At 42.6% G+C, this 288,358-nt stretch overlaps 10 protein-coding genes, 1 non-coding gene and 2 pseudogenes across 35 annotated transcripts in view; 6 read left to right on the top strand and 7 right to left on the bottom strand.

Annotated features, from left to right (window-relative positions):
* LOC101429729 (olfactory receptor 5G9-like) overlaps nt 1-4,243 on the top strand; it is a 6,868-nt pseudogene extending 2,625 nt beyond the window's left edge.
* Nucleotides 4,244-44,807: 40,564 nt separating this feature from the next.
* Nucleotides 44,808-45,767, top strand: LOC101428843 (olfactory receptor 5AP2-like). The gene has a single exon (XM_004471080.1). It carries the CDS (start codon nt 44,808-44,810, stop codon nt 45,765-45,767), a length of 960 nt encoding a protein of 319 aa, XP_004471137.1.
* A 41,204-nt stretch (nt 45,768-86,971) lies between these two features.
* Nucleotides 86,972-87,434, top strand: LOC101428405 (golgin subfamily A member 7 pseudogene; annotated as a pseudogene).
* Nucleotides 87,435-88,851: 1,417 nt separating this feature from the next.
* CTNND1 (catenin delta 1) lies at nt 88,852-148,631 on the bottom strand. 19 transcript variants are annotated; one of them, XM_004471045.5, is made up of 21 exons: nt 148,372-148,609; nt 126,507-126,610; nt 124,985-125,272; nt 122,853-122,924; nt 121,463-121,615; nt 120,117-120,649; nt 116,540-117,003; nt 115,649-115,832; nt 114,671-114,788; nt 113,454-113,607; nt 112,943-112,960; nt 112,431-112,499; nt 111,479-111,606; nt 111,229-111,379; nt 109,823-110,015; nt 109,359-109,473; nt 108,474-108,561; nt 103,145-103,207; nt 102,259-102,362; nt 101,754-101,841; nt 101,401-101,460 (listed from the first exon to the last, which is right to left on the bottom strand). In XM_004471045.5, the coding sequence occupies exons 3-20, from the start codon at nt 125,177-125,179 to the stop codon at nt 101,764-101,766; spliced, it is 2,880 nt and encodes a 959-aa protein (XP_004471102.1). In that variant the 5' UTR covers nt 125,180-125,272; nt 126,507-126,610; nt 148,372-148,609; the 3' UTR covers nt 101,401-101,460; nt 101,754-101,763. The 19 variants fall into 19 exon arrangements, with proteins under 19 accessions (XP_058161383.1, XP_004471105.1, XP_058161389.1 ...); XM_058305400.2 differs by lacking the exons at nt 101,401-101,460; nt 101,754-101,841 and adding an exon at nt 88,852-88,999; XM_004471048.5 differs by lacking the exon at nt 101,754-101,841 and having other exon boundaries at nt 98,576-101,460.
* Nucleotides 148,632-156,378: 7,747 nt separating this feature from the next.
* BTBD18 (BTB domain containing 18) lies at nt 156,379-166,162 on the top strand. Its single transcript, XM_004471042.4, has 2 exons — nt 156,379-156,534; nt 164,039-166,162. The coding sequence occupies exons 1-2, from the start codon at nt 156,411-156,413 to the stop codon at nt 166,057-166,059; spliced, it is 2,145 nt and encodes a 714-aa protein (XP_004471099.2). The 5' UTR covers nt 156,379-156,410; the 3' UTR covers nt 166,060-166,162.
* On the bottom strand, nt 157,994-158,097 carry LOC111767231 (U6 spliceosomal RNA). The gene has a single exon (XR_002799107.1). It is a non-coding gene; the product is annotated as a U6 spliceosomal RNA (small nuclear RNA).
* Nucleotides 166,163-166,809: 647 nt separating the features above from the next.
* On the bottom strand, nt 166,810-169,025 carry SELENOH (selenoprotein H). Its single transcript, XM_004485171.5, has 4 exons — nt 168,284-169,025; nt 168,057-168,202; nt 167,757-167,887; nt 166,810-166,982 (listed from the first exon to the last, which is right to left on the bottom strand). Exons 1-3 carry the CDS (start codon nt 168,400-168,402, stop codon nt 167,787-167,789), a joined length of 366 nt encoding a protein of 121 aa, XP_004485228.2. The 5' UTR covers nt 168,403-169,025; the 3' UTR covers nt 166,810-166,982; nt 167,757-167,786.
* On the bottom strand, nt 169,024-189,760 carry TMX2 (thioredoxin related transmembrane protein 2). The gene is made up of 8 exons (XM_004471040.5): nt 189,465-189,760; nt 173,178-173,238; nt 172,823-172,936; nt 172,437-172,513; nt 172,119-172,225; nt 171,830-171,895; nt 171,608-171,737; nt 169,024-169,892 (listed from the first exon to the last, which is right to left on the bottom strand). Exons 1-8 carry the CDS (start codon nt 189,726-189,728, stop codon nt 169,746-169,748), a joined length of 966 nt encoding a protein of 321 aa, XP_004471097.1. The 5' UTR covers nt 189,729-189,760; the 3' UTR covers nt 169,024-169,745.
* Nucleotides 189,761-190,043: 283 nt separating this feature from the next.
* Nucleotides 190,044-197,443, top strand: MED19 (mediator complex subunit 19). Its single transcript, XM_004471039.5, has 5 exons — nt 190,044-190,311; nt 194,858-195,114; nt 195,281-195,377; nt 195,644-195,738; nt 195,931-197,443. The coding sequence occupies exons 1-5, from the start codon at nt 190,044-190,046 to the stop codon at nt 195,997-195,999; spliced, it is 786 nt and encodes a 261-aa protein (XP_004471096.1). The 3' UTR covers nt 196,000-197,443.
* A 981-nt stretch (nt 197,444-198,424) lies between these two features.
* Nucleotides 198,425-222,414, bottom strand: ZDHHC5 (zinc finger DHHC-type palmitoyltransferase 5). Of its 2 annotated transcripts, none has more exons than XM_004471038.5 (12): nt 222,271-222,414; nt 218,164-219,347; nt 209,668-209,789; nt 205,452-205,609; nt 204,489-204,661; nt 204,237-204,339; nt 203,086-203,177; nt 202,492-202,624; nt 201,914-202,037; nt 200,936-201,048; nt 199,615-200,474; nt 198,425-198,918 (listed from the first exon to the last, which is right to left on the bottom strand). In XM_004471038.5, exons 2-12 carry the CDS (start codon nt 218,265-218,267, stop codon nt 198,753-198,755), a joined length of 2,148 nt encoding a protein of 715 aa, XP_004471095.1. In that variant the 5' UTR covers nt 218,268-219,347; nt 222,271-222,414; the 3' UTR covers nt 198,425-198,752. The 2 variants fall into 2 exon arrangements, with proteins under 2 accessions (XP_004471095.1, XP_012385514.1); XM_012530060.4 differs by lacking the exon at nt 222,271-222,414 and adding an exon at nt 222,053-222,237.
* A 2,399-nt stretch (nt 222,415-224,813) lies between these two features.
* CLP1 (cleavage factor polyribonucleotide kinase subunit 1) lies at nt 224,814-227,810 on the bottom strand. 2 transcript variants are annotated; one of them, XM_012530064.3, is made up of 3 exons: nt 227,690-227,810; nt 226,347-226,974; nt 224,814-225,932 (listed from the first exon to the last, which is right to left on the bottom strand). In XM_012530064.3, the coding sequence occupies exons 2-3, from the start codon at nt 226,950-226,952 to the stop codon at nt 225,261-225,263; spliced, it is 1,278 nt and encodes a 425-aa protein (XP_012385518.1). In that variant the 5' UTR covers nt 226,953-226,974; nt 227,690-227,810; the 3' UTR covers nt 224,814-225,260. The 2 variants fall into 2 exon arrangements, with proteins under 2 accessions (XP_012385518.1, XP_058161393.1); XM_058305410.2 differs by lacking the exon at nt 227,690-227,810 and adding an exon at nt 227,448-227,651.
* A 4,094-nt stretch (nt 227,811-231,904) lies between these two features.
* On the top strand, nt 231,905-236,624 carry YPEL4 (yippee like 4). Of its 4 annotated transcripts, none has more exons than XM_058305412.1 (6): nt 231,905-232,147; nt 233,296-233,967; nt 234,461-234,785; nt 234,965-235,008; nt 235,357-235,465; nt 235,666-236,624. In XM_058305412.1, the coding sequence occupies exons 3-6, from the start codon at nt 234,645-234,647 to the stop codon at nt 235,753-235,755; spliced, it is 384 nt and encodes a 127-aa protein (XP_058161395.1). In that variant the 5' UTR covers nt 231,905-232,147; nt 233,296-233,967; nt 234,461-234,644; the 3' UTR covers nt 235,756-236,624. The 4 variants fall into 4 exon arrangements, with proteins under 4 accessions (XP_058161395.1, XP_071074104.1, XP_058161396.1 ...); XM_071218003.1 differs by having other exon boundaries at nt 233,296-233,710; XM_058305413.1 differs by having other exon boundaries at nt 235,357-235,461; nt 235,666-235,755.
* Nucleotides 236,625-278,326: 41,702 nt separating this feature from the next.
* SERPING1 (serpin family G member 1) overlaps nt 278,327-288,358 on the bottom strand; it is a 12,979-nt gene continuing 2,947 nt past the window's right edge. For both annotated transcript variants that reach the window (XM_004471031.5, XM_004471032.5), the window contains exons 4-8: nt 287,223-287,357; nt 285,476-285,679; nt 285,145-285,284; nt 279,773-279,992; nt 278,327-278,860 (exon numbers count right to left, since the gene is read on the bottom strand). In XM_004471031.5, the coding sequence (XP_004471088.1) occupies nt 278,607-278,860; nt 279,773-279,992; nt 285,145-285,284; nt 285,476-285,679; nt 287,223-287,357 (953 nt within the window). In that variant the 3' untranslated portion in view covers nt 278,327-278,606. The remainder of the gene's footprint in view (nt 278,861-279,772; nt 279,993-285,144; nt 285,285-285,475; nt 285,680-287,222; nt 287,358-288,358) is intronic.

Here is a 288,358-nt window from a genome sequence, read left to right on the forward strand (position 1 = left end):
GTTACCCAAACTGAGAACCTAAAAGTCTTCCCTGACCCCTTCTCCTCCTTCAGCCCCCATGTCCAATTAATCAGCAAGTGCTAAATCTATCTCCAAAATATTCTCTTAATCTGTCCACTTCTTAAACTCTTGTCTACTTTGATCACCACTGTGCCTTCAGTACTAATAACAACTCTATTTATGAATAAATAAACTAATATTACCCTAGCTTACACCAATATGATCATTTGCCTAACGGAGCCCTTTGTCTCCTTGCTACCTTCCCTCGCGTCCATTTTTACAGCTTAGTCAGGGCACTCTTTCTAAAATACGTATCTGATCATGTCACCCTCCTGCTTAAATCCATACAACTGCCCACTTATAGGCCTCAGTTCTCAAGGTCAGTCCTCCAGAGCCTGTACAGTATTTTCTCATGGTTAACAATAGTCAGTACTGGTTAGTAAATATTTATTGAAAGAAAGAAAGGAGGTAATGGTACCTGGACTGAAAATTTCCATTTCTTCTCCTGTTCACTAAAGTTCTTTCTATCAAAGAGAAAATTATTTATGAAAACAGGTGAGACTAAAAACTATTAATCATTGTGCTTTATACACCAATATCAAGGAATAAAAGTTATGACCAGAACTGGCAAGTTCCTTTCCTATGCCCAAGAAAAGAGCAAAGCTGTCAGAGAGAGAACTGGAACCCTTCCGTGGCTCTATAAAATATCCGTGGGAACAAGATATCTTTAGAAATTCTCAGGGACTCTCCCATCTTGAACTGGCTACCACCTTCAAATGCCTTCTCTCTTCTGCCTTGTCAGGCTACTTCGACATTCAGCCTAAATGCATTTTCATTGCCATGGCAGCTCATCTCAATTATTAAGTTGACCTCAGAGTCCTCCAAGGCTCCATCACTTTCCAATGATACAGCTAACTCATCCTTTAACTCAACCCTATCAGTTTGCTAGAAATCAATGAGCCCAGCTTATAAAATCAGTGAAGAGAAAGGCCTGGTGAAGCACAAGCTTCCTTCTTGTTTTCTCTCTACTGATGTCTTTAAGGGCCGCAATAAATAGTATCCCACTTCCCCTGGCAAATTCTGAACCCGTGAAGAGATGTAACAAGGAAGCGAGACAGATAGAAACAAAAATATCACCTGCATCACTGATAAAACTAGAGAGCTTGATTCATATATGTGGATGCGGGGTCTTCTTAAAACCCAACCCCAGAGTTAGACAAGCTTGATGACCTATTTTAAGATCTACATCATGGAGGAGAGAAAAACCTGTGCTTCCTACAAGCAGAGGAAAGGGCAGAACAGAACTATCCATGGCCAATATCTTATGCCAGACTTAGTGATTCCATAAGGCAGGAGAGGAACAAATGGAGGTGGGGGGGAGATTTACACATTAACTATGACATCCCTCCACATGGAAGGAAACATCATGAACAGAGAAGAGACATCCCCTCTGGTGCTCTCCACGGGTAAAATCTGTACATATATTTTTTGCATTTCAATGGGCCAGGAGTGCTCTTGCTCGGTCAATAAGATGCTGATAGCACAAAGCCATACTACTGGCTTTGATTAGAGACCCCCTATTTCTAATACTCTGGGAGGCTCTAAAAGAGGCTCTACCTCATTCCTCCTTGGTCCCCAGCCTCACTCAGAAGATATAGAGTGGGAGCAGATGTAGCTCAAGTGGTTGAGAGCCTGCTTCCCAAGTAGGAAGTCCCAGGTTCAATCCCTGGTACCTCCTAAAAATGAAACAAATTTTTAAAAACAGCTCTCACTGGGGAGCAGACATAGCTCAGTAGTTGAGTGCCTGCAGGAGGTCCAGAGTTCAATTCCCAGAACCTCCTGAAAAAGAAAAAAAAACTGACTTATGGGAAGGGGGTGTAGTTCAGTGGTTTGAGTGCCTCCCTCCCACATACAAGGTCCTGGGTGGTTCAATCCCAGGTACCTCAAAAAAAAAAAGAGAGAGAGAAAATATAGAATTCCAAACATTTAACAACCAAAATGTCACAGACACCAACCAATCATAACAGACAATCAACCTATCACCCCATGAAAGCTCAGCCAATCAGAACAGACCCTGGTCCAAGTGCCACACAAAAGCTTCCTGCTCTGAACAGTCCTTTTGGTTACGTGAAAACCTAGGCAGAGAGCAAATTCCTGAAAGTGTGACAACACCCGGGAGGACCTCCACGTACAAGAGAGGCTTTCTGAGGAGTTGAAGAAGGTAGACTGTGAACTCTTTGACCTTTGCTTTCTGGCTAAAGATCCTCACCTCCTCTCTTTCCTTAAGAGCCATGTCCTGCACTGGACCCCAAAGCCTCAAGTCTGGCATATTATCCTGCTTTGGGTTGTGTCTAGCTTAAACACAGCCCTTCCTTGGTTCTTTGACACAATTTTGTCAAGCTGGGGTTTCTGTATTGACGGTAGCTGATTTCTCCTTGGGTAAATTTTGATTTGCTTCGTTTTAGTATTGAAAAATAACACAGACTTTATTTCATTTCATTTTCTGTCCCTGGGTTTTTAGCTCTGTCAACAGAGAGAGATTAGTAAACTTCCATTATCTGACAACTGCACAGGAGGCCCCCATCAAGGCACTGCGACATCAAAAAGCAGGGGCATACCAGAAATGACTGTGCTACTGAGTCATCTTACATTCTGATGATGGTAGGCCTGATTTCCTATGTGCATAGCCTCAGAATGGCACTGCTGGAGTTTTTACTGCCAACTATGCCCCAAATCAGTCCTTTCATTTATTCCCTCTCTGAGCCAACACACCAGGCCTCCCTCCAAAAACCACTGCTGATGCAAGTTCCCCACGGAACAGAAAACTTGGGGGCAGAAAATGGTTATAACTACATATAAGAAGAATTACAATTATTAAAACAGAGTGAGTTCTAATCCCAGTTTCCTTCTGCACTAGCTCTCTGATCCTGGCCAAACTGAATCTCACTAAATAAGAATGGGCATGATATTTACATCCAAAGATGTCTGTGATGCTTAAATAACTATTTCGGAAATGGGCTAACACACTGCATGACTCAGAGTAGGTGTTTAATTCATACCACTTTCCCCTCCCCACTTTCCCTGGCACTGTCTACTCTGGGGAGATTAAAAAATTTCAGATAAAAAAAGGAGTGAGGAAAGCAGGTGTAGCTCAGTGTTTGAGTGCCTACTTCCCATATACGAGGTCCCGGGTTCAATCCTGGGTACATCCTAAAAAATAAAAATAAAAAGGCATCAGGCACTGATACTGCATCTTCCTCTACAATATAAGCATGTCTCATTTGTTCTCTCTGCAGTGATAGGAGCTCCTTGGGGCAGAACCACACCCAAGTCACCCCGTTCCTCCTTCTGGGGCTCTCCAAGCAGGAAGGGCTCAGAGGCATCCTTTTTGTGCTCTTCCTGCTTATGTACTCAGTCACCCTTGGGGGCAACCTGGGCATGATCACACTGATCGTTGCAGACCCACAACTCCACACACCCACGTACTTCTTCCTGGGTGTCCTCTCCTTCATAGATGCCTGCTTCTCCACCTTGGACTCCCCCCAGGCTGCTGCAAAGCTTCCTTACCTCAGGCCAATACATCTTCCATGCAGGCTGTGCAGTCCACATGCTCCTCAGGTGTCTCCACAGTGCTGCTGAATGTCTGCTGCTGGTCATCATGGCCTACAACTGATTCATCGCCATCTGCCACCCTCTCGTCTACCACATCATCATGTCCCAACATCTGTGTGTCCAACTGGTGGTAGCCACCTATGCTGTTTCTGTTGCCAATACAGCTTTGGTGACCAGGAACATCTTCAGGCTTTCATACTGTGGTCCCAATATCATCAACCACTATTTCTGTGACCTCCTCACTGTGCTTCAACTTGCCTGTGAGGACACTACTGAGGTTAAGGTCATCATCTTCTCATCTTCTACCCTGATTATCCTCTTTACCATTACCATTATCCTGGTCTCTTACACCTACATCTTGGTGACCATCTGCAGGATGCATTCACTGGAGGCCCAGAGCAAAGCTCTTTCCACCTGTGCCTCCGTCTTCACCTTGGTCTCACTCTACTATGGCACCATCATCTTCATATACTCTCAGCCAAGCACTTACAGTTCCACCGAACACAGCAAGGATGTATCTGTCTTCTTTACTGTGGTTATCCCCATGCTGAACCCTCTGGTCTAAAGTCTCAGGAATAAAGGTGTGAAGGCTGCTTTGAAGAGGAGATTCCTTGCCAAGCTGTCTTCCTGACCAAGAATGGAGCATTCTACCCCAAGCCATAGCATGCTAGCCACAACACATGCCAAGAATAATATTAGGGAAGCAGACTTGACCCAGTGGTTAGGGCATCTGTCTACCACATGGGAGGTCTGCAGTTCAAATCCCAGGCCTCCTTGACCCGTGTGGAGCTGGCCCATGCGCAGTGCTGATGCGCGCAAGGAGTGCCCTGCCACGCAGGGGTGTCCCCCGCGTAGGGGAGCCCCAGGCGCAAGGAGTGCACCCTGTAAGGAGAAACGCCAAGCGCAAAAGAAAGTTCAGCCTGCCCAGGAATGGTGCCACACACATGGAGAGCTGACACAACAAGATGATGCAACAAAAAGAAACACAGATTCCCGTGCCGCTGACAACAACAGAAGCAGACTAAGAAGAATACGCAGCAAATAGACACAGAGAACAGACAACTGGGCAGGCGGGGGAAGGGTAGAGAAACAAACAAACAAATAAGTAAATAAATAAATAAGTAAATCTTAAAAAAAAAAAAAAAAGAATAATATTAACACTCAGATGGAGCTAAATATGTGCCAGCACTGTCCTAAATGCTTTACACATATTAACTCATTTCACAATAACTGCTGTATGGGTTCTATTATTATTTCCATCTTGCAAATGAAAAATCTGAAACACAGAAGAGCTGAGTAACCTGCCTGAAGTCATACAACTAATAAGAGTCAGAACTTGAACACAGGTAGTCTGACCCCAGAGACCGTGTTCTCAACCAATACACTATACTGCCTCTTTCCGATGACTGCATCTCACAAATGGACAATGGGCACTGTTTTCCTTAATTCCAGAATATATAAGGAGGACCTGGATTGTGGAATTACAGAGGTATGGGAGGGAACATGGGCTTCCAAGGTGGCACATCTGAGGATATGCTGCCTCTGCGTGACTCCCTCTCTTGGCATCTGTATGATGTCAAGTCAGGTTACACAACACCCCTCACTCCCAGTTTTCTCACAAAAACACGGCACCTGGTTATTGTAAGGTTTCCATGAGGGGCAAAGGGCCTCACAAAGGGTCTAGCACAAGCAATTGTTCAAAAACCACTGGTTTCCCTTCTTCTCCAGGGAAACCATTCTATAGGACGAAATATTCCTATATATCAATGTTTTTTTAAGAGTGAGACCATGTCATGTTGCTCTGGTATCAAACAGCGTTTAATCAAATCATGAAAAAGTTCTTCCCTTTCTGATTCTCTTTTTTTTTTAACTCTTGATTAGGTTAAGGTTGGAGTCTTAGTTTTAATCCTAAATTGACTTTAAACCATTTCTATTCTAGTCTACTTTTGTAACAGAGTAGGACTTAGTACCTAAAATAGTAACTAGCTGGCATTTCATAATGTTATATTGTTTTCCATTTTAATTTATTACCTTTTATGATTCTGATAAAGTTTTTTTAAATAAACATTATTTTTTACAAGAGCCCTTTTTAAATATCATAATATAGGTAGTGCATAGGGGAAAATACCACAAAAGAGGTAAACAAATGATTTAGAAATACTGGTATAGGGGATTCACATTTTTCAAAATATTTTCACATTCATTCTTTCATTTGTTCTTCCACCAAACACCAGTAAGTTTGGCGTACTGCGTTTTATCCCCCAAAATCCATGTCTACCTGGAACCTTAGAACAATATGACTCTGTTTAGAAAGAGAGTCTTTGCAGACGTAATTAGTTAAGTGGGTTAAGGTGGGCCCTAAATCCAGTATGACTGGTAACTGGTATTACTTCCTTGTAGGGACAGACACACTGACACAGACAGGGAGAATGCCATCTAATGACAGAGGCAGGAAAGCCTGGGACTATGAGAAGCTGAAGAGCCGAGAGAGGATGCTCCTGAGGCTTCAGAGGAAGCACGGCCCTGCCAACACCTTGATTTCGGACTTCTGGCCTTCAGAACTGTGAGATAATGGATTTCTGTTGTTTCAAGCCACTCGGCTTGTGGTACTTTGGTGTGGTAGCCTTAGCAAACTAATGCAGTAGAGTAAGCCAGGTATTATACCCAATTATCAGATAAGCAAAAAAAGGAATCTGAGAGGTTAGTGAGCTAGCTCTAGGTCTCACCAAAAAGCCATGAAATAGCCTAGAAGAGAGAACCAAGGCATCCTGAATCATGGTGGAATCCCCTGCACATACTCTCAACTTCAGCTCAGAAAACACAAAAATTCTTGATCTTCTTGGCTACAGGAGTTTCTGCCTTAGCTTTCCCATTTAGTTTCTCTAATAGGGGCTCCCTTGCCCCCAAATAGCTCTCTTCTGCCCTAAATTCCTCTTCCAGGAAGCCTCCTACATACATTAGGAATTGCCTCTGCTTCTAGCAACAGAGAACTGACTACAACCATTTAAACTTTTAAGGCTTGTTCTCTTGTTAAAAAAGTAAGTGTGGAAATATTCAGCACTGGTATGAAGATTCCATGGAAACAAAGAAGATTTAAGGGCCTTCCATATTTCTGTCCCAGCACCCTTAGGGCGTGGCTCCATACTCACAATTGCCTCTTGTCCCAAGATGGTTGCTGGAGCTCTAGCCATGAAAACCATGTTCAAAGAAGAAAACAGATGGAATGGGGGAAATGCTAACTGTCTTTCACCCTTGCATAGCCTCCTCAATAACATCCAATAATACCCATTTGTTTCACTGGCCTGAGCTTAATCACATGGCTGTAATGTTTACAAGGGAGACCTGGGAAAGGTAGTTATTAGCTGGACACAATCCTCTCTTGACTACATTAGGATTCTGTTTCTAAGGAAGGAGAATGGGTGCTGGATAGGCAGCTTGCAGTTTTTGCCACACCTCCCTTAGCATCAACTGCCTAGAACAGAGGATGAGAACTGATGGCTCATCCCCAACTCCCAATCCATCCTGCCAAAAAGTTGTATGTGGACAGTATAGTAAGCTTAAATTTTTTTAGCCAACATATAAAAATTTGATCACATTTTTAACCCATGTTTCTAGTTTCTCTAGAAGAAAAAAAAAAATGAAAGAAATCATTCTGCTAGTCTTACTTTCCAACAGAGCCATAATTGTCTGGTGCTGAGTCACAGCTGCCTTTTAGATAGGACACCAGCTCTCCAATCCCACAGTTGCCACCCCCACTCTTTATTAGAAACTCTGTTTCTTTTTTCATTATGCTACCTATGTTTTTCCATACAATAAGGAAAAAAATGTATTCTATTCATGTCTCTTGCAAAAGTGAGAAAAGAGTACCTGGACCTAGAGGGTCACATGTTTCAAGACAAATAGAAGCTAGAGCAGTGCTTGCCATACAGAAGATGCTCAGAAAATCCTCCTTGAATGAACGAAAAGAATATTTCTTTTTGGATGTGCAGATATTCCCTATAGGTTTAATATGATGCTCTCCACTACCCCCAAGAGTGTGTTTATGTAGAAAGAATAAAACATAACTTTTTCATTCATTTAAGGTATCTTTTTCAGTCGTTAATGGTCATTTTTAGTATTTGAGTTTGCAGCCCTTGGCCCATTGGAAAATTCTAGACTCCTGAGCATCATTTTATGAGCCTGTCCCAACCTAACTTTCCAGGAATCACCCCATACTTCCCACCAAACACCCAGCCTGCAGCAATGCCCAATGACCAGGTGTGGCCTGAACATGCTATACATTCTCACATACTTCTTTCTTTCCTTTCCCAGTGCTAGAATGTACTTCTCCCCAATCACTTTTTCTGCCTGACAAGTTTCTTTTTCTGCCTGACAACATCTTCTGGGAAACTTCTCTGATTCCTAGAAATAGGAGTCACAATTCCTTCCTCCGTGTTCTAGTTTGTCTTTGTTAAAGAAAAAATAGAAATCATCAGAAACCAAGGATTGGGAGATGAGTGGAAAAAATTTTACTTCCAAGCAGGGAACCCAACCTAGCGGCATCTCGGAGAACTTTGGATCTGAAGATGTAGGAGGGGTCATATGGAAGTTTCCTATAGCCAGAGGCCACAAGCTGTCTCTGTCCCAAGTTAGGAAAGCAATGTCTCTGGGGGTTACTGGTCATTCTACACCTTGGGTTGTCAGATCTGGGTTGGTTGGAGGTGGTTTTCAGTGTACACTTGCAGTGCCTGGCTCAGCATCATGACATCCAGCTGTTCTGCTGAAAATGGCAGGTGCCAGAATGAGGACAGAGTCATTAGTCAGGACTATACCAGGTTCAGCAGCCTCAGTGACCAGATCAGCACAATGTACCATAAATGTCCTTTTATTTTTTTTGCAGTCCCCATTAGTAGTGTTAGATTTTTATTTTTATTATTTAATCTTATCCTGGTGCAATGTTGGAAGCAAAAAGAAGTTCAATTACTGCTTAATGCTTGACTTAAACGAGATAAGGTAGCAAAATGACTAGCACCATGGGAGTAAGGAATGGGGAATTAATGCTTAAATTGTACAAAGTTTCTGTTTGGGTTGATCATAAAGTTTCATTAATGGAGTGGTGATGGTAAAACAACATCATGAATGTCATTAACAGCACTGAATTATATATTTGAAGGTGGTTCAAAGAGGAAATTTTAGGTTCTGCATGTTACTAGAATTAAATTTTTTTAAATATATAAGGCAGTAAACACTATTGTAAATGATGGACTATAATTAATAGTACAATTATAAAAATGTTCTTTCATGATTAATAAATGTGCCACAATAATGCAAGGTGTTAATAATAGGGTGTTAAATGGGAACTCTGTACTTTATGCATGCTTTTTCTGTAAATCTACAACTTCTCTAATAATGATAATAAAACGACATGCAGAAAATGATCCAGTAAGTTCTAGGGTTTTACAAAATATCACATCAATTCCTAATTATAATCCGTTTGATTTTTCTAAAGGAGGTTTCATACAGAACTCTCTTATTTGATTTGAATTTTGATGAATTTGGGTAAAAGCTCAAAATTCAAGAAAAAAATGAATAGCACAATATCTGTTACATAATCAATAAAGTATAGCCATTGTCAGAGAGACACATGAAGCAGGAACTTCTTTCCCAAGAAGAGGGAAGGATGCTTCTAGATCAAGCTCAATACAATTGCTATACAGTTACAGGGCTTCACCTTTTCTGTAAGGAGCGGATAGCCGCACCTCCTAATCAGCAAGCTGCCCATGTGTGCCATTTCCCCACAGGGACAGAACAATCTGGAGACATCCACACCCTCCTTCTTGGGACAGGACCTACCCAACTGCATATGAACAGCAGGGAGCAGTTCAGGGTCTCATTTAGCCCGAGGTTGTACTGTTGCCAACATTTTGTGGAGAAGGTCATACAGTTGGGAGACTAGCAGCAGGACACAGCCTTAGCCTGTGGGATTCAGAGGGCAGCCTCTGTCTGCAACTTTAGACAACCCTGGCCATGGCTCTGAAACCTGGCCATCTGCTCCTTTAAAACCTCTGCCAGCACTGAGTCCTTTTTGAAGCCTGTTAAAATCGGTTTAAAGGTGTGGGTTTTGCTATCCCGGCTAGACTGTAAACTCCCCGAGGGCAGGGAATGTGCTTACAGAGCTGGGGTTTGGAATTAGGACCCAATAAAATCTGGTTGGAAAATTAAATGAATCTCTCCAAACACCAACATAGCTGCTTCCCAGCAGCAGACCCTGGAGACCTGGATATCTGAGAAAAACCTGGAGGCAAGTCCACAGTTTTTATTCCGTACCTGAGAAAACCCTACCATCTTCCCCCAGCTTTCTCTTCAGGGGCTCAACTTTTGCTCAGCAATCCTGGTAGTGTCAGCTCACCAAGAGCTTCTGGCGAGTTCCAGGACAGCTAAGAGAGAGCTTGTAAGGAGGTGGGGGGTGTCGGAGCAGACAGAGGTTCAGTGAGCAAGAAGGTAATGGGGGAATAACTGCAACCCCGGGGGCCTATTCCCTCTCCCCAGAGGCCAGAGCACCTGTCTACAGCAGGGAGAGGTCTCCATCTGGGGCATGGGTTGTGAGTCACGCCTGGGAAGGATGACTGCTCTCTCCACCAGGAGAGGTTCCGCCAGGTTCAGGAGTGGAGGGGAAGGGCCATGAGTCACACTGGCTATTAAGAAAGAACCAGGGCCTGGGGAAGGTGGAGTAGGCCTCCTCTGCTGTGTCAGCATCCAGCGTCCTCCCTCCTGACCCTTGTCCAGGGTGAGCTGAGGGCCCAAGGCTCTTCTTAGACCTAGGCCAGAGTTTTCCAACACTGACATTACTGACATTTGGGACCGGATAAGTCTTGTGGGAAGCTGTCCTGTGCATTGTAGAATGTTCAGCAGCAACCCTGGCCTCTATCCAAGATGCCAGTAGCACCCTTTCCCCAGTTGTGACAAAAAAAATATGTCTGCAGACATTGCCGAATTTCCCTTGGGTTTCAGCAGGAGTTGCGACTGGCCTAGGGAGACTGCTTGCTTGCTCTCTTTCCCTTCCTCATTCAGAACTAGGGTTTCAGCCTTATCCCTTCTCCAGCTAATTCTCTCTGAAGAATATCCCTAAGGCCCTTATCACATAAAGTTTTCACTGCTGCTTCTTTTAGGACCATGGACAAGAAGCAGTAAGTAATGATCATGGGGAAGTAATAAAGTTCCCAGCGCTTAGAGAGTGTACCCAAGAAGGTACCCTGGAGTCCCGGTCCTAAGGCAACTGAAAGTCCAGATGGACCCAGTCAGCACTGCCCAACAGAAACATAATGCAAACCACATGTAAGTTTACATTTTCTAGTAACCACATTTTTAAAACGTGAAAAGAAACAGGTGAAATTAATTTCAATAAAATCCATGCGGCATCTAAGCCCCCTCTCGATACAGAGGTGGAGTGGACATAACCATCCCAGGGTCCACAGGATGGAGGAATAGAGTATCAATTAGAGTGGACTTACTGATATTCTACAATGGAACTGTTGTGATTAGTAATGGAAGAAATTATAGTACTGATGTGGAGAAAGTGGCCGTGGTAGCTGCTGAGGGAAGGGAGAGGGAAGAAAAGATATGATGTGGGGGCATTTTCAGGACTTGGAGTTGTCCTGGGTGGTAATGCAGGGACAGATGCTGGACAATGTATGTCCTTGCCATGGCCCACTGGGTGGACTGAGGGAGAGTATAAACTACAATGTAAACCACTATCCATGTGGTGCAGCAGTGCTCCAGAATGTATTCACCGAATGCAGTGAATGTCCCACGATGATGAAAGAGGTTGTTGACGTGGGAGGAGTGGGGTAAGGGGGGGTGGGGAGGTATGTGGGGACATCTTATATTTTTTGAATGTAACATTTAAAAAATAAATAAAGAGAGGGAAAAAAGTAATATATTTTATTGACCCCAAAATATATCCAAAATATAACCATCTTAATATGTAATCGATATTTTTAAAAATCAGTAATGAGATATTTTACTTTTTTTTTTTTCATACTAAGTCTTCAACATCCAAAGTGTATCTTCCAGTTACAACACATCTCAACTTGGACTGGTCACATTTTAAATAATAGCCACATGTGACCAGTGGCTGCCACGTTGGACAGTGCAGGACTTCTCCCACACCAAGGAAATTCCAGAGACCAAGATCTTAGTTGCACTGTTAGGTGATCTAGTCTCCAAGTAGATATTTGAAACCCAAGAAACAAGAGATGCACTTCAAGTGGCCTCTGGCCCATGCAGACAACCCTCCAGGCACTTCTTCTCACCCCCTCCAGGCTGATAAAGCTTCTCTGAACTTTTTCAGAGACTTGACCCTCTCCAAACCCATCATCAGGAAGAAAACTGCAAATCCCCAGGCTGTAAATTTGCCTGATCTCATCCTGCGTGTAGACTGTCCTTTTGGAGTCAGGTGTCCCCACCCAGCCCTTATACAGCCTGCTCCTTCATCTGGTCGAGAATTTGCTCACTGCTTGCCTAATGCAAGTCTGCAGAGCCACTTGACCCTAGGGACCTGCCTTGGGCAGCATTATCAATTCACTAGCCTTTGCCCCATACCTTCTTCATGGTGGACAGTGACAATGCTCAGGTGAGCTGAGTCCTAAATTGACAAATCCCCAAGCCTTGCTGATGAATCCCTAGCTAAGGCACCTGTAGCAGTTTGATATAATTGATAAATTCCAAAAGGAAATATTGGATTATGCTTGTAATCTAATCTGTACCTGGGCATGATTGAGTGATGATTAGGGTGTTGAGTCCCCACCCCTTAGTGGGTGGGGACTCACAGATAAAAGGCATGGTGAAGAACAGAGTTGAGGGCTTTTAATGTTGGAGTTTTGATTTTGGAGTTTGATCCTGAAGACTTAAATTGGAGCCACAGGAAAGTAAGCTCACCAAGGAAAGAGAAGCCAGCCCCAGGAAGGAAGAAACCTTGAAGCCAGAGTAAAGCAAGCCCCAGGAACGTAGGAACCCAGGAAGCTGGAACCCTCGCAGGCGCAGCAGCCATCTTGCTCCAAATAGACTTTGGTGAGGGAAGTAACTTATGCTTTTATGGCCTGGTATCTGTAAGCTCCTACCCCAAATACCCTTTATAAAAACCAACCTATTTCTGGTATTTTGCATCAGCACCCCTTTGGCTGACTGATAGAGCATGAGACCTAGGATTGGGCCCCTTGATGGAAATTCATGGCTTCTCATTATGAGTAGGATCCTCTCCTTTCTAAGAGTCACTTTTCCACCAATCATCTATCTCCTTGTTCTGCCAGGATGCACATACTGAAATCAATTCATCCCAGCTCAAATAAGGACTCTGCAAGGGCTTGGATAGAAAAAAAAACAGAAAATGCTGAAAATTGGCATAAGCCAAGGGGAAGAAATTCCAAAGTGTTCCAATTTCCCCCCCACTGGATATATGTTCAGACAATCTTTCAACAGCTTTAAAAAAAAATCTTGATATCCCTGGTTCACGATACCTAGTAGGATCTTAATAAATATCTACATGTTGAATTTGTTGTAGGTGGCAAATACAGCCTGTATCCTGGAATGGAAGAGATCTCTGAGAGGTCTGCATATTCAAGGCTCAGCAAGAGATGACTCCTTATCCACACAGAGGTGGCCCAGGTTTCCAATGTCCTAATGGCACCTGGGTAGATGTTCAGAATTTTTAATCTTTCAGTCAGTTCTAGCATTCTGCCTGCACCAAGCCTTCAATCTAGACTCTCCTTCCTGTGTGGCCACTAAAGTGGCAGGTCCCAACTATAAAGACCCGTATCCAGTTGCATTTCCCTTGGGATCTCCACTTCAGGCATCCACTCACTCTTCTGGCCTTTAGCAGCCTCTTCAGTTCTGACTCTTGGGGATTTGCTTTCCTTCATTTTGAGCTCAGTCTTATAGTTCACATTATTTTGTTATGATCTTTCCTGCATTTCTGTGTTTGAGATGGGCAGAAGTCCCTATGTCAACTAAATCTCCCATACTGACTCAAAGTGCAGTATGATTAGGACTGAGGTACTAATGCAAATCTGATCTTCCAAATTCCCTGCTCCAAATGCTTCAATGGTTCCTCATTTCATTTAGGCCAAAGAGCACAGCATGATGTCTCAGTGTGCCAGGGATGCTGCAACAAAAACCACAGGCTAGTGGGCTAAAGCAATAGAAATGTATTGTCTCACAGTTCTGGAGGCTAGAAGTCCAAAAATCAAGATGTTGGCAGGACAATGCTTCCGCCTTAAAGGAAAGATCCATTCCATGCCTCTATCCTGGCTTCTGGTGGATGGCCAGCAATTCATGACATTCCTTGGCTTGTTGCAGTATAACTCAATCTCTACCTCCATCACACAGCCATCTTTTCTCTGTGTCCAAATCTTCTCTCCGTCTGAGGACATCAGTCATGGTGAATTAAGGTCCACCCTAATTCAGTTAGGTCACATCTTAAATAATGTCTTCAAATATCCTATTTCCAAATAAGGTCGCATGTGCAGGATGAACGTATCTTTTGGGGGACATGTTTCAGTCCACAATGTAGGGCATACATGACCCCTCATGATCTGATCCAGGTTGGTTAATGGGGCTGCTTCTTGGGCAATCCCATGCTCATACCCTTTACTCCAACAGTACTGAAATATTTGCTGTTCCGCCAAATCAGCCATGCTCTCTCACACCTCCCTTCATTTGCGTAAGCTACATCTGCCTGGAATATTCTTCCCCCCTCACTCCTACTCAACCTTCATAATTTACCTACGTCATTTTCCACAAGCTTTCCCCAACATCTACCCTACAAAACTGAGTTAATGCTCCACCTCCACTTTTGTGCTCTCACAGTCTACCCACATCTCCTCTCATAATACGTTATGCCTTGGTTTTCTAGGGCTGCTGTAAGAGAGTACCAAAAACAGCATGGATTAAAGTGACAGAAATTTATCGTCTCACAATTCCAGAGGCTAGAAGTCCAAAATCAAGGTGTGAGCAGGGTCAAGCTTCCTCTGAAGTCTGTAGGGAAAAATCTGTTCTGTTTCTTTCCTGGCTTCTACCGGTGGCTTGCCAGAAGGCATTCTCTCCTTTGTGTCCAGTTCTTCCCTTTTTATAAGGCGCCAGTCATACTGGTTGAGGGCTCACCCTAATCCGGTTTGGCCTTATCTAACTAACAACACCTTTAAAGACCCCGTTTCCAAATAGGATCACATTTACAAGATTGGGGTTTAGGACTTGAATATATCTCTTGGGGGGGGTGGGGACACGATTCACCATTTCTCATGAAACACCAACCATCCACAGGGTTAAGCTTCCAGCAGCCATTTTGTTCTACAAGACACTACCCAGAGGCAGATCTTCCATGAAGGTGACGAAGCAAAGGCTTCAAGGCTCCTCGCTTCCCCAACCCCTTCCATTGCTGTGGAAAGGCTGTAGCTCTGTGGTCACATGGTCGTATGTTTTTGGTAACATTTACAAAAGGAGATATTTTAACCACAATTGCTGAAAATTCACTGTGTGGGGCTCCATTTCAATTTCCTCTCCATCGTATTTCTCCTCCTGCAACTTTAGAGTTGCTGCAGGTAATGTTAGATCCAGCTTAGGGCAATTTGAGGTGGGGATATAGAGTTTGGGTTTAATTGCTGTATTTATAGGATTTGTAGACACTTTGATATTTGGTTAAGTTATTGGTAGCCATCCCAGTATAGAATGGCTTCCAAGAGCACTGCTTTGAACCCCCACCCCACCCCACCCTGTGCTGACTCAGCTGGCATCATGCATGAAGGTGCAGAGCCAGTGGTCAGATCACTACACTCACGTGGCCTGCAGAACCCAGGCACGTGGGCAGTGGAGGGAAAACAAGGTTTGAAATATACAGAGCCAGAAGGCAGGCTATAGAGACGTCTTCCAACCATAAGAGTTAATGAATACAGATAGTGTATCTTTTTTTTCTGGATTTTGCCATGTTTTTTGGTATTTTTTTAGCTTTATGTAATTTTTACCTTGCTGCAATTTGTGTTTTCATTCCAAGTAATTATTTTTGTATGTAATTTTGTATTCTTTTTCTTAACGAAGATCCCCCAAATGGAACAAGCTTCAAGTCCCACAAAACCTGAATTTATCCCTGACCCTATGGCTCTGCCCACATTCTGTACCTTTTCACTCAGGAGTTTGGAATCTAGACTTCTGTGTGCCTGGACCTGGAACATGTAAATTCAGGAGCCATGGAGTTACCATGCTCCTCTCTCTGGATGAACTGGAGAAAGCCAGTGTGCTGATGACAGGCAGAGTTCTGTCTACTTGCCAGATTCTAGTTCCTGCCTTCGCCTTTCTCTTGGGGTCTGTATTAGTTATCTATTGCTATATAACAAACATTCATTATCTCACAGTTTCTGTAAGTCAAGAATTTTGGAACCAATAAACTGGATGGTTCTGCTAAGAGTCTCTCCTAGGTTGTAGTTAAGATAGCCAGGGCTACCATCATCTCAAGGCTCAGGTGGGACTGGAGGAGCTGCTTCCAATGTGGCTCACTCACATGCTTGTTAAAAGAAGACTCAGTTCCTCAGGTCCTGTTACCAACAGGATTGCTTGACTTTTCTCACAACACAGCAGCTTGATTCCCCCAAAGTGAGTGATACGAGAGAGAGAACGGGGAGGAAGCCCCAAGGCATTTTATAACCAAGTCTCCAAAGTCATATATTGTCATTTCTGCCATATTCTATTTGCTAGAAGTCAGTCACTAAGTCCACCCCGTGTGGGGGAATGAGAGGAATTAAGCTCCACCTCTTCTATGGAGGACTATCAGAGAATTGGTGAATATATTTAGAGCCACCACTAGGTCCATGAAATGCCTCCATAGTCTTATGATAAGTTCTCTTTTGTTTAAGCTGACTCAAATTAGACTCCTTAGTTTTGCATCCAAAAGTCTTTATTATGAATTTGTCACTCTTCTCTAATAGGTTCTTAAGGATTGTGGTAGATTGAATTGTATATCAAAAAAAAAAAAAAAAACATAATCCACATTCCTGTGGGTGTGAACCCATTTCTAAATAGGACCTTCTGAAGATGTACTTTTTGGTTATGGTGTGGCCCAACTGAATCAGGGTGGGCCTTAATCCAGATCACTGGAGGCCTTATGAAGAGAAGGCCATGGGGAGAAGCTGAAAGTCAGCAGAAACAGAGAGGGAGATGGCCATGTGACAGGAGGCAGAGGTGCAAGCCAAACTTTAGGAAGAAGGAATGGTATTGCAATGTCTTGGTTTTGGACTTCTAGCCTCCAAAACCTTGGACAATAAATCCTTGCTTTCTATGCCAGCCCACTGTGTGGTATTTGTCATAGCAGCCCAGCAAACTGAGACAAGGATACATTTTGTAACTCTACCTCCCAGGAACCTAGCCTAGTGATGGGAATGTTTGCTGAAAAATATTAATTAACCCATTAATTATATCAAAAATAGGGACTCATTACACTTGTATAGCATTTTAGACTTCACAAAGCTCTTTCGCAGTAAATACCTACTACTGAAACTTGTGGTAGAAATCAAAGGACAGAATGGCTGTGAAGTTTTCGAAAGCATAAGATGTTATCATTGTCTCTAAAGCTGATTCATTCAGTAGATAACTAAATTATATTTGGCTTTCTACCCTTACCTAAGGGTATAAAACTTTTCATATAATTTCTTCATTCATGCATTCAACAAATACATATGGAAGGTTTACTCTGTATCCCATGCTGGACCAAGCGCTAGAGATAGTAAAATGAATAGGAAAATTCCTGCCCTCAAGGAATGTATGGTTTTGAATGAAAATCCTTGTCAGACTATATGTCCCAAATTGGAGTTCAGAAAATATCTCTAGATGGCTCTGCCCTTTCTATCATGGCCTTATTTACTGATCATCTTCTCTTCTGGGTACTGGATGGCACACTGAGGGCAAAAAGCCTCTGCCTTTGGGGAGTGGCTCTTCCAGTAGGGACCAGATGGTCAGAGAAACACAGTTGTCCAAAGTTTAATTTTAATGTTCTGTGAGTACTTTTTCCCTTTGCAGGGGATCTGGGCCAAAGCATGTGAGTGGGTGAAGAGGAAGGGAGAAACAAAAAGTAAAAATGAAAAAAAAGGAAAGCAATGATACATTCTCACTTGAGAAATAGCTGAGAAGAGATCACATGGGGTTGTTGTGGGTGTATGCAAATGATATGTAAATGTGACACCCATGCCAGCTGAAATTATCACAGTCATTTTATTTTACATACTTGGGGTGTTGGTCATTGGGAATATTCTCTTGAAGTCTACTCTGCAAAATTAGTGATTCTAACCTCACTCACCCTCACCTTCTATTTGATCCTGAATGAAACATTTTCCCCCTGTGGCCCTCAGTATCTTCTTTTACATGACAGAGTTGAATAAATAATCTTTAAGGTTTCTTCCAGCTTTTACATACATTCTTGGTACAGAAAGTAATAATTTCCTTTACTCTTAGTACTTTCAAAGAAACAGCCCCATAATTTGAATGCTCCTAGAAAGACTAAATCATGGTACTGATATGAAAAAAGAGAGCAAATAGGGAAAGAAAGAAGTGGAAAAGAATTAACCATGGAGGAAAGGTTAGGAGAGAGCAGAAAGCAGAGATGTGCATGGCTCAGGTTGTGGGAAACTGCCCACAATTCCCAGATCCACAGAGATGCAGAGCCAGGGGTCATCGATTCCTTCCCAGCTGGAGCATCTACCACAAAGCAGGGTACTAACTTATTAGGTTCTCAGTTGTTTCAGTCATTGATCTGAGCCAAACTGAATTCAGTTCCATTGAATTTATTGTTTCTGGAGCTAGTGAATTCCCCAGTACAGAGGTGTCTAAGCAGAGATTTGTTGCCCAGTTGGTGAGTGCATTTTTTGGGATTCTCCAGTGAAACATAACCAACAGGATATGTGGGGTGCATGTGTGTGTGTGTGTGTATGTGTGTGTAAACAGATTTATTTTAAGGAATTTGATGATGAGATTGTGGGGGTTGACAAGTCTGAAATCTATAGGGCCAACCAGCAGGCTGGAAACCCAGAGAGAAATAGAGGTGTAGTCTTGAGACAAAATTTCTTCTTCCTCTGGAAATCTGCTATTTGTTCTTTTTTTTTTTTTTAAGATTTATTTATTTTATTATTTTCCCTTCCCCACCCCCTCTGTTTTTGCTGTCTGTGTCCATTCACTGTGTGATCTTCTGTATCTATTTCTCTTTTTTGTCTTCTCTTCTCATTTTGTCCCCTCTAGGATTCACTGGGATTTGATCCTGGGGATCTCTGATGTGGAGAGAGGTTCCCTGTCAGCTGCACCACCTTAGTTCCTGGTCTCTGTTGCACTTCACCTTGACTCTCCCCTTCACCTCTCTTTTGTTGCATCATCATCTTGCTGTGTGACTCACTTGTGTGGGCACTGGCTCACCGCGTGGGCACTCAGCTTGCCATGCAGGCACTCAGCATTCCTTTTGGGCACTCAGCTCACCACACAGGCACTCGGCTCGCTGCACAGCTATGCTTTCTCTTTTTTTTCACCAGAAGGCCCCAGGGATTGAACCTAGGTCCTCCCATATGGTAGGCAGAAGTCCTATCCCTTGAGCCACATCCACTTCCCTGCTATTTGTTCTTAAAGTCTCTGACTGGATGAGGTCTCCCTACATTATCAAGAGTCATCTCCTTTAAAGTCACCTGATTGCAGATGCTATTCACATCTACAAAATACCTTCACAGCAACAACAAGGCCAGTGTTTGACCAAATAACTGGAAGCTGTAACCTAGCCAAGTTGACACATAAAATTACCCATCACAGCGCAGTGAGGATGTTGAAAAACGTGAATCACCCATCATGCCAATGTCTTTTTTTTTTTATATTTTTTTGTTTTTAAAAGATACATAGATCACACAAAATGTTACATTAAAAGTATATAGGAGATTCCCATATGTCCCACTCCCCACACCCCCCACTTTTCCCACATCAACTACTTCTTTCATTAGCGTGGTACATTCATTGCAATAGATGAACTCATTTTGGAGTACTGCTACACAGCATGGATTATAGTTTACACTGTAGTTTATACTCTTCCAGTCCATTCCATGTGTTATGGCAGGATATATAATGTCTTGCAGCTGTCCCTGCAATATCATTCAGGATAACTCCAAGTCCCAAAAATGCCCCATATTACCCCTCTTTTCCCTCTCCCTGCCTTCAGAAACTCCAGTGGCCACTGTCTCCACGACAATGATATAGTTTCTTCCATTTCTAGAATCACAATAATTCTATAGTAGAATACCAGTAAGTCTACTCTAGTTCATATTTTACTCCCCAATCCTGAGGACTCTGGGATGGTGATGCCCACTTCACTCTTGAGAGGGGCTTTCAGTCCAACACATGCCAATGTCTTTTGCAGTGAGGTCCAGCCCACCTCTTACTCTCAATTTAGATGAACATTTAATCAGAGTAAATTGAATTTAATTACCTTAAAATCTCAAATTTTAAGCCTAGATATGCCTGAATCTGTATTTATAAATTCCATTACACCCTGCTTTGCCCCAGTTCCAACCACTGCTTGGTCTTTCTTCCTATTTCTGATCCCTGATCTGGGAAAAAGTAACAACCCATCAGATTCTCTGGTTCTGGGCCTTTCCTGAGAAACCATTAGTCAATTTTCAATTCACTTTCTGTTCCCTTCATTTTCCCCAAAGTCATTTATTACTATTATTTAACCAATAAATACTTAGTGAGCACCTCTGTGTACTCTTCTCTGTGTTTTGAATCATATAGAACACAGAACATGTAAGTACCCTGCCTCCACCCTCCAAGGAGCCTATAGTTTGGATGGTGGGGCAAAACTGCCACGTTTGTTAATTTTTCAAAATGCACTTAAAGTAGACTATAATCAAGGACGAAGTGTCACAGCCATTGTGGAATTTCATAAGAAAGAAATATTGCAGTTGGGAAGTCTGGAGGAGGGATGTTTAAATTGGGCATGTGAATATGGGAAAGATAAATCTAAATTGGGGAAGAAAGCTTGACCAGCAACAAGAAGACGGGAATTAGAGCAGGACATTGTGTACAAGGCACTGACTGGATGAAGCACCATGACAGTCCATGTTGGGAGACGTGAAAGGTAAGGCTGAAAGATTTAGCACAGAGGAAGGTGCAGCTATAGCCATGTTTCTGAAAGCCGTCATCCTCAGCATCTTGTCCTTGAGGCTGTGATCCAGCCACATTAACACTGGGAGTTATTTATGACTGAGGGAGAAAGTATGTGAAGTCATCAACCCTCAAAGCTCATTCCAACTACTTCCCACACTCAGCACCTGCTAGGAATGAAGCCTGCGCTGGCAGCAATAAGCATCACTTGCAGGAAGGTCAGCAATCAAGAGGCTGAAAGAGAAGATGGGGTGGGATGCGGAGGCTGGAGTGAGAAAGGTGAAAGGTTGAGGTGATAGACTGTTAGAAAAGTGGAGAAAAGTGCCTGAGATATGATCCTTAGGAAACAGACATTTTCAGACAAATTTGCTTGCAGTTTGCTGTTCGTTGCACTGCATCAATCCAGCAGTGACTGGGTAGACCCCCACACCTTTGTCCTACATGCTCTTCCATTGGCCACTCCTAGTCTGTATATTATACCTTGTTGCAATTCTACCTCAGATTCATCTTTTTTTTTTCCTTAAGATGTATTTTATTTCTTTCTCCCCACCCCCTTGTTGTTTGCACTTCCTGTGTCTATTCATCTTCCTGGCGCCTAATCACTTGAGCCACCTCTGCTCTCCACTTTGTTGTTTCTCTCATTTTTTTCCTCTGTGCATCTCTTGTTGCATCATCTTGTTGTGTCAGCTCGCTGCACCTGCCTGTCACATCTACTCATTGTCTTATTTAGGAGGCACCAGGATCTGAACCAGCAGCCTCCCATGTGGTAAATGGGAGCCCAGTCGCCAGAGCCATATCTGCTTCCCTCAGATTCATCTTTAGCCTCTTTCCAATCACAATCTTCACAGACATTTAACCAGTCCTCAATGGGCTGCTCAGTGGATTATGGCCACCTCCTTGAAAATGCCTGCATTTAGCTCTCCAAGAAAATCTATTCTCCTAGGATGGAATCAAAGAGGTTACTCTTTTCATCTTTGTTTAGAGGAAGGCGAAACTACATTGAATAATTTTAGTGAATATAAATTGCAGTCCCTGGTCAATATAAGCTATTTTTCACTGGAAGCTTACTACATACCAGGTACTGTGCTAATCTACAAACTATATATACTGTATCTCATCAGGCTTTCTCAAGATTCCTTGAAAGGTGGGAATTTTTCAACCTCATTTTATATGTGAGGAATCCAGAAGCTATAGATGATATGTAATTTGTCCAAGGCTACACCACTAGTAAAACTCAGAACCAGTATATAAGCAGGGTTAAGTTATTTCCACATTATTATAGTCAAGATGATTTTAGGTAAAACACAAGTCAACAAATTTATTTTAGTAGTTACATATTTATTTTAATATGCCTTAAAAATATAACTTATATTAAATCCATGATATTATGGAGTGTTTCTTAAGGTAAGGCCACATTCATTTCAATTTTAGTGGATTTTTAAAAACATTAAGTAAACATTAAAGTAGGATGTAAATTTGGCAAAAATCATGATTGACTTTTGGAAAACATTGAAATAGGCTAGACTTTTTATATTATTGAGTGATATTTCTGAGAACTTATCCAATGTCCAATCTTGTATATACCATGGTAGCATGTAATTTCCCTATAAAATGCATATTCCTAGGAAGTGGATATGGCTCAAGCAGTTGACCCCCTGCTTCCCTTCCCACATTGGAGGTCCTGGGTTCAGTTCCCGGTGCCTCTTAAAAAAACAAAAACAAACAACAAACAAAACAAATGATAAAACCAACTCAGAGAAGCTGGTGTGGCTCAGTATTTGAGCTCTAGCTTCCACATATGTGGTCCTGAGTTCAATCCTTGGCCCCTGGTAAAAAATTAAAAAATAAAATAAGCATATTCCCTATAAAAGGCACATGGAGATGTAAATGGTTGGGGGCCAACTCAATTCACTCGCTAGGAAAGTAACTCCAAACAGGAGCAGGACAGTAGTGTAGGTGGTTCAAATCAATATCTCAACAAAATTGCAAGTTTTATCTCTAATAATCTTAATGGTCATGAAACTGCATATGTGAAATAGGTAAGTTCCTAGAGTCTTTTGTAATCAGCTCCTGTTCTTGTTTTCTTTAGATCAAGTGTCTCCCAACCTGAGAGCTTGAAACCAGGAGAGATCCATGAAAATGGTAATAGAGGTATCTCAACGCTGTTATCAATATTTCCAAAGGCTGATGGAAATGGCATTTTGATAAAGTAACATAGGCTAGTTAAACATCAAGTTTAGGGAAGTAGATGTGGCTCAAATGATAAGGCCTCCACCTGCTATATGGGAGGAACTGGGGCCTCCTGGTGAAAAAGAAGAAGAGAAAGCATGCTTGTGCAGTGAACCAGTGCCCACAAGGCATGCTGAGTGCCCGTGCTGTGAGCCAAGTGCCCACGCAGTGAGCCGAATGCCCGCGCAGCAAGCTGAGTGCCCATGTGGGTGCCTGTGCGGCGAGCTGAGAGTCCGTGCAGTGAACTGAGTGCCCACACAAGTGCCCAAATGGTGAGCCAAGTGCCCATGTGGTGAGCCGAGTGCCTGTGCAGGGTGAGTCGAGTGCCCGCACAAGTGTTTGCATGGCGAGCTAAGTGCCCACGTGGTGAGCCAGTGCCTGCACAGTGAGCCAAGTGCCCACACAGTGAGCCAGTGCTGGCACAAGTGAGTCACACAACAAGATGATGACGCAACAAAAGAGAGACAAAGGGGAGAGTCAAGGTGAAGCACAGCAGAGACCAGGAACTGAGGTGGCACAACTGACAGGGAAACTCTCTCCACATCAGAGGTCCCCAGGATCGAATCCCAGGAAATCCTAGAGGAGAAAGAGGAGAAGAGAAGACTAAAAGAGAAATAGATACAGAAGATCACACAGTGAATGGACGCAGACAACAAAAACTGCAGGGCAGGGGAAGGGGAGGGTGGAGGGGAAGGTGGAAAGGGAGGGGGAGAGGGAGGGAGAGGAAGGGGGAGAAAAAATAAATAAATGTTTAAAAAAATAAAAAATAAACATCAGGTTTATTTGCTTTTACTTGAACTAATATAAACTCAATGTAGTAGTTCTAATTTCTTCATGATTCTTCAGAGATCTAATTGGTAATTAGTCATTTTATTTAGAAAATGGAACTACATTAAATTAATAAGTGTTTTTGGAGGTGGACACAATATTTCAATATATGGGGTTCATGAAAATGAGGGTTCCTTTGGGGTGAGATGCAGAGAACCACGCTTGTAGATTACGACAGGTGTATTTTATGATTATGCCAGGTATCTCTTTTGTGCTGTGCTTTGCTCTAGCCAAAGATTGTTTGGATTCAAGAAACAGAAACCTACTATAATTAGCTCAAATAAAGATGACATGTGTTTTAATCACTTCCTATTCACCCCATTCGTGAGAAAGGGATTCCCACCCTAGGGTTATAAGGATGGCCATCCAAAAGACACCCAACACGACAGATGAGATTGACAGAGTTTACTAGCCACATATGCTTGCAGCCTGGGAAAGGACACTGCCCATCATTCAGGTGCACGTTGCGGTGGCACTCAGGAACAGAGTCATCCACCAGGGGCTGTGGGAGGCAGGCTTTGTAGCACCAAGAGGGTGAGGTGGTCCCTGATTCCTGTGCGAACATGTGATTGTCTGGTTTGAATAATCCCACAGACAGGCATGGAATTGAGACTCAGGGATAAGAAGAAAACTGCACCTGGTTCCCTGGCTAAGACCATATCTGCAGGAGCCAAGTGGGGAGGGAACTGATGGTTAGGATAGATGAGGCCCTCCCAATCTCACCAGACATCAAGGCAGCACATAATATCGGGCCTTAATTTTTGGCCTTCCACCTACAGAAGCTAAGAACAGTGGGCCTCATGAGACCCAGGGCTGGTATCTGGGAAGCTGCGACCAGTGGGGTCTCCCGGCCACACTCTCTCTTACTGGAGATGAAAGATCTCTTATCTCTGCTTCCCCTTGTATGCCTGTCCCCACCTCCTCTCTGCAGAGTTGTCCCCTCTGCCTCGTCATGGCCTCTGCTCCCCCATTAATTCAGCTGACACACAGCTGCTACAGTGCCAGCTCCCAGCCTGACCCTAATGGTTGCTGCCTCCCTTCACCCCTCCTCCTAGCCTTTGTTATCTCCCTTTTCCAGCCGTTGCTATCCTTCACCGCCTACCCCATAGCTGCCTGCACAGCTCCGCCTATCCACTACCGCCCGCCCCGTAGTTCATCCGCCCCCGCTCCTACCCCTCCCTTGACCCGACCTTATATAATCAAGTGTATTTCCGCAATAAAGTGGACTAGCTCACTCTCACAGGCTGTCTCCGTGGTTTTTACCGCGCGTCCCCCACACCTGGAGAACCTAGGCCTACGCGCTGGCCTGGGGGCTCACCGCCAAGCCGTGGAAGCCCGCCCGGTCCTCGTGGGTTGCTAACTCAAAGTAGCAAGCTCAAAATAGCAAGCCCACAGTTGGGGGCTCGTCCGGGATCTTTTCCTTCCACCGCCCTCCGGCCCCTCTCTGCTGCTGCTGCTGCTGTCTACAGGCGACCATTTCAGCTCTCCAGGTAGGGACCCCATCGCCGTCTTTTCTTCTCCCACTATGGGTGCCCGGAAATGACGCGACTTCGCCGCCATCTTGGCCGGCTCCCGGAAATGACGTGACTTCGCTGCCATCTTGGCCGGCTCCCGGAAATGACGTGACTTCGCCGCCATCTTGGCCGGCGCCCAACAATGACGTAACTACACCGCCATCTTGGCAGGCGCCCGGAAGTGATGTAGCCGCTCCGCCATCTTGTCCAGTGCCCAAAAATATCCCGCCGCCAGTTTGTTGCCGCCTTGACGCTGCTAAGCCATCATTCTCTCATCTGTTTCCCGCTACCGTTCATCCCTCGCCACCACCATATGGCAGCAGCTCCCCACCTGCTTCTAGCGAAGCACATTCTCCCGCCCCCCAGCTATACCCGCTCAACCCGCTGCCCATGCAGCAACGCCCTCAAACTTGGCTTCCCTTCACAGTAGAAGAAGTTAAAACTCTTCGTAAAGCCGTTAAAGAAGACGGCATTGATAGCCCATATGTTCAACAACTAATAGAAGAGTTGGGGGTTCAGCTTGTTCTTCCTTATGATTGGATTTCTCTAGCCCGTTCCATCCTTCAGCCAGGCCAGTTCCTTGAATGGCGCGCTCACTATCAAGTAGCTGTTGATCAACAAGTAGTGGAAAATGTTCGAGCGGGTGTCCAAGATCCAGCTGATGCCTACACAGGAGTTAACAACTATGCTGCCCCTCGTTCCTATGTAAACATGGACCCAGGGTTTTGGCACCGAGTGAAAGTTCTCGTTCAGCGGTCATTCTCTTTAATTTCCACCAAACAATCCACCAAGTTCACGCAAATGCTTCAAGACTCGCAAGAAACCTTTCCGGCATTTGTCGCCCGCGTTATCGAAGCATGCCAACGTAAAATTACTAACGAAGATGCTCAGTTTGCGTTAGCAAAAGAACTCATTCTCGATGGGTGCCTCGCGCCCTTCCGAGCTGTCATCCTTCCTATCCGCGACAAGCCGATGCACGAATGGGTCCTAGCTTGTCAAGACATTGACCCACAGACTAAAGCACTTACTGCTGCCTTCGCTTCCGCAATGGCTGTCTCATCTGCCTCCACTTCTGCCTGCTTCCGATGCGGTCAGCCCAGTCATTTTGTTCGCGAGTGCCCTCAACCGGCAGCTCCCCGCCCTGCCGTAGCACTGCACAGACCAAGAGGTCCCCCCACGCCATGCCCGCGCTGTGGTAAAGGGTATCACTGGGCCCGCGACTGCCGCTCAGCGCAACGTTTTTCTCAGCCTTTAAACTTCCAGCGGGGCAGGCCTCAGCCCCTCCCCCAAGAGGCCCTCCACAAAGCTCCAAAACCCTAATGTGGACAATGCCTATCAAACGTCACCAAAAACCTTCCTTAGAGCTTAAAATAGACGGACAATGGCTTAAAGGGCTCTTAGACTCTGGTGCTGAAATCTCTTGTATTCCCTTTGAAATCGCCGCCTTCAATCATTGGCCCCTCGAAACTGGCCCTCAAGTCATTGGCGCCACAGGAGCTGCTACCTCTTGGAAAACATCTCAGCCTCTGCATTGGAGCGACCGAGAGGGTAACGAAGGTCAAATTCGTCCACTCGTCCTCTCTTCAGTCCAAACCATCCTGTGGGGAAGAGATGTACTCAGCCAGCTAAAAGCTCGAATCACCACAGAAGCCTTCTTAGCTGCGCCGCCCCCCCCCCCCCCTTATAGGGGCCACTGCTCCTGTTTCAAAACCTGACCCTATCCCTCTGGAATGGGACACAGAGGAGCCCATCTGGGTCGAGCAGTGGCCCTTGCCAACTCACAAACTACAAGCTCTCTCTGCCCTCGTTGAAGAGCAACTACAGGCAGGGCATATTGAGCCGTCTACCAGTCCCTACAATTCGCCAGTCTTCGTCATCAATAAAAAGAACACAAGCAAGTTCCGCCTCCTTCATGACCTTCGAGAAATTAACAAACATATTAAGCCAATGGGATCACCTCAGCCTGGCTGCCCACATCCCACTGCAGTCCCTCAGCATTTTTATGCAGCCACTATTGACATCAAAGATTGCTTTTTCTCCATTCCTCTTCACCCGCGAGACTGTCCACGGTTTGCGTTTACAGTCCCGCGTACCAACAATCAAGGAGCAGCACTCCGATTCCAATGGCGAGTACTACCACAAGGCATGCGGAACACTCCAACTATATGTCAGCTCTATGTCAATCATGCCATTGAGCCGCTACGCTCTAAGTTCCATCCAGAGCACACATACATCATCCACTATATGGATGACCTCCTTTTAGCAGCAAGTTCTAACACACTTCTCAATGATTTACTCTCTGCAGTTACGACGAACCTTTCAAGTCTTGGATTAATAGTGCAACCTGACAAAGTCAACCCCCAGCCACCTTTCCAGTTCTTAGGCTTTCATTTTCATCAATATATTCGGCCCACCAGCCCGCAAATTCATGTTTCTGATCACATGACGCTGACTGAGCTCCAATTGCTTTGCGGACAAATCAATTGGCTTCGATCAGCACTCCCCATCACAACAGCGCAAATGCAACCCCTTTTCGAGCTCCTGCAGACTAAGTGCAGTCCATCCGCTGCAGTCGTTCGCCCCATCACCATCACCCCAGCTGCCAAAGAAGCCATCCAACAAGTAAATGCTGCACTCCAGCAATGCCGCCTAGAGCGATTCTCTCCCGATCTCCCAATCCTTGCCTTAGTTTTGCCAACACCAGTCACCCCAACGGGTCTCCTATGGCAAGACGGCCCTCTTCTCTTTCTACACACGTCAAAAAGTAAACTCCCAAAAATCTGCCCATTTACAAGGGCTTGGATCACATTAGCCACGGACTTAGTACTTCTCTCCATACAAACGTACGGCGTCCCGCCACACACCATTGTTTGGCCCTTTGATGCAAAAGAAGTTACTTCCCTTATCATGAATAATGCTCAAATGCAGAGCCTAATAGAGTTCTTTCGTGGCTCCTTCGACAACCACTATCCTCATCATCCACTGCTGCAAGGTGTATCTCAATTAGCATTTTTCAACCCGTTCCGTCCGCTGCCCGCAAGAAAGCCAATTCCCTTTGCCATCACTGCTTTCACTGATGCCTCAAAAAGGGGCTTCGCTGCTGTCATATATGTGCCAGGAAAGCTTGAGCCACGACAGTTGATGTTTGCCAATCACCTTTCTGTTCAAGTGGGTGAACTCTTAGCTGTCGCTGCAGTCCTCAATCTTTACCCAGACCAGCCTCTTAACATCTTTACAGACAGCTTGTACACCTTACAGGTATGTCGCAGCCTCCCACTTGCTACCTTTCTACCCAGCGACTCATCTATAGACCAAGCACTCGCCTTTGTACAGCGACTGCTTGAAGAAAGGCAACAACCCTGGTTCATCGCTCATATCAGAAGTCACTCTGGCCTGCCAGGACCACTGACTCAAGGAAATGCCCTTGCTGACGCCTTAGCGTCCGGCCGCCATGTATACCCAGCTGCCATTCGAGAAGATTCCATTGACAAAACAAGACTAGGAGACTTCGTCAACCAAGCCAAACTTTTACACTCTCAATTCCACTTCTCTGCGCGATCTATCCAGAGGCTCTTTCCAGACCTCCCCATCGAAACATGCAAACATCTTGTGCGTTCCTGCCGAACATGCGCACCTCTGCTACCCCTTGGACCCTTGCAGCCCCGCGGAGCTAATCCCCGCGGCCTGCGGCCTAACTCCCGCTGGCAGCTAGACGTCACCCATGTTAGTGCTTTTGGGCGCCTTAAATATCTTCATGTTGCAGTTGATACCTTTTCGCACCTATGCTACGCCATGCCCCTCACAGGAGAGAGTGCCAAACATTGCATCAAAGTGCTTCGGCAAGCCATTCTATTCATGGGAATTCCCTGGGATCTCAAAACCGACAATGGACCAGCCTATCGCAGTGCCACCTTTGCCAGCTTTGTGCAGATGTACCACATCACACATCATTTCGGCATCCCCTACAACCCGCAAGGGCAAGGAATTATTGAGCGTACTCACCAGCAGCTCAAGCTACTCATTCAAAAGGAAAAAGCTTCCTCTCCCCACAAGGCCCCTGCCGACGTCATTACTGCCTGCCTTATCCATCACAATCTCCTGACCTTCGATGACAAAGGACTCTCCCCAACCCATAAACATTGGGGACCCATGTGGCAACCTTCGCAAGTTCCCCTTGTTCATTGGAAAGACCCCGCCACAAACCTTTGGCAAGATCCAGCTCCCTTGCTAGCACAGGGGAGAGGTTTTGCTTGTGTCTTCCCAGACTCCGAGCCACAACCGCTCTGGGTTCCTGGGCGCTACATCCGGCCTGCCACCGACCCCAAAGTTCCACCGAATGATGAACACACTATGCCCTCCGTAAGAGACAACATTGACTGCGGAGGCCCAGATGTCGCCCCATTCACTCAAATCCAGCACCAACCAGCCCCTCCCTGAAATGTTTATATTAGATAAGTGCTCTCTCCGAGTTTCTTTCTGCTGATTATCCCTCCCCTATGAGGGCTCTCTTCTCCTTTCTTTGTCTTTACAGATTCCCCAAAAGGACTCACCTCTGCACAGTCTACAAGAAGAGCCTTATTGCCGCCTCTACAACCTGCTGCTGACAAGTGCCTAACCTCCACCGAAACGTGCCTTACAATTTATCAGAGAAAAACTCTCAGTGCAGATGCTCTTCCCACTCCCCTCGCACCCTCACCCACTTTTATACTTCTTTTTTATAGTCTTCATTTTTTTAACAATCTTTTCAGCTGTCTGTCTCGCGGCTACAGCCCCAGCAGATTGGAACCTCCGCCAACGCTTTCTCCTTGCTGTCGCCTTTCTACTTCTAATTGGCGTTTTCACCTCCCTCGTCGCCCTCCTCCCATGACCACCATGCACCGCCAAGTAAATTCACTCGAGCCTACCTCTCCAACACCACCATCCGTGAGAACCACACCAGCTCCTTCTCGCCGCGAACCACGTCGACAACGCTTCCTTGCCCGCCGCTTAAGCCGTCTTTCCCTTGAAGATGATGACCCCATCGAGCGCCAAGTTCTCCAGCTCCTCCGACAGGCCCGCTCTGTTCACACCCCCGCCTCCTGTTCCCCTACCCTTCCCTACCTCATCCATCTCCTCATTCTCATGTTGTCTCTAGCCTCCTCTGCCCAAAGCTCCTCATCCCATCAACCATTCAACTGGACCTTGCAGACATTCCCGGAAAAACGCATTCTCACTTATAATGTTACTAGTGTCGCTCCCTCCTTTCTCACACACGTCTGCCCTCTTGCTGGAATTTCCTTCCGTCCCGAATGCCAAGTAAGCAACATCAGAAAAGCGAAAGTAGGCCACCACTCCTCCTCATCCTGTCGAGGCGGGAATACAGCATGCCTGCTTTCTCGAAACAACCATCTCCTTGGCCCTCAATTCAACCCTGTGTCTGGTTTTTACATCTGTCCTGCTAGTGCTCGAGGTTGTCATGACCCATCACACTTCTACTGTCCCTCTTGGGGATGTGTGACCATGGCCCATGGATGGTCCGGCGCCCCCAACAGAGACCCGTATCTCTCTCTCCAAGTAGCCAACAATTCCCGTTGGGACTTCATTTGGCTGACAGTAAAAAACCCAAACGACGATACATGGCTGGCCGCTCGCCCCTATGGACTCCGGTTGTATATGAGCAACTATGATCGTGGCGCTTTGTTTGAAATCCAAAAGCGTGTTGTCTCCACCCCACCCTCTGCTATTGGTCCCAACCACATCCTTAACCCTCCTCCCTCACCCACTGTTCACCTTCTTCCGTCCTCATCTACCCCCCTCAAAATCTCTTCCACCTCGGCCGCCGTCGTCCCTTCTACAAGCCCCACTCCCCCCCCCCCCCCCGCTTCAGGTATACAACCACATCCTCTCATCCCCTCTAGTCCCTACTTCAAACTCCTAAACGCCTCCTATTCCTCTCTCAACGCCTCCCACCCCAACCTCACTCGCTCTTGCTGGTTGTGTCTTTCCCCCAGCCTCCCCCTCTATGATCCACTTGCTATCCCTTCACCACTCTTTACTTCCTCCACCGACGATTCCCCCTCTTCCTGCAATTGGAATCAATCTACTCATGTCCCACTCACTTTTACGCACATCTCTTCCAAAGGTTTATGCATTCACCCCCGTTCCTCCCACACTCCTAGCCTTACTGCCTGTACCAACTATACCTCCCCAAACATCTCTGCCAAATACTTAGTTCCCCTAAACACCACCCAATGGCTCTGCTCTTCCACCGGACTTACCCCATGCTTATCTGTTGCCACACTTAACAAGACCAAAGAAACGTGTGTTCTCATCCTCCTCACGCCTCGAGTCATCTATCACACTCCTCTACATTTCTTTGAAGCCTTTGACCACACTCAAGAAGCTATTTACCTCCACAAACGCGAACCTATTACTGCTGTACTCACTGTCACTTCCCTCCTAGCTACAGCTGGAGCTGCCACTGGTGTTGCAGCCCTAGCCACACAAGCCTCCGCCCTCCAAAACCTCAGAAAAGCAGTAGACTCTGATATCATCTACCTCCGAGATACAGTCAAATATCTTAAAGACTCCCTCAATTCCCTTTCAGAAGTTGTCCTGCAAAACCGCCGAGGCCTTGACCTCCTCCTCCTCAAAGAAGGTGGCCTATGTGCAGCTCTGGGAGAAGAATGCTGTGTCTATGCCAACTATACCGGTTTAGTAGACTCCAGCTTAAAAGAACTTGAAAAAGGTCTCAACCAACGCCGACTTGAACGAGCCCAAACTGCTGGTTCCTGGGGCTTCCTGCAGCCCCTCCTCCCCTATCTCCTCCCGCTAATAACCCCAGTTCTGCTCATCATCCTAGGTCTCACCGTTGGTCCTTAGGCCATTCGATGAATCATCCGCCTTGCCAAAGATCACGCTGACAGTGTATTTTCCTCGTTTGTTCAAATCCATTACCACCGTCTTGCTACCTCTGATCTCGCTCCTCAATCTCGCCCTTGTCCTCGCCCCCCTTCCCACCGTACTTCCCGCCTGTGAAGCTGCTTGCTGTGAAACTCCCTGACCTTAGCCGCCGGCACGGGTTTGTTTCCCTCGGCGTAAAGGGCTTGGGTGCACCCTCCGCCCCCCTTTATTGCTATACGTCTGAGAGTCCTTCGCGGTTAAGCCAGCCACAGCGCTATCCACCCCAAAAAAGCGTGCGCAACATCATGTTAGATATTTCGTCTAGCACTGGCACACACCGACCCTAAGGGCTATGCATACATTCTGGCCAAATGATATGTCATTTGCCCATCGCCAGTCGATCCTACCCCCTTTTTTCTCTCACCCTCCACAGCCCATCCCCCTACTCTCTCACGCCCCTTTTTTTTTTATAAAACAAAAGGAGCAATTGTTGCTGCCTCCCTTCACCCCTCCTCCTAGCCTTTGTTATCTCCCTTTTCCAGCTGTTGCTATCCTTCACCGCCTACCTCATAGCTGCCTGCACAGCTCCGCCTATCCACTACTGCCCCGTAGTTCATCCGCCCCCGCTCCTACCCCTCCCTTGACCCGACCTTATATAATCAAGTGTATTTCCGCAATAAAGTGGACTAGCTCACTCTCACAGGCTGTCTCCGTGGTTTTTACCGCGCGTCCCCCACACCTGGAGAACCTAGGCCTACGCGCTGGCCTAGGGGCTCACCGCCGAGCCGTGGAAGCCCGCCCGGTCCTCGTGGGTTGCTAACTCAAAGTAGCAAGCTCAAAATAGCAAGCCCACACTAATGGCTCTCTAGGCTCGACCCCACTATGTTTATTCCCCAGATTCCTGGGAAAGACCAGCATGGAGATGTCCACTCCTGACCAACAATCTGTGACTAGAGAGGGCAGCCTGGGCCACGTCCCCCACTGAAGTGGAAAAACCATTCCCAAGGAAAGGGACTGTAACAGACAGATGTCCCAAAACACATCCACCACATGCTTTTATTTGAGAAATAATAACAGCCAACATATAAATATTAAATAATAATTAATATTAATGGTAAACTCATCAAGTCTATTAAAAACCATAAAATATGCAGCCACAACTAGTTTTATAGATGACACAGTCAAGTTAGGAGGCAAAAAAGATAAACACATGCACACAAACTGGACAGAGGATTACGAACACATGAGGGACAGCAAAAGAAGTGCAGTAGGAAGTTGGCAGAGGGACAGGTCTCTGTGATCAGAATTGCTTTCTCCCTGGTGCCTGTTCTTGCTGTTTCTTGCTGTGGTGACTGCCTTTCTTCTCCCCCTTCTCCTTGACCTTTGCAAATACAAACTCTGCCCCCCAAAAATCATCACTGACTACACCAGCCAGAAGTAATTCTTCCACTCCCTGACCTTTCACAGCACTGTACGTACCTCTTTTGAGCACTTAAACCTTTCTGCTGTTCATTATATAATCACTGAGACATGTGTCTTCTCTCTCCTACCAGACAGTAACCTTCTTGATAACAAAATCCATATGAGAGGCAAAGGGCCTAGGCACAGTCCCTTGCAAATGATGTGTATTCCATTAACATTTATCAAATTAATAAATAAATGAATGCCTGAACAAAGGCACAAATGAGTAAACCATGGGTATATACATGTACATAAGACTTGAACATGTGCTGAAGAGAGAAGGTACTGAGGGTGGAGTAAGAGATACTTTCCATTGTTCCTTCATAAGAAGCAGTTGAAATATAGACACCAGATCCACGCAGGGCATGTTTTTTGACCCTCCACTGGCATCCATAGATTGAGTACCCATTCCTGTCTCCCCTACCAATCTAAGCCCACTGCTGCAGACCCAACATCCATTGCAACCTCTTTCCCCCTTGTCTGTGTGAAACTATAGAGGTTTAACAAACCAGATACTCTCTTTCCCAGTCACTTTTTTTTAAAGATTTATTTATTTATTTATTTATTTATTTATTTATTTCTCCCCCTCACCTCCCCACCCCGGTTGTCTGTTCTTTGTATCTATTTGCTGCATCTTCTTTGTCCGCTTCTGTTGTTGTCAGCGGCACAGGAATCTGTGTTTCTTTTTGTTGCGTTATCTTGTTGTGTCAGCTCTCCATGTGGGCAGCGCCATTCTTAGGCAGACTGCTCACTTTCTGTCGCGCTGGGCGGCTCTCCTTATGGGGTGCACTCCTTGCGCGTGGGGCTCCCCTATGCGAGGGACAACCCTGCATGGCACGGCACTCCTTGCGCACATCAGCACTGCACATGGGCCAGCTCCACACGCAACCGTGGACCTCCCATGTGGTAGTTGGATGCCCTAACCACTGGGCCAAGTCCGCTTTCCCCCAGTCACTTTTGCAGTTAGAGGTAACCATGTGGTCTACTTCTGGTCAATGAGTTTTAAGGGGAAATCAGCTAGCTGTCCCCTAGGAAAGATGTTTCCTCACTGATTGAAAAAAGTCTGCCACCAAACTTCCTTTTCAAATAAACAACAGCAACAAAAAAATAAATAGGAGCAGGGGTAGCTCAAGTGACTGAGGTCCTGCTTCCCATGCACAAGGTCCTGGGTTCAATCCCTGGTACCTAAAAAAAAAAAAAAAAAAAAAAAAAAAGATTAAATATCCTTATAGTTTAAGGCACTTAGATTGAGTTTTCTGTTATTTGTAGCTGGACAAATTTAATACACTCATCTACCAATCAATTCCATTTTATTCGGCAGGTTTGTATTTTTCAGCCCCTACTAAGGACTAAGCCCTCTTCTTCTCACCTTCCACTGAATTTGCCATCCCCTCACATGTCCTTACTCTTTCTTCTATCTTCACCCCTTGAGAAAGACTGGGCTTCCCCTTCCTCTATTTTACATTCTGTGGGTCTATAAGGATATGCCCACTTGATTAATTCTACTCCGAAATAGAAAAGGAAAGCAATTAGAGTTTATTGTGCAGGCACCATGAGGTCCACGAATGCAATACATGTAAAACCCTTATAACAGTGGCACAAATAAATGTTAAATATATGTTAACTGCTATTTTTATTTATGGATTCATATTTGTATTAAAATTGGGAAGCGATTTTGGCCCAATGGATAGGGTGTCCGCCTATCACATGGGAGGTCCAAGGTTCAAACCCAGGGCCTCCTTGACCTGTGTGGAGCTGGCCCATGCGCAGTGCTGATGTGCGCAAGCGCAGTGCTGATGTGCGCAAGGAGTGCTGTGCCACGCAGGGGTGTCCCCCGCGTAGGGGAGCCCCACGCACAAGGAGTGCACCCCATAAGGAGAGCCGCCCCACACGAAAAAAGTGCAGCCCGCTCAGGAATGGCGCCACACGCACAGAGAGCTGATGCAGCAAGGTGACACAACAAAACAAGACACAGATTCTGGGTGCTGCTGACAAGAATACAAGCGGACACAGAACACACAGTGAATGGACACAGAGCAGACAACTGGGGGAACGGGAAAGAAAGAAATAAAAAATAAATCTTAAAAAAAATAAAATAAAATATAGAAATATATACTTACTAAGAAAAAGTATCCCAAACTTAGAAATAACTGAAAAAAAGTAAGAAACACAACTTTTAAATGTCATTTGGGGGTATCATTTAATGGGCCCACACAAGGATTATTTAAGAGAATGTACCTAGTTTGCCTCACTGTTTAACATGGATTAAAAGTCCTAGACTTGGTGGAGTCATATGTGAACTTGTAGATTTTTGTCAAGATGTGAATAATTTTGTCTGGAAGAAAAGAAAACCCAAAGTTTACCATTTATTGCCATGTGGGACAAGAACCACTTTAGTACCAGACCCAGGAAACTTCTAGCTTTCCTTAATAGCTTGCATATAAATACTCATCCCCCCAAAAGCTCTTTGAACCAGACTCAACATCTTATTGTTTTCTTCATTGATAAGATGAATAAACTCTTTGATGAGTGTTCCTTTTACATTTTTAGGAGAATCACAGGTTGTTGTTGTTGTTTTAATTATGCTTTCTCAGACTGAAGGATACAAGCCAATTTTATGCTGATGGTTGTCTCTAGGGAGGGAGAGGCATGGGACTGGGAAAGAATACAATAGGGATTTCAATGACCTTTAATGTTTTATTTCTTTGCCTAAAGAAAGACCTGAAGCACATATAACAACAGTATTCACGTTTATTAAGTCAGAGCAATGGATATACAAGGATTTGTTATATTAATCTCCACATTTTCAACTTTTAAAGAACAATTTCCAAAACATTGAAACAGTTTAGCATTGAAGCATCTTATTAGGGCAAAGGAGAAAGTTCCGTGCAGGCATTAACCCCCAATTCTTGACAGGGTACCCCTTGAGAGAATGGAAGCATTGCATAACGGGTCAGAGACTGGGATCCAGGACATCTGAGTTAAAGTTTTGAATCAAATAATTAGCAGCGTGGCCCTGGGTAAGCCACTCCATTTCTCTGAACCTCAGTTTTGCTTCCTGTAAGATAAACACTGAAAAGTTATGGTACATACTACCTCCCTCATGAGTTTTCTTTAGCCCAACACCAAACTACAAACTAAGCGTAAGAGATTGCAACAAAGTTTTTCTTTTTCTGTGATGCTTCAATGCTTTTAAAAATTATTATTAAAATGTTCAAAGACATACAAAAGTAAACAGCTTCAAAAATGATCAATTTTTGACCAACTCTTGCTTCATCTTTATCCTCATCCATTGCCCCCACAATCACCCAGATTATCTTTAAGAAAATTCCAATGAACTATCATTTCTCGGTGTGTGTTTATTTAATCAAAATGTATAGTTTGGGGAGATTGTTGGGTTTGGGGGGTTGTTTGTTTTTTTAATGTTCATTCCTCTACTTTGCTGGTACCCTAACCATGAGCTTCATCTTCCCATCAGGTAATCTATTACAAACTCAGAGTCACTGTTGAATCATCACACTTCAGCTGAGTGCCCTCTGGACTATGTTGTCCTTAAATCTCTTCTCTAACAATCTGTGATTCACAGAGCCCTAACCAACCCCACTCCAGTAGCCTCAGCTGAGCCCAGCATGATGCAAGGAGGGCAGTGTTAGTCGATAAAGGATTAGGCAGGAAGTTTTTGTGGTCCCCTCCTCCCCAGCCCCACCTCAGAAAGCAGAGTCGGAGAGGAAGAAAGGAGGGGGAAAGCGACAAATGGGAGAGGCTCAGTCACACATCCACTCCTAGTGACAAATCCCGGGGTTCCTCCTTACGCCCATCTGCATTTCCTCTGCTTAAAAGTTAGCTTCACTTCTGAAAATACCCTTTTTTAAAATTGCTTATATAAATAAACCACCGTTCTGTTAACAAGGCCCCCAGTGGCTCTTAAAAGGATTCCCTAGCGGCTGAAGCCAGAAGAGTTTTCTAGAGAGGGTCAGGCCCTAGAATTCCTATCCCAGGGTGCTGCCCGCCCAAACTCCCCTTGATACATAGCCACTGCTGGGTCATCCTTTGACAACAGCAATGAAACCTGATGAGAAAAGAAACTTACCCCTAGCGCTAGCCCCTAGCCTCAGACTCTGCTCCTCACTAACTTCTGTGAGCATCACCAAGTTGTTGGACCAGTATTAGGGCTTCAGTGCCCAGCAAGGAAGGCCCTTGGGTCATTTAATCCGAGTAACTGGATAAACTGTCCCCCCAGGTTCCTGCGAGCTCCCCAAGGACAAGATGACTTTCCTTCATCCAGACTTGAGAATCCAGGGAGGAAACAAGAAGGCTCTGCCTATGCCTGCTGAGCTTTTCTCCTGGCAAGAAGAGAAGCACAATCTCCACCTCAAAGTGACTAACCTCCCTCTGCCTCAAGACCAAAACAAGTGACCAAAATCTATAGGGGATAATCTCTTCTTCCCAGAGGCCTGAACCATCCAGGACTCCAGGAGAGGATTTGGGATGGGTGTGTTTCAAGAACCTCCCCAGAGCACTGAGCCTCTGAAGGCACCAGGAACCATTAGGGATTGGGGCTGGCTTTCTAAACTCTGGGCAGGAGCAGGGCACATCCAGAGCTTCAGTCCTGAAGGCCACATTCTGTTTGCCTGAGCTGGTTGCCATCAGGTCTGGATGTTTGGCCACCCTGAAAACAGCCCCAGGGATGAATACCTGAAAGACACAGTCTGGAGTGAAAGTGCATCCCAGAACCACCCTACCTGGGTCAGCTGAGAGGATCTTGAGTCTCCACCAGAGGATCATCAGGCTGGGGAGCCCCATCTAACAAGGCTGGTATTTGTCTATTGCAGGGGTTCTTAATCTTTTTTGTTCCATGGACCCCACTGCCAGTCAGGTGAAAACCATGGACCCCTTTCTCAGAATGTAGCAACAGATAGTTTTATGACACTCAGCTAGTGATGGGTCTAAAAACTACCATAATTTTGAAGTATGGATGACTAAAAGTAATTTTTTGAGATATGCAACAACTGTAATGTGATATGAAAAGATATTACTGTAATTTATTGCATGCATTCATAAGTAAAAGAAATGCTAGGTTTCAGTTAGAGGTCAGAGAAAATAAAGATAATAAGTTGATTTTTTTCAATTCAAGCTCACGGTCCCCCTGAAATCTTTCCATGGACCCCTTGGGGGTCTGTGGATCCCTAGTTAAGAACCCTTGGTCTAGTGGAAATTCTACTGATTACACTAGAGATGATTCAGAAAAATGAGGTTTCCCATCTTCTTCTCCTTAAGCTCCCCCAAAATATCCATCCACTCCATCCCCTAGTCTACTAAAATTTAGGCATTTGGGAGTTCTAAGCAATCTCTTCCAGTTCCCTCTTCATTATATGTTCATAATCTAGCTTATGGTAGAATGGAAGTTATCAAGTCCTACCCTGTGCCAGGAAAAGTGCTAAATACATTGACATAAATTATCTTTCATTCCTCACAGCTCTGTGGGGCCAATGAGCCTCAGAGAAGCTGAGTAGCTTAATCGGGTTTCCTGATTCTTTCCAGTGCACATTGCTGCCTAGTAAATTGCTACTGAGATCAATTGCCATCTCCAGCCTGTTGTGCTTCCCCGTCTTCCTCACTTTGCCAAACTTTCCTTATCCTTCAAGGCCTGGCCCAGTGCCTCCTCTTCCAGAAGCCTTCCCAACTCATTCCAACCCTCAGTCACCCTTCCATCAAAGGGTACTACTGCAGAGTTGGCATCACCCAACTTCACTCTTCATTCATGGGAGCAAGTTTGCCTCTCTAGGAAAATTGTTAAGGTTTTAAAAGGCCAAAGCCATTCTTATGCTATTTTGAACAGCAATTGTTGTCTGAATGCTTTTGAGTGACTGTAGTAGTACAAATACTTTTTTTAAAATATTTTTTATTGAAGTATATCATTCATTCATGAACATACATGAACAATAAGTGTATAGTAAAAGTTGTGAACTTACAAAATAAACGTGTATAACAACATGCAGGGGTACCACACATCACCTCCACCGACACCTTGCATTGTTGTGATACATTTGTTATGAACAGTGCAAGAGCATCATGAAAATATTACTACTAACTATAGTCCATATCTTACATTTGGTGCATTTTTCCCCCACCCACCCTATTTTCTTAAAACAAATCAATTTTATTGATATACATTAATAAAGTATACAATTTATCCCAATTATACAATCAATGGTATTTAGTATAATCATTTATCACATCACTCATTATTAAAGCATTTTCATTATTTTAATAATAATAAAAAACAGACAAACAAGGAAATTCTTCCCCTCTCAATCTCTGTTTCTCCTGCTGTACGTGGCTTGTATTTCTGGCTATTCTTGCAAAATTATTTGTTTATTAAGCAGTTTTATTGAAATATATTCACATACCATATGATCTATCCAAAGCGTATAATCAATGGCTTTTTTTATAGCTGTTAAAAAGACCTTTATTGTAAAATTATAAGATAAAAATAGAAAAAATATTGAAAGAAATTATAGATTTTAAAAGAGAGTATAAGGCCAGGTTAGATTTAATATAATCAATTATAAGAAATAGATTGTATGGCAACAAACATTGATAATTATAAATAATAATTCTAATATAATAGAAATTAATTATAACATAATTCTAATTTTTGTATGACAGCTTCATTTATTAGACATAATCTCTAAGCATGAAATAAATTATTGGTTTAGTTATTTAATTTCTATTTATGCCGTAATTCTTTCTGGATAATCAAAATTCCTATTTGGAAATTCTTCACATCATATTGGAATGAATTACCACAGATACCAATATGCCAACTCATAATTTAATGCGGCAGAAAAACTCAAAATCTTTTTCAACAGTAGTCTGCTAAAACATTATTGATCCAGAGGGACTATTTTGATTAACAAGTATGCATAAGAAAAGGTTAAAGAAAAATGAAGTATCCAAAAATATATCTCTTCTCCAGGTCTCCTCAATTAAAAGCAAGTGTTTATTTTGTATGAAGAACTTACAGAATACTGATCAATAACTGCAGTTGTTCAATACCTTTGAATAATAGTAGTGGTTAAAATACTTGCTGGAGAGCAGATGTAGCTCAAGTAGTTGAGTGCCTGCTTCCCATGTATGAGGTCCCAGGTTCGATCCCCCATACCTCCTAAAGAACAATCTCTACTCTCAGAGAGTAGAAGGTATAATATGATAGGGAAACAACTCAATGGGGTTAAAGAAAGTCTTACAAAGTCTGGCAAAGCCCTGCTAAACAATTCTAAATGCATCTGTGTGTGAGTTAACTCCCAGAACATACTAACACACAAAAAGAGAGTTCACCACCTCAGACTGACAGAAAGGACTGGACTGACAGCAAGGCCTGGGGGATGGCTTTGCAGGCTTTATGGGGATAATTTGCAAACTGAGAACCTCAGACCCTTAGTCAAGGTCACCACACCCGAGACCTAAAGATAAGTGTGCCACTGAAGAAACAAAATGGTCACATGGGAGTTGGGGTGGGGTCAACAGAGGACTAGGATGGAGCACAGTCCTGGACCATGAAGAAGGGGTAGGAAATCTCATTTGCTGGAGAGCAGGACCCAGGAACTCCACCTGAAAACAATGCCTGAATGTGATCCTGTGTGTGTGTGTATCTGTGGAGTTGGACTGTCATGCTATTGGAAGAAAACGAAAACATTAATATTCATTTTAGATCAGAGTCATGGACACTTGGATTTAGGAAAAACGAAACTCCTAAAAAGTCAGAAGAGAAAGAGTAAACATGAAAGATCCAAGGGGCATCTTGGCAGGAAGATTGAGGTACTGTGCAGAGAGTTGACTGTGCCAGGTTAAACTTCACAACTGAATCTTGTGCCTGGGCTCTGCCACACCATCAGGACTCTGGCTTTCGGGGGAGTATATGCTGACCTACACAGTAACTAGAAGGTCAGTTCTGTGAAGGGCACCGAGTGTTCTAGTGAATTCTCCTACAGTCCCATAATCACAAGCCTGCGCTGGAAGGAAGGAAGAACAAATGAGCCGAAGGCAGGGTCCTGGAAGTTTCAGGAGCTGACTAGTTCTAAGGCCACAGTATTCAAATTGTGATTGTGTACCTTGAGGGTAAGTAATGACTTTGAAGAGGTTCATGGGCAAAACAGTTTTAAGGGACTAATTTCCAGAATCTCAATATCCGTATTTACTCTTTCATAAAAAGGATATCCTTGAAAATGCATCTATGATGGAGGTACTGGTCTCCTTTCCATTCTCCTTTTCACAATCTGTCACTTCTGAAAATAACCCACCAGGTTAGTAGAAATGTTTTACTATAAGACATTTCATCGGCATATAAAAACTTCCAGGGTACCACACGAAGTGATGATTTGATAAATAGGTGTTGAAAAGTAAATGACTTTAATGACTGCCTGTAAAACCCTTTTGTAAGTCAGATGGAAATCTTTCTCAGAATTGAGGGAGGACCTTTTCAAAATTTCCAGATAATAGAGCATTAAAAATAATTTTGATGATACATCATTACCTGAGTCTTGACATTAATGAAGACAGTGTTCAATGAACTGAACAACATTCCCATTACAAAATTCCTTACATCTGTGTTTACTTATTTACATAACAAGTTTTCTCAAAATCCACTATTCCATTGAAAAAAAATGTTCACCAGGGATCTCTGCTATGAGTGGCCAGGTTACTTAAATAGATCTTTGTGATCTGGACAGAGCCTCCTGAAATCATCTGTCACAATCAAGTATAGAGTAGCCTTTTTCTTGACAAGTTCACATGGATTCTTTCTGTCTTCCCTGGAGACACACTGGTACAACGATGGTCCCAGCCAGGAAGTTCAGGGCAGATGTACTCACAGTTAGACAGCTGGGACCGGCGTGAATCCAGAGACCTCCCAGACAAAACCCTGCCTTCGCTGATGAGGAATCAGAGGCCCAGAGAAAGGAGAATTGACCAAGGTAACAGAATTAATAGGTAATGAAGCTGGAATTAGAGAGCAAGTTCCTAAACTTCCTCTCAATCCAGTGCTCTTTCTATCATCCCCTGTACCTGTTAGAACAAGTGGGAACCAGTATGAGTCTTTCAGTCTATGTTCTTCTGCAAAGTGACACCACATTTCCTCCTTTTCCTCAGCATAAACCTACTTGGTGTAGGTTATAGGGTTGGTGAGGTTTACTTAGGGCTCGTTTTCAGGATGTAACCCAGACCCTCGAAGAGGAATGGATGGACAGGAGGAAGAGAGTGGGAAGTGTGGGGAGGAAAGAGGGATCTGGGCATTCCCTGACCTGGTGTAGAAAAAAATCTTGGCATCCAGTCAAGCAAGCACTAAAACCCCATTTCTAAGCTATGATCTCCCTGGTGAGAGTCAACACAATAGCTTCTCAGAGGACAAGATGATTATAATATAGAGAAGGGGATACCCTAAAGAATATTTAACTACAAGACAGAATGAATACTATACATCAACAATATAGGGAAACGGACTTTGGCCCAGTGGTTAGGGCGTCCGTCTACCACATGGGAGGCCTGCGGTTCAAGCCCCGGGCCTCCTTGACCCGTGTGGAGCTGGCCCATGCGTAGTGCTGATGCGCGCAAGGAGTGCCCTGCCCCACAGGGGTGTCCCCCGCGTAGGGGAGCCCCACGCGCAGGGAGTGCACCCATAAGGAGAGCCGCCCAGCGCGAAGGAGGGAGCAGCCTGCCGAGGAATGGCGCCGCCCACACTTGCCGTGCCGCTGACGACAACAGAAGCGGACAAAGAAACAAGACGCAGCAAAAAGACACAGAAAACAGACAACCGGGGGAGGGGAGGGGAATTAAATAAAATAAAAATAAAAAAAATAAAAAAATAAATAAATAATATAGATGACCGTTAAAAACATTTTGGTCAGTAAAAGTCAGATACAAAAGGCAGCATATTATATGATTTCATTTATATGAAATGTCCAGAAAAGGCAAAGGCAAATCCAAAGAGACAGAGAATAGATTATAGGACTGAGGGAAGAAGAGTTAGAGAGTGATTGCTAATGTGATTTCGGTTTTGGGTAATGAAAATCTTCTGAAATTAGATAGGATGACTGAGCAACCTTGTGAACATACAAAAAAAAAACTGGATTGTACAGTTTATAGTGGTGGATTTTTTAAGTATTATTTTTCTTTTGTTTTAAGGTTTTTTTCTTTTCATTTCTTTTCTTTTTTTTCTTATCCCCACCCCCACCCCCCACTGTTTTCTGTTCTCTGTGTCCACTCACTGTGTGTTCTTCTGTGTCTGTTATATTCTCATTAGGCAGCTCCAGGAACCCATCCTGGGACCTTTCGGAGTAGGAGAGAGGCGATCATTCTCCTGCTCCACCTCAGCTCCCTAGTTCACTGAGTCTCTTCTCTGTGCCTCTTTTTTTTTGCGTCATCTTGCTGCATCAGTTCTCCATGTGGGTGGCGACACCACTTCTGGGTGGTCTGTTCTCCTGTGCGGAGCTGTACTCCTTGTGAGGGGGCAATTTTTTGTGCAGGGTGCACCCCTGTGCAAGGCAACACTCCTTGCACATGGCAGCACTCCATATGGGCCAGCTCACCACACAGGCCGGGGGGCCCTGGGTATCAAACTCTGGACCTCGTATATGGTAGACAGAAGCTCTAATCGTTGAGCCAGTGGTGAATTTTAAGGTATGTTAATTATATCTCAATTTTTAAAAGATAGAATAAAATAATTGCCAAATATATTTATATACATATTGTATAGAGAGAGACATAAGACACTGGGGAAGAGACTTCACATTTATTGAGCTCCTACTATGTACTAGATATTCAGATATTTTAGAGTCATTTCTTCATTTAAGATATACCACAACAATGAAGAGTAATTGTATTTTCTTCATTTCACAGATGAGGAAATTGAGGCTTATATATATAGCTTACCCAAGTATGTACGACTCATTAGTGTCACAGAAGTAAGACTTGGGTCTGTCTGGCTTCAGAGTCCTTCTCACTGTGGCATGATGCTTCTTGTGAGGTTCTTATAAAAGGAGCATTATGTTTGCTTGTTCTCCCTCATTGTACCCAAACAGTTGTGGACATGCTCAAGTAATATTGTTGGCATGATTATAATTGTCACCTCTGCAGATGACACCTGGAGAGCTGGCCCTTGCCAGCGGCAACCACACCCCAGTTACCCAGTTCATCTTGCTGGGATTCTCCAATTATCCAGACCTACAGGAGCTTCTCTTTGGAGCTTTCTTGCTCATTTATGCCCTGACAGTGGTGGGCAACCTGGGAATGATGGCACTCATCTTCATAGACTCCCGTCTCCATAGCCCTATGTATTTCTTCCTCAGTGTCCTCTCTTTTCTTGATATTTGTTACTCCTCTGTAGTCACACCCAAGCTCTTGGTCAACTTTATGACCTCTGACAAGTCCATCTCTTTTGAGGGTTGTGTGATACAACTCACCTTCTTTGTGGTGCATGTGACAGCTGAGAGCTTCCTGCTGGCCTCCATGGCCTATGACCGCTTCATGGCCATCTGCCGACCTCTCCATTATGGTTCTGTCATGACCACAGGGACCTGTCTCCAGCTGGTAGCTGCTTCCTATGCATTTGGTGGAGCTAACTCTGCTATCCAGACTGGGAATGTCTTTGCCTTGCCCTTCTGTGGGCCCAACCAGGTAACACACTACTTTTGTGACATCCCACCCCTTCTCCGTCTAGCTTGTGCTGACACAGCCACAGCAGGAGTGGTCCTTTATATCTTCTCTGCTCTGGTTACCCTTCTGCCTGCTGCAATCATCCTCACCTCCTACAGCTTGGTCTTGGTGGCCATTGGGAGGATGCGCTCAGCGGCAGGACGGGAGAAGGCCCTCTCCACATGTGCCTCCCACTTCCTGGCCATTGCCATTTTCTATGGCACTGTGGTTTTTACCTACGTCCAGCCCCACGGATCCACTAAGGATACCAACAGCCAAGTAGTGTCTGTCTTCTACACCATCATAATTCCCATGCTCAACCCTTTCATCTATAGTCTCCGCAACAAGGAGGTGAAGGATGCTCTGAGGAGGAAACTCCAGAACTACATCTTCCCCTGCTGAGCCCAGCAAGGTGGTATGAGATATGAGGAAGGCATAGCATCTTCCAAGTCACATTAGGAATTGACCTAACCAGGAAAGTAAAACCCTGGTTTTGGAGAAGTTGGAAGAAGTAATGGGGAAATAGCAAATACAATGCTTTTAAATTTAAAAATTTAAACCATTTTCTTATCCATTATCACATTGAATCCTCATCATTATATTACAAAGCAACCATTATTATGATTTTATAAATGAAAGATACGTGACTCAATACACAACTCAGTAAAATAAGTTAATTACCTAAGGTCATATAATTAGTGTGAGAGTGAATATTCAGCATCAGGACTTACACACCGAGACCTGAGATTTCAATTACACTGCAGCCATCAGTTGAGTCTTTTTTGGCAGCTCATCATAACTTCTAAGAAATATCAGAAAAGGATTAGCACATTCATTCTGTTTTGCCACTGATTTACTGAAGGGGAGGGGTGGGGCAAAAATTACTTGAGCTCTTTCTTCCTGTTCCATAAAGAAAGATGACCAAGATAGAAATGTCCTTATCTCTTACTGCTACTGTGATTTCCCGAGCTGTCCCATTAAAGCCTCAGGACCCCAGAGCATATGTGACTCAAGCAGGTGAGCACCTGCCTCCCACATGGGAGGTCCTGGGGTCAGTTCCCAGTGCCTTCTAAAGAAGACATACAACGGGCAGTCAAGAAAAAAACAATGAGCAGACAACAAGCAAAAACAAACAAGCAGGATTGGATGTGGCTCAACCAGTTGAGTATCTGACTGCCACATGGGAAGTCCCAGCTTCAGTTCAAGGTACCTCCTAAAGAAAAAACAGACAATAAGAAAAGAAAAAAAAAGCAACAAGCAGACAATGAGTGAAAACAACACGCAGATAACAAGTGCAAATGACAAGCAAAAACAACAAGCAAAGAGAAGAGGGAGCCATCTCAGGGGTGGGGGAGAACTTCAGGATCCTTCCTCATACAACTATATTTTCCAGGCAGATATATGTACAGGCCTTGTAGTTCCCAAGGGTGTGTATGTGTGAGAGAGAGAAATAAAGAGAGAGAGAGCAAGAGAGAGAGAGAGAGATGTTTGGGAAGTTACAATTTCATATAAGATACTGTGCATTGGGAGACAGATTTTTAAAAAAAAATTTTTGTACTTGGCCTGAATATCTTTAAATATATATGTAATAAAGTGGGTATATGTATGTTAGAGAAACAAAGAAGTAGAACCTGAAGGGTTAATTCAGGGTTGAACACGAGAATTGGAAGGCATTCTCTTAAACTAATGCAAAGAACTAACCTGAACTGAGTTACCTTTATCCTGGGATTTTTGGATCATGAAAAATGATTTCTTTTCATATGTACCTTAAGAAATTATTTTAAATACAGAACATTTTACTACACAAACAAATTTATCACAGCATCACTTTTTAAATAAAAAAATTGGAAACAACCTAAATGTCCAAAAGTGAGAAAGGGTTAAATGGCTTGTCCCCTTGATGAATAAGATGTAAGAATTGAACATTACATTTATGAAGATTAAATAATAACATGGGAACTATTTATTACAAATACTAATTTAAAACAGCAGATCAGAACATCTAGGGTATAATTACAATACAATTAGTAGCAAAAAAAAATGAGGAAAACAAACAAAAATGGGAATGATGGTTGTAATTGAATGGTAGCACAATAGGAAAAATGTTATATTTTCTCAAAAGTTTCCCAAACCTTTTTTAATGAGTATGTTTAATTTTTGATATGTCATTTTAAAATGAATTTTAAAAATACTTTCCAGGAAGGTGAGCATGAGATTTTCTCACTTCTGCCTTCATTCATTCAGCAAATATTTACTAAATTCCTCCTACGCTCCACATTTCTCTAATTTATAAACTAAAATATATTACATGTCTACAGTTGGGGTCAGAAATGGAAGCATATGGTGAAAGGCCTCATTAACATTCATTCATTCATCTGGAAAAAATATTTATGTGCCAATTAGGTTCAATACCTTGTAGTAGACCCTGGCTGGATTAACAGTCAGAACTCCTATCATTCAGCATAAGGTAGATTATGCTAAAGTAACAAATAAACCCCAAAATGTCAGTAGTTTAATTCCACAGAGGTTTTCACTTATGCTAAATTTGAGACAGACCAAGTGGCTCTCTAGGGCAATTCTTGTCCATCCAGTGACTCAGTATCTGGGATCCTTTCATCTTGCAGTACCACCGTCTCAACCTGTGCCCCACAATATCTTATGGCAATGCGATCAAGAACATTATGTTTTTAAGCACCTGGCCTGAGGTTGGCTCACATCATTTCAGCCCATATGCCATTGACCTGAAACAATCCTAAAGCCTCGATGTAACTGCAAAGAAAGCTGGCAAATGTTGCATTCTTCTGTGCCCAGAGAGAGGACTAATAAATCAGACCATCAGTCTATAAGAGGCACTAAAACATCACTGGAATAAATCAGAAATAAGGTGTTAGTTAACTTCCATTTCTACATAATTGAGATGGATGGTTTTCTTGGATGGAAATTCGAAAACATTCTTAAAGCATTCCTTGCCTGTGTTGACGTATCTCTGTTGACTATTTTTTGTCTGTGTGATAAAAAGAACTTTATTTTAGAGAAGTTTTAAGTTTACATAAAAATTACACAGAAAATACAGAGTTCCCATATTACATCCCACATACATAAGTTCCCCACAAGTACAATTTTTTTTAGGAGGTACTGAGGTTTGAACCCGGGACCTCGTACATGGGAAGCAGGCGCTTGATCACTAAGCTACACCCACTCCCCTCCCCCATTTTTTTTAATATATTAACTTTACTTTTAAAGAGGTTTTAGATTACAGAAAAGTTATATCAAAAGCATAAGGGAATCCCATATACTCCACCCCCTCCTGCTCCCACATCTTCCCCAATTAATAACATCTTACAGTTGTGTGGTACATTTGTTACAACTGATGACTAAATATTGAAGCATTGAATATAGACTAACAAAGGTCTATAGTTTACATTGTGGTTCACACTTAATTCCAATGCCCTAAAAATTCCTTATATTCCGCTTTTTATTCCCTTCCTTTTCCCTTAGAACTTCTGGTAACCACTATCTTTATAATAATGTTGCATGTTCTTCCATTTTTTAAATATTACGTTTACTTTGTCCATGATTGCATTCCCCCTTTATGTTTGTTCATTCCTCTACCTTGAGGATTTGGGAATGGTGATGCCCGCTCTGCTCAGACTGAGAGGGGACTTATCTCTTAGGGGGCCTGTGAAAGGAACTGTTTTCCTTGCAGTTGTAGATACCCTCTGTTTTTTGGGGATGGGGGTTGTCCATCATCATGGATGCTGTTTTTTTTTTCATTTCAAGATATAGAATTTCTTTATACATACTGGATATTAGACCCTTTTTTTTTCTTTTTTTTTTATTGATTTTGTAAAAATATTACATTAAAAAAACATGAGGTCCCACTCAACCCCACCACCCCCACCCCACCACTCCCCCCCCCCCAGCAACCCTCACTCCCATAATCATGACACATCCATTGCATCTGGCAAGCACATCTCTGGGCATCTCTGCACCTCACGGTCAATGGTCCACATCATGGCCCACACTCTCCCACATTCCATCCAGTGGGCCCCGGGAGGATCTACAATGTCTGGTGATTGCCCCTGAAGCACCATCCAGGGCAACTCCAAGTCCCAAAGGCGCCTCCACCTCTCATCTCCTCCTGCCATCCCCCACACCCATCAGCCACCATGTCCACCCTTCCCACTCCAATGCCACCTTTTCTCTGTGGACCTTGGATTGGTTGTGTCCATTGCACCTCTATGTCAAGAGGAGGCTCAGATTCCACATGGATACTGGATGCAATCCTCTTGCTTTCAGTTGTAGGCCCTCTAGACTCCATGGTGTGGTGGTTGTCCTTCTTCAACTCCATCTTAGCTGAGTGAAGTGAGTCCGATAAATCAGATTGTAGGAGCTGAAGTCTGTTGGGGCTCAGGGCCTGGCTATCATATTGTCAGTCCAGAGATTCAAATCCCCTAAATATATCTTAAACCCCAACACCAACTACAATTCCAGTAAAGTAGCATGAAAGTCTTATGCAAAGAGATCCCATCTGAGTCCAGCTCCATCACACAGAAACACCAGCTCCAAAGAAGGGCCATCTGATATGACAGTGAACCCCATCTGCCATGACCATAGAACCCGTGGGTCTCTTTAGCCCTCAAAGGAACGAATACCTGGGTTGTATCCACTCTATCTGTCTCTCAGACTCTGCTCAGCTGTGCTCAAGGACAATCCTTCTGACAGCCTCCAGACTCTTTTTTAGAGACTCGTAGCCCTATAAACTCATTTCTCCTTTCCATTTCCCCCTTACATTAGGTCAAACAGCATTTTAAAGTCATGTTATTATATGTAGACAGGGATATTCTGCTGATCCACATTGAACCTTCAATTCAAGGTCCTTTTCCAATTGCATCATCAGTTGGTACTTGGTAGTGATCCCTCGGTGCCAGGGAGGCTCCTCCCCGGGTATCGTGTCCCATGCTGGGGGGAAGGCATTGCCTTTACATACTGAGTTTGGCTTTGAGACTGGCCACATTTGAGTAACATGAAGGCTGTCAGGAGGAAACTCCCAGGCACAGTGCTGCTCCAGGCCTTAGACCCTTATCAGATAAGTGGTTCCCAAATATTTTCTCCCTTTGAGTAGGCTACCTTTCACTTTCTTGACAAGCCACTTTGAAGCACAAAAGTTTTTAATTTTGAGGAGGTCCCATTTATCTATTTTTTTCTTTCATTAGACTCACTTTGGGTGTAAAGTCCATGAAACCATTTCCTACTACAAGATCTCATAGATGATTCCCTATATTATCTTCTAGGAACTTTATGGTCTTGGCTCTTATATTTAGGTCTTTGATCTATCTTGAGTTAATTTTTGTATACAGCATGAGATGGTGATCCTCTTTCATTCTTTTGGATACTGATATCCACTTCTCCCAACACCATTTTAGAAGAGACTGTTCTGTCCAGGTGAATGAGCTTGGTTGCCTTGTCAAATATCAGTTGGCTGTATATGCACTGGTCTATATCAGAACTTTCAGTTTGGTTGTATTGTTCAGTATGTCTCTCCTTGTGCCAATACCATGCAGTTTTGACCACTGTAGCTTTATAGAATACTTAAAAGTCAGGTAGCATGATTCCTTCAATTTTGTTTTTGTTTTTCTTTTTCAATATGTTTTTAGTTATTAAGGGCCCATTACCCTTCCAAATAAATTTCATAATTGGCTTTCCCAGTTCAGTAAAAGATGCTGTTGTAACTTTTATTGGGATTGTATTAAATCTGTAAATAAATTTGGGTAGTGTGGCAGTTTGAGATTATTTATAAATTCCAAGAAGAGAGATTATGGTTGTAAACTGGTCTGTTCCTCTGGATGTGATCCCCTTGTAAAGGAAGAACTGAAACTTTCACTATTTGTAGATGACATGCTCCTATATGTAGAAAGCCCCAAAATCAACCATGCTTCTAGAGCTGATAAATGAGTTCAGTTAAGTGGTAGGATATCTGAGATGATTTCGATTAAATTATGTTAAGATTAGAGCCTTGATTCAATGTCAGTAGGGTGTAACTCTGGTTAAGTCCCTGCCCCCTTGGTGGGTTGATATAAATGGGCACTCACTCAAGAAGACAGAAGAAGATACACAGAAAAGAAAGAGAGCTCCATAGACACAGCAGAGGAGAGAATCTTGATACTGCAGCCCTGAGAAGAAAGATGAGCATTTGCCTGATAGCTTGCAGCTGAAGAGAATAGAGCACCTGAGCTGAGGAAGGCCAGAAAGAAACAAAACCTGTGCCAGCCTGTAGTTGAGAGAGGGAGGCTGAATCCTTGCAGAGATTAGCAAGCATCTTACTTCAACACGTGGCAACTGACTTTGGTGAGAAAAGCAACCTTGAATTGGTCTCTTCAGGGCTTTGTAACTGTAAGCTTTTACCCCAAATAAATACCCTTTATAAAAACCAACAGATTTCTGGTACTTTGCCTCAGCATCTCTTTGACTGACTGATACAGATAGGATATATATCTTAGCATATTTATCTTCCAATCCATGAGCATGGAATATACTTCCATTTATTTAGGTCTTCTTTGATTTCCTTTAACAATGTTGTGTAGTTTTCTGTGCAAAAGTCCTTTACATCTTGGTTTAGTTTATTCCAAGATATTTGATTCTTTTACTTGCTATTGTAAATGGAATTTTTTTCTTGATTTCTTCCTCAGATGGTTCATTATTGGTGTACAGAAGTGCTACTGATTTTTGCATGTTGTTCTTATATCCTACCACTTAACTGAACTCATTTAGCAGTTCTAGAAGCATGGATGTAGATTTTGGGGGCTTTCTACATATAGGAGCATGTCATCTACAGATAGTGAAAGTTTTAGTTCTTCCTTTACAATTTGGACTCCTTTTATTTCTTTTTCATGCTTAGTGATCCAGTAAGTACTTCTAAAACAATGTTAAATAAGAGCAGTGACAGTAGGCATCCTTGTCTTTTTCCATATCTTAGAAGGAAAGCCTTTACCATTTCACCTTTGAGTATGATAGTAGCTCTGGGTGTTTCATATATACTCTTTATCATGTTGAGGAAGTTTCCTTCTATTTCTATCTTTTGAAGTTTTCTTCTTGAGAAAGGATGCTGTATCTTGTCAAATGTTTTTTCTGCATGAATAAAGATGATATGTGATTTTTTTTTCTTTTGTTCTGTTAAGTGGTGTATTACATTGATTGATGTTCTTATGTTGAACTAGCCTTGCATAACAGGGATAAAACTCATCTGGTCATGGTGTATAATTCTTTTGATATATTGTTGAATACAATTAGAAAGCATTTTGTTGAGGAATTTAACATCTAAGTTCATTAGAGGGATTGGTCTGTAGTTTTCTTTTCTTGTGGCACCTTTATGTAGCTTTGGTATTAGGTTGATGTTGGCATCAGGTTGATGTTGGCATCATAGAATGAGTTAGACAATATTCCTCCACTTCTATTTTTTGGAAGAAAAAAATTGATATTAGTTATTTCTGGAAGGACTGATAGAATTCACTTGTGAAATCATCTAGTCCTGGGCTTTTCTTGGTTGAAAGATTTTTGATGACTAATTCAATCTTGTTACTTGTGATTGGTCTGTTGAGTTCTTCTATTTCTTCATTCATCAATGTAGGTTGCTTGTGTGTTTCTAGAAATTTCTCCATTTCATCTAAGTTATCCTACTTGTTGGCATACAATTTTTCAAAGTATCCTCTCATGATACTCTTTATTTCTGTGGGATCAGTGATGATGTCCTCTCTCTCATTTTTTATTTTATTTATTTGCAAATTCTCTCTTTTTTTCTTTGTTAGTCTAGCTAAGGGTTTGTCAATTATTCTTCTCAAAAAAATGGCTCTTGGTTTTGTTGATCTTTTCCAGTATTTTTCTGTTCTTAATTTCATTTAGTTCTGCTCTAATCTTTGGTATTTCCTTCTTTCTGCTTACTTTGGGATTCATTTGTTGTTATTTTTCTAGTCCACCATGTGTGTATTTAGGTCTTTGATTTTAGCTCTTCTTTTTTTTTTAAGTTATTTTTTATTTAATTCTCTGCCCTCCCTCCCCCCATTGTCTGCTCTCTGTGTCCATTCATTGTGTGTTCTTCTGTGTCTGCTTGCATTCTTGTCAGCTGCACTGGGAATCTGTGTCTCTTTTTGTTGCATCATCTTGCTGTGTCAGCTCTCCATGCATGTGGCACCACACCTGGGCAGGCTGTGGTTTTTTCACACAGAGTGGCTCTTCTTACTAGGAACACTCCTTGTGTGTGGGGCTCCCCTACATGGGGGACACCCCTGCGTGGCATGGCACTCCTTGTGCTCATCAGCACTGCATGTGGGCCAGCTCACCACATGGGCCAGGAGGCCCTGGGTTTGAACCCTGGACCTCCCATGCAGTAGGCAGACACTCTATCAGTTGAGCCAAATCTGCTGCCCATCTTTCTTCTTTTTTAATGTGGGCATTTATGGCTATAAATTTCCCTCTCATCACTGTTTTAGCTGCATCCCATAAGTTTTGATATGTTGCATTCTCATTTTCATTCATTTCAAGGTAGTTACTGATTTCTTTTTCAATTTCCTCCTTGACCCACTGATTGTTTAAGAATGCATTGTTTAACTTACATGTATTTGTGCCTGTTCTGTTTTTCTGCTGCTTATTAATGTCCAGCTTCATTTCATTGTAGTCAGAGAATTTACTTTGTATAATTTTAGTCTCTCTAAATTCAATGAGAGTTATTCTGTGACCTAGCATGTAGTCTATCCTTGAGAATGATTCATATGTACTCAAGAAGAGTGTATATCCTGCTGTATTTGGTTGTGATGTTCTACACATGCCTATGAGGTCTAATTCCTGTAACATATAATTCAAAGTCTCTGTATCTGTATCTTTATTAACCCTCTGTTGAGATGTTTTGTCAAATGGTGAAAATGGTGTAGTAAAGTCCCCCACTATGATTGTAGAGGCATCTACTTCTCCCCTTAGTTTTGCCATTGCTTGTCTCATGTATTTTGGGGCATGATAAATATATATGAAAGTTCTTCCTTCTTGAGAGATTGCCCCTTTTATTAATATATAGTGTATTTTTTGTCTCTTACAATAGTTTTGCATTTAAAGTCTATTCTGTCCAATATTGTTATAGCTACTCCTACCCTTTTTTGGCTATTAGTTGCATGTAAAATCATCTTCCAACCTTTCATTTGCAGTCTCCTTATGTCCCTGGATCTAAGGTGAGTTTCTTGTAGACAGTATATAAATGGGTCATATTTCTTTATCCATTCTAAAATCTATGTCTTTTGATTGGAGAGTTTAATCCATTAACATTCAGTGTTATTACTGTCAAGACAGTACTTACAGGCAGTGGACTTGGCCCAGTGGTTAGGGTGTCCGTCTACCACATGGGAGATCCATGGTTCAAACCCCAGGCCTCCTTGACCCATGTGGAGCTGGCCCATGCACAGTGCTGATGCGCGCAAGGAGTGCCATGCTATGCAGGGGTGTCCCCCGCGTAGGGGAGCCCCACGTGCAAGGAGTGCACCCTGTAAGGAGAGCCGCCCAGCGTGAAAGAAAGTGCAGCCTGCCCAGGAATGGCGCCGCCCACATGGAGAGCTGATACAACAAGATGATGCAAGAAAAAGAAACACAGATTCCCGGGCTGTTGACAACAACATAAGTGGACAAAGAAGACACAGCAAATAGACACAGAGAACAGACAACCAGCGTGGTGGGGGAAGGGGAGAGAAATAAATAAATAAATAAATAAATAAAGCTTTTTTACAAAAAAGACAGTACTTAACATTAGTCGTTTTTTCTTTAAGTTTATATATATCATATTTTAATTTTATTTCTCACTTTACCCTTTAAGCTACTCTTACTAATAATCATCCTTTCTTCCTTTCTACACTGTCCTCCAACCCTCTATTTCCTGTTTTTCCTTTCAACCTGAAGAACTCCCTTTAATATTTCTTGAAGGGAAGGACCCTTGTTGACAAACTCTCTCAATTTCTGTTTATCTGTGAAATTTTGAACTCTCCATTTTTGAATGCCAGCTTTGCTGGATACAGAATTCTTGGCTGGGAGTTTTTTCTTTTAGCATTTTAACTGTCATACCACTGCCTTCTTGCCTCCAAAGTGTCAGATGAGAAATCAGCACTTAATCTTATTGTGTTTCCCTTGTATGTGATGGATGTCTTTTTCTCCTGCTGCTTTCAGAATTCTGTCTTGAGCATTTGGCAATTTGATAGGTATGTATCTCAGAGTAGGCCTGTTAGAATTTATACTGTTTGGAGTGTGCTACTCTTGCTGGGCATGTACATCCATGTGTCTCATAATAGTTGGGAAATTTTCAGCCATTATTTCCTCCAACACTGCTTCTGCCACCTTTCCCTTTCTTCTCCTTCTGGGATGCCGATAATGCATATGTTTGTGCATTTTGTGTTGTCATTCGATTCCCTGAGTCCCTGCTGAATTTTTTTCTATTTTTTATCTATCTGTTCTACTATCTGTGTCATTTCAGATATTCTATCTTCAGTGTCACTAACTCTTTCCTTTGCCTGTTCAAATCAGCTATTACGTGCTTCCAGTGTATTTTAAACTTCTTGCATTGTGCCTTTTCATCACCATTAGCTCTGTTATCTTTTTTATATTTATGATTTCTCCTGTAGGTTCCCCCAGTGTCTTCTTAATATCCTTTATCTCTTTCTTCACTTCACTTCATGATTTTTGTTTGGACATCCTTGATTAGTGGTTTCATATTCTGCATCTCATCAGGGAGGTGAGGGTTATTAACCACCACACCGGGGACCCAAGAGTGCCTACAACTGCAAGCAGGAGAATTGCACCCATCATCCATGTGGAATCTAAGCCCCCTGTTGATATAGAGGTGGAGTGGACTTCCTCATCCCAGTTTCCACAGAAGGGAGGAACAAAATATGGATTAGAGTGGACTTATTGATATTCTACTATGGAACTATTGTGACTAGTAATGGAATAAATTGTAGCATTGATGTGGAGAAAGTAACCGTGGTAGTTCCTGAGGGCAGGGAGAAGGAAGAAGAGATGTGATGTTGGGTCATTTTCGGGACTTGGAGTTGTCCTAAATGGTATTGCAGGGACAGATGCTGGACATTATATATCCTTCGTTAAGCCACCTAATGGACTGGGGGAGAGTGTAAACTACAATGTAAACTATTATCCATGTGGTGCAGCAGTGCTCCAGAATGTATTCATCAAACGTAATGAATGTTCCACAATGATGAAAGAGGTTGTTGATGTTGGAGGAGTGAGGTGAGGGGGGGTGGAGGGTATATGGGAACCTCTTATATTTTTTAATGTAACATTTTTTATGATCAATGTATCTTCAAAAACTACAATAAAAAAAAAAACATATTCTTCATCTCCTCCTGCTTTTTGGTTTGTTCATTAGACTGGGCCATGTCTTCCTTTTTCTTAGTATAGCTTGTAAATTTTTTCTGGTTACTAAGCATCTGTTTATATTGATGGGCTTATTCAGTTGGTTAGCTTCTTTTTCTACTCTAGGGTTTTATTTCATTTTGTTTTGTTACGGGTCCTCTTGACATTTGGTTTCACTTATTTTATATTCTTGTAGTTATCTGTGTTCTCCCAAAGAAATATTAAGACCATAAAAAGAAAAGAAAAAGAAAAGAAAAATAATTTTTTTTAAAAAAGCATGGGGAAAGAACCATAAAAGAGCCAGGAAAAAAATTAAGTAATGAGTGAAAAATCATAAAAAATAAAAGGAGTAAGAATTGAGGAGTGGGTATGGCTCAAACAGTTGCACACCCACCTCCCACATGGAAGGTCCTGGGTTCAGTTCCTGGTGCCTCCTAAAGAAGACAAACAATGAGCAGACATCAAGCAAAAACAATGAGCAAAAACAGTGATCAAGACAATGAGCAAACAACAAGCAGAAAATGAACAAAAACAAACAAGCAAGGAGCAGATGTGACTCAAGCAGTCGAGTGCCCACCTCCCTCCCACATGAGAGGTCCCAGGTTCAGGTCCCAGTGCCTCCTAAAGAAAAAATAAACAGACAATGAGCAGGCAATGAGCAAAAATTAGCAGATGAGTGCAAACAATGAGCAAAAACAATGAGCAAAAAACAACAGCAACAACAACAAGCAAACGGATGAGGGAGCCATCTTGGGGGGAAAAGGGAATATAAAAAGTAGAAGAAGAAATAGAAACAGGAAAAAAATAAAATGAAAGATCAGAAAGATGAGAAAAGGAGAAAGAATATGAAGACCAAACAAGAGAAGGTGGAGTGAAAGAAAAGCAAAGGAAGAGGGGAAGGAAATGAAAGAAAGAAAAGAAATAAGGAAAATAAAAAGAAAACAAAGAAAGAGAAACAAAGGATGAAAAAAAAAACAGGCTTCCCACTCTGGCCACTAGCAACTGTCTCAGTCTGCTCATGCTCACCAATCAACCACCCAGTGGCCTGCCCTTTGCAAGTAAGGTGTCCAGATGTAGAGAAAAAAATAAAGCATTAAAAAACATTTTTTTAACTAAAGAAACTAAAAAAAAAAACAAAAACCTCAGTCTAAATTCCCTGTTGCAAGGCTGCTTGTCCTGTGGCAACTCCTCCCAGCAACCAGCTGGGTGCCTGACAACCTGCGGGGTCACTCTCTGCCTCCCTTCTCTTCGGGGCTGGTTGGGTGCCTGACAGCTCGCCATCTGCCTCTCCCCACCTTTCCCTAAGTTTGTGGGGCTCCTGGCAGACTTTCCTGCTTCCTCTCCCAGCTCCCAGTTCCTCTCCCCCACGGGCTGTGGGAGCAGGTCATTCCACCCCCTCACTGACCTAGATCCTCTCTCCCGGGGCAGGTGGGTGTGGCAGCCTTGCCTGGTCAGCTCCGCCCTCCCCTCTCACTAGAGTCCCTTCAGCACTGGCTGGTGTCTCTCCTTTTTCTGGAACTAGCTGAGATCCGATCTACCCATCCTATCTCCCCTCCCCCCTTCTTTCTGGCCAGGAGCTGAAACCCCACAGCTCTCCCCACCTCAAGAGCCTCCTGGGCACTGGGACACACCTCTGGTCACCCCGTGGCTTTCCTCCCTCTCAGAGCCAGCTGAGTGCTGGTCTTCCAGCATAATCACGTCCCGGGTTGCCTTCTCCCTCTGAGCTGACTGGTTGCTGGCTTGCCTGCCCTATCTCCCATGGCTTCCCTCTCCCCCAGCCAACTGGGTCCCCCCTCTCTAGCTGCCCTCTCCAATTGCTTCCACAGTCCTGCAGCTTCCCTTCCGCCTCCTAATCCTGCTTACTTTCCCACAGTTCTGGAGAAGTTCAGCCTGCCATTCCCCATTCAGCCATCATGGATATCTCCTCTGTGTATTATTTTTTTAAGATTTATTTATTTGACCCAGTGGTTAGGGCATCCATCTGCCACATGGGAGGTCCATGGTTCAAACCCTGGGCCTCCTTGACCCGTATGGAGCTGGCCCACGCGGGGTGCTGATGTGCGCGAGGAGTGCCCATGCTGCGCCGGGGCTTCCCTGTGTAGCCTGCCCAGGGTGGTGCCACACGCACGGAGAGCTGGTGCAGCAAGATTACGCGGCAGGGAGAAGCACAGATTCCCGTGCCGCTAATGACAGAGGTGGACAAGGAGGATGGCGTGGCAGGTGGACACAGAGAACAGACAACGGGGGAGGGGAGGTGAAAGGGAGAGAAATAAATAAACAAATGAATCTTTAAAAAAAAAAAAGTAGCACACACACAAATGAATAAATTCCTGAAGAGATAATAAGAGACAATAAAAGAGGGAAGCATTTTGAAAATATGAAAGTTTTTTAAAAGTCCAGTGTATGGAAAGTAGATGTGGCTCAAGTGATTGGGCCCCTGTCTACCATATGGGAGATCCAGGGTTCAATTCCCAGGGCCTCCTGGTGAAAGGAAGCGGGCCCATGTGGCGAACCAGACTGAGTGAAGTACTGGCGCATGCAGGAGTGCTGGCCCACGTGGCAAACTGGCCCAAGGAGAGAGTTGGCACAGCAAGATGACATAACAAAAAGAGACACAGAGGAGAGATGATAAGAGCTGCAGCAGACCAGGGAGCTGACATGGCACAAGAGATTGAGCACCTCTCTCCCACTCCAAAGATCCCAGGATCAGTTCCCAGTACCAACTAAAGAGAAGACAAGCAGGGAAGTGGCTGTGGCTCAAGCAATTGAGCTCCCATTTACCATATGGAGGACCCAGGTTTAATCCCCAGGACCTCCTGGTAAAAAAAGAAAACAGGTATCCCAGACCTGCACAGAGAGGTGTAGGCCACTGCACAATGAAGCAATGTACCAAAAAGATGATGACACAACCAGATTTTTTTTAAAAAAAGAGAGAGAGAAGACAAGCAAACACAGAAGAATGGACACAGAGAGCAGACAATGGGGCAGGGCCGGGGGGGGGAGGTGGCACAGAATAAATAATCTTTAAAAAAAAAGTCAAGAGAAGCTGATTTGGCTCAACTGATAGAGCTCTCTGCCTACCACATGAGACGTCCAGAGTTCAAACCCAGAGCCTCCTGACCCGTGTGGTGAGCTGATTCTTGTGCAATGCTGATGCGCACAAGAAGTGCCATGCCATGCAGGGGTGTCCCCTGCATAGGGGAGCCCCACGCACAAAGAATGTGCCCTGCATGGAGAGCTGCCCTGCACGAAAAAAAGTGCAGCCTGCCCAGGAGTGGCGCCGCACTTATGGAGAGCTGACACAGCAAGATAATGCAAAGAAAAGAGACACAGATTCCTGCTGTGGCTGACAAGAATACAAGCGGATACAGAAGAACACACAGCGAATGGACACAGAGGGCAAACGACCGGGGGGAGGAGAGAGAAATTTTTTAAAAAGTCAAGTGTGCATATGATGTGACTCTACTCTTCAATTTTAATTATTAGACCATTAGTTGCTATTGACCCAAACTATATAAATGTTGAGCAAATATTTAAGACTTTCAATCTGTGGAGTGCCAAATTACTATCCTATGGGATTCACTAGCCATATCTAGGTGCCTAGCACATGGAAAGCACTCAATAAAAATCTGTTCAATAATTGAATGAATGAGTATCCACATCCTCATTTCCTTGGATCAGCAGCACTGGTATCACCTAAGAGTTTACTAGAAATGTAGAATCTGGGGCCTCACCCCAAAGCTACTGTCTGAATCTGCATCTTAATAATCCTCAGGTGATATATGTGAACATTAAAGTTTAAGTGTTCATCCACATGCTTCAATTAAGTTGAACGTGGTACATGTCTCTGCTCCTCCAAAAGCTCACAAGCACAAACAAGTTTTGCAACTTATCTCTTCCCCTCAGAGCTCATAGTTTAATTTGGAAGAGTATCCCTAGCAGAGGGAAAAGCATGGCAAAGGCCAAGATGTGAGAGAGTGTGGCCTTTCAGAGAACTACAATGTGTCCTCTTTCCTGATCTTCCTTCACCACTATTTTTGATCTATATTAAAATGAACATCAAGGGAAGAAGTAACATAAACAGGAGTATCATATTGCCTAACATAGGCATGGAATGATAGGAGAGCAGAGCCACCTGACTTTGCAGTAATAATGCTGGGAAGGGTTGGTATCACGTGTTAAGTCGTGTATGACTATAGTTTCTGGGAGGAAGCAGCCCAACCCAGGACAACATTTCGGAGGCCCACTTGCATGAAGATGTGGCCATTTGAGCAGGTATCAGCAAAGGAATGCAAGGAGAAGAGAGGTTTCATTTCGAGGCATAGACTTTTAAGAAGTCTATAGGACCTCTTCACTCCATATTTCCTCTGCTGGAACCTGGAAGGTGGAATCACAAGATGGAAGAAGCCTGATTTCCTAAACAAGCCCATGAGGAATAACTACATCCTAACCGGCAATGTGGGAACAATAAATAAACTCCTGTTTTGTTAAGCCACTGAAATTTGGGGTTTATTTATTACAGCTATTAGAGTTACTATGACTAGAACAATGAACTTTAGTCTTTTTTTAATGCACAAGCTGATACAGCCATTTCCTTCGTCCCATGCTGTTTCAATTAGTATTTTCTCCATCTCTCCAATGATCACTGCATCTGTTGGAAACAGGACAATCATCCTTCAGTGACTTATCTCCAAGAGCAATTATTGTTTAAATTATACCAAAATTACATTAAGTCAATGTATTTTTGGCAGTAGCATAGATAGGTCTTTCTGCTGGAGGGCAATGTCTTATGAGGCATATATTATTATCGTCCTTTTACAGATGAAGTAAAGAATATCCAGGAAGTTAAGTTACTCACCAAATTCTCATAGCTAGTGAAAAGACATGCAGGGGGAGTGATGTGATGAGGATGGCAAAGTAAGACATTCCAGGATTCTGTCCCCCCCACAGGAGTCTTAACCGACAAGAGAAATTTGGCTGAATCATTTCCTCAAAGCTCTGGAAAATATTTAAAGGGATGTAGTAATGGGCAAGTGCCAAATCAAGGAAAACAGCAAATTAAAAATGGTAGGTAAACTTTGTGGTGCCCTTGCTGGTCTTTTCCCGACCTACTCCCTGTCTTGGTGCAGAGCCATCTCATGCTCCCAGTATGGGTCGCTGGTCCAAGGATGTGCCCATCTGTCTGGTGCATCCTCAAAGACTGAACCAGAACACTCTCTCAGGCTCACAATCCCTGCCCTGCACATAGGCAGCTAGAATGTTGAGCAGCTAGAACACCGTAGGATAACAAATTGCAGCTGCCTGGAGCAAAGGATTTCTGGCTATGGAACATACAGTGAAGCACATGGAACCAGGAGGACATAATGTTTCCTGGGGGAAGGGGATATTCATATCCAGGTAATTTGGGAATTCCCCAGGCCACATGCACATTCCCAGGATAAGATGCATACTCAGAAAAGAAAAGGGAGGGTCCTATGCTTTCACCTCAGGCTGTTCTTTTTCTTTTGTAAAGATTTATTTATTCTCCCCTCACCCGCATTGTTTTGTGCTCATTGTCTGCTTTCTGTGTCCATTTGCTGTCTGTTCTTCTGTGTCTGCTTGTCTTTTCTTTAGGCGGCACTGGGAACCTAAACTGGGACCTTCCAAGGTGGGGGAGAGGTGATCATTCTCTTGCGCCACCTCAGCTCCTTGGTCTGCTGTGTCTCTCTTCTGTGTCTCTTTTTGTTGTGTCGTCTTGCTAGGCCAACACTCCTATGCGGACCAGCACTCCTGGGAAGGCCAGCACGCCAAATGGGCCAGCTCACCACACAGGCCAGCTTTCCTTCACCAGGGAGCCCTGAGACTCAAATCCTGAACCTCTTAAATGGTAGATGGGAGCCCAATCACTTGAGCCACATCTGCTTCCCTCAGGCTGTTATTTAAACCCATTCTTAGACACTCAAACAGGTCACTTTGCAAAGAATGGAAAAGGTGTTTTCTTTCTTCTTTCCATTTTTTGTGTGCGTGTGTGTGACTCCTGGCATTCAAGGAAATAAATGGCATAATGCTCCTCGGATACAAGTTTGAGGATCAGATGCCTCAGTGACTAAATTTCAGAGAAAAAACATTAAAAAATCAAATTTTCCAGTGTGCAGCAAAAGATTAAAAATGAAGCAAAGAAATAAAAAATTATGGTCTATGAGGAGGGGCAATATAAAGCATTAGAAATCATTTATGAGGAAGACCAGACTTGGACATACCAAACAAAAAATTGTCTTTAAATTGTCCTACATATGCCCAAAGAGCTAAAGCAAAACATGAACAAAGAACTAAAGGAGGAAATGGACTTGGCCCAGTGGTTAGGGCATCCGTCTACCATATGGGAGGTCCACGGTTCAAACCCTGGGCCTCCTTGACCCGTGTGGAGCTGGTCCACGCACAGTGCTGATGCGCACAAGGAGTGCCGTGCCACACAGGGGTATCCCCGTATAGGGGAGCCCCATGTGCAAGGAGTGCACCCCATAAGGAGAGCCACCCAGTGCAAAAGAAAATGTAGCCTGCCCAAGAATGGCGCCACACACATGAAGAGCTGACACAACATGATGATGCAACAAAAAGAAACATAGATTCGCATGCCGCTGACAACAACAGAAGCAGACAAAAAAGAACACACAGCAAATAGACACAGAGAACAGACAACTGGGGCAGGGGGGTAGGGGAGAGAAATAAATAAATAAATCTTTAAAAAAAAAAAAAGAACTAAAGGAAATCGGGGGAAGCAGATGTGTCTCAACCAGTTGGGTGCCCACCTACCAAATGGGAGGTCTTGGGCTCAGGTCCCAGTGACTCCTAAAAGAAAGTGATCAGATGCTGCCCTCACTGCAATGGGCTAGATGCTATCCCTGCTGCAATGAGCAGATGCCACAATACAGCAGACACCACAGCCCACAGGGAGCAGATATGCCTCAAGCTGTTGGGCAGTCCCAGGTTTGGTTCCCAGTGCCTCCTGGAGAAAGCAAGCAAACAATGAGCATACAGACAAGAGAACCATCTGGGGAAGGAGAGGATAAGTAAAGAAAAATAAAGTACATAAATAAATCTTTTTAAAAAATTAAAGGAAATTAGGAAAATAATAGATGAACAAAAAGAATATATCAGTAAAGACATAAATAATAAAAAGGAACGAAAGAGACTGATGACCACAGTAATAGAAAGAAAAAAAATTCCCTAGAGATGATCAACAGCAAATCAGAGTTGGCAGAAGAATCAGTGAACTTGAAAGTAGGACTATTGAAATTTTTCTATCTGAGGAGCAGAAAGAAAAAAAAGAATGAAGGACAGTGAACAGAACCTGAGAGACCCGTGGGACACCATCAAGCATACCATTATATGCAATAGGTAGTCCAACAATAAGAAGAAAGAGAGAAATGGGCAGAATAAACATCAGAAGAAATAATGACTGAAAACCCTCCAAATTTAATGTAAGACATGAATACTCACATTCAAGAATCAAAACAAATTCTAAACAGGATAAACTTAAAGAGTACTATGTCCAGACACATAGTAGACAAGCTGTCAAATGCCAAGATAAAGTAGAGAATCCTAAAAACTGCAAGAGAAAAGAAACATGCTATATACAAGGGAATCCCAACAAGATTAAGTGCCAATCTCTTATCAGAAACCACGGAAGTGGAAAGAAAACAAATGACAATCAAGAATTTTATATCCAACAAGACTGTCTTTCAAAGGTGAGGGAGAGGAAGCAAACTTGGCTCAATGGATAGGGCATCTGCCTACCACATGGGAGGTCCATGGTTCAAACCCCAGGCCTCCTGACCCGTGTGGAGCTGGCCCGTGCACAGTGCTGATGCGCGCAAGGTGTGCCTGCCATGCAGGGGTGTCACCCCCATGTAGGGGAGCCCCATGCGCAAGGAGTGTGCCCTGTAAGGAGAGCTGCACAGCACGAAAGAAAGTGCAGCCTGCCCAGGAATGGTGCCGCACATATGGAGACCTGACACAGCAAGATGACGCAACAAAAAGAAACACAGATTCCCAGTGCCACTAAGAAGGATAGAATCAGTCACAGAAGAACACACAGCAAATGGACACAGAGAGCAGACAACTGGGGTGGGGGAGAACGGGAGAGAAATAAAAAAATAAATCTTTAAAAAAAAAGAAATCAAAGATCTAAATAAATGAAAGAAATACTGTGTTCCTGTACTGAAAGACTAAAATAGTAAGATATCAGTTCTACCCAAAGCTATTTGACAGACTCAACTGCAGCCCCAATCAAAACCCCAACAATCTTATTTGGAGAAATGGAAAAGCCAATAATCAAATTTATATGGAAGGGTGGAAGCAGCCACAAGGGACCAGGCCTTGGGGCAGAAGCTGCTGGGCTACGCAGGGCAGGGCCACCTGGCGTCACCCCCCACTCCCGAGCAGAACAATGATAAACTTGAAGATTTTAAAGAGGCAAATCCATTCTCTTTAAAAGAGTTTCTGAAAAGTAAGAATCTCAACCTGTTAAAAGATGCAACAAAAAAGAAATACAGATTCCTGTTCCGCTGACAACAACAGAAGCGGACAAAGAACATGCAGTATGGAATAAATAAAATCTTTAAAATATATATATATATTTAAAAAAAAAAAAAAAAGCGAGAATACCACCAACAGTATTTATTCCAGGGAAGCCAGAGACACAGAGTGGGGCTGGATCTCAGCTCTCCAACCACCCAGACAGTGGAGCCGGCGACCCGATGCAGGTCGCAGGCGAGGGCGAGGGCGAGGGCGGTGGGTGGAATGCGGCCTCCCTGAGCCCTGCTGAGAAGCAGACACACCTCGCTGAGGGTCCTGCCAGCACCTTGCCCCGCAGCATATTCGTGACCTCTTTCTCCAACTCGTTGGAGCTGGAATCTGAGGGACAGGTGAAGACGCTAGAGTGGAAACCAGAACCAAAGATGCTGGAGGAGAAGGACTACATAACCTCCTCGAGAGGAGCAAAACCTGGAACTGACGACCAAATGCTCTCTGTAGGCAAGAAATCACGTCATGAAACTGAAGTAGGAAGTAAGTTTGTTCCAGGCTCAGGTCTCTGACGTCCAGCGAGAGAACGAGGCCCAGCGGTCCTGACAAGTGGCTGGCTTGACCATGGGGATCCCCTCCATAGCGGAAACATTGAATCTTATTTCCTAAATCCTAAAGTCTATAGACAGAATTTCTGAAATTTACAAGAAGGAGGAAGTCTTGAGAACCACTGAAATGCTTCCAGCCTCAAACTCTGTTTGCATCTCTTTTTTTTTTTAAGATTTATTTCTCTCGCCTTCCCCCCGCCCCCCCCCATTGTCTGCTCTCTGTCCATTCGCTGTCTGTTCTTCTGCATCAGCTTGTATTATCAGGCAAAAGAGTTGAATAACCCTCTCTCCAAAGAAGATATGCAAAGGACCAGAAAGCACATGAAAAGATGCTCAACATCATTAGCTGTTAGGGAAAAGCAAATCAAAACCACAATGAGAAACCATTCACATCCATTACAATGGCTGCTTTAAAAAAAAAAAAAGAAAAATAACAAGTGTTAGAGAGGATGTAGAGATATAAGTACTCTAATCCATGGCTCGTGGCAATGTAAAATGGTGCAGCCACTGTGGAAGACAGTTGGGCAGTCCTCAGAAAGGTAATTGTAGAGCTACCATGTGACCCAGCAATACCAATACTAGGTACACAACCAAAAGAATTGAAAGCAGGGACTCGAACAGATATTTGCACACTGAGATTTGTAGCAACATTATTCACAATTGCCAAAAGATGGAAGCAGCCCATTCCATCAACCAATGAATGGATAAATAAAATGCAGTATATAATGGAATATTATTCAGTTGTAAAAAGAAATGAAGTCCTGATACATCTGACAACAAGAATGAACCTTGAAGAAATCATGTTGAATGAAATAGGCCAGGTAAAAAATGACAAATCAGTATAAGCTCACTGATTTGAAACAATTAGAGCAAGCAAACTCATAGAATCAGAATCTAAAATATGGTTTACCAGGGGAAGGGAGGGGAATAAGAAATGGGAAATTAAGGCTTAAAATGTACAGTATTCCTATTTGGAATGATGAAAATGCTTTGGTAATGGATGGTTGTGGTAGTACAAATTGTGAACATATTTAACAGTACTGAATTATATGTTTGAATGTGGTTAAAAAGTGAAATTTTCATTTGTATATATGTTACTAGAATAAGAATTTTTACATTAAATGTAAATAACTAATGTAACTTTTGGATGATAGTCAACAGTAATATTATAATATTTTGCAGCAATCTCGTTTTTTCAATACTGAGGGCCAACAATAGGGGGATATAAGAGGACATGGAATTTTTCCTTTTGGAGTAATGAAAAGCATTCTAAAATTGACTGAGGTGATGACAGCACAACTCTGTGATGGAAATGAAAGCCACTGAGTGTACACTTTGAATGGATTGTACAAAGCATGGGATTGTGTAACAGGGAATTCGGTGGTAGATGATGAACTGTGGTTAATAGGGCAAATATGAGAACGTTTTGTCCTGAACAATAACAAATACATAATATTAATATAGGATGTAAATATTTGGGTGGGTTGGGGAAAAATACACCAAATGTAAGATATAGTTAGTAGTGATATTTTGACGATGCTCTTTCATAGTTTGTAACAAATGTTTCACAATGGTGCAAGGTGTTGGTGGTGGGGAGATGCACAGGAGTCTTGTATGATGATATGCATGTTTGTTTTGTAAATTCACAAATTTTACAATACATTTATTGTTTATGTTCATGTATGAATGATATACCTCAATGAAATTTTATTTAAAATAAAACCACTGGACTGTACAACACAAACAGTGTAAACAATGGACTACAGTTAATAGTACAATTATTAAAATGTTCTTTTATGAATGTACCACACTAATGTAAGCTGTTAATAATAAAGTGGTATATGGAGACCCTGTATTTCATATATGATTTTTTTGTAAACCATGTACATGAAAAACCACGATTTTTCTGTAAACCAACCTACCACTCTCTCTCAATATATATGTATGTATGTATACATACATCCTAAATTCTAAGATCCTAAACTCACCTGTACAGGAACAAGACTCTCTATTTTTTTTCCCTCTCAGCAAGTTTATTTTTTGGTTTGGTTTGGTTGGGGTTTGGTTTTGGGTTTTTCTGTTGTTGTTTTTTAAAGATTTGTTTTACTCATTTATTCCTCCCCTTTGCTGCTTGCACTTGCTGTCTGCTCCCCATGTCCATTCCCTGCATGTTCTTCTGTGTCTCCTTGTCTCCCTTTGTTGCGTCATCTTGCTGTGACAACTGTCCACATGCGACATGGGCCATCAGCTCTCCCTGGGCTCAGGACAGCTTGCTTTACCAGAAGGCCCCAAGAATTAAACCCAGAGCCCCCATATGGTAGACGGGAGCCCAATCGCTTGATCCACATCCGCGCCCCTTATTTTGTTTTTTTTTTGAGGTACCAGGGATTGACCTGGACCTTGTACATGCAAAGTAGGTGCCCACCTACTGAGCTACACCCACTCTACAGCAAGATCTCTTTTGAGTCGTTTATCTGCTCAATGGGAGGAACATTCTTTGTCAATTCAGAGTAATCCCAATCAATTCAACAACCTCCCCTCTCCCCCACACATACCCATTCACACACTCCTTCCCTTTCCCAGGGATTATAGAGTACCAAGGAATAAGGATGGGCCAGAGACAGGAACACAGCCTGTTCCTCTGCCACGGTCTGTCCATGCTGGTATTTACTGTGACCCCATATTCCCATTTGGTCTCCAATTGCTAGATCATGAAGCTCATGGACATGATTCCATGTCCCAACTCTGAGCTTCTTCAGACTCCTAGCTATTCTTTCTTCCCTCTCAAAGGGCATTGGACACATTCACCCACTCTTGTGCACCTCTCTGCACCTGTGGGAAAGTCATTTCAGGCTCTCTGCCTGGCCCTGCCACACAACCATTTGCTCTCAGGCACTTTTAGACATCGCAGAGGTGCAGAAGCTCTAGCTGGTAGGCCACAAGAATCCTTCCTAGGGATTCACCAACCTCTGAACTCACTTTTCTGACTCTTCATCTTCTAAGCCTAGGGAATTTTTATCTAGTCTATGAGAGAAAGGAAGGCGCTGGAAAAACTGGCTCTGATTGATCACATATTCCTACATGTGGTTAAGGCATAAATTTATGCCCTGGGTTATTGACAGTTCTAGATTTTGAAATTCAAAAGCTTTTTATCACAAAAGTTTTATCTCTGCCTCGGATTTCAAAAGCATATTTTAAACCTCAAAGGCAAGGAATTGACTTTTTTGGTATCTGCACTATGTTGCAACAACCCAGTCCTGAGGCATGGCTGCCAAGAGGTCTTGTTTGAATAGGGAAGGACTATTGGGTAAAAAAGAAATAATAGGGAAAAAATCCATTTATACATAAAAATAGTATTCCACTATGCATAATTGTAAAGATCTACTCATTGCTCCATTACTAGTCCTCACCTTTTAGACACAAACTTTGGCAATGAGGTTACAGAAATTTGTACATGTGTTTTAAATTTTTTTGTTTTCTGATAATTGAACACAGATGTCAGACTTTAACTTCAATGGGTATCAAATTTACTGTTTTTGGCTTACCAAATGATACCTTCCTTTGTCCCAACTGTAAAATCATTAACAGCAACACTTTGTTTTTCCATTTTTCACTGTACTTGTTTTAAAATTAGGGCAAATATGCAATAAAATGTTCAAGTAATTGCATAAACATTGCCATATTAAGATGACAACAATGTCAGATGAAACGATTGGCTGGCATACAGAAGTTCCATGAGCTAGCTTAAAATAGCTATTTATCCACTGAAATATAAAAGTAAATTTGGTATAGGAAGGTGGTTTAAAGGTATTGGTGCATAATATATGAAAGTGCCAGTGATGCAAAAGTCATTAATTTTATTCACTCTCACCTATCTCCACATTTATAAATACAATCACAATTTTATTTGTAACAGCTTTATTGAGCTATAATTCACATACCATACAATCCATCCATTTTGTATAATTCAATGATTTTTAGTATGTTCACAGAGATGTGCAACCACCATCACAATCAATATTAGAACATTTTTATCATCCCATAAAGAAACCCTGCTCCCTTTAGCCATCACCCACCAATCCCCTGTATCTCCCCAGCCCTAGACAATCTACATTCTGCCTCTATAGAATTGCCTACTTTGGACATTTCATATAAATGGAATCATACACTACATAGCCTTCCATGACTGACTTCTTTCACTTAGTATAATGTTTTTTGAGGTTCATCCATGTTGTAGCAAGAATCAGTACTTCATTCCTTTTTATAGCTGAACTCTATTCCATTGTATGGATAGACCACCTTTAATTTATCCATTCATCAGTTGCTGGACATTTGGGTTGCTTCAACATTTTGACTATTATGAATAATGCTACTATGAACCTTGGTGTACACATTTTTATGTGAACATATATTTTCAATTCTCTTGGGTATATACCTTGAAGTAGAATTTCTGGATCATATGGTAACTCTGTGTTTAACCTTTGGGGAACTACCAGATTGTTTTCCAAAGTGGCTTCACCAATTTAGGATCTCACTAGTGATGTATGAGGTGCTTCAATTTCTCCACATCCTCACCAACACTTTTTTTTAATGTCTTTTTTGGTATAAGTATCCTAGTGGGTATGACGTGGCATTTCAAAGTGGTTTTAATTTGCATATCTGATGATTAATGAGGTCAAGCATCTTTGCATGTGCTTTTTACCATTTTTATATCTTCTTTGGAGAAATGTCTATTCAGATGCTTTGCCCATTATTTAACTAGGTTATTTATTACTGAGTTGTATATATTCTATATACAAGTCCCTCATCAGTTACCTTTGCAAATATTTTCTCGTATTCAATAGGTTATCTCTCACTTTCTTGAAATGTACTTTAATACACAAAAGTTTTTAATTTTGATAGTCTAATTTATTCTTTCTTTTGTTGTTTGTGCTTTTGATGTCAGTCTAAGAATTCATTGCCTAATACAAAATTCTGAAGATTTTCCCTATGTTTTCTTCTAAGATGTTAGCTCTTAGATTAAAGTAATTGCTTCATTTTGAGTTAATTTTTGTATGTGCTGTGAAATAAAGATCCACTTCCATTCTTTTGCACATGGAGTTCCAGCATTCCCAGTGCCATTTGTTAAGGTGACAGTTCTTTTTGCACTGAGTGGAGTTGGCACCTTTGCCAGAAAACAATTGGCCATAAGATATGTGGATTTATTTCTGGACTCCTAATTCTATTCCACTGGTCTTCATGTCTATCTTATGCCAGTACCACACTGTTTTGATTACTGTAACACTGTAGTAAGTTTTGAAGTCAGGAAGTGTGAGTCTTCCAACTTTATTATTCTTTTTCAAGTTTTTTTTTTTCTGGATCCCTTGGATTTCCATAAGAGTTTTAGGATCAGTGTCTCAATTTCTGCAAAGAAACTCCATGTATTTTAATAGGAATTGCATCGAACATGTCGATCAATTTGGAGAGTATTGCCATCTTTAAAATATTAAATTTTCTTATCCATGAACATGAGATGTCTTTCACTTTATTTAGATCTTTAATTTCTTTCAACAATGTTTTATAATTTTCAGATACAAGTTTTGTATTTCTTATGTTAAATTTAGTCCTAAGTGGTTTATAATTTTTTGATGCTGGTATGGATTGAATCATGTCCCCAAAAAAGACATGATCAAGTCCTAATCCCCAGTCCTCTGAATGTGGACTTATTTATAAACATGATATTTGAAGGTGTTATTAGCTAAGATGAGGCCAAACTGGATTAGGGTGAGGCCTAATCCAATTCAACTGGTGTCCTTATAAAGAAAAGAAATTTGGACACAAGAAAACAAAGACAGAGAAAAGATAACTGTGTGACAGAGATTGAGTTACACCTCAAGCCAAGGAACATTATGGATTTCCAGCCACCACCAGAATTCTATGGACTTTTATTGAGGAATGGCCCTGTCAACACCTTGACACACTTCTAACCTCCAGAATTATAAGACTATAAATTTCTGTCATTTAAAAAAAAAGAAACATTTATTTTGCAATAACTTCTGACTTACAAAAGAGATGCAAATAAAAAAACCCATACAGAGAACTCCAACATCTAACCCATCTAGATACCCAGATCCACCAAATTTTAACCTTTTATCAAATTTGCTGTCTATCTGTCTATCCATCTATCTATTTCTAAAGATTTGAGAGACGGTTGTTTACATTATGCTTGTTGATCAGTTAATCCTTTCATGTACTTTCCCTAAGAAAGAGGATATTCACTTATGTAACCACCTTATGTTATCAAGTTCAAGAAATTTAGCATTGATATAAAGTTCACAGTCTATATTTCAAGTTTTTCAGCTATCCCAAATAATAGCCTTTCGGGTCTTTCTTCCTCCATTATCAAACCAAGTCCAGGATTGTGTATTGAATTCTTCGTGTCTCTTTAATTAATCATTTTTTTAATTGTGGAAACATATATACAACATAAACTTACCCATCTCAACCACTCCCAAGCATACCATTAGTGGGATTAATCACATTCACAGTGTTGTGCTACTCTCACCACCATCCATTACCAGAACTTTCCCATTATCCCAGACAGAAATCCTATACCCATTATGCATTAAATCCTCATTCCCCATCCCCCCTGCCCCTAATAACCTATACTCTACATTCTTTTTCTATGAGTTTGCATAGTCTGGCTATTTCATTTATGTGAAATCATACAATATCTGTTCCTGTGTGCCTGATTTATTTTACTCAACATGATGTCTTCGAGGTTCATTCATGAAGTAGCATGTATCAGAACTTCACTTCTTTTTAAAGCTGAATAACAATCCATTTTATGTTTATATCACTTTATTTTATCTGTTTATCTGTTGATGGACACTTGGGTTATTTCTACATTTGACTACTATGAATAATGCTGCAATGAACATTGGTACCCAAATATCTGTTTGAGTCCCTGCATTCAATTCTTTTGAGTATATCTCTAGAAGTGGCATTGCCAAGTCATATGGTAGTTCTCTGTTTAGCTGTTTGAGGAACAACCAAACTGTTTTTCATAGCAGCTGAACCATTGTACATTCCCACCAACAATGTAATAAGGTTCCAATTTCTCCATATCCTTATCAGCACTTGTTATTTTCCTGTTTTTAATAATAGCCATTTGTCTTAGTCAGCCAAAGGGGTGATGATGCAAAATACCAGAAATCTGTTGGCTTTTATAAAGGGTTTTATTTGGGTAGAAGCCCACAGTTACCAGGCCATAAAGGATAAGTTACTTCCCTCATCAAAGTCTGTTATCACGTGTTGGAAAAAGATGGCTGCCAACATCTGCAATGGTTCAAGCTTCCTGGGTTCCTCTCTTCCTATGACTTGTTTCTTTCTGGGCTCAGCAACTCTGCTCTCTCCACAAGGCCGACTATAGACTATTGGGCAAATGGCTCATTTCTCTTTCCAGAGCCTCTGCTGTGTCCAATTGAGCCTTCTCTGCTTCCTCACATATCTGCTTCTCTGTGTGTTTACTTCCCAGGCTCCAGGATCAACACTCCAAACTCCCTTCTCTGCAGTGTGGTTTCTCTGTGAGTACCCACCCTTCAACATCCTACTGAAGTGGTCCAATCAAAGCCTCAACCATTATTTAATCAAGTAAAAGTGAAACCTCCACATCTAATATAATCTAATATGCCCAGTGGAATTCATAAACTGCTACACCATTCTAGTGGGTATAAGGTGGTTTCTCATTGTATCCAGTTGTGATTTGCATTTCTCTAATGGCTAGTGATATTGAGCATCTTTTCATGTGTTTATTGGTTATTTGTATATATTCTTTGGAGAAATGTCCCTTCAAATCCTATGCCCTTCTTTAATTAGCTTGTCTTTTTTGTTATGGAGCTGTAGAAATTCTTTATTATAATAAAAACTTATCAGAAATATATTTCCAAATATTTTCTCCCATTCTGTAGGTTGTCTTTTTACTTTCATAATGATATCCTTTGATATACCAGTTTTTATTTTAATAATGTCCCATTTATCCATTTTTTCTTTTGTTGCTCATACTTTTGGTGTAAAATCTAAGAAATATTGCCTAACACAAGTTCTGAAGATACTTTACTATGTTTTTTTCCTAAGAGTTTTACAGTTTTGATTCTTGTATGTGATCCATTTTGAGTTGATTTTTATGTGTAGTATGAAGTAGGGTCCATCTTCATTCTTCTACATATGGACATCCAGTTTTCACAGCACCATTTGTTGAAGAGACTTTTCCCAATTGAGTGCACTTGACTCCCTTGTCCAAAATCAATTTTTAAAAAATCATTTGGTCACATGGGACTATATAACACAGTGAACCCTATTGTGAACAATGGACTGAGGTTAATAGAACAAGTATTAAAACGTTTTTCATGAATTATAACAAATGTACAACACTACTACATGGCGTTAACAATAGGGTGGTATATGGGAAAAAATATACCTAAAGCAAACTATGGACTATTATTAATAGTATTATTTCAATATTCTTTCATCAATTGTAATAAAAGTAGCATACAAATGCAAAGTGTAACAATAAGGGAGTATATGGGAACATTGTGTTTTTTACATGACTTTCCTGTAAAATTACAACTTCTCTTATTAAAAAGTAATAATAATAATTTTTGAGGAACTGGAGACCAGAGATTGAGCCCACGTCCTCATATGTGGGAAGCCATCACTCACCCACTGAGCCACATCAGGTCCCCTGAGGAGGATTTTGCTTTTGGTTTGCTTGTTTGTTTTTGTTGTTGTTTAGGAGGCTCTGAGAACCAAATCCAGGACCTCCCATGTAGGAAGCAGGCATTCAACTGCTTGAGCCACATCTACTCCCAGTAATAACCACCCCCCTCCCCAGGATGGCTCCTTGTCTGTCTGCTCATTGTGTCCACTCCTTGTCTGCTCATCTTCTTTAGAAGGCACTGGGAACTGAACCTGGGGCCTTCCATGTGGAAGGCAGGTGCCCGACTGCTTGAGCCACATCACTTCTCCCAATAATAATTTTAAAAAACGTTGTGCTGTGTGAAAGAAATAGACACAAAGTATTACATATTGTATGATTCCATTTATATAAAAGGTAAATATAAATAAATCTATAGAGACATAAATAGATTAATATTAATGTAGGCCTGGGTAGGCTAGAGAGAGTGAGAGGTAACTGCTAAGGGGTATGGGGTTTTTCTTTTTGGAGTTATGAAAATGTTCTAAAATTGATTGTGTTGATGAATGCACAACTCTGTGATTATACTAAAAGCCGTGGATTGTACACTTTGGATGGATTGTATGGTATGTTTTAATAATATATCTCAATAAACTGCTTCAAATATATTTATACAAAAAGAAGTGAAATTAATCTTAATTTGGTTTATTAAACCCAATATATTCAAATTGCTATCATTCCCACATGTAAACAATATAAAAATGAGAAAAAATAAATAAATAAAATTGCACTTAAGGATCTCAGATTTAATGTATATCCTTCTGAGTTCTAGTAACACTTCATTTGCAACATTCTTTTTAAAAATGATGGAAGCAGATGTGGCTCAAGTGATAGAGCTTCCGCCTACCTTATGGAGGATCTGGGTTAGATCCCTGGGCCCTCCTTGCTGCATTCAGCTCACAATAGTTTGGCTCGAAAGGAAGGCAACACAGAAATAAAGGTAGAGACACAAGAGGGGAGACAAACCGGGGACCAGGGGACTCACAGCTTCTGGAACTGAGAGCCTCAGCCCTAGTTTTCCCATCGCATTTATTGGGAAACTACCAAGCAGCTGTTTGCTATCTGAACTGCAGCATCATTTACAATAACAGGGGAACAACTGCAACATCTAACAACTGCTACATTTAACACGTGTAACATTTACAGTAACAAACAGGTAAGCCAGTTTCCCACAACACTCCTGGTGAAAAAGAAGAGAAAGCACGCCGGCATGGCAAGCCATTGTCCACGCCAGTGCCCACATGGTGAGCCAGCACCCTGTGCAAGTGAATCACACAGCAAGATAATGACACATCAAAAGAGAGACATGGGGAGAATCAGGTGAAGTGCAACAGAAACCAGGAACTGAGGTGGCACAATTCATAGAAAACTTCTCTCCCCATCAGAGGACTCCAGGATTGAATCCTGGTGAATCCTAGAGGAGAGGAAATGCGAAAAGAAGACAACACAGACAGCAAAACCAGCAGGGTGGGAGGAGAAGCAGGGGGGAAATAAATAAATAAATAAATCTTTTTTTTTTTTAATGACCAAAAAAAGAAAACCAACAAAAAATAAATAAATAAAAATGATCCAATACTACTTAAAATTTTTGGAACTTGAACACATCTTAGCTCTTCACCATTTTATTAAATAATTTACATTCACTCAATGTGATATTGAACTAAGACCAATTTAGATGTAATACATGGCATAATTGAAATCCCTATAAAAAAGGTCTCCAAGAATTTTCTCCAATAACACCCACCCCATTAATTTAACATCATTAAGATATTTCAAAAAGAAGGTGTCTGGAAAGCTAGTGATGTAACTAGAAAAAGACCTTGAATAAAAGGGCCAACTCAGACCAGCAGAATATCTCAACCTACATGTAGGATCATGTGTTAAAAACTGCTTTTTGACCTTGAATAAGAGTGGGAAATGGCAAAGACAAATGAGTTTATATGGCTAAGAGTCTTCAAAAAAGAGTTGGGAGGTCATTAGATGGGTCACACTAATGCACGCCTCAGCAAAACCCCAGAGACAGCCAAAGTAGATACAACCTCAGGTACTCATTCTCCTGAGGGCTACAGAGACCCACAGGTTCTATGGTCATGGCAAATGGCTCTGGAATTCAGTGCCGTGTCAGTTGGCCCTACTTTGGAATTTGTGTTCCTGAGTGTGATGGAATTGGCCTCAGATGTGACCTTTCTACACATGCCTTTTCTGTCACTATTACTGAACCTGTGGTTGGTGCTAGGGTTGGAGTATACCCAGGAGACTTGAACCTCTGGATTGTTCATGTGCCAGCTGGGCCCTGAGCATCAGAAGACTTGCAACTCCTACCCTCTGGTTCATTGGACTTACCCAGGCCAGCTAACAGGGAGGTGAAGATGGTCAACCACCACACCAAGGAACCGAGAATGCCTACAACTACAAGCAGGAGAAATGCATCCATCATCTATGTGGAATCTAAGCACCCTTTCGATATAGAGGTGGAGTGGACATCACCATCCCATGGTCCACAGGACGGAGGAATAAAATATGGATTAGAGTGGACTTACTGATATTTTACTATGAAACAATTGTGACTAGTAATGGAAGAAATTGTAGCATTGATGTGGAGAAAGTGGCCATGGTAGTTCCTGAGGGCAGGGAGAGGGGAGAAGAGATGTGATGCTGGGTCATTTTCGGGACTTGGAGTTGTCCTAAATGATATTGCAGGGACAGATGCTGGACATTATATATCCTTCCATAAGTCATTGAATGTACTGGAGGAGAGTGTAAACTACAATGTAAACTATAATCCATGTGGTACAGCAGTGTTCCAAAATGTATTCATCAAATGCAATGAATGTGCCACAATGATGAAAGAAGTTATTGGTGTGGAAGGAGTGGGGTGAGCGGGGGTGTGGGGTATATGGGAACCTCTTATATTTTTTTGAATGTAACATTTAAAAAATAATAATAAAGAGACCACAGAAGAAAAAAATGGTGTCTGGAAATACTATAAAATTCTTAAAATACATTCATTTGGGTGCAGTCATTGGAGGGTTGTTGGACTTATGCTTCACATTTTGTTTCCATTCCAGCTTATTTGAATTTTCTAACTATAATCATTTTATTATCTTAATATATTGGCACAAACAATATGTAGGAATAATAACCTTACCTGGAAAAGTGATGAATTAAAGGGCTGATTGATTTGGTGGTTCTTGCATTCATTTATCACAATGTATCTTCATGGTCTGGAAAATAGGAATAATGATTGCTAGCACCTTTCCTGGAAACTATTATTTGTTGGAATCAGAATTTATTTAATAATGTTATGAGATTGACTAAGATTAAATGTGTTGAGTCCTTTGTATTGTGTAAAATATTGTTGTTTTCCTATAAAATCAAAACATATTTCAGAACTTGAATAAACTAAAACAGAAAGAGATTGTTTTCTGCACATATGCATACCAAAAAAAAAAATCAGTTGGAGTTTAATTTTCATTTTCAGTTCTACTCCATTGGTCTATATGTCTGTAAATTTCAGTTTTTTAAGGAAACAAGTCTGTGGGACTTTGTTACAGCATTCCTGGAAAACTAAGACAAATGCCATCATAAATGGAATTGACTTTTTAATTTCATTTTTTGCTCATTGTGGGAAATACAGTTGTTGTTTTTTTCTTTTTTCCTTTTTTTAAAATTAAAGTTAATAGATCACAAGGAATTTTACATTAAAAAACATAAAAAAACAAAAAACATAAGAGGTTCCCATATATCCCTCTCCCCACCCCCACCACATCATTTTTGTAAATTGTATTTTTTTGAAGATATATACATCACAAAAAAAATACAATTGGTTTTATACACTGATATTGTATTCCACAACCTTGTTGAATTCATTTATTCGTTCTAAAATTTTAGTGAATTTTGTAGGATTTTCCATATACGAGATCATGATGTTTATGAATAGATATAGTTTTACTTCTTCCTTTCCAATCTAGATGCCTTCTGTTTCATTTTCTTGCCTAATTGTCCTAGATAGAACCTCCAGTAAAATGTTAATAGAAGTAGTGAGAGTGTACTTCTTTGTTCTTTCCCTGATCTTTGCAGGAAAATGTTTAATATTTCACCATTAAGTATGATGCTAGCTGTGGCTTTTTAATCCATGTCTGTTATTAGGTGGAGGAATTTCCTTTCTATTCCTAGTTTGTTGAGTATTTTTATTATGAAAGGGTGTGGAATTTCCTGAAATGTCTTTTCTGCATCTATTGAGATTACCATGTTATTTTTTTATACTTTATTCTATTGATTGGTTTTTTGTCCATTAAATCAATTTTGTGTTCCTTGGATAAATCCAACTTGATGATGGTGCATAATTTTTTTTTTGTCAGATTTGGTTTTCTAATATGTTGTTGAAGATTTTTGCAACTGTATTCATAAGAGATACTAACCTATAGTTTTCTTTTCTGTGGCTTTGCCTGGTTCTGGTATTGGATTAATTTTGACCCCATAGAACAAATTGGAAATGTTTACACTTCTATTTTTTGGAGGAGTTTCTGATTAACTGATATTAATTTTTTAAATGTTCAGTAGAGTCACCAGAGAAGTCATCTGAGCCTGGTGCATTTTTGTGGGTAGTTTTGATTACAAATTCAATCTCTTTAGTTGATTTAGGTCTATTCAGAGTTGCTATCTCTTCTAGAGTCAATTTCAGTAGTTTGTTTCTTTCTAGGAACTTGTCCATGTCATTTAAGTAACATAACTTATTGGCATACTATTATTCATTGTATTATCATATAAAACTTTTTGTTTCTCTATGGACAGTCATAACATCCCTTCTTTCATTCTTGATTTTAGTAATTTTCTTTTTCGGTTAGTCTAGCTAAAGGTTTATCAATTTCATTATCTTTTCAAAGAACCACCTTTGGTTTTGTTGACTTTCTATATTGTTTTCAATTCTCTATTTCATTGACTTCCACTCAAATTTTATTATCATCTTCCTTCTGCTTACTTTAGATTTAGTTTGCATATTAGTTTCCCAGACCCAAAAAATTGTTGGCTTAAACAATGGGATTTTTTTTTAAGATTTGTTTTATTTCTCTCCCCTTTCCCCCATTGTCTGTTCTCTGTGTCTACTGACTGTGTGTTCTTCCATGTCCGCTTGCTTTCTTGTCATGTGGCACCATGAAACTGTGTCCTTTTTTTTGTTGCGTCATCTTGCTACATCAGCTCTCTTTGAGTGTGTGGTTCCACTCCTGGGTGGGCTGTGCTTTTTTTTTTCACATGGCGTGTGTCTCCTTACGGGACATACTCCTTGCATGTGGGGCACCCCTACATGAGGGTCACCCCTGTGTGGGCGGCACTCCTTGCGCACGGCAGCACTGCACGTGGGCCAGCTCACCACATGGGTCAAGAGGCCCTGGGTATCGAATCCTGGACCCTCCATATGGTAGGTGGATGCTCTATCATTTGAGTCACAACTGCTTCCCAACAATGGGAATTTATTGGCACATGGTTTTGAGGCTAGGAGAAGTCCAAACTTGAGGCACCAGCAATACAATGGTTTATTCCTGAAGACTGTGGCATTCTAGGGCTGGCTGCCAGTAACTTTGGGGTCTTTGGCATTTTCATCCCATGGCAATGCACATGGCAGCAGCATCTCCTTTTTCTTCCAGTTGTGTTGACTTCCAATTTCCTGCTCCTCCATATGGCTTTCTCTTCACAAAGCTTCCACTCATAGGATTAAGGCCCAATCACATTCAGTTCCACCACACCTTAACTAAAAATAACATCTTCAAAAGAGCCTATTTACAATAGGTTCATGCCCACAGGAATGGATTAAGATGAAGAAAATGTTTAGGTTTTTTGCTTTGTTTTGTTTTTCCTGGGCTACATAATTCAACCTACCACATTTTGGTAATCTTTTACATAAGTGTTTTAAAGACAGAAGGTTAAGTCATTGATTTGAGATCTCTTTTAAGACAAGTGTTTAGAGCTTTAAACTCTCCTCTAACTACTTCATTATCTGCATCTCATAAAATTTTCTATGTGTGTCTTCATTTTCATTCATCTCAAGGTACATTCTCATGTGAAATATGAATATGGGTAAACTTGCATATATATGACTGTTTTTCTTTGAAATTGAACAAATGTATGTTAACAATACAAGATGTTAATATCAAACCAAAAAAACTTTATGCTAAGTGAAAGAAACCAGATACAAAGTTGTACTACATATTGTATGATTCCATTTATATAAAATGTAAATATAAATTAAAGTACATTCTAATTTCCCTTCTGATTTCTTCTTTGATCCATTATGTTTTTAAGGAGAGTGTTGTTTAATTTACACATATTTCTGAATTTCCCAGATTTTTTCTGCTGTTGATTTCTAGTTACATTGTGATTGGAGAACATTTTTTTTTTAAGATTTATTTATTTCTCTCCCCTTCCCCCCGACCCCAGTTATCTGTTCCCTGTGTCTATTTTGCTACATCTTCTTTGTCCGCTTCTGTTGTTGTCAGCAACACGGGAATCTGTGTTTCTCTTTGTTGCATCATCTTGTTGTGTCAGCTTTCCATGTGTGCGGCACTTTCCTGGGCAGGCTGCACTTTCTTTCACGCTGGGCAGCTCTCCTTATGGGGTGCACTCATTGCGTGTGGGGCTCCCCTATGCGGGGGACACCCCTGCATGGCACAGCACTCCTTGCACGCATCAGCACTGCACATGGGCCAGCTCCACACTGGTCAAGGAGGCCCGGGGTTTGAACCGCGAACCTCCCATGTGGTAGACAGATGCCCTAAGCACTGGGTCAAGTCCGCCACCCCTGGAGAACATATTTTGAATGATTTCAATCCTTTTAAATTTATTGAGGGAAGTATATATAGCTCAACTGGTTGAGTGCCTGTTTCCCATGTACAAGGTCCCAGATCCCTAGTACCTCCTTGTAGCACTTTGATATTATTGATGAATTCCAAAAAGAAATACTGGATTATGTTTGTAAACTTATCTTTTCCTTGGGCATATTAGATTATATCAGATTCATAGGATTATTTGATTAAGTAATTATGAAAACCTCTTGTGCCAGTAGGGTGGTGAGTCCCCAACCTTGGGTGGGTGGGGACTCACAGATAAAAGTCATGGCAAAAGACAGAGTTGAGGGTTTTTGGTTTTTTGTTTTGTTTTGTTTTTTTTAATTGATTTTGTAAAAATGTTACATTAAAATATATATATATATATGAGGTCCCATTCAGCCCCACCACCCCCACCCCACCACTCCCCTCCCAGCAACACTCACTCCCCTCATCATGACACATCCATTGCACCCAGCAAGTACATCTCTGGTTATCTCTGCACCTCATGGTCAGTGGTCCACATCATGGCCCATACTCTCCCACATTCCATCCAGTGGGCCCTGGGAGGATTTACAATGTCCAGTGATTGCCCCTGAAGCACCATCCAGGGCAACTCCAAGTTCCAAAGGCACCTCCACATCTCATCTCTTCCTGCCACTCCCCATATCCATCAGCCACCATGTCCACTTTTCCCACCCCAATGCCACCTTTTCTCTGTGGGCCTTGGATTGGTTGTGTCCGTTGCACCTCTATGTCAGGAGGAGGAGAGTTGAGGGTTTTTGATGTTGGAGTTTTGATGTTGGAGTTTGATGCTGAAGCCTTAAGCTGCAGCCCTGGGAAGTAAGCTCACAGAGGAAAGAGAAGCCAGCCCCAGGAAGAGAGGAAGCCTGAGCCCAGGAAGAAGGAAGCCCTGAGGAGGAAGGAAACTTGAATCCAGAGAGAAGTAAGATCCTGGAAGGTAGGAACCCAGGAAGCCTGAACCCTTGCAGCCATCGACAGCTGTCTTGCTCCAACATGTGAAAATAGACTTTGGTGAGGGAAGTGACTTATGCCTTATAGCCTGGTATCTGTAATCTCCTGCCCCAAATAAATACCCTTTATAAAAACCAACAAATTTCTGGTATTTTGCATCAGTTCCCCTTTAGCTGACTAATATACTCCTAAAAAAAAAAAAAAAATCAAGGAAATGAAAAAAACAACTCTCACTGAGGAGCTGATGTAGCTCAGTGGTTGAGCACCTTATCCCATGCATGTGGTCTTGAGTTCAACCCCAGGTATCTCCTAAAAAAAAAAAAAAACAACTCTTGAATTTATTTTATTGAGGCTTGTTTTACAACAAGTATATTGTCCCTATGGTCGATCCTAGGGAATGCTCCATGTACGCTTGAGAAGAGTTAATATTCTGCTGGTGTCATAGAAGAGGTGGCATTGGATTGGGAAAAGGGACATGGTGGCTGATTGGTATGGGGAAAGGCAGGAAGAGATGAGAGGTGGAGGCATCTTTGGGACATGGAGATGCCCTGGATGGTGCTTCAGGGGCAATCACCGGACATTGTAAATCCTCACAGGGCCCACTGGATGGAATGGGGGAGAGTATGGGCCATGATGTGGACCATTGACCATGAGGTGCAGAGGTGCCCAAAGATATACTTACCAAATGCAATGGATGTGTCATGATGATGGGAACGAGTGTTGCTGGGGGCGGGGAGAGGTGGGGTGGGGGGGTGGGGTTGAATGGGACCTCATATATATATTTATAATGTAATATTATTACAAAGTCAATAAAAAATAAAAAATAAAAAATAAATATATTCTGCTGGTGATAAGGGAGTATTCTATACATGTCTATTGGGACAAGCTGGTTTAACACTGTTTAAGTCTTCTAAAATCTGTTGCTTTTCTGCCTAGTTTTTTAATCCATTGTTGGACATGGGGTATTACTTCTCCAACTATCATTGTTGAATTATCTATCTCTCCCTACATTTTGGTCAGTTTTTGCATCACATATTTTGGGGCCCTCTTGTTAGGTGCACTTGTGCTTGTAATTGTTATATTTTCCTGATGAATTGGACCTTTTAGTATTATACAATGTCCCTCTTTTCTCTGGTAAATTTTTTAGTCTATTTCATCTGATATTAGTATAGCCACTCTGCATTTTTCTGTTCATTTTTCTTCATTCTTTTTTTCTCTATGTTCTTTGGGTTTTTTGGGGGTTTTTTTAAAGATTTATTTCTCTCCCCTTCTCACCCCCTCCCCCAGTTGTCTGCTCTCTGTGTCCATTTGATGTATATTCTTCTGTGACAGCTTCTATCCTTATCAGCAGCACTGGGAATCTTGTTTCTCTTTGTTGTATCATCTTGCTGTGTCAGCTCTCCGTGCGTGCGGCACCATTCCTGGGCAGGTTGCACTTTCTTTTGTGCTGAACGGCTCTCCTTATGGGGCACACTCCTTGCACGTGGGGTTCCCTTACATGGAATGACACCCCTGTGTGGCAGGGCACTCCTTGCACACATCAGCACTGTGCACGGGCCAGCTCCACACAGGTCAAGGAGGCTCAGGGTTTGAACCACGGACCTCCCATGTGGTACGTGGATGCCCTATCCATTGGGCCAAGTCCAGTTCCCTCGCTCTGTTCTTTGGATTTCATAATCTCTATCAGTCTAACTTCAGGTTTGCTAATTCTTCCTTCTGCCAATTGAAGTCTACTGTTAAGCCCTTCTAATGAATTTTTACTCCAGTTACTGTACTTTTCAATTCCATATAATTTCTCTTTCCTGATATTCTCAATTTAATGAGACATGGTCATCATATCTTCCCCTTACTTCTTTAAACAGGATTTCCTTTAGTTCTTTGAGCATACATTATAAAGTTGCTACAAACATTGAATTAGTGAATACTGAACCATTGCTCCTGGGGGAAATACAGGGTTAGGTTCCTACAAACTTCTCATTATAACATTTTCATTAATCAAAAAAATACGTAACCTTGTGTTATGTATGCTTCTGTTTAAATACACTTTACTTAATATGTAGTATTGATTCATTAACACTGATCTCATAACCAACACATGTATTTTCTCTGTAAGCCACATGGCAGTTTTCTTGTGCTAAGACAACACTTCCACAACAATCTTTGTGGGATATTTTAAATCACCACAAAAAAAGTATAAAAAGTGTGAAAAATATGGCACTAAATATACTATGGAAAGGATATGTTTATAGTATGAGAGCTGAAACAAGAAGGCAGAGCCCCCTCTTTCTACCTTAACTGGGAATATGCGTGTCAGGCAACTCAAGTTTGTTCCTACTCTGTGCATGTCCGTGAATGGTTGTAGTAACACCAATTTGGGGGTTATAAATAAATTTTAGGGAGTAGGAAAATTCACAAATACAGAATTTACAAATAATGAGGACTTACTGTATTTATAATGGCTCCTTGAAGTTCAATATCTGTCTCTTTCACAGTTCACAGTTTCTGCTGCATGCTTTTGATCCTGTGTATGGATCACATTTTACTGTTTCTTTGCATATCTCATAGTTTTTGTTGAAACAGATATTTTAGATAATATATTATAACAACTTTGAATACCAGTCCTCCTCCCCACCTCCACCTCCAGATCTTGTTAAAATGGTTCACCTGTTTATTTGTCTATTGACTGGGTGGACTATTTTGGTGACGTCTCTTTCCCCTACAGTATAAAGCCTTAATATTGCTCCTCCTCAGATGGTGCAGCCTTGGGCATGCACACAGTCACACTGGGTGGCAGTGGTTTCAGTCGGGCTCTCTTTGACTGTCTCTCCTTGATCACACCCAGGCACCTCTAATTGTCAGCTGCTTGCTCTATTGTTTTTGACAATGTCCTGGGGTACAAATTGCACCACAGTCTGATCCAATTAAATTTGTACGCCTTTGCAGGGGTAGTCTTTCAGTCAGTGTTTGAGGTTTATTATGACCCCAGGTCCATTCTTTTTTTTTTTTTAGATTTATTTTATTTTACTTAATTCTCTCCCCTTCCCCATCCCCCCTGTTGTCTGCTCTCTGTGTCCATTTGCTCTGTGTTCTTCTGTGTCCACTTACATTCTTGTCCTGTGGCACCAGGAAACTGCGTCTTTTTTGTTGCCTCATCTTGCTGCGTCAGCTCTCCGTGTGTGCAGCGCCACTCCTGGGTGGGCTGTGCTTTTTTGCATGGGGCAGCTACCCTTACAGGGTGCATTCCTTGCGCGTGGGGCACCCCTACACGGGGGACACCCCTGCATGGCACGGCACTCCTTGCACACAGCAGCACGGCACTCCTTGCACACAGCAGCACTGCTAACCACACAGGTCAGGAGGTCCTGGGTATCAAACCCTGGACCTCCCATATGGTAGATGGATGCTCTGTCAGTTGAGCCACAACCGCTTCCCCCCAGGCCCATTCTTAGCTGTCTCTCTCCCTACTTCTTTCTGATAAACTAGATGATCTATGGTTTAGCTTGTATCTCTCATGAAACTATCAGCCTCCTCTTAGTTGCTTTCTACCAAAATCATCATAGTTTCCTTGAGAGCACCTTTAGGCTTAAAATTCCAAACACTGTATTTCAAATAGTCAGCTCCTTAGGGTACAGATATAAACTCTCCATTTTAGAGCCTGCCTCTCCCCAGAATAAAATTCCTTGTCACCGCTCCAGAGCTAGAGGTGGGGACAATGGTATACTCTCAGTGACACCCCTACTTTAGGAGCAGGTTGCTGAATGGGGCAGTAGCCTCTGATCTTTTCAGGTGGCTTCTATAGCTTGAAATCTCTGCCCTACAGTCTGGGATGAGGGCAACTGGGGATCCCGTACTCTTCAGTGTATAGCACCAAAGATAAGAGCCTTTACCTGAACCTCTCAGCTGCCAGTTCTGGCCTGTATTTTAGCCTCTACAACAAATAGTTGTGGGGATGGGAAATGTTTGTGACCAGCCGCTTCTGGAAAGACACTGCAGCCACTGACAGAGAGCTGTGGGGAGGGGGGGCACTCTGTTCTTGGATACACCTCCCATGTACGAGATCCCAGGTTCAATATCTGATACCTCCTAAAAACAAAACAAACAAACAAATGAAAAAAAAAACAGCTCTCCTTAGGGGGTGGATATAGCTCAGTGGTTGAATGCCTACTTCCCATATACAATGTCCTGGGTTCAATTCCCGGTACCTCCTTTTTTAAAAAAAACAACTGTTCTGCCTATATGCAAAGATGCAAAAATTATATCCAGTGAAACATATCTCAAAGAGCAAAAAAACTAAAATAAATCATTACTGAAGGAAATTAAAGAACACCTAAATAAATGGAAAGATATTCCATGCTCATGAATTGAAAGATTTAATATCATTGTCAGTACTAGCAAACTGATTTACATATTTAACACAATCCCAATCAAAATTCCAACAGCCTTCTTCACAGAAATGGCACCCCAAATAGCCAAAACCATCTTGAAAAAGAACAAATTTGGAGGACTCACACTTCTCAATTTCAAAACTTGCTATAATGCTTCAGTAATCAAAATTGTGTGGGGGCGATGCGACAGCAGCCAGAGGGCAGAGGAGGTGGCGCAGCCAATCCTGTCCTCGCTTTGAGGCCGCAGCAGGCGCAGGTGTCCGGGAAGGTCTTCATTCAGCGAGACTACAGCAGTAGCACCCACTGCCAGTTTCAGACCAAGTTCCCCGTGGAGCTGGAGAACCGGATTGATAGACAATTTGAAAAAAGTTTGAACACTAAATAACCTTTATGCAGAAGCAGAGAAGCTTGGGGGCCAGTCCTACCTTGAAGGCTGTCTGGCTTGTTTAACAGTTTATACCATCTTCTTATGCATGGAAACTCATTATGAGAAGGTTCTGAAGAAAGTCTCCAAATACATTCAAGAGCAAAATGAGAAGATATATGCTCCCCAAGGCCTCCTCCTGACAGATCCCATTGAGAGAGGACTTCGAGTTATTGAAATTACCATTTATGAAGACAGAGGCATGAGCAGTGGAAGATAAACCATAGAATAAAGATCCCACCTTAGGCTGGGACCCTCATCTATCCACTGGCAGATCGCAGAGTGTCCCCTACCTCCTCTCCAGAGCATCATTCCTTTGTATCTGCTGCCAGAGCCTTGGTGCCATTTACTCCAAGGACTAACTTTCTAAAATTCCACGCCCAGGGTGACCTCTAGTTGCTCAGCAGCCACTTTGTGTCTCGAAATTGTGTAGGACTCTAATCTTTTGATTAGTTCTGAGCAAACACAATGAAGCATTTCAGTTTCTATTCAAAGCCCTTTGATAAAATATGCTGTCAGCCCAACCCAAAGTTGATTTCTTATGTGCCACCAGTACCATTGGTTCTGCTCATTTCTTGGGTGAGCGTCCCAGATGACTTTAGACTTTTGACAAGTCATATCTTCACCAGTGTTCAGTCTTATTCTCTCAAGATAGTTGGATGCTTTTCTCTGGGATTTTGGTGAGGGATAGGCTGTATTTGTGATTTTGCTAATGCATGTCCCAGATTTCAAGAAACTACCAGTTTTGTCATGACTCAGATCTTAAAAAGATCAATTTTTGCTGTTCTTTTTCTCCAACTAGAGCTTGTTAGAAAAATAATGTATAATGTTATTTGATTTATTAAAGCAATTATTCCTAATTAAACCAGTATTTAATCCAATTTCTAGTTATTTTCTTTGGAGAACTTTATGTTATTATTGCATTTCCATGAATATTGGGAAGATACGTGTTTTGCTTGTTCATTACAAAAATAAGTAAGCACAATAAAGTGGATGCTAAACCATCAAACATAAATGTTCCTTGCCATGTCCCTGAATGTGTAATAAGCAAGTATAATAAATATTTTAATGATAGTTTTGTTATACATATAACTCATAAGGAAAAAATTTGATAGGACTAATACTGTATATTGCTAATTTTTAAAAACTATCCTTACTGGCAAACCTTAAGTATCATAAACCTTCCTCATAAACAGTATTCAGTGCACAGAAATCTTTTCTTTTTTTTTTTAAGATTTATTTATTTCTCTCCCCTTTCCCCCCCGCGCCCCTGTTGTCTGTTCTGTATCTATTTGCTGCATCTTCTTTGTCCGTTTCTGTTGTTGTCAGCGGCACAGGAATCTGTGTTTCTCTCTGTTGCGTCATCTTGTTGTGTCAGCTCTCCATGTGTGCGGCACCATTCCTGGGCAGGCTGCACTTTCTTTCACGCTGGGCTGGCTCTCCTTACGGGGTACACTCCTTGCACGTGGGGTTCCCCTATGCCGGGGACACCCCTGCGTGGCAGGGCACTCCTTGCGTGCATCAGCACTGCACATGGGCCAGCTCCACATGGGTCAAGGAGGCCTGGGGTTTGAACTGTGGACACCCCTATGTGGTAGACGGATGCCCTAACCACTGGGCCAAGTCTGCCACCAGTGCACAGAAATCTTACGGTTCAAGTAAAGTAAGTGATTTCCAAGTAAAACTCCCAATTCTGTGTCGATGTTTCAGTCCTTTTGGCTGTACATTCTTCGCATCAGGGCTTCTTGGGCCCTTAGTTTATCTTGAGGGCTTGAGAACACTGTACTTAGGAGAGAGTTAAGAAATAAATTAGGAGAGAATGAAACAGTTAAGTTTTACTTTCAGGGAAACGGACTTTGGCCCAGTGGTTAGGGCGCCGTCTACCATATGGGAGGTCCGCGGTTCAAACCCCGGGCCTCCTTGACCCGTGTGGAGCTGGCCATGCGCAGCGCTGATGCGCGCAAGGAGTGCCGTGCCACGCAAGGGTGTCCCCCGCGTGGGGGAGCCCCACGCTCAAGGAGTGCGCCCGTGAGGAAAAGCCGCCCAGCGTGAAAAGAAAGAGCAGCCTGCCCAGGAATGGCGCCGCCCATACTTCCCGTGCCGCTGACGACAACAGAAGCGGACAAAGAAACAAGACGCAGCAAATAGACACCAAGAACAGACAACCAGGGGAGGGGGGGAAGTTAAATAAATAAATAAATCTAAAAAAAAAAAAAAAAAAAAAAAAAAGTTTTACTTTCAGAGATATTGTAGATGCTAATACTGGATTTAATCTTTGAGATTTAATTTTTATGGGCTAGTTATTCAATAAATTCCGTAAGTCTGTGTAATATTTTAATTGTATAAAACCCTTTTGTTACTTTATAGCTTGTAACAGTATGTCTGTCTGCCTTTTAAACCCGTTGCAATAACTTTGCTGATTAGTAAAACTTTTCTTAAACAAACAAACAAAAATTGTGTGAAAGGAAGGAAGTACAGGGGGAAAAAAGAAAAAAGGGAGGGAGGCAGGAAGGTAGGAAGGCAGGAAGGCAGGAAAACTGTGTATATACAGGTATCTATCCTATACCCATAAATGCATAAGAAAGGTTCTGGATGAAACTCTTCACAGTGGATATTTTTCTGTGAGAAATTAAAAATGGGAGAGGGGATAGAGAGGGGAAAAGGGAAGGTTTTGAAGCTTTATTTTACTTCTATGTCATTTGAATTTCCTACTCATTAAAAATAACTAATTAGGGGTAAAAAAGCATTGGCATAAGACAGAGCTGACTGGAAATTCAACTGTCATTGACTGTGTGACCTTGGGAAAGTCTGTCCTTTTTTCTCCACTTCCTTACAGTGAGACAATGGTTGCAACTTCCTCGAATGTTGTGTCATTGAGTTAGATAAGTTATTAGAAGACTTCTGTCATAGTTTCTGGCATACAGTTGAAACTCAATAAATATTAACTTTTTCCTTTCCTTCTGAGTAAATGAGTGTCTATGTATTGGGATTTAAAAAACACAGGGAAAGACCCCTCATCTCTGTAACACAACAAATACTACTACCAATAATAATAACAAAAACTAATATTTGAGTTCCCACCACGTGTCAGATACCTTTTTAAGTGTTTTACAAGTATTCTCTCATTTAAGTCTCAACAATCCTTGAGATAGGCAGCATTATTATCCACATACTAAGGATAAGGAAATTGAAGTTAACCATATTGCTCAAAACTTAACAGTAAGTAGTAGAGCCAAGATTCAAACACCGACAGTCTGATTTTAAAGCTAGCTCTCCTAAGCATTGTGTTTTACTGTTTGCCAATACCCTCCAGGAATATGGCAGGCATTGCTGGATTGGTTACCTAACAGCCATTCGCAGGCCTCTACTGCCTTCCCTATTTCCCACTATAGAAGCCTAAAAAGCCAAGTATTCCCTTTAACAACTTCCCTTGCAGGGGGTGGCCATGTAATCCATTTTTGACCATGAGATGTACAAAAACATCTTTGGAGCTTTTAAGGAGTATTTTTCCTTCTAGATAAAGGAAAAATGGAATGTAAGAAACCCACACTTTCACCATCTTAATTTCCTTACATTCTACTCTTGTGTAATGCAACTGCTGCAGCTAACTTAAACCATAAAGAGAAGGCCAAAAGATTCAGTCAGATACAGACCAACCACCCTGACATTGTGGTGTCAGCACTGACTTACTACTGACCTAACCTGAGAACTATTTATATTATTATATATTATATGTATATATTAGTTCTATGACCTTTTTCATGATTAATCTATTCAAGTCTTGTGACTTCTATGCATATGAGATTTTCACATAATGAACACTTTAACCATTAATCCTATTTGCTGCATTTTTTCCATTTTTTGGGTGTCTTGTCTGTGTAATCTATTTCTTTTACTTTTTGATCTATTCTAATCATTGAAAAGAATGTAAGCCTTCTCCCCAAAATTTAATATGCACTTGTTAATTTTTTCCTTTTTATTAAGATTTTTTTATTTTTTATTTCTTTCCTCTTCCCCACCCCAGTTATCTGCTCTCTGTGTCCCTTCGGTGTGCGTTCTTCTGTGTCCATTTGCATTCTTGTCAGCAGCACTGGGAATCTGTGTCTCTTTTTGTTGCGTCATCTTGCTGTGTCAGCTCTCCATGTGTGTGACGCCACTCCTGGGCAGGCTGCACTTTTTTTATGCAGGGCGACTCTCCATGCGGGGCACACTCCTTGTGCGTGGGATTCCGCTATGTGGGGGACACCCCTGCATGGCACGGCTCTCCTTAATGTGCATCAGCACTGCATGTGGGCCAGCTTACCACACGGGTCAGGAGGCCCTGGATTTGAAACCCAGACCTCCCATATGGTAGGCGGATGCTCTATCAGTTGAGCCAAATCCGTTTCCCCCTTCTTAAATGTAACTTTTTTTTCCCTAATAAACATAGTATATGGTATGGGGGGGGATCTAAAAATGTTTCTCCTGATTGCCATCTCCATTATCCTAACACCAATTATTAAGTTTTCTTCCTTGATGCATGATACTTTTGCATAGTTCTGTGTCCAAGAGGACCTATTTCTGTGCTAGGCCATTTAATATTTTGAATTACAATTGATATACTCACCAACCCTAAGTCTAATTTTATCTTAGCTTTTTGCCCGATTTCTTCAGTGAACTTTAAAGCAATTCTAGGGAGCAGATGTAGCTCAGTGTTGAGTGCCTGCTTCCCATGTACGAGGTCCCAGGTTCAATCCTCAGTACTTCCTTAAAAAAAAAAACACACTTCTACTTCCTTTCAGACCATAGATGAAAAAAAAAAAAACAGACCATAGATGATAGAGCTAACAAAAAACTAAGTATTATCATACACAAAGGATTATTTTTATAGATGAGGAAACTGGGGCCAATTAAGTACATAGACTTCATTGTGGTCATGCAGCTAGTAAAAAGGGACAGAATTAGTACCCAAGTGTTTTTTTAGCTATGTAAGAAGGTAATCTAAATTTAATCTATCAATTTTTCAAACAGTTTAACCTTAAGGAACCTACAAGGAAATGTGCTCACTTATTATAGTGAGCAAAAAGGGGGTCCTAAAATGGAGATTCACCTCAGGAAATCTAGGATAATGGGATGCATTATTGGGAAAACATTGCTGAACAAGGATTAACAACAATGACCCCAACCTCTAGTGTTCCAGAGTGCCTTGTGTTGGAGATCCTGTCCATTGGCCATATGGAACAGAAGCTCCCTCAATTAGATGTGGAGTGGGCATCACCATCCCAGAATCCTCGGGATTGGGGGATGAACTATGGACTAGAGTGGACTTACTGGTATTCTATTATAACCTTATAGTTATTCTAGAATAGAAGAATTTATATAATCGATGTGGAGGCAGTGGCCACTGGAGGTTTTGAGGTCAGGGAGAGGGGAAACAAGTGTAAAAGGGGGCATTTTCGGGACTTGGGAATTGTCCTGAATGACACTGCAACAACAAATACAGGCCATTATATATGCTGCTATACCTACAGAATTGTATGGGAGAGTATAAATTACAATGTAAACTATAATCCATGCTTAGTGGCAATGCTCCAAAATATGTTCACCAATTGCAATGAATGTACTACTAATGAAGGATCTTGTTAATGTGGGTAAATGTGGGCCATGCAGGGAGCAGGGTGTATGGGAATCCCCTACACTTTTTATGTAATCTAAAAATCTTTAAAAAAAAAAAAAGTTGAAAGACCTGCCTGTCTTTAGATATGTTTACAATTGAAGACTTGATAAGACACCCAATGATGCATTCATCATCCCAACTTAGTCATTGTGAATATGTTTTAGCCATGTTCTAAGTTCTTGAATAGAGGGAACTATAATAAATTTAAAGAGTAAAGTTACCCTTCAGAGCATGGGGGGAGCATTGGCCAAAAAGGATTTCTATTTACTAAGGGAGAATTTTTCCCCCCAATTTCAAGGCAGAAACAGAGTGAGGAAGACAGCAATAATTTTACCAATGAAAGGGTCATAGAGGAATGGACAGTAGCCACAGCAAAAAGAAATATAACAGAGGCAAGTCACCTGAGAGTTTAAAACACCAATGGCAAGCTGAGTTGGGATTCAGAGTCCAGAACTCTATCATAATTGTAACTCAAGTCTCAATAGTCTCTGAGAGTATGTGGCGTGGGATTGAAGTGTTACGCTTCCAGTATTACCAAAATAAGACACCCTTCCTCAGGTGAAAGAAGTTGCTTCCAGGATAGGGTTCCATCCTCTTTGCAACTCTCTTTTCCACCCCTTCATTGTAATATATTGCTTGCATCGAAACCCTTTGGAGCAGTTTTGATATGTAGTGCAACTCATATGCTAAGATACATACTCCCAGTGATCTAATCTTTCTGTATAATAGTTTGATGCTGTATTAAAGTGTTCATAACTTTTGACCCAGCAAGTCCTTTTCTGGGGAAACAATCCAAGAGACAAAGTTTAGGCACAAAGATATTTATTACAGTATATATAATACTATACACAGGTATTACACCTAAATATCCAACAACTAAGCAAAAGTTAAATAAATAGTCATGTATCCATTTGATTAAATATCATGCAACCATGAAAAAAACATGGTTTTGAAGAATTAACTGGGACATGTTATAAAACGTTAGGCAAGAAAAGCAGGTGATTAAATTGTATATATCATATGAGCTCTCTTACGTTATTTAAATAAAAACAGAAAAACATTAGATGGAAAGATGCCAAAATGTTAACAGAAGTTGCCTCTGGATGGCAGGATTCAGGATAATTGATTTATTCTCTGCTTAGAAACTTTCTGTACTTTCCAAATTGTTTCCAGTTATTACATTTTTTTAAATGTATGGACAGTTAAAAAGAATCAATAAAAAGGAAGTTACCCAATATGACCTTCTCTGTCATCAGTTTTGAACCTCTAGGAAACAGCTGGACCTACTAGAATGTATGCTTAACTCTACAAACCTTTTTACTGTATCCCTCTATTCTATTCAAAGACTTTCTAACTGCAGACCACTAGCTAATTCAAAGGAGCAATAAGCCTGAAATGCAGTAAACATGAAAACCAAGACATCTTGCTTGGGTGAGAATTTGCACCTTTAGAACAAAGGAGAATTCCCATCTGGGTAGGGGGAAGGTGAATACACAAGAACTGAAGATGGATAGGTTTGCTCTCTGAAGGCAAGGGCATAAATTGGCTCTCTGAATTCAGACCTATGCCTGAAAATGAAAGAGACCTAGTTCCACCCTCACTCAAAAAGGGGCTTCACTTCAGGCCTAAAGGAAAGTAACTGTACTCTTTAGATGAGGACCAGGACTCCAGAGTTTGAACCTCTGGATAAAGTTGAGTGGCTGGGAGTGGCTGATGAGATATGAAGATATGCTGAGTCTTTAAGAGCAGAAGTTCTCAAACTTTAGTGTACTTAAGAATTACCAGGGAGATTGACTAAATTGCTGATTCTAAGGTTCCACCCTCAGGAATTCTGATTCTAATATGTGTTAGGCCGAGAATACTGTTTTTCTGTCAAGCAACCCCACCCATCTGAGCTATTGCCATTTTTTCCAATTGATAGGGTGGTCCTTCAAGACAGTGAACCTTAGTTTTATGCCAGAAGGATAGGGAATTAAAAGATTGAATCCATGTCTTTTAGGGTTCTACACACCAGACCAAGATCCAAGCACTGGAAGACAACTGGAAGGAAAACAAACAAAGATAAAGCAGATCAAAGCAAACCCTATTCTGTTGCTTTTTTTTTTTTTTACACTGGGAAGCCGTGCAAGATTAAAAAAAAAAAAAAAAATGCTGCTCCTAAACCAATTTGTTTCACTTTTGTGCCTACTCAGCAATGTTTAAAAAGCACTTTTATATTAACCACAGGCCATCCTCCTAGCTGATTTCCCTACCTCCAATCTCTCTACACAATTCAAATGATAGTTCTGAAAAAAAAGCTAATCTTTAAAATAGCCAACTGTTTCCCCATTGACTAGAGAAAAATTTAAGCCTCAAAACTTTTTAAATGAAGTATTACTGAGAAGCCCAATTTAACAAAACAGAAGCAAAGCTGCTCTAAAATGTATAGGTGACCTCATGTGCACCCTATTCAGTCCCTTTTCCCTCATCCCTATGGTTGCTCCAGAGGCACCACCACAGAACCAGAAGTCTCCATGATTTGCAACCTTTGCCCACGTATGGCAAGAAAATAATTTCACAATCCAACACTATTACCCACCCCCCACCCCTTGGTCCCATATACTGCTGCTCCCTATGTGTCCCTTGTGCTTCAACCACATTGAGTTCCCAAATTATTTTTTTTACTTTTCATCAGGGAAATTTCAAACATATGTAAAATCAAAACAAAAAAGTATAATGAACCACCACATACCAGCTTCAATGACTATCAACTCATGGCAAATCTTTTTTCCATTTATAGCTCCATCCACTCTTCCCCCATACTATTTAGGAGCAGATTCCTTCATACGATGGACTGTGGCTAACAGAACAAATATGAGAACATTCTCTCATTAACAAGTATATAATACTAAAAAGGTGCCATTAACTGGGTGGGTTGGGGGAGAAAATACACCAAATGAAAGATACTGGCTGTAGATTGTAGTAATGTTTTGACGATGCTATTTCATAGTTTATAACAATTGTTTCACAACAATGCAAGGTGCTGGTGACAGGGTAATGTATGGGAGCCCTGTATGATGATATGCATGTTTGTTTAGGTTCACTACTTATACTACACACTTGTTGTTGATGTTCATGTATGAATGATAAATTTCTATTTAAAAGTTAAAAAAAAAGTATGCCACACTGAAGAGGTTGTTGATGTGGGAGGAGTAGGGGTGAGCAGGGTATATGGGAACCTCCTATATTTTTTAATGTAACATTTTGTGTGATCTATGTATCTTTTAAAAAAAGACAATAAAAATATTTCTTTAAAAAGCACTTTCTATAATTTTATCCAGCATCTTAGTTTTATCTACTGAAAGGAATTTTCAGAGTATTTAATTCACCACAACTGCCAAAATCAGAAGCCTGAAATAGTTTCAGCTATAAGCACTACACCCTCTTCCCCCAGCCCAATCCTGTCAAGAATGAGTTTATAAAGGCCCAGTGTTTGCAAAAGAACAAGGTTAACACTACCTTCAAGGTGGAAAAAAACATGATAGGTGTGAAGAAAAGAACAAGATAGATACCCAGTACATCACCACAAATAGCCCATTTTAAACATTTATTTTCCTCATGCACAAATGCCTTAGGGCATTCAGGTTGCCTATTAGCACTAGAGATATGTGGAGAAAGATGGCTCAATAGTAACTCCTTTTGCATCCTCTATAAAGTGAAAGAATCTGTTCTTTTCAATAATGAATACCAGAGATGTAAATGGAAAGAAGAGTAGCACTTTTACTTAATAAATAAAATAAAAGCAAAGCAAGTTGCCACATGCTTGTACTAATGCTTGTGGCTCCTATAGAATGGGTATAACACTCTTGACTCAACCCATTTGTGGATAGTAGGCTCTGGTCATTTCATACTGCATAACAAAGAGGAAAAACAAAACAAAGAGTCCAAATATAATGATGCAGATACACAAAAACAATTTTCATTGATGCTTGTCCTACCTCCCTTCCCCCAGCTTTTTCTCCATATTTGCCCCTAAATTCTGGATGGATCAGTTGAAGAATTAGTGCATAAATTGACAAGGGCAGACAGTCAAGAGGTTATATAAGATTATATGAAATAGAAATTTGCTCCTAGAGATATCTTCTTATTTTTCTGTTTTTTTCGTGATAAGTTCTCTCTCTGGAGTGATTTAAAGTTTACAGACACAGCCTCCTGCTTTTAACCATTAGGGCCGCTTGGTTAGTCTTGCTCTCCTTGAGGTACTCTTTGTTGCCAGAGGCGACAACTGAGTCAAAGTCAGCATCACCAAGAGATGCCCTAAGGGGCCACTTATGAAAATAGTCTGGCTCCACCCATCATCAGTCTGGACATTACCTACATCTTATGATCTGCAAAATATGTTTCTTCTACCTACATACCAGCCTATTATCACTTATCTCAAATTCTACTATAAATAGTTAAACTACATCATATCTGCACCTACCATGAAACTAGTTTTATTACCAGTGGATTCAGAGCCAGTTGTCCTAAATTCTAATTTGATCCCTTTAACCTTAAATAAGTCACTACATCAGTGTCTCAAGGTGATTAGCTGGCAGTATGCATTACAATAACCTGGGTGGCTTACCAAGATTACAAGTTCCTGATTTCCACCTATTGGATTAGTTTCTGGAATTGGAACAAGGGAATCTGCCTTTTTAACAAGCTTTAAGGGTAATTCTTGTGTACTCACTCAGAGCTATAAGACTAAGTCTACGTGGTCTGTTGCTCTATGAAAATACCAAAACGAACATTTACTATCCCACGCCTCAGATATACAAATAGACAAAATGGGAAAGAACAATGTAGAAAGGCTGGTCCTTAGGTCTTCCTGGATGAGATGTTTCCAGTTTGTAACAAAGTGCATTAGTTTAGCCAGAAAGAACAAGAGGCCCAGTGAGGTCATGTCTTTTTCAGGACTATCAGCAAGATTCATCACAGCCAGCTGTTACAAACATGTTCACAAGAAAAGCCTCCTAGAGGCAGTAGAGTGGTTGAGCATCACCTATAACCACTTCCAGAAAACTCAAGACTCTATAAAGAATCAGGGAGCTACATGGGCAAACCTTGGAAAAGTCCAAAGGATTCCTAGTTATGTAAGCAAGAGCATCAATAGGCTTTAAAAGCATCACTAAATCAGTTCAAAAAATTAAAAGAGGTATAGGGCCTTTACAGATCATCCTGCTAAGACCTCATTTTAGAAAAGGCACAGAGGAAAAGTTTTTGAAAGATCACAGATCTTAAATTCATAGGATTCTCATGGATTGCTCTTTACATGAAAATGGATCCATTTGTTTCGATTTCTAATCTAAACCTAAAACCTATAACAAAGTCTAGCATACAGGTGTTCAGTAAATATTTACTGAATGAGATGAAACAAATGGATTAACCCAGAAAGAGGGTAGAGTAGGAACTGAGTCTAGCTCAAGGCCAGGGAATAATAAAGGTGATTTACCAGCAGCCAGATTTTTCTTTGAAGGTAAAAATTCATCTCAGATGAGACTACCAAACTTTTTTGGAAAGCAAAAGTCTAATACTTTGGGCTCTGTGCATCATCCTTCTCATCTAAAACTACAATTGTTAGACATCAAGACTTAAAAGGTAACAGCATAAATTTCCCAGTCTCACTTGCCCAAGAGTTTTCATTCCCAAATCCTAGTTTAACAAAATGAGACATGACCATCATCAAGAGGAGCTATATATTTTAATCTAAAGATATGGGCATACAGAAAGCATTTAACAAATTCTCCCAGGTTATTAAATTATATAACAGGAAATACAGGCTCCAGAAAAATAAGTCTCTTTCCATAAGTCTTATTCCTCGGCTTCTGCAGTAAAGACAATCCCTGGTAATACAAGTATTTGCTACCCACCCATGTTATTTGACAGGGAGCAAAGAAATATAGAAAGTTGTCTCTCATCTTCTTTCTGGATTGTGTAGCTTGAGGAGCAACCTCATGGCCCAGTGTCAAATGCATACATGGGCCCTTTAATGCTAGTTTCAAACTTATTAAGATGACAGCTGGGATTGGTACCTTCCAATCCTCTACTCAAAAATATAAAATTCAAGTGCACCACGTATTGCAGTGGGCTTTTAGTTTTTGTCAGATGTTGCAAAAGAATTCCTGTAACAAAGGAAATCATAACTCTCTATAATTCCATTTCCCATCTCTAAGATAGCAATAAGCTCCTCACATAAATGGCAGCTACAGCCACATTTAATTTTTAAGAATCTTTACAGAAAAAAAAAATTCCACATGTAATTAAAAGAATGTTGTTTGATTTGATAAGAGTTAGGATTAAGCTCAAATTAAATCCATCCTGGTACAACCTCCTTCTGATTGCATTGGAAGAATAACTGATATATAAGGAATATGAAAAGGAGGGGAGATAGCTTGAAGTGCAGAAATGACACAGACCCCCCACATACACACTTTAAAAAACTTTATTTATATAAAAAAACTCATTTGTTTTTAAAAGCATTAACAAGAAAGAAAGTAAAAGAGAAAAGGTATGGAGCAGAAGACACGCCCCTTAGTAGTGTTCAGTGGGATGGTGGGATTTTTGGTTTCTGGAATTGAATGTTTAGTGTTTTTTATAAACAAAACAAAAAAACTGTTAAAGGTCCCCAAAAGCCCATAGCTGTTCTATTACCCATGCCCCACCGAGAAAAAAAGCACCAAGAAAATAGCAGAGGAGGACAAGAGAAAAAAGTGGAGCCAGGTCTGGATGGGGACAATTTCCCCTGTGCAGTGTGCTCTTAGGGTCACAGAGAATGAAAGGCTCCTTTTTGCCAGAAAAGGTAGATGAGAATAGAAAGAAATGGAAGGAGATAAGGAATTTCAATCCATAAAGGAAGGGAAAGAGGGGTGTGTGCACTTTTCTCCTACCCCATAGCCTCAATATATAAGGAAAGAGGGGGAAAGGAGGATAAAGATTTCCAGTTGCATTGAATAGAGCTTTTAGATTAAGGGGGAGGAGTAAAAGGCAACTAAGGAAAGGGGTTAAAAAAAAAAAAACCCACATAATAGCTGATTCCTGTAGCCCAACCTGCTAATATTCGCTGAAATGAGGGAGGAACAGAGTAGTGCGGGAGATGGGGAGGGGAAGTGATGATTTCCCTCTAGCCCCGTCAGAGATGATGGTAAAATCTGGCATTGATGGAGTTAAGAGTCCCCCACCATTCACTCCTTCCCACCAACCTCACATAAATATCCATCAGAATGGGATTATTGCAAAATCCCCACCATATACTATTGAGCAAAAGCTTGCTTTGGCTGAAATTAAAGGCTATACCAATCCCCAATGGAGAGTCTGAGGTTCTCTAAGTCGCCTCTTCTTACTGTTAGGGTCAATAGTGGGTAGGAAAGCAACAAAACATAATTTGCAAAATCATGAGAAATGAGACTACAGAGGCAAAGAAAGGCACATGGAAGGGAGGAAGGAGATATACCCCAGGCCAAAGGCACAAAGAAAAGGCAAAGCCCGGGGCAATCCCCATCTTATAAAGGGTGAAGGGGATAGGAGTTATGTACATTAAGTCCTTTAGTTGGCCAACCAACTCCAAAAAGAAGGCAGGGAAGGAATGAGGTCAATAAAGGTAGGAAAAGGTAAAAGGGGCAAGGGGGAAGCCAGCTTTGAAGCTTCCTGCCAGTTTCAGACTAACCACTTCGTGTACATTCCTACTAGCTCCCCAAAAGACATCTTTCTGTTCTTCTCATGTAAGAAGTCTTCTTTGACACATTCTCCTCTTTCTCAGCTTCTTGAAAATGGCCAGGCCAGCAGACATACCACCGGACAGGAGAGGAGGGTTAAGTACAGCCTCAGTAAGGGGCAGAGGCAGTAGCCCAGCATGGGCAAAGGGCTTGGAGAAGAGATGGAGTCTGTAGGTCTGTGATGGTCCCTGCCTCAGAAATGAGGAGAACAAGGTTTCTTAATCCCAGTTCTAGGAGACCCTCACTTACTCAAGGGCCTTTGCCAGATGGAATTGCCAATGTTGCCAGCCTTCTTTGCTTCAAAAACAGCCATTAGGAATAAAGGAAAAGCTTATGCTTCCCCTCCTCCAAAAATCAAAACCAAAAAGTCCCTTCCCCATCAGGAAAAAAAAAAATCTTGATTAAAAACCATCATTTTATCAGGTTGCTGGACACTGCTTACACAGCACATAACTTCCAATTCTTCCCAAGGCTTCCAGTGAAGAGTCCCACTCCTTCCCTCCCTTCACACAAGGCCAAGAATTCCAAGGAGAGCTGGCAAAAAGATCTAATCTGCAGCAGTTCCTCAAAATAGGAAAGACTGACACATTCTATTCAAATAACTGAATCAGGCTCATTGGGAGAAACCAGAGGAAGTTGGAGTGGTGGAGAAGAGGGCAATTAAACTTCACTGGAAGAAGTTAGGAGTTGATGTAAAGAAGGTAGCCACTTTGGGCTATAAGGGCAGGAGGCAGCCTGGCAGTTGGCACAACAATCCAGCGAAGAAAAGGAAAAATCATCAGTCCATTTCACCACCAAAAAATAAAAGTACATATATTATAAGCTCAGATGCGGAGAGAGTGGTGCTAAATCTTCTGCTGTAGGGAAAAAAAAAGAGAAAGAGTAGATGTTAACAGGGTTGGGAAGAAGAATCAAAAAAGACATCTGAGCAAATTGGCATGCAGGAAGGAAAATAGGACAAAAGGAAGATCAGACCACCAGCTGCATGTCCCAGCCTCTTAAGAGGAATAATCACAGAAGCAGAACCCCCAAACCCCATGAGGCCGAGGCTAGCGTCTCTGGCCAGATCAGATCAGCATGATTGGCAAACTGCTGGCCCATAGGGGCCTCCTTCCTCAAAGAGGATCTTAGGGGTGGCTGGAGGACATACCATGGTGGGATTAAGACACTTGGTCCCCCTCATCATCCAAAACCAACACATTCAACTCTTCCTCCAGAGATTCCTGCCCCTCGTCCTGCTGTAAACACATGTAATTTGTTAGTATGAGAGGAAGGAAATAAGAATCTTATAAGTGTGTGCCAGACACAGGATAAATTCCAAAATCTGTAAACTCATAACAAAGTTAAGGCAGCAGTAAGAAAAAGGCAAGACATTTAGGAAAAGGAAGAGGAAAATATATGAGAATAGATCAGTTGCATTAGTTTTATTAGTAACATATTTATAACCACCTTACCTCATCATGACTATCACAGAATAACGGACAAAGAAATGCCAAGATGAGTCAAAACCCCAACTTGTTCCTGAAGAGCTCTACCAGAAAAGAATACTGTCTTTCCCTATGCACTTGTTTTATTTTTTAACCTATTTCACAAAACATGCAGGCATCAAAACAGAACTCTCCTTGGAAGGATAACAGTAAATAAGGAGAATTTACCATCAGGGGTGTTCCCTTCAATGGCTCCATATCTCCCAGATCCCCGGATCGATCCAGTGTTCTCTTGTGGTCCCCTCTTTCATTCAGTGTAGAATAGTTGTTATCTAGGTTTAAAAAAAAATACACAGAAATGATACTCCCTTCTAGTATACAATATATTATCAAGCACGTAATGTGAATTAGGTACCTCTAATGGGAAATAAGTTTTGTCAAATGCTCCAAAAAAGCATTAAAGCTCTGGTGATCCCTGACTTAAAAAGAACTTGATTCTAATTGGGAAGATAAAATGTATGAAATACCCAGAGTATGGCATACATAATAAAGCTAAACTGAAGAGATCCGTCTCTAAAGGGATCGAATTAAAAGAAGAGAGAGTAAGCTGTGCTGTTATAGTTAGAAAGGATCTGACAAAGAAGACAAACCTTAAGTTAAGCCTTTGGGAATGAAGAAAATTTAGAAAAGCAAATGGGAAGGACATTCCAGTAGGAGGTATTACATGAGCAAAATTTTTAAAAGTACAGAGTGAAGAGATAGAATGGCAAGTAGACCATGTGGGTTAAAACAAATTCCATGGGGAAACGACAGAGACGGAGTCCAGGGTCAGACTATAAAGGGCTGTGAATCACAAAGTAGGGACACAAACTTTACAGTGTAGGATGGGGAATACATCTGAAAACCTCTGAGCATGCAGGAATGTGGAAAAAGTAGATGGATCAGGTTTTCCTAAGCTCTCTCTCATCCTTCCAAATAGAAATGGCCAACCAAAGCTCTTCCAGTATGATAAATGGTGAGGGTGCTGGAAGTTAAAAACCACAGAGCTAGATAGATCTCATCATCCCAATGAAATATTAAAATCCTTATACTTAGGCAGGAATGAACTACCTACCTAATGATTTTGTGTTTGATCCCATATTGCCCATCTGAATTTCTTCTCGATCAGGTTTCTTATCTATATGGAGTCAGAGTGTTATACAGGTCAAAAATCAACTCTCCAAAATCTACATTTATCATAAAAATTCCTTTCTGTTCTATCTTCACACTTTCCCTTCCTCCATCCCTTCAAACTTTCATTGAGCACCACTATGTTCCAGACAATAATCTCTGCTCTAGGATTATAACAAAGCCGTCACTGGTCTTAGCAGTGTATCTTTTCATAGACTCATAATAAAAGATGCCATTCACTCTAAGTCAGCAGTTCAAAAATTATTTCATCTCATACTCCCTTCATTACCTTAGAAATTATAAGGACCCAAAGAGAATTCATGGATCTGGGATACATATATCAATATTTATCATACTGAAAATTTTTAAAAGTATTTTATTTAAAATAATAAACTTACTACGTGTTAACATAAATAGTATGTTAATAACATTAGCGTTGTTTTACATTTTTGCACATCACTTTAAAATTTGGCTTAAGAGAAGACACGTAAGATTCTTTTATCTGCTTCTGCATCCAGTCTGTTCTGGTATATTCTTTTGTTCAAAGTATATGAAGAAAATACAGCCTTACACAGATACACAGAAAAATTAGCATTTTAATATTTTCAAAATTGTGAACATTCCCTGCTTTGATGGTATTCTAACACTCAAGAAGTGGTAGTTTTCAAGGTTAACAGCAGTGTGCAATTTGAAACATTATTAACAACTTCTCTGTATGCTGTTAAAATTCATTGGTCTGTCTCGTACTTTGAAAGGATCATTTACTCACACATGCATGATTTTGACACCTCATGTATTAGTCACCTGGAAAATACTTGTTCATAGAATTATGCAGCTCTTCCAAATGTTAAGACATTTCATTATACAATATCCAAACAAATCATATTAATATCACCACTGATTTCATTAGAAAAATTCTAAATATTGGGAAGTTGACAGTCTCATGGTAACAAAGATACAAATTTTCTGAAATTATAATTTTTACTGAAAGCTCAAATTTTATCATGGACAATAAATAGTTATTTTCCTAAAAGTGAGCAGCTCACTGCATTCTTTTTTTTTTTTTTTTTTTTGAGGAACCAAGAATTGAATCTAGGTCCTCAAACTTGGGAAACAGGCACTCAATCACTGGGCTATATCTGCTCCCCAAGGAGAGCTGGTTTTTCCATTTGTTTGTTTTTAGGAAGTACCAGGGAGCCAACCAGGGGCCTTGTATACGGGAAGCAGGAGCTTACCACTTGAGCTACATTCATTTCCCTGAATTCATTTCTGAGAAATTGCTCCAATACGCAAGTTTGAATAACCATGGTTTGTCCATCAGTCCATTTTTCAAGTAAAAATAGTGTTCCATAAAAATGTGGCTGCAAATACTGTATGATTGTGCTACTATGAACTAAATATATTGTGTAATCTCATGTAGTTAATAACTTGAATATGAGTTACCAGAAAATAGAATTAGGTTAGGAAATGGAAAGCTGAGGATTAACTTGTGCAGAACTGGTGAAAAGAATGTGTGTTAATCTTTGAAAATGGATAGAAAAGGTGAAAGCACAACATAATGTTTGTAATTAGTGGTACTATTATGTGGGTATGACAGTGGTTTAAAGGGACAGTCTAAGATCATGTGTATTACTAAATGGAAAACTACAAAATATAACAACATAGTAAAACCACATGTGAAATATGAATATAGGCAATTTTGCATATATAAGACTTTTTCTTTGAAACTGAACAAATGTACACCAATACTATAAGATATTAATATCAGACATAAAAAACCACATTATGCTAAGTGAAAGAAACCAGGGAAGTAGATGTGGCTCAAGCAATTGGGCTCCCATCTACTATACAAGAGGTCCAGAGTTCAATTACCAGGGGCCCTGGTGAAAGCAAGATGGCCCAAGGGGAGAGCTGACCCATGTGGAGTGCTGGCCCATGCAGAGTGCTGGCCTGCACAGGAGTACTAGCCTGTGCAGAGTTAAGTTGGTGCAGCAAGATGACACAGCAAAGAGAGACACAGAGAAGAGACAATAAGAGACGCAGCAAACCAGGGAACTGAGGTGGCGCAAGAGATTGAGCATCTCTCTCTCACTCTGGAAGGTCCCGAGATCAGCTCCCGACGGCACCTAGAGAAAAGACAAGCAGACAGAGAACACACAAAGAATGGACAGAGGGCAGACAATGAGGGGCGGGGGTGGGAGGATGGGAGATAAATAAACTTTAAAAATAAAAAGAAACCAGACACAAAGTACTACATACTGTATGATTCCAATTATAGAAATATAAATATATATCTATTTATAATGATGAAATCAGATTAGTGGTTACGTAGGGCTGGGGAGGGACTGAGAGGCAATTGCTATGGGGTGTGCAGCTTCTTTTTGGAGTAATGAAATTGTTCTAAAATTTTTTGTGGTGATGAATGCAAAACACTGTGATTATACTAAAAGCCACTGATTATACGCTTTGAATAGATCCTATGGTATGTGACATAGCTCAATAAAATCAATTAAAAAGAAAATAAATGTGCAAGAATAGCCAGAAATAGCAACTATGTACAGCAGGGGTAGCATAGAGAGATTGAGAGGTGAAGAATTTTCTTTTTTTATATTATTAAAATAATGAAAATGCCCTAATGACTGAAGTGATGAATGCACAACGATGTGATTATACCAAATACCAATGATTATACACTTTGAAAGAACTGTAAGCTTTATTAAAATTTTATCAGGGAAGCAGACTTGGCCCAGCGGTTAGGGCATCCATCTACCACATGGGAGGTCCATGGTTCAAACCCCGTGCCTCCTTGACCTGTGTACAGCTGGCCCACATGCAGTGATGATGTGTGCAAGGAGTGCCGTGCCACACAGGTGTGCTCCCCCCCGTAGGGGAGCCCCACGCGCAAGGAGTGCGCCCTGTAAGGAGAGCCACCCAGCACAAAAGAAAGTTCAGCCTGCCCAAAAATGGCACCGCACATATGGAGAGCTGACACAACAAGATGATGGAACAAGAAGAAACACAGATTCCCATGCCACTGACAACAGAAGCGGACAAAGAACACGCAGCAGATAGACACAGAGAACAGACAAAGGGGGGGGGGAGGGGAGAAGGGGAGAGAAATTTTAAAATCTTCTAAAAAATTTGTATCAATAAAACTGTTAAAAAAAAAAAGTGGCTGCTCCAACTAGCAACTCAAACAACAAGTGCAACTCAACTAGCAACTAGCAACTCAAACAACAAGTACTCAAAAGTACAAGTGCTTTTCCTCCAGAAATCATCATACTTTGCTATACAGCAGAAGGGCTTTATGAACACTTCCTACTTCATCAGCAAAGAATATTAAAAAGATATGTGCTCGATAGAGGATGTGGCTCAAGTAACTGTGTGTCCGCCTCCCATGCGGGAGGTCTTGGGTTCAGTTTCTGGTGCCTCCTAAATATGACGGTCAATGAGCAAAATAGATGACGAGCAAAAACAAACAAGCAAAAGCAAATGAACAAAAACAAACAAGCAGGGAGTGACTGTGGCTCAAGCAGTTGGGCACCTGCCTCCCACTTGGGAAGTCTTGGATTCAGTTCCCAGTGCCTCCTAAAAGAAAAAAACAGACAGACAACAAGCAAGCAGATGAGCAAAAACAAGCAAACAAACAAGGAAGTCATTGTAGGGATGAGTGGGGTTATTTTTTCAAAAAGATATATGCTCAAGGGTAGAGACTTGGGCGGTGGACTTGGCTCAGTGGTTAGGGCATCCATCTACCACATGGGAGGTCCACAGTTCAAACCCCAGGCCTCCTTGACCCGTGTGGAGCTGGCCCATGCGCAGTGCTGATGCGCGCAAGGAGTGCTGTGCCACGCAAGGGTGTCCCCCATGTAGGGGAGCCCCACGCGCAAGGAATGCGCCCCGTAAGGAGAGCTGCCCAGCGCAAAAGAAAGTGCAGCCTGCCCAAGAATGGTGCCACACACATGGAGAGCTAATACAAGATGACACAACAAAGAGAAACACAGATTCCCGTGCTGCTGACAACAATAGAAGCGGAGAAAGACACAGCAAAAAGACACAGAGATCAGACAACCGGGGTGGGGGGGAGGGGAGAGAAATAAATAAATAAATCTTTAAAAAAAAAAAAGGTAGAGACTTCATTTTTACAACTTCATCAAGTACATTCTTAAGTAAAACTGGCATTTTCTTTTTACTGCAAGTACATGGTGTCGAGGAATACAAAGAACTGTTTAGAGTTATTGCCTTGATTTATGCTAAGCAATAGCATTGCTTTTGTGCCATCAGTACAAATGTCAACCTTCTTGGGGGTTCTTAGACCACATGAGAACTGGTGATCTAGGCAAAAGCCAAGTGTCATTAAGGTAACAAGAAGTATAATATACATTTAGTGGAAAAGAAAGCATTTTACAAAACAAAATGATTCTTCTTTTGGGGAAAATGTGTTTGCTCACATGGGAGAAGTGTCTAAAATACTATCATCCAAAATAACAGTGGTTATCGCCAGGTACTAGAAATAAGTGATTTTATGTTATTTTTATGGCTATCTGTATTTTCTAATTTTCAACAGTAAAGATATATCACTTGATGTTATGCTGAAATTTAAAACAAAGAGACTATGGTTCACTTTCCAGTTTTTTAAGTCCACAAAGCAAAGTTAGGGGACCAGACTCAGACTAATTGCATGTTTCGTTTTGGGTTTGTTTTGTCTTGTTTTGTTTTGTTTTCCTTCCCCTCCCCCCCACCCTGCTTTTTGCTGTCTGTGTCCATTCGCTGTGTGATCTTCTGTGTCTATTTCTCTTTTTTGTTTTCTCTCCTCATTTTCTCCTCTAGGATTCACCAGGATTCGATCCTGGGGACCTTCGATGTGGAGAGAGGTTCCCTGGCACTTGCGCCACCTCAGTTCCTGGTTTCTGTTGCATCTCGCCTTGACTCTCCTCTTCGTCTCTCTTTTCATTGTGTCATCATCTTGCTATACAGCCTGCTACATGGGCACTGGCTCGCCAAGCGGGCACACCTTTACCAGGAGGCCCCAGGGATCGAACCTGGGTTCTCCATATGGTAGATGGAAGCCCAATCACTTGAGCGACATCTGCTTCCCTCATTTTGATTTTTAATGCTCAGGGTCTTCCAGCTTCTGTGTTACAAATCCTAGAGCAGAGTATTGTTCCCCTCCCTCAAAAACTAGCTCACATAGAAATAAATATATACCTGTTTCTTAGTCAGTAAGCCCAGTAAAGAATAGCTAGGAGAGGGGGTGCCCCTGGATACTACACCTGATTTTTGGCTCCGGTCAATGAGAGGAAGAGTGCTATCATCATATGAATGACTGCTCTGGCTTCGAGAAGCATTATTTAGATTCACCTGGAGGCAAACATAAAATGCAAAAACATCAAAGAATACTGAATTCACCCACATCTTATTCCCTAATGGGCCCAGACCTCTAGATCTGCATTCCCAGTTTCAACTCTTACCAAAAGGTAACTCAAATAAGGATTATATGAGTATCCTATTTAGTGAACGAACTAGAATACCATGCTTTCTTTTGTGTTCCTGACCAGGAGATAGGAAAGGTACTAAACACTTAAACTACCAGAAGGAGATAACGGTCTCAGGGATGGCAAACTCCTTTAAAGGAACTCTCCATATCTACCACCAGCACTTACAGTACGTTATGACATAGTGGGACACCACAGCTATTTCAACAGCAAATTGTATTATTTTTTGAGAAGGAGCAAACAAAAAAAAAGACGTTTTTTTAAAGAAGGTTCTAGGGATTGAACCCAGAATCTCGTACATAGGTTCAACCACTTGAGCTACACCCACTCCCTCCAAGTTATTTCTTTACTACTGAGACTTGGGTCAGAAGTAGACTTAGTGTGATAATGAAAGAAAAGAAACCAAGGACATAAGTATTATTCCAGGACCAAAGAAAAGGGGAAGGGAATGGAGTTGGCTCAAGCAATTAGGCGCCTCCCTCCCACACCGGAGGCCCCAGATTCGGTTCTTGGTGCCTCCTAAAAATAAGACAAAGAGCAGACAGCAAGTGCAAACAATGGGGGGGAGCGGGGAGGATAAAGAAAAATAAGTAAATCTTAAAAAAAAAAAAAAAAAAAGGGAAAGAAAAAAGGTAAAAGTCTCAGTCCAAAGAGTCATTCTACCTGAAAATCTGATTTCTTCCATCCTTCTTTCTCTAGTGGCTTCCGCAGTTCTTTATATCCCCAGATTGTCTGTAATACAAGTGCTGCTGCTCTAACCTCTTTTTCTGAGCGGTTCCTTTGGAGGGAAATAACGACATATGAAATTTAAATAAGAACAGGGAAGAAGCTCAGTACCTCTATAACCTAATATAACGTAACATAAAAATGTAAAAGCCAAAATGGGGAAGATTAGTTTCTACCAAATCCTATATTCTACCTCAAACAACAGCACAAAAAAATGTTTGAGCAATCTGGTTAAAAACTTATAGATCAACATTAAGACAGAAAAGAGAGCAACACCTCTTAATACTACCTTTACATAAGAAAAGAAACACCTTAGGAAGCCAAAAAGGGAAAGCTCTTTCCCAACAAATGCCCTCTCATACTCAAATTCTTCCAGCTATAATTGCAAGGGTTGAACTCACCCTGATTTGTTGATCAACACCAGCTTCTCAATACCCTGTGTCTCCCGAAGCTTCTTGGCAGCCTCCAAGTTCTCAGCAATAACCTCATTGATGGTGTTCAAAATAGAGACCACGGTATCCTCAGAGAAATTTCGGGAAGAATTCTGCTGTCCTCCTGGCAGATTCTTTACCAAGTTAGGAATAGCATGTTTACCTACCAGGAAATCAGAAGGAATGTATCCAGGGATATACATGTCATAAGGAGCTTTAAACTAGTATACTTAATTGCACTTATTATATAAAGTATAGCTACTGCTCCATATGAATAAATTTTATTCTCCTACAGGCGTAATGATATCAAAAGGGACAATGACCAGGAATAGCCATAGATTTAGACCCCTTCCTACTCCTTTATTCTCTCCTTCTTCATTCACATTGAAACAAAGGGAATACTATATATCAAATATGTTCTATAGTGAATAGGAACTAACATGTTCTTAAACTTAATCTATCGTGTGTGCATGAACCCCTTGTAATTAGGACTTTTTAATAAGGTTACTCCAGTAAAAGTGTGGCACACCTCAATCAGGATAGGTCTTAATCCTATTACTGGAATTCTTTGTTAAGCAGAAAGAAATTCAGACAGATAGAAAGACACAGGAAACAAGAAGCTAAAGGTCAATGGAACCCAGAAAAGAATGGAGAGGCCAGGTGAGGCCACATGTACACCGACTGCCATGTGAAACAACAGCCAAGAACCAAGGATCACTGGCAGCCAGTCAGAGAATGCCAGTTTCAGGAAGAAAGCATCTTGGTGATGTCTTGATTTGGACTTTTTCCCAGCCTCAAAACCATGAGGTAATAAATTACCATTGTTTAACCCAACCCACTGTATGGTACTGCTTGAGCAGCTAAAGAAACTAAAACATGCTCCACAGTCCTTTCAGCTACTCTAATGAAAATAATATACTGCATATTATCATAGTTTAATAGAATAGAGTCATTAAAAATTAAAAAAAGAAAAACAACCAACTGGGCTCTGCCACTTACTAGCTATGTTAACTCTGGGCCAGTTACTTAACTTCTTTCCTGTTCCTGATGCTCAGTTTTCTTATCTACTTAAAAAAATAAAAAGGATCTTTTTATTTTATAGGATGGTAAGGATTAAATGAGAACACAGAGGCTATTGAACATAGCCTAGCAACAAACCAAATGCTCAAAAAATAATAGATTTTATTATTGTATCTTTGAAGTCTTCACTTCTTGTCTTTTCACAAACAATAAACTGTATCCCTCTCTAATCCTAAGCTTCATAAACTATGAAGGGCTAGAATCCTTCCCCTCAGCCATTGCAATAAGTAAAATATTAAGTGCCTACTGGATTGCAGGCACTGAATGGGTAACAACGATTAGCCTCCAACTCTTACCAATTAATTCTTTGTTGCGAGCATCCACAGCCAGATTTCTCAGTGCTCCAGATGCAGCTTTCACTACTCGCTCATGTTCATTGGTCAGGAGGTCAGCTATAGCAGAAAGTGCCTTCTCTTGACGCAGAGCAGAGCGGATATATCGACCATACTAAAAGTAGCATGCGGAAAGAGGTGAAACAGATTAGAAATGGCATACTAGTTATTTATGTTCTCCTACCTCCAAATCCATTTTCTAAAAGGTACTCACCGTCCAATGGCCAGCACACAAGTTCTGGACAGCTCCAGCTGAGGCTTCTAGGATGGCAGGAGTCTTGCTCTCCTTGAGGAGCGAGATGTATATCCGAACTACTTCAGGCTGAAATAAGAGTTCATAGCCTACACAAGAAAGGGCAAGAAAGCAGAAATTATGCTCATCAATTCCTCTAAAATAGGATCTAGCCAGTTAAGTCCATACTTAATGCTCCCATACCATTAGGCTACCTAAATCTCCAACCCACACACCAGCAAACTCAGAGGCCTGACTCCATTCCTAAGAATAACTAATCCATGATAAGAACAAAACAGACTATCAATTTATTATATGCAACTCCTTTCTTTCCTTCCTCTTTGCCTCTTCTCTTTCAGTTTACTTTGGCCTTGGGTCTATCATGGGCACTTGGCATTCATTTAGCTCATTGTTAGCCCTCAGAATTAAAGATTACTCATCTCAAATGAATTATTTCCTACTTATACCATTCTCCTCACCTTTACTATGATTAAATATGCAAAATAAAAGGGACCATCATAGATTTAGTTTTTTTATATTGAGAGTTGGGAATTTTAAAGACTTACTGTTGACACTGTTGTTTATATTGATGAATATAATATAAAGATCCAAACTGTGATAAAGAAAATTCCTATAAAAGGTAGTAAGAGTCTAACATTATAGAACTATTGTGGGTATTTCGGGCACCTAAGTTCCTGGTCTAGACTTCCATCATTATTTTATCCTAGCTCCTCAAGTAATATCAATATTTCCCTTAACAAACAGTCTTTTCTAAGTTACAGCTATAAAACTATAGAGTTTCCTAATACCTTTACCATAATTTCAAATCCGTTAAGTTGGAGAAGAGAGAATAACGAACATATTACATAAATTTTATGTATCTGTGGCTTGTGTTTATAAGACCCTTGGAGACTGAGAAGAAAAAGAAATTTACCTCGAGCAGGACTAGTTCTTTTAGGGAAATCCACTGTATCATTTGCTGGATCCTCTGTGGGCTTTTTCCCTTTGAAAATTTTAAAAAAAAAGGGTGGGTGGTGGTAAGAGGGAGCAGGGTGATAAGAAGTTTAAGAAAAGAAAGACTTTAACCTGGCACACTTTTCATTCTTACATTTTCAGTAAGAATCTTTGAATCGGAGACACATCAAGAGGGGCAAAGAAAAATCAAGGTCCCCAACTTGTCCCAGCTATACAGAAACAAGGATAGAGTACAGGCAACAGAAAAGATAGGTAAGATACAGATAACCACTGTTGATAACATGGACTGCTGCCCAGAAACAGCATGCCCTGAGCCATTAGCTCAAACAAGAAACTTCTTTCAATGGTCTCTTTCTCTACTGAATTTTCCTACATGCATCCATAGGAAGGGTTAGGGAAGAAACACTAGGAAAACTAAAATCAAAACATGCAAATTAGAAGTAGACAAGCGCCTTAAAAGATTCCACTCACCTCTGGAGAACCACTCATCTTCCAGTACATCACCCAAGGTTGAAAACAGGAAAGAATGAAGGAAGAAAAATGCAGGAGAAAGATGTCAACAGGATCAAAGGCAAATTAGCAGGAAAGCACAAAAGAAGAAAAGAAAAACATAGGAAACACAAAGGAGGAATGGGGGGAGAAGGCCCCAGATTAGTTGAATTCGCACCCTTCAATGCCCCAATGACTGATATCAACACCACCACCATTACTACCACCACCACCATTACTACCACCACCATTACTACCACCACCATTACCACCACCACCACCATTAATACCACCACCATTACCACCACCACCACTACCACCACCATCACACCTTGAATAAAGCATACAACATAGGAAAGCAGCAGAGCAAAAAAGACATCCTTGACCAGGCAGACTCCTGTACTGCTCAGCAAATATCTTGCCCCTAAAGCTAAATATTCCTTCCTTTCCCCATCCCACATTAAAAGGCAAGGAACAAGGAACCAGGATTCACCTTTGCCTTTCTTGGCCCCGAAGCAACTGGCAGCATGTGGCCCAGCATTGTTGACAACATTGGGAGGTGCTTCTTGGTAACGTTCTGCCTGTGGAATCTCCCGGTGAACTTGATATGATAAATTCCGAAGGAGGCAAACACAGTTCTCCACAAGCTTGGGAATACAAAAAAAAAAGTCTCAATTAAAGAAGAGAAAGAGTATAATGACTTCCAGCTAGTACAGGTTTCCATGATTTAGGTATTAAAATACTGATCCTCAAAAGTGTACCCTAATCCATTATCTCTTATGATCCCTCTTAAGTGCCCCAATGCTTCTCGAAATCCTTGTAGCCTCAGGTTAATGGAAGGTCCAACTATGGATGGACCTTCTGCCACCATTTGGTATGTCACCCAAAACTTGGATCATCCTGACTTTTTCCTCTAAAGAAAAATGCACAACCTTGGAAGTAGGACTAAGCAGCTTTAAAATACATTATATTGGGAAGCCAATTTGGCTCAACTGATAGGCATTCATTCACCATATCCAGGGTTCAAACCCAGGGCTTCCTGACCTGTGTGGTGAGCTGGCCCATGCGCAGTGCAGATGTGTGCAAGAAGTGCTATGCCACGCAGGGGTGTCCCCCGCATAGGGGAGCCCCACGCACAAGGAGTGCACCCTACAAGGAGAGCTGTCCCGTGTGAAAAAAACTCAGCCTGCCCAGGAGTGGCACTGCGCCCACAGAGAACTGATGCAGCAAGATGACGCAACAAGATGATGCAGCAAAAAGCGACACAGATTCCCAGTACTGCTGACAAGAACACAAGTGCACACAGAAGAATACACAGGAAGTGGACACAGAGAGCAGACCGGGGGGGCGGGAAGCGGAGAGAAATAAATCCAAAAAAAAATACATTATATAGTGTGGAGGTGGCTCAAGCGATTGAGTGCTACTCTCCCACATAGAGGGTCCCAGGTTCATTTCCTGGTGCCTCTTAAAGAGAAGACAAGCAGGCACAGAAAGCACACAATGAATGGATACAGAGAGCAGACAGCAAGTGCAAACAATGAGGGGGTGAGGAGTAAATAAAAATAAATCTTAAAAAAAAAAAAACATTATATAGGTGAAGGAAGGTTAAAAGAATAGGTATGAACATTATTTGAAAACCATAGATGATAGGTCTGCAATCCAGGTATCGCATAATTGTTGTGCACAAAATTCACTTGGTCACTAACTTACCTTGCTATCTGAATCCTTCTGTCCAATCTCAGCCTGAACAATGAAAATCAGAGCATCAACTAAACCATCACATTCCCGAAGTTTCCGGCGAGCTTCACTCCTCTCTGAGCTGACATTCCTGAGGGAAAAGAGAGACTTCAAGATAACTCAAACCCAGAAGTTCTCCCTTAAATATTCCTCCACATCTATAAGCTTCCTTAATATCTTTTCTATTCACTATAACAACTAGTGAGTACCTGTATTACAAGCAAGGCCCTGCAAGTGAAAGAATGTTGAATAAGACAAGTCTTTGCCTTTCGGACATTTATAACTCTGTGGGGGGAGGGGAGCGAGCCCAGTATATAAAGTATAGCAACAACAATAATTCAAGACAGGATATTTTTTATATGGAAATACAAATAAAGAATGAGTCAGAACGTACACAGGTATTCCAAAGAGGGAATGACTATAATGCAGCATTTGTAGGATAGAGGAAGAAGAAATTAGGAAAACTTTCATGAAATATATGTATTTGAGCTTAGTCTCAAAAGAGAAGTAAGGAGAGGACACTACAGACATGAGGAACAGATCTTTCACAAACACACATACCCCTCCCAGCACCTCATTTGTTGCATTTATCACAACCCAATTTGAAATACAGATGGCAGAGACAGAGATATACACAAGCCCAGAACTAGAGATGTGCCTTACACATGGTAAGTATAGAACAAATGTTTATCACACTAGATGGTCAGAGGAAAGAGGCATATAAGTGAGGAAGGATGTGTGGGGAACAGCAGACAAATCAACATAAAGGGCATATGTGGTACACATGAGAGAATAATGACAAAGGAAGAAAGACAGGCTGGAGTCATGATGAAAGCAGGGGTGGAGGCTAAATGACAGGCTAAAATTTTTAAACTTTAAAAAAAGAAATAAATAAACTGAAGCCAGTCCTTAAAAATTTAACATTCATACTCTCTAAGCCCCTGCTGTTACCTAAGGCAGCCAGCTGTGTTAGTGAGCACCGACTCCCACTCAATATGGCGTGGCTTACAATCTTCATTAGGTTCCCGCTCCCAACCAGAATGTGGAATGATCACTTCATCTGTCAAGGCATGTAGTGCATGGTCCACAATCTCCATTTTGATTGAGTCATGGGATGAGAGATTCCACAGGGTTCCTGGCAGAGACAATGGTCAGATAGCTCTCCAGCACCAAAGACGGTATGTTTGAAGAATGCTAAAGAGAACTCCCTATTACATCTTTTCCTAGTCTTCACAAATCACCAAATCTCAATCTCTCTCTCTTTCCCTTTCCCTTAGAGTGATGAAAATGATCAACAAAACTGTTTTCAATACACATGAATTTGTCAGTGTGAAAAACCCACAATTTGAAAAACCACTGTTTAAAGTAAGATAAGCCAAGACGTTAGATGTTTAAAAGAAATGACAAGAATACAGATAAATGGCGATGGACATTCAGCTTCAATGTCTGGGAGATAACTCCTATGTGGCAGTAACTGGTCAGAGATAATAGACTGTGTTGGGGATTAGTGCAAACTGTCATTATGTGCAAACTGCACATGTCCTAATCAGTTAAGATCACTATTGCCATAGAGAAAGACAGATGCAGTTACCAGCTCTTCTGCATTTTTAATAAAATCCATGAATTTGGGATTTTAAGTGAAATCTCCTAAGTTTTAAACCTTCACATCCAGTTCTACAAATTTTTTTAAATCTTGTTGGTGGAATGGATTTAGCCCAAGGGCCACCAGTTCACAACCTCTAATCAAAAGTAAAAGGACTAGAAATCCCCCTCTAGTACTCAAAATCTACAGGTGGAAACAGTGTCCCTAACCTAGGAGTTTCCCTTAGGCCTAGAACTCACCAGTAATAACTTCAGTAAGGTCCATATCACGAGCCTTTCTGAGCAACCGCACAAGGGCAGGAACTCCATCACAGTTTTTTATGGCAATCTTGTTGTCCTGATCACGTCCAAAAGAGATATTCTTAAGAGCTCCACAGGCCGCAAGATGCACTTCCTTTTTGGGGTGGTCTAATAATCCCACCAGTACCGGGATGCCCTTGAGCTTCCGCACATCAGTCTTCACCTTATCATTGCGGTAGCACAAGTGTTGCAAGTATGCAGCTGCATTGGACTTGACAGCATCCAAGCGGAAACCCAGCATGGCGATCACCTCCGGCAGCTCTGGCTGTCTCCAGTTGGGAGGAGGGGGCCCTCCCTTGCGCAGGCTATCCAAGCTTGCTAAACTTCCCCGTTCATGCTGGGCCAGAGGAGCCCAATAGTACTGGTCCGATGGTACCTCCTCACCAATCATATCTTCATAGCTCCTGCAAGATTTTGGAAGAACCAAGAGAAAAGAGTTGTCACATCTAACCTCCCAGACACTCTTATTTCCCCTCCTCTTCAAGGCAGCTCCCTATTGATCTCATCTCTCCTTTGCATGAATGATATACTCATCAATTTTTCTTAATGGGATAGAAACAATTAAGGAATCATTTTAAAGGCATCTGCAATTAGATTAAAACCTTTTGTTTCTGTGAAGTATGTCCACTAGGAAAGTAACAAGAATTCAGAGAGGTTAATCACAAAGAAAAAAACAAATTCTGATTGGCTAGCAAGTGAATGATCCTAACAGCTATTAACTTCTCTGGATAAATTAAAATAAACCCTCAGACAGCAGTTAACCAAAGCTCCTCACTCAAAGTCTAAGAAGTCAGCAAACAAAGCCTGAGGACAGTTCTTACAAGCCCTAAGCTAAAGGGGAAATGAGGTATTTCGCACAGGAACAGCTATAAATACACTTCATATTCAAGTCTGTCCCTACCCATTTTGGAATTACAAAGAGGGGTTGACTGGGTAAAAATAATAAGGAATTCTTGTAATATCATGAGGACCTGGCTTTGGTGTTGATATCAGCTAGAACATTAACTTCCACAGTTCATTCCAAAGTTGTCTCTGCTACTCAAAAACTGTGTTAAAGATATATTTCCATCTTATCCAAAGACAATAACTCCAATTCTGTCAAAACGGAAACTGGGGATACCCAACTACTAAGAACAAGAACAGAGACAATGCAATTGAATCTAAGAGAGAAATCAAGCCTGAGGTTATTCCTTGTTTCAGTACCACCAACAACCACTAGAGGGTGAGTCTGTCACACAGTTACTTCTTCACAGTCTCCAGGAAGAGACCCATTCATTATTTGTGAGCTCATCTCATTCTGTGGCTCCCACAGGAGAGGGAGATTCTATAGTGCACAACCAAATAAGCCTGTTGTTTGTTCATCAAAACCACTCCTACAGTCACCAAATCCGCAACGCTAACCTGACCAGAGGGTCTGCCTCACAGTAATCAACCACTCAACAGTGATTCAGATGGACAAAGTAGTAAAAATCACTGAGACTACTTTAAAATATCACTGATATCAAATGAGATTACATAGCGAAGTTTTTTTTATATACCTTTTTAAAATGTTTTTTTTAAAGATACATAGATCACAAAAAATGTTACATTAAAAAATAAAGAGGTTCCCTTATACCCCCCACACCTCCACACCCCCGCTAAGTTTTTTAAGTAGGTTAAAATTCCATTTTAGTAGTGGGAAAACAGTCAAAATATGTTTACTTGCATAGGAAAAAAAAACCCAGAAGGATATGCACTAAGATGATAATGGTAGTTATTTATCAAGCAATAGGGTGCTCTGGGCTTTTCAAGTTTTTGTTGAGCATGTTTTTCTTTCACTATTATTTAAATAGGAATTACAAAATAATTATCATAACCAAGATTGGGAACACTCAGAAATTTGACATTTCCTTCTTTTACAGGCATTGGATCGTGACATTCTTTCCTCTGTTTTACAAATAACAATACCCAGGAAGAGCAAGTGACTTGCTTGAAGCTAATAGCTAGTAGAAGAGGCACAAGCAGAAGGAGGGTCTTGTGACTAGTCCCGTGCTTTTTCCAAGCTCCACTCTGCCTTACTGTTTTAGTTTGACCTTGTATCACTCTTCTAGGCCCAGAACAGGAAGCAGCTAATGTTCTTGCTGGAGAAGCAGGTTTCCAAGTCTTAACACAATTCTGGAACAAATCCAAGGACCAAGCCCCAAAACCATTCTATATCAACTGTCACAGCTACACACAACAGAGAATGACCTGTGCTACCTGCACTCATCTGGATCCAAATCACTCTTTACAAATGAGGAAGTCAGAAAAAGCAGATTTGTACTAGAGCCAACACCCTGGACAGACTCCTTCAGTGATAGTTGCTATCTACCACCGCTCTAGGTTACATCAGCTGAGATCTGATGTCCCTTCAGAAATAAAAGGTGAGTCAACATGGGAGTTGAATTAGCTGTCCAAATGAAAACTGAAAGGTGGGTGACTCAGGCTTAGATAATGGGGGCTCTACCCCTGTGCCCAGCCTAGTTCACTGTTAATTCAGCAATAACTACTAGGACATCTTTAGCATCAAGACAATCACATATTTCCCCTTGCTTCTTATTTCTTTTTGCCTGGAAACACTGTCTCAGGTCTATTCTAAAGTAGGGGTTGGTGGTGTCCAAGCCAAATCTGACTCAATAAACTTCCACAAAACTAAGAACAGTCTTTGTTTTTTTAAGAGGTTGTTAAAAAGAACATACAATCCACAATGCCTGAACTAATACTATCTGATGCTTTACCAAAAAAGGATTTGCCAACACCCATTCTAAAGCATTCTCCAAGGTCAACCACCTAATAGTCCAAATATCAATCACTCCCCTTTTCACAAAACCAAAGAATCCCCAGGGACAAAGAGTAAAATCAGCCTAGGCAGCTGCTTAGTGACCTTTCAGAAGATCACTAGTATAGCATTCCCTAAAGATGTCAGCCCCCAATTCACTTTATAATCAAATGTTTGACCCTAAGCATACTTTGTGAGGTAGAAGTTTGTTTTTTAAATTGGGATGAAAACCACAGGATGGGCTTATAAATACCTTAACTGTCTATTCCAGCCCTGAAAGCCTAACACCCTCAACTCTGTTCTTAACACCAAATCAGAAGTTGAAGAAATTCCCAGGAACAAGTAAGTGTGTATTCCAGGGCTCCAGGCATCAGGCTTATTAGTGATGCTTCCTATCACCAAAAGGGAGTCAGTTCTTACCCGGAAAAAGCAGACTCTTGGCATGGAATCAAAATCTACTCTTCAGGACACAGACCAATAACCATCATGAATCCTTTTCCATAATTATGATTTTTAAAACAAAAAAGAAAGACAATATAATAAGTCAATACTAAGTAAAAGGAAGATTATGGTTGCCTTCCACCAAAAAAAAAAAAAAAAAAGGCAGGGGAGAGAGGGCTACAAGCATCTGTGGATCCTGAAAAGCTCTTTTAAGTAGAAGGAAAAACTACCCCTTCTCCCTTCTTGCAAAGACCCTTTCCTCCCTATATCCTTGCCTACCTGAGTCGTCGGCGAGGATCAGAGGATGTCCCAGTCCGACGGGCAGTGCCATAATCAGACATCATGCCATAATCCAGGTCATCATACCCCATGCTACGCTGATCATCCTCTAGCCCATAAGGTTCTGGATGAAAGCGATGCAGATCCACACTGCTCCCACCTACCCGAACCTGGGGCTGGGGCCCATAGACATCCTGCCTACTAGGCGCCCGGTAGCCCTCCATGCTGGGCCTATACCGCTCCTCAATGCGGGTCACCCGAGACAGACTGCCATAGTTGTCACTGCCAGCTGGGAAACCATCTTCATAGTGGCGGCTATATCCATCAGGAGGGTAGTGGAAATTCCTAGGAAGGGTAGCAGTGCCTGCTTGTCCCACATAGGGACCAGGTCCCCCATTGCCATTCTTGCGGAAGTCACGACCCAGAGTTTGGATATAGTTGTTAGAAACTGAGGCATCCACAGGCAGCCCATCTGGACCCACAGGGACTGGCTGTACTGTCCGTGTTGTCACAGTCTTCACTACTTTCTTGACCTTCAAGTAAGGAAGAAGACCAAGAAAAAAAACTAATGAAGGGAGTGAGCAATATAAGCTTAAATTCTAGAATACTCTAAGAAAAGAAATCAACTCTATATCCTGTTCACTGTGCCTATAGTGCCTTACAATGTATTATCTATCTTTCACTACATCCTATAGGAAGTCCCGAAGCAAGAAAATTGCCCTGGTATTAACTATGCCTATAAGGAAAGCCACTACAGATCTTGCTATAGTGGCTTTCTTCCCCGTACCTCTTCTTTTGTCTTTATTTGGCCAGAGATCACTTCATTTATGTCTTCACCAAAGATCAGTGGCCTTTCATCCACCTTAATTAAGTGCTTGGCTCCTCTCCTAATAGAGACCATAGGAAAACCTCTTCTATCACTCCCAGACCTTACTCAATTCTTTTTTTTTTTTTTTTAAGATTTATTTTATTTATTCCCCACCCCCTTGCTGCCTGTGCTTGCTGCCTGTTCTCTGTGTCTATTCGTGGTGCAGTCTTCTGTGTCTGCTTGCCTTCTCTTATCGTCTTTCTCTTTAGAAGAAATCAGGATCCAATTCTGGAACCCCTGATGTGGGGAGAGGCATTCAATCACTTGAGCCACCTCAGCTCCCTGGTTTTCCATGTCTCTCATTGTCTTTTCTCTGTCTCTTTTCTGTTGTATCATCTTGTTGCAACACCTTGCAGTACAGGCCAGCTCACCTTCACCAGGAGGTCCTGGGAACCAAACCTGGGACTCCCCATATGGTAGACGGGAACCCAAGTACTTGAGCCACATCTGCTTTCCCCTTACTCAGGTCTTAACCTACTGTGGTTTCTGTGCGCCGAGTGGTCCCATCATCAGAGGTTTCCACAGAGACAACAGACATGGCTCCCTCAGGGTCCTCCTCCGTGTACATCTCCACAATCTGCCCTGGCTCCTGCATCCTGGGGATGGTGCTATACAAAAGGTGACTGTGATCCTACAATGAAAAAAGTAAAAAAGAGGAAGCTACTATTACATCATATATATTAACAATTCATCCCAATGAAAAGCATGGAATGGGGACCAGGTCCTAGGGACCAAGACTCCTCATACACCCCCTATAAGCCCCAGAATTTTAGAGGGATGGCTGTCCCATCTTCCAAACTTGTACAAAGGACAGTAGTGGTTTTTTTTCAAGATTTATTTATTTTTATTTATTTCTCTCCCCTTCCCCCCCACCCCGGTTGTCTGTTCTCTGTATCTATTTGCTGCGTCCTCTTCTTTGTCCGCTTCTGTTGTTGTCAGTGGTACCGGAATCTGTGTTTCTTTTTGTTGCGGGAATCTGTGTTTCTTTTTGTTGCATCATCTTGTTGTGTCAGCTCTCCGTGTGGGCGGCACCATTCTTAGGCAGACTGCACTTTCTTTCATGCTGGGCAGCTCTCCTTACGGGGCACACTCCTTGTGCGTGGGGCTCCCCTACGCGGGAGATACCCCTGCGTGGCACAGCACTCCTTGCGCGCATCAGCACTGCACATGGGCCGGCTCCACACGGGTCAAGGAGGCCCAGGGTTTGAACCACGGACCTCCCATGTGATAGACGGACACCCTAACCAGTTGGCCAAGTCTGCTTCCCAAGGACAGTAGCTATAATTTCCCAGTTCTGGTCAGTTAACCTACATGAACTGAGTTAACTATAGGCACATCAACATTCAAGTGACAGAGACAGCTGATTTAACTTCCCAGTTCTGGTCTAACTGAATATGAACTATGTAACTGCAGCCACATCTATATCTGATTGGCCCTTCAAAAGAATATCTCACTTAATAAATAATAAAATTTTAAGATGAACCAGAAAACTCAGTAAAAGTCGACTTCAGACTTACTCAATGCTACTCATCAGATATTACTGTCTAAGGCTCAAAACCATCCAGGTTTTAGGTAGGGTTTTCTGCAAAGCAGACACACATCCTCTCTAGAAAAGGAATGCAGAAATTGAGGAGCCAAATGGGGCAAGGGGAGTATAGGAAGTGATAAAGATCATTGTTCATTAAAGTTCATTCCAAAACAGCACATAAATATTTTGGAGCTCTACTTATTTATTTTCTTAATTGGAAGAAACTATTATTAAAGGGTGGCTACAATATGTCAGGTACTTTACAAAACAACAATATACTCTATAGGTTAGGGAAATAAAAAGACAAGACGTACCCCTGGCCTTGGACCAAAATAATTACCTGGGGTCCGTTGAGTTTCAGATCTGAAAATTTCTGTCTCTCAAGGTCAGCATCGCCCACAAACCGGCCGTTCTGAAACACAGCCCACAAGAAAACAATTTATTTTATGGCCTTCCTTTGCTTTACCAAATACAAATGATCTTTTTTGCCAACAGGAAAAGGCTTTCAAGATGATATTTGTGGCCTGTAGACCTTGTGTCAGTACTCATAAAAGAATCAAATCACTCTTTAGTCTTAGCACTTTCCTCAAAATTGGAATCAGGCCTGGAACTTGGGCAGACTAGGTCTCCAGCACGTAAGAACGCAAGCTCCATGAGGGCAGAGGGTTTTGTTTTTTGTTGGTTTTTTTGTTTGTTTTTGGTCAGTTTGTTCAATAGAGTGAGTCTAGTGCCTTGAATAGTGCTTGACATATAAGAGGCACTCAAATTATTTGCTTAACAAATAGCAGAGACTCAGATTAAGTTCCCCAACACCCAATCTTTTTGGAAGACCCCAAGAATATAAAGTTGGATGGGCTAGGCTGGGGGTTTCCAAAAGCTTTATTTTTCCATGCTCCTTAATGCTCTACTACCATTGGAAAACCCCACACCAAGCAGCTTTTTAAAGAAAGAAGCTAGAGAAGCTAGAAACATAAGTCTCCCTTTCCAAGTATGATGAAAAAAACAAAACAAAACAAAAAAACAAGAAGCCCAACTCCCCTCAAGCAAATAGACATTTCAACATCTTTAATCACCAATTATTAAAGCCACAGAACACACTTCAAAATATCATCCTGAAGTTGTCCTGTCTTAAGCAGTAGGAAATAATCTAATGACATTACACTGAATAAAAAATATATTTGCCTACTCCTCCTCCAATAGAATACAGTGAGATTCAGCCACCTTGAGTAACTCTTCCCCCCTATTCACCCCTATTTTATAGACAGTGTAATGCTACAGGGAGAGGAAATTAAACATTACTTTCAGGAAGAAGGAAGGGTGTGGTTTCATTGCTGAGTAGAAGTTAAAAATAAAAAAGAGCAAATGAGAAGAGAGAAACCACACAAAATTCTGGAATTCCCCAACTCCAAGCCTGAGCAGTCCAGCTCCGTTTCAATATATACCTCTCATCCTTAACTCTCTACTCTAGTTCCTATAAAAATCCTGGGAAAAATACAAATATATAGCCTCCTCAAATTCTTGATCATCCCCCAATTAGGGGAATGATCTGTCCCTTTCTCAGCATGAGGAACCTTCTCCTCTGTCTTAACAAATAAAGAAATAATAAGTAATCAATGAAAAGGACTATTGGAGTGTGAGGAATGCTGTTTCCCACAAAGAGATAACTCTTACGATGTAGTCTATCAGGCAATGTCTATTATACACACATACACACACAAAGTCAAGGACAGACAAAACCTCAGGCAGATTATATCACAGCCAAGCCAAACTAGAGAGACATATGAAACATAAGATACTTCTCTTTTCTAACACAAACTATCCCAAGTCACATCACAGAGTCAGCCAACCTCAGAGACCACTGGCTCCTGTGGTTATTTGGGTTAAATAGCAGCATGATGCTCCCTCTCCAACTCTAACCAATGGAATTAACAATGACCCAGCCTCCAGGACATGATTTACACAGACACAAAAAGAGCACACAAGGACGATATGGAGCAGAAGCACTCAATATACAGACATTGCCACATCTTCTAAGCACAGACTGACTACCTTGAGGAAGATTGAACTAGCGCTAAGAGTATAAGATGCGCAACTTCCCCAAACACTAAGTAGATATTGACTTTCCTGGGTTTTTGATACAAAAAAAAAAAAAAAATCTAAGAAAATATAAGCAACTTGAGTACTGCTCCAAACTACACAATCTATCATTACTGGAATTGCATCCCAATCCAGAAACTCCATTCCAACAAAACAGGAAGTTGGATGGACACTTTCTAGAGATTAAGTCCACCCAGCTGAGCATCACAGCAATATTCCCTATCTCTTAGTATTTATCACTACCTGGAAAAGTTCATCATGAATGATGGGCAATCAAGAGCCTATCATCATCAGGAAAGTAGCTTCCCAAGAACCATAGCTGCTCTGTAATCATGCCAAAATCCTACCTGCAGGTCTGATGGAAAGAGGGGTTACCTGATGCCGGCGGGTGAGGGTGCCGTTGGCCATGAGTGGGTTGGCATCTTGTGGTGAGACCCGGACGCGTTCCAGTTGCGCCGAGACGTGGCGCCGTTCTTCCTCCAGCGCCCGGGTCAGCTTCTCAAACTGGGCCTCCTGTTCCTTCACAGAGGCCAAGATGCTGGCGGTCGACTCCACCTCTGAGTCGTCCATGACGTAAGGGGCGGAGCCGCCACAGGGCAGGGTAAAAAGGAAGGTGGATCACAGAGAAGGAGGAAGGAGGGAGAAGGCCCCCCGCACTTCACACTACCGGGGAAAGGGTAAGAAAGAAAGAGGAGAAAAAAGGTCACAGGTCAGAAAAGACAGATGAATTATTAATCCCAGAGCCAAAGATGCCCTCTTGTGGTTCTACTGCAGTGCTGAAAGCAAGCCACCACCAGGCCTGGGAGCCCATCACCAGGGTCTACTAGCGCAAGATCCTTTTCCCACTGTCTTCCCTCAACACCCCACCAGAAATAACTATTGAAAGGAAAGGTGCAACTACATCCAACAATGCTGTTGGTAAGGGAGGGAGAATGTTGACCAAGTCCTGGAATCATGATAGGAGATTAAAATTAGATTATCTGTCCCTGGAAAAGTTTACTGGCATTAATTGCAGTGAAAAGTTGTAATTCCATGGAACAGACAAGCACTCTGTCCTGCAGGAGAAGCCACTCTAGAGATAAGGCAGCAGTGCAGATCTTACTTAGTCTTTCTGAAATCTGAATGTTGTAACTGCTGCAGTGGAAGTAAAATATACTAAATCAATACGTCAAATTAAAATGCCAATAAGAAATGTAGTGAAAACTTCCCACCATCAATTATGGGAGACAAAATTAAGGCCAGATTCTCAATTTAAAAGCTCCATATTTAATACATTTTTGAAGGAGACTTTCTACCTTTCAAAATTATGCTTCCATATATTGAGAACAAAATTTGTTTCTTGACTAATGGAGACAACAATAGAACACAAATACTCTGTAAAAAGGCACTATTTTCAGGGACCTTCACCTCTTTGGGGAGTAGGAAATGGGGCATTAGCTCAAACTCTAAAATTATTCCCCAAAGTATTTTATATCCTAACCTCCACACTGACAATATAGCTGGAACTTCCTAAATCTCTGTAATCCTGCAGAAAGCTCTAAACAGAACTTTATTTCTTTACTTGTTCTAATTCAGGATAAATAGTCTAGTATCTAAAGGGCTTATGTATGCTGTTTATACAATAAATAATGTTATACAGAAATCAAGAGCTCCTCATACCTTTACTATATAAAGAGCAAGTTGGTTAGTAAATGAAGGGACATTATATTCAAACTGTTGGACTTCATGGGTTTCTCTCTTATAGCTGAGAGATTTTTGGAACCAGTCCAAAGTGTACAATATTGAAAAGTATGTTTTAGAATAAACTCTATCCCCTACTCTCTACCCTCATTAACCTCTAAAGAAAAAGGACACTTAAAAGTTTTTTAATTCTTAATAAACATATTTCCATACACACCTGTTGTAACAGATTGATTTAACAGAGAGCAGCCCAGTCTAGACTCAAAAAGTCATGGGAGAAGCATCCCAGCCACCACAGCAAGGAGGAAGCAGGAAGCAGAGCTGTAGAAATATTTGAAGGAAAATGGGAATGAGAGGAAAATAAAATATACCCAATACATAAAAAATAAGAGAAGCAATGGGACGTATTGGGAGAAAGACATTTGGAAACGGAAGGGTATAACTTAAAATATGACTTGAAGTACTTAATGTGGCAGATGCCCTTTGAACTTTGCTTTGTTTTCAGATACCTGGTAGCTCAATGCAGTTTTAATCAAAACCTGGATTCTACTGTCATATCAGAGGTCCTCTACTTGCACTTCTTTACAGAACCAGGAACAGGTTGCAATATGAATAAAAACCCAGTAACCAATAGTGGAAGGGGAAAAAAACCAACAATAATTTTTTAAAAAACCCTGCAGTTGGAATACCCTTCCCCCTCCTTCCCTCCCCAAAGGCAGAAACTTCAAAACCCAGTCCCAGCATGCCCACAAAGGCATTGAGAAACCATTGCAATAGTGGAGGTGAGGAAGACATGTGGGGACTAGCCTAGGCTGAGCATTTTGCTTCAGCTCCCTTTCCCACGCTCCCCTGAGCCCTACCAAGCTCAAATTCTTGGGCCTGTTTGCCTTAGGATATACACAGTGCTCAGCAAGCAAGAGTACCCAGAGGAAACTAATGAAGAGGTACCCAATAAACTCCTCCTGTATCAAAAACACTTGTATAATTCTCCATCACTACAACTCCTCCTTCCAGTGGATCCAGTTCCTAAGTCTGATAACTTGGTGGCCCTTCTCTATATCCTCCTCCCCTAGCTCTGGGCAATCACAATCACTTATCAATTCCTATTCTTCCTTTCAGTCCGAAGCTCATTGGAGGTTTTTCATATTCCCATCCTACATTCCAACAGGCCACTCAAGTCTTTACTTATCAACAATGTTGCTCCCCTTTCATCTTCATTTCATTTTAAACACTTGCCCTTAATCGCTATGTACAATGGCCTATGAACCTTACACACCAAGAGGACTCGAGTGATTCTTCAGTTACTCAGTTTCAAAAGACCTTAACTGCAGTTACCACTCTGGCAGCCTCTGCCCTGTAACCTTCTTTGCTAATAAAAGCCCAAACTACCACTACCATAGTGCATACAGTGACATTCTGCCCTGCTGCAGAGAGAAACCATTTGTCACCCTGCCACTTTCTGTCCCCAAAACTTCAACTAATTCAATAAAGGTGGTTAGGAAGAAAGACAGGGAAACCACCCAGGGTTCCAGGTCAGGAAACAAAATCTGGAGTCATTAGCTTCTCCCATCTTGATGGTTCTAAAGCTGACCATCTGCCTCTCACTTGGAGAAGAGGGTGGAATAGTTAAATAGAAAGAGATCTTGGAGTTCAGTGCCATGTCAGTTGGCCCTTCTTTGGAGTTGGTGTTTCTGTGTGATGGAGCTGGACTCAGATGTGATCTCTTTTCACAAGACTTTCCTGTTACTTTACCAGAATCGTAGTTGGTGCTGGGGTTTAATATATACCCAGGGGATCTGAATCTCTGGACTGACCATATGACAGCCAGGCCCTGAGCCTCAACAGACTTCAGCTCCTACGCTATGGTTTATTGGACTTACCCACTCAGCTAACATGGAGTGGAAGAAGGTCAATCACCACACCATGGAGCCAAGAGTGCCTACTACTGAAAGCAGGAGGATTGCATCCAGCATCCATGTGGAATCTAAGCCCCCTCTTGACATAGATGTGGAATGGACACAACCAATCCAAGGTCCACAGGATGGAGGAATAGAATATGGATTAGAGTGGACTTACTGATATTCTATTCATGAACTATTGTGATTAGTAATCAAAGAAAATGTGGCATTGGTGTGGAGAAAGTGGCCATGGTGGCTGCCGGGTGTGGGGAATGGGAGGAAGAGATGAGATGTGGAGGCATTCTCGGGACTTGGAGTTGTCCTGGGTGGTGCTGCAGGGACAATTACCGGACATTGTAGGTCCTCCCATGGCCCACTGGATGGAACATGGGAGCGTGTGGGCTATGATGTGGACCATTGACCATGAGGTGCAGCGATGCTCAGAGATATATTCACCAAATGCAATGAATGTCTCATGATGATGGAGGAGAATGTTGCTATGGGGGGAGTAGTGGGGTGAGGAGGGTGGGGGGTTTATGGGGGCCTCATATTTTTTGAATGTAATATTAAAAAAATGAATAAAGAAAAAAAAAGTGAAAAAAAAGAAAGAGATCAGATTCCTAGGTCTAAAATCTAGAGAGATTACCTGCCTGAAAGAAACAGAGTCTGTGTGGGATAGAATAGGACTCAGAAGATGGATCCCAGCCCTAGCTCTGTCATTAGCCAACAATGGCAGTAGGTCCCTGCCATGATCTCGTCCATAAGATGTCAATACCACCACTAGCCCAATCTAACTCCAAGTTGCTATGAGGATCAAGTGACATAATGTTACACAAATATGAGGTTTTAAGTTATTTCAAGTTAGTTTCTCTCTTCCAGTTACATTACTTAATGGTGATGCCTCAGCCCAAAACTATTTTGTGTACCAGTAGATGAAATTAATTCGGATCAAGAGCACATCTGGGTTCTAATGAATGGATGTGCTGGTTTCCTTACTTCAACTCTATTTACTAGGAGGACCTACCTAGACCAGTGTTCTGGGACATAGGGTGCTTATCTAATGCATAGCAGTCATCACAATATCATATATCATCTTAGCAGTTTATTACCAAGGAGAAAGGGAAGGTGAAAAGAACCTGCAATTACTGAATGTTTTACATTTATTATCCTGGCAATCCTTACAATAACCCTAAGGAGGTAAGTTTTACTGCAAATGAGAAAACAGACTCATAGGTTAAAAAACTAACCACGGTCTCACTGTTAATAGCAAAATTTTAATTTACACTATATCAAGTCCAAAAATATAAGTCCAATATAAGATGGATAAATAAAACCCTTAGAGGTTTCTTCCCAACCATCATAGGAAAAGGTGAAAAGAAAAGGTTTCCAACTTTCTTTAGGCTTAAGAGCTATTCATAATGTCTAGATATAAGATATAAATGGGAGGAAGGAAAAAATGGGAGGAAGCAAGAGTTGGGGGAAAGAATAAAGCTGTTAGGCAAGCTAGAGTAAATGGCCTCATAGCTCAGAGATTTGAGGAAAGATTCCTCTCTATGTCATCCACATCATAAAAAGATTATGCTAGACCAAAGTCTGCAAACCATTAACTGACTTTGACAGAGTCAGGCCAACACCTTTCCAGGTTTTCCTCTTACTATTTTTAAATGGATTATACCTGTTCTCACCACAAAAAGACCATTGAGGAACTTCCAAAGTGAAAAGGACACACAAAGTGAATCTTGCTATTCTCCTAGGACTACTGTGTTATCTCTAATAACTAGTTTTACTCTTAATAAGCCACAGGTCCTATATTACTGTATCTCACACACCAGAAAAACCTTCCTACTATTACACAGTCTCCCTCATTTAAGCAATGACAACAATTAAAATTCAGTCTCTTCTGTAGAACTCCAAACCAAAACAAGTTAAGCTGAATCAAATACCCAAAAGGACCAAATGTTGGACAATGCCAACCAGGTAGCAGGGTGAAAATCATTTACCAACAGCACAATCCCTGAAATGAAGGTTTGTTCTACTGCAAACTGGTGGCAGAAACACAATTTGGAATTATAATTCTTAAGAGGTTAAGAATATAGAGTATGGAAATACCTTCACTGCCCCCTCACACAGTCAAAAGGAATCCACTTGAGCCCATGCTCTTATATTTCTCACTTCTGAACCAAGATCTTTGTGGTCTCTAATGGAGGGAACCAAGGTCATTTGCTGGTGGTGCCCTATCTCTCTAGGAAGTAGGAAAGTGAATTTTTAGGCTTCTGCCTTAAGGCAATGTAGCTCTGAAAGTTGGACATTCCCTAAAGAAAGTGTATTTTTATTTTATTTTATTTTAATTTCAGTTCAGAGTATGGCAAATTAATGTGGCTTATTCTGGTTTGGGGCTTACCACTGGTTTATTAAAATGGTTTTTTGCTTTCTACATACCCAACCCTAAACTATTTACTGTTTGTATATCATTCTGTCAACCCATTAATAAAGTAGTAGCTTAATTAAAAAAAAAAAAAAAGAATATAGAATATGAAATCAGACTGAGTTCAAATTCCAGTTCCAATGCTTAGCCATATGACTTTGGCAAATTACAACGTAATCACTCTAAAACTCAGTTTTCTTTCCTATAAAACGGGGAAATAAAAATATATAAGGTGGTTGTGATGATTAAATGACAGTCCATATAAAGTGCTTAGAAAAATGTCTTGATGCATGTTACTACTATAAATATTACTACAAAAAGCTAGCACAAAGGACTAGAGTTTTGACATTGTGGGAAGGCTCTTGAATAAACAGATGTAGTCTCGTGCTCCTCTCTCCCATTTCCTCAGCCCGGTAAACTACAAGCCCTATAAACTACTCCTTTACACTCGTGAAAGGAAAAACAAAATTCCAGACCAGGGGTCAAAAGACTGGGGTTTAAGTCCTGGATCCACCAAAAGCCAGCTGGGAGACCTTACTGCAAAAAGAGGAAATTTTTTTTCCTGAGACAGAGAACTCTGAACTCACCAAAAGTCTTTGGGTTCTTGAGAGAGAATTTCTATCTTCCATAGCCAGCCCCAAAGGCCTCCTCCTTTCTTCCAATTTTTTCATTATAAAATCAAAACCAATATCACAAATATACAGTCTCCCTATAAAAGAACCGATAGGCAAAACTCCATTTCTATATCATTGTGGGATTTCAAATAGCTTTTCTAAAAGTGCACTGAGCCTCCTACTGAGGAGTACTACACCAATCAATAAAACATCATACCTGAAACACCATAAACATGAGTCCTATAGGTACCTAAATGTTCCTCCAAAATGCCTTTTGTCTTAACTGATGTTTATCCCAAAATTTAAAGCAATTATTCCTGTTCAACTCCTTATACACAGAAAATTTTCATTCCATTTCTAAACCAAAGGTTGTGTCAATAGCTTTTCTGTGGCTGCTTATCACAAGGAGTGCTTGAAGCAGAGTCCAAAGTCTAAGCACTTCACCCCTCCCCTCCCCCCCCACTTGATGTTCTGCTGTCTAAAGCTCAGTCAGAACAATTCCAGTAACTTCTCCCTTCATTGGGAAGACTCACTTCCACTGGAATCCTCAAATTCCCAGACCTAATTCGCATAAAACCTAAAGAGAAGGCTGTGCTGACTTCATAATCTCATCTGAACTGAGAACTTCTGTGAGTCACAAAAGAATCATCCATTTGCACTATCAGCCACGTATATTCTGGAACTGGCCTCGATTTTGGTGTAGGCAGTTTCTCTGCTTCCTTGTGGATCATCTGCTTTTTGTCAGGCCTAGCTTCTCCATTTAAAGCAACAAAAATGCTGACTGAAGACGTCTTACAGGAAAGCAAGGCAAATTGGGTATCACTGTATCTACTATGAATTCCTCTGATAAGGAGTCTCTGGGCAAATTACCCTCCTCTTAGGAAAAAGTGATGCATAGTATTTTCGGAGTAAAGAAAGAATTTTAAAATAAACAAATAAAATTTTTTTAAAAATACGTGTTAAAAAGTTTGAGCAGGCAATCTCTATAGCTTCACAGAGCATCTTAAACTTTCTTCCGTTTTATAATCCTGACCCAAAGTTATTTGCCAAGATTTAGTTTTTACTGACTTAGCAAAAAATAAAAATAAAATATAAAAAACCACCACCACCACCATGACTTCCTCAATTCGGAAACCAGATGGAACATTCTTCTTGCTCTCTTTTCCCTTCCTAAGTATTACAGGAACCACCACCAACACCCCAAACCAAAACATACTAAAATGGCTAAATGCTGGGCTGACTTTGAAGCAAAGGAAGGGTGTGGTTCTCAGCTAGAGAGGGGGCCCAGAATGGAAAGGCTATGGAAAGAAACAAAACCTGCTTCTCCCTGGAGCATGCATGACACACACACAGGACTGGTCTAACGAGTCCTTCTGATCTCTCAGGCCAGGCTGCCTCTTTCTCCTCCCCCATTACCCACGTGTCTCTCCAAGGTCCTCCAGCAGGACAGATAACACTGAATTTTCTCTCAATCTTGAGAAAGACTGAGACACAGAGTTACTTACCTGAGTCCCAGTAGCAACCTTGCCAAAGACACCTCATCTAGCCTTATAAGGAGAAAGCAAGACTTTAGGGAAAGACCAATAAGGAAACAAAGATAAGAGGGAGGGGCAAAACTCGAGGGAGGTGTCTGGCTAGAGGAAGGGGAGAGGCCAAATGCCTTTCTCCTTCCTACTAGGAGAAAATGCCAGGGAGATCAGGTATACAATAGAAAATGAGAAAAATCTAAACAAAATGGGCAAGTACTATACAGTTTAACTCATGTCATAAAACAGAAATTCTAAAAATAACTAGGCCACCTTATACCCCTTCCTACCCTGGACTGGGGGAAAAAATCATGGAAAAGAAGCTTTACCTTAGGGTTTACTAGAGGTTACCCAACTGTTTGGGCTCACATTCCTTTTAAAAAGAAGCGGCTATTCATCAAACCCCCTTAGTTTCTTTCTATGGCACTCTCCCGAACTCTTTGCCCATCATTTGAAGATAACTTAGAAAAGTTGAAAGCATGTAACTGAGTCATATTAACTCAGTCCCACTTCCTCAAACAGACCAAAAAGAATTCTCTATTAGACTGAGTTTGGGCACAAGCAACAAAGAGAAGGTGTGAAGAAATCAATCAGACCCCATTTCAACTACAGGAGAGACAGCTGAAAGTGTTTCTTTCTGAAAAAAAATACAAGTAAAAAATCCAACCTTAAAAGGGGAAGGAAAGTTGGGAATTATGAATTATTGATCTCCCCCTATAAATTATCAAACATAATCCTCTCCTATGAGCTAATGTTGACCCTTTTTTATAGATGAGTAAACTGTACATCAAGTATTTAGTATCTTGCCTAAGGTCATATAGCTAACTAGAAAGCAGTGGAAATGCATCAGTTCCACTCCAAGTCTATGTTTCTTCTCCTTGATACAGTGAAATGAGTATGAACTCTCCATCCTTCCTGTGGTCAAAAGTCATCCTAACTCAGAGAATTTGACTCAAAGTAAACTTGAGGGGTGGCGGCAAATAGAGGGGATGGAGTGGAACCAGGTAGACCTTTGGGTCTGGACCTTCACATTAAGGAGTAAAAGTAGCTTACAATCTGCCTCAGATGTCCCCTTTCATAAGGAACAAATATGGAGCAGGGAAGGTACTAGGAACAAAAGGTAGTACTTTGCACAAATCACCTCCCTCTCCACTGGCAAGTCTGCTACAGAAATCTAGATTCATGTCACATTCTCTGATCACAAACACATATACCTACCCCAGGAAAGAAAATATAATCATGAATCCATATTCTCATTTTTAATCCGTATTTTAAAAAAAACAAAAGCAGAGATCAGAGTTGGGGTGGGAAATAGAAGGAACTAGAAGGAGGGAAGATTGTGCTAGCCAGCATCAGAACAGAGGGGAGGGATTGTTCTAGCGGTATGTTAGCAATCTGCCTCTGGGGCAGCTGTCCTCCTGAGCAATCAAAGGCGGGTTTGTGTGTGTGCTCAGGGACTAGCCAGCTTGGCAAGAAATTGAGAACTCGGCCACCCAATCCGCAAAGTGAGAAGAGATGTCTGTTTCACAGCTGGGATGGAGGGCAGAGAAAATACAAAACAAGGGAGAAGGGGGGATGGGGAGGGCTGGGAGTGCTACAGGTGCCACTTCAGTCTAGACATAGGAATAAAATCCCAGGAAACTACCAACCATCTCCTTGTACTAACATTTGAGAACTGCTAGTACCTCCCAATACAGAAATCAAAGATTGGGTAGGTTTCTCCTGCTCTGTAGGTAGCAGGGTGTCAATTAGTAAGATGAGACCTAAAATCCAGGGCTCAGCGTTGCCTATTTCTTTTTGTCCCATTTAGTTGTCCCCATGAAGGTATGTGCAGTATATACAATGAATAAACATTAATATAGACCTCCTTCTGAAATCCCTTTAATTAAACCTCAGAGATCCATAAATAACAACAGCAAACAAAATTCAGTGAGATTTCCAATGCTAAGAGATCGAGGCCATTTATATAACTCAAGTGCTAAGGCGCAAAAGGCCACAGTAAGAATTCACACTCTCCTTAATCCCTCAGAATAGCTAGATGCGCTGAAACCCATTGCATACACAAAGACTGCTCTCTTCTCAGTAGAGCTCTGTAGCAGAGCTGCTCTCCAGGGACAAAGAGATTTCACAGGAGAACCACAAAGACATCACCCCTCTCCGTTCCCCCACTCCCAGCTTTCTCACTTCCTGTCAGTAGCACCAGACCACAGTCTCCCAGAAACAAACAAACACAAAGTGCTGGATTCTGGGCTGCAGGCCAACAGCATTCCAGGGCATCCTGTCTACCAATCACCAGCCAGAGCTCCCACTTTGCCCCGCTCAGCTCCTTATCATGTTCAGGGGAAAACAACCCTCCTCCCTGCCCCAAGCCAACATTACATAGGACAAAGCTCAGGCCTTTAACAATCAGCAGAAAGATATTGTGTGTGGATCTAAGAGTTTGGAGGGGCTGAGGGGATTTTTAAGATTCTTACTCGGCAAGTATCTTTAGTTTGGAGACACGGCACTGGCTATTTTAAAGCTACTGATGCTGTTACATTCAGTTCAGCTACTTGTGATACATCGCCAAGAAAGCTTCATCATGGCAATCTGGCCAAGAAAGCTTCATCATGGCAATCTGATCACCAACCTGAATTCAACCAATGGAAAAGTCCCACCTCGAGAACTACTTTAGGATAACTCTCTGTCACCTCTATCACCCATTTCCAGTTTTCAAAGTCTATCCTCTTTTCTCCACAAGCATAAAGTTGACTCCTAAGGCCTCACAGAGAACAAACAAAGGCAGCAGACTCCACCCTACAAAGAGACACACCAGCACCAGCTTATCAGGTCTGGGAGCAAAGTTCCCTGCTGTCCCTAGAGAAAGAGAAGAGAACCACTAGGAATTGCAGAGTAGCTTTGGTGGCAAAGAGGTCAAGACAACAACCTCAGCTTTTCCTGCTTCTATACTTCAGCCCCTGAACCCAAAAGCAGATCAAGAGCTGAAGATCTGGAACCCAGGCAGCAAAGAATGCCTCCCTTCCAAATAAGAGTCTTCAGCTGACTCCAAGAATGGGAGATATAATAAATTTTTCTATTATCTTGTACAAGCCCACTGGAAGTTACCCTCTAACCCCAGAAGCACAGAAGCAGATAGAAGCTAAATTCTATTAGTCAGATTCTTGAAATCCAAAGTGACTTGCCCAAAGGGCTTAATTCCTTGTCCATAAAACTGCACAAGGTTCAGCACAGAGTTCTCCAACTAGGGTACATTCCAGGCAACTAGCTAATATGTTATCCTTTCTCATCTTTTGTCCTCACTTTCTTTCTCCTTCTTATTTGATAAGCTTAGACCTACCAAAAGTACTCCAGGCTGAACCTTGATGTAGGCAGCAAAGGATACAGAAGTCTGAAACAGCACAACTTGGAAACAATCAGTCCATATCTGGATCTGATATAAACAGGTGGAAGTGGGTAAGACAGGAATAAACAAAATAAGGCTGAATAGAGAAGCGAATGTTTAACACAGTGTTTCAAATCAAAACTTCAAGAGCAAGGCCTAGTCACTGCAGACTCTATTATGCAAGTTCATGAAAACAATAGTTTAAGACGTTTTATCCAGCACCAAATCAGATTAACTCCTCTTCTCTCTCAAGAATATCTGAAAACTTAAAATTGGTATGCAATTCTCCCTCATTCATAGCCCAGCTCAAATAAATCAATTAAGTGCAGTGTGCAGGGCAGATACACAAAAAGATATACAAAAAGATGAAAATAGTGGAGTTTAGTAGGGAAAAGTTTTCTGAGACATTTGGAAAAAAAAAAAAAAAAAGAGGGTTGTAGAAGGCACTAAACGCATCCCTATCAATGTTGCTCCTGCTCCAAAAGGATGTCTGCCAGTTTTCCTGCCTCAAATTGAGCAGGTAGACAGAAAGGGAGTGCTGACGCAGAAATATAGTCACCCTGGTATGTGAGGGTGGCAGAGACACGAGTAGAGCCAATCAGTTACAATTCACCATGACTTCACCAGATGTCCTGGTTCTAATTGTATCTCTGTCTATTTGCAGAGACATATTTAGAAAACTCAAGCAAAGGAATAACGAACGGGAAAGGAGAAACTCACTGGAGGGACCCATGGTTGGAAAAGCATGAGTCTGCTTTGCTATCTAAGAAAGAATTAGAGGGAAGGATGTCAGAAAAAGAATGTGACTGGGAAAGGTTTAACTACATTCCAACTAGTCAACATCCCATGTAGTATTAAGGGTGCCTGAGAATCCAATTCCACTAATAAGAGTTGCTGGGACTCTGCTAACACACATTCAATTCGTCCTCAAACCCTCAATCTCCATTCCCTACTCTCAACCACTCTGAAAAAAAGCATAACTAAGATGGCTTTATGAAGGCACCAGCTGTTTCCACCACTTTCCTCCCCCACTCAAGAGACCACAGTTGAAATTCACATCAAACACAATACAACTGACTGGTCAGTAGTAGGAAAAAGCCTGGACTAAAATAGCAGGAAGAGTGCCAACTGGCCCCGCTTAGAAGGTATGCTTTCTTGGCTTGGTTTAAAAATAAGAAACCTTTGTCATTCCCTCCCCTGTGTCCAATAAATGTTCACCTTTCTCCAACCTACCTCCCCCTCAGTACCCAAGTTTTCAGTTTCTTCCCTACTACCCCCTGATCTGTTTTCAAATGTCAGGGAATACTGGGGAGGTGTGTAAGGTTAAGTGTAAGATCTCTGGTAGATTAGAAGGCTTCCTGGACTCCAACAGCCAAACTTAATACAGGTGCTCCATAAGGACAAGAAGACAAGAACCCACACGGCAGGAGTCTCTGATGTTTCAAGTAAGGAGAGAAGGATGCGAATGTTATGTGGCCACACTTTTTTTTCAGGAGGTACCAGGGATTGAACCCAGGAACTTGTACATGAGGAGCAGGCACTCAACAACTGAGCTACATCTGCTCCTCAATGAGAGAGATGGTTTTGTTTGTTTTGTTTTTGTTTTTCGGAGGTATGAGGGATGGAACCTAGGACCTCACACATGGGAAACAGACATCAATCACTTGAGCTACATCCACACTCCCCTCTGCAGCCACACTTGACCACTGACAGTAACAGGATTTCCCAAGTCATGATAACTAGTTAAGAGTGCTAATATAACCAGCCCCTCCTCCACCCATATCCCAAATTGGCCAGAGTTAGCCAAGGAGGAAGGGAAGGAAGCCAGTACTTCCTTTTCAGACAGGAAATGACATTGGCCCTTCCTGTCAAGTTTTAAACAAATTGTCCAGCTGAGTTTCAATGCTAACATCCTCTCCTGAATCTGCTCCACAAATTCAAAATGGAGAAGGGAAAAGGAGATACATTCTAAAAGTTTCGCATCCCCTAATAGGGAAGTCCTTCATACTACGCTAAGTGCTAGTATAACCCCCAAATCAGGCAGTGACATCTGTAATTCCAAAACAATACAGAATATAGAGGCAGAAAAAGTCACTTCAAATTAGCCACCTTTTCAACATGTCTACTACCATGGACTACTCTTCTCTATGTTTTATACTAATTAAAATAACCATCCACTTGAGAAATCACAAACCTATGGAGCTTAACTCAAATGTTCAAGTTTTATAGTCCTCAAACCTGACTGATCAGAATAACCTGGGGAGATTTAAAAAATAAAAAATAAAAAAAATACAGTCTCCCAAATCCACCTCCCTGTTCCCCTACACCTCAATCTCCGGTGAGGAAGTCTGAGAATCCCTGTTGTTAAAAAGCCCTCAAAAAAAATAAAATAAATTAAAAGCCCTCAAAGTGGTTCTTTTTGTGTTTGTGTGTGTGTGTGTGTGTTTTATTTCAAAGTGATTCTGATAGTGTCGAGAACTATTGTACTGACCTCTTTCACTGACATCCCTCTGACCACCCCATTCCTTGCAAGAAAGATACTAGTTACAAAATACATGATCTGAGCATGTTTTACTGCTCACCAAACAGCTTAGTTTTTCATTCAGTCTGGATTAGAGGTTCTTTGAAAGCATGCATATAAATATGAGGATGACTGGAATTACATAGTACTAAATTCTATATTCTAGACTCAGACCCTCTAAAAGAAATTACCAAAGCACTGCAGAGAACTGTATCACATGTCAGCACTGTCTTCTTTGGTATCCTGATTGTTACATTGAAGCATATCCTTATTTACACTGCAGATTAGATGACCAGATTAATTTTTAAAACATCAGAGTTAAATTTTCCTCTAAGGAACAAAAAGCTGTACCAAATTTTCAAACTGATTCCATATTGTCCCCCAAAAACTCAAAATTTAGCATTTAAGTCTCTAGATAATTCTAGCTCAATATAATAGAAATAATCAGAAACTCTGGATTCAAGTGTTAACTGACACTTATCTAAGCGATTCACTTTAACTTCAAGTTTGAGAAAGAGAAAATGAATAGCGAAATGTCTGTAGAAGAACCATAAAGAGATATATTTCCACAAGGAAGCATACATCACTGAAGGTTTAGGAAAGAATGGCATTAAGACATGCTCTCGAGATAACTACAAATACCCCAACCCCATCTATAAATGGTGAAGTAATACACATAAAACACTCATTTAAAGCAACTTCAAAATTTTGGGGTATCTGTCATTGACTGGACTATTTCCTATGCAAGATGATACAATTACCTGACCAAAAAGAGAAGAGGTTGAAAGGAAAAAAATATATTTCCTGATATAAGTCATCTCCCAAGGACAATATTAAGCAGCCAGATGACAACAAGGTAGGTCTACTTAAAGGGAAGAACAGAGGGTAACCAGGTACAGTTTCAAGACTAAAGTCCAAAGTAAGAAAGAAAGTAGGAGACAAAGAGACTCTTTCACTGAGGGACAAGAGTAACTAAACCAGAAGTCATGAGTGACAAAGTAAGAGTGGATGATTCAAGACACAAGTACTCTGGTAATCAAATATCCTTTTGCATTCCCATAAGGGGCTGCCATTGAGCATCAATCATTAAATAACTGGTGCTTCTTCCTCAACCCCAACCAAAGTCATCCAGGCCAAGAGTTTCAGTATATGCTTTAATAACCCCTACTTCCTAACATACACATGGAAAAGGAAAACAGTAACACACACTCAGTTATCATGGTTGATCATCTCCCTGGAAGTACATGACAGAATATAGATAAGGTAACCTACAAACCAGTTGCCGAAACGTAAATCCCAAAATTAAAGCTTTGGGGAAGCAATAGTTCTTTAGTCAAATGAGCAACAGGAAATGAAGCAGTGAAGCACAACAGTTGGTCAAAAGCATGTAAACCAAACCAACAAATGTTGTACTCAAAAGAAAATTATGGGAAGCGGATGTGGCTCAAGCAATTGGGCTCCCGTCTACCACATAGGTCCAGGATTCAATTCCTGGGGCTTCCTGGTGAAGGCGAGCTGGCCCACATGGAGTGCTGGCCCATGCAGGAGTGCTGACCCGCGCAGAGAGCTGGCACAGCAAGCTGACGCAACAAAGAGACACAGAGGAGGGACAACGAGAGACACAGCACACCAGGGAGCTGGGGTGGTACAAGATGTAGAGCACCTCTCTCCCACCCTGGGAGGTCCCAGGATTGGTTCCTGGTGCCACCTAAAGAGAAGACAACAAGCAGACACAGAAGAACACACAGTGAATGGACAGAGAGATCAGACGGTGAGCACAAAACAACAAAGGGGAGGGGGGAAGATGGGGAGATTTTTTTTTTTAATCAAAAGTAAATTATACACAGTCTAGGCTGTCACTCCTCTTTATTGATAGAAGGTTCACTCTGTAGATTAGAAGGTGGAGAAATGTTTCTCCAGGGCTGAAAATTTTCCATCTCATCTCATTCCCCAAACACAAAAAGCTTATACCAAGTAGTTGCCTACTATTTTTCTCATTTCCCAAGACAAGGTCATCAACCTATGCAGTCTATTATGCAAATTACTTGCTGACTATATGCACATGAAATTTCTGCAGTGGGGAAAACAATGGATGTTGGTCAGGTGCTATCAATCCCTTTTTAAGATACACAAGAAATTGGTAACAGCTGTTCTCTCTGGGGTCTGACGTGAAGAAGAGACTTTTCTTTGTACTTGCACACAACAAGGCCCTACATTATCCCATTTCCCTCTCTCTCCCCACCCAATACACATCACGGACCCCAGAGGTTCCTACTTTATTCCCACCTCCCAAGGTCACTGGAAACAACCAGCCTCAGGGCCTTTGCACTTCCTACTCCTTCTCATTTGCATATTATTAAATCCCCTATTTCTTTTAGGTCTCTATCAACTTTACCTTCTTAGTGAGACAGTCTTCCCTTACCTCTCTATATATAATAACCTCATTCCCACCCAGCATTACCTTCCATTCTCCTGATTCTATTTATTTTTTCTGAAAAGCATTATCACATTCTAACAAACTATGTATGTACTTGGTTATTTATTATTTGTCTCTTCCAACTAGAATATAAACTCTGTGAGGACAAGTATTAGGTCTGTTTGGTTTATTGTTGCACTCCAGTGTGCATTGCACACTGCAGGCGAACAGATTCTGAATGAAGATGTCTTGTTTTTCAATGAAAACAAAAAGTTAAATTTTAGAATTTGATCAATTTTGTCTCAGTTTTTTCCTATACTTTTTTTTAAATTGTAATCTTAGGAATATGAATTAGGGTCTACAGTAGCCTTATCTGCTAGTTTGATTCTAATCCTTGGCAGAGTCAACATTCAAGGCCAACTATGCCCTCGTTTACAAAACAGTCAATGGAGAGCAGAACAGAGAGGTTACAGAACTTCCCCCATTCCAACAAAGAAGCAGTGGAAAGAAATCAGATTGGCACCTATTTCTCTTTTAAAATAGACCATTCTATTTTAAAAGTGGTGCTGAATATACACAAACTACTTCATTTCAATGAGACTCACTTCACTGCAATGGAATAGGAACTACAGGTACTTTGATAAAAGGCACTGAAAGAATGACCTAGTTTCTATAACAATGTCTTATACCTTCAACTATCAGAATATATTTTGGTTTCTTAAAATGTAAGTTCTCTAAAACAAAAATGTGTTCGCTCCACAAAGAGACCTCCCAAAGTGCTACTGCATTCCAATACAGAACATGGGGAAGGAAGCACATACACTAATGACCATTTACTCTAGGGAAAGTAAATTTATTTTGCTCTACTATTAATTGAACAGAAAGTAAATAACTGTTAGTAAATGTGGATGAGGTCGGAAAAAGACAAAAACTAATCTGAATTACTAAAATATATCATTCTTCTTACTAGAAGAGTCATTCTTAGATTACAACTGTTATAATCCTAATCTAGATTTAAGTGAAATAAACCAGAAGCAGTATCCTAATACTTCTACCTTTAGCACATGAGTACCATTTATTCTAAAATTAGAATCTGAAACGTTTTCTATATGAAGTGTTAGGGAGACACATGGCCCACTGGATGGAACGTGGGAGAGTGTGGGCTGTGGTGTGGACCATTGACCATGAGGTGCAGGGTGCGCTGAGATGTATTCACCAGGTGCAGTGAATGTCTCATGATGATGGAGGAGATTGTTGCTATGGGGGGAGGAATGGGGTGCGGGGGTTGGGGGGTATATGGGGACCTAATATTTTTTGGGTGTAATATTAAAAAAATAAAGACCAAAAAAAGTGTTAGGGAGACAAAGCGATGCCCAGGAAGACACAAACCTAAGACAAAAAAAGGATAAGGAAGGCCAAGAGCAAAGGGAGACACCACAGAGAACAGGCAAGCATACAAAACTGAGAAAATGTAGAAGAATCAATAGGGGCAAATGTGAGTTAAAAAAAAAAAAAAAATGGAGGGGAGCCGGGTAGAGGAGTCTACAGTAGAAGCTATGGAGTACCAATAGAAAGTAGTTTCAATACTGTTCAGAACACTAGTTTCATGGGTTATTTAGTATAAAGGAAGGGAGGGAGGAAAAAAGAAGAAATATCTTAGGCCAGGAGAAATCTACAAGTGTCTAGCAAGACAGCATTTTACACACACCTATTTCCCACAGGTCACAGTTTAGCTTTTCCACATATGACAGCACACCACTTTCTTAGAAGCAGCTCCCCTTCTCACAGGGAGCATTCAAGAACTCAAAATTTGTTCAGTTGTACAAATATCCATAAATAAGGGCTACAAATATAGAATGAGGTTTCCTGAACACAAAAGAGAGAAGCTTATTTCAAGAAAAGGAACAACAAAGATTGCCTTATTTCTATAACTCTTTCTTCTACAACTATTCATAACTGAATGTTATCCTACAAAATCCTGCTTAGATAAGTGAAATTTGAGGTAAAGAATCCAGTCCAAAATCAAGATTTATAAACCCAAAGTCTTTTCAATCCATTCTCTGAATGAATTAAAGAAAGTTTACCCTTAAATGCTAAAGTTCTGTTTCTTATAGATAGAAAAATGTGGCAGAAACTTCTATTGCTGCTGTTGTTTTATTCCCCTAAAGGATAGGATCAAAGTCTCTAAAGTACTGTAAAATATTCAAGCCTTGCTACCTGTTTATCCTCCCCCTTCCTCCACTCACACACACACCTCACTTTATAAAGTCATCCATTCCCACACCACCCTTATTTTGGACATCCTTGCCCACACAACTCCTTAATGTTACCTACTACGAAAGACACTTTTTTCCCATTAAAAAAAAGTTAGCTTATATCCATCTAAGAACCCCACTTATTCTGTAATATAAGCATCTATATTTCATGTTTTTAGAGACTTTAAGGGTATTTAGTCCAAATGGCAAATGATGTTTGAATTCACTGAAAGCACTCTAACAGCTATAAGGTATTACTATGAACTAGGCACTCTTCTATGATTTTTACATATATTAAATCACTTAATCATTACAACAATCCCATGAGATGGGTTGATATTACAATCCCCATTTTACGGATAAGGAGACCAAGACAGAACAATTCAACAATTTATCCAAAGTTACACAGCTAGTGAATGGCAGAGCAACATCCAAACCCAGGCAGTCTGAGTCCAGAATCCCTGTTTTTAACCACTTAATTGTATAAGCTTATTCAGAGCCCTGCCTCTCCATACATTTGTGGAACTCTCAGTTTGGAAATTCCCCATTTGGTCAGTGCACTGATCAAAAAAATATAGAATAAAAAAGCATATGTGTCCAAATGTTAACAAGTGATATCTAGGTGAATGAAGAAGTTGTGCTATTTTAGTAACTTAAATGAAGCTTGAAATTTTTTCAAAACAAAAAGTTAAAAATTGCCTTTATCATCATATAATAGACCATGTTTGTGAAAGCAATGACCAAATTACCTATTACCTCTATGGACAGCAAAGGAGACTTTAAGGTAAGAAAACTCTTTGGGTCCGTATAATGTTTTCATCATATGCTCAATCTAAATTGCCCACATCACTGCAGTCAGCCTGGAGAAGAAGTGACCCTTAAAATGGGGAACACTATCCCTGAAGCAGAATAATTAAGTGTGAGCCCCATTCTCTGTGCTTAATATTTAATAATGAACAACAGAATTAAGGGAAATAAATTACTTCCAAAAAGCATATTATACAACAACACACCTAAATACAAATCACTCCATACCCTTATTTCCCCTTGATAGTTTCAACCAGAACAGTAGTTCTTCCTTTCATATAATCTCCCTGCCAGACTGTATCAGTACTCTATTGGAAATCTGGAAGGCAGCTGCATGTAAGCAGAGCAATTGCTATTTTCAGTTTCATGTGGCATTTAACCCCTTCTGCAAGGGAAGAGAACATGAAAGAATACATGTAGTTATACACATCCTACTTACCTACACTTCATTCTTTTAGGCAAGTTTTCTGTTACTATTCTAAGTTACCCATGAAAAATAATGCAGGTGCTTAAACTCATAAATTTCCCAATATACTTCATGACCAAAATCTCCTAAAGTTTCACAGCTGAAGCAGTGACAAAAAAAATACAATGACATCCAAACATAATTAATTTCCTTGAAACACTGACATTCACAACTAACCAGTCAAACTTTTTATACTTGTATTACCAGATGTAAAAACCAACAAAGAACTTTCCAACAAAGCTGAAAGCAACACTTCAGTGCTGCTGTCCCAATGTTCGGGGCAACCAGTTAACCTCCCTTATAAAATGACTACATATCAAGTTATCACTGGTTGAATGATCCGGTAGTATACTAACACCTTCCTATATTATGACATGAACTGACTAGGATCACCATTTTTCACAAAATTCTTTCCACCATTTCCCAGGAAGGAAAAAGGAATAAATTTAAACTTAAAATCTTCAATTATTTCCAGAAATTTTGCTTAAAAATGGAAAGGAAGAGATGCAGAAAAGGTTGAAACTACAGCCTTCAAGTTTCAAAATTACATTGAGATTTTATTCATCTATCTTGTTTTCTTCCTATTTTAACTGCATTTCAGACTTCCCCACAATCCCTCACTGATTCTCAAGTGCCTTATTTAACCAAGGCTTACTGAGGGCACCTCACTGTATACCAGACACTAAGGCGCTAAAAGGATAGAGTTAAGACAGCACCTACACTCAGGTAGCTCACAGTCTAGTGGGAAAGACAAAAGTAAACTATTACAATAAAATTTACCTGCTAGGTGGCAATATCATTCCAAACTACATATCTGAAAATTCACTGGAAAAAGAAATTTCACTCACAAGCAAATACAGTTTAGGTTATTTCCAGTAAGTTTAAGAAATAGGAAAGCAATGGCATGCATATGGGAACATCCCTGTTCTAAAGATTAAAATAACACTCATTCTAGTATATCCAGCTCCCCATGAGCTTTAAGGAAAACTCATCTTTCACATGCATTACCCCAACATGAGGGGAGGTATGGGGATTGTAAGTGAGGACCAACCCTGCCCAAGATGAAACACTCATGCCTCTAGCAAGGGCTCATTTTAGTTCTGGCTGTTTTTCTCATTCTCTCTAGAGAATGGCAATGTATTAGTGCTTAAGTCCATGGACTTTGTAGTTAGTCAGACCAGGATTTAGTCCCGGCCAAAGTCACTTACAATCAGTGAGATTTTCAGCATACCTCTTAGCTTTTCTGAGGCTCAGTTTCCTTAAAAACCAGTTGTTATGAGGAATTAGGTAAACAGTGCACATGAAATGCTTAGCACACAGTTAAAAGTGAGAGGGAGGGGAAATTACTAACAGGGGTCCACCAGGCACCAAAATAGAAAGCAATAAATTTTACAGAACTAATCATTTTGTTATTCCAATTGATAGTGATCTATGCTTAAATTATCTGCATCCATCCTATCTCACCCATCCCAGATAGCAACTACCTCATGAACCGAAGGCTGGATTATAATTACTTGGCGCTTTATATTTTTAAAATCTTCAATAGTGAGAGAACATGTTCCAGCCCTTCTAACTCTCCATAATTAGAACCCTAAGAAAGGCACTAGAACTCCATTCCCTCAAAAGGGATAGACACCTGGAACACAGACCTCACTTACATAACAAAGAAACCAACAGTACATAGGAACAAACACAGAGAAAAATATGCACAAGTCATACTTACTTGTCATTCTTTACCCCAAAACCAAAATAAGCAAACCAAAAAAATTAACAATGAAAGATTTACATATGTCCACCCCTTACTATATTTCCTGAACGATTTATTGGAGGTGAGGTAAAAGACAAATCTTCCATCACTCAAAACCACCAGTCAAAACAATGCCTTCAGTTTGTGGAAATGGTCCTGGACACTAGCTGGGATGCTCAGTGCAGCTACACAAAGCCCAGTATTTAAAGCCGGACCGGAATCATCACCACCCAGTCATCCAGAACCTATTTTCAAACTGCCTTTGTACTCCTTCAGATTCCCTCATCCCTCCCCCTAAAGGTTGAGTGGGAAACCGACACTCTGGCAGCAACAGGACCAACCTTTCAAAGATCCACTCAGGAAACCTCCTAGGCTGGAGTTAAGGCAGAGAGAACATGTGAAAATTTGGAAAGTCTTAAACAAGAACTATAGCCCAATAGACTGTGCATGTTCTCTTTTATCTTTCTTTTTAACTACGTGTGCTATAATTCTAAGATCGAGACATTAAAAATTTACTGTAGCCCTTGTATAAACTAAAGTAAAAAGAACAAAGTTCTGTTTCCTCCCGAAGTCACAAACTCACAAGGATACAATCATATTTCAAGAAATACTCTCATTTCTAGAAAATAAATTAAAGGAAGTGTTACAGTCTAAAAAAAATTGGCGGAGGAAAGGGGGTGGAATCAGGGATTATTAAAGATACATAACAGTTTAAAGCTAATGAGCAGTTTACACATTAAGGCCCATCTTGTTACAATTAGGGCAGTATCTATCCCAACTCTAATTTTCAAACTGATTCCCACTTTCAGAGGGAGGAGGAAGAAAACATCCCAGTTTTCTGCTACTGATGAATTGGGTATCTAGAATCTATCTTTGCAAGAATGTATTTGCAAAAACAAAACAAAACGAATCTTAAGATTAAATGTAAAATATGAAAGTGCAGTCATGGGTCTTCAGCTCTTACAGATTTCTGATTTTATGGTAAACTAACCAAACAAAACACTCACCTCTATAAAACAACTTCCAGTTTGGTTTTAAAATAATATCCCCATGAACTTCCTCAAACGCACTTTAAACACTAAAGTTCGTATTAGTGATTTCTCCTAACCTAATCTTACATAATCCATTTAGAAAGCATAAAGCTGAAAATACTTTCAGGTGTGTTGCCACTTTTACTCAGGTGAACTGAAAATAAAAAGCATGATTAGAAGTTCTTTATCCCTTTAAGTAGACAAACCAAAATGTTATCATATTTGCAGATTTAATGTACAACACGTCCATAAATCTTTGCTACAGAGGGTAGCTTTAAGAGAAAGAAGGGAATGGCAATTCAGTTAACAAGGATCCATTCGTTTTCTTTTATAAGGTAATGCAGGGAGGCTGTATCTCGGGAGATTGAGGCTCCCACCCACCGCACCTGGAAAAGTAAAAGAGGGATCCACCCAGAAACAACAGGGCTGAAACTGATCTGGGCCGTTCAAACTCTCCGGAGAAAAAAAATACCACCATTTAAGCAGCAAAGCTCCCTGCAACTTTCCATTTCCACAAATCCAACAATAAAAGTTAAAAGAAAAAAAGAAAAAAAAGTTTTCAAACGTATGAAGAACCATCTGCATAACTAGCTTCCGACCCGGACAAATTCCTTTCCCAGCCCACACGCAACATGCCAAAAAACCAACTTTTGGTTTGGGCTCTGAAAAAAGATTTATGTTCACTTACTCTAGAAAAAAAAAATCTAAAATCAATGAACACACCAAAATATACCCCTCTGAATCTATTTAGTTCCCTGAGAAGACTAGAAGTTTGCTTCTAGGTCTCATGTTTTACCTTATTAAAATATAATAAAATGCCAAAATTCCCCAAAGTACTGAAAAGTAGAAAGAAGAAATAATTGCTTAAAAGTCACCCGTCAGCATAGCAGACTCTCCCATTTTTAAATTTCCCCTAATTACCGTATGACAAAAATTCGACTGGTTTATCCTCCTTTGCTCGTCTGTACACACATTTTTTTTTAAAGGCACACACCTCAAATGTGGAGTTCTAAAAACCAATCCTTTAAGAAAAAAACGCAAGTCTTCGCCAACGTGCTGAGAAAGACAAATCCAGCAAGGCAGTTGATTTTTCGCCACCTCTTCCTCCTTTCAGGATCTTTCTTGCTCTTCTTTCTCTCTCTCCCTCTCTCTTTTTTTTTTCTCTTAGATTCAACACCTAAAATGGAAGTTGCACCCAGCCAAAGGCAAGGAAGCCTGGGTGGTGACAAACTGATCTGGCAGCCCTACCCCCTCACTTTCCTAAGTGATGTCAGCCCCTCCGAGCTTCCAATAGGAGCCAGGCATAAATCAGGGAACTGACCTTATCCAATAGGAAACTTTATTATAGGAAATTAAAAAAAAAAGACAGAGAGGAGGAGGAGAGAAAAACCGGGGGAAGTTTTATATATATTTATATTTAAAGCAGAGGCTTATACAATCTCCGAGGTATTACTGCAGAGCTGGGGGGGGGGGGGGGGGGTGTGTTGAGGGGGGCCAGGCTGAGGGAACAAGGGCATTTTACAATTCATGCCTAAGCCAGAGTTCTCTTTGATGGTGGAGTTTTCGCTCCCTCTCTTTTCTTTTCCGGGTGGAGAAAGAGAAAAGGGCTGATTTTTTGCCTGCTAGTGTTAGGTTTGTTGCTTTCTACCCTAAAGCATTTTCCCAAAAGAAGTCAGGAAAGGAAAAAGAAAGAAATCCTAGAAATAACTACTATGTGTTCACTGGGATGAGGGTGGAGAGAGGGGGCAGATGATGAGAGGTAAACTCAGTTTCACTGTTTTGATTTAATTGAATTAAGAGCTATTTAGAAAAACTAAATGTTTGGGCTAACAGTTTACTGATTTATTACCAAATTAAAATAACGTGGGCTTAAGGGGAAGGGTAAATGAATCCAATAATCACGCAATATATTAAGAGGAGATAACAGCTTGTGTAAAGAAAAGTAAGTCTTGCCTGAAAAAAACTTGATTTCCTTGTAAACTCCAAGTTGAAGATAATATAGTTCATGCATTCTCTTTTTACACCTAACCTGATTAAAGGAATGTAGAGGTATTCTTTTTCTGGGTTAAGTGATACCCTTAATATGTTCTTATGTTCTTAGACCTTTCAATCATGAAGAAGGTTTTTTTATATGCTTGACAAAGACTAGCATTTTATGGTCATTCAGTAATTATTAAATAATAATGATAAATTGAAGATTTCCTTTTTCTTTTTTACTGAAAATTCTAAAATTTATCCTGTGAACTGCTGCCAAATGAACCTTCATAAAGTTTTCATAATCTGGATAGTGATTAGAAGCATAGGTCTGCAGCAGACTGCCTGGCTTCAAAAAGCCCAGCTCTGTAAGTACAGTACACTTAAGTGACTTTGGACAAGTTATATAATCTCTCCAGGCCATTGTTTCCTTAAGTATAAAATGGGGATAATAACTGTAAATTAGTACACATCCAGTTCTTAAAACAATGTATGGCATAGAAACTCAATAAGAATGAATTATCATCATCAGTATCTATCCTGCCCAAAAGCATTCAATAGCTCAACACTGCCCAATAATAGCAACCATCTATCACAGTAGAGGCACTTTAGACTTATCTAACCTCTAAAATGCCACAGTGGAGATAATATCACCATCATTTTACAAATGAGAAAATCAAGGCTTATCAAGGTTAAGCAACTTGCCTAAGTTTATCTGCCTAAGAAGTGAACCCTTCATCAATCTAATTCCAAAACCCATCCTATATCTCGTTTTACTCTTCTCAGGATAAGGCCAAAATCCTCATCTGCTTTCAAGATTCTACATTTATTCAATAGCATTAAAGTAATACATTACTTCTGACCTTTCTTTACCTATCTAAACTGGAATTCTACTCCACAGCCTGAAAATGCTCTTCAAATCAGGCTAATCTAGTCATTATGTACCCCTCAGATTTAGCCTATAGTCTCATAGACCCTCATATTCGGTTTATAGTGGCCAATAAGGATTTCTCTCAGAAGTGCTGGAAGCTCAAACAAGCATCACAGTATTTGTTTGCTGGGCTTTAAACAAGAATGGAAATGAATAGCCGTTAACTCTAACCTAAGATTTTCTCCCATTACATTATCATACCTCCTACCTCTACTCCCCATCTATTCCTGGTCCTCCATAGCAAGTCCCAAAGCCAAAGATGATTGTCAAAGGGAAACAAACAGCACAAGTAATATTTGTTTTTGTTTTTTTTTAAAGATTTATTTATTATTTCTCTCCCCTTCCCCCACCCCCCACCCCGGTTGTCTGTCCTGTGTTTCTATTTGCTGTGTCTTTTTTGTCAGCTTCTGTTGTTGTCAGCGGCAAGGGATTCTGTGTTTCTTTTTGCTGCGTCATTTTGCTGCGTCAGCTCTCCGTGTGGGCGGCACCATTCCTGGGCAGGCTGCACATTTTTTTTCCGCTCTGGGCGGCTCTCCTTATGGGGCACAATCCTTGCACGTGGGCTCCCCTACGCAGGGGACACCCCTGTGTGGCAGGGCACTCCTTGCGTGCATCAGCACTCGCATGGGCCAGCTCCACACAGGTCAAGGAGACCCGGGGTTTGAACCACGGGCCTCCCATGTGGTAGACAGATGCCCTAACCACTGGGCCAAGTCCACCGCCCAAGTAATATTTGTTGATTCACTGGTTTCTAGATCAGAGACATATTCTAGAATATTCTAGGATTTTCAAGAGATGGATGGATTGGTCTTGTTTCCTTTGTTTGCAAGTATGTTGCCTTCCTTTTTCTTTCCCGTGTGTTTTCCTGTCTTCCACACCAGAAGAAAAGCTTCATGAAGGCATGGCCAGTATCTTTCTTGCTGATGGTATGTCCCCAGATATGAGCCTTTTATTTAGCAGCGGTTGAATAAGTCACTGAAGTCTCTCTGCTTACTAAATGTGTAATCATATTCACAGGCTAAGGGAAAAACTGTTTACACTCAGTTAACAGAAAACAAAAAAGACTAATTTCACATGGCTTCTTTTGAGCACCTGTGAGGTCCTTTCCTAAATGTCAAGGATAATAAGATAGACATGTTTCCCGCTCTTATAAAGCTTATATTCTAGGGTTAAATCTAAGAAGATTAATAAATAAGATGTCGGGAAGCAGACTTGGCCCAGTGGTTAGGGCGTCTCCCTACCACATGGGAGGTCCGCGGTTCAAACCCCGGGCCTCCCTGACCCGTGTGCAGCTGGCCCACGCGCAGTGCTGATGCACGCAAGGAGTGCCCTGCCACGCAGGGGTGTCCCCCGTGTAGGGGAGCCCCACGGGCAAGGAGTCCACCCCGTAAGGAGAGCCGCCCAGCGCGAAAGAAAGTTCAGCCTGCCCAGGATTGGCGCCGCACACACAGAGAGCTGACACAACAAGATGACGCAACAAAAAGAAACACAGATTCCCGTGCTGCTGACAACAACAGAAGCAAACAAAGATGCAGCAAATAGACACAGAGAACAGACAACCAGGGTGGGGGCAGGGAGAAATAAATAAATAAAATCTTTAAAAAATAATTAAATAAATAAATAAGATGTCAGATGAGTGCTATGCAGAGATCTAAAACAGACTGATGGTGGGAAGTTGATTTGGCTCAATGGACAGAGCATCCTTCTACCACATGGGAGGTCCAGGGTTCAAACCCAGGGCCTCCTGACCCGTGTGATGAGCTGGCCCACACGGAGTGCTGATGTGCGCAAGGAGTGCCATGTCATGCAGGGGTATCCCCCTGCATAAGTGCACCCCATAAGGTAAGCCACCTAGCGTGAAAAAAGTGCAGCCAGTCCAGGAGTGGTGCCACATACACGGAGAGCTGACTCAGCAAGATGACGCAACAAAAAGACACAGATTCCCAGTGCCACTGATAAGAATACAAAGACACACAGAAGAACACACAGCAAATGGACACAGAGAGCAGACAACGGGGGGGGGGGGGGGGGGCGGGGGGGAAGGGGAGAGAGAGAAATAAAAAATAAATCTTTTTAAAAAATAGAATAAAATAAAACAGATTGATGGGAAGTGGAGGATTTGGCTCAACTTACAGAGTGTCCACCTACCACATGGGAGATACAGGGTTCAAAACCAGGGCTTCCTGACCCGTGTGGTGAGCTGGTCCACATGAAGTGCTGATGTACACAAGGAGTACCCTGCCACACAGAGGTATCCCCCATGTAGGGAGCCCCACATGCAAGGAGTGCACCCCATAAGGAGAGCTGCCCTGCACGCAAAAAGTGCAGCCTGCCCAGGAGTGGCACCGTACACACAGAGAGCTGATGCAGCAAGATGATGCAACAAAAAGTGACACAGATTCCCGGTGCTGCTGACAAGAACGCAAGTGGTCAAAGAGAGCAGACAACAGGGGAGGGGGGGAGGGGAGAGAAATAAATAAATAAATAAATAAATAAAGTAAATCTTTAAAAAAATAAAACAGATCGATGAGGAGAACTCTAGATTGGATATTAGGGACAAACTCTCTGGAGAGGTGACTTTTAAGTTGAAATCTGAACAAGAGGCCGACCATGAGAAGACATGAGCAATGAACTGCCAAATGCCAATCACTAAGGTGTGGAGATGAAGCATACTGGATTGGATAAAGCTTGTTGGAAACAAGGAGAGGTAGGTGAGGATCAGAATATGAAGGGTTCTATGGGTCAAAGTAAGTAGTTTGGATTTTATTCTTAAGTAAAGGAGGATTTGTGGGGGGTTAAAATAGAATAATCACATGATCTAACTCACATTTTGAAAAGATCTGGCTGTGACAAACATTATAAAGAGGGGACAAGAGTGAAAGCAAGGAGACAAAGGCTCTTTGCAGTGATGGGGACTTGGACTAAGGTGGTTATATATGTCAATGAAGAGAAATGAGAATAATTCAACTCCAAACAAAACAAAACACTGGCTATACATACAAAGGAAAACAAAGTATTTTCACTCCTCTCCACCCTCTGGTGGCTGCACATTACCATCCGAAGTTTATCATTTTTGAACCCCTTCTTAGGATGGCTAGTTTATCCTTCCCTTTATGAAATCTACTAACACAGGATTTAACTAAAACGATGATTTTTTTTAAGTGATTCCTCTCTACTTCTTGAAAATTAATCCTGATGGAAATGTATTCATAAAGGGATATAACATTTATATTTTCTTTACAATTTCCACATAATTACATATACTGATACTCCACCCACTTAATCAAGTTTTGATTCTACAGTAACAGATGCCAAAAACAAACATTGTTCTTCTGCCTTCCTTTCGGGTGTGCATGCTACGGTCATCTAAAATCTGTCCTTCTGCTACGTTTTACGTCCTTTCGTGAACTGCTTCCTCTTCCAACTTCAGCCAAAAATGTCTTCTGTTCCTTGTTTCTTTCCTCCCTAAGAGCAAAAGCCTCAGACTAGGGAAAATACCAATTACCTGACTTAGAAATATCACCCCCGTCCCCACTACCGCAGTGAGCCGCATCCTTTTTCAAACGGAGCTAGATAGCAACTAAGACATAGTGTGTACACTACTACTACTCACCTCTCCGTGTTCTGTCCATTCTCAGGTTCCCCTTCTCTTTGAGATCTTCTCCAGCTTCAGTGGGGGCTGCGCCGTTGCAATTCACCATGCTTTGGCTTCGGCCTACTCTTTCCAGGGCCGAACATCACAGGACATGCTCCAAGGGACGGTAACCAAAACCAGGATACGGGTCCTAACTCACATAAGGGAACCTCTGGCCGGGTGATGTAGAACGTGGTTTGTGTAAATGTTTAATCTTGAGAGCATTTCCTTGTTAGTACCATTCCTGAAAACACCCATTCCCAGACAGGAACTGCGCTACACAAATCACCTCTGGAAGAACACCCAAGGCCACGCCAGAGAGGAATTTCTGCCAATTCTCTCGATCACCAGTTCTCTGAGATCCTGGACTGGAGTAGGATCTGTGAAAAACTTGAATTCAACACTAGCCCAATGAGCTTGTTCCAGAACATTCCTGGCCTTGAGAAATTTGTTCTTAATCTACAGGCACGGGGGACAAGGTGTGAGAGCCAAGCAAAGGCTTTTTCCTCCATTAAGCCTGGAACCCCTTCAGCAGCCTTTTCAAGGGGAAGAGGGAGTTGTCCTTCACTGGCCTTGGGACTTGCCCTATTCGAGTCTCCTGACCCTCTTTTCAGTGTTTTCCTGGAGAGCGGAGAGAAAAGACGACGGCTTTTGCAAGAGCTCTTCTCGAGCCGGTCCTACCCTCATCTCCCTCCCCCGCTCCCCTCCCATCTTTCCTCAGCCCTCAAATCGCTCGAGATTTAGTCTCCCGCCCAAAGCTCTCCTCTTCCTGTGATTGGTTCTCCGCGGAGTCTCCGGCCAATGGGGATGACGTATTCAGGCAGACGGAGGCCAGAGGGCTTGAGGAGGAGGAACGTCGGCCCCCGCGACGCTCCTTGCGCGAGAAAGGCGAAGCGCGTGGTGTGTGGGTGACTGCGTGGCCTCGGGTCCTCGCAGTCACTACTGCCAGGTGCATGTGGGTGTCAGGTCCCGCAGCCCCACAAACTCGCCACGGAGTGCCTGCAAACCCCGTGTGAACTGGAGGTGGCAGAGGCTGCGAGTCCTGAATTTGGGCCTCCAGGATCACGCACGCTCCATTCCCAGAAACCTTAGCGCCGAAAGGTCACTCTTCAAAGGAGTTTGGCCAGCAGCGTGGGAGGCGCCCAGCTTTGCAGGGCCATTCCGGTACCCCTATCCCGCAACACCAAATCACTTGGTTCTGGAGGAGGAGGGAAGTCACCCAGGCTGTAGGCCCACCTGTGCTGCTCTGCTAAACTACTCAGTGCAGAGGCTGGACTTCGGGAGGAGGCAAGGTAATCTGGACAGAGGACCCAAGCACACAGAGGACAAGAGCAAATTCTACTGCAGAGCGATTACAGGTTTGGCCTGTGGGCAAGGCCAGGAGTTTGTGGGCTGGAAATCTTCCCCAGGGCCTAGATTTAGGCCCTTGGTATAGCTGCCGTCTCCTTGGCACTGATCCGAATTGAGCTTGCCCTTTCTTACTTTACCTTTCCACTCTTTTCTTTCCTGACAGTTTGGCCTGAAGCATTTGGACCATCGGTGCCACCTGACAGAAAACTACATGCCTGGAAAGGAACACAGCTGTGCAGTGAGTGTGGGAATTTTAGCACAAAAAAGCTGGAAAAGTTTGTGGAGGGGTAGAATACTTAACTATCCTTGCTCCACTCTTAGCCAATTAATTCACCAGACTGAGGAGCCTAAAGGCAGAATTCTTTGCCAGTCTCCAGGGTCATTCTGGCTCCCTGTGTTCAAGAACATCGAATCAAGGGTGGCCAATGTCTTTATTTCTGTGGGAGATCTTCCACCAAGCCCAGCAGCTTCTCCTCTTTACTGTGCACCCTCTGCTGGTTATTGGGATACAGTGAAGTTAGAGGATAAAAAAAAAGATGTGTGCAGCTTCCTAGAGTAATGTTATACTCAATGTTGTTTCTTTAAAAGAAAGAAACTAAAGATTATTCCCATGAAACTGGAAAGTATGGTACTCAGGAAGAATATGAGTTGAGTTGAACCCCAGAGGTAATGTGAATGAGGAAGGTTGAAGGATAATAACAATAGCTACCATTTGGGGGTGATAGTTATGTGCCAGGCATGCACTATGCTAAGCAATTTTTATGTGCATTGGCTCATTTAATCTTTAAAATAGCCCTATAATGTAAGTACTCTTATATTCCTGTCTTATAGATGAGAAAAGTGAGACTCTGAGAAGTGAGGTTACTTGCTGAGGTTATAGAGCTAGGCTATTTCAGAGCCAAGATTCAAATGTAGGCTTATCTCTGAGTTTCTGTATGTAACCACTATGATATTCCACTTTCTTGAGATATCCGTGGCACAACTTCTGGGGTGATGTTTTTCTCACTCAAGCTATTATCTCTCATTTTCAGTATTTTCCTGCCATATCAAAGACAACAAACTAGCTATAACTATGCCTCTGAAATGTATTATCTTACCCACAGGATCTGTGAAAACATAGAAAGTTTGTTAAGAGACTACAAACATGTACTCTCCTGCCAGTCCCAAAATCCTATACAGAAACCCCCGTTTCCTCCGATTAGCTTTTCTGCAGCTTCACCACCAACAGCAGAGTGGAGTGTTCTGTGATGTCCTTCTGCAGGCAGAAGGTAAGGCACTAGTGGGACAAAGTTGAAAACTCACTGTAGAATAAAGTAAAATGAGTTTAGGGCTAGGGAATGAGGGACAAAAACTAAGAAAATGTGTTATTACCCTCTTTTTTTCCATAAACTTTTTATTTTGAAATAATTTCAAATTTACAGGACATGGTAATAATGCAAAACCCATACAGAGAACTCTAACATACCCCGTCCAAAGTACTCAGATCCACCAAATTTAACATTTTGCCACATTTGCTATGTCATTCTATATATCCATCTATCCATCAATCCATCTAGCGATCTATATATCTATCTTTGAAACATTTGAGAGAGAACTGTATACATTATGATACTTGAATACATAATACTTCCATATATATTTCCTAAGAACAAGGATATTGCCAGTCACCTTAAGTATGGTTAACAAGTTCAAGTAATTTAACATTGATATAAAGCTTACAGTCTCTATTCCAGTTTTTTCCTTTGTCCTGATAATGGCCTTTTGGGCCTTTTCCCCTCTATTAGAGCCAGTCCAGGAGCATGTATATTGAATTTCATTTCCATTGTCTCTTTAGTCTCCCTTTTTTATTTCCTAATCATAGGAACATATATATAACATGAACTCTCCCATCTCAACCACTCCCAAGCATATCATTCAGCGAGATTAATCACACTCACATCCCATTCACAGTGTCGCACTACCCTTACCACCAACCGTTATCAGAACTTTCCCATCACCCCAAAAAGAAATCTGCACCCATTATACTTTAAGTCCCCATTCTCCCTGCCCCTATCCCAACCAGTAGTCTACTTTCTATCTATATGAGTTTGCATTTTTTTTGCTATTTCATGTAAATAGAATTACTTTGTCTATGACTTCACTCAACATGATGAGTTCAAGGTTCATCCATATAGTAGCATATATCAGAACATCATTCCTTTTTTTAATATATATATATAAGAAAACATACATTGCTCAATTAAATGTACTGGATACATATACTTTTTTTTTTTTTAAGATTTATTTATTTATTTATCTCCCCTTCCCCCCCACCCCAATTGTGTGTTCCCTGTGTCTATTTGCTGTGTCTTCTTTGTCCGCTTCTGTTGTCGTCAGCGGCATGGGAAACTGTTTCTTTTCATTGCGTCATCTTGTGTCAGCTCTCGGTGTGTGCGGCACCATTCCTGGGCAGGCTGCATTTTCTTTCGCGCTGGGCAGCTCTCCTTATGGGGCGCGCTCCTTGCGCTTGGGGCTCCCCTACGCGGGGGACCAGCTCCACATGGGTCAAGGAGGCCCGGGATTTGAACCGCGGACCTCCCATGTGGTAGACGGATGCCCTAACCACTGGGCCAAGTCTGCCACCCCATATAGTTTTTTATTTTGGAGGTAGCATCGATTGAACTGGGACCTAATATGTGGGAAGCTGGAACTCAACCACTGAGCTACACCGGCTCCCCACCATTTTTTTTTTATATGGAATACTTAACAAATTTGCACGTCATCCTTGTGCAGGGGCCATGCTAATCTCTGTATCATTCCAATTTTAGTATATGCGCTGTCCAAGCAAGCACCCTTTTTAAGGCTAATATTCTGTGTATATGCCACATTTTGTTCACCCATTCATCTGCTAAAGGACATCTGAGTTGCTTCCACCTTTTGGCTGTTGTGAATATTGCTGCTATCCGTATTGGTTGTCTTAGTTTTCCACATAGCTGCTGGCACAAAGTACCAGAAATGTGTTGACTTTTATAAAGGCATTTATTTGGGGTAAAAGCTTACAGTGCCAAGGCCGTGATTGTCCAAATCAAGGCACCCTCAGAGATGCTTTCTAACCAAAGTCAGCAACTGTGATATTGGTGTACTGCCACATGGCAATCAGGCATATGGCAGGGCTCGTCTCCTCAGCCTTGAGCTGCTCTGTGCAGGAGCCTCTTTCCATACCTCTGTGCTCTGCTCATTCCAGACTCCAGGGCCTCTCCCAGCTTCTTACGGCTTTTCTGTTTTCCTGCAGTCCTATCTCTCACCTGGCAGGATCAGTATGGAAGCTTCCTTTCTCTCTGTGTGTCTCTCTCTGTCCCTTTTTTTGTCAGACCTAGCAAGATAAGAAACCCAAGCTAGCTTATACCTCACTTAAGTCATCCAAACAAAAGCCCTAAAACAGTCTTATCAAGTAATCTAATCAAAAACCCCTTAACTGAATTTAGTGCAATCAAAGGGCCCCAAGCCTATAGGAATGGATTAGTTTAAGAACATGTTCTTTTTCTGGGGTTCACAAAATTGAAACCCACATCAGTATACAACTATCTGTCCAAGTCCCTGCTTTCAATACTTTTAGATATATACCTGGAAGTGAGATTGCCTGGTCATATGGTAGTTCTGTGTTTAACCTTTTGGGAAACCATCAAACAGTTTTTCACAGCAGCTAACCATTTTACATTCCTACCAACAATATATTAAGGTTTCTATTACTTTGCATCTATTTCTCTGCATCTTTGCCAGCACTTATTTACTGTGTTTTTATTAGCAGCCATTTAGTGGGTGTGGAATGGCATCTCATTACATTTCCTTAATGGCTAATGATGATCAGCCTCTTTAAATGTGCTAATTAACTATTTTTATATCTTCTTTGGAGAAATGTCTATTCTAGTTCTTTACCCATTTTAAAATTTGTTTGCCTTTCTTGAGTTGTAGGAGTTTTTATATTCTGGATATTAAACCTTGATCAGATATATGATTTCCAAATATTTTCTCCCATTCTGTTGTTTTTTCACTTTCTTGATGATGTCCTTTAATGTACAAAAGTTTTTAATTTTCATGAAGTCCAATTCATTGGGGGTTTTTCCCCCTGTTGCTTGTTTTTTCAATGTAAATCTAAGAACTATTGCCTAAGACAAGATTCTGAAGATATTTCCCTATGTTGTATATAAAGAGTTTTATATTTTTTAACTCTTCTATATAGGTCATAGATCCATTTTGTTGTTGTATTTTATATTAAAATATACCTTTTTTTGAATGTAACATTTAAAAAATAAAGACCAATAAATAAATGAATGAATGTCAAAAATATATATATATACTTAATTTTATTCCTAATAAGAGAAATGAACATTAAAAACTATACTGAGATTTCATTTCTCATCTCTCTGGCCAAATTTCAAAAGCATGACAAGGTAAGTTAGTGGGGAAAGAGGTACACTCACATATTGCTTTTAGGAATGCAGAAGAGTAGAACAGCCATGTGGGGGTGGAATTTGACAAAACTCTATAAGCATTTATTTTTTTACCCATTCTCAAAACTTTTAGGAATTTAGCCTGAAGCTACACCTCAAACAATCTAAAATACATCTGCATAATGGTATTTATAGCAGCATTATATGTAACTGCTATCTATCAGAAACAACATAAATAACCATACTTTGGAGGCTAATTCAATAATCTGTGCTACATCTACAAAGAGGAATACTATGCAGCTGTGAAAAACAGTGAGAGCAATCTGGAGAAATGGTATGGAGAATAATTTTAGTGTATATTTTTAATCCTGGATCTACTTTGAGTTAATTTTTATATGTGTGTGTGTGGGGGGGGGGAGTCTGCTTTTATTCTCTTGCTTATGGATAGCCAGTTTTCCCAGCACCATTTTGAAAAAAATGTTCAGTTCCCCATTGAATGATCTTGGCTGCATTATCGTCAAAAATTTTTCTCTAAGTATGTGGGTTTATTTCTGAGTTCTAAGTTCTATTCCATTGGTCTTTATGTTTGTCTTTGTGCCAGTACCACACTGTTTTGATTACTATAGCTTTGTAAGAAATTTGAAATCAGAATGTGTGAGTTCTCCAAATTTGTTGTTCTTTTTTGAGATGTTTTTTTGACTATTCAGGGTCCCTTGCCTTTACATATAAATTTGATGGTTAGTTTCCCATTTCTGTGAAGAAGGCTTTTATAATTTTTATTGGGATTGCATTAAATCTGTAGATCACTTTGGGTAGTATTGATGTCTTAACATATTAAGTCTTCTGATTTACGAATGTAGAATATCTTTCCATTTATTTAGGTCTTCTTTAATTTCTTTCAGTATTGATTTGTGGTTTTCTGTATACAAGTCCATTACATCTTGTTTAACTTTATTCCTAGATATTTTAATTTTTTAGTAGCTCTTGTAGTTATTATCATCTTTGAGCACTATAAACTCAAAAAGCTATTTTTAGGACAGTTACTGTTTTAAAGAGTGAAATTGTGACTATGCCTTTCTCTCTTGAAAAATGAAAATAACTGTAAAGTTTTGTAAACCTAGAAATTCTATAAAACATGGATAATATCCTAATGTGATGGTTGTGAAGATTAAGAGTTAATATATGGAGGAGGAGGGAGTGGGGCATATGGGAATTCCCTATATTTTTATGTAACATTTATGTAATCTAGTTTCTTTAAAATAAATAATGTTTTTTAAAAGTTATAACATATGTAAAGCACTTAGAAGTTTTACCAAGTGAAACAGTAATTTCCATTGTCTCCTTAGAGTCTTTTTTTCTAATCATAGAAACATAAAAAAACCATGAATTTTCCCATCTCAGCCACTCCCAAGCATGTCATTCAGTGAGATTGATCACATTCAGTGTTGCACTACCCTCACCACCAATCATTCCCAGAACTTTCCCATCACCCCAAAAAGATTAGATGATACTATTATATATTTCCCATATTCTTACTAAGTTGTTGGTTTTTTTTCCCTTGCCTTCAAATTGGTGATTTTTGTTGTTGTTAGAACTAAAAATGTACTTCCACCTCTTTCCTTCATACTTGAAATTTTAAATCAGCATGAGGGGAGCAAAGTATAATGTACAAGGGCCAAGACTTTGCCCTTGTACCTTATACTAGGAGTCAGAGCTGAGTCTAAGTCTAGCTTTGTTATTTAGTAACTACATGACAACTGGGCAAGTAATTTCATCTCTCTGGGACTCAGTTTCTTCATTTATAAAAGGATTATGACAACCAATACTGTATGGTTCCCTACAGTTTGCATAGTACATATTTAATTCTTGTAACAGTCTTATGAGGTAAATTATGTAACGTGGTTCCATATCTGTAGATGAGTGAATTGAGGCCTACTAGAAACTTAAGTGACTTGCCTACTGTCTTTATTAGTAAATGTTGGGACTCATTCTTTAGTTAAAAAACAAATAGACAAAAATTTATCAAGTGCCCTCTGCGTGCCAAACACTGCTAGCTTAGCATGGATACAGTATATATAAGATAAAGTCCATACTTTAAGGAAATAGTTTAAGGGGAAGAGATTAAAGTAATCAGGCAATTACTGGGTAGTATAATCAATAATATAATGGAGTAAGTGTAAGTTGATATAGGTGCCCAGAATAAAAACATCTATTAGAGATTGGAGGATGTTGGGGAACATGGGTTAGGGCAATTTTCTCAGTAGAAATTACCCCTTAGGGAGACCTAAAGGACAAACAGAAGTAGGAAATAACTTTTCTAGACAGAGAGAACAGAGGTTTAGAGATGTGACCAGAGATCTCTGAGTAGTTCAGTATAACTGGAGCACAGACTACAAGAGGTGTAATGTCCAGGGATGTGGCTGAAGAAATTATCTGTCATGTAAGGTCTGAAGTGTCATGCAAAAGAAATATGACTTGTCCTCAGGATATGGAGAAATGTGTTTAAAGGTTTTAAGCAGATGACTTGATCAGACCAGTGTTAGAATTCACACTCAGGCTGCATGAGAAGAAATAGTGGACTGTTGATGGGCCCAGATAGGAGATTCTTTCATAATCTACAATAGAGGGGATGGTGGCCTGAATTAAGACCATGGCACTGGAAGTGGAGAGAACTGTATGGCTTGTGAGCTGTTAAAAAGAATCTACAAAATTTTGCTGGCTCCTTAGCCAGACTTCTTGGGTTCAATTCTTGTCTCTACTCCTTAATAACTGTTTGTCATGGGCATGTTACTTGACCGTGCCTCCATTTATTCATCCATAATAATAGTAGCTACTTCAGAGGGTTGCTATGAAAATTAAATGAATTAATACTGGTAGAACCTTTAGAACAATGCCTAGCACATAATAAGCACTTAAGTAGGACAATACTGTATCATACCTCTGTGAATGTAAAATATCTTGTACCTGCTTTATGATACGTAGTAGTGACCGTGCTATATCAGACCTGTTTTTAATGACGTTATTCTAGAATGTTTTCTTTCCAGATGATGATTGAGAAGCTAATAAAAAATGGTGCCAGGTACCATAACAGTAACAGAACTTGCTGTTTTCTGGGATTTTTGTTTTTTACTTTTTTTTTTCTTTTTTTTTTTTAACGGAGTGTGCTGGATGTCTCTATAATTTTGTTCAGATGACTGCAGAACCTGGAAAACCTGTTGCTGCTATTGATGCATAACATACTGCTATTGGTCTTTTTATATAAATATATATATATACATATATATATAATTTGAATTTTTGGAAACTTTAGCTGTGCTGTCAACTTTGGAAAAAGTATCCCAGTTGTACCATGTTGAGTTGGCATTGTACAGAAATTAACAGCCATATTGGTCTAGAAACGTTAAATTTAATTTTTTTCCCATTTGTACAGGGGTAACACACTGTATTAAATATGTAAGGTCGTATCTACATGGGTTTGATTACAGAAACTAATAAAGTATTCTCTAAATAATTAAAAAAAAAGAAGTATTAGCTTTTTTTCTAACTGATGTTTGTTTAGATATGCTGGGCAAGGGAAAGGGAAACTCAGAGTTGACCTCTAGTTTTCAGGCTTGGGGAACTGGGTAAATAGTGATACTTTATTTTGAAGTAGGAAACGGGAGGTTTTTTGGAAGGGTTGCATTGGAGGCGCTTGTGAGACATCCATGTAGTCGGGCAGACTGTGGCATGTTTACTATCTCAGGAGAGAGATCTGGGCAGAGGTACAGATCTGGAAGTCATCAGCAAGCCGTTGGTAACTGAAGCCTTGGTAGAGACAAGGCTCATTCTACAAGGCTTATTCTCATAGAATGAGAGGTAGTGGCTCGGGACAGACCATTGCCTGGTAAGCAGTGCTAGGGCTCAGAAGAACTGAACCAGTTGCTTCCAGAGCAGACAGTTAGCATGTTTGCTTTGGACAGACAGCTTGTCCAAGCAGTGGTCTAATCACAAGCTGTTTCTATGAAATCTTTTTAAAACTTCTGTGTGAGTCACACAAAAATTTTACCCCCTACTCTGTGTCAAGCACTCATACCTCAACAAGCAAGAGAGACGTGGTATCTGCCCTCACAGAGCTGACAGTCTGGTGAAGGAGATTACAACACAGAGAGCTAAGTGCTGTGATAGCTGCAGAGTACCTTTTTGTGCCTAATCCAAACTTGGGGTGTGAAGGGGAAAGGCTTTTAGAAGGAAAGGTCTAAGCTAGACTTTGAAGGATAAAAAGTTAATTAGGCAGAAGAAACAAATTTAGTCTACTACTTTGCTGGTCTGGGTGAGATAACAAAATGTTTGGGTTTCCCTACAGGTGAGGCAGTCCCAGCCCATTGCTGCATCCTTTCAGCCTGCAGCCCCTTCTTCACAGAGCGCCTGGAGCGGGAGAGGCCAGCTCAGGGACGGAAGGTGGTGCTGGAGCTGGGGGGCCTGAAAATTAGGACACTTAGGAAGCTGGTGGACTTCTTGTATACCTCAGAGATGGAAGTATCTCGAGAAGAAGCCCAGGATGTGCTTTCTGCTGCCCGTCAGCTCCGTGTATCTGAGCTAGAATCCCTTCAGCTAGAGGGTGGAAAACTGGTGAAGGTCCCTCAGGGCCGAAGACTGAACCGGGAGTGCTTACAACCTCCAAGTGCTGCACCAATCTCTGCCAGGGTGGTGGCACCCAGCCGCCGCCCTCGAACTCCACTGCCTGTTACACAGACTCCCTGTCCTCCTGGGGCAGTGAGATTGAAATCCTTAGGGAAGGAGGAGGGGCACGAGGAGAAAGGCAACCGACAGAACACAGAAAACTTGTCTGGCACTCTTCTGCTCAAGAGACGGGCCAGAGCCTGCCCAACTCCACAGGAAAAAAGCTCTTCACCTTCAAGCCACAGTCAGGAGCCTCAGGAGAACAAAGGTGACCCTGATCTTGGCCCAAGAGCATTTTCCCCACCTAGCTTGTACCCCTCTGTGGATGAGCGACTGTTGCCCAGAAAGATCAGGCTGAGTCGCTCAAAGCCATCTCCTGATGTCTGTACATCCAAGCCTAGCATTTTAAGTGGGGCCAGTTCAGTGCCCACAGCCCCTGGCCGGCGTCTTTGGCGGCAGCAGAGGAATATAAATAAAGAAGCACCAGATGACAAGCAGAAACCAGGGAGAGCTAGTCCTCTACAGAGCACCCCTTGCCCCTCTGGTCTAGGAAAGACCAGTGGGAGCAAGAAGCGGAGCCCTGAAGGCCGGGCACCTAACTCCGACTCTGCAGAAGAGGGACAGGTTGGGAGAGTGAAACTTAGGAAGATTGTCAATGGGACCTGCTGGGAGGTGGTACAGGAACCTCCCTTCAAAGACTCTCAGGATAGCCTTCAGATCCCAGAACCTGGGGAAGACTTAAAAGAGCCTCCAGGGACTCAGGCATCCTCAGTTCATGAACAGGAAATGTCATCTACTCAAATAGATTTTTGTCAGGACTCCCCTGTTTGCTCCAGGCTACAAGACATTTTGCTTTCTGCTAGCCACTCCCCAGACCACCCAGTGGTGAAGTCCGAGTTTGGGTCCAGTCCAGAACTGGCAGGAAAGGAACCTGTGTTGGATATTGACTGCAGAGAACCCTATGCATTTGACACAGCCCTGCTAGGACAGCCTTGTGAAGCTGAGGAGTACAGAATCACAAGTGCTGCTGCCACCAGTGAATTGGAGGAGATCCTGGACTTCATGCTATGTGGCTCTGACATTGAGCCACCTATAGGGTCTCTGGAGAGCCCGGGAGCTGAGGGCTGCAGGACCCCCAGTTATCACCTGACAGAAACAGGGAAGAACTGGATTGAAGGGGAAGAATGGTGTTTGCCAGACCTGGAACTCTGGCCCAGGGAGCTCACAGGATTGGAAAAGGAACCTGTCAATGAGAACAAAGAGTCAGTTGAGCCTCTTAGCCCCCTTGTCATGCCCTCTGAGATGAGTGGAGAGGTGCTGTCAGTGGGAGACTCATGGACTCCAGACCTTGAAATTAGCAGGTCCCAGCCACTGGATGGTCAGGGAAACAAACTTCTCCACATTGACTCCCTTGACCCTCCCCAGAGGTCCTATGGAGACTTCTCCCCTCCCTGTTCAAACTGGGTAGAAACTGGGCTGGAAGTGTCCCTAACTATGGATGATGTATTATACCCTGCTCCAGAGACAGATAAGGAGATATTTGGCAACTCTGAGCTGCTGGGCCCACTTCCTGCCAGTCCTGAAGAGGAAGAGATTGATGTAGTAGACTGGACAACAGAGGGGAGGTTGGTGCCAACTAGTTTTCCCTCTGTATGGCCCGACCCTTCCTCAGAGTCAGAAACAGAGGTAGATATACTGACGTAGTATAGAGGGGAGGGCAGGAAATGTGTATTGGCAGTCTAGCACATGCCCTCTTCTCTCAGCACAGGAGGCAGGCTGTGCCCTTGACTCTTGTAGGTCCCTTCCTCCCCTCCCCAGGCTTTGAGAGCCAGGTAGCAGTCAAGTAGTACAATGGGTAGAAAATTATGAACTTGAACCGTCTATTTCTCTGCAGTCTATTTTCCAGTTAGTGACAAATAAGTGAAACAATAAACTGTGGTCCCCAACTCCAGTGTGCCAAAGTAACAGCCAATATTAGATGTTCCAGGTCATGAAGCTAATTCAGGAAAAGTTGAGAATGAACACCCTCTGTGACATGGGTTCTGTGTCATTGTGTTAGCAGCAGAACATTAAGCAGGTGGGAGTTAAGAGATGGTGTCTAGCACTACCTAGTGTGTGTGGCTTATTAAACAACAAGTCTAGCCAGACTTCCACATGGGCCCAGGGAGATATATTTCCATCATCACTTCCAAGAAGTGAGTTGAAAAAGGTACAGTTGCTTTTTTAAGAAATAATTTTATCTTTCTCCCATACTTTTTGCAAATGTTTCACATAATCTATCAGAGACCCTAGAATTCCAGGTTAAATGAGGACCCTGGGCTATGAAAAACACAAAGCAGGGAAACCAATCCCACAAGCCTTGCTTTGACTACCTTTTACTGTAAGATTAAGTTTTACTCTATTACTCAAATACTTTATACCAAGGATTTTTATTAAACAAAATAAATCCAAGACTTTTTATATACCAAGAATTTTTATTAAATCCAAGAACTTTTACAGTGCCTTACTAAATGGCTGCCTCATAACTAAACCATCTTTCCTGGAGGGGGAGAAACTGGCTTCAGGTACATGACTGAAGTTTGGCCATGTCCCATCATAAATGCTCCAACATCACCAAGGATAGAAGGCTGCAAAAATGAGAGGGGAGAAAAGGTTAGAGAAGGGATCCTAACAAGGCAGAGAGGAAGATGTGCTTCCCCTCAACCCCAACCTCAACCCCCCACCACAAACCCAGGAACTTAAGGCCCACATCTTTTTCCAAAAACAATCTCATGTAAACATATCAAGTGCCTAACAACAAGCCAAAGCAGTATGCAACACTAGGGATAAAGACAAGGTCAAATCCTTGTGATGAGAAAAGTACTGTAATGAAATGTTATTAATCACCTGGGGCCAGTAAGAGCCCATACTAGGAACAGTAACAAGGCAGAGGAAAGCATAAAGTAATTAACACAGTAAAACGGGAAGCTCACAACACCTACACATATAAACACGTGTCAAAAATTTTAATTCATCATTAGTAAGGGGAACTAATAGGATTTACAGCCAGTTAAAAAATTAAAACCCTGTCGCCATAAGGAATGCAGAAATGAATTTTCACATAAATGCAAAACTGGTTTATATCCACAGAGCAATAATCAACCGCATCTCCAATGGACACAAACTGCATTTCAATAACGAATGACTTGCATTACTATCAGAATTCTAGAGTTCAACTGAAGACAGTGAAAAGTAGCCTTTAAAAAGCGTATTAGATAAAAAACATTGCTGATTTCAATTTTTATTGTCAATAAAATGAGATCAAGAAACTGCAAATCCAGTGTGGACTGAAACAGTTTAGGACCGCTTCACAAGTAGCCAAACCAAGATCAAGTCCCTCTCCCCTAGTCTCCATTTCAAACCTTATTCTGAGGACTTCTGCCCCAACTTCCCTATGAAAGGTACTTCTTCAGCTCTTCCACCACCTTTTGGGGCTCAGGAAATTTGAGTTTACGGGGAGGCCCCTTTTTAATCCCAGTCCAGAGCTCCGCACCTGGGAAAGGACCGAATAAAGCAAATTTACTATGTGATCCACCAGCATCTCTCCAAAATCATGTGGCCAGGGTTTTCGGAAACCATTGCTTCCTCGCCTGCCTCGGACCCCAGGCCCCCCGTTCCTCCTCTCCCCATCCCCCTCCCCCAAGACCGCAGCCGCCACTCACTGCTGCCGTCCGGACACTGCAGCATCACCTCGAAGCTTCCCCTCCGGGGCTTGGTAGGGTTCACCTTCACGGAAACTTCCGGGGCCTCCAGGCGCAACGCCTGGCTCAAGGCCGCGGCGTTGCGTCCGTAGACCCGTCAGCTCGTACTGAGAGGAAGAGGACGATCAGTGGCTGGGGCCCTTGGTCTGCGATGCCCCCACACCCCCGTGACTCCCTGGGCCCCTCACCAATGCTCGATAACGACTACCGCCTCCTCCACTCCCCCCTCGCCGCATGCCAGCTTCTGCTTTGCGGCCGCCACGGCCTCCGCTGCCTCAGCCTTCCGCTTTCTCCCGCGGGAAGCCATGGGGCCTGGAACGCGGCGGGGGAGCAGCCGACCTAGGGCGGTAAGAGGGAGAAGCCGCGAAGCAGAGCGAGAACAGGGCACTGCCGCTCCAAATTCCAAACCGCAGACCAAAGACCACAGGCTTCCAGAACAAAACTCCGCCGGAAGCAGAAAGCATGGCCCGGGTCGCCCCCGGGGCTTGGAGGCGGGGCCTCTGGACGCGGCCACTCTCCGGCGCGGGGTAGTACGCAGAGCACCAGACCCAACTGCTCCGCACTTCGGCTGGAAATGGAGGCGGGGACAAGGTAGCTTTGAAAACCAGCCTCGCGCTATTAAATAAACAGAAAATAAACAGGCGTATTAATCTTTTTCGTAGCCCGGATGTCTAACTAAAAGGTGTGCGCTGCCCAGCCTTCCTTCCGGGGAGACGCGGGCCAATCCCAAAGCAAAACCAGCCCGAAAGTCAGGCGAGCCGCAATCAGGGATTACGCGACTAGCTTTATCCAACTCTCGCCAACGATGGGACCAACGTTCACCAGCATTTGGGCGAATTAAACAGTATAGCCTTTGATTTAGGGAGAAGGACACCCCTCTGCAGTTGCCTGGCCTTAATGACTAAGACAAACACACAAAGACGCAGGCAAAAGGAAATCCCAGTCTCTTTATTATGTAAAATCACCAACTAGGGGTGGGGAACAGGTAAACCCCGCAAGTGAAACCCCTATCAAAAGGCTTTCTCCTCCCGTCCTACCCAAAAAGGAACGTTTCAAGCCTCTATTCTCCCCTCTTCCAATCCCTATAAAATGGAGGAAGTATTCAATACTATTTATTCTCAATAACGAAAACTCTGTGGTTAAAAATTTCTCCTCAGGACCAGTCACAAACTTAAGCTTATACACTTTAATGAAGGCCGCAGCCCAAGCCTAGAAGGGTTTAAAGAAACAAGCATCCTGGAGACCTAAAAGGGAAAATTTTACAGGTGACTCTGTAACCCAGCATACTATATTAGGGTTTAGTCTAAATAGGTTGCGACAGTCCATGATGGGCTGCAGTTGACACAATGACCCCAGCCAGGTGTAATAAAGGAAAAATCCAAGCTTGAAGGGAAACCATTTCCGTTTCTTCCTTCTTCCAGTGAAATAGTTGGCCTCCGTAGTGCGAGGCTTCCCTGGATGCCTAACAATCCCTGAATGCCCTTTAAAATCATTAAAAGTACCATGCTGCACCCAGGCAAAGCCAAACAGGAAAAACATAAATAGCAAAAGGCCATGGCCTCAGGCAAGGCTGGTGGATACAGAAAGGGTAGCGCCTCAGAGAAGCAAAGGAAGGGACTGAAAGGGGAGGGAGCACAGTCAGTGGGAATCCTATTTGTCCTTCTTGCTTTCCCCATCTGGCACTGTGGTGAGGGGTGGGGCCTCAGGTTGCTCCTCAGGGATACTGTCTCCAGCTTTTGACAGTTTCTTAGCGCGCTGGTACAACTCATTCAAGTTGAATTCTCGGATCACATTCTCCTGGCAAAAAAGAGGCACACATCAATGCTCAGGTTGGAAGGGTGAGTTAAGAACCCCTCCTGGGAAGCAAGAAGTATTTAGACACAATTTAGGAAAAGAGAAACCACAGAACAGAAATCTCCCCTAACCTAATGGTCTTCTTTTGTGAGTACCCAAATCAACTTATATTTAAGCACTTACGTGCCAATCATTGTACCAATTATACAAACTTTATTCAATGTAATCTGCCAAACAACCCTGTGAGCCAGGTGCTCAATTAACGGATGAGGATCCTAAGGCCTACAAACTATGGATACAAGAACCTTAGAGCAGGAGTTCTTAACCTTTTTCTTTCCACGAACTCCTTTGTCAGGTGAAAACCATGGGTCCCTTCTCAGAATGTAGTGGCAGATAGTTTTATGATAATCAACTAGCATCAGGTCTAACAACGACCATAATTTCGAAGGATGGATGAGGATAAGCAATTTTTCAAGGTATGCAACAAATGCAATGTGATATGAAATGAATACTACTGTAGTTTATTGCATACATTTGTAAGTGAAGGAAATGCTAGATTTCAGTTAGAGGTCAGAGAAAATTAAGCTAAGTTGATCTTTTTCAATTCAAGCTCATGGACCCCCTGAAATCTTTCCACGGGCCTCTTGGAGCTATGTGGATACCTGGTTAAGAACCCCCGCCTCAGGGACTGAATCTTGCTAATAATTGTTCAATACTAGCAGATCTGGCACATGGGAGAAGCACAATATAAATCTGCTGAGTAAAGTAATGAATGAGTTGGTTTTTTAAAAAAATAAAAAGCCTTAAATAAACAGACAGATTTTACCACATCTTTAAAATATCACAAATAGGTTAGGCATCTTGTTTCTAAGCTGGACAACTCTTATATCTTATTCATCAGGTTGCTAAACTGTTCCTTTTTCAGAGTCATAGATACTACCACAAAATTTTCTAACACCCTTGTTTTTAACTGTTGTGGCTCACCAAATCAAAGCAGCTGAATTTGATACAAGTTCATATCATTTCCTTCAAGAATTAACTCATCTTTCTAGGTGTGAGAGATTGAACAAGCAATGCCTGGCCTCATTCTAATCCTGCAGATATATTTTTCACCTAATAAATTTCAGATTTCAACAAGAAATCCACTCTCCTAAATAACAACCCTGATGAGGAAGTGAGCATACACAGACCTCATCTTGTATGGGAAGCTTACACACTTTAATGAGGCCACAGCCCAAGCCTAGAAGGGTTTAAGGAAACAAGCATCCTGGAGACCTAAAAGGGAAAATTTTACGGGTGACTCTGGTAATGTACTCTATCATGTTCTGTACCTGACTACAGATAGCGTGAACTGTAGCCAATTCCTTTCTATTTCCCCGTGATTTGTCAACCTGAAGCCTATTCTCTTTCTTTCTAAGGAGACTGAGTTCTACACTTATGTCCCTCCACGGAGTTTCTCTGGGGCCCTGTTCACAATAACTGTGCATCCCTTCAGCATATTGTTGACATTTTTGGGAATATCAACAGTTTGGTTACTGAGAATGGTCTTCATTCTTGCAGTAGATGCAGCAAAGAGAGAATGAATGAGTTTTAGTACTAGTCCACACTCCCAAAGCTAGCAGGCAAGTGGCAGAGTTGGAATGAAAACCCAGGTGGGGCTCCGAGCCCATCCACTGTTCCGTGCCCTTCTCCAAACCACTTGCCATCCTTTCAAGTACCTCTGAGAAAGTCCAGGAGACAGCACGTCCTTTCTTGTCAATCTGTGGCCGCCGTATTACCTCCTTGCCGCCTTGGAACAGGATCAGGGTAGGGAGCTGCTTGGTGAGGGGTGATGTGCTTACTTTGTACCTACAAGGCCCAGAAAGGACTCTGTAAATGCCTCTGTCTACATCACTCAAAGCAATTCCCTGCTCAGACCCTCTGCACAGGTCCTTACATACCGCGTACTGACATCACTGTAGCGGCCAACATCCACCTTCCCAAAATTTAGCCCTGTACAGTTGTACCTGAGAAGAATAAATTATTTAACATACTGAAGGAAGAATGAATGGCTCAAGGGATGGGGAAGTACAGATATTGGGGGAGAAAGGGAGGGCACCTTTGGTTAGGTGGAGTAATTCACAAAAATCAAGGCCAAAAACTAGAGGGAAGATGTCAAAGGAAACACATAAGTCCTCTGGCAGGCCAAACCATCTCAAATTCTACCATCCCTCCCTTTGCACTACTCACTTGAGGGAGAGGTCAGCGTAGATAGGAGCAAATGACTGGCAGTCATTAGACCAATTGGCAAAGAACTCCACAATCCACGTAACCCTCTTGTCCCGCTCCAGCTCTTCCTGCCACACATAGGCAAAGAACAATGAACTGAACCACAAAGCTCCTGGAAAGGCTCAGACCTTAACGTCTTATTCTTTGTTCGTGCTTCCTCTCTCCCCTAGCCCTTGACTCGCATTCTGAAGTCCTGCTGCTCCTCCTAGTGAGGAGAGAGCACAACTACAGAATCACCCACCAGTGACCCAAGAAACAGAAGGGAAGAGGAAAACTCACATCAATGGTTTTATCATTGAAGTATTTGATGTACTCAGGGCCCATATACAGGGGGGGTTTGCATGTCATCAGGAACACTAAACACAGAAAGAAGATGTCAAGGAAACACATAAGGCCTCAGGCAGGTTTACTTCCAAATAACTCAAAGATTTCAGCCACTAAAGAATACACACTCTGTGGATATATAGACCACTGACACATTTCCCTTCCTTTTAAAATAAAGTCTTTCTAGAATCTTGTTACCTGAGAATCATCCATTATCAATTAAGTGAAGATATGGAAAAAGGGTATGGAGAAACTGGTTTGTAACTGGAATTTGATTCCCACAATCAAGTCTCAATCCAGCATAATCTTACAAAAGCCTTAAAGAAAAGCAGTCTTCTCACCTATGCAGAGTGTGATGTATAATAGGCCCATGCGAATATCCAGGCGGAAGAAAAGAATAGTGTTGGCCACTTTACTAAACATGAAGATGTTGCCTATATGTTGTTCCACAGTGACTAAAACACAGAGATGTCACAGGTTAGATTGGGCAGCATGCTCCTCTATCCCATTATTTGTCCCTCTTACTGGGGCAGTATGAAATGGGGGTGGGGGTAGGGTGGGGAAAGAGATAAAAGTCAAAGATCAAATTCAACCTTGGACTCGTTCAACACATAGTGCCCTTCTCATAACATATATGAAAGCACCTGCAGAGGGCACTGTGCCTAAGCCTGAAACTGAGAAACAGGTTAAACTTACTGGATCTGCGGTTCTTCATCATCACAATGGCACTGAGAAACATCAGGATCTCTACTTCTCTCTGTAACAGGATCAAAATGATGTGAATGTCATGAAAACAGAACTGACCCAAAGGGGAAAAACATCACATCACAAATCTGGGTGGGTAAGGGAGACAAATACAGAATGAAAACCAACAGGGATTCAAATCAGGAATAGTAACAATAGATTACTGGAGTCAGCTAGGTGTAGCATGAAAAACATCAGTCAGAAGATCTACATTCAGGTTCTACCCCTGCCACAAACTGGCTGGGAACTTTTTTTTTAAAGTCGGTACCGGAGATTGAACCTGGGACCTCATACACAGGAAGGAGGCAGTCAACCACTGAGCCACACCCACTCCCTTGCTGGGCTGGGGACCTTTTTCTTTTAAGATTTTATTTATTCCGCGGCCCCCCCTCGTTGTCTGCTCTCTTTGTCCATTCACTGTGCATTCTTCTGTGTCTGCTTGTCTTCTCCTTGGCGGCACCAAGAACCAATCCTGGCACCTTCCAGAGTGGGAGAGAGGCACTCAATCTCTTGCACCACCTCAGCTCCCTGGTCTGCAGCGTCTCTTATTGTCTCTTCTCTGTGTTTCTTTTTGTTGCATCTTGCTATGCCAGCTCTCTACTTGGGCCAGCTCGCCACATGGGCTAGCTTGCCTTCACCAGGAGGCCCCGGTGATCGAACCCTAAACCTCCGATATGGAAGACAGGAGCCCAGTCACTTGAGCCACATTCACTTCCCACTGGGGACCTTTTGATAAATCACTTAACCTCTGAGTTTTGGTTTCCTCAGCTGAATAATACCTATTTCAAATGCTACTGTGAGGATTAAATGAGATAATGGATATGAAAGGGTCATATAAAGTATGTTATAATGTTCAACTGAAAGAGTTATGAACCTGGTAAAATGAAACTTTTTAGGGAATCTTTATGGTAATATTCCATTAATATAATAAATGGCTATTCCATTTGTCTTGTTTTGCTTAAGTTAAATCATCTCTCTCCACTCAATATTTATAGTGATAATCCATGCATCTTAGCTGTAATTCAAGTGTTCAAAGGGGCCTTTCAGAGCTCTCTAAGGTTCTTTTCAATACCCTTTTTCACACTTTTTCTCACCTTCTAGAATGTAAGCTCCATGTAAGGAACAAGATAAAGAAACTAACAAGAAAATTTCACAATAATGATTGCTTCAACAACAATAAAACAAACAACCCAATTTAAAAATGGACAAAAGACACAAACAGGTATTTCTCCAAAGATATACAAATGATTAATCAGCACATGAAAAAGTGGTTCAACATCATTAGCCGTTAGGGAAATGTGAATCAAAACCACAATAAGATACCATTTCACATCCACTAGAATGGCTACTATTAAAAAATAGGAAAATAAGCATTAGAGAGGATGTGGAGAAAGAGGCACACTTGTTCACTGTTGGTAGTATGAAAATGATGCAGCCACTGTTGAAAAGTTTGGTGGTTCCTCAGAAATTAAGTATAAAATTACCATATGAGAAGGAAATGTGCCTCAAGCAGTTGGGCTCCCATCTACCATATAGGTCCAGGGTTTGATTCCCAGGGCCTCCTGGTGAAGACAAGCTGGCCAGAACAGAGAGCTGGCCCACATGGCAAACTGGCGCAGCAAGTTGACACAACAAACAGAGACACAAAGAAGAGACAATAAGAGATGCAGCAGACCAGGGAGCTGAGGTGGTGCAAGAGACTGAGTGCCTCTCTCTCACTCCGGAAGGTCCCAGGATTGATTTTCAGTGCCACCTAAAGAGAAGAAAAGCAGACACAGAAGAACACAGAGAGCAGACAGCAAGCGCAAAAACGAGGGGGGAGATAAATAAGTAAATAAATATTAAAAAAAAAAAAAAAAGAATTACCATATGACCGACATTTCTGCTTCCCAAAAGAATTGACAGCAAGGACTCAAACATATATTTGTACAACGTTCATAGTGGTATTATTCACAATTGCCAAAATAAGGAAGCAACCCACATGTCCATCAACAGATGACTGGATAAATAAAATGTGGTATATACACACAGTGGAATATATGTAGTTCTTATATATACTACAACATGGATGGATCTTGAAGACATCATGTTGAATGAAATAAGCCAGACACAAAAAGACAAATATTGTATGATCTCACTTAAGAGAAACAATTATAATATTCAAATTCAGAGTCATAAACTAGAATATAGATTACCAGGGGCCAGGGTCAGGGTAAGGAATGGGGAGTTAATGCTTTATATCTGAAGTAATAAAAAGTTCTGGTATTAGACGGTGGTAATGATAGCACAACATTGTGAATGTAATTAACACCACTGAAATGAATATTTGAAAGTGGTTAAAATGGGAAATTTTAGGCTGAATGTTACCAGAATAAAAATTTTAAGCAGCCATACAAATATACAACACAAAAGTGAACCCTAATGTAAACTATTGGAGCTATGGTCTATTGTTAATAGTATAATTATAATAATATCATTTCATCAATTGTAACAAAGGTACCAAACTAATGCAAAGGTTTAATAATAGGGAAGACTGTGTGTGAGGAGTGGGTATATGGGAACTCTGTACTTTCTACATGATGATTTTTTCTGTAACCCTACAATTTCTCTAAAATTAAAAGAAAAAAAGTGATGACTGCAATGAAGAATAACAAGGACCATGTGAAAGAAGAGGCAGAACTATAGATTAGATGGCCTGAGGCCTTTCATACACTTCTGTATATAATACAGGAACACAAATTATTTCAGACAGAACCATTTAACTGTGATTTACAGTTGGGAGTTCAAGGACCTAGGTTTTTAGCCTCAATCTCCAACAAAGAGTAACTGACTGGATTTAGTTATGAACATTTAAAGTAGGAGTGAGGAAATATGACAGACCTTAGTAAATATTATTTGTAACTTAGCAAAATTAGGAAGAGTCTTCACCATCAAACTGGGGAAGTAAAATTAGGACCTATAATCATGGAAAGAAGAGGGAAAAATGCTGAAACAGGAGACCAAAGATAAAATCAAAAGGAATATTCTCTAAATATAGAGAAAGGATCAATGGCAAAAACTGGCCTTGTATACATCGAACCCCATTTCCTTTCCTCCCAGGCATACTGCAGCTAGACTCTCACCCAATCTCATTGTATCCAGGTAAAACTGTGTAACTAGTACTTCTGAGTAGAATGTGAGTAGAAGTGATGTACCACTTCTGCATCCAAACAGTTGAGAGTGAGCCCTCCCATTCCACCTTTTTTTCTTCACCCATTGGTTTGATAATGCAGGGATGACCTCAAGACTCTAGGTGAAGATAGAAAGAAACTGGATTCCAGAATGACTAGGTGAAGTAAAGTCTCCTTGGTTGCTCAGTTTGTTTTGTTTAAACTTTTCTTAATGGAAATTTTCAAACATACACAGAAGTAAAGAGGATATTTTAATGAACTATCACCCAGCTTCAACAGTAATCAGCGTTTTATCAATCTGGTTCCATTTCATCTATGCTACCCACCTTTTTGCTGGAGAAATTTAAAGCAAATGCCAGCTATATTGTTTCACCTGTAATTACTTCAGTATACATATTTTTCAGATAAGGACTTAAAAAAAAAACAACCACAACACAATGAACAATTCCTTACTATGAGCTGATACTCTGTTCTCTGCCTTTGTACAGTTATTCAAATCAGGATTGAAGCAAGATCCACACACTGCATTTGGCTGATATGCTTCAATCTCTAATGGATATCCCACTTTTCCATTTTACCCAATGCTCTTTATCTGTTGAAGGCATCAAGTCACTTGTACTTGTATCTGCTTTCTGGATTTAGTTGCTTGCAGACTCATAGTATATATTGGATGATGATGATCCCCTACCTCCCATTTATAAAGTGGCAATGAGATGTAGAGTTCTGCACACAATGAAATCCAATCTCTTAACAATAATAATATTGACTTCTGGGAAGATGGTGGACTAGAAAGACATGGGACTCTCTTCTCTCCCAGAAAAATAGCCAAAGGATAGGCAGAAACACCTGGGGGGAAAAATCTTCTAGGTTTAGGACACCAGGGGAAGGCTGTTCACCGCCCAAAAGACAGAGGGACAAAGGAAAAGAATCTCAATGGCAAAACTGTGAGTTAAAAGGAGCAACTACTGCCAGCACCCTCCCCCACACTAAAAACACTTTTGAATACTCAGGCCTCTAGGCCAGCAATACAGACAAATGGGGCTCCAGGATTCCACCTCCACAGAAAAGGGGAGAGAAAGAGACACAGCCTAAAGGCTGACTAAGTTTTTGACTTATAAATTTGGTCTGTTGTGCCCCACCAGCCGTTGGTGGGGGAGGAGTGCGCCACTGTTTGCCCTGGGAGGGACTAAAGAGACCCAACCCTCTCTATCTCTCTCTCTACTAACTGGGCCTGATTGTCAGATTATTGAGGACCCACCTCCACAGTAAGGTGGAGGAGAAGGACACAGCTTAAAGCATACTCAGCTATTAATCCACAAATTTGGTCTGCTGTGTCCTATAAGCCCTTCTAGGCCAGGTAAGGCCACAGCATTGTTTGCCTTGGGAGCCAAACTGAGACTAAAGAGATCCCAGATTAAAGAGATTCAAGCCTCTCAATATCCCTCTCTACTAACTAGACTGTTAAGGATGCAGAGGGGAGTGGAATTATTTCCTACTGGGGAAAAGAGAGAGGAGGGTGTCAGCAAAGGTTGGAGAACTGCCTCTGAGAAAGTTTGATTACAAGGCTCTTAACCTCCAGGCCAGAACCTATATCACATTGCTCCAGTCCCTGTTGCAGAAACACACTCCGAACAGGCACTGAACTGAGAGGGCTGCGAAAGCCCGCCATCTGCTGGCAGACCAAGGAAGTGTGTGTGTGGAAATTGAGCAGAGGTGGCTAGAGCCATTGGGTACCTCCCATCCACATGGGAGAGTCCCGGGTTCAGATCCCAGTCCCTGCTGAAAAAAAAAGAAGAGGAACACACACTGAACAAACACAGAGTGCAGACAGCAAGTGTAAATAACAAAGGGGGGAGGAGGGGAGAAATAAATAAAATAAATCTTAAAAAAAAAAAAAAAAAGTAAATATGTAAGAGAGGCTTTTCCAGACATTATATCCTCCCTCCCCAAGACCCTAGGAAGCGGGTCTGCAACCCATTACTGGGTCCAAAGCTCAGGGTTGAGCAACTAACAGGGACAATCCTAAAGACCCAGCTTGAACCAAGAATCAAAGAACAGCAGTAACACAAAGCCTCCCACCACTAAATCCCTAAGAAAGAGAAAGAAATTAAATATCTGAGTAAACTCATCATCCTAATCATATGCTCAGACATCAGCAAAAATTTCAAACCATACTAAGAAAATTAAAGACATGGCCAAAGAAGAGGAATATATCAAAGCCCCAGAAGAAACATAAGATTTGAGACAACTAATTGAGATACATACAAATTCCCAAAATCAAATTAATGAGTTGAAAGACAATATGGCTAAAGATGGGAAGCAGATTTGGCTCAAAGGATAGAGCATCCGTCTACCACATGGTAGGTCCAAGGTTCAAACCTAGGGGCCTCCTGACCCATGTGGTGAAGCTGGCCCACACACAGTGCTGATGAGCACAAAGAGTGCCGTGCCATACGGGGTGTCCCCCGCGTAGGGGAGCCCCACGCACAAGGAGTGCACCCTGTAAGGAGAGCCGCCCCGTGTGAAAAAAGTGCAGCCTGCCCAGGAGTGGGGCCGCACACACGGAGAGCTGACGCAGGAAGATGATGCAACAAAGAGACACAAATTCCTGGTGCTGCTTACAAGAATACAAGTGGACACAGAAGAACACACAGGGAATGGACACAGAAAGTAGACAACTGGGGGGGAGGGGAGAGAAGTAAATAAAAAAATAAATCTTAAAAAAAAGACAATATGGCTAAAGAGATAAATGACATCATGATAATAGGCAATGGAGTTTTTTTTTTTTAAAGTGATACTGAAAACAGAACAGCTAAAATTGAAGAAAATACAGAGAAAAGAATGGAAAAAAATGAGCAGGGATTCAGGGAGTTGACTGAGAACATGAAAAGCAACAATGTACATGTCATGGAAGATCCAGAAGAAGAGAAGGGAAAAGGGGCAGAAAGACTATTTGAGGAAGTAATAGCTGAAAATTTCCCAACTCTCAAAAAAGAAATGAACTTACATGTCCAAGAAGTGCAGTGTACCCCAATCAGAAAAAAAACGTGAATAGACCTATTCCAAGACACATTCTATTCAGAATGTCAAATGTAAAAAATAAAGAGAAAATTCTGAGAGTAGCAAGGGAAAGCAAACCATCACATACAAGGGACGTCGAGTAAGAGTGAGTGTGGATTTTTCATCAGAAATCATAGATATAAGAAGACAGTGGTAGGATTCAATTAGGATACTGAAAGAAAAAAACTGCCACCAAAAACTCTTTATCCAGCAAAACTGTCCTTCAAATGTGAAGGTGTGTTTAAAATACTCACAAAGAAAGAAAATGAGAGAGTTTATTAAGTGAATACAACTTTGCAGGAAATATTAAAGGAAGCCTGAAAGAAAAAGACAGGAGAGGCTTGGAGGAGAGTATAGAAGAAAGAACAGCAGAAAGAAAAAACAAAAAAGTGAAAAAAACTGAAAATAAGATATGACATATAAAAACCAAAGAATAAAATGGTGGAAGTAAATAATGCATTTGCAATAATACCACTGAATGTGAATGGATTAAACTCCCCAGTCACAAGATGCAGGCTGACAGAATAGATTAAAAAACACAAGCCATCCATATACTACTTACAAGAGACTCACCTTAGACTCAACTGACTGAAAGTGAAAGGCTGGAAAAATATACTCTATGCAAACAGTAACAAAAAAAGAGCAGGGGTAGCTATACTGATATTAGACAAAACAGACTTTAAATGCAAAAAAAGTTATAAGAAATACAGAAGGCCATTTTATATTAATAAAACGGACAATCCACCAGGAAGATATAACAGTCATAAATATCTAAGCACCTAACCAGCGTGCCCTAAAATACATAAGATAAACTCTGGCAAAACTGGAGAAATAGACATCTCTACAATAACAGTTGGAGACTTCAACACACCACTGACATCATTAGATAGAACAGTTAAAAGATCAACAAGGAAACATAGAACTTAAACAATATGATTAACAAATGAGACCTAACAGACATACAGAATGCTGCACCCAAACTCAGCGGATAATCCTTCACAAGTGCCAATGAATCTTTCTCCAGGACAGACCATGTTATGTCAAAATACAGCTCTCAATAAATATAAAGGGAAACAGATGTGGCTCAACAAATTGGGCTCCCATCTGCCATACAGGTGGTCCAAGGTTCGATGCCCAGGGCCTCCTGGTGAGGGCAAGCTGGCCCACGTGGCAAGCTGGTCCACACAGAGTGCCAGCCCATGTGGGAATGCAGCCCCATGCTGGAGTGCCGCCCTGCATGAGAATGACGCCTTGCGCGGGAAAGCCACACCACACAGGAGTGCAGGCTGATGTGGAGAGCTGGTGCAGCAAGGTGACGCAACAAGAGACACAGAGGAGAGAAAATAAGATGTAGCAGAACAGGGTAGCTGAGGTGGCGCAAGAGAGTAATCACCTCTCTCCCACTCCGGAAGGTCCCAGGATCGGTTCCCAGAGCCGCCTAATAAGAATACAAACAGACACAGAAAAACACACAGCAAATGGACACAGAAAGCAAACAACAGGGGAAATGGGGGGTGGAAAAAATAAAATAAATCTTTAAAAATAAATAAATATAAAGAATGAAATTATACAAAGCACCTCCTCTGATCGTAAGAGAATGAACCTGGAAATCAATAAAAGACAGGAAAGAGGTAAATTCACAAATTCGCAAATGGCTAAAAAACACATTTCTAAATAATCAATGGGTCAAAGAAGCAACTGCAAGTGAAATCAGTAAATACATTGAGACAAATGAAAACAACAACACAACTTATCAAAACTTACGGAATACAGCAAAGGCAGTCTTGAGAAGGAAATTTATAGCCCTAAACAACTATATTTAAAAAAGAGCTAAACTCAAAGATCTAACTGAACACCTGGAGAAACTAGAAAAAGAACAGCAAACCAATCCCAAAGCAAGCAGAAGGAAAGAAATAATAAAGATTAGAGCAGAAATGAAATTGAGGGGGGAAAAAAAGAGAAAATCAACAAAAACAAAAGTTGGTTCTTTGAGAAGACTGATAAAATTGACAAACCCCTAGTTAGAATAACACACACAAAAAAGAGAGAAAATGCAAGTAAATACAATAAGAAATGAAAGGGGGGAAGTTACGACTGATCCCACAGAAATAAACAGGATCATAAGAGGATATTATGAGAAACTGTATGCCAACAAACGAGACAACCTAGTTGAAATGGACAAATTCCTAAAAATGCACAACCAACCAACTTAACAAACCAATCACATTTAAAGAGACTGGACTCCATCACCAAAAATCTCCCAACAAAGAAAAGTCCAGGACAGCTTCACAGGTGAAATCTACCAAGCATTTAAAAAAGAATTAACACCAATCCTGTTTAAACTGTTCCAAAAAACTGAAGAGGGGAGAAAATTATCCAACATATTTTATGAAGCCAAAATCATCCTAATACCAAAGTCAGATAAAGAACTACAAGAATAAATTACAGACTAATCTCTCTAACGAACACAGATGCAAAATTCTCAACAAAATACTTGCAAATAGAATCCAACAGCATATCAAAAGACTTATACTTCACGACCAAGAGGGATTTATTCCTAGTATACAAAGATGGTGCAACGTAAGAAAATCAATTAATGTAATACACTACATTAAAAAACTGAAGGAAAAAACCACACGGTCATCTCAAACAAGGCAGAAAAGGCATTCAAGAAAATCCAGTATCCTTTCTTGATAAAAACACTTGAAAGATAGGCACAGAAGGAAAATTCCTCAATATGATAAAAGGCATATATGAAAATCTCACAGCCAACAATGTACTCAATGGGGAAACGTTGAAAGCCTTCCCTCTAAGATCAGGAACAGGACAAGGATGCCTGCTGTCACCATTGTTATTCAACATTGTACTAGAAGTTCTAGCTAGAGCTATTAGACAAGGAAAAAAAGTAAAAGGCATCCAAATAGAAAAAGAGGAAGTAAAACTCTATTTGCAGATGACATGATCCCCTATTTAGAAAATTCTAAATAGAATTATTTGAGTTAATAAATGGGTGCAGCAAAATGGCAGCATATAAGATCAATGAGCAAAACTCAGTATTGTTTCCCTACACTAGTATTAAACAATCTGAGGAGGAAATCAGGGAAAATATTCCATTTACAATAGCAATAAAAAGACTCAAATACCTAGGAATCAATTAACCCAAAGAAGTACAGGACATATCTACAGAAAACTACAAAACAATGCTAAAAGAAATCAATGAAGGGAAGCAGATGTGGCTCAGCTGATAGAGGATCTGTCTACCATGTGGAGGGTTCAGGGTTCGATCCCCAGGGCCTCCTGACCCGTGTGGTAAGCCAACCCACACGCAGTGCTGCTGCCACGCACAAGGTGTGCCGTGCCACGCAGCGGTGTCCCAGCATAGGGATCCCTCACGCACAAGGAGTGTGCTCTGCAAAGGAGAGCCATCCTGTATGAAAAAAGCACACTTTCTTAGGAGTGGCATCGCACACACAGAGAGCTGACACAGCAAGATGACGCAACAAAAAAGAGACAGTTTCCCAGTGCCGCAGGATAATGCAGGCAGACTCAGAAGAACACACAGTGAATGGAAACAGAGAGCAGACAATGGGGGGGTAAGGGAAGAGGAATAAAAAAAATAAATCTGATAAAAAAAAAAAAATCAATGAAGACCTAAACAAAAGGAAAGACATTCTGTGTTCATGGATTAGAAGACTAAATACCATGAAGACGTCAATTCTACTCTAATTTATAGATTCAATGCAATAACAATCAAAATTCCTACAGCCTACTTTACAGAACTAGAAAAGGCAACTACCAAATTCACTTGGAAGGGAGAACGCACCTGAATATCTAAAAGCATTCTTAAAAAAAGTGACATGAGGGAAACGGACTTTGGCCCAGTGGTTAGGGCTTCCGTCTACCACATGGATGGCCCGCGGTTCAAGCCCCGGGCCTCCTTGACCCGTGTGGAGCTGGCCCATGCGCAGTGCTGATGCGCGCAAGGAGTGCCGTCCCACGCAGAGTGTCCCCCGCGTAGGGGAGCCCCACGCGCAAGGAGTGCACCCATGAGGAGAGCGGCCCAGCGTGAAAAAGAAAGAGCAGCCTGCCCAGGAATGGCGCCGCCCACACTTCCCGTGCCGCTGACGACAACAGAAGCGGACAAAGAAACAAGAAACAAGACGCAGCAAAAAGACACAGAAAACAGACAACCGGGGGAGGAGAGGGGAATTAAATAAATAAAAATAAATCTTTAAAAAAAAAAAAAAAAGTGACATGAGAGGAATTTCACTGACTGATCTTGAAACATATTACAAAGCTACAGTGGTCAAAACAAAATAAACTCTCATCTTTATGGCCAGTTTTATTGTTTGTTTGTTCAGATGTTTTTTTCAGGAGGTACTGGGGATTGAACCTGGGACCTCATACATGGGAAGGAAGTACTCAGAACAGAGTTACACCCACTCCATTAACTAGTTTTTTTTTTTAAGATTTTTTAAAATTTATTTATTTCTCTCCCCTTCCCCCCCCCACCCCAGTTGTCTGTTTTCTGTGTCTATTTGCTGCGTCTTCTTTGTCCGCTTCTGTTACTGTCAGCAGCGCGGGAATCTGTGCTTCTTTTTTTTGTTGCATCATCTTGTTGTGTCAGCTCTCCATGTGGGCAGCACCATTCCTGGGCAGACTGCACTTCCTTTCGCGCTGGGCGGCTCTCTTTACAGGGTGCACTCCTTGCACGTGGGGCTCCCCTCACCTATGCAGGGGACACCCCAGCGTGGCACGGCACTCCTTGCGCACATCAGCACTGCGCATGGGCCAGCTCCACACAGGTCAAGGAGGCCCGGGGTTTGAACTACGGACCTCCCATGTGGTAGACGGAGGCCCTAACCACTGGGCCAAGTCCACTGCCCCCACTAACTAGTTTTTGACAAACCTACCAAGTCCACGTTATGGGACAAAACAGTCTTTTCAACAAATGGTGCTGGGAGAACTGGGTGTCTATTACATAACCAAAAGAATGAAAGAGGGCCCCTATCTAACTTCCTATACAAGAATTCAACTCAAAACAGATCAAAGACCTAAACCTAAAAGCCTGGACCATAAAACTACTAGAAGAAAATGTAGGGAAACATCTTAAAGAACTCATGGTAGGTGGTGGTTTCTTGGACCTTACACCCAAAGCACACGCAACCAAAGAAAAAACAGATAAAAGAGACCTCCTCAAAATTAAATATTTTTGCACCTCAAAGGACTTTGTCAAAAGGGTAAAAAGCTATAACCCCAGGTACTGGTGCTCCTGAGGGCTACAGAGTACAGTCACGGCAGATGGCTCTGGAGTTCACTGTCTGCCAGTGGGCCCTACTTTGGAATTTGTGCTCCTGAAAGGAGTTGGACACAGATGTGACCTCTCTACTCATGCCTCTACTGTCACTTTTACTGAACCCTGTGACTGATGCTGGGGTTTGTGTATGCTCACGAGACTTGAATCTCTGGACTGTCCATGTGCCAGCTGGCTCCTGAGCCTCAGGAGAGTTACAATACATACTTTCTGGTTCGTTGGACTTACCCAGGTCAGCTGACAGGGGGGTGAGAATGATCAACCACCACACCAGGGAACCGAGTGTCTACAACAGCAAGCAGGAGAATCGCATCCATCAGCCAGTTGGGATCTAAGCCCCCTCTTGATTTAGAGGTGGAGTGGACATCACCATCCCAGGGTCCACATGATGGAGGAATATAATATGGATTGGAGTGGACTTGCTGGTATTCTACTATAGAACTGTAGTGACTCTAGCAATGGAAGAAATTGTATCACTGATGTGGAGATGGTGACCATGGGAGTTGCTGAGGGCAGGGAGAGGGAGGAAGAGGTGTGATATGGGGTGGGGCATTTTCAGGACTTGGCAATTGTCCTGAATGATACTGCAGGGACAGATGCAGGATATTGTATATCCTGCCATAACCCACTGGATGGATTGGGGGAGTGTGAACTACAATGTAAACTATGGTCCATGTGGTGTGGCAGTGCTCCAGGGTATATTCACCAAATGCAATGAATGTGCCTTTGATGAAAGGGGATGTTGATATGGGAGAAGCTGGGGTGGGGGGAGCTATATGGGAACTTCCTATGTTTTTTAACATAACATTTTTTTGTAACATTTTGTGTGATCTATTTATCTTTTAAAAAAAGACAATAGGGAAGCAGATTTGGCTTAACTGATAAGAGCGTCTACCTACCACATGGGAGGTCCAGGGTTCAAATCCAAGGCCTCCTCCTGACCTCTGTGGTGAGCCGGCCCATGCGCAGGGCTGGTGCGTGCAAGGAGTGCTGTGTCATGCAGGGGTGTCCTCTGCATAGCGGAGCCCAATGCACAAGGAGTGCATCCTGTAAGGAGAGCCACCCCACTTGAAAAAAGCTCAGCCTGCCCAGGAACAGTGCCGCACACACAGAGAGCTGTCGCAGCAAGATGACGCAACAAAAAAGAGATGCGGTTTCCCAGTGCAGCTGACAAGAATATAAGCGGACACAGAAGAAAACACAGCAAATGGACACAGAGAGCAGACAACTTGGGGGGGGGACGGGGGAAGAGATTAAAAAAATAAAAATAGGGAAACGGACTTTGGCCCAGTGGTTAGGGCGTCCGTCTACCATATGGGAGGTCCGCGGTTCAAACCCCGGGCCTCCTTGACCCGTGTGGAGCTGGCCATGCGCAGCGCTGATGCGCGCAAGGAGTGCCGTGCCACGCAAGGGTGTCCCCCGCGTGGGGGAGCCCCACACGCAAGGAGTGCGCCCGTGAGGAGCCGCCCAGTGTGAAAAGAAAGTGCAGCCTGCCCAGGAAAGGCGCCGCCCACACTTCCCGTGCCGCTGACGACAACAGAAGCGGACAAAGAAACAAGACGCAGCAAACAGACACCAAGAACAGATAACCAGGGGAGGGGGGAAATTAAATAAAATAAATAAATCTTTTTAAAAAAATAAATAAATAATAAAAATAAAAATTAAAAAATTTACTAATTAAAAAAAAAGGGTGAAAAGGCAGCTGACGCAATAGAAAAATGTATTTGGAAATCACTTTTCCAATAAGGGTTTAATATCCATGACATATAAAGAGATGTTACAATTCAACAATAAAAACGAAGACACTTTTTTTGTTTTTTAATGTAACATTCCTTGTGATCTATTAACCTTAATTTTTAAAAAATTAAAAAAAAAAAAACCCTCAAAGACAAAGACCCGATTAAAAAATGGGCAAAAGACTTGAATAGACATTTGTCCAAAGAAATACAAATGGAAAAAAAACCCATGAAAAAATGTTCAACATCACTAATGATTATGGAAATGCAAACCAAAATACAATGAGACATCATCTCACACCTATCAGAATGACCACTATTAAAAAGACAGAGAACGCCAAGTTTTGGAGAGGATATGGAGAGATCAGAACACTTACTTACTGTTGATGGGAATGCAGAATGGTACAGCCACTGTGAAGGACTGTTTGGTAGTTCCTAAAGAAGTTGAATATAGATTTGCCACATGACCCTGCAACACCACTACTGAGTACATATCCAGAAGAACTGAGAGCAAAGACATGAAGATACACCTACACACCGATGTGCACAGCACCATTATTCACTATTGCCAAAATCTGCAAACAACCCAGGTGTCCATCAATGCATGATGGATAAACAAACTGTGGTGTATTCACATGATGGAATATTATGTAGTTGTAGGAAGAAATGAAATCTTAAAGCAAATGACAACATGGATAAACATGGAGGATATTATGTGGAGTGAAACAAGCCAGGCACAAAAGGAAAAATACTGCATAATTGCACTACTATGAACTAAGTATATTGTGTTAACATATAGTTTGATTCTATAAATGCAAATATAAGTCAATTTATAAAAATAAAATTAGATTAGTGGTTATGTAGCGCTGGGGAAGGCATGCTAAGGGGCATGAAGCTTTTCTTTTTGGAGTAGTGAAATGGTTCTAATAATTTTTTGTGTTGATGAATGCATAACATTGTGATTATAGTAAAAGCCATGAATTACACATTTTAGACAGATTGTATAGTATGTGAATATACCTCAATAAAACTCCTTAAAAATAAATATTTGTGCATGAATAGTCAGAAATAGCAGGTAGGTACAACACGGGAAACAGTGATTGAGAGGTGAAGAATTTTCTGGTTTATTTATCTGTTTTTTGTTTATTATTATTGGAATAACGAAAATGCTCTTAATCACTGAAATGATGCATGCACAACTATGTGATTATGCCAAATACCAATTATTGTACACTGGATGAATTTTATGATTACTATGTACCAATAAAATTGATTTGGTTGAAAAAAAAATATTATCGTGGGCCATGCTAAGTACTCCTTTACTGCATCACTTCAGGAGACTATCTTTTCACCTAATGGTTTTAGCAAGCACAGATGATCACTGCCTAGATTATTTCATTAGGGGTTGCTAAATGATGATTTTTAATTCTATCATTCCTTCTGTATTTATTAGCTCAAATTCTTCAATTAAAAAATCACCTTTCTCTTATCAATTATTTGGTTATCATTAAAGACAGTATATACAGAAAAGGAAAAATAAGTACTTGATTCTTTCCCTTTATTTAATAGAGTAGCTGATGTGGCTCAGTGGGTTGAGTGTCAGCTTCTCATATATGAGATCCCAGGCTCAATCTGGCCCTGGTACCTCAAAAAAAAAACCATTAAATTAAAAAAACAAAAATAAACTTTTATTCTGTTTAAGTCACTGAAACTTTGTCATTTACCCTAATACCCTAACTTTCCAATCACCAAGGGAAATGAAAAAAACATGAATTTTCCAGAAAAATGAAAACTCACTATTAACCCTAAGCAGTCTAAAAAGAAAAAAACTGAATAAAAATAGAACATAAAACTTTCGTTTTTTAAATTAGGCAACAGAATACAGAAAAATTAATTATGTAAATAGTCTCGACAACTATGCAAATTTGCATTACTATCTACTAACCCTTTTGAGTCCAATTTTTATTCAAATGGCATAAAATTGCAGATAATTGCAGGATCTCTTGAAATAGCATGGCTACATTTGAGTTAATAATTCTTTCTGAGAAAGGGCAGCAGAAACTTGGAAAAGTAAACAAGGGAAAGAGAAAAAACGTCATTTGCGGCCTAGAAAAAAGACAAACTTCAGGATGACTCGCCCTCATCAGAACAGACTTGCTGCTAAGGCACCGGGTTTCAACTCATTTTTCTGAACAGTACCTCAAAGCCTACGCAGGAAGCACAGCAAGGGGCTTGGGTTAGATTTCTCTTTACAAAATGCTTGTTTGTTTGTTTTACAATTCCTTTACAAGACACCTAACAATTTTATTCATCTTTGCAACTCAGGATCCAGCATGCCTGACATATACGCTGTGCATTCTGGAAATGTTTACTTCCATACATAAATGTTTAAGTAGCTGATCGAGTGTGCAGGTACCATGGCCCGAGAGTGGTTTTAATTCCCGGGCACTCAAGCTGTATGACCTTAGACTGGCTGCTTAACCACGCTGAGGCCAATTTCTTCATTAATAAAATGAAGCCTTGTCTCAGACTCACTAGCTCCTTAGGAGGTTTTACAAAATGGGTAGCAAAGAGTTTTGAGAATGGAAAACGTTGCACATGTGTATAGTGTAAGGCTGCTGACGAGTATGAATGGTGAAATGGAATGAACCCTGCACTCGAGCCAAAAAGTCCTGGGACTTGTGCAGCATCTACCAGTAACCGATTGTGCGACCCCGAGACGACCACGCCTCCTGTTTTCCCAGTTTAAGAGATGTAGAGGTTGCGATTCAACGGCAGTCCGGTCCTACGCTCTAATAGTCTTTTTTTTTTTAATTTTTTAAATTTTTCTAATAGTCTTTAAGTCCGCTACACGCTAGGGACCTCGGGTATCCTCAGAAAGATGAACCCCGGGGGCTCCCGGACATGCCCGCTAGGCAGGGAGAGTCAAGGTCGCGGGTCCCAGGCGGGGATCGCTCACCCAGTCAAAGTCACACGGGTTGCCGTCTTCGCGTTGCGTGGGGAGACCGTGGCAGACCGGCGGCAGCTTCCTCACCAGTAGGAAGGCGGCAGACAGTAGGGCTGACAGAAGGTAGTAAGGCCGGGCCAGCCATCGTGAAAGTCGCGGCACCGAATACACCAGAGCAATTAAAGGTGCGAGTACCGCCATCTTCTCGGCCCTTGCGGCGCCCGCCGCTTGGCGGCGAAGGTAGGTCTGGTCCTGGCTCCCCTCCCATAGGAACATCCACGGGGCTCCGTTCCGGATGCGCCGCCTCTGAACTGGCCTTAGATCCTGATTGGACACCACGGATGGGGGAAAGGCGATTTGAGACTCTATTGGACAACTTGGCTGTCGCTCTTTTTATCTAAGTCATTTTATTGGATATACGGCTGTGGTCAGTAGAGCGCTCTCAGAGAAGAGTTTAATAAGGCAGCACTTCCAGAACGTCCTCATAAGGCGACGGAAGGGGTTGCCGGAAGGAGGTAGGCGGGGACTGAGGCATCCAGTGATAAACGGTTCCCAGAGTTGGAGGGCGTTACCGGGTGAAGAGATTGTCCAATGAAAGTCATCAACGCCAGACACCGAGGCAGAGCCGGAGTGGAGGGGACGATGGAGAATTTCACGGCGCTGTTCGGGACTCAGGCTGATCCACCACCACCCCCTACCGCGCTCGGCTTCGGACCCGGGAAGCCTCCGCCCCCACCTCCACCGCCTCCGGGTGGGGGACCCGGCACAGCCCCACCCGCCTCCGCGGCCCCAGCCCCTCCCGGTGCCGACAAGTCTACGGCCGGTTGTGGCCCCTTTTACCTGATGAGGGAACTGCCAGGTGGGTACTAGGCCTGGCCGAAACCGGCCAGTCCGGTAATAGAAGGCGTAATGGGCGTGCCTGTCAGTCAGCTGGTACCTAGGCAACGTGGACTAGGACCGAGTTGCGCTAACCCCGTGGACCTCTGAGGGTCCGCACCCAAAGTGATGCAATGAATGAATTCATGGGATGGGAAGAGGGGTATGCATCGTCCACGCCACATCCGGGCTGTGTCCCTTACACTGGTTTATGGCTCCCTAAAGATGGTCTAGGGTTTGAGTTTGGATGTGAAGAGGCCTGATTTAACATCCTAGGAAATCTAAGGTTTTTGTTTCAAGTCTACTACAAACGTGCAGTTTGTTGGTTTGGGATAAGTTGCTTTCCTCCTCAGGGCCTCGGCGTTTCCGCCGCTGTTCAGAAAAGGGTTTGGAGTGGAACCAGACAGACGCTTTCATTTAAAGATTTATTTTGTTGAACACCTCCTATGCACCCAGCACTTTTCTAAATGCTGAGGCTATAGGTGTGTGAACAAGACTGATAAGATCTTTGCCTTTTTGGAGTTTACATTTCAGTGGGTGGACAAACAATAAACAAGATAATATCAGATAATGGTTAATCCAGGAGGAGAAAATATGATGAAGAATGGAGTAGGAGGACTTACTTTAGCTAGAGCATCAGAGAAGCCCTCCTTGAGTAGATAACATTGGAACTAAAAATATCAGCATAGAGAAAGGACCAGCCATGCATGTATGTGAAAAGGAGATAGATATAAGGAATGACAGCAAAATCCTTGATGTGAGAAAAGGTTTGGAATAGCTGAGGAACAGAGACTGATTGGCCCAGTGAAGTGATCAAGGGGAAGAGTGGTAGGAGATAAAGGTGGGAGAGGTGGGCAGAGGCCTTTATAGGGTAATAAAAGATTTTAAGTTGAGGGGGAAGCCATTGGGAGTTTTAACACAGAGGAGTGACATGATATAATTCATTTATTTTTAAACCACTCAAGCAGCATGTAAAGAAGAGGGAAATCAGAAGTTACTGCTTTGTAGTCCAGGGAAGAGTTTGATGGTTTAGAGTAGGGCTGTAGCAGTAAAGAAGAGAAGTGAATGACTGCTGGGTAAATTTTATAGGTAGAGCTAATAGGAATGATGGATCAGAATTAAAGAAAGAGAGGAATTGAGGATGACTTGTAAGTTTTTAGTTTGAATAATTGGGTGAATGGTAGTGCTAGGACTGGGAAGATCAAAAAGGAACAGGTTTAAGGGGGTGAAAATCAAGTCTTTTTGGACATGTCTCTGCAATGCTTTTTAGTTCTGCCCAGATTCTCTTGCCACATCATCACTTGAGGGAAATAATAACAAATACCAGTGCAGTACCTTATGCTATATGTTATTGCATTTAATATTTAGAACAGTTGCTTGAGGTAGGCTTTGCTGTCTGCATTTTATAGTTGAAAAAAACTAAAACTTATAGAGGTGGACATCCAGCAGTTTCTTTAACCTTTTTTTTCCCCCTTATTCTGATTGTACCTATTTATATCAATCAGTGGACAGATATTTAACATCTTTCTGGGAAAATACCAAATGTGGGAAGCGGAGACAGATTAATTAATAAGCTCAGTCCTCGTTTAAGGAGATTTTTATAGTTGGAGATGTAAAATATGTGGTTTAAGTGTAAAGTAATGGACTGTATTTCTTGTCAAGGCCAATCTCATTACTTTGTGGCTGTGCCTCACACACACAGCAAGTAACAATATTATAGCAAACAATACTGAGGAACTACACCACGGTTTTCAGAATGTGTTCCTTGTTAGCCAAAGTGATAGCAACAATAAGATGTGACTGGAGCCGGGCCTAGAAGAGTTCATGTTAATGAAGAAAATTGGCACAAATTTTCCTAAAAAGGAAACAATAAGAGCAATGTTTTTGTTTCAGGAGATAATGGGGACCCATTTGGTTGGATCAGAACTTTTGCATAGGCAAGTAGTGATTGATAAGACCCCAAAGATAAGTTGGAGTAAGATGTGTTTAGTTGTCAGTACCAAAGAAATTTGAGCTTTTCCCTGAAGGTAATAAGAAACCTTTGAGATTTTTTTATTTTTAAGATTTATTTATTTATTTCTCCATCCCCCCCCTTATTGTTTGTGTTCGCTGTCTGCTCTTCTGTCTGCTTGTCTTCTTTTAGGAGGCACCAGGCATCGAACCCAGGACCTCCCGTGTGGGAGGGAGGTGCCCAATCTCTTGAGCCATATCCGCTCCCTGGTTGTTGTGTCTCTGCATTGCGTCAGCTCATTGCACCAGTTCGTCGTACCAACCCTTTGCATCAGCTCACTGTCTTCCTCTTCTTCTTTAGAAGGTACCAGGAACTGAACCCAGGACCTCCCATGTGGGAGGCAGGTGCCCAAATTGCTTGAGCCACATTTATGCCCTGTTGAGATTTTTTTTAACTGAGGAGTACTGCTTTCTAGTAATGATTAGAGAATGTGGGTGCTAAAGATGAACTAGAGAAGCCATGTATAAAGTGAAGATCTAAAAAAAATAAATAAGGGAAGTGGATGTGGATCAAGTGATAGAGCTTCCGCCTACTATATGGGAGGACCTGGGTTTGATCCCTTGGGCCTCCTGGTAAAAAAGAAGAGAAAGCATGCCTGTGCAGTAAGCCAGTGCCTGCACGAGTGCCTGTGTGAGTGCCCACGTGGTGAGCCAGTGCCCTATGCAAGTGAGTCGTGCAGCAAGATGATGACACATCAAAAGAGCGACAAGGGGAGAGTCAAGGTGAAGCGCAGCAGAAACCAGGAACTGAGGTGGTGCAATTGGTAGGGAACCTCTCTCCCCATCAGAGGTCTCCAGGATTGAATCCTGGTGAATCCTAGAGGAGAGAAAATGAGAAGACAAGACAACATAGACAGCAAAAACAGCAGGGTGGTAGGAGAGGAAGGGGGGGAAATAAATCTAAAAAAAAAAAAGAATCGATATGGAATTGTATGTTGGAAATGCAAGATTTGTTTTCAGGAGAGGACTCAGGACTGGGAAGAGAGATTTATAAATTATTTTTATGAACTGATGGTCTAAAGAGGAAGTTGGATAAACACATAAGTCAGAGATTTTTAAAAAAAGCCTAGAGTGACTTCTCAGATTTGAGCATAACCACATGGGAGGAGAAAAGCTGGTAAAAAAGAGAAAAATCAGGATACGGTAATGGCAGGAGACTGTGCCCACAGAGTTGTGAAAAGAAGTACCTTGGCACTGAGTCTCCTGCCATAACAGTAGACGACTCTTCTGAGAAGTTTGTCATAGAGGAAAAATAACTTTAATGATTTAATAAGTATTTATTGAGTATTTAGTGGCACTAACTGTATATGAATGAACAGGTTATTGTCTCTGCATTCAAGAGGTTTAGAGCCTGAGTTTTCCCAGGTGACTGATTATAAACAAAAGACTTTTGTCATTTGTACCCTGCATGTTCATCATAACCATAGATGAAGTTGTAGCTTAAATATTCCCACCCTTGCCACTAGATCCTCACTAAGCTAACAAGTTTATATTTTTTGTAAAAGGTCAGCCATGTAATATTTATACCGATAATGTCTTACATTTATATATACATATATATATACACACACACACATTTCAATGTGATTTCATTTGAATCCTGAAAAACAATGAAGTATACTTAACATAGCTCTTGCCCCATTCCACATGTAAGAGGAAACTGAGGTATAGAGGACAGTCAGGATTAGAATTCTAGTGGCCCAACTTCTATTTAAACATTTCTTCTTTCTAGATAAAGCTTTGGATATGGTTTGAGGAAGAATAAAGTTGTTGGTAGGAAAAGTCGGGCACCAGTAACTAGAAAAAGGTTTTGGCTGTTTTTCTTTGTAAAGGTGGTGATTCGTGTTCTTGCTAAAGAAAAAACTGAAGCTGTTGACAAGAACCACATTTGTTTCTGTTTGCTTACAACTAAGCTGTGGGGTAATGTTATCTTGGCCATGTCAGAGAACATAGTTTCTCACTAGTACATTTTATTTTATTTTATTTTATTTTTATTTTTTTTAAAGTTTTTCTTCATTTTCATTTAGGGGGATAACATATGGAGAATGGAAACATTCAGAGTTTAATCAGTTTTGGTCATCAAAGGGCTGAAAAACATTGCAACCAGATTTCTCTTGAAATTTAGACTAGTACATTTTATGAAAAGCACTCAGACCAATGTATAGCACAGAGTAAGTGCCATACAAGTGTTAGCTGTTATTCTGGTTAGTCCACGGAGAATGGAGCCTCTCTTTTAACTGGGTTAGAGCAGTTTCCATCTCTGCTCCTTTTGGATTTTTGCCTACTTTTTTCTCCTTTCACTCCAACTTCTCTTTTATATTACTATATTTTTAGTGTTTATTGTTCCTTTTGCAGTTTACTTTTAAAATTAAAATTTTATAGTTCTCACTTTAAAAATTCCTTATGCAGATTATTCTAAAATAGTCCTTCATGGTCCTTCTCAGTTAATGACTTAAAAAAATAACTTTTCTCTTCAGACCAATCTCTTTTTTGATTATTATTCTCCCTGTGTTCTCCAGGCAGCACAGAACTGACAGGCAGCACCAATTTGATCACACACTACAACCTGGAACATGCCTATAATAAATTCTGTGGGAAGAAGGTGAAGGAGAAGCTAAGTAATTTCCTGCCTGACCTTCCAGGGATGATTGACTTGCCTGGCTCCCATGATAACAGCAGCCTCCGCTCCCTCATTGAGAAGCCCCCTATTCTTGGTGGCTCTTTTAATCCCATCACAGGGACTATGCTGGCTGGCTTTCGCCTCCACACTGGTCCGGTGAGTCCCCTCTTGGGGAGGAAGAAGGCAAATGGGGAAGCCTAAAAGGCATGGAGGTGGTTTGTCTCTGTCCAAGTCAGTTCCTTTTTAATTTACTGAGCAGAACAAATGATGGGAGCAGGGATTTCCTCCCTCTATTCACCTGGACCTTCTTTGGTTCCTTCAGTTGCCAGAGCAGTGTCGTCTGATGCATATTCAGCCTCCCAAAAAGAAGAATAAGCACAAGCACAAACAGAGCCGAACCCAGGATCCTGTCCCCCCAGGTAAGAAGCCAGCAACCTGACCTTCCACAGTTAATCCCAGTTAAGGTCCTGTGGAGCCCTGGACTCCCAAATTCTGAAGAAATTAATTACTGGGGTCTTTTGGGCAAGGAGAAGCTTGGAACTGGGGTTAGCAGTGTCTCCGTATTTTTCTGTCCATTCGAGTAAAGCAGTTGTGCCTGATTCAGGATGTTCACGTAGTACTGAGAATTCACAGTAGTAGGGAATTTTGAGCTCTCCAGGTAATAGGCACCTAATGTTTCCTACAGAGACACCATCTGATTCAGATCATAAGAAGAAAAAAAAGAAAAAAGAAGAGGATCCTGAACGGAAAAGAAAGAAGAAAGAAAAGAAGAAAAAGAAGGTAGGGTAGGGGTATATTGCCCAGTGAGGTTACCCATGTCTCACCCCCGGTACTAAGCAAAGTCCAAGCCTTTTGCCTTGGGTTAGACATGTGATTGAAAACCCAGACAGGATGGTTTTTTCCTGTACAGCCCTGGTTAAGGCACCCAGATCATAGTTGTTTCTCTTACCTCTCCTTCTTTGTCTTCCCCAGAACCGACACAGTCCGGACCACCCAAGTATGGGCAGCTCCCAGGCCAGCAGCAGCAGCAGCCTCCGTTAACAGGACCACTGGACTCTACCATAATGGCTTTTCCCATTGTACTGAACCTAAGAAAAGCTGCTTCCCAGGCTCCTGGACACTGCCTTTGGAGCATCACCTGGCTGTGGCAGAAGCCAGCTCCTGCTGTGCTCCGTTGAGGTTAATATGTTAGGAGAAAAGGGCCATACTTTTGTAAGGCCCAGCCCAGTTGTCTTTCTCATGGACATCTCTTCTCCCAGGAAGGTTTCTTTCCTTCTTTTGTACAGTTTGATTTAGTACTTGATTTGGTTTGTTAAAGAGTTTTTCTTTTAAAAAAAAAAACAAAACAAAACTGCATTTACCAAACCAGGTGAAGTGTTGTTCCCTATTAAGAGGTAAATGTGTTTCTGGGTCGGGGATTAAGCCCAGACATTGCAAAGATCTGTAGAGATTTGGGTCTTGTCATGACATCTCCTCAGCAGGCAGGGAAACCACCAAAACAAGATTGAGAATATGGCCTAAAAGTGATTCCCTCCAGGAGGAAGCAGAGCTTGCGAATACCTTTCCCCAGCAGATATGAAACATACTGTTCATAAGGACTAGGAACCTGAATGATCTTCAGGCTCCATCTTAAGAGCTGATCCAATTAGGGCTTAATTTATGTTCTGATGTTCTAGGTTGATTTTGTGTTCAAACAGAATAGCCACCTGGAAAAGCACCTACAATCACCAGTGTCTTTTGCCAAGGTTGGTTCATGGGTCAGAAGCCAGTGATCTTTTGAAATGAACCACTGGCAAGCAAAGGTAAATGCTTACCTTTATAAATACCTTTGACCTGCCTCAATTTATAAAACCATGAAATTATTTGGCTGACGTGAAAACACTTCTAAACTGAGAGAGCAACAAAAAGACAGCTTAAGTTAGCAAAAATGTAAAATAATCCCTTTAGTTTTTGTAGCACACCAACTGAAAAAGCACAGCACCTGTGAAAATCTGAACTATTAAAATCTGACTCTCTAAAATTGACACAGACAGCTAAAATTTCTTGCTATGAGCCAAGGTTGTTCCTAAATTAGTGGATGGCAAACCACTCAAGTTTCAGTGTTAATCCAGTATTTCATAGCAAGAATTTATACTTAAGGGTGGTGAAAAATAAAACATCTGCTGTTTCCTAGAGATTTGTATTATAGTCTTTGAGGATGCTCATTTAAAATTAGGGCACAGCCTTTCACTTTCTACAAATAGAAGAGACAATGTACGGTATCTAATTGTACCACCACACATGCCAAATCACCCTGCTTTTTTGTACCATCACCATCCATTGTCTCACTTTGGCTATATCTAAAATGAGGTTTACTTTCCGGAAACAAAATTCTGTATTAAGGAATAACACAAGTCAAGAATTCTCTAAGCTTTGAAATGACAAGCTTTGGTGGTTGCAAAAGATTTTTCAGTTCCTGAATTAAATCATCCAAGTGAAAGCAGGACCTACTGTTTTAAGCGGTTAATTTCATTACAATCTTAAGACAGGTCTGGACCAGGGAAGTTTTTGAGGTTTTTTGGTGCCTTCCCACCACAGATCATTCAGCTTTCCTAAACCAGACAAAATAACACAAGTCAGGGGAGCTGGTTGGATCAGGATTTCCTTTTATTCCTTGTTGGTTTAAAATGGCTAATCAGAATAAAAAATAAAAGGGCCTCTGTTTAGAGGCTGGGGTCTCCCCTATTTAAAGGTTAGAACTCAGGTATCCCTTCTACCCAGCACCATATTGAGGTGGACTGAGAAGTAACCCCCAAGGGACAATTGGAGGGGCCTAGGCCTGCCACTCTTCTCTCTATCCCCAGTTTTTGGCATGAGGAAAATATTGCTTTTTGTATTCTTCTCTCCCGGCCTTAGATTTAAAAATAATGGTAACTGTGTGAGCTAGGGGGGAGGCTTTGAGGGGTTAGTTGAAGAAGCCTACCCTAATCCTTCTCACTCAAGAAGTGGGGATTTATCCAATGTTTTTTTTTTGAGCTAGGCCAACCTCTTCCTGATCTCCCCCCCCCCCACCACCACCACCAATGTCATGGAGCTATAACCCCCTTCCTGGAGAAACTAAGTGCCAATGAGCTTAGAAAACTAACTCTCCTCTGCAAGTCCTTCCCTCCTTTGACCAAGTCCCCATGCTCATCTCTCTCCAGGTTTCTTTCCTGATCACTTAGCACCAACAATGGGGGTGCAATTTCCTTAGTTGGTAACTGGGACAGAAGAGAGGGAACCATTGGGGAAAAGGAAGACTCTCATGTCTCCCCTTTTCCTGCTGGTCTGAGGAATGGGAAAAGGATCCCCCTCCTTATGCATAATCCTCCCTCATTTTTCCATCCCAGGATAGATATATAATTTCTTTGATATTTATAATATATATATATATATATATATGTACACACACACCTGGTAACGCAGAAGAGGAAAAAAATAGAATCCGTAACAATAATAAAAAAAATTATTTCTGGTTTAAAAATGATCTGGTTCCCTCCAGGGCGAGCAATTGCACAAATGTCCACTGAGTCTGGTCCAGGGTTTAAGGAAGGGAAGGTCTTAAAAGGTGGAAGGGGGTTGTAGCCCCAGTCTCAGGGCCCCAACTCTCCGTTTTCCCAACCCCATTGCATTTTGTAAAAGCTCCTCATCCTCTTGGAATCGGTGGTTTAGAAAACGTCCATGCAGGGGAGGAGAGCTCCTCAAGGGCAGGAAGGTGGCCACCTGGGGCCCTTTGGTGTAGGCGCAGATGTGTGGAGTGGAGGTGCGCCCAAGGCTCACACTGAAATCTCGTAGGTGGTACCACCCACCCCTGACACCTTCTTGACTCCTCCTCTTGTGGGACTACTGAGAGGTGGCTGGCCTGGGCCAGAGGAGGCTGAGCCTATACTCTTGGGCTGCCCATTGGATTTGCTGTAGGCAGTCTTGAGTTGTACTTCATCTCTGAGAAGAAAAGAAGAGAAAGGAAGTAAGACACAAAATATAGAAAAAGGAGTGACAGTTTCAAAAGCTAAGAAAAGAAAATGATGTATTTTTCTACATATATACTTTTTTACCCTAACATTCTTTCATTTTACGTCCTCAAAATAAACCTGGTTCCCTATATCCCCATTTACTACTATTCTGTAACAGCTGTCTCATATACTTTTTTTTCCATAACCAAATCTTTCTTCTGTTATTTTTTATTGCTTGTATTTTTTAAAAGTTAATGGATCACAAGGAATGTTATATTAAAAAAAATATAAAAAAAAAAATGAGGTTCCCATATAACTCACCACCCCACCACCACATCGTTTTTGTAAATTATATATTTTTTAATATATATACATCACAAAAAAGTATATTACATTAAAAAATATAAGAGGTTCCTGTATACTCCCCACCCTACCCCATATACTTATTTACTCTCAGGCAAATAAGTACTTTTTAGAAAGACAGGATTAAGGGAAAAGTATTAATCTTCAGTCTCTTCATAAGAATGGCTCATGAGGGCAGCTGATATGATACCAAAAATAAAAGCATCTAAAAGTAGGATACCCTTCAGCCCACATGTGCCAGAATATACCAATGAAGCCTCTATCTTCTATGGGGTAACATAATTTTAAGCCTGATGAGGGCCAAGATGGTACTAATACTCACTTGGGTGTCAGTAATGGCTGCAAGGCCACTTCCTCCGTCTCAGAGACACCAGGTGGGGCTTTTTGGCTGCTGTAAGACATAGCTCGGCCCAGATATTGGGCAGTTGGGCCTGGTTCAGGGGACCCTAATCCCCGGCCCCTTAGCCCATCTGGTTTGCCAAAACGGGGGGCAGCTGGGCGTCCCAGTGGAGTCTTGCCCAAGGGTGATCGCTTCGAATCATCTGAGGAGGAGCTAGTACGAGGGGCATGGCCTGAGCCTGGTGTTGACTGAATGCCTGAGTCCCCCAAGCCTGGTTCTTCTTCGTGGCCTGGGAGTGGAGGTGATTGGCGCAGCAGCTTCTCTCGTTCCTGAAGGGAGGCCACGATGTGGCGCGACAGATTGTCGTACCGAACTGGTGAGGGCTCTCGGTGTGATGGGCCAGTTGGCACCAAACGTGGATGCCTCTCAGCTTCCCGTTGCTGGGCCAGCCGGGCTGACAGGAAGGGAGAGGTGTAGCCTAAAGGCGGGTCTGGCTCAGGCCCTGTCTGCACTGACTCAAAATCAGGGCTGTCGGAAGGAGTGAGCAGGCTGTCATAAGATAGGCTTCCATTGCGTGTCTGATTGGCCAGGCTCTTATAGGAGGTGGAGGTTGTACCCTCTGAACGAATGGACTGCAATTGGCCCATCTCAAAGCCCGTGCCCTGGGCCGATTTGAGGCTGGAGGAGCGTGAGCCACTAGAAAGTGGATCAAAGTGGAAGCTTTTGCCAAAGGTGGGAGAACGGAAGCTCTCTGGCTCCAAGCTGGGCTCTGAGCGGTAGCTGGGGTGGCGGCTACTCTCTGCAATTGAGGTTGGCTCCTTCAAGCTGTCCCCACGACTCAACTGACAAAAAAAGTAAAGAAGGTTTAGTGCTCCTCTTATGACAGAGATGCTAGACCCCAAAGCCCGAGGAGTCGTTAAAAAGTATTTATTATGTACCAGAAATATTCTTTAAACTTTTACGTGCATTGTCTCATTTAACCCCTAAAGAAAACCTAAGAGTTAGAACAAATAATATGTCATTTGAAGATATAGAAAATGAGGCTTAGAGAAGTAACTTGTCCATAGTCACAGAACTGGGTTTTGAACTCAGGTCAAACAATGTAATAAGTACTTTCATTGTACATTTCCCCTCCCGTTGATGGACACAGTATCAAGGAGATTCAATTCCAGTATGGCCAATAATTAATAAAACAGTCTTGGTTTCGTTCTTTTCCCTCCTGCCTTTTCCTTCCCACAATCACCCTTTTCCCTGGAGCAGTTGGATATGTTACAACCCTTCTGGCTTGGAGACTACTCAGTACCTTGGCGCTGGAGGAATGAGGCATGGCGGCTGATGTACTGCTGCTGCTATAGCCTGGCCGATACTTGTACATTGTAGGTGTGGGGGGGCTGTCCTTGCCCAAGAGGCTGCTATCTGCAGGGAAAAGGGCCCAGAGGCAGGGCACCACATTAAAGCTGTTCTCTTAACCTGGTTAGGGTTCCTTAAATTACAGGGGGAAGAAGCGGATCTGGCCCAACGGATAGGGCATCCACCTACCATACGGGAGGACCAAGGTTCAAACCCAGGGCCCCCTGACCCATGTGATGAGCTGGCCCATGCACAGTGCTGATGCATGCAAGGAGTGCCATGCCACACAGGGGTGTCCCCCACGTAGGGAAGCACCACATGCAAGGAGTATGCCCTGCAAGGAGAGCTGTCCAGCGCAAAAAAAGTGCAGCCTGCCCAGGAATGGCACTGCACACACACACAGAGCTGACACAGCAAGATGACACAACAAAATGAGACACAGATTCCGGGTGCTGCTAACACAAGTAGACACAGAAGAACACACAGTGAATAGACAACTGGGGGGTGGAGTGGCGGGGAAGGGGAAAGAAATAAGAAATAAATCTTAAAAAAAAAAAAAATTTACAGGGGGAGGACAAAGTAGGAATAGGTTGTACCCAGCAAAAGGAAAGTACAGGGAGTTTGATGTTGTTAAAATCAAGACTAAAGGCTCATACCAGCCCAGAACTCAGGGTGGGTGAATGCACCAAGCAGGTCCTACAGTGTTCTCTCATCTCAGACTCTTCCCCACAAAAGGCCAATGCACTCAGTAGGTAAGTGGCATCCCCCTATCTTCCAGCTATCCAATAAAATAACCTATATGTTACCCACCTGTTGGGATATTCTCAACCACAAGTGGTTATCTCCCAGCCCATCCCTGTTTGTCCTCTCTACAGCTCACAACTAACCTCCTCACTTCTGCCTCCTAATTCTAGAACCTAGCAGTGCTTACCTTCAGTAGTAGCCAGGCCAAGGTGTGTTCGTAGCCCTGTATAGCGGCTCAGGTCCGGCTTAGGAGGAGGTGGAGGCTCAGCATCAGCAGACTGGCTTTCTGTTATTTCCAAGCTTCCCTTAGACTGGACATATGGCAGTAGGGAAACTCAGATTTGGAGAACTGGGCCTTACGGCAACTCATAATATTAAACTGATATAAAAGGGGCATTGGGGAATCAGTTATCATGTATTTCTAAATTGGGATTGGAAAACAAGGGAAAAGAGACAGTTTGGGGACAGTACTGGTTAAGAAAAGTTTGCAACAACGGTTTAATCCTCTCACTCATTTGTTCATTTCAACAACCAACTACCTACTAAGCCCCTACCATCTGCAAGCTACTAGTCATATGAAGACATGGAAATGAACAGACTCAACTTCTACTGTCAGTAAATTTACAATCTAATGCTTTTTCCAATTTAACACAAATCAAAAAGTGATAAATACTGTGTAAGAATGTAAACTAAAAGCAAATTTTCATCCCTCTGCCATGATGAGAGCCCCCAAGTTATCTAGCGTTAGCTCCCTAAATTCCTCACCTTCGTTCTCCTCAGCTCTCCCTGGATGCCATTGTCCACGATCTTCACAGTTATCTGCCCATCTGACACTTCTGGTCGAAGGAAGGGAGGTCGGATAACAATTGTCTTCTCTTTCTTTGGTCTTCCCAAATACCTGAGTGTCAAGAGTGAGAGGGCTTTCATTCATTCATTCATTCATTTTAATATATCTATTGGTTGCCTACTATGTGTAAAGCATTTTACAAATATAAGAAACAGTCCTACCAGGCTAGTGAAAAGGTCAGCACTGAACCAATTTCTTTGATTCCATGAAAAGCTACAGCAAGACGAGGCCTCTGTGGGCAGATACCTAGCTCAAGGCACTGTGGAATCAACCTCATCCTCACCTCTCAAAGGACAGTAACCACAATAACCACAATACCTGTAAAAGATCAACTGAACTCACAGGGTCCACTGAAGGACAGACCTATCTTTCCTTGCAGACACTTACTATTCTAAGATAGAGAGCCCTTCCTAAAGGCAGTCACCCACCAGACCTCCCATACACCAGAAGAAGCCCAAAGAAGACACAAGTTCTGACTAAAGATGAACACTAGACCAAAAGGATACCTGTACCTGGGTGCTGGGGAACTGCAGAGTACACGGCTGACATTGTTACAGCAGCCATTGGTGAAGGGGTTCACACCTCCCCGGAATTTACCCGTAACCTACAGGAAGGAAAAAAGGACCAGATCAATCAGATGATGGGACCTTGACCTCCTAAGGTCAAAATAATCAGTGACAAGTATCTTGTGCATCCACTATGTAGGGGGTACAAAAATGAATGAAATGCAATCCTGCCATCAAGGAGTTTATATCTGTGATTCTGAGAGTCAGGGCTCCAGGGTTAGTCTTTGGTTCAAATCCTAAGTCTACATCATGGTTGCTGCCTAATCCTAAACATCAGTTTCCTCATGCAAACTGGTGATAAACAGCTCTTGGAATATTGAAAAATAAGATAACACTGGGAAACGGACTTGGCCCAGTGGTTGGGACGTCCGTCTGCCACATGGGGGGTCCGCGGTTCGAACCCCCGGGCCTCCTTGACCCGTGTGGGGCTGGCCCATGCACGGTGCTGATGCGCGAGGGGAGTGCCCTGCCGCCTGGGGGAGCCCCACGCGCGGGGAGTGCTCCTCTTAAGGAGAGCCAGCGCAAAGGAAGGTGCAGCCTGCCAGGGGGTGGTGCTGCGCACGCAGAGGGCTGACACAGCGGAATGACGCAGCTGGGAGAAATTCAGATTCCCGTGCCACTGATAACAACAGAGGCGGACAGGGAGGAGCAGACAGCGAGTGGACACAGAGAGCATACAACCGGGGTGGCGGGGAGGGAAATAAAATAAACTAAATAAATCTTTTTTAAAAAAAAAAAAAAAAAAAAGATAACATTTATAAGTATAAGCAATTAAGTCAGGTATTAAATGCACAAAAATAATTGTTTTCCTATAAGCAGCATTGTAAACTCCTTGAGGGCTGGGCCAGGTCTTATCTCAGAAGCTAAAATATCCAGTATTACAATAGGCTTTCAGTAAATGCTTGTTAACTAAGAAACGGCCTCTGTTCTAAGGCTTATATGAGTAACTTGAATTATCTTACCCCCACCAATAATTTCTGCATCATCATAAAAGTATTCATTAATATCTACTTGTGGAAGTGTTGTTATATACTAACGAGAAGGCTAAGAGACACATGCCCTGCTCTTCAGGGGTCTTCTCTCCCGTCTCTCCATACCTGTTCATTGGTTGTGCGTCCCCTAGCCACCAGCACCACGTGAAATCCCGTGAGGCCAGCTACAGGGATGAAGAATAAGCCAGCCACACACATCACTGCCATTCTGAAGCCAAATAGTCAAGGACAGACCAATTTGATCTTACCTATTCCAGCCTCTGGGCTAGCCGCCACCTTTTTGACCCTCATACCACACAATCAATGTTCCTAATTCCTTTCCTCCCAATCCTACCACCCACAGGCCTTGAAGGATACGTGACAGCTGTGCGGACCCCTGAGAGTTCCTCCATGTGGTAGAGGACATAAAGGAGGCCAAAGCCAAACACACCCATAATGTGGGCTGTCAGGGAAAGGAGGAAGAGGAAGAAATAACGGTAGTTCCGGCGACCAATACAGTTGTTCACCCAGGGGCAGTGATGATCAAATTCCTAGGGGCAAAAAGAGACAGACTGAGAGGCATCCTTGGACCACAGTCCTAGATCACTTCTGTCAAGAAGAACAAGAGTCCAAATTAAGTTTTGCTTTTAGTAATTGAGGATTATGTTCACCATTTAGTTTTAAAATTAAAACAAAACAACAAAAAACAGGCTCATGCAGTTTATCTTGCTCCATCAATCTTCTAGTAGGAAAACTTTCGAAAGCTTGGTCAAAAGCCAAGGTGAGATTGCAAAGCTTTATCCTATGTGCCAAGGATCTCTAAAAGGAACAAATGTCAAAGGCTTTGCAAAAACATCAAGATTCATGAGAAAAAAGGCCTGAAGAAAAATCTAGCAGAGAGCTGCTCATAGCTAAGTAAGAATGGCTTGGAAGAAAGGGCTAAAAATAAAAGACATGGAGATGCAGAGGGACAGGCAGGAAGAGACACAGAACTGTAGCATTTGAAGGCAACAGCATGATGCAGTGGAAGCAAGAGAGAACACAAAGCGAGGGAAAATAGAACCAAAAAAAAAGAGCCAGGGGATGGAAGGCCAGAGTTATGAATCTTGGTGCTGAGAAAGCCTACGTCCATTTGGGGTCTAAGCTTCTCTCCTATAATAAAAGAACATTCATGCTCTGCCTTTCATGTGTACATAATTGCTAACCCTTTTGACAGCTAGAACATGTAGTCCAGGTAGTTAGCCAGGACTATATTTCATCCATAGCCAAGAAGATCCATTTATGGCAGAAAGAAGATAATTTAGGTTAAGCATCAGGACTTACCCCACCCAAGGTTCTTACCTCCACACAATTGTCACAGACACTGCAATGAGAACAGCGAGGAGGACGGTAAAAGCGGCAAGTAGCACACCATTTCATGCGAACCTGAATGCCCTTGATCTCCACTGTTTTGTAAAGGGGAGCTCGGAAGTCATCTTCCTTGTCCTCATCCTCCTCAGCTGCAGAGAGGAAAAGTCAATTAAAAACAGACTGTGCCAGGACTGTACTTCACACTAGGGATAGGGTGATATTGAAAATAAGGCCTCTGACTTCAAGGAATTCAGTCTAATGGGTGAGAGAGACTAGAAACTAGGAACTGTAATACTGTAAGATCAGCTCTATATGCAGCACAAATGGAAACACTCAAATGAGGAAGCAATTTATTATGCACCGGGAAGTAAGGTTTCAGAGAAAGTGACTCAGAGGAGGTGGCTCTCATATGGGTATGCTGATGTTTTTGGCTTACAGATTATGAATATATTTCAAGAGAAATGGATAACTAACATAACAAAGTACATGTATAGAGTTTGCCTAATAGTTCAATGTCTATAAGTATATGACTGCAATCCAAGAGAGGAAGTAACATGAACCTTTTTTTATGTACAAACCCCTCACCCAAAAATTCTTTTTTGCTATTAATCCCATACATATATTTTTTTGTTTTTGTTGTGTTGTTTTTATTTTTAAAGATGCTTTATATCACATAAACGATACATCGAAAATACAGGGGGATTCCCACATACCACAACTCCCCACACACACTTTTCCCCATTAACACCTTTCATTAGTGTGATACATTTGTTATAACTGATAAACACATACTGAAGCATTTCTACTAACCATAGTCAATAGTTTATATTATAGTTTACACTCTCTACCACATATTTTCATAAGTTTTGACAAAATGTGTAATGGCTTATATCCATCATTGCAATATCATTCAGAACAATTCCAATGTCCCAAAAATGTCCCATGTTATACCTATTCTTCCCTCACCCTCCCCTCAGAACCTCTGGTGACCACTGCCTTTATATCAATGTTACAAGTTCTACCGTTGCTATAATACTAAATCTACTTTAAGTCCACAGTTGCATTCCCCCCTTATGTTTGCTTATTCCTCAATCTTGAGGATTTTAGGATGGTAATACCCAGCCTGTTCTGACTGAGAGGGAACCCACATATATTTCAATATTGTTTGTTGCTCAAGTCATTGTCTCTACCCAAATGCCCTTTCTTCCAATTTTCATCTATCAGAAACCCACCATCCTACTTCAAAACTTACAGGGCATTATTTGCCTTCTCATCTACAGTCAGCAATTTTTATTAGAAATAACCTAAAAAATACACTGTAGATAGAAAATAAGTGATGGTATAGTCATCAAACTTTGTTTTCAAATTTTCTTTACCTGTGGAAATTCTTACAATATAAATAAGTGAAGAACATGCAAGGTAAAGAACTGTACAAACAAAAAGATATCCCACTTTGACTATATAACTGAAAATGATGCACACACACACATATACTATAGATATGTGGTATACACATACATAAATATAAATTATATATTAAAATCCTTCAAAATGCTAGAAGAAAGTATATCACATTATAACAGTAGTTATCTTTGGGATATAAAATTTTAGATGATATTTGTCTTTTTTATACTTTCTATAAAATGAACATGAATTACTTATTAAGCAATGAACTTTTTTCAATTCAAATTGCCCCAAATGACCATTATAGTGCCTTCCATACAGAAGATCAATAAAACATTTGATGAAAAAACATTAGAGGCTCATTATGAAAACATCCCTCCTTGCTTTAGGGACTCAAAGTTCATTCCCCTAGGGAAGCGGACTTGGCCCAATGGATACAGCATCTGCCTACCACATGGGAGGTCCGCGGTTCAAACCCCGGGCCTCCCTGACCTTTGTGGAGCTGGCCCATGCACAGTGCTGATGCGTGCAAGGAGTGCCCTGCCATGCAGGGGTGTCCCTGTGAAGAGGAGCCCCATGCGCAAGGAGTGCACCCCGTAAGGAGAGCCACCCAGCGTAAAAGAAAGTGCAGCCTGCCCGGGAATGGCGCCACACACATGGAGAGCTGACACAACAGGATGACGCAACAAGGAGAAACACAGATTCCTGGTGCCACTGAAAAGGATAGAAGTGGTCACAGGTCACAGAAGAACACACAGCAAATGGACACAAAGAGCAGACAACTGGGGGATGAAGGGGGGAAGAGAAATAAATAAATCTTAAAAAAAAAAAAAAAGTTCATTCCCCTAACCTAACCTTTGAAACAGAAATCACAAATACAGTAGTGATGCAAGCTTGAGAAATTATGGGACATCATAACCCCTCAGTTCTTCCCACACAATGAATTCCAGGAAAATTTCATGTCACCAAAGTTGCCATCTCTCAATCCCACCTGTCTCACTCTTAAAAGATAACCTCACATTTGAGAGGATATTATCAAGAACAATCTTCCTCAGCTTCTCTATTTTACACCTCTTACCACACCAATGATGGTTCTCATGCTTGCCTCCAACCCCAGAAAAAACCTATCCCTGTAAGAGTAACCCCTCCAACATACACCTGAACACATCTCTTCCCCCTAGAATTTCACTCTTCAATTATCTCCATTCTTCAATGTCAGCTTTGCTCCCTCCAGTTCCATCTCCTCATGCTATAAACATGTTCAAGTCTTCTGTTTCTTTTAAAAAAAAAAAACCTTCCCTCTTCCATAAGATATTCTATCTCCTTTCTCCTGCCTTCTCTGCTTAACTTCTTAAAAAAGTAATCTGATACTCATTGACTTTTCTTCCTCATTTCCCATTCACTGCCCTCAAAAACATTTCAATTTAGTACTTTAGCTGTGTATTTCCCTCAGACATATGCAGACACACTATTAAAGCTATTCTTGCTAAAGATCACTAATTTCTTAATCACTGAAACAAGGGATAATTCTGAGTTTCCATACTATTGGATCCCTCTAATTTCTGATACTGCCAACTATCAGCTACTTTATGAACTCTGCATTTCTTTAATCTTCACCTTTTTCATTTTCTCCTCCTAAACTTTCTTGTTCAATCCCTCTTCAAAGGCTCATTATTAAAATGACAGTGCTGGTCAGGTTTTACCTTAGTTCTTTCTTAATCTCTCTCTATATACTTTCCCTAGATAATGTAACTCCTGTTGCTTCAAATATCATATGGCTGAAGACTCCTAAATCAAAGTCTGCAACTGGGTAATTACATGGGGATGACCCATGGGTGTCTCAAATCTAGCATGTCTAAGACTGCTCTCTTTACTTTCCCTCCAAACCAGTTCTACATTCCTATAACTTGTATTTTGGTTTATAAAAATGAGCATATAACTTACCTCCCAAGTTAGGAAGCTTGGAACTAACCTAGACAACTCCTTTTTTCTCTCCCACTCTCTCCAATGTAGAAACTGATCATGAAAAATTCTGTTGAGTCTACTTCTGAAATATCTGCAAATCCAACCTTGAATTCAAGTTCTCATTGGGTTTGCATTATCACAACCTCCTCCCAAAAAGGAATCATTTTTACAAGAATTATTTTTGTAAAAGGAAAACTGAATCTCCCAATGTAAGACTTACTACCCCAAAGAAATAGTATTATCTATTTAATTTAGCATATAGCTTCTTTCACAATTTGGCTCCAGGTTAATTTCCTGCCCTTTCTGACCCCACCATGCACTATATCCTCCAACCCCACTGAGCTCACCATTTCATGTCTATCAGCTTCTATCCATGCTGCTTCCTCTACCTAGAATGCCCTTCCCTTCTCTCCCCTACTTGGAAAAGTCTTTCCCACCTAATTTTAGCAGCATTTCCCATTTACCTGGACAAACATTAAGTACACTTTTCCTGTTTTCATATACCTTGTTGTTCATGCCTCCATTACAGCTTGTATCAAACTGTTATAACTGTAATTCATCTTACATATTGCTGTACCTAGCAATATCACCCAGAGCATCTGCTTTAAATAAATTTCTGCTAACCAAATAACTGAAATTCAAAGAGTTGACCCAAAGTGAGAAATCACATGACTAGAAGTTATGGTACCTTTCCTGAAGACCCTGACCAGATTTTCATTATCAGACCTATAAATGTACACTATAATACCAGGATGCCTGAGGTCCAAGATCAACTACATTTGCCCGAATCATTATCTTCCAAAAGTAGCAAGGAGCTTCCGAGAGAGGGATATCTTACCTCGAGGGAAAATGCCTGGGTCCATGAAAGTGGCCATGCTGAAGTTGGCCAGCACAAAGAGAAAAACAATCGCATTGTAGATGGGCACTGCAGGTGACACATAGAGGCTTAGTCCTGGACACCTGCACAGATAATAAAGAAAATGAGGGGCTGCCACTACCACTTTGGACACCAATCACACTTACAAAAATCTGTAAAGATTCAGAGAGGCCCAGTTAAGTGAGAAATGTGTAACTTTCTCAGGGAGATTGAGCACCATCCATGTATGAGCTAAAACAAATAAGGCTTACCTTTCCTTCCTGTCTTTTCACAAGAGCCCATAGTCAAGAGTCTCCATTTTACTTAGCCTCCGTAACTATATATAAATCTTCTGTGATGTACCTTCATTATATCAAAACCTTATCTTTATTCTTCCCACCAAGTGGGTCTAGTTTTTCATGGAACTGTTCTGTTTTTAGATCAAGATATAAGACTCAGAGAATATCTCCTACCTAACCCCTTGCACTAAGGTCTGTGTTTTTCAGTTTCATTTTCCCCTGTGGATCTTTCCACAAGTTCAGAATCTGTCCTTATCTTCTCTCTAACCAGACTTAAGAACTAGGAACAGACTATATAACTGACACTCGTCACAGTTCCTTCTCTACAGCTAAGGTTTCTGGATCCCTGCCATATCCCACTGACCTGCACCTTGGCCCAAAGTACTGAATACCACCTGCTTCCCTGGCTCTTTTTCCCCCTTCCAAGCTGGCTTTGAGCCATTCTCAACTGCCTAAAGTTTCTTCACTGCTTTGAGATCCCTGAGACTATATTATTCAACTACAGGTACTTCTCAAGGTATGTGTGTGTGTGTGTTGGGGGAAGGGGATGGGGAAAAGAAAATGATGGATATCAAGACATAGAAATAGACTTCTTGAAGTATAGAAACGAAGCAGAGGAGTGGGGGAAGGGAAAAAAGAGAAAGAGAAAGAGACTATCAGCCCCAAAAAAGTTCTAAGTCCTGTAGGAAAAATAAACTGGCCAAACATATCCAGTATTCTACAGGGTTCAAAGCAACAGACATGCTTTAGGTAACTTCTCTGGGGAGGAGAAAAAAAAGTATGCTCATCTAGAGCTAAGCTCAAATTTCTTTCAGGGATGTAAGTCTTAAGAAGAAATCCCTTAAGAACTCTTCCTTTCTCTGCTATTTCCTGGAAGTCAGAAGTTTCAGAAAAACATCTATAATACTCATTCTTGCTTTCTTAGTAGTATCAAACACCCTCTCTCCATCTTAGCTCAGGGAGACCTTCCTATTACAACACAGTGACAAATACCCTAATCAACTTTGTGGTTTAGAATTTAAATCTCCAGAATTAGGACAGCATCTGCCCTGTCCTTTATCTGAACCAGTCAGAAGGAAAGGAAGCAGGAGCCAGGAGAACAAGACAGCATATGATTCTAATGGATTAATCCACAGCAATACTGAATTCTGTCAAGAAAGGTGGTCTGTTCCCAACAGAACAAAAGCACAGCCCGTAAGAGTGGTTCAAGGTAGTTTACAGAAATGTAGCTCTTTAATGAGATATAAAACCAATAGTAAAAGAGAAAACGGAGTCTCACAAAATATCTCGTATGTCTTCACCACCACTATCTATTTACTCAAATTCCATTCAGCCACTCATCTTTTAAAAAGTAACTATTAAATGCTAAGCTTTGTAGATACCAAGTATCACTTAACCCTTTCCTTCTCTTGGGTCAGTATATAATTGAGGGACAAACTAATGAAGTTGGAGTGAAGACACTGATCTCAAGGACCAAAGAGAACTTCAGTCACAATTCTAGGCTATCACCAAATAAAGTCTCCTGTGGAAGCCTCTTCTTCTTGGGAATTTTTGGTTAAGAAGAGATGGCCCCATACTTTGGCAGTTTGGGATGGAATACAAGAAGGAAGAGTTCCTGCACAGCCCCACCCCAAAGCCTGACCTCCTAGTTTCCTTTGGAGGGAGGGAGAGAAACTGAAAACCAGTCATCCAAGTACCAGCCCCTCCCTAGTACTTAGCTGTTGCTTTAGTTTCTGCCTGGGGAAGAGGAGAAAGGGTGACTCACTTGACTCCTACTGCCTGGGAAGATAATTAGAAGGGAAAAATAAATTAAATCCTTAGAACACTAAAATGCCCACGATTTAAATCTCATTCCTAGAACTGGCCACTGTGGCTACTATGGCTTCTTGAGCTTCTGAAGAAAATAAGCAAGGGCATCCTCTGTCCCTTGGGGGAGCTAAGGTTCTGAAAGAGCTAGTAAATAAGAATGAGATATCAGCTCTGTCATTGGCCCAGGTGTCAATTTTTCTAACTCCATTCTTTCTTCAGTTTTCTAATTCCCAAACAAAGCAACCCACTCATTTTCCTGAGTATCCTGCCAATCCCCCTGGATGATGAACTTTACCCTTACAATCTTTCTGATAGCAACCCATCCCAGTCAAACTATGTAATCCTGGAATTGAGTTCCAATATCAGTTGCCAAAATAAACCCTGCCCCCACAATGGCAGCATCTAGAAATGATGCAAACAACTCAACTCTTATCAGAGCCAATATTTGCTCTTAAATTCAAATCACAGACCCCTTGCTTCCAGCCTAACACTCTGGCTAAGGGAATAACCCACCAAGGAGAGGCATGTGTGAACAGAGCCTGTTCCTGCTTTATTCCATATTCTGCTTTGCTTAAGGAGAGGCTTTCTGTTGCTATAGTGCATTGCCAGATTCCTAGGTGACCACCCCAAGGCCTGTCTGAATTTGCTGCCTTTGATGAAAGGAGATGAGGCCTGAGCTGAAGAGAAGAGTTGTTGGGGCTCGTTCTCAACCTATGGCAATACTTACAGGGTTCCAGAAGCTTAGGGAGTGGCCATAGCCCAAAAGGCTGGCTGACTCATTGATGGGACTCCCAGAGCTATACTATCCCAAGAAAAACAGGTTCCTCTGCCCACCTATTCAACACTCCCATTTTCAAGGCCCAAAAAAATTGAAAGTGGGTTTCAATATACACTCTCCCAAAACCCTAGCCCTCCCTAACACTTCCTCTTATAAAAGATGTTCAAGCTCCTGGAAAAAAATAGCAAAGCTGGAATCAGGATGCATTGGGATTTATTCTTTCTTAATCAATGTCTTCCTATGTGACCTTAGGTAATCCACAAGAAATTTTCCAAGCCAATTACTTCAGCTACAAAATACAGATATGAGAATGAAGGAGAGTATGTTTGAAAAGAGCCTGGAAATCTTTTTAAACCAGCTGGCTCAATACTGAACACTCACTGGATGGAAGACACATGAGAACATTATTAACTACCAACATCATCATCAATTATCATTCTAGCTCCTTAATTTTACTTCCTCAACCTGAGGTACCAGGGATTCAAGAACACTTAACACAGAGGCACTACTAAGCTCTGAAAGAACATTCCAACCATGCCTAGTACATTAAGCATATGACTAGTATTCCCTGTTGATGAGAAAAGATTGGAACGAACGCCCCATATTCTGCCCTTGGGGATCCTCATTTAGGACTGTGCCATCCTCTGCCTCCCTCAAGAATCCACAGGAAAACAGATTCTCCCCTTAAAGGCAAGAAAGTTTCTTTTAAAACACTTGCTGATTTGTGGTGGCTCTGATATCCAGGCTTTGAAGCAGCTGCATGCTAGATGAAGAACCTGGGCACTTATTCCTGGATGAGAAAACAACGTAGGATAGAAAAGGAACCAGGAAGTGGACTTGGCCTAGTGGTTAGGGCGTCTGTCTACGACATGGGAAGTCCGCGGTTCAAACCCTGGGCCTCTTTGACCCGTGTGATGAGCTGGCCCACCCGCAGTGCTGATGCACGCAAGGAGTGCCCTGCCATGCAGGGGTGTCGCCCACGTTGGGGAGCCCCATGCGCAAGGAGTGCGCCCCGTAAGGAGAGCCGCCCAGCATGAAAGAAAGTACAGCCTGCCCAGGAATGGCGCCGCACACACGGAGAGCTGACACAACAAGATGACACAACAAAAAGAAACACAGATTCCCGTGTCGCTGACACCAACAGAAGCGGACAAAGAAGAACATGCAGCAAATAGACACAGAGAACAGAAACTGGGGTGGAGGGGGGAAGGGGAGAGAAATAAATAAATATTTTTTTAAAAAAAGAAAGAAAAGGAACAACCACTGTTCAATCAACACCTTAATCACAAGGCTGTTCCCACCCAAGCAAGGTGCTAGTACCTTTGTAGTCATGAAAAAAGGACCAGAGGGAGCCATGAGGTTGCCCAATTCTCTTTGGGTAAAATGGCTGGGAAAGGCCAGAGGCAGAAAAGTATATCATGGACAAGACACTGGAAAGTCCATCAAGGATTTCTGGATTATTACCGTGTCTCGAGACTTCTATCCTTCCTTAGAGAATCACCCGAAGCAGGGCTCTTACTCTCACCTTCTCCCTACCAACTTCAGAAATGGATAAAATGAGATACTGACTTACAAGTAGAGTGGACAATTCAGGGATTTCAAATGGCATTTCCAATTTATAGGTGTGAAATTAGCCACAGATTCTAGAACTATTTCTAGATACAAGTCACTCATTGCTATTCAGGGAATAAAAGAAATTTGATTGAAATTAGGCATATTATTTTCAAATATAAGGGTTTCTTCTGGTATATGAGCACCTATTGGCATGATTTCTATTTTCTTCTGCTTTTTATTATGTGATTTTATTCATATCAGCATAGGCATTACTTCAAAAGTGGATCAATTCACCAAATGGATTTTTCCTAATGCAATTAGTTCAAACCAACAATCAAATCTACTTTATTTCTACTGTTTGCTAGTTTCCCAGCTATCTACATGACATATTACCAAGAGATTTCTATCCTTTGTAAATACATCATTGTAATGATTATTAAGAATGCTAATAAGAACCATTTTATGATAACCTTTAATTATTTTACATTGAAAAATGTTTCACAGTAAATCTATTTAATAAAAATAATTTTTTTTAAAAAATGGCATTTCCAGGAGCCCTAAGTAGGCTTCAGCATCTGTCCCCATCCCTGTGCCCCCTACCCCCTGCAAGCAAAGAGGAAACACCAAGTGGATGGACCCCTATACTCCAGCCTCACTTGAACCAGAGCAGTCCTACTTTTTTGCTTTATATACTAGAGTTCTACACAAGATTTCATTTGCTAAAATGGTCATGTTGGTTAAATAAACTGCTCTAGTTCAACTTCTTCATTATATAAAGGAAGAAATTGAGACCCACAAAGATTAACAGACTTGACCAAAATCAGTCTCCTGAAACCCAAACAGTGCTTATCTCATTACCTAGCACTGATCCCCTGCCAATCACAAAAGGAGACTAAACTAAGACAGATGAAGATCTCGGTACAGACTAACCTAGACTATAGTACTTAAGTGGAAGGGTTACTTTAAAGACACTCTCCTTCCCAAACAGGGAAAAGGGAAAAGAATTAAGACAGGATCCCCAATAACACACCTGTTTAGTTTTAGTACTGGACAAATTCAGACAGTAAGAGATTAGGGTTTTGTGGTGAAGGCCCCAACTGTTCTACTCAAGCTTCTCTGGGACAGATTACCATTTCTTTGATGACCAAACCCAACTGATAATTTCTACTCATAGCTTTCCCTACTTGACAAAGAAAGATGGAGGAAAATTTTTCCTCATTAGTTGAAGCCTACATGCCTCCACTAATTATCTGCCAGCTGAAAGGAACTCTGCCTCCCACTGCCCACTCTAGGTCCCAAAGTAATTTTCACATGGGGCTTATAGTGATGTAAGAAGATTGGAGCTTAGTGACGAGAATAAGGTTGACAGAGTAGACTTACGGCCCTAAACAGGAGTTTATTAGAAGAAAGCCTTCATCATGGCTCTCCATTTGAAACCCTGAATTCTTTTTTTAGGTTATAAATTGTTTCAAACGGGGGTTCTCCAAGGAATTGACTCCCAAAAAGGAGATATCCCTGAAGAAGCGTTTTTAAGAAAAGTGGTGCCTCAGCCCCAATATATGAAGGAAATACAATGGTTAGATGGAGAGGAAGCAATCAGAATTTCAGAGGGACTAAGAGGTGAATAAAGAGGGGGCTTGTGTCTCCACAAAGTGGGCAGGAAAGACCCTGGGGTGGGGGTGGGGGCTAAGGGAAGCTAATTCCAAGGGGAACTCTGACTTAAGGGTCCTCTATGTTTGGATTAGAGGCAATAATTCCTGGCCAAATGTTATAAACAGAGCCACTACTGTCCTCCAAAATCCATTTACTTGGGGCTATAAGACCATGGGAAGATGAGGGCCTCTACTTTACTGGCACTAAGGATCAAGAAAGTAGGTTAAATAGCTTCAACCACCAGTTGAGAAAATGCCTATGTCAGGGCAACTCTTTGTGAGCAAACTGGTATAACCAGCCAAGCACTGCAATGGTTCCAAATTAACAAGTCAAGAACAAGGATTCTGCTTGCCCTAGCTCAAGAAGAAATGAGTTGAGAGAAATCAATTAGGCCCCTGTATTTCCTAGCTTCTCCAAAGGGTTGACTCTTGAAAGAAAACAGACCCTCTGTAACTATGCATGGCTGGTCTTAGGTGTCAAATTGGTCTTGTACGTACACTTCTGAACACAGCACTACAATTGCTAAAGGATACTAAGATCTGGTATAAATGTCCCTTGGTTAAAATCTTGATTCTACTTACTGGCCATAACAGCAGAAACCAAAACAAGTTTTGACACAGAAGACTCACCCCTCTTTATTGGTAGGTAATGTATGAAAGAGGCCAGAACACTGAATATAATGAGGCTAAACAAGGGAGAAAGAATATGTAGAAAAGAGGAGCCAAGTGGAAAAGAGCAGGACTGTCTCTAGACCCTTGCAGGATTAGGCAGGCATGCGCAGGCTGGAGAGCTGGGGGCCAACAAACCTATACTCAGAGAATTATTATTATTATTATTATTATTATTATTAATTGCTCCCCACCCCAGCAATTCCTGTTTCATTCATCCTTCAATGAGTCCAAACCGTTCATTATCTTCCTCTTCCCAGTAACTTCACATTGTTCTGAAGAGGCAACTGAGGTTTGGGCATGAAACACGACAAAGCACACCTCCCAGAAGATTTAGCATACTCTGATCACTCCAAGAGCTGCAACTATAACACTAACTCAATGACTCACCAATATAAGACTCAGAGTCCTGGTACATGTTATTTCATAAAAAAATAGCACAATTCTAGGTGTTAGCCAGGTGGTCAGCAGCTAAAAAATCAGGGAGAAGGGAAGGGTAAATTAATCCCTAGTTGAACAAAGTAACAAGCAGTTGAACAAAGTTCTGAAGATCCTAAGGGAGAATGATGCAGATCCCAAGTGGGAAATCTTTCGAATACCAACTGTGTTTCCCAACAGGACAAGGAATGGAAGAAGTACCACTACTCCCTTCAACAGGAACTATTTATTCTAAAGGCACTCTTCTAGGACTCTCTTCCTAAATAAAATTCACCCTTTCCCAATGTCCTTTATTTCTCCAGGTTTCAGCTCTTAAGAGTACAGAGAGGTGGCGGACTTGGCCCAGTGGTTAGGGCGTCAGTCTACCACATGGGAGGTCCGCGGTTCAAACCCTGGGCCTCCTTAACCCGTGTGGAGCTGGCCCATGCACACTGCTCATGCACGCAAGGAGTGCCATGTCACGCAAGGGTGTCCCCTGCGTAGGGGAGTCCCACGCGCAAGGAGTGCACCCTGTAAGGAGAGCCACTCAGCGCGAAAGAAAGTGCAGCCTGCCGAGGAATGGCGCTGCACACACAAAGAGCTGACACAACAAGATGACGCAACAAAAAGAAACACAGATTCCCGTGCCACTGACAACAACAGAAGCGGACAAAGAAGATGCAGCAAATAGACACAGAGGAACAGACAATCAGGGTGGGGGGGAGGGAAAGAAATAAATAAAATAAATAAATCTTAAAAAAAAAAAAAAGAGTACAGAGAAAACTGAATAATACTAAATTAACAAACAGCAAAAACCTAATGTCTAATTGGTATATTTTATATCAACTGAAATTCTCTAGAACTCTCAATTCCTACAATCTCAAACCTAAGCTTCTGACATCCACGGGAAAAGCCATTACCATTTGAAAAACATTTAGTCTAGTTTAGTTCTCTTTCTCTCATAGAAGTGGCTGCTTACGGTACTTCTTAAGTCTCTCTGGTGGTTTCCCCCCACTAGTTTAGGAACAACTAATGATGGAGCTGGGTTGGAAAACATGAAGATACCTATGATTCCAAAAGAAGGTAAAGGATTCCATAGAGTAAGAAATTCATAAGGTTGAGAAAGGATAGGATTTTTTCTCACTTTTCTTACCATGGTTCTGGGATTTGGATTTACCTTTATCAGACATCAAGAACTCTCAGTATCCTGGCTTTGCAAGTGACTAGCAAAACTCAAGAGAAAGCATACCTCTTCACCTCCCCCAGAGTGTTCCCCAAACATTACTGGGAGAAAACTCACGTAAAGGCAAAGAAGAGTGTTGTAGCTCCCACTAAGAAGATGGCGGCTGCTGAGACCGGAACATATTTGCTCGGTTTGAATCTCTTTCCAGACTCTGCGGGCATGTTGGAGGTCTGATGGGATATCTGCCCTGCCGCATAGCCCAGGCCCACTCAGCGGCAGAACAGACAAGAAAATGGGAGGGTAACAATGGAGAGGATACAGAAGGAAACCAGGGAAACAGAAAATTTAAAATTATCACCCTTCCCCCTCCCAAAGAAAACCAAAGGCTAAAAGATTTCAAAAGAAGGAAAGTATATGGGAGGGGGAAAGGTGATTCCAAATGATGAATAACTACCTCCCCAGAACAAGGCAGAAGGGGAGATTAAGAATACAATTTGTACAGTTTAAAAATTGTAGAGCAACAGTAGGCTGTATACATGCATATTGTTGCAGGTGGAGAACATGGCAGCCAGATAGATGAAAGGACAATTCATGGATGGAGGAAGGTCTTCAAAAGAAAGTGAAAACTACCAGGAAAAAATAGAACTAGGGCAAGGGAAAATTCTTCAGAAGAGATACTATAGTACCTCCACTACTAGCACAATTCCACAAAATGGGAGCTACACCTGAAATAGGTGTATCCCGTGTTTCTATTTTAATCCAAGAAGGAACATGGGGTTCCTTCCAGCTTTAAAGAGAAGCTGTTTTTACTGCAGTCCTTGTTTCTTTTAGGCAGTCTTCTCGATGCCACTTTTCCCACACCTTGACTTCACTAGGGTTTGTAATCTGGCAATGATGGCTTAATTTTCTTTCTTTCTTTCTTGATGGCTAACGATGGGTAATAGCTGATAAAAGGTTGAATTGTAAATCCTTTTCTTTGAAGGGGGAGGGAAAACAGAGAGAGAGGGAAAGAAAAAGCTTGTCCGTCTTCAATCTCTTCTTGTTATTCCCAAGCCCTTTAAGGTCTCTCCTTTGTACAGAATTCATGCAAAACTAAAGGAAAACTTAAAATCCCTGAAGCCATAATCCTCCCAATAAGCAGAAATTGAAGAAATCACTTGGTGATACTTTAAAAGTTAACTGTAGATAAAAGCAAAAGTTCCAAAGATGTCCCTGTTTCCAGGTTAGTCAATGTCTCTGATCTTTTCTCTTCAATCTTGAGCTTTCTGGATACAAAGTTCAACTGGATCTCAGTTCCTCACCTAGAAGAAGAAACAAACATCTTTATCAGAGAAATTCTTTGAGGGCCCTTCCTAAGAACATGAAGGCAAAAACCACATTGTTAAAAAGTGCTCTTTGAAAATGTTATTTTCCACTTCATTTATATACATGTGGGAAAGATTTTTGAATTGGGAGGAAAATGGATTCAGAATTCTTTGCTTTCCTAAATGCTGTTCAGATTGGAGGGAGGAGAACATGGTTTCACCCAGCCTAAGGTCATCAAAAACACTAGAAGTCGCATTAGCTCTTGCAAGAGGCCCATCTCACCTGACACAAATGGGCAATAACAAATACCAAGAATGCCCAAATCTAAAAACAAAAAGGGCATAGCAGCAAAGGGCAGTCCTAGGAAAGAGATTTCTCTTTGAACAAAGAGAATATTTATTGCTACAATGAATAAAGAAAAAAGCAACCTTAAAATTAGGACAGCAAGTCTTACTTCCTTTCTTCCACTCTCTCTTTTAGCCCTCTATGGTTTTTAGTTATAACCCAGAAGCAGAATTTTTGGGTGAGACATGTTCTTGTACTGAAAAGTGAAATGCCTTCCATGAGAAACTGAGTCTACCTTAGAGATGGGTACTTTTCTTCTAATTCAGCAGCTTTTTCTTCCTACATCAGCCTATTAAGAGGTTAAAAGGTGCTTGACCTACTCTAATATGATTAAGAGTAATAATTATTTCTGTTGATAGTAGCAAAATAATACCAGTATTTTGGATTATATAAAATGCTTCCATCTAGTGATCTCAAAGTACTTTACTCACATTACTATCTGGTGACACAGTACCTTATCCTACTCTAAAACTGAAGGCTAGAGAATGCCTGAGGCCACTCTACTGAATCACTAGAATAGTCAGATTCAGATCCCAAGAACCCATTTGTCCCTTTCCTGACACAAACCCTTTCTACTACTTTCTCATTCACTACATTACCTGCCTGCCCAGTGATAACTTGGAATATGCAGGCAAAAGTTTTACTTACACTAGAGTTTTAAAAGAAAGCAGTTTTATTTTCCTCAATCTGCCTACTATTTCCCTTAATATCAAAGGCAGAGATTAAAGATAACAAAAGATTTGGACAATGAATTACAAACGTGCCCCAGAATTTATCACTTCTGCTCCAGTAAGTAATTCTGTTAACAATAAAGAAGCAAATTCTTGGTTTGTAGGCACTACCATTAAAGCAAACTTCTTCCTCAAAACTCCAAAAAATAAAGATGGAAATCTACACTACTTAAATTTTTCCTAGAGTAGGCTGTCATTTAGACACCATACATTATTTCAATTATATTTTCAACAGGAAAAAAAAAGCCATATGTACTAACACTGCCACAATAATGCAAAATCATGAAAGGCCATGAAATTTGGGGAGTACAACACTGAGATATAAAAGAGATCAGCACCTGAGATATTTGAAGAATACACATTAGAAGGGACGGGATAAAACCTAAGAATTTATTGGGTGTAACAACATTAAAAGTCTTAGCAGAATGATACACTGTTGAAAGTAGGAGAGAGACCTGCAAGGTGAGTGATGAAAGTAGAAGTGACATCAGAAAGGTGAGTGCAGTTTGGATCCATACTGGTATGAGAAAGGTGTGCAAGACTGCAGATGACATATTCAGGCACAGAGTAAACTACAGAATGGAAATATGTATATAGAAGTGAAAAACACACAACACAGACACGTGGTTATTGCATGTGTACAAGCAAGAGGAACATATTTAAGATCTGAGTGTAAATTATACATCCATTGAGAGTAAAGGGGTGAATACCAGTACAAGTACTGTCTTTCGAAATAAAGTGGTGTAGGAGTACAATATAGTAAATACGAATACACAGTAATGGAAGTATCATGGAATAAACCATATAGTAAGATACTGGAGGAAAAACTAAGAAATTTAAAACATTACAGGTGTCATCAATAAATACGGAATTGGCAATGTAATTCTTGTAAACATTAGGTGGGTTTTACAGAATACGTGATAATGAACATTCTGCCTGGATACGATAAAGGACAGAGAAAAACGGGGATAAAGGATGAGGATGCAAATATAAGATCAACCTGGACAAAATGGCATTAGCCAGGAAGTAAAAAATCCAAGACTCAAAACTCTGGCCTAGAGTTTAAAATCTACCTGATCCCACACCTCCCTTCATAACTTTTAAGTCACTTTCTTCTCATTTCAGTGATTTCATTCGCCAACTGGGTGAAACACTTTCCACCACTCTGCCCCCAAAATAGATTCCTGTAAGTAAAATATTGGTAAACACATTTGAGCTCACTTGTAAAAAGTACAAAGTACTAAAAGAATGGAGCGCCCGGCTGGTGAGGTGGGGGAAGGAAGGGAACGAGTGGAAAGAACAGGTAACAGGATGAAGCTTGAGCCAAAATTTAACTATTAACAGAGTGGGGCTAGGGATCCGAACCGCAAAGCGTAAAAGAGGAACAGCACCCAGGTCCCACCCTGGAATCAAAGCAAGGAGAATCACAGCATGGGGCAGAGCCGGCAGCCGCTGAGCTAGAGAAGTCAGAATCCACGGCAGCAGGGCCCACGGGGGCTGCGGAAGGCGGCTGATGGGAAAGCAGAGCCCGGGGATACAGGGCCGGGGGCGGAAGGGGCGGCGGCTGATCGCCAACCGCTGAGGGACGAGAATCCCAACCTAGCATTGGGGGACCGGACACTAACCCGTCTGAGCCCGGGCATCGGTGGATCCCGGGCCTCTCTTCATTGTCCGTTTCCGGGGCTCTCGAGTCCAGCCGCGGTTGGACAACCCGGCCCCGACGAGGGACGGGGCCTCGACCCCTCCCTCTCTTCGGTCCCCCTTCCCTAGAGGTCACTCTCCCCTCACACCTCACTAGCTCGACACTTCCGGTTCCGCAGGGGCCGGCGTTCCCGGTACTCACCCCCGGCGCGGCACCCGTCACCGCCGCCGTCGTTGTCGCCGCCGCCTCCCGGCAGCGCCGTCCGGCCTCTGAGAGGCAGCGCGCGGCCCCCGCACGCTCCACGCCCGCCCTGCCCCTGCGCGCTCCCGCCCGGCGACGCTCGTCTTCGAGGCGGCGCGCGACCGTTGCCCTCAGTGCCGGGTCTCCCGCCCTCCCAGCTTTCCCATTGGCTCCCTTGTCCAGACGTGCACGACGTCTCGCGCGGGGCACGTTTCTCTCATTCATGCGGCTCGCGCCACCGCGCCCGCCCCCGCTCACTCTCTCATTCACCCATAGCCCCCAACCCTGACACTGTTCTAGGGGCGTGAGCGCGAGCCTCGGCGACCGCGGCGACCTCGCAGTCTGATTGGCTGAAGTAGCACAACGCATTGATTGGTTCACGGTCTGATTGGTTGCAGGAGCACGTACCCACGCGAGAAAACGAGAACGCGCGCGCATAGCCGTCGGGTTGCGCAGACGCCTGGGAGAAGAGATTGGCGTACTGCACGGAGAGCCGCCAGGGCGAGTCAATCCGTTTCTTGCGTCTTTTTTCCTACTCCTACTGTACCTAGGTCAAAAACCTATGAAGTAGAAAATTATGTCTGTGTACCTAGGATTATATTTAAAAGCATGTAACCTCACAAATTCCCCAAATCCTGCAAGTAAGTGTGGTACAGTCCAGACAGGCGTCTGGTATGACCAATCACCAGTAGGCCTCTCCCTCTTCCTGCTTCACCCTCCTCACGCATTGGTAAGCCGCCTAGCGACTAAATAGGGTCCCACCCACCCCATCCTCTATTTTTTTAAAATGGCGAAATCTTTATTTAAAACGATCTTGGTGGAAAAGTCCTCAACCCGCCCAGTTTCCTGGTACCAGCTTAATCCTAGGTTAATGGAATGGGCTAGGCGGTGTGGCCCTGAAGGAGGCGCAGGGACTGGAAGAGCCAAGGTGGGGCGACGCTGCTGCCAAAGGCCCCGGAGGAAAAGAGACGAGAATGCAGGCCTTGGATCCGTAGTGCCAGTCGTGGGAGGGAAGATGGTGCAGGAGATGCACTCGATCTGGGTGGTGGCGTTCCGCCGGAGTGCCAGCCAGCTCTTGGCTCCGCTCCATTCCGTACAGTGCTAAATGAGGGGGGGGGAAATTCTATCTTCCACCATCCAGCCACACATACTCAAGAGTTGTCTACAGATGTTCCTTCTGCTTTGTTTACATTATCTCTTCAATCTATTTCTGTAGGGCTTTTATCCTCACCATTGTAAGACTACACTCTTCAAGGTCAACATTGGCATCTATGCTGCCAAATCCACAGCCAAGTCTCCTTTGCTAGTTCCTAATATAAACTAAGTTTGAAATGCCCTGGGATTCTATCCTCTTTTCCATTTGCACACTCCCTTAGTGACTTCATTTACTAACACTGCTTAAAATGCCTTCCATAGATCAATAGATTCCGTGAACCTTCAACCCTAACTTTCCCTAGACCACCAGATTCATCCCCTTTCCTCACCAGCAAGTCCTATCAATTTAGCTCCAAAATAACCAAAACAATCTACTCACCAACTCTACCTCTGCTGGCCTGGTTCATCCCTCCCACCCCCATCAATTCTCACATTAAGATTACCACAAAAATCTCCAAACTTGTGTAGTGCTTCTACTCTCACTTCTATAATCATACTCCAAGCTGCAGTGAACTTTTCAGAATGTAAATTAGATCATGACATTCCTCTGCTAAACTACTTCTCCCCCATGGTTTCTCACTGCTCTTAGAATAAAATCCAAATTCTTCTCCCTGATTTACAAAAGCCCTACATTATCTGGTCTTTACTGCCCCCTCCAGCCTCATTTTGTACCACTCTCCCCTGTTCATTACACTCCAGTCACACCAGCTTTTTCCCTTTTCCAGAACCAACCTTGGTCCTTTCTTAGGGTGTTGCACTGTTTCCTCCACCAGGAAGGTTTTACCCCAAGCTTCACACAGGCATTCAGATTTATTCAATAATGTAAGCTCCAGAAGACTGTCTACTTTGTTCCCAATCTAGAATGGTCCCTGGCAAATACTGGTTGCTCAGTTATTTCTTGAAAGAATAAATGGATGGATGATTGGCATCAGATACTAGTTAAATAATCCAAGTCCAAAGGAGGGGCAGCAAACAATCTCTTGCAAAATATCAGAGAATGGGCTTTTTTAGCTTCTTACCACCTAAGACCTCAAGTTTCGGTCAAATAAATAGGGAAGTGATAGCTGTAGCTTGAAGAAAATGAGCCATCTCTGGAAAATTATTAGATCTGAAATCTCCAGTTTATCACCAGACTTTTAATTACCTACAGCAAGCCCATTATTGACAATGGATTTAGCATTTGTTTACCCTACCCAAGGGCAAAGGAAAGGTGAATCATAAAAATTCACCTGCTTGCCTCACAGGTGAGCCTTGGCTTTCCTGTCCTCTAAGTGTTTAACAATATATCATTTCAATAATGTTACCATAATGCTTAGGAAAAAGATAAAATTTTTAAAAATTATACCAGCTTCTGTGATATGGTAAAAATATTTATTAAAATAAGTTTTTTCCAAGTTTGAACTTTACTGGAAAGAGTCCCTCTAATTCACACTTTCATCCTGGATAAATGAGATAGCAAATACTGCAAATAGGAGTATAAAATGGCAATTTTTAAAAAAAACCTCCAAAATATTAATCCATATAATAGCAGAAATGGAATTCTCCAGGTCACAGAGAATTCAAACTGGCATTTTAGGTGATCTAAGAAACCAATTATATTCTCCAGGTTTTCCTTTGTTTCAAGATTAGAAGACTCAGGTTATCACCATCTGTTTTCAGAGACAGCATATATACTTTCTACTAGTCCACCCTTTACTGATAAGCCTGGCCTCACCAGATTCTCATACCTTAACCCATCTGCCTTTGGTGAAGGCCAGAATATCTCTGCCGCAGGCAGCAAGGTTTCCTGCTGACCTCTACTTAAGATCCATGAATCGGATATCCATAATAAGAAGGAAGTTCTTAGGCAGTGGGCGGGGAGCTGGAGAGAGGACAGTAAACACCTGATGCTCCAGGTCCACACTAGTCACCACAATGAAGCCAGCCACACTTGTCTCTGAAAGGTTCTCTTCTGTGCCCTCAGCAGTGCTAACACTCAGGAGGTGATGCACCATATCTCGGCCAGGGGTGACTGGTACTAGCTTCAGCTGATTGTCTTCCTGAGACATGCCCAAAGGCAAACAGGAGTCTGGGATGGTGGGTGCTCCAACTTTGTAGATCTTCACATCTGAAAATTTGACATTGAAGGCATGGGGATAGAAACAGCCTCGGAATCCATAGAAATACTCCCGGATACGCTCATCCCTACATTCCCGCCGGAAGTCCTTGGAGCGCTCGACGACACCCCCTGACTTAGGAAGCAGCACAGTGCGTACAAAGTGAGGCAGGTCCCGTTTCAGTTCATTGTACAGCCGTTCTTGGTCCAGAACCACAACCACGTCCACCTCAAAGGCTGAGGCTGCATGTACCAGGGCCTGGTAACCAGAGCCCTTGACCCAGCCACAGGTGTTAATGACACAGCCGCTCACAGAGGCCCTTCGGTTCACTTCACACCTCTGGTTGAACACATCTGCTAGGCGAGACGTAATCTGTAGAAGAATGGATCAAACTGAGAAAGGAAAAAAACAAAAACAAAAAACCTATGGCTAGATTGTCCCTCTTTAGAATAAGTGGCACTGGATACAAGAAAAATGCTATTTTTTATGGCTGCAGTTTTGCCAGCAACACATGAATTTAATGTCTATTTATGTTGCTACTTACACCTTCTGTCTTATGTCCTAAGTGGAAATTAACTTAATTACCAAGAACAGGTCTACAGAAATAATTAACAATCTGAGATGGACATATCTGCAACTGCTTTTTTCTGAAACCATGCAACTGTTAATACCAGCTGAGAGGTAGCAACGAAATGGTTGTAGGCAGTTTTAACTAGCTGACAAAACTTCCCCATACCTACCCAAATAGCTACCAGTCTTTCCAGCCCACTTGGCTCTGGCTCTGACCTTATTATAAAGCTTGATGTTGGTGCCTGGAGTGGTGGAGCCAAAATGATACACCAGAGGAGCCTGGATAGAGAAGCCCTCTTCAACATCTGCTGGCCGCTCAATGTAGAGGGCCCCCATAGTACCAGGGATGGACACAGAGCCCTGGCCCACATCCAGCTCCACATAAGTGGGACGGCGACCCAAACGCACTGCGTAGTTGAGCAGCAGGCGGCACACTGTAGACTTGCCCACATCAGTGGGTCCTACCACCATCACCCGGGGGCCTCTTTCTTCTTCCTTCTCAGCCTGCCTCCGCATCTGCTCCAAAGCAGTATGAGTGTTGAGATAAAGCAGCATAGGAGTGTCCTTGGAGACATAAGCAACTTCAGTGCGGCCACTCAGCTGCAAAGAGCAGCCATGCCAAGTGAAAACAGCCACCTTAGCACCAGCATCAAAGGTGAATTTCTTGTTTCGGGTCAGCTCTGTGCCAAAGATTTCTGCCATGCCAGTCAGCAATTCCAACTGAACTGACTGAGATGATTCCACCTCAAAGCGAAGTTCTGTTTCTCGCTCTAGTTCAAATTTAGTAGTTGGCTTCTTATCATCGTTGGCCTCCTCTCCCATTTTTACTGTGTAACTGCTGTACCTGAAACACAAATTAAATATCAGATCTAAACATAAGCCTGATCCCTGTACAAAATCCTCCGATGGAGGTTTCCTCTAACCTTACTTTATTTTTTTCCACATTTCTTATCACCACCATCTGTCTCACTGTTTATTGCTGCTTCCCCCACCACCACCAGAATCCAAGAGCTGGGTTATTTTTGCTTGCTGTCCAAACCACAGGCACCTCAATAAACACACTCAATGAAAAATGATGCGAACATAAGAGGAAAACTATTTCCATAGATTGGCGGACTTGATTACATCACCTTTATCGTTCTACTGGTATACTCCAGACTTGAGAAGCGAAAGTACTGGAAAACCCACTTCCCACCCCTCTTGGTCGACAAAGAAGAGCTTCTGTAATCCAGTGCAAAGCAGAAGATATCGGGTTTGGAAAACAACCTAAGATCCGGCTCTGCTCCTAGTAGAGTGTCTTTGAACAAATCAACTAACCTCTCTGAATGTTTCCTCAGCTGTAAACTGGTGACATGCTTCCTGACACAGTGTTATTTGAGAGATTAATAGGGATGGTAGAAGGAAAAAAAAAAACACTCGGTAAACCAGAAAACGCCGAAGAAATTATCTCCGATCTTGGACCGTAGCTCTAGGTCTAGCATTTGTCCCAGCCTCCGCAAACACCAAAAACTGACCAGTATCAGCGGAGGCGACGGTTGCCTTAACTGAGTTTCTCTCACCTGAACGGCCTCGAACCCAAGCTGGTAAACAGATCTGCACCGAGAAGGACTCAAGCTCAACCTCAAGACCGGTTGGCGAAGACCCACGCCAGAAACAAACGCGATTCCGCATTTGCGCAGTGGTAGGAGACCCGGTCGCGCAATGCCCCTTGGGATTTGTAGTTGGGCGGGAACTGGTCGGAAGTTCTCGGGAGCGCGCAGCCGCTTGGCCCTCTGGGAGTTGAAGTTAAAGGATTGTTTTGATCGTGACGCCAAGGTAGGCGGGGCGGTGGGTGTCACTGTTCGCGAAGCCGGAGTAAGGGTAAGAGGGAGTGATGGTTACGCCCCCGCGCGGGACGGGGACAGGCCTAAGGGCCAATTGTTGCTGAGGCTCAGCAGTTCAGGAGTTTAGCTGTTGTGCTGGTTCACCTGCAGTCCCCGAGAGGGGAAAGGCAGAAAGGGGGATCCACTGCCTAGGTCCCACGGTGGCCTGCTTGCCCCACCGCAGACCAGGAAGTGGGGAAGTTAGCAAAACCCGGTTTAGGCATGAAGAATCAAAGGGTAGGGAAGGTGGAGGAAAACAGCCTGCCAGTGGCCAGACTGCTGTCATCCCCTACCTGACAGTGCTTGGCACATACAGGGCATTCAAAAATACTTTTAAAATAAAAGAATAAAAGTGCAAGAGAGGGAAGTAATGTTTAATTGGTAGAGAGTGTCTGGAGTGAAGGAAAAGTTTTGATAGTGGATGACAGTTGATAGTAACACAACTTCGTGAATATAACACCACTACTTGTATACTAGAAAGTAGTTTAAATGGAATACTTTGTGTATATATGTTGCCACAAATGTTTTTTTTAAACCAACAAAGCACTGAACACAAAAGTGATCCCTAATGTCAACTATGGACTTAAGTGAATAACACCCACTCGTCGCTTGTAACAAATGCACCACACTAATGCAAAATGTTAAAAATAGGGAAAACGGAGGGGTGTGTGTGTTGGGCGGGGGAGAACTGTACGTTCGGCATGATTTTTCCTGCAAACCTATAACAGCTCTGAAAAGGAAATTTTTAGAAATGTTCATTAGAACATCCCCCTCCCCCAAAGTCCAAGAGATGCCTTCCAGTTCCCTTACAAATTGGTCATTACCCAACAACCTCTCTCCCACTGTTTCCTTCCCTAAAGCCAGGACAGTTATCCAAGGTCAATCATTTATCCCACAGTCAACAGGCTCTGCCGCATCTATAATCATCACCAGCCTGGGCTTAGGAATCTTGTATTCCTCACTATGCCACCTGCTCCCTGTGTGATTTTGGGAAAATCACAGGTTTAAACTCTGAGACCCAGTTTCTTATCTGTAAAATAAGGATAATAACAATACCAAACCTCTTAAGGTTGTCTTGAAGATTGAAGATGATGCAGGTAAAGTTCTAAGCACAATACCTCTCACAAAGCATTTGATATTAGCTGTGAAATTTTTATTATGGGCTGTGGGGAGGAGCAGTATAAAAATTCCATTTATTTGTAAGGTACTTTACCATTTGTAAAAGCCCTTTCAAATAAATTCCTTCACAGCCACCCAGTAAAGTCAGCTTTATTATCTCTAATTTCAAATGGGGGGAAAAGACTAAGAGAGATGAAAGGACTGACCCAAACCTTCACAGTAAGTAGTAGAGCTAGAACTAAAACCCACGGTTTTGGAATCTGAATCGAGTTATATAATAGTAGCAAACACTTATATAGTGTAATTGCTAGGTATGTTCTATGTTCTTTACAGATATAAATTCCCTTTAATCCTCCAAGAATTCCAGGAGGTAGGTACTCTAATTGTTTTCTCCACTTTACAGGTAAGAATTTTTTCAGTCCAGCTCAGGTGGGTAATCCCGACTGAGGACCCACAGGAAAATTTCCTGATTTGTGATTTTCCTGCTGGCCCCCACCTTGGCGCTCACTTTACAAGCTGTGCCTTCATCACTTCTTACCTCTCACTGTTTTCTTTGATGGTTTGCTTTATTTCATTCATTCACTATGCATGCATTAGTTCTCCAATTAACTGTAAGGTACCTCCCCCCCCCTCCAATTGTTAGCTATTCTTCAAAAATTCAGTCCAAGTCTTCCATTTGCAAACTTTCTCCCTAAGTGAGCTCATCTTCTCACATTTTCATGTAATGTATCTGCCAGATCTTTTTCTTTGCCTCTACTCTCTCCCTTCCCTTGAGGCAATTTCTCCCAATTATCTGAAGGTCATCTTTATTTGGATGCCTTATAGCCAACTCAGTATGAAATTTAGGGAGGAAACCCCTTACCTTTTAAATTCCTCTCTTCTCTGTCTTGCTTCTTTTTTTTTTTTCTTTTTAACACAAATGCTGATTTTTTAAAAATTTTATTTTTTTAAATTCATTTTTTAAAAATATTATATTCAAAATATACGAGGTCCCCATTCACCCCCACCGACCCCATCCCACCACTCCAGAAGAGTCAGGGCACATATGTGCTTCCTTACACTATACTCTCTTTTTTCACTCTCAGTCCTCCACCAAGTGTTCCTGCCATCTTCACCCCACCCCCAAATAATACCATTCTCATATGTCATCATTCTCTTCTCCGGCTAAATCCTTGATCATTTTCTTCCTCGGTTGATTTAAATTCATCAGTATCCTTTTTGCTTCCAAACCTAACAGCTACTCACCTTCCTTTTCCCACTTCCTCTTGATCTTAGCAATGGCTCCTCAAATTTCTCCTCCACTTAAATCTCCTTTCTCATCTCCTACCCAGAAAAGAACACTTCTCTCTTTTTTCTTTACCCAGTTCTCCCTCTTAAACCCAAACCTTCGGTACCTGGCTCAAGATACCTACGTGGTGTTTTTCAGAATTTATCTCAAACCACAGACTCTTACCTGATTAAATATTCAAAATCCGCCCCTTTTTTCCCCCATAACCTGCTTGCAATGCTTTCCATTACCCACATTCCCAGCCTTAACTTTTTTCCCCCTTTTTACATGTGAGAAGGAAAACAAACCACCCACAAGAACTCCTTTCTATAAGTCACTATCTATGTCACTCTTCATTTTCTGAAAGCTAGCCATCTGTTAGAAATCTGGGCTTTTTTCTTAGGGGAAATACACGTACTTCAGTGGCATGCATAGGACAGCTCTCCATGAGAAATATTACAAGTCAAATGAAATTTAACTGAAAGCTGATCTAAAGCAGTATGGAATTTCTTTTGAGATTAGAATCCAATAGTAAATTCTCTCTGGGTGTAGGGGTAATAAATTGAGAATGATGTTTTGAAATAACAATAACCATGGTTTACTGAGTGCCTATCGCATGCCAGGCCCTTTTTGGGGCATATACATGTTACTTCACTTTACCTCACTTCTTCAAGGGGTAAATATTAGAGTCATTTAGCAGAAGAGGAAAACTGAGGCACAAAGAGGATCAGAACCTTGCTCAGTGATCCTGGGTGAGTAATTGGCAGGACTAGGATTCCAACTCAGGTCTCTTTGAGACCAAAGTCAGACAATTGATCCAGGTCTGGAAATGAAACCTGAATATTTTGTGAGCGTCTTCTCTCTACAAGGCTCTGCATCAGGCACTGCAGTCCTGGAGTGCAGAGACAAGTTTCTCAGAGATTGTGCCTTCAAAAGTTTACAGCCCGATAAAGAACCTTATGTAACATGGATACCTCTGTTCCCACTGTTTGGTGGTTGTTGATAAGAGGTTGCTACCCCTGAGATGCCATACTTGGTCTATGACTCCTTCATGGATGTTAAACTGGGGCTTCGCAGCTTGGAAGTGCATGGTGCAAACTTGGGGACAGTTTGTCATCCATGACAATTTGTATACACCCTTCTTTTCCCTGCGTCAAGGCAAGTGTCCGGGCTGAAATGGGAAGAGTTATCATCTTGAATGTGTGTGTGCCTGACTCTCTGCATCCATCTCTTGCCCTCTCCTTGCCACCTCCTTTCCTCAACCCTGCCACCCTTACTCCATTCCTGCCTAGCCCTGTCCTTCCCCCAGGCTCTTCCTAGCTCCTTCACCAAATTGCCTCTATCCTCAGCAACCTGCCTCTCCTCTTGTCCCCCTGCCCCCACCCCCTTGCGTCACTCCCCCAGCCCCGTCCCCCGATGCATACCCCCTCCCTCCCTCCCTCCCTCCCCGCCTCCTGTGTCTCCCAGCCCCGCTCTGACGTGGGAGGTGAGGGGGGTGGGGGGGATGGATGACTCACAGTGTTATGATGCAGTTCCACAACACACAGCCACATTCACCCACAGACGAGGCACAGAACGAGACAACCTCTGGCCCCTCAGCAGCTGGTCAGCTTTGCAGCCCCAGCCTCGAGCCCCTAACGACCCGCCCCTGCCCCCATCCCCTTCCCAATTGAAGGAGCGGAAAGAGAAGAGAGAAGAGTGAGCAGAGAGATTAAGAGAGAGAGAGAGAGAGAGAGAGCTAGACGGAGATCTCTGGAGCAGACCTCAAGGTGAGGGGGCAGCCCTTCTCCAACTGAATTTTTTTTCCTCCTTTAAAAATTTCCTCCTCCTGCTGCGTGTTGCTTTTTCCCCCTTGCAAAGGCATTATTCATCCACCCTTTGTCCTCCCTTCCCCCTCCCTGCTGCCTCCGCTCCTCTCTCTCTCGGGTCCTCCATCCCTCTCCAAGCACTGACGGTTCCCGCACTTATTTCCCGGCAACTTTGGCTGCGGCATCAGGCATCACTGTTTATTGTTTTGCTGCTGGTGCAGACCCCCAAAGCCCGCCCTGGGAGCTGGCTGCGCTGCTCATCATTTGGACCATACCATACCAAGAATGCCAGCCCAGGGGGGCGCTGAAGTCCTCGAGCAGATGAGAAAATCCATTGTGAGCAGGTGTCCCCCTCCCTCTCTCTTTTTTTCTCTCGGAGAGGCATGGGATTCGCACCTGGTTCCTCGAGCCTCCGCCTCGGCGCCTCTGCCGTCAGCGCTCCCCCACCCCGCCCCCGCCCCCACCCCCACCTTCCACCGTCCAGTTCTGTCTCGCAGCACGGCGAGCATCTTGCCCCCAGCAACCAGCACGCCTTTGTTTCTTCTGCCAATCTTTTGCCCAACTTGCTTCTCCCAGTGATCTGAGGGGAGAAAAAATGGCCCCTACTCCCCCTTCCGTAGTTCTCTGGCTTTCTATGGAGCCTCTCCAAGGCTTGATGGGGAAGCGGGAGAGGGCGGCGGGAAGGAGGCAGGGGAAGGAGCCAGAGAGCTGGGACCCGAGCCGCCCCCCCCCCCCCCCACCACCACACACACACCTTGCCGGCCCTTTGAAGGTGTTGCAAGGTGGCGCGGGTCAGAAGGGAAGTCGCAGGCAAAGTAGAAGGCAGACCTGTGAAATGGTGGCTAGACCGTGACCGAGTCTGCTAGCCAGGAGAGACCTTTCCTGCGGCCAGTGCCCAATGTCACTCTCATCTCAGCCCGAGGCTTCTTCCTGGGGCCCGGCCAGTGAGAGAGGACTTGACACTGATGGTCTTGAACGGGCTTTTATGGAGAGACTGCCTGGCAGCAGAGGAGTGGAACAGATGGGGTGCGTGTGCTGCAGCAGAGGACAGGATGAACATAGCCTGTTTGCCCTGGCTAATCGGAGCTCGCTGCCTCTCCTCCCTGTAGTGGCCTAGCATCTTCGGACCAGGCTCAGGTTCAACACCCACAACGGGCAAGAAGGTGCCGGGAACCGTGCCTGCTTATCAGCGCCAACAGAGGACACCTCCCTTCTTATCGTCTGCCTCCAGCTCCCTTTGCCACTTTGGGCCTGGAGTGGGGACAGATCCCAACATCTTCAAGATTCCTAATCAGAATCCAGAAACTGATTTCATCTTAGTCACCCACAGGGTCACTACTGTTTGTCCCTGCCCTTGTGCCCCAAAGCACAGCTTTTAAAAACGGGTTCCCTCCCCTCCCTGGTTGAGAGCAGACACTGCTCCCACACTTGACCACACAGCCCTGCTCAGCCCAGGAGTTCTGCTTCCCTGATGGGTTATCCATTTCCCATTGATTCCGGCTGTCGGACTTGTCTGAAGCAAAGGTATTTTCTCTTCTATGGCTGGGTGCCTAAGTCCTTGACTGGGGGCTAAGGCAACAGTTAGCAGAGAGCTGTGTAGAGAAACCAAGGGGCTATGGAGGCATCCAGGCACTTGTGCTGGGCTGGAATGAGCGGACCAAGGCGCAGGACTGGGGAAATGCCACGCCTGAGCTTCTCGTATTGAAAAGAGACATCCGTAAAGTTCTAGCGAAGAATCCCAGAGTCCAGGCCCCTCGGCCCCAGCAGAGTGCTGAAGCAGGGTACGTACCTGCCTGTGTACCCCCCTTTCCTTCCCCCAAAATGCATGGAGCCGTGAAAGAAAAACCACCAAGTACCCCCAACTTTTAAAAGGCTGCAAGCCCCAGAGACACAGTGCGTACCAATGCTTGTGTACTGCAGATACTCACAAAAGAACTGAAAACCAAGGCGAGGGCACTCACAGGTGACGTTGCTCCCAAGGCAGCGTTAGTGCCAGCGGGCTGTTCTCAGTGGAAAATGGTGGAGGCTGCTACTGCCCCAGGAGGGAGAGGCGCCAACTCCCTGGCTCTGCCACCAGAAGCCTAGAACTGCTGCCAGGCTCGCCAGAGCAAAATGGAAACCCAGGGGCCAGGGAGACACATTGTGCCTGGATATGGGGAGGGGTGACAGTGATGAGGGAAGCAGGGATGGAGGTGAGCTGAGGCCCACCTTCTCTGTGGCCTCAGGAGGGGCTTCTCAGGTCACGGCTATCCTGATGCACCCTCCTCTTCCCAGGTGACTTCCATTTCCATCTGGTTCTCGTCTGGGGGGGCCCTGGTTGGGCAGCCCCCCCACTTTTCTCCTGCCCTGAAACACGGCTCTAGCCAACCTGCTCCGCTGCTTCACCTGCGATCGTCTGTGTGGGGGCTGCACGGCGCCAGCCCCTCCAGCCCGCCAGGGCATTGTCCTCCAGCCTGTCATGCCCAGCTGTGACCCTGGCCCGGGCCCTGCCTGCCTCCCTACCAAGACCTTCCGCAGCTACCTGCCCCGCTGCCACCGCACTTACAGCTGCGTCCACTGCCGTGCACACCTGGCCAAACACGATGAGCTTATTTCCAAGGTACGCCAAGTAGGGGCCTCCCACTCCCCTCCTCCCTTTGACACCAGGCCAGTTTGAATGCTACCCAGGAGTAAGCCAGCAGAGAAAGCCCGCCCTTCCTCTCTCCTCCATCCCACGGGGACTCAGGCAGTGGGGCCAAGAGCTACCGGGTAGTCACTGTCTGTCCTATGTCTCCACAGTCCTTCCAAGGGAGCCATGGCCGAGCCTACCTGTTTAACTCCGTGTGAGTCTACCTCTTTCCTTGTGCGTGTGGGCCTGTGCGTGTGTGTGTGTGAAGTTTTTTTCCTCTGTGGAAACTGGGGGTGAGCCATCAGAAGGGATTGTGCACCCCCTGCTTTTGCCTTCCCTTTTGCAAAGAGGTTCCGAAAGTCAGTCGCCATTCTCTTCTGGGCAAAACTGAAATCCGTAGTGTTGGAGAAAGAAGGTTCCAGCACTAGTCCTAAAGGGGTGACTTGCCCAAAGCAGGTGCTTCCAGTTGGAGGGCTGAACAGAAGTTCCTTTGGGCTGGTTGGGGGCTGGACTGACAGAGCCACCCCACTGGGTGCTGGGTCCTTCCTATTTCCTGAGACAGGGTCAACGTGGGTTGTGGGCCAGCCGAACAACGCCTCCTGCTCACGGGACTCCACTCGGTAGCCGACATTTTCTGCGAGAGCTGCAAAACCACACTGGGTTGGAAGTATGTAAGTGCCTGGGGAATAGGGTTAACCTCCAAGTCCCCAAGTCCCAGGGCCCACAGTCAGGTCTTTGCATGGTCCTAAGAATATGCTAGTAGCTGGGTTGGACTAAGGTGGGGTCAAGTGGGGTAGGGGCCAAACAGGTGTTAGGAGGACCTGAAGGGGGGACTGCTTTGTCCTACCTTCAATGCTTCCTCCTCCACCAGGAACAAGCTTTTGAAACAAGCCAGAAGTACAAGGAAGGGAAGTACATCATTGAAATGTCACACATGGTGAAAGACAACGGCTGGGATTGAGGGGCTCAGGCAGGCTGTGCCCTTCCTCCGCATGCCCCACGCCCCCCCCCCCCCACATCTGCCCCCTGGTCCTGCCAAGCAGGCCAGACCAGCATGAGTACTGCCCCACCCCTGGGGGAAACCCAGCTCCAACCACCCCTTCCTTGTCCCCACCCCATCACTACCAGACCCCTTTTGGAACAGGGGTCTGGAGTACCCCAGGGGTGTTCAAGCTCAGCAGTGGGCAGCAGTCAGGGAGAAAAACTGGGGTGGGACAGTTGTGGGTCCTTCTAGTCCTCTGGAAGGGTGCAGCGCCAGGCAGAAAGTGTGATGGGAGGAAGCAGCTTTTTGCCCCAACTCTTCTTGATTAAACAGAGAAGACAAGCCTTGGTCATGGGGCTGGTAGATCCTAGGCTTCAGAACAGATGAGAAGTGAAATTTTGGCCTCAGACACTGGGAGGGATCATTCTCGGTGGGTGAATAGTTTCCCACCCCCAGGTATAGGAGAAAGGACTCGGGGAGTGGAAAGAAAAACCCAAATCCCAGGCCCTGGGAAATAAAGGATCAGAGGTTCCCATTTCACTCCACTTGTTAAGTTTATCTTGGCACTAAAGAGGCACTTTCGAGTATCTAACCTTTGCCATTGGGTGGGGTGGGGAAAGCTGCCCTGCCCCCACTCCCAGCTGTCTGTTCCCAGGGTGAGCAGTCATTATGGGACCTCTCCAAGGCCCAGCAGTTGCTCCCTGGGACCCAGTCCCCTGGAGGGAAGGTGGGAAATCAGATGCTACGGGGCCAGTCTTTCCCGTGGCTGCCACCAGCGAATGAAACTTTTGTATGATACATAAAGTGTTTGGGTCTATTTTTAATAAAAAGGGGAAAAGCAACCGTGAGGAATTCTGTCCTGACTTTCCTTCCTTGTGCACTGACCACCCAGTCACACACCCTTCCTTAAGGGGCATGTATTTTCCTGCCACTAGGGGGCAGCCGTTACTTTGTCTGTGGCAACAGATTGGAGTTCGTGGTTCTGGTTTTTTTTAAAGGGATGGGTTTTGTGAGCTCTGCTCCAGCTGGAGCATCCTAACAGCTTGCGTTTTCTGGAACCCTTGACAATGAATCAATCTGTGCTTGGATCCACGATTGGGCAGCTGGAGGGGAATGATTCCAGAAATATAGTTTCCTTGAGTTCCATTGCCCATTATTTTTCAGCTTGGTTCTGTTTTGGGTCAGCCCATGCCCACACTTAGGGCTAAAAGGAAAATAGAACAGCCAAGGTGCTGCCTTGGTAGGAAGTGGATCAAAACCACTCAGAATCGCAGCACTGCTGCGCATGAGTCAAGGGCATATTTTGGCAGTAAGGTTAAATTCATGCTGTGTTGGGTTCCTAGCACTTATGGGGGTGGGGTGGGGCATGCAGGGTATAAAAATGTCTTGTAAGCTATATTATCTCCATATTCACTCATTGATATTACAAATATTTATAGAGCACCTTCTTGCCAGGCATTGCATTGAGCACTGGGGATTCCACGGTGTACAAGGCAGCCATAGCCAGGCTTCATGGAGTTTATGGTTGAGTGGGAGACACAAACAATAAGCAGTCAACTCCAACGGATGGTGAGGTCTCTGAGCTGGGACTCAGTGAGCTCCGAGGGGTCGAAGAGGTACTTAGCTTAGAATGGGGAGTCAAGGAAGGCTTCACAGAAGTAAGGTCTATGACAGCACTCGAAGGATAAGTTGTGTAGACAAAGGGGATGAATGGGGAGAGTATTTCAGGCAGAAGGAACTGTGTGTGTGAAGTGGGTCAAGCTTAGTTCATTTGAGGAGGAAATATGTTTCCCATGGCTGGAGTAAAGGTACAAGTAGGTGAGGCGAGATAAGAAATGAAGAGATCGGCAGGGGCCACAAGCCACTTAGGGAATCCAGATTTCATCCCAAGGGTATTAGGGAAGCAACCTTTTTTGTTTTGTTTTTAAAGTTGGGAAGTGGCATCATGAAATGGCTTCAGGCTCAAATAGAAGTTTTAATATACTGAAAGGACATAAAGCTGGGTACCATCCCGAATACTGCTGTCAACAACAGAACAAAGATGATGATGCAGAAGATGAAGGGTGGAAAGGTTAAGCAGAGGGTACAAATGCAAACCAGGAAGGAATGATGCCCAGCACCCACCACCTAAGCAGCCTCAGGAGTCTGACTCATCTCTCAGTTTCTGCATGCCTAATCATGCAGATTCTTCTCCTGGGTCCTAGCAGGGGAACTTGAAGCCCTGTAACCCCTCAGCCCCACCTCTTGCACCAAAGTTTGGTAAGTCTTCTCAAGCTCCAAGTTCTGCCCTTGAAAATCAGGCACCCTGAATATATCTCTCTCTCAATTCACTTTAACAAGTTCTTATTTAGCCACCTTGGCACTGTGGGAAACAGAGAAGTGGCAGAGTTGTTCTCAAGTTCCTTGTTGTCTTTCTTGGAAGAATCATTCTGAGATTGGCTCAAGGGATGCCTGTTTAATCCTTAAGGCTTAGATCAGGCCATGGGCAGGTCCTGTCCAAATCCTGGATGCCCAGACGTGACCGAGAGGGGATATGCTGAGAATTGCAAGGAAGGAGCTGCAGATATGAAATGCCAAGGGCACACAAGTCCTTTTTCCTAGGGAGTAGCCCTTTCAGGTTAGCCTTTTTATCCCTTTTTCCTCAGGGAGGTCCACTCTAGGCCTAACAGTAATTCCCACCTTCCATCCAACTGGGTCTGGGATCGCATTTTCACCCTAGCCAACAGGCTGCCACTTAATCCTTAAAGGCTTTAGGCTTTCAAAGAGTTCCTCATACAACCAGCAGATGGTATCAAAACCTTCCACCCCGCAGATCAGGAAACCTTCCAGATGATAAAACCTACTCAAACCTCTCTAGATGGGTCTACAGAGATGGGTGAGCTGTCAGGTGTAGGACAGCATTGTATCTAGGCACTGCAACTTAAAAGCTGTAAAACCTTGACCCTACTGCCTAAACACTGCTGGACCTCAGGTTTTTTGTCATCTGTAAAACGTGTATACTTGCCAAGAAGCTATTGGGGTTCATGACAATATATGTAGCACCTAGCATATGCTCTGCATATGGAAGTGGATCCATAAATGTGAGCTGTTAGTGTGACTAATAGCAGGGCTTCCCAGATTTCCACCGGGGAAGCTGACTGGTGCCCAGATGGGAAAGGAGGTCGCGATGCTGAGGAGGCAGCCGGAGCTGGGTAGCACTACATGGCCAATGCCCTTTTAACATTGCACTGCTAGTAATAGGTGCAGACAGTAGCACAATGTGAAAAGAGCTCTGGCCAGCAGCAGAGGCGTGCCGGCCCTGCCTCCTCAGCCCTTCTCCCAGTCCCTGGCCCACTCAGCTCTCAGCCTCCCTCTGCCCCCTCGCACCCTTCTATTCCTTTCTCAGTAGTAATCCTCTATTTTCTCTCCACTCCTCCTTTTGCCTTTTTCCTCATTCCCATTCCACCAGAGAAGACCACCTTGTTCTCTGAGGTTTGGAGGCGAGGGCATAGTCCAGGGAGGTCGCTGAAGGGATCCCTTGGGCTTGACAGGCAATCCTGGAATCCTCAGCAGAAGTGGCTGCTAGAAATGCCAACAGTTTGAGGGACACTCACGAAGCTGGCTTTATCGGGATTCGTATCTCTGCCAGCTTCCCTGCTGGAGAGAAGCTTGCCTACCAGGACAACAGAACCCTCTTCTCACCTCTCAAGTTCTCTCTCCTTTTGGTTTAGATAAAGGGGAGTTCTGAGACTCAAAGGGACACTCTCCCATGAACTGCCAGATTTAGGGGGTGGGGCAGTGCTGTCAACAGGTCCAGGCAGCAGAGAGATTTCCAGGTCCAGAGATGGAAGCTGCTGGTGAAGCGCCACCCCCAAATCTCCTCAGAGATCTTCAAAGCACTTTATGGATTTGGCATTCAACAAAATGGCAAGAGGGACTCCCTCTCTTGTATCGAATTAGGGATAAGCTTGCATTGGTGGTGGGACTAGAATCTCATTGTTTCTGTCTTCTCTGTGGACTCTGGTTAGGGAGCCTTCAACCTCATCCAGTACTTCCTTGCTTTTCCTAAGCTAAGGGGCTTAATTAAACCCAGCACAAATAATTCCCAGACTGATTAAAGCCCATAGCCAAGAGATTGCCCTGGAGGGACACCTGGATGTTCAAAAATCCAGAGCAGGCCAGAGGTCTGACACATTCCAGGCTGGAGCTAGGGCCCCAGAAACTCCAGCTCTGGTTCTGAGCTGGTGAACTATTGTCCAGGTCACTTTTAAGAGCTAGCCCAGAGACGCAGAGGCTGTGGAGTTACTGCTTGGAGCAATGACCAGCAAGAGCCTCCAAGCAATGGAGTGAGTTCTGGGAGAAGCCCTTCCCACTCCAGTCAGCAGGAGGATCTGAGGACAGAATTCTAGTTGGGAGCTCTTCCTCTGGGCTTCCCCTCTCCCCTCCTCCCACCCCATCAGGAAGCTACTTCTTTCCCGCCTTCCCAGGCAGTTTGTTCCAGTAATCTGCAAGTATGAGGCCTGGTTTCACAGTTTGCAGTTCTAACCGGCGGAAACGAAGGCCCAGCTAGGGCCAGTCACCAGGACACTCTACTCCTGGGGTTGGGCAAACTAGTCCCAGCTGGGAACAGGACCACACCAACAGGGGCTGAGGGGGGCAAAGCCAGGGCAGCCGAACAAGCTCTAGAGAGGCAAGAGGAAGATTCTTTGCCAAGGGGTTCCCAGATCTCTCCTTAGGGAGGGAAGGGAGAAGGGGCTGGGACCAAGATCCCTTCTGCTCTCCACTTAGCTCTCACATACCCAACTCATTTCTGAGGAGCAGGCTCTGCAATTCACCAGCCAGCAGGGCCCCTCCCCCACCTTGGGCCCAGGAGCCACCCCCTAGCTCCTTCCAGAAGCTGGTGTAGAGACTGGGGAGGAAATGGGGGAGGGGAGGCCCCGGCTCAAGTTCTCTCGTTCCCCCTCCTCATTGGCCACCATCTTCCGGCCCCTGCCCCCCAGAGCAGCAGGGGATGGGGCCCAGCCTGTGGAAGGGAGAGAGAGAAAGGGCAGGTGGAGGGTTAGCTGGAGCAGCAGGGGCAGGGGGCTGGTCAGGACTGTCTCCTCCCATCCCCTCCCTGCAGCCATGGAGACTGGAGGAGGAGACCTGGAGGGTCCTGAAAGCCACATTCTGTGAATGGGATGAGAGGGGCAGCTGGGAAGTGGGGGTGGGGGAGCTCCCCCTCAACTCCCAACTGTGCTGCGCTCCCCCCCCCCCCCCCCCGCCCCAGCACACACACCTCGAGGCCGGACCACACACCCACACCCACACAAACTCTCAGCCATACTTGCTGTACAACTCCGCTCACCACACACTTACCCAAACAGCAAGAAATGGAGTGTGAGCGCACATATCTGGACCCCTTTTACCACCCCAAAACTCTTAGCTAAGGGGAGGGCTCACTCCCCACACACAGCCCCTTGGCTCACCCCGCAACTTCTCAAGATGCTCCAGCTTCAGCCCTCGGCCCCGATGCTCCCCTCGGAACACCCGCCAACTCCCCTGTCCCCCACCTCCTCACACCCACCCAGCCTCAGAGATGCTCACAGAGCCCCCCACCCCTTCCCCACCACACCCCCCACTGGAAAATGGCAGTGAAGCCGCCCCGTCAAGGCCTGCCCAGTGCTCCCCAGTTACAGCTGTTCCGAAAGGAAAAAATAGAAGAGATGCCCACGAGTGGAGGAGAAAGAACAGGGGGGAAAGAAGATGAGAGAAAGAGCCCAGACCCACCCTTCCACAACCCCCCCCCCCCCCCCCTTTCACCAAGAGAGAATAAAATCGAAAATCGGTGCCGTTACCCTTTTGGGAGCTCACGATACCTACACATTGCTCTTCGTTACGTTCCTCTGCCTGCCACCTCCTTCTTCCTGGGCTCTTTCTCTGCCCTCCCCTCCCCTCCTGGCTTCCCTCTCTGGCCTCGCTCCCGTCTCGCCCGCCCTCCCGCACCCCGCCAGCCCCTCTCCCGCGCTGGGCTCGGCTTCCCCGCGGCCGCTCCTCCACGCGCAGACCCGGCCGGAGGCTCCGAGCCCAGCCGGCCGCTGCGCCCCTCTCCTCTGCCCAGCTCGCTCTTCGCCCTCGCCCCCTTTCTCCTTCCACACTCCCTGCCGTCCATCTTGAATACTTGGGATTCTTGAATGGAGTGAGCAGGATCCGCTCCCCCAGGCGCCCATTGGCTGGGGTTTAACCCTTTTGAAACGAGATCCTCCCTCCCATTGGCTGCCAGGCTCCCCTCTTCTCCCCCAACCCCCATCCCCTCCGCCTCCCTCCATCCGGCGGGGTCAGGGTGCTCCCGGGTGCCCCCTCCCCTGGCCTCCCATCCCCCTCCCACCACCCCAGGACGCCCCTCTTCCTGCGCCTTCCCTCAGGCTTCCGGCTGAGCTGCAGGTGAAAGGGAGATCCAGTTCCCGCCAAACGCCGCCCTGAGCCTGGGCTGGAGGAAACCTTGCTCCCAGACACCCCTCGCGCTGGACTTGGAGACCCTGAAAGAGGCGAGGGGTGCAATTCCCTGCTGGTTTCCAACCCCTGCTGGACCAGAAGTGCTTCGGCAGGGAAGCCACGCAGCCTTTTAGCCCCGCCCCCCGGCTGTCGAGAGCTCTTCAGAACCTCCTCGCCCCCCAGGGCTGGGCAGAAAGAGAGCAGCTCCGGAAGGAAGATCTGAGGCTCTGCAGAAGGGCCATTCCCCGACTGCCCCGGGGCAGGTCTGACCCGATCAGGAATGTGAAGCATCTGGAGCGCACTCAGAAGCATCCCCTCCACCAGCCTTGCTCTACCTTGTTCTGCCGGGACCACGTGCTGGGCCCACAAGGGGCTCCGGATTGGGAGAGCCCGGGGAGACCACCGAGGAAGGAGGCAACAGGGGCACAGGGCAACGAGTCTGGCTCAGGAGTATGTATCCTACTTCTAAGCTCACGTCTGCCCAATAACAAGCTTGGGAGGTCATGGCCCCTCCCTGGGGCTCAGGTTCTTTGCAAAACCACAGTCCTTGGTCCATCACTGGTTATACCTGTTATACCCTGTTACACAGCCCCATGCTTTGTACAGTCCATTCAACGTGTACACTCAGTAGCCCTCAGTTTCATCACAGAGCTGTGCTGTCATCACCTCAGTCAATTTTAGAACTTTTCCATTACTCTAAAAGGAAAAAAAAACCCATACCCGCTTAAAACCGTTGTCCCTTAGAATTTATATATCCTCTTTGCCATTGATGTAAAATATTATAATATTACCGTTAACTGTTGTCCATAAGTTAAATTAGGTGTGATTTTCCCATGTGTTGGAACTGGCTTTTTTTTTTTTTTTAAAGATTTATTTATTTAATTTCCCCCCCTCCCCTGGTTGTCTGTTCTTGGTGTCTATTTGCTGCGTCTTGTTTCTTTGTCCGCTTCTGTTGTCGTCAGCGGCACGGGAAGTATGGGCGGCGCCATTCCTGGGCAGGCTGCACTTTCTTTTCACGCTGGGCGGCTTTCCTTACGGGCGCACTCCTTGCGCGTGGGGCTCCCCCACGCGGGGGACACCCTTGCGTGGCACGGCACTCCTTGCGCGCATCAGCACTGCACATGGCCAGCTCCACACGGGTCAAGGAGGTCCGGGGTTTGAACCGCGGACCTCCCATATGGTAGACGGACGCCCTAACCACTGGGCCAAAGTCCGTTTCCCGGAACTGGCTTTTAAACTTTATTTAATTTAATTTAAAATAGCCACACGTGGATAGTGGGTACCATATTGAACAGTGCAGAAACCAAGATGTTTGGGGGTGGGGGAGGGTCACTTATCAAGAACACAGCAGGTTGATACGTTTGTTCTTACGTTAATACACATCCATAAAATTAGTACCTCTCTTCAGGGCCCCTGCACATACACACACGTACTTCACTGGCTTCATTCAATAAATTAACTTCTCTGACCCAGGCCAAATGGAAGCTGGGGCCCAGTGTGGCTGATGCCAAGGGATGACCAGCTCCCTGGGGGTGGCCTGATAGGTCCTCTGTCCAGCACATGAAACCACAGAGCTCCCAGGTATAATAGGCTTGCAAGAACATGGGCTGCCCAGGGCCTGTTCCCTGAACTGGTGTGGCCAAGTGACGCCCTTGTGGCATCCACCACCATGAGGAGAAGAAACTGTGGGACAGAAGACTCTGGGCTCATCCTTGGGCTGACCTGGAAATGGAATTAGCAAGAGGCTGGGGGACATGGGTTAGTGTCCAGGATTCTGGTAGCTTAAAGCTAGAATCAGCCCATATAGGGCTCTAGCCTAGCAGAGAAAGAGCCACCACAGGGAGCTCATAAAGGGGGTGTTTTTTCCCAGCCTTAGCTTGTACAGTATTTATCCAATTCCTACTTCCAAGGGCCTCTGCTCTGGGTAACATGCTAGGGATGAGGTGGGAGCCACAGACCTGCCTGGAAAATCACTTCTGTCCTCTTTTTTTTGTACCAGGTGAAAAACACTAAATATCTTCTCTGGTAAGAAACTAGATAAGGAGTTCAGATGAGGGAAAGATTGTTCCCAATGGGGAATGGAATCCAAGAAGGTCCCCTGAAGGAAGCAGCATCTCAGACCTGAAGAATGTAAAGAATTCAGAAAAGAAGATGGGAGGAAAGACAACAAGGACATGCCAAGAAGAGAGAACCACACAAAGGCAGAGAAGTGGGAAAATGGTGGGGTGTGTTCGGGAGTGGTGGGAAATTCAATAAGAATCTAGGAAAGGAGATAGTAAGACTGGAAAGGCAGGCTGGGACAGATCATCCAGGTCTTGAATCCTGCTATTAACGTCTGCTTAGCTCCAAAGATACCATTTTCCTTGAAGATGCCCTTTACCCTCTTCCCCACCAGGAGATACCTCTCACCAATTCATCCAACTCCACTAGGCCCCCACCCTCAGCTCTAGTCTGCAGCCCCCCATCTGTGGGGGGCTTCTTTTCCTGGTTAGAGTGGACACGGCTCCCCATCAGAGGATGAACTCTCCCTGCTTCCTCTCAGTTCAGTCTCCAGTCTCTGGATTCCCAGTGCCCAGGTGTTAGCTGCATGGAGAGGGCTTTACACTCTCTATCTTTCAAACCTGCTTGGCCCCATCCCTTCTTGGGAAAGAGGCAAACACAGAAGGCCAGGAACAGCCAGGCATGGTCCAACCTGTTACAGAAGTGCAGAAAATGCTCCCAGGAGCTACTTGGCTCCTAGCCATCCCACCCACCTCCATATCCTCCCCACCTCCTATGGGAGTTCCAGAGTACGCATGGACTTTGCAGTGGCCTCTCTTCTCCACCATCCCTACAGCAGGTTCCAGACCATTTTGGACATGCCCCTTTTGCCCTGCCCAGGTAAAAGTCCCTCCATCCATTCCTGGGTACACCACATAGAATTCTGGAATTGCAAGGCAGGGAAACCATCTGCTCTAATCCTCTGCCTCTTGGAAAGAATGAATCTGAAGTGCTGGAAAAAAGAGTTGCCTCTTCACTTAAACATCAGGGGAAGGGATTCGTTTGCTAGTAACACAGTGCCTACCTCATTGCTATGATGGTGGCCTTTCCATGTAAGGCCCTTCAGTTTCTCCTCCATCCACACTACGTGTGTGTGTGTGTGTGTGGTGGTTTTTTTTTTTTTTTTTACCTTCCTGCTTCTTTTAATCACTTATGTGTCCGAATCCATCAGTTCCTGTGTAGAAGGCTCTGGAATCATTGCCAGGAAACATTCCTGACTCTGAGGAAGGCAGACCTCTTTCCTTGAGATCTTGATCCTATCCTTACTTCTTCGGTAATTGCTCCTTTTTTTTTTTTTTAACATCTTCAACCTCTCTCCATGCATCTAGGGCAGGGGTGTGTAATCTCCAGCCTATGTGTCAAATCTTGCCCTCTGCCTGGTTTTATTTGTTTTGTTTTGTTTTTTTGTAAATAAAGTTCATTGGAACACAGGTATGGTCATTTCTTTATGTTTGTTGTCTATGGCTGCTTTCACGCTAGAAGGCAAGGTTGAGAGTTTGCTACAGAGATCCTATAGCCTGCAAAACTTTTACTATCTGGCTCTTTACAACAAGTGTAAAGATACCTAGTCAAGGGAAAGGAATACTGTGGCCAGTTTTGGACTCTGTTGTCGCAGAAAGATGTAAAAGAACTAAAGAAAGGTACATGGAATTACGCAGATGGGAGTGGAAGGACTCAGCCCAGACTTTTCACCTCAGCCTACACAAATGCTCAAGTGGTCCCTCCACTTTGCCATGAAACTGCTCACAATGCGAGTGTGTTTTCCTTCAGGTCCTGCCTATTCTTAAGCCCGTGCAGCCTGAATTTTGCTAATTTCTGCTCAAATGGTTCCCACTGAGACCCCCAATGACATCATTCCACCATTTTCTTCTCAGTTCTCATCTCTCTATTGATAATAACAGTCTTGAAATGCCTGTGGCTTCTAGGAGACTGGTTTCTTTTTTTTCTCTCTCTCTCTTTATTATTTTTTTTTTAATGTTACATTCAAAAAATATAAGGGTCCCCATATACACCCCACCCCTCACCCCACTCCTCCCACATCAACAACCTCTTTCATTATCATGGCACATTCATTGCATTTGGTGAATACATTTTGATGCACTGCTGCACCACATGGATGATGGTTTACATTGTAGTTTACACTCTCCCCCAGTCCACCCAGTGGGCCATGGCAGGACATACAGTGTCCACCATCTATCCCTGCAGTACCACCCAGGACAACTCCAAGTCCTGAAAATGCCCCCACATCATATCTCTTCTTCCCTCTCCCTACCCTCAGCAGCTACCATGGCCTCTTTCTCCACATCAATACTACAATTTCTTCCATTACTAATCACAATAGTTCCATAATAGAATATCAGTAAGTCCACTCTAATCCATAATCTATTCCTCCATCCTGTGGACCCTGGGATGGTTATGTCCACTTCACCTCTATATCAAGAGGGGGCTTAGATCCCACATGGCTGATGGATGCAATTTTCCTGCATGCAGTTGTAGGCACTCTTGGCTCCCTGGTGTGGTGGTTGACCTTCTTTACCACCCTGTTAGCTGGCTGGGTAAGTCCAATAAACCAGAGGGTAAGAGTTGCAAGTCTGCTGAGGCTCAGGGCCCAGCTGTCACATGGACAGTCCAGAGATTCAAGTGTCCTGAGCATACACCAACCCCAGCACCAACCACAGGTTCAGTAAAAGTGGCAGAAGAGGCATGTGTAGAAACATCATATATGAGTCCAACTCTATCACACTCAGGAACACAAACTCCAAAGTAGGGCCAAATGACATGGCACTGAACTCCAGAGCTATCTGCCATAACCATAGAACCTGTGGGTCTCTGAAGCCCTTAGGATAAGCAGTCTCTGGGGTTGTATCTACTTTGGCTGTCATAGGAGACTGTTTTCTTTTGGATTGCCTCCTGCCTGTCCAACTATTTCTTCTCAGCTCCTCTCATGTGTCTTCTTCTTTCCCTTTTTGCCTAAATAAACACATTCTGCAAGGATTTGTCCTTGGTCTTCTTCTCCATCCATACTCCAGGGAGACACTGGACAAAATCATCCACCCATCTGACTTCAGTGGTCACTTCTATGCTGTGACTTTCCACCATACAACTTCAGAACTGCAGGTCCATATTTCTAGCAGAAGGCTGTGACTCCTCACACACACGTCTTGTTGGCCAGAAACTTGATTGGTCCAACATCAAACACATATCTTTCTACCTCAATTCCCTCTCCTAGTTACCTTTGCCTCTTCTTCCACCTACCCCTTAATTGTTATTCTGAATAGATCTTTCCTTGCCTCTTCTTTCATTTGGAGCAAATTCATCCATTTTTACAGTTTAAACAATTGCCTGTACACCAATCACTCCCAGATCTATATCCCAAGATGTGCTTCCATCTACTTCCTTATATTCACATATAAATGTATAAGGTGGCTATTCAGTACTTTTGCCTGCTCAGATTCCATGCCCGTTCTGGTAATTACAGCTTCATTTTCTTATGGGGAGATACCTATTCTCTGCTTGCAGTCAACCAGCAAGAGAGAGAGTCTGCTAGCAAGATGGAAGTCACAATCTTTCATAGCATAATCACAGAAGTGACAGCCCCTCACATTGTCATAGTCTATTGGTTAGAAGTTATTCAAGGAGAGGTGATGTCACAAGAGCATGGACGCCAGTAGGGAGGATCACTGGGGCCATTTTAGAAGCTGCTGACCACACCAGGCTTAGCCATTTAGATCACAATAATTGATTCAAGGATGGACATCCAATCAGAGTCACTCAGCATTTGGCCTGAGATATTTGCTGGAATCTTTGGGAAAGAAGCACTGCTAGTAAAATGTAAGCCTAAAACTGCTGGTGGCCATTGTTGCAGTCACATGGGGAGAATCTGACAAAAATGAGAACATAATAGAGAAAAGCAGAGCTAAGAGAGGGAGAGAGGTAGATATCTCACATTGCAATATCATCTGAGAACATGACACAGCATGACTACAGTGAATCCCTCTGGTTTTTAGTTATGTAAGTCAAGACATTCCCTCTTCCAATTATATCAGTTTCAGCTGGATTCTATCACCCACAACGAAAAGATTCCTGACTGATAAAATGTCTCAGAGACATCTTACTTATATTCAGTTTGCTCAAACCTAAGTTCATTACCTTACCTTCACTTTCACCATGAGCCTGTTTCTCTCCTTAGGTTTTATTTCATGTTAAAAACAACACAGATTTACACCAGTAAAATGACTACTATTTAAAACATGAAAAATAAGTTTTGGCAAGAATGAGGAGAAATAGGAACATTTGTACATTGTTGAGGAGAATGTAAAATGGTACAGCCATTGTAGAAAACAGATTGGCAGTTCTGCAGAAATTTAAATATAGAATTACTATATGATCCAGCAATCCTACTTCTAAGTGTGCATGTGTGTGTGTGTATCTGCAAAAGAATTGAAGGCAGGGACTCAAACAGATGTTGGTACACAAAGATTAACTAGCAAGATTATTCCTAATAACCAAAAGGTAGAAGTTACCCAAATGTCCATCAGCAGATGAATGAATAGACCAAATGTGGAATATAATGCAGCCATGAAAAATAACAAAGTTCGGCAATGTGCTACATGTATGAATCTTTAACATATCATGTTGAGTGAAATAAACCAGGCAGAAAAGGACAAATATTGTATGAGCTCATGTATACTAATTAATTAGAATACGCAAATTCATAGGGTAAAAAATGGAACACAGGTTACCGAGAGGAGAGGAGGAGGAAAGAATGGGGAGTCAGTGTTTAATTGATAGAGTTTTGTTTGGATAATGAAAAAAATTTGGTAATGGATGGTGGTGATGGTAGCACAACATTGTGAATATTATAACAGCACTGAACTGTACACCTGAAAGTGGTTAAAATGGTAAGTTTTGGGGTTGAATATATGTTACCAGAATAAAAAAAATTTTTAAACCCATAGGACTATATTACATAGGGTGAGCCCTAAAGTAAACTATTGATTTTAATTAGTAATACCATTATAATAATACTGCTTCATCACTTGTAACACACGTATCACATTAATGCAAAATATTAATAATAAGGAAAGCTTTGTGTGTGTGGGGGGGGAAGTAATATGAAACTCTGTACTTCCCATATGGTTTTTCTGTAAACCTGCAACTACTCTAAAAAAAAAATTTTTTTTTTTAATAGCAAAAACCATTATGCTGGGACTTAGGTTGAAAACCTTAGAGTCAACTTTGCCCTTACTTGTATTCTATGGAAATTGAAATAGCCCATGTACATGGGGGTGATTCTATAGAATCTTGCTTTGCAACATTGGGGGAGACTCTTAGGTGATCCAATAAAACACAATCTTAAGTGCATTTAAACAACTAACTCTTAAGTGTTTCTCCAAGTCCTTGGAATCTTACAGAATTTCTGAATGTGATTCACATGATTTTGAGGACAAGAACAGTGTATCTGGGAAGCGGATTTGGCTCAACTGATAGAGCATCTTGCTTACCAGATGGGAGGTCCAAAGTTCAAACCCAGCTGACCCGTGTGGTGAAGGCGGCCCATGAGCAGTGCTGCCGCGTGCAAGGAGTACCCTGCCATACAGGGGTGTCCCCTGTGTAGGGGAGCCCCACGTGCAAGGAGTGTGCCCCATAAGGAGAACCACCCCACACGAAAAAATGCAGCTGGCCCAGGAGTGGTGCCACACACATGGAGAACTGATGCAGCAAGATGATACAACAAAAAGAGACACAAATTCCCAGCACCACTGACAAGAATATATGCAGACACAGAAGAACACACAGTGAATGGATACAGAGAGCAGACAACTGGGGGTGGGGGGTGGGGGAGAGAAATAAATAAAAAATAAATCTTTAAAAAGAATAGTGTATCTGACCCTCATATTGAAACATGCCAAGGAAACAGATGTGGCTTAACCAACTGGGCTCCCGTCTACCATATAGGAGGTCCAGGGTTCAATGCCCAGGGCCTGCTGGTGAGAGCAAGCTGGCCCACTGGGAGTGCCAGCCCACATGGAAATGCCAGCCCCACACAGGAGTGCCACTCTGTGTGGGAATACCACCCCTCCCAGGAGTACTAGCCAACACAGAGAGCAAGACGATGCAACAAGAGACACACAGGAAAGAAAATAAGAAGACATAGCGGAACAGGGAGCTGAGGTGGCGCAAGAGTGTAATCACTTCTCTCCCACTCCGTAAGGTCTCAGGATCATTTCCCAGAGCACCTAATGAGAATACAAGCAGACAAAAAAGAACACACAGCAAATGGACACATAGAACAGACAACAGGGGAATGGAGCTGGCGGGGGGGAGAAATAAATAAAAAATAAATCTTAAAAAAAAACCACAAAAATACACACCACAGCATATCTCAGCACAATCTCAGAAACAGCCACAGTAGATACAACCCCAGGTACTGGTGCTCCTGAGGACTATGGACACATCCAGGTCCTATGGTCTTAGTAGATGGCTCTGGAGTTCAGTGCCTTGCCAGTGGGCCCTACTTTGGAACATGTGCTCCTGAGTGTGATGGAGTTGGACTCAGACGTGACTTCACTACACATGGCGCTGGGATTGGTGTATGCCCAGGAGACTTGAATCTCTGGACTGTCCATATGCCAGCTGGGCCCTGAGCCTCAAAAGAGTTGCAACACCTACTCTCCAGTTCGTTGGACTGACCCAGATCAGACAACAAGGAGGTGAGGATGGTCAACCACCACAGCAAGGAACCAAGAGAGTCTTCAACAGCAAGCAGGAGAATGTCATCCATCAGCCATGTGGGATCTAAGCCCCCTCTCAATGTAGAGGTGGAGTGGGTATCATCATCCCAGGGTCCTCAGGATAGAGGAATAAAATATGGATTAGAGTGGACTTACTGGTATTCTAATATAGAATTATTGTAACTCTAGCAATGGAAGAAATTATATCACTGATGTGGAGACAGTGACCACAGGAGTTGCTGAAGACAGGGAGAGGTAAGAAGAGGTGTGATATGGGGGCATTTTCAGGACTTGGCGTTGTCCTGAATGATATTGCAGGGACAGATGCAGGACATTATATATCCTGCCATAACCCACTGAATGTACTGGGGGAGAGTGTAAACTACAATGTAAACTATAATCCATGTTGTGTAGCAGTGCTCCAAAATGTGTTCATCAAATGCAATGAACATACCACACTAATGAAAGAAGTTGTTGATGTGGGAGGAGTATGGAATATGAAAGGCAGAGATTGGCAGAATGGATAAAAAAGAAAGACCCAACTATATGCTATCTGCCAGAGACTCACCTTAAAGTCAAAGATACAAGTAGGTTGAAAGTGAAAGGATGGAAAAAAATATATACCATGCAAGTAGGAACCAAAAGAGAGCTGGGATAGCTATACTAATGTCATATAAAAGACTTTAGTAAAAAACAGTTACACGGGACAAAGTTGGCCACTATATACTGGAAAAGGAGACAATTCAACAAGAAGATGCAACAATTATAAATATATATGCACCTAGCAATAGAATGCCAAAATACATGAAGCAAATATCGACAGGTTTGAATGGAGAAATGACAGTTTTACATTAATAATAAGAGACTTTAATACACCACTCTCAATAATAGATGGGACATCTAGTCAGAAGATTAATAAGGAAATACAAGATTAGAATGATGCCCTAAATGAACTACACCTAGCAGATATACATAGAATACTCCACCGAACAAAAAACAGAATACACATTCTTCTCCAGGGCACATGGATCATTCTCTAGGATACATCATATGTTATGTCACAAAACAAGTCTCAGTAAGTTAAAAAATGTAGAAATCATACCATGTATATTCTCTGACAGCAATGGAATGAAGTCAGAAAGCAATAACAGAGGGAGAAATGAAAAATGAACAAATATCTGGAAATTAAACAATGTATTCTTAAACAACAAATGGGTCAAAGAGGAAATCAGAAGCAAAATTAGGAACTATCTTGAGGCAGATGAAAATACAACATATCAAAACTCATGGGATGCAGTGAAGACAGTGCTGAGAGGAAATTCATAGCTCTAAATGCTTACATAAAAAAGAAGAAAGACTTCAAATCAATGACCTAACTTTGAAATTAGAAAAGGAAGAACAAACTAAACCCAAAGCAAGCAGGAAGAAGGAAATAACAAAGAGTGGAGATAAATGAAATAGAAAACAAGAAAACAATAGAGAGAATCAACAAAACCAAAAGATGGTTCTTTGAAAAGATCAGTAAAATTGACAAGCCTTTAACTTAGACTGAGAATGAAAAAATAGAGAGGATACAAATAACTAAAATGAGAAATGAAAAAGGGGACATTACACTGACCCTGCTGAAATAAAAAGGTCTTTAAGAGGACACTATGGAGAAGCAGAATTGGCTCAACTGATAGAGCATCCACCTACCATATAGGAGGTCCAGGTTTCAAACCCAGGGCCCTGTGCCCCGTGTGGTGAGCTTGCCCACGCACAGTGCTGATGCACACAAGGAGTGCCAAGCAATGCAGGCGTGTCCCCCATGTAGGGGAGCCCCACGCTCAAGGAGCGCGCCCTATAAGGAGAGCTGCCCCATGTGAAAAAAGCACAGCCTGCCCAGGAGTGGAACTGCACACACAGAGAGCTGATGCAGCACGATGACGCAACAAAAAGAGACACAGATTTCCAGTGCCACTGACAAGAATGCAAGTGGACACAGAAGAACACACGTGAATGGACACAGAGAGCAGACAACTGGGGGGGAGGAGAAAAATAAATAAAAAATAAATCTTTAAAAAAAAAAAGAGGACACTATGAACAAATGTATGCCAATAAATAAGATAACCTAGATGAAATTAACAAATTGTTTGAAACACACAAACTACCTGCATTGACTCAAGAAGGAATAGAACATCTCAACAAATGAATAACTAGTAAAAAAATTGAATCACTCATCAAAAACCTTCCTGAAAGGGAAGCGGATTTGGCTCACTTGATAGTGCATCTGCCTACCACATGTGAGGTCCAGGGTTCAAACCCAGGGCCTCCTGGCCCTTGTGGTGAGCTGGCTCATTCACAGTGCTGATGCGCGCAAGGAGTGCCCTTGCCACTCAGGGGTGTCCCCCACGTAGGGGAGCCTCACACACAAGGAGTGCACCCCTTAAGGAGAGCTGCCCAGCTCAAAAAATGTGCAGCCTGCCCAGGAGAGGTGCTGCACACACGGAGAGATGATGCAGCAAGATGATGCAACAAAAAAGGGACACAGTTTCCCAGTGCCACTGACAAGAATACAAGCACACACAGAAGAACATATAGCAAGTGGACACAGAGAGCAGATAACTGGCAGAGGTCGGGGGAAAGGGAGAGAAATAAATAAAGAAGAAATCTTTAAAAAAAAAAGAAACTTTCCCCAAAAAGTAAAGCGTGGGGCCAGATGGCTTCACAGGTGAATTCTACCGATCATTTCAAGAAAAATTAATACCAATCCTGCTCAAAATATTCCAAAAACTTGAAGATGAGGAAACATTCCGTAATTCGTTTTACAAGGCCAACATTACCCTCATACTAAAACCAGATAAAGATACCACAAGAAAAGAAAACTGCAGACCAGTATCTTATTAATATGGATGCAGAAATCCTCAGTGAAATACTAACAAACTGAATCCAACAGCATATTAAAAGAATTATACACCATGATCAAATGGGATTTATCCTTTCTATGCAAGGTGGTTTCAACATAAAAAAATCAATTAATGTAATAACACCACATAAACAGAATGAAGGAAAAAAGCCACATGATCATCTCAACTTATCCAGAAAAGGCATTGGACAAAATCCAGTACCCCTTCTTGAAAAAAACACTTAAACACTAGGAATACAAGGAAAATCCCTCAACATGATAGAGGGCATATACGAAAAGCCCACAGCTAGCATTCTACTTAAATGGTGAAAGACTGATAGCTTTCCCTCTAAGATCAGGAGCAAGAAAATGATGCCTACTATCGCTACTGTTTTTCAACATTGTACTGGAAGTTCTTGCCAGAGCAATTGGGCAAGAAAAAGAAATAAAAGGCATTCAGATTGGAAATGAAGAAGTAAAACTTTCCCTATTTGCAGATGATATGATCTTAGATACAGAACATCCTGAAAGCAAAACAAAACAAAAAAAAACAGCAAAGCTCCTAGAGCTAAAAACTGAATTCAGCAAAGTGGCAGGTTACAAGGGCAACACCCCAAAATCACAAGTGTTTCTACACACAAGCAATGAACAATCAGAAGAAATCAAGAAAAAAATTCCATTCACAATAGTAATTAAGAGAATCAAATATCTAAGAGTAAATCTAACCAAAGATGTAAAAAACGTATACACAGAAAACTACAAAGCATTGCTACAAGAAATCAAATAAGACCTAAGTAAATGAAAGGACATTCCATGTTCATGGATTGGAAGACTAAATATCATTATGACATCAATCCTAATCAAAGTTCCAGCAACCTTCTTTGCAGAAATGGAAAAGCCAATCATCAAATTTATATGGAAGGGTAAGGGGTTCCAAATAGCTAAAGCTCTCTTGAAAAAGGACAATGAAGTTGGAGGACTTAACACTTCCTGATTTTAAAATATATTACAAAGCCACAGTAATCAAAATAACATGGTACTGGCACAATGTCAGGTATAAAGACCAATAGAATAGAATCAACCTTCATATTTATGGCCAACTGATTTTGATGAGGGGGGCAAAGACCACTCAATTGGGAAAGAATAGTCTCTTCAACAAATGATGATAGGGAAAGTGTACCTCAATTTGCAAAAAAAAAAAAAAAAAAAGAGAAGGAAGACCCCTACCTCATACCATAAACAAAATCACCTCAAGAGGGATCAAAGACCTAAATATAAGAGCTAGAACTATCAAATTCCTGGAAGAAAATGTAGGGAAGGATCATCATGACCTTAAATTAGGCAATGGTCTCTTATACTTTACACCCAAAGCACAAGTATAAAAAGAAAAAAATAGAGAAAAAGGACCTCATCTAAATTGAACACTTTTGTGCCTCAAAGAATTTTATCATGAAAATAAAATGGCAACCTACACAACGGGAGAAAATATTTGGAAGCCTTATATTTCATAGAGTCTAATATGCAGAATATATTTTAAAAATCCTTCAGTTCAACAACAAAAAGTCAAACAACCCAATTTAAAAATAGGCAAAAGTCTTGAATATACATCTCTCCAAATAGATATACAAATGACCAGAAAACATGTAAAAAGATACTCAACACCATAGCCATTAGGGAAATGCAAGTCAAAACCACAATGAGATACCATTGTATGCCCATTAGAATGGCTTCTATTTAAAAAATGGAAAATAACAAGTGTTGGAGAGGATGTGAAGATATAAGAAACATCGTTTGTTCGTTCATTCGTTTGATGCTGATAGCAAGTTCTGCTAGGAGCAAGTTCTGATATCAAAACATTCAGTTTTACTGGTCCCATAGATATAAGGACTTAATAGTTGTGCCACAATCTGGGTTTAGAAAATATGGCTTTTACTGGTAAACTTAACAGAATTGCTGGTTACAGATGCTAGGAATCCCTCTTGATAGCTGGGGCCCTTTGGGACTCTGGAGAAACTTAAAGAACCAGTCTGCTTGGTGGATTCTTAGGGAGAATCTACTTGATTTTGTACTGTAGCCCTGACCCAGCCCCAAATCCCAAGACAAGCCAGGGCAGGACTGTCTCCAATGTCACTCCAAGATAGACATTCTGAGGAAATCTTGAGCAAGAGAAAATTTTTCCTCTTTGGCCATGGTTCACAATTTCTTCCACGTTTGAGACCTCCTTCTCAAATCTCCCTACTTACCCTGGGACTTTTCATATCACATGGTGGGAAGCTGAAAAAAGACATTATCTTTACATTAAGGGGAGTGGGTATAGGTCAGTGATTAGCACCTGCTCCCCATATACAAGGTCCTGGGTTCAATCCCTGGTGCTTCCTTAAAAAAAAAAAATCAGTACATTAAAGTCTATCTGGGAAGACAGACTCTATCTGTCTTGTTTAACACTACTTCCAGAGTCAAAACTGTGCCTAGCACGTAGTAGGTGCTTGATTAATACTTGTCAGGTGAATGAATGAATAGGAAAATGGAAGAAGTCAGTGATCTTGGCTTCCAATTTGTAAATGTTCTTCCATAGGAATACCCTCTAAACTTTTGCTGAAGACATTCGGAAGTTTATTATTTCATCCAACCATAAGCACCAAAGAATCTAGACCCTACTGGGCCTGTTACCACCAAGGTCACAGCTTCAAATTTCTCTCATGTACAACATCTACGACATGGATAAATCAAAATCATTTATTGTCTGGAGGGGCCTCAGGTGATGGTATCAACATGCTATGGTTTACATTATCAGTTAAGGTGAGATTCTACCTCATGGTCCAAGATGGCCACTCAAGCTCCAGTCATCATGTTTTATTCCAGGCAGCAAAAGGGAGGAAGAAAGGTTGAAGAAAAATGTGTCCCTCCTTTAAGTTACTTTTGATATCTCTATTTAGATATCACTGGCCGGAACTTAGTCACATGACCACAACTAATTTCAAGGGAGGAAGTCTTTATTTCAGGTAGCCAAGAAGCCAGCTGAAAATCGGGGGTTCTGTTACAAAGAAAGAAGTGGGGAACAGAGATTGGAGGGAACGGTTGATACAGGTCTGGAGGTGTTTCAACATGGAAATTCTGGCCTTGCAAAACCAGAGAAACCTCTCTGGCCTTGCCCCCTCACACGCTCCTATATCCAACGGTCTCTAACCGGTCGTCCCTAGTGGGCAGGACTGCACAGTCAGAGCAGCACTGCAGTTGAAAACCCATGGCTACTGCAGCCAGACGGCCCTAGGTTCAAGTGAATCTCTCAACCTGTCCTTCCCTGCCTTGAGGGACTAGGGAAAACAATACCTATAATGCAGAGTTGGGGTAAGGATTTGACTACTGGGAAGTCCCTGGGATGGCATCATTGTCCATGGACAGTGCTTCTTACAAGCTATTTTTCTTTCCTTCTAATTGTGGTAACACACACCCACACATAACAAAATTTCCCATTGTAACCACTTTCAAGGATACAATTCATTAGTATTAGTTACATTCACAATGATGTGCTACCATCACCAACATCCATTACCAACACTTTTCCATCTCCCAAAAGAGATAAATGTACCCATTAAGCATTAATTCCCTATTCTCCTTCCCTCACCCTTGGTAACCTGTAATCATCTTTCTGTCTTTACATATTTGCTTATTCTAGGTATTTCATATAAGTGGAATCATACAATATTTTTCCCTTTATGTCTGGCTTATTTCACTCAACAACATGATGTTTTCAAATTTCAACCATGTTGTAGTATGTATCAAAACTTAATTCCTTTTTATGGATGAATAATACTATATTACTTATATATTATTCACTCACAATATTCCGTAATATTCATTAGGACCTATTATATGATTTTCTATATGCCCCATTTTGTTTATCCATTCATCTACTGATAGATTATCATAAGATTTAAAAAAAATTCTACTGGACTTCCGGCAAGATGGTGGCTGAGTGAGCTTGCCTTGCTGTCTCTCCTGGGAAGAGGCAGCTGGGCGCCGCCGGAGGTTCTCTGGGACCAGGCTTTTTCGGGATTTTTGCAGGGCAGGAAGTGTCTGCACATCGATTTGGTGGGAAGGTAACGGAGAGGATTGGTCTATAAGATATAATTTGGGTTCTATTGCCCGGAGGTAAGACCTGCACACAGGTTGCTCCCTCCTTGGGGGTGGGTGGAGCCCGGAACCCGCACTGCGGCCGCGCTTTTTGGTGGCTCTGCGGTGTTGGGGAATTTGCAAGTCCTGGGCAGGCTGTTGGGGGGTTGATGGGACGGGACGCCTTTGCGGATCAATTTGGGGAGACAGACAGTGTTTTGTTGTGAAGCGGGGGAATTTTTGATTGCGGACACAAATAATAGCGCTTCCGCCTGGAGCCCTGCCCCCACAGGCCCGGCTGCCGATCTGCAACGGAATCAGATTGTTGGCAATAAAGGGACGTAATTGGGAGGTTGTTACAGGGTGCGACGAGGGAGGGGGACACGTCTGGGAGCCGATTGGGGAATATTTTGCGAAGCTTGGGAATTCCGGTTGTGGAATCTGTTTTTCGGCATTTCCAACTGGAGCCCAACCCATGGGCCGGGCTCCGGAGCTACATCATTAAATTGACTGCGGTGTAGAGACACCCCCAGGTGGCCATTTTGTGGGATCATAGGGTGGGAGCAGTCCAAAAGCTGAATTGACGAAATATCCACAAAAATAAACCCTAGTGAGTAAGTGAATTGCAGGGTTCAGACATAATATAGAGTTTGTGGATCTGACTTCCCCCATAGGGCTGGCACCCAGCTGCGGGGATCCCTGAGGGCTGTGCTACACTGTGGGGCTCCTAGGCTTCCTGTTGACCAGATTTGAGGTGGCCAGGTCTGAGTCCCCTAAACTCTGGTGGCCCACACCCCAGAGACTCTCACCTCTTGAGTCTTCAATATCTCAGGCTTTCCACCCCTGAATCCATCATGCCCTGAGGTCCATCTGAGGTCCTTGAATGCCCTAGCCGTCAACGTTTGCATTTTTTCTTTACCGTTTCATTTTATTTTGTTCTTATTTTCATTTTATCTTATTTTTTACTTTTTTTAATGTCCTGATTGCTAATATTGCATTATCCCCTAGTCTTTTCTCCCAGCGTATCCCCCAAAGTCTTTTTTTTTATTCATTTATTTAGGGTTTTTGTTGTTGTTGTTGTAGTTGGTGTTGCAATTGTGGTTCGCGTATATCTGTTTTTTTCTTACCCCTAAATGTTCCCCACCCTTTGCCCACCCTCCTTTTTCTTTTTTCCTTCCTTCTCTTCTTTCTTTTTTTTCATTTTTTATTTTTTCTTTTACTGTTTTTTCTCTCCCTCTTGTCCCTCATTTTCTACTTATTTTATTTTAACTCAATTATACAATAGGTGCTGCAGGGAACACCTCACAATTGCTGGGTTCTCTCATCCTCCACTGCCTCATTTCTAAGTGAACTGATTTAGGCTACCTACACTATCCCCATTCGCCTACATCTTGATATCCGCCATCATCTACTGTCTCTCCTATATTCCACCTCCCATCTCCCTTTCTTTGATCCACAAACTATCTAACTCTTAATTCCTAATACCCTTGTTTTGTTTTCTGTCTGTTATCCACTCTTGAAACTATTACCTTTCTTTTATCTTTCCCTCTCTCACGAAAACAATAGCTTTTTAGCTCATACCATATTCCTCCCATATTCAGTCAGCTACCTCATAATAGGTACTCTACCTACTGCTATAACTCTACACAATTTTACATGAATCTAACCTCCATCCTCCCAGATCTCATATTCTTGCTTTGTTAACATATATCACCAATACTACCTTACACTTTTTCCTTGCTTATATAATTACCTTTCCCCAGCACTAATACTTTCCTTTAAAGGGAACGTAACCAGCAACAAGAAATTAGAAGAAGAAAAACAAAGTGACAAAGAGAAGATATAACACTTACACAAAAACAACAGCTAATTAATCTCCAAGAGTAGACAAAGAAGCTAAGGAACTGATTAAACCCATCAAGATAAAATGATGACCAGACAGCAACAAAAACCTACAAACCAAACCAGTAATCAGGAAAACATGGCTGAATCCAATCAACAAACTAGAAATCAGGAAGGGGAACAGAACTTAGCTCAAGCAATGAAAGATTTCAGAACATTTATCACCGACAAATTTGATGAAGTAATGAAAGAGGTTAACAACATGAAGACAACACTCAGAGGGGAAATAGCAGACATACGCAGAAAAGATAACAGATATGATGGGAATGAACACCACAGTTCAAGAAATCAAAAATACACTTGCAGCAAATATCAGCAGACTAGAAGAGGCAGAGCAGAGAATTAGTGATGTGGAAGACAGTACATCAGAAATCAAACAGATAGTAGAAGGGGTCGATAAAAAGATAGAAAAAATCCAGCTAGGACTCAGGGACCTGAATGACAATGCAAAACGCTCAAACATACATATTATAGGCATTCCAGAAGGAGAAGAGAAGGGAAAGGGGTCAGAAGGAGTGTTGCAGGAAATAATGGCTGAAAACTTCCCAAATCTACTGAAAGAGACAGATGTACATATCCAAGAAGCACAGCGCACTCCACTAGTCATAAACCCCAACAGGCCCACCCCAAGACACATACTTGTCAAATTATCCAATGCTCAAGAGAAAGAGAAAATCCTAAAAGCAGCAAGAGAAAAGAAAACCATCACATACAAGGGAAGCTCCATAAGATTAAGTGCTGATTTCTCATCTGAAACCATGGAGGCAAGAAGGCAGTGGTATGATATAATCAAAGTACTAAAGGAAAAAAATTTCCAACCAAGAATACTCTATCCAGCTAAACTAGCATTCAAACATGATGGAGAGTTCAAAATATTCGCAGATAAACAGAAACTGAAAGAGTATACCAACAAGAAACCTCCCCTTCAAGAAATTCTAAAGGGAGTTCTGCAGGAAGAAAGGAAAAAAAAGGACAGGCAGAGTTGGAGAAGAGTATAAGAGCAACAAAAAAAGACAAAAATAGAAGGGAAAAAATATAAACAAAATATGACAAACACAAATCCAATCAAAATATGGCTAACACAAATAATTCCTTGAAAGTAATAACACTGAATGTCAAGGGATTAAACTCACCTATCAAAAGATTCAGACTGGGACGTTGGATAAGGAAATATGACCCATCCATATGCTGTCTACAAGAGACACATCTTAGACCCAGAGATGCATGGAGATTGAAAGTGAATGGCTGGAAAACAATCATACAAGCAAACAATAACCAAAAAAAGGCAGGAGTAGCTATATTAATATCAAACAAAATAGACTTTAAAGGTGAAACAATTGTGAGAGACAAAGAAGGATATTACATTTTAGTGAAAGGGAAAATCTGTCAAGAAGATCGAACAATCATAAATATTTATGCTCCTAACAAGGGTGCCTCTAAATATGTGAGGCAAACGCTGGAAAAACTAAGTGAAACAATAGATGCATCTACAATTATAGTGGGGGATTTTAATACACCACTATCTACCTTGGACAGAACATCTCAAAAGAGAATCACTAAAGAAACAAAACACTTGAACAGTATATTAGAGGAGCTGGATCTAATAGACATATATAGATCATTACACCCAAACACAGCAGGATATACATTTTTCTCAAGTGCACATGGATCATTCTCCAAGATAGACCATATGCTAGGCCACAAAGAAAAGCTTAATGAATTCAGAAAGATTGAAATCATACAAAACAATATCTCTGACCACAGTGGAGTCAAGCTGGAAATTTGCAAGGGACAGAGGCCCAGGTTTCACACCACGATTTGGGAATTAAACAGCACAATCTTAGAAAAACAGTGGGTCAAAGAGGAAATATCAAAAGAAATCAATGACTACCTTGAAACAAATGATAATGATAACACAACATACCAAAATTTATGGGATGCAGCAAAAGAAGTACTGAGAGGGAAATTTATAGCCATAAATTCATATATCAAAAAAGAAGAAAGAGCAAAAATTGAAGAACTAACTGCACATTTGAAGGAATTAGAAAAACAACAACAAAGTAACCCAACAGGAAGAAGAAGGAAGGAAATAACAAAGATAAGAGCAGAACTAAATGAAATAGAAAATAAGAAAGCACTTGAATAGATAAACAAGACCAAGAGCTGGTTTTTTGAGAAGATTAACAAAATTGACAAACCTTTAGCGACACTAACAAAGAAAAAAAGAGAGAAGATGCAAATACACAAAATAAGAAATGAGAAAGGTGATATCACCACTGACCCCACAGAAATAAAGACTATCATAAGAGGATATTTTGAAAAACTATATTCCAACAAAAATGACAATCTAGAGGAAATGGACAAATTCCTAGAAACACATAAGCAGCCCATATTGACAAAAGAAGAAATTGATGATCTTAACAAACCAATCACAAACAGAGAGATAGAATCAGTTATTAAAAATCTCCCAACTAAGAAGAGCCCAGGGCCAGATGGCTTCACAGGTGAATTCTACAAAACATTCCAGAAAGAACTGACACCAATCCTGCTGAAACTATTCCAAAAAATCGAAACAGAAAGAACATTACCCAACTCCTTCTATGATGCCAACATTACCCTAGTACCAAAGCCAAACAAAGACATCACAAGAAAGGAAAATTACAGACCAATTTCTCTAATGAAACTAGACGCAAAAATACTTAACAAAATACTTGCTAATCGTATCCAACAACACATTAAACGAATTATACGCCACGACCAAGTGGGATTTATTCCAGGTATGCAAGGATGGTTCAACATAAGAAAATCAATCAACGTAATACACCATATAAACAGATTGAAGGAAAAAAATCACATGATTATATCTATAGATGCAGAAAAAGCATTTGACAAAATACAGCACCCTTTCTTGATAAAAACACTCCAAAAGATTGGAATACAAGGAAATTTTTTGAACATGATAAAGAGTATATACGAAAAACCTAAAGCCAACATTGTTTACAATGGAGAAATCCTAAAATCCTTCCCTCTAAACTCAGGAACAAGACAAGAATGCCCATTGTCTTCGCTCCTATTTAACATTGTCTTAGAAGTACTTGCTCGAGCACTCAGGCAAGAACCAGATATAAAAGGCATTCAAATCGGAAAGGAAGAAGTCAAAATTTCACTATTTGCAGATGACATGATCCTATACATAGAAAACCCTGAGAGATCTATAACAAAGCTTCTAGAACTCATAAATGAGTTTAGTAAAGTCACAGGTTATAAGATCAATGCGCAAAAATCGGTAGCATTTCTGTACACCAATAATGAGCAAGATCAGGAGGAAATCAAGAAACAAATACCATTCACAATAGTAAATAAAAAAATCAAATACTTCGGAATAAATTTAACTAAAGAGGTAAAAAACTTATACACCGAGAACTATACAAGACTGTCAAGGAAATCAAAGAAGACCTAAATAAATGGAAGAATATTCCTTGTTCATGGATAGGAAGACTGAATATTATTAAGATGTCTATCCTACCAAAACTGATCTACACATTCAATGCAATCCCAATAAAAATCAACACAGCCTTCTTTAAGGAACTAGAAAAAATAACTATGAAATTTATTTGGAAAGGAAAGAGACCCCGAATAGCCAAAGACATACTGAAAAAGAAAAACGAAATTGGAGGAATCACACTACCTGACTTCAAACATACTACAAAGCTACAGTAGTGAAAACAGCATGGTATTGGCATAAGGAGAGACACACAGACCAATGGAATCGAATTGAAAGCTCAGATATAGAACCTCACATATATAGCCATATAGTATTCGATAAAGCCATCAAACCCTCTCAACTGGGAGAGAGTGGCCTATTCAACAAATGGTGCCTGGAGAACTGGATAGCCATATGTAGAAGAATGAAAGAGGATTACCATCTCACACCTTATACAAAGATCAACTCAAGATGGATCAAAGACCTAAATATAAGAGCCAAGACCATAAAAACCTTGGAAAGCAATGTAGGGAAACATCTACAGGACCTTGTAATAGGAAACGGATTCATGAATATCACACCAAAAGCACGAGCAGCAAAAGAACTAATAGATAAATGGGACTTCCTCAAAATTAAATCCTTCTGCACCTCAAAGGAGTTTGTCAAGAAAGTAAAAAGGGAGTCAACACAATGGGAGAAAATATTTGGCAACCATATATCTGATAAGAAACTTATAACTTGCATATATAAAGAACTCCTATATCTTGAAAATAAAAAGATAAACAACTCATTTAAAGAATGGGAAAAAGATTTAAACAGACACTTCTCCAAAGAAGAAATACAAATGGCTAAAAAGCACATGAAAAAATGCTCCAAATCTCTAGCTATCAAGGAAATGCAAATCAAAACTACAATGAGATACCATCTTACTCCCATAAGATTGGCAGCTATGAAAAAAACAGAAGAATACAAATGCTGGAGAGGATGTGAAGAAAGGGGAACACTCATCCACTGCTGGTGGGAACCATTCTGGAGGACAGTTTGGCGGTTTCTCAAAAAACTAACCATACATTTGCCATATGACCCTTGTGAAAACAAGGACACAAACGAATATATGTACACCAATGTTCATAGCAGCATTCTTCACTATCACCAAAAGTTGGAATCAACCCAAATGCCCATCAACAGATGAGTGGATCAATAAAATGTGGTATATACACACAATGGAATACTACTCGGCTGTAAGAACAAATACACTACAAACACACGTGATAACATGGATGAATCTTGAGAACCTTATGTTGAGTGAAAGCAACCCAGTCATTGAAGGACAAATACTACATGAACTCAATGATATGAAATAAGAAAACTGCCTCAGAGAGCTAGAGACTGAACGATAGGCTTACAGGATATCAGGGGGTGGAGGAAGGATGTGAGCCAACGTCTGCAGGGGTGGAATTTATGATGAGCTGGCGGTAAGTATGAACACAAAGAAGAGATAAAATGGGGTTAAGGGGTTGCCTTTGGGTGGGGCTTTGCATGTTTGAGGGGGGCTGGGGATGGGCGGATGGGTAATATTGCCCAAAAGTGGGGGGAGGGAGGGGTAGCATACGAACATAGGAGAGTGTCAGGTGTTGGTAGAGAGTAAAATGCTGAGAAAATTATATCAAAATATAATTAAGAGGGTTGTCTGTTTAGGATGCTCGGAGGGGAAGGTCGGATGCGAGACGGGCTCCTGGGGAATGTCTGAAGGCTCATTTTGCCAGAGTGGGTGGTACCATTGGGTAGAGACCCAAGTAATGAGAGTGGGGGTGGACCCACATCCTGGGGAGGACTAATGCCATCAGATAGAGGGAACTGTATCTCTCGACAAAAAGGGTGGCTCCCAGGGCATTGGGGTAGTTAAGCAAGTCAGGCCCTGAACACTGTTGCAAGTATCTCTGGACGGGGCTCCTCGGGAAATGGAGGTTGGCTGTCGCTGTGGGCACCAAGGGGATGGGAAAATGGATGTTAAATGTGTGGAACCAAAGTAAATGTGGGGTAAGGGAGGAGTTTCACGAGAGTACACAAGGATGGATATAAAACATGTAATATTACACCATAAACATATAGGGGATGACAGACTAATAACGTAAACCACAATGTAAAACATAGGATAACTAAAAATTTAGAAAACTGTATATCCTAAAGTATGGAACACAATGTAAGCACGGATGTCACCTTGTTTGAAAGCTATTGTCTCAGAGTCTGTACATCACTTTAAGTAAATATGATATGAATAAGTTATAAGAATATCGCTGTGGAAGGGAAAAGGTTTAATGGTAGATGTGGGGGAGTACTGTATATTGTATATATGAATTAGTGTGGACTAGGGCTCTTGTGAAGAGAAGTTCAATAATTAGGGAAAAAAAAAAAAAGAAAAAGATAGGATGTAGAATTTTTCCAAGTCAACACGTATTCAATATCTAACCTTTAAACCCATCGCTATACGCCATTTTACTAGTAAGGGAACCTGACATTATATTGGGCTTCAATTTTCAGGAAGTTTTGGATCACAGAGTGGTTCAACAATGGCAGCAGAGGAATACTGGTATAGGATACTATCGACAGGTGATATATGGCTGACAGGGAGCTGTACAGGGCATATGTCCAGGGTGCATGGTAATGTTTGGATATACTCATAGTGGCAACAATTAAAAACTACAGCTGGGGGGTACTGAGTTCCTGGCCGGAGGTGCTCTGTCGTGGTCCCTAGGGGAACAGCGGCAATCCCCCAGGTGCAACGGTAAGGACCAGGAAGGAATGAGAGTCCAACAGGGAGAGCATGATACTAATGACTATGCTTGTGAGCCTATATGCCTGAAATAAGAACAAGGCCTAGAGCAGCACTGTGCCTGGGAATTTCCTCCTGACAGCCTTCATGTTACTCAAATGTGGCCAGTCTCGAAGCCAAACTCAGCATGTAGATGCAGTGCATTCCCCCCAGCGTGGGACATGACACCTGGGAATGAGCCTCCCTGGCACCGAAGGATCACTACCAAATACCAGCTGAAGATGGAACTAGAAAATGACCTTGAATTAAAGATTCAATGCGGATCAGCAGAATATCCCTGTCTACATATAATAACATGACCTTAAAATGCTGTTTGACCTAATGTAAGGGGGAAATGGAAAGCAGAAATGAGTTTATATGGCTATGAGTCTCTAAAAAAGAGTCTGGAGGCTGTCAGAAGGATTGCCCCTGTGCACAGCTGAGCAGTCTGGGAGACAGATGGAGTGGATGCAATCCCCACGTGTTGGTTCCTTTGAGGGCTAAAGAGACCCACGGGTTCTATGGTCATGGCAGACGGGGTTCACTGCCATATCAGATGGCCCTTCTTTGGAGCTGGTGTTTCTGCATGATGGAACTGGACTCAGATGGGATCTCTTTTCATAAGACTTTCATCCTACTTTACTGGAATTGTAGTTGGTGTTGGGGTTTAAGATATATTTAGGGGATTTGAATCTCTGCACTGACAATAGGATAGCCAGGCCCTGAGTGTCAACAGACTCCAGCCCCTACAATCTGATTTATTGGACTCACCTCACTCAGTTAAGATGGAGTTGAAGAAGGACAACCACCACACCATGGAGCCTAGAGTGCCTACAACTGAAAGCAGGAGGATTGCATCCAGTATCTATGTGGAATCTGAGCCTCCTCCTGACATAGAGGTGCAACAGACACAACCAATCCAAGGCCCACAGAGAAAAGGTGGCATTGGAATGGGAAAAGTGGACATGGTGGCTGATGGATATGAGGAATGGCAGGAAGAGATGAGATGTGGAGGCGCCTTTGGGACTTGGAGTTGCCATAGATGGTGCTTCAGGGGCAATCACCGGACATTGTAAATCCTCCCAGGGACCACTGGATGGAATGTGGGAGAGTATGGGCCATGATGTGGACCATTGACCATGAAGTGCAGAGATGCCCAGAGATGTACTTACCAAATGCAATGGATGTGTCATGATGAAGGGAGTGAGTGTTGCTGGGGGGGAGTGGTGGGGTGGGGGTGGTGGGGTTGAATGGGACCTCATATAATTTTTTTTCTTTTTAATGTAATATTTTTACAAAATCAATAAAAAATTAAAAAAAAATTCTAGTACCATATATACAACTTAATATCCTAAGTTTTCAATAGGAAAAGTGTATCAGAGACCAGTCCTCTCCTTTCTCTCAATATTCTAGTGAGGCCTTTCACTTTTTTTCCCTGGATGTAAATAATTATTAGGTTTCATATGTCATTTGAACTCTGAATCTAAGCCGAGTTGCAGCCAACTTATTCTCCAATTCATTGGACTTCTCAGGACAGCTAACAAAATGATGATGATGGACAATGCCGATCCCCAAAAACAAAGAGTGTCTACAACTGCAAGCAAAACAGTTCCTTCCATTTGCTCCATAAGGTCTAAGTCCCCTCTCAATCTGAAGCAGGGCAGGCATCACCACGCCAAAATCCTCAATATTGAGGAATGAACAAACATCAGGGGGGAAATGCAACCATGGACCAGAGGAGACTTATTATTGTAAAATGGAAGAATTTGTAACATTGATATAAAGATAGTTGTTACCATAGGCTCTGAGGTGAGGGGAAGGGAAGAGTAGATGGAACATGGGGCATTTTTTGAGCATTAGAATTGTTCTGCATGATTTTGCAATGATGGATACAGGTCATTATATATTTTGTCAAAACCTATAAAATTGTGCAGTGCAAAGTATAAACCATAATGTAACCAATTGACCGTAGTTAGTAGCAATGCTTAAATATTTGTTCATGATTTGTAACAAATGTACTATACACATATAAGATGTTATTAATAGGGGGAAACATGAGAGGGGGAGGGGTGGGATATATGGGAATCTCCTATATTTTCTTTTTTTAAAGAAAATTTTATTTATTTACTTCTCCTACCCCCTCATTGTTTGTGCTCACTCTCTGTTTGTTGTGTGCTCATCTCCCTTTCAGGAAGCACTGGAACTGAACCCAGAGTCTCCCATATGGGAAGGAGGTGCCTAATCACTTGAGCCACCTCCATTCCCTACTTTGTTGTGTTTCTCATTATGTTTTCCGCCCTGCGTCTCTTGTTGTGTCATCTTGTCACATTAGCTTGCTGCAACAGCTGGTTGCATTAGTTCACTGTGGTGCTAGGAGGCATCAGGTACTGAACCTGGGACCTCCCAAGTCATAGGCAGGAGCCCAATCGCTTGAGCCACATCTGCTTCCCTCCCCTATATTTTCAATTTAACTTTTCTGTAGCCTAAAACGTCTTTTAAAATAAATTTAAGGAAAACAGATGTGGCTGAAGCAATTGGGCTCCTGTAGGAGGTCCAGGGTTCGACTCCTGGGACTTCCTGGTGAAGGCAAGCTGGCCCATGCAGTGAGCTGGCCCAAGTGGAGTGCTGGCCTATGTGGAGTACTGGCCCATGAGGACAGCTGGCCTGCGCAGGTGTGCTGGCCTGCGCAGAAAGCTGGCACAGCAAGATGACGCGACAAAAAGAGACACAGAGGAGAAACAATAAGAAATGCATCAGCCAGGGAGCTGAGGTGGTGAAGAGATTGAGCACCTCTCTTCTACTCCAGAAGTGCCCAGGATTGGCTCCTGGTGCTGTCTAAAAAGAAGATGAGCAGACATAGAATAACACACAGTGAATGGACATGGAGAACAGACGCAAGCGTAAAACAATGGGGGGGGGGGTGAGAAGAAAAAAAGAAAGAGAAAGAAAGAGAGAGAGGGAGGGAGGGAGGGAGGAAGAAAGAAAGAAAAGAATGAAAAGAAAGAAAGAAAAGAAAGAAAGAAAAATATATTTTTTAGGTTAAATATCTTAGGAGGAAACAAATGAGGTGGAATTAGGAGAAAAATGAAAGCCTCCCATCCACCCTCACTATAGCAGCTTTTGATTTTATTTATGAATTCCAAAAAAGATATTTATGTTTGTAAACTGGTCTGTTCCTCTGGGTGTGATAACCTTTGATCGTATTAGATTCAGCTGAGATGTCTTTGATTAAATTATGTTAAGATTTGGGCTTTGATTCTACAATGTCTAACACAGAGGAAATGAGACAGCTCCATAGACATGGCAGAAGCCCTGGGAAGAGAGATGAACCATTCACCCGATAGTTTACAGCTGCTCTTGTAGAAAGAACAAAGCTGAGCCCAGAAAGAAATGAGCCACAGGAAGAGAGATGAGCCTTATGCCAGCCTACAGCTGAAATGGGAAGAAGCTAGACTCATGGAGCCTTAAGAGGAAAGAGCAAGGCTGAACACTTGCAGACATCGCCCACCATCTTGCTTCAACACATGGTAATAGACTTTGGGTGAGAAAGTACTTCTTCTGGTACCTCTCAAGGTCTTATGGTACCTTGAGTTGGACTCTTTAGGGCCGTGTGACTGTAAGCTTCTATCCCAAATAAAGACCCTTTATAAAAGCCAACAGAGTTCTGGTACTTCACATCAGCATCCCTTTGGCTGACTAATATACCCATCACCAGGGCAATAACAGAATATAGATTCTCTTTAGGTGGCCAATTGTAATGGATAAGACAATCATAAGACTGTAACTTTGTTTAATACTGGAGCAGTAAAATTTCTCACTCCAGATGTTTACTTATGTGAAAGTCTGCAGAACCATCCCCCAGTTCTGACTAAAGCCATCCATCTATGGATCCCCAAATCCTGACCCCAAGGATCAAAGAGCTGGGGCAGCAGTGAGGGGAAAGACCAACCAAACCCAGATGAGCAACTCCCTTGGTTAAGAGATACCATGTAAGCAAGACCCTAGCTAATAACAACTATGAGAAGCTATGTTTTGGTATTTCTTCCTCTGATAGTTTCCCAAGGAAACACAATAAGAATAACATCAGTATCATTATTCTAAAATTAAAACTTTTATATGGCCATTGCAGGTTTTGAATCAAAACCATTGGCTGAGCATTTATACGCATAAATGGTGCCAGTGAAGTATGGTCTGAATCAGATTCACAGGAAGTTTCCTAGCAGTTGGAGTAAAAAGGCAAATACTCGCAAACACATTACTGATTATACAAGGCAGTGCATTCTCAGCATTGTATGTGCCACAGGAGTTTGGAGGAGGAAGATGTTGGTTTGGAAAGAACAGAGAATAGTGCTTAGGGGTAGATGTTTGTACTGGACTCTGAAGAATGGCAGCATTTAAACAAATGGACAGGATTCAGACAGGAATTTTTTGTTTTGTTTTGTTTCTGCCAATATGTACTAAATGTCAACTCTGTAGGTGCTAGGCTCCATGCTAGGAGCTGGGAATAATGACATAAAGACATGACACCTGGTTCCAGGTTCAATACTGGTACCTCCTAAAAAAAAAAAAAATACATGGTCTCAGCCTTCCAGAAGGGTTCCAAAGTTATTTCGTTATTTCAGCAGGGGAACAAGGTTTTCTGAGGAGACCCATCCAGTCATCCCTTCACTCTCACCCTCTGAGGGGGCCCTAGAGGGACCCCCAGAAGCCTCAGTCCCAAGGAAACACAGCTAGGTGATCAGGGCTGAAACGGTCTGGCGGTGCTAGTGAAGTAGGACTAGCTCTGACACTGCTCTTGGAGCCAACCAACAGACAAGCATACTGTGATCATGCCAACAGTTCCACGGGCGAAAGCCACCCTCCAGCAGCTGCTCCTCTTGTCTGCTCGGCCTGACCCGTGACCCTTAGGCTGGATTTTGGTTTCCCACTGTGGGACTCCTTCGAATTTGGCTCCTGCTCCTGCCACTCCGGCCTCCTGTAGAGGACCCACAGCTCTAATTTCATCTTAGCGGGCCCCAAGTCTAACTCTGGGTGACTTGGAAGCCATAGTGCAGAGACAGTAAGAACACAGACTACAGTGTCCTGGGTTTGAACTCACTTCACCCTAACTGTTGTGAACTCGGGGGCAATTGTCTGTTCCTCCCTGAGTCTCTATTTCCTCATCTGTAAAGTGGGGTCAATGAAAATAAAATCTATTTCCTCAGGATGCAGTCATTACTAAGTGAGACACTCAACTCATGCTAGCTTTTTACCTTTTTAAAAATTTTTTATTTATTTATTCCCCGCCCACCTTGTTGTTTGTGCTTGCTCTCTGCTCTCTGTGTCCTTTCGCTGTGTCTGCTTGTCTTCTCTTTAGGAGGTACCAGGAACCGAACCTGGGACCTCCCATGTGGGAGAGAGGTGCTCAGTTGCTTGAGCCACCTCAGCTTCCTACTTTGTTGTGTCTCTCATTTTCTTTCCTCTTCGTGTCTCCTTGTTGCATCATCTTGGTGCCCTAGCTCATCGTGTCAGCTCGCTGTCTTGCTCATCTCCAGGAGTCACTGGGAACCAAACCCAGGACCTCCCATGTGATTGGTGGAAGCTCAATCACTGGAGTCACATCCACTTCCTGCTTTTTACTTTTTAAATGATGATGACTGGAGCCATATTCTGGCATTCCCCAGCCCCCTGTGAAGATGGAGGGAAGGTTGATAGGTAGGTTAGGGCCAGAGGGCAAAGGCCCTTGAATTCTAGGTTTGAACCTAATCTAATTAGGTTTAGACCTGAACTTGGAGGTAATGAGGAGCCATGGAATGTTTCCAAGCATGGGGGAGAGACGATGCGCATAGTTGCTCCATAAGTGAGCTGGCTCCTCGAGGCTGAGAGCAGAGTTGGGGAGTCACCTGCACAGAGGCAGGGTGAGGTGGGAGAAGCACCTTTGATCCTGGGATAAGTAAGGAGCAGACCCGGGTGTGAACACCATCTCTAGCCTTTCCAGCTTAGAGGCTCCTTTCCTTCATCTGTAAATGTGGCAAAATGATACCAAGTCACAAGACGATTTGCAAGCTGCAGGGAAATACTGAAAATGAAGCACAGTGCGGGGTATACTGAAAAAGGCCAACTGAAAGGGGTTATGCCTGGGGGTGGGGGGGAAAACAGGGTGTTCACATGAGCTCCCCAAATGTAATTAGAGAAGAGCAGAAAGCTAACAGCTGAGCCAGGGCATGCCCACATTTATGCTTTTGGAGAGGACTGAGTACTCGGTCAAAATGCTTTTCACTCTGTGGAGCAGATCTGCGGTCACTCAAGGAGAAATTGAGTGGAATGGGGGAGGAGGTAGGAGGACAGGAGGCGGGCTTGCAGGGCCAGCTTTGTCACTCCAGGGAGATGGATGAGCCTGTTTCACAGTTTGCAATTTGTGCTGGATGGTTCTGAGAGTCTTCTCTCCGGGGAGCCTGCTCCCTGTTCTTCCATGTCCAGAAGGCCCTCAGGGCACAGGATGAGAAAACTTGCCACCCAACCTCCTCCAGAGATCTGGGCTGGGGCTAGCATGTCCACTTTGCTCCAAAACTTTGGCACAGACTTTCAGAGGATGGTGTGCATGTGCTTTTGTACCTGTATGTGAATATGGATATATGCATGTATTTGTGACCCTTGTATCAGTGTTCGTGTTCACTCCTATGTACATAAGTGTGTCTGTGCACGGATATGGACATGCGTGTGCATGTGTGCTAAGTTGCTAGGCAAGACAAAGGTTAAATACGGTTTAGAAGGAGAGAAATATTTAAAAGCTAGACTTTTATCTGAGTCCCTTGAAGCAGATTTTCTGTTTCAGAGAAGTCACTTGATGGACCCCTCATAGTTACACACATGGTAGGCAGCCCCTGTCCTGAGGGAGGAAATAACACAAGCTTCTGTACCTCTATAGCGGCTGCTACTCTCTGAAATCCTTGTGGAAGAGGCATCCCAATTTGCATAAGGGTTTTTGGGGGATGAGGGGAATCCATATTCCCACAACATTTCTTTTAGGAAGGATGAGTATATTTCATCTAAGGCTTTGGGGCAGAGGGTATCAGTTATTATGTCCCAAAATAAAATTACCTTGAGAAAAATGGAGTCTAGGTTACTGAACACAAGTTCTGGGCCTCTACTCCTCTATTTACCAGCAATGAGACTATGAGGAGTGGATTAATTGCTCTCAAAGATCTTTTCATCTATGTAATAGGGGATAATAACTCGATGGTACTATTGTATATTATGTAAATTTGAATTGTGCAAATTTGAAAAACTGCAAATCCCCCTAAATTAAAAAAATAATAATCAATTTGCATAATCCTCAAAATTGGTATGCTTGCAGTTGCTGCTCCATGGCAGTGGCACTAGAGCTGGCAAAAGTGAATAACTGCCATCGATTCTCATACCATGCAAATCAAGCCATTGTTCACGTACATCAAAACTTCTGATAGTGACTTTAATGACCAATGCACTGTTATGTTAACATTCTCAATTACTATCATTTAAAATACCTTTTGTTTCCTGGAATGATGTTGTCTCAGTTCATTAAGTGATGGTGATAGTGCCAAAAAAAAAAAAAAAAGCTCACCTAAGTCAATAACTTTGTAATGGAAGTAAGATGTGATAAAGCACTGTGTAAAAGCACAAATAACTGTCTTGACATGTCAAGCAGCTAATTAGGAGGGCCTACTCTGAAATTGTAGAGATTTTAATGTTTAGTAAATGATAAATAACACAAAAACATATTTTACAATGGTTAAAGATTCCTCTCCCTCCCTTTTGCAGGTATACTTCTGGAAAACACAGTATTGAATTTCGTGAGATTTGAATTATCTGATGTCTTCAGTTATACATGCTTTCTATGAAGTGAGATCTCTCTCTAAATGAAATGATATAATCTAGGTAAAAATCTTAGCACAGGGCCTGCGACTGGCAAGTACTTCATGCACATTTATTGTTAGTGTGGTGGTGGTTTATGGAGACTAGGCTTGTTCTGAGACAGCCTGTATCTCAGGTGGGATGCCTTTCAGAATCCAGGCAGAACCTCAAGATAGCGATCTTTGGGAAACAGCGGCTGACCGAGTGTGAATGATGAACTTTGGAATCAAAGTTTAAATTCCCCAAATGGTTGTTTGAGAAGATGGACTAGCAAAAACCCTTCACAGAAAGACTGGGGTCCATAAGGCTATGCAGGACAAAGCTTCAACAGTGACACCATGTGGTAGCTAGAACCAACTGCAATGTACCCCTAATCACACAGCTGAGTGGGCCCAGCGCTCTCCCAGCAAACCCCGGTGTGTAGAGGCGTGCAGTTGGGAATGGCAAGAAGATCACTGGAACTGGGTCTGCCCAACCTGGGAGGGTGTTCTGATAATCAGGGGCCTGGGGTTCGCCCAGATCTCTTAGGAAAGGTCTACAACAGAGACCACTATAAATATTATTGTTGTCACATAATAAGTTTTTGCAAGGCCCTTACAGTGCCAGTGGAAATTGGGTAGTTAAAGGAGATGATCAGGCAGATTGAGTCACAGAGCAGGAAGGGCCTTTGAAGACTCTTTGGTCCAGCCCACTAAATTCAGAGAAACTCAGAGAGGAGGACCTAGTCCAAGCCATGCAGCTGGGTGGTGCTGAGCTCCTGAGGCCTGGTCTTTCCAGTGCCCTGTAAAGGTCTTGGCTTATCCCCAAGCAAGAAGGAAGGACAAGGCAGGAAGGTGGGGTACTTAGGAATGTGTATGGCTATGACTGTGTGAACCTGTGCTTTCTCAAGGTGACAGAACAGGACGTATTTCAATTCTTTTCACTTTCAGGTTTCTACTTCTTTCCAGATGAAGAAGGATTTCCCCTTTCCCCCTATTTGACTATGGTGATTCACTCATTCGATCATGTATTCATTCATTCATTCATTCATTCAAGAGATTCGCTTTTCCTTAGTGCAAGGCACTTTGATAGACGTGGTAGGGGCACATGGTGGCAGTACATAAAAAGACACAGATTTGCTTTATAGTCTCGTTTGGATGGGAAGGAAATAAGCCACCTATTAACACTGGAATTTAGAGAACAAGCAATCACTTTGCTGCTGTGTGACCTTTTTAGCGTTACTGAGTTTTAGGGTCCTCTTCTGACAAACAGAGCTAACAATGCCAGACTCTCGGCGTGGCTGGGAGGCTCAGAGGTTGGCAAGATACTGTGTCCATGGGTTAAAATCACTTCTCACCTCCTGACCTTGCTCGTTCAGGTTCCAGGTTGGCTCTGACCACTGTCTTCCTCACGTCAGGATTTCCGCAGAGAGAGCAATCGTCCTGAAGCTAAGGTTCCTTTGTCTTCAATGGTTCTTCGTATAAGAGCCAGGATGGAACCAGCCCAGACAATAATTAGGCCTCTTCTCAGCAGTCTGAGGGATAGATGGACTTTTGGGAGACTAAGAAAGGAAGGACATGCAGGGATTACTCTGCAAATTCAGCCTGGCGTGAAATGGTGATCTCACCCTGCCTGCAGAGAGGCAAGTCAAGCCTGGTGACCCTTGTTTAGAATTCAGCCTGTGGGGGGAGACTAAGCAGCTAGGAAGGCCTCTGACCCTGGGGCCTGGCATCCAGAGTTGTTATCAGGCTAGCCTACGGGGCAGAGTCCACATTGGGGAGCCAGCACCTGCAGCCTGGAGTCTGAGAGTTGAAGGAAAGCAAGCAGTAGTGGATGAATGGCAGTGACAGGGTAGGGGATACCCCATGAACAACCACCCCCTATGTCTTCCTTCTTTCTCCCTCAGAACCCCAGGCTTCAACAAGAACATGCATGAACCAGAAAGGCACAAAGTCGATTTGGCTTGGGATGAATCTGCTTGGTGATCAGAAGCTGGGATGTGCCAGCTCTTGGCAAGGCTTACTGGAAGCTGGGGTCACCTCTCCTGCTGCTTTCAGCCCTGAGCTTGGTACCCGTAGTGCAGGACTAGAGAGAAATGGACCAGCTCAAAGGCCTGAGAGCTGCAAGCCTGTCTGCAGTATCTACCCAGGCCAGTTATGGCGCATCCCCCTCCATGCCTCGGTTTCTCCTCATCACCAGGGCATTTTGTGAGACAGGAATGGTAAAGCCAGATTCTACAGGTGGCAGATGTTCCTGGAGTGGAGGACAGCAGTGATGTGAACATAAAGCCTGGAGGCTTTGATGGCCTCAAGGAAAATGCCCACCTTACAGAAACATCTCAGGCAGGACTAGCTTGAGCTGAGTTGATTCCTATTTGAAAATCAAATCCTGAGATATAAGATGACTGACTCGGGTCCAATGGCCAAATTGGGGTAGGCATGCAGAGCACAGTTACACATGTGCCATTTGTCCCTGGAGACTTCAGTGTCTGAACTGAGTGTGTGAGAGCTGGGGGGAGGGGCACATGGGAACTGGAGAAGCTGCAGAGCTAGAGCTGGAGATCCAAGTGGCCTCCTGTAAGGAAAGAGGGGTAGGAAGGAGAGACACAGTGGGGAGATGGAGAGAAAAAGAGAAATAGAGACAGAGACAGGGGACAGAGACAAAGAGATGGAATGAGGGGGAAGGGAAGATGGAGATGGGAGAAAGGGCTAAAAGCTGGTGATCTACATACAGGTATAAGTCAGAAATGAGAAAAATACATTAAGAGACACAGACATCTTCAGAGATGAAAAGAACTCTGAATGTTATCATCTTTCTTCTTATTGGTCTCCCACACCCACCCGAGGTTTTTTTAATTCTAATTTTAATTTCTTTTTAGGTACCCTGTATATGGGAAGCAGGTGCTCAACCACTGAACTACATCCACTCCCTAATGAGACTTGCTTTTTGTTTGTTTGTTTAGGAGGTACCAGGATTGAGCTTGGGACCTCATTCATGACAAGCAGGTGCTCAACTGCTGAGCCACATCCACCCCCAGGCCAGAGGTTTTGTTTTGTTTTTGTTGCGTCATCTTGCTGCCATCAGCTCTCTGTGTGTGCAGCGCCACTCCAGGGTGGGCTGTGCTTTTTTTCTGTGCAGGGTGGCTCTCCTTGAGGGGCGCACTCCTTGCATGTGGGGCTCTCTTACATGGGGGACACCCCTGCATGGCGTAGCACTCCTTGTGTAGGGCAGCACTGTGTGTGGGCCAGCTCACCACATGGGCCAGGAGGCCCTGGGTTTGAACCCTGGACCTCCTATATGGTAGGCAGACGCTCTATCAGTTGAGCCACGTCCACTTCCCAAGCCAGAGGTTTTTGAAGGCAGGCACTAGGTATCAGCCATGTTTATAACCCCCAGGTTTAGCACAGTGCCTGACTCATGCTAGGTACTCAATAAAAGTTTGTTGAACAAATAAATAAAATATAAAGAAGAAGCAGAGCTTTTGAAATAGAAGAAGGATAATAAAGGCGTGAAATAGCGGCTATGAGCTTGGACTGAAGAGTCAAATAATACTTTCAACTCCCAGTTCTGCCATTCCCCAGCTGTGCAGCTTTAGGCAAGACTCAGCCTCTCTGAGTCTACCATCTAAAGTTGTTTTGAGGATTGAAAAAGCTCTTATCAGACTGCCTGTGCAAATTCCCAGTAGTCAGCTACTATGATTATTATTGTCACATAATGTGGTTTGAGACAAACAAGCAAGACAGGGGTTGTGATAAATTGAATGGAGGAACAGTCCCTAGTTAATGGTTTGTGCCCCATAACTTTGTAGTCTCACCCATTCTAACTGGATTTAGCCATGTGACTTGCTTTGGTCTATGGAACAACAGTCAACTTGATGGAAGCTAAGGTGTGAAAAAGAGACTGCCCTTTTTGGCTTTTCGTCTCCTCTCTTGGAACTGCCAAAAGAACAAGGGCAGGCTCGCCTCCTGGAGGGGGGATGTGGGGGACATGTGAAGGAGAGCCAAGTTGTCCCAGCTGAGGCCATCTTAGGCCAGTCACCCCCCAACCAACCTACCAGCTATTACAGATGTATGAGCAAGTCCAGGGGAGATCAACACGGTCCGGTTCAGATCAGCAAGACCACCCAGCCAACTCAGAGACTTAGGTGAAATAATACATGTCTGCTATTTTAAGCCACTAAGTTTGGAAGGACTTGTTACACTGCAACAGCTAACTGATCCAGGCATCCTGCTAGCCTCGCCCTCTAAAATGGAAGCAGCTAATAGTTGAAGGGCAAATGAGAGATAAGGCCATTGCCAGTTTTATTTGTAAAGTCTGGTGTACTTGAACCAAGGAAAGCTGCAAAAAGTGGTTTGGAGAACACGACAGGGAGATGGGGAAGGGCTGCTGGAAGCAGGTTCCTCTGCCAGACCCTGAGGAAGCCCTTTGGGTGGAGGACAGAGGGCCCCTGGGGCAACGGGCGGCTGGGGGTAATCCCAGGCAGGCAGCAGCAGACAGCAAGTGAAAGAGCTGAGGATTGAGGGGCAGGCTTTACCCTAACCTGGCCCCCTGCTGGCCTCAGGCCGTGGGGTCATACACCCGCCCCATGAAGACAGGGATCCTGTGCTGCTGGTCCCAGAGCAGGAAGAGGAAGGGCTGCTGCACTTCGAAGACCAGTAAGTTGCGGGCCACCGACACAGCAGAGGCCGCCGCTGCCTCCACCCCTGTCTCTGTTAGCTCCAGCACTGTCTGGTGCTGCATGGCCGAAACCTGAAGATCTGGGTCCTCCGTCAGCCCACACAGGTTGAGGTCGTAGGTAAAGTCAAAAAATTCTAGACCATAACCAGAGAAAAGCACAGGGTCAGCGATCAGCACAAAACCCTCAGAGGCTGGAGCCATTCGTCGGGGATATTCTGGACTAGTCCCCGGGCCAAACAGTCCTTTCCTCCTTTCCCTTGCTTTTCCTTTCTGGGCCAGTTCATGGGATCCTCTTCCGGTGAGTCCATCTTCACCCCAACTACCCCTCTCTCAAGAGCAGAGAGAGACCTTGCTCTATCCTTCTCCCTTCCCCGAATCAAAACCCTGAAAAATGATATCAGCACTTCCTTGCCTGCAAGAACCTTGGAAGTGAGGTACTACTGCAGAGTGAGGTTACATGTATAAAATGAGGTGGTATACAAGGAGGTATTGCCACCCGCTAGGAAATGAGACCTTGTCATGGAAGGTCAGGTTCTATAACAGGAATGAAGTGATACATTGGTCAAATGATCATGAGGTCATATATCAGGTTGTGAGGCCAAGGTTAGGAAATGGAGGCTTTGTGGCCTCTCCTAAACTCAGACACCTCCAGACCCTCTTATCCAGGTAGTTTCTTGCTTATTCCATGGAGTGTTTATCTGTTGTGAAATGCCTCTGGGAAAGGAGCACCCACAACTCACCTTGGTCACCTATCCCAGGGTTTTTGTCAAAATGAACCACGGTGGAAACAGTTAAGAGAACCAGAACATGGATTCCAGTTCTGGTCCATCTCGAATTAGCTCAAACTGAGCAAGTCACATGAACTTTCTGAGACTCTTTACTCAATGATGCAATGGGATAATACCACCTGCCCCACTAACTCACTGGGTTGAGGGACAACCTGAGATTATGGATGTAAAGATACTCTAGAAAATGCTAGCTGCACTTTAGGGAGCCAGCTTTCTCCCCTGATGACCTGGGGAGTGACTCACGCTGCCAGGTCTCACCCATTTTCTCCATGATTCCCAGCATGTCCTGGTTGCTCTTCATTTTGATGAGGGGCATGGTCAGGAGTGTGGGCTGGTACTTGAACATTTCCAGCTTCCTCATGACGGCCTTGAAGACGGAGAAGCTGAGGGCCTCCTCCATGTCTTTGAGGCTGTGCTTGGTGTTCTGGGGCATCAGGATGACCAAGCTCAGGTTGTGGGTGAGCTGCAGCTGTCCCACCTGGAGAAGAGGAATGCACCTTGTCAGTCTTCCCATGCCAGCTCTCTGCCAGCCTCTGCCCTCTGAGCCCCAAGGCTGCCCTTCAGTCCAGCTGCGGCCAGTCTATACTATTTCAACAAGCAGCAGCCAATCCTGGGCTCCCACGCTGTGCCAAGAAATGGGGATGCCAGCGGGGTAAGAAGTAGCCTAATTCTGCTCACGAGATGCAGAGGAACGAGCATGAGTATCTGATCACACAGGCCTAGGATCACACCCTCCCAATGTTGCTAGTTTGACTCCACCACTGACTAGCCCTGTGATTCCAGCAAGTGATTTGATCTCTTGGGGCTCCCATCCCTCCCTCCTTAGTATGTTGTAGAGCAAGTCCATATCACCATAATGTGCCAGCAGAGTTATCAGGTCAGTCCCTTTAAAAACCTTTGATGGTTCCTCTTTGCTGATGAGATTAAGTATCGATCTTGTAGGCTGGCATTCAAAATTGAGCCCAAGCTGATCCTAACCTATCTTTTAGCTTGCCATTAGAAGGACTCAACTGAAGGCCAGACAAAAGTATGAGATAAGGGCAGGATGTGTGCGTCTAATACAGTGGTTCTCAATCTAGGGTAAATTTGTCCCCCAGCAGTCATGTAACAATGACTGGAGACATTCTGGTTGTCACCACGGGGTGGGGGTGAGGGGTGGGGTGCAGCTACTGGCATCTAGTGGGCAGAGGCCAGGGAGGCTGATAAATATCCTACAATGCACAGAAAACCCCCCGCACAACAATTATCCAGTCCAAAATGTCAATTGTACCTAGGCTGAGAAACCCTAGTCTAATAGGATATATGGAAGAAACTATGATTAGGGAAGTGGATGTGGCTCAAGCAATTGGGCTCTTGTCTACCATATAGGAGGTCCAGGGTTCGATCCTGAGGGCCTCCTGGTGAAGGCGAGCCGGCCTGCACAGCGAACTGGCCCATGCGGAGTCCCAGCTCACATGGAGTGCCGCCCCATGCAGGAGTGCCAGCCAACACGGAGAGCTGACACAATAAGATGACACAGCAAAAAGAGACACAGAGGAGAGACAATGAGACACAGCAGACCAGGGAGCTGAGGTGGCACAAGAGAATGATCGCCTCTCTCCCACTCTGGAAGTTCCCAGGATCAGTTCCTGGAGCCACCTAATGAAAATATAAGCAGACACAGAAGAAAACATGAACATACAGCAAATAGATATAGAGCAGACAATGGAGGGAGGGGGGGAGAAATAAATAAATAAATATTTTTAAAAAAGAAACTATTAGTAAAATAGCATTATGATTGAGGTTGAAAGATAGACAAGAAGAATCTAGAAGAATGCAGAATTCAGTTGGGCAATACAGAAATGAATTGTGGGAGTGGATGTGGCTCAAGCGGTTGAGCACCTGCTTCCCACATGGTTGAGCCTGTGTTTGGTTCCTGGTGCCTCCTAAAGAAAACAAAAACCAACAGTACAACCAACTCAGGGGAGCCAATGTGGCTCCCTGGTTCTGGTACCTCAAAAACAAATGACGGTGCAGCAGTGCTCCAAATGTAGTCACCAAGTGTAACGAATGGGCCACAACGATGAAAGGTTATTGATGTGGGAGGAGTGGGGGTGGGGGGTGAGAAGTGGAGGTATGTGGGAACCTCTAATATTTTTTAATGTGACATTTTTTGGTGATTTATGTATCTTTGGAAAAAAAGACAATTTATTATTAAAAATAAAAAAATAAAAACAAAAAATGAATTGACACTAATCAACTATTGGGATTTGAAAAAAATGACTTAGGATAAACAGATTATGAACCTTTATAAACTATAAAGCATGGACATGGGATCCCTGTTGACATAGGCCTGAATAGGGTCAATTCATCTGGGCAGTATGTACCCTTTAAGTCCTGTGTATTTGGATGACCACTCTGTGGTCTTGAATTTTGAAGCTAGTAACCTTAGCATACCTGAATTGATAAATCCAGCCCTCTTAGTAGAATAAATAAATACCCTTAGCCCCTGGGAAAGTTTAGCATTCAACATGGAAATGACAAAGTAAACCAAGTCCATACTAGTAACTCTGGCTGTTAAGTTCAGGGTATACTACATATGTGTTATTTAAAGTGTTTGGGGGAAGGGCTGTGGCTCAATCAGTTGGGCTCCCGTCTACCATATGGGAGGCTCTGGGTTCGTGTCCCAGGACCTCCTTGTGAAGGCAAAGCTGGCCCGTGCACCGTGGAGAGCTGACGGCCTGTGTGTCATGGAGAGCTGGTGCAGCAAGATGACGCAACAAAAGGGAGACAAGCAGATACAGAAAAAACACTCAGTGAATGGACACAGAGAAGAGACAGCAAAAGAAAAGGAACAAGCTGTCAGGGGGCATAAATAAATAAATAAATCTTTTAAAAAAATAAAATAAAGTGTTTGGGAAGTGGATGTGGCCCAAGCAATTAAGCTCCTGCCTATCACATGGGAGGTCCCAGGTTCGGTTCCCTGTGCCTCCTGAGAAGATAAGCAAGACAGCGACCTGGTGTGACGGGTAGGCATAGTGAAGTGATGCAACAAGATGACACAACAAGGAGACACAAAGAGGAAACACAATGAGACACAACAAAGCAGGGAGCTGAGGTGGTTCAAGCAATTGAGCACCTCTCTCCCACATGGGAGATCCCAGGTTCGGTTCCTGATGCCTCCTAAAGAAAAGATGAGCAGACACAGAGAGCACACAGCAAATGGAAACAGAGAGCAGACAGTGAGTGTAGAACAACAAGAGGGGGAATAAATAAATAAAATTAATCTTAAAAAAAATAAAGTGTTTGTAGTTCTTAAGAGACTCTGACACATTAGTTTGATACTTTAAAAAGTGTAGGATATGTTCATTACATTTGAGAATGACATTGGGATGGTGGTTGGAAATTAACTTACTCTTGAGGTTTAATTTTCAGTTCAACAGTGTTCAAGAAGATATAGCCTCTAATTAAAAAAAAAAAAAAGATGTGGTCTGAAAGGGTTGTAATTACCTTATCGGGTGACTGACAAGCTTAAAAAGAAAACCATATGTATTAAATTTATAAAGGGAGCTTACAGGAATATTAATTAACTATGTTTGTAAATGACACAAATGGTTTAAAGGAATTGACTCTGTTCAATGTGATTTAATTAAAGAAAAAATTGAAATTATTCTCTTACATGAAAATTTCTCTATTATAAACAGAGTTGCAAGTTCAACTTAAAATTTAAAAGGCTTGAGTAAAACTTTGGTTTTGAATTTATAAAGTGAATACAACAAATTAAATATTTGTTTAAAACCCAAGGAACTCAGGAAGCAGATGTGGCTCAAGTGATAAGGCCTCTGCCTACCATATGGGAGGACATAGGTTTGATCCCTGGGGTCTCCTGGTGAAAAAGAAGAAGAGAAAGCATGCCTGTGCATGGAGCCAATGCCCACGTGGTGAGCTGAGTGCCCACGCACCAGCTGAGTGCCCGCACGGCGAGCTGGGTGTCCATGCAGTGAGCTGAGTGGCCACATGGTGAGCTGAGTGCACGCGCAAGTTCCTGTGTGGTGAGCCAGTGCCTGCATGGCGAGCTGAGTGCTGCACAGTAAGCCGGTGACCGCACAAGTGAGTCATGCAGCAAGATGATGATGCAACAAAAGAGAGAAGAAGGGGAGAGTCAAGGTGAAGCACAGCAGAGACCAGGAACTGAGGTGGCGAAATTGACAGGTAACCTCTCTCCACCTTAGAGGTCCCTGGGATTGAATCCTAGAGGAGAAAGATGAGAAGAGAAGACAAAAAGAGAGAAATAGACACAAGATCACACAGTAAATGACACAGACAGCAAAAACAGCAGGGTGGGAAAGGGGGAGGGGAAGAAAGAAAAATAAAGACATTTATCTTTAAAAAAAAACAACAAACCCAAGGAACTATAGTTTTTGGGTGCCCAAAACTCCTCCTTTGCACTGAAAAACCTCACAGTGATACCCTCCCCCACTACATTAGAGTGATGCTCAGAACAACTTGCCACACACATTTACTTTTCTGTGCCTTTTCTGGTTCTGTTAAATGCATCATGGAAAACACTGGCAAGATGGAATGATGGGTAAGGAGGTGAGCAAAAGAATGGTCAAAAGGAACCTCCTCTATGACGTTTTCCTAGCTACTCACACTAAGTTTGTTGCTCCCTTTAGTACTCTAAGTTAACTGTGCTCATATTTAATGAGTCCCTCTAGTAGGTAACAGGACTGGCAAGGTCCATGTTCCCAAGGAGGGAGACAGTATCAGGGTAATTGACAACACTGTAATCACATAAGCAAATATAATTTCAGAGATTGATCCACATCATGAATATAATAAAACAAGGCAATGTTACAGGATAAGGAAAAGACTACTTTAAGGAGGGAGGTCCTTTCCATCATGGTGACCTTTGAACCGAGACCTGAATGACCAAAAGGAACAAGCTCTGTGAAGACCTGAGCAAAGAGGGGTGCGGGCAGAGGGCGAAGCAAGGGACAGCTCTCAAGGTGCGAACAAGCTTGGCATGTTCCAAGAACAGATCCTTTACATCACAGCCCGGTACTGAGTCCTCCACTGGGTGTGTCCCCTTGTTTTTTCTGTCTCAAAGGTCTGTCCTGCTGTCCTAATATGTCAGAGAGGTCTAATCACTGGGCATGAGATAGTTTACCAACTAGATTCTTCTGTGTTTCGTATTCTGTCTTTCCACCCTCCAATCCATTAAAATTTTATTGTTCAATTTCTGCTAAGGAACTTAAGTCATTTAACACGTGCACAAATGCACTCACCACATATATACACACACATATACACCCATGCACATGTACATACATCTTTACAGGCTATATACAGGTACACTCACACACACATGTCTTATTAAGGGTTTCCTGCGTGGGTTGACCGGAAAGAGAAACAAAGGCACAGACTAGAAGCAAGCAGTAAAGATGAATGAAGTACTTTATTGTCCTGCCTTACGGTCTAAAACATGCAACACCTGTCTCAGCCAAAGCCCGAGAGAGGTGAAGGAGAAAAGAGGAAAGGAGTAGCAATGAATTAGGAGGTGTGGACGCTTGAAGGATGGGCCATAGCAGAAAAGACATCAGGACACGCAGGAGGCTCTGAAACACAAGCAGGAAGAATCAAGGACTTACCTTGGCCTTCAAAATTGGGTCAGTGAAATGGGCCACAGGGTACTTCTTGCTACTCATCATGGGCACTTTTATCACAGACGTTTTGAGGTAAAAGGGCGCCTTCTGGGTTTTTTTTTGATCAAATGTTGTCTTCCACTTGGCTAGAGGGAAGAGAGGGTAAGGACAGCTCCGCTGCAGGTGGGTAAGGATGATGTAGAGATAAAGGCGCTGTTGGCAAGGGGTGGGACAGGTCCATTGGGATCTGGTGGTGGAACCTTGGGGTAGGTGGGCCTTGAGGCCAGGCAGGAAGGAGGGAGCCCATTTGGAAGACTGGGGTTGAGGGCCCCCTTACCACTCAGATAGACAGCGTTGAGGAGGACAAGGCGGGTGTCGGAGGGCAGGTAGTCTAGCAGCTGGGTGATCTTGTGGTTGGTGTTCTCGGCCACCCAGCTGTTGATGAGTTCCAGGTTGACATTGCTGTCATTGCCCAGGACTCTGGGGCTGCTGCCATACAGACTCTGAGAGGCGTTCACGAAGCTGTCTCTTATGGTCAGGTCTTGGGGCAGGTTGAGAGAGGGAGGCATGAGTCCACTGAAGACCCCCTTCCCTTCCAAAGGCAGACCCTGGGAGTGCAAGTGGTCCCCACTTCTATGTTCCCTCACTAATAAATAGAGCACTTTGGAACCAGGGGTGCAGCCCCTTCTAAAGATGCAGCGGGTGAAACCCTAAGAAAGCAAACTTTGGCCTAAGAGCAGGAGAACTGAGTCCTAGACCCTCATTGCTTCTGCTTGTCATGTGACCATGACTTGGCAAGATTACTCTGAGATGTTAACTTCTGTTGGCTTCCCTGTATTTCCCCTCTTTCTTCCCTTAATCCAGCAGGGAACAGACTCTGTTTCCCAGCCGCAGTGGAGGTTTATGACAAGACTTCCTGGCTTTTGTTCTCCACTGAAGAAAAGAGTGTTTGAAAGAGAAATTTTTCCTAGACTAAACAGAAAAGATATTTCTCAAGGCTTCGCTGATGTTTACGTACAGCATAAGACCCCAGAATCTTGGCATAATCCCAGGGCAGGAATGGAAGAGGGAGGGGGGCAGGAAGCCCTAAAATAATGGAGATGGTTGTATTTCCCACCAACCCCGCAAGACAGAGGATTAAGTTGCTTTATAGGAAATAAATAAATGTAACTTTTCTTGCATACTTCTGCCATAAAAACAGAGGATGTTTTTAGATGATGGGGGTGATAGGTGGGTTTTCTTTTTTCTTTTTGCCTCTCTGTATTTCCTCAGTTTTCTACAATGAAATGAGTATGACTTTTAGAGTTTCCTAAAATTATTTCCTTTTTTTAAATAAAGGAGCTTACACTACATCGATGATGTTCAAACCTTTTTAACCAGGACAATTGTGTTTTCAACTAAAGTCATCTCCGAAGCCCACAATATATAATGGGCTGGGTGGGATCTCAGAGCCCAGCTGGCTCCAGCGCCCTCTCGCAGGAAGTGGTGACCCACTCCCTGCCACTCAGCTTTCCTCATCCCCTCCCTCTCCCCTTTCCCCAGGGCTCTTGAAGCAGCTGTGCAAAACCCTAGGGCTCTGTGGTATAAGGTTTGAAATCAATTGCATTAGATAATTTTGGAAGTTAAATATTATTACTACTATTATTATTTTACCTAATTAATAAAGCAATACACGTAAATGGTAGCAAATGCAAGTATCATGAAAGTACAAAGAATGAGAGTCCCAAGACCCAAGATCCCCTAATCCAAAGATTAGCAGTTTCTTTGCCAATTTTATGTCTACAGCTCTCTAGCCCTCTGGCTTAATCCATCTATGAACGCATTAGTTCAGTCGTAGTCTAAAATGAGTTGCTAAATGTAAATGACTTACCTAAGGTCTCATAGCACAGAGGTGTAGCTGAAAGGTCAGGAGAATGAGCCTCCTCCTTCAGCCACCCAGGCACTTCTGCTAAGGCTCTCACCTGCTCTCCACCCCACCCCTGATGTTCTAGCTCCAACTTTCCCTCTGTTCCCTTTCCCCTGTGCTGGATTCCCCTTCAGAGGGTCCCGGGCTCCTTCTCAGCAGCCCTCCACTCCACACTCACCTGGACTGTGGAAGATCTGAGAGACGGAGGTAACACCTTTAGACGTGAAGTCCTTCAGGGCATGGTGGATGCAGGCAGAGTCCTCAGGGTAAGAGAGGATGCTCTCCAGGTTTTTCTTGGTGCTGGTCCCAGCCCCTAAAACAAAGGGCAGAGATGAGGAACAACTGCAGGAGGAGTGGGCAACACAGCATTTGGGACCAGGCTGGAATGGGGAGTTATTCCCTCCTTTGGAGGGAGTCACGGAGCATCAGAGCTGGAAGCATCCTTTTGGAAGAAGAGACATGTGTCAGAAAGAAAGGGGTAGGATAATTAGGAACAATCACCAGGTTTGGCTTCTCCAGGGCTTCAAATATTCCCATTCCTCCCATTTCTCTACCTATTTAAATCACACTCATTGTTCAAAGCCAGGTCCAGCCATTGCCCCGTCCACATATCAGCTGTTATTTAGGTGGTTTTGGTTTACAAAAGCTTACCCTATAGGCAAGGTCACATGATCACTACTAGAGGAGAAATCAGGGAATCATTAAAGGGGATGTTTAATATCTTTTCAGATATTCATTCATTATTAAATGTTTGTTGTACACGTCTTCTGTGCAGTAAAGGCTAATATTCATTCAGCATTTACTGTGTTCCAGGCATCATAAAGCTTCTCCTATATTATCACATTGAGGCTTTTGAATAAGAACAATAACTCTTCCCATTATACAGATGAGGAAACTAAGGTTTAAGAGATTAAGTAATTTGATCAATTTAAGGCCACACAGCTAATAAGTGGAGGCTGGAGACAGGATTTGAGTCATCTCTTTTGAGCAATAAAGATTTGAACTAAAGTCAATAGAATGAAATTTGTCTCCCAGGGGACATTTGGCAATGTTTGGAAACATTTTGGTTGTCACAACTGGAGGGTGGGGGTATGGCTGGCATCTAATGAGTAGAAGCCAGTGATACTGGGATTTTGGGGCTCCAGAAGCAAGGTTCTTAACTGCTTGCTGTATTTTCTCTAGTGGCCTCCTGTATTTTCCTCTTGGGAAGAAAAGCTCTCTCCACTGCTTGTAAAAATTTGTTTGTACCATTCCCAGGGAAATTCCCCATGGGAAGCAACAGTGCTCCTGGAGGGAAAGCAGAGGGATTAACGT

The sequence above is a fragment of the Dasypus novemcinctus genome, chromosome 10 (assembly GCF_030445035.2).
Source record: "Dasypus novemcinctus isolate mDasNov1 chromosome 10, mDasNov1.1.hap2, whole genome shotgun sequence".
Classification (NCBI taxonomy): domain Eukaryota; kingdom Metazoa; phylum Chordata; class Mammalia; order Cingulata; family Dasypodidae; genus Dasypus; species Dasypus novemcinctus.

What these genes read in the sequence shown, in the direction of transcription:
- TMX2 (XM_004471040.5), bottom strand. Translation starts at nt 189,728, where the DNA reads ATGTTCCTATGGGAGGGGAGCCAGGACCAGACCTACCTTCGCCGCCAA. An exon ending in ACCCGTGTGACTTTGACTGG is followed by an intron (nt 173,239 to 189,464) that starts GTGAGCGATCCC and finishes ATCCTGTTACAG; the next exon opens with AGAGAAGTAGAGATCCTGAT. An exon ending in ATACATCACACTCTGCATAG is followed by an intron (nt 172,514 to 172,822) that starts GTGAGAAGACTG and finishes TTCTGTGTTTAG; the next exon opens with TGTTCCTGATGACATGCAAA.
- YPEL4 (XM_058305412.1), top strand. Translation starts at nt 234,645, where the DNA reads ATGCCCAGCTGTGACCCTGGCCCGGGCCCTGCCTGCCTCCCTACCAAG. An exon ending in ACGATGAGCTTATTTCCAAG is followed by an intron (nt 234,786 to 234,964) that starts GTACGCCAAGTA and finishes ATGTCTCCACAG; the next exon opens with TCCTTCCAAGGGAGCCATGG. An exon ending in CCACACTGGGTTGGAAGTAT is followed by an intron (nt 235,466 to 235,665) that starts GTAAGTGCCTGG and finishes CTCCTCCACCAG; the next exon opens with GAACAAGCTTTTGAAACAAG.
- LOC101428843 (XM_004471080.1), top strand. Translation starts at nt 44,808, where the DNA reads ATGACACCTGGAGAGCTGGCCCTTGCCAGCGGCAACCACACCCCAGTT.
- BTBD18 (XM_004471042.4), top strand. Translation starts at nt 156,411, where the DNA reads ATGTACTCTCCTGCCAGTCCCAAAATCCTATACAGAAACCCCCGTTTC. An exon ending in TGTCCTTCTGCAGGCAGAAG is followed by an intron (nt 156,535 to 164,038) that starts GTAAGGCACTAG and finishes GTTTCCCTACAG; the next exon opens with GTGAGGCAGTCCCAGCCCAT.
- MED19 (XM_004471039.5), top strand. Translation starts at nt 190,044, where the DNA reads ATGAAAGTCATCAACGCCAGACACCGAGGCAGAGCCGGAGTGGAGGGG. An exon ending in CCTGATGAGGGAACTGCCAG is followed by an intron (nt 190,312 to 194,857) that starts GTGGGTACTAGG and finishes TGTGTTCTCCAG; the next exon opens with GCAGCACAGAACTGACAGGC. An exon ending in CCAGGATCCTGTCCCCCCAG is followed by an intron (nt 195,378 to 195,643) that starts GTAAGAAGCCAG and finishes TGTTTCCTACAG; the next exon opens with AGACACCATCTGATTCAGAT.
- ZDHHC5 (XM_004471038.5), bottom strand. Translation starts at nt 218,267, where the DNA reads ATGCCCGCAGAGTCTGGAAAGAGATTCAAACCGAGCAAATATGTTCCG. An exon ending in CCCAGGCATTTTCCCTCGAG is followed by an intron (nt 205,610 to 209,667) that starts GTAAGATATCCC and finishes TCCTCTCTGCAG; the next exon opens with CTGAGGAGGATGAGGACAAG. An exon ending in GACGCACAACCAATGAACAG is followed by an intron (nt 203,178 to 204,236) that starts GTATGGAGAGAC and finishes TCCTTCCTGTAG; the next exon opens with GTTACGGGTAAATTCCGGGG.
- CTNND1 (XM_004471043.5), bottom strand. Translation starts at nt 125,179, where the DNA reads ATGGACGACTCAGAGGTGGAGTCGACCGCCAGCATCTTGGCCTCTGTG. An exon ending in AGAAGGATTCAGATAGCAAG is followed by an intron (nt 113,608 to 114,670) that starts GTAAGTTAGTGA and finishes TGTATTCCCAAG; the next exon opens with CTTGTGGAGAACTGTGTTTG. An exon ending in TGACCGGAGCCAAAAATCAG is followed by an intron (nt 103,208 to 108,473) that starts GTGTAGTATCCA and finishes GACTCCATATAG; the next exon opens with ATAAGAAACCTGATCGAGAA.
- CLP1 (XM_012530064.3), bottom strand. Translation starts at nt 226,952, where the DNA reads ATGGGAGAGGAGGCCAACGATGATAAGAAGCCAACTACTAAATTTGAA. An exon ending in ACATCAAGCTTTATAATAAG is followed by an intron (nt 225,933 to 226,346) that starts GTCAGAGCCAGA and finishes ATTCTTCTACAG; the next exon opens with ATTACGTCTCGCCTAGCAGA.